At 37.2% G+C, this 288,358-nt stretch overlaps 1 protein-coding gene and 1 pseudogene across 8 annotated transcripts; both read right to left on the minus strand.

Annotated features, from left to right (window-relative positions):
* Positions 1 to 2,835: 2,835 nt before the first annotated feature.
* Positions 2,836 to 220,880, minus strand: Chl1 (cell adhesion molecule L1 like). 8 transcript variants are annotated; one of them, XM_057769438.1, is made up of 29 exons: positions 220,590 to 220,880; positions 167,865 to 167,924; positions 141,021 to 141,126; positions 94,853 to 95,022; positions 89,210 to 89,315; positions 87,617 to 87,804; positions 68,618 to 68,740; positions 67,439 to 67,609; positions 66,450 to 66,497; positions 63,253 to 63,373; positions 58,404 to 58,588; positions 51,996 to 52,127; positions 40,450 to 40,590; positions 39,697 to 39,808; positions 38,198 to 38,364; positions 36,742 to 36,907; positions 33,631 to 33,755; positions 29,293 to 29,394; positions 28,156 to 28,353; positions 26,921 to 26,991; positions 23,007 to 23,229; positions 20,709 to 20,824; positions 20,337 to 20,541; positions 20,017 to 20,139; positions 16,949 to 17,128; positions 13,666 to 13,827; positions 12,920 to 13,051; positions 10,140 to 10,212; positions 2,836 to 6,619 (listed from the first exon to the last, which is right to left on the minus strand). In XM_057769438.1, exons 4-29 carry the CDS (start codon positions 94,932 to 94,934, stop codon positions 6,403 to 6,405), a joined length of 3,669 nt encoding a protein of 1,222 aa, XP_057625421.1. In that variant the 5' UTR covers positions 94,935 to 95,022; positions 141,021 to 141,126; positions 167,865 to 167,924; positions 220,590 to 220,880; the 3' UTR covers positions 2,836 to 6,402. The 8 variants fall into 8 exon arrangements, with proteins under 8 accessions (XP_057625421.1, XP_057625395.1, XP_057625404.1 ...); XM_057769412.1 differs by lacking the exon at positions 141,021 to 141,126 and adding an exon at positions 174,441 to 174,677; XM_057769421.1 differs by lacking the exons at positions 141,021 to 141,126; positions 220,590 to 220,880 and adding exons at positions 174,441 to 174,677; positions 219,504 to 219,603.
* An 18,183-nt stretch (positions 220,881 to 239,063) lies between these two features.
* Positions 239,064 to 240,237, minus strand: LOC130871459 (proteasome subunit beta type-6-like; annotated as a pseudogene).
* Between the last annotated feature and the right edge of the window lie 48,121 nt (positions 240,238 to 288,358).

Here is a 288,358-nt window from a genome sequence, read left to right on the forward strand (position 1 = left end):
ACTGAGTCACCACCGTTGGAATTGTTATTTCCCTCGAAATCATGCAAAATAAGGGAAGGGACAAGATAGCAGGGTAGGAGATAATGTTGAAGGACTTGATCAACAATGTCCCTTTCTACAGTAGGGAAACAGATGACCTATTAGGTATTAACTTCTTAATAATTCTGGGCTGAGCATCATGGTCTTTTGGCAGCCTCATTGCATCTTAGGTCATCATATCGAGGAATTATCCCAGGCAAGGTAAGTCCTAAGCACTGTGCACAGCAGTTTTTGCAGTTCCTTACTTTAGTGGAGACTGGCATGAGATGACGGACGACTAGAGATTCCCAAGCAGGAAAGCAGTGGTAGTGGTTGATACAATTTGCAGAACTAGTTTGAAGAGAGAATGGAAGGAAAAGAAGGAACCTAAGAATTATGTACATACTTGAAAATTTAATGGAAGATTTCTGCTTTTTAAATAACAAAATAGCTACCCATTCTGTTTTCCCATGTTCATAGTAAAGGAACACTGTAAGCTGATTTGTACCTACCTTTTGAGCTGGAGAGATGCCTCAATGGCTAAGAGCACTTTCGGGTCTTCGGGAACACTTGAGATTTGTTCCCAGCACTCACATCTATGGCTCATAAGTGCCCTTAACTCCCGCTCCATGGGATCAAACACCTTTACATAACCTCTGTGGGTATCTGCACGCATGCGCCATACACTCACACAGACACATATATAAATAAAACATAAAAATATCTTTAAACAAAAATCTGCTTCTGAGGATGGTGGAGAGAAGGGGAACAGGAGCAGATAAAAAAAAAAAATAGCAAGAAGGTGTCCAGCTAAGGTGCTCAGGGTGTGGAGAAGGGGGGATCCAGGAGACTGAGGGCAGAAACAGCAGCAGAGCCTGGAAATGCATGTGTTGCCTTTTCAGCTTGAGTAAATGGGCACTGACGAGTGTCGCCACTCTCAGGTTTGGAAGAGAAAGTGAAGCCTTTCTTTTTATATGTGAAATTTACTTCTTATGGAAAAAGTAACGTGTAAAAATGTTATAGTTTAGAAGAGCACTAAGCTAAAAGTAAGGTGAAGTCATCTGTCTGCACATGGCAATCAAACTCTCAGATGGACAAGAAATTTTAGGCAGATAATACAATGAGAAAAGCCTTTGAATGAATCTGCAAAATTGTGGCTCCCATATATTTGGATACCATACTCTCTTAGCAGTTGTATAAAATACATCAGTTTCATTATTTTGTATCAGCATTTTCAAAATATTTTTGATGAAATTGTTTTCTACAGTATTCATGATATATATTCACTTTGGCAAACTTTAAATTTTACATTCTGTTATTCATAGGCAAGCCAATAAACATTATCCTCTCTCCCAAAAGTAGCTATATATTTATTTGCTGTACAGTACATTATTTAGTATTTAAATGTTTCTTTCAGGAAACAGATTTAGCTTTCTCAGCTTATGTATGTCTTGTAAGGAGGATGCACACATGTTTATAGCACCGATTGCTCAGCAACACAACACACTGAGTGGCATTAAGAAGTAGTACTTGTCTGATTTAAAGCCGACTTTTCCATAAGGGCTCTCCATAAGTGGGACACTGTGAACCAACCTGTGAGTCCAACAACATATGGTTTAAAAATCTCTCTGTGATATTTTACAAGAAAGCAAATGTGAAAAGCAAAGGGAGGAAGAGGCCCTGTTGTAGGTTTTTGTTTCTAATAGCGCAACACAAATACCAACTCAAAGCATTCTAGACAGCTCTTGAAGATGTCCGTCCTGGGAGGAGCTTCAGGTCCTTTTTCAAGTCCTAAGCAGTATCAGTGGAACCTGGTATTCCCAATTTTCTTGCAAACCACTGATTTTTCTGAATGCCTACTATGTTTTAGGATGCCCACACTCACTTATTAACATTGCTTTCCCCCCCTCTTCCAAGTCTTCTCAAAATATTGTAAAACCAAGTCATTTGTCTCCATGCTCAGCAGGCCACAGTAAGTTCAATGCACCTTCGTTAAGCATTTCTAAGAGAATAAAAAGGAGTGAGAAAATAAAAAAAAACACAGACCAGTATAAAATCTAGAGGTCTGGAACTCAAATAGCCCTAGGAGTAATTTCTTGGCCTGGATGACTGTGTAATATTAACTGACTTACCAACTTCCTTGTTTTCTAGTGTACAAAGTGAAAAAGGAGATTTTTCAGTAAACTGTGGTAAGTTGTATAAAGTACATAGCAAAATATTTTAAATATCAAAATTCTCAGCAAATTGGGCATCCCGTCTTTAAAAGAATATGTCAATTTTAACTTTAATCCGCTGTGAATATATAGGATATCATATGTTATTAAAATGACACATTGTGGCTGGATGGTGGTGGTGCACGCCTTTAATCCCAGCACTCAGGAGGCAGAGGCAGGCAGATCTCTGTGAGTTCAAGGCCAGCCTGGTCTACAAGAGCTAGTTCCAGGACAGGAATCAAAAGCTACAGAGAAACCCTGTCTCAAAAATAAAAAATAAAAATAAATAAATAAAAATAAAAAAAATAAAAATAAAACGACACATTGCTACATTTTTTCTTGAAAAATAAGCCAACCGAAAATATATACATGTTAATTTGAATTCATTGTAACTGTGAAGTTGGTGTATTTTCTAGCCTTTGATGACATCAAATAGTCTTTCTGTAAACATAGTGATAGAAATAAAATATTTCACTTATTCTCTTCTTCAAACTTAACTAATTTATGCTTCATTTATAGTTTCAGAATTAGTAGAAACCAAGTTTAAGCTTGAAATGTAAATTCTGCCTTTAATTGGATAGAAAGGGACACAGACATCTTTAGAGTACATGAAGTCAAACTTTTATTTGAAAGCTGAATTTCATGTGTAATGAAAATAGTATTGAACCACACATATCCATAAGCATAATACAGACACCATCTACAACACAAACACACGCGAATAAAGATCTACTGTGAACGTTAATCTATGTAAGAACAGAAAAGCTAACCAGGTGAGCCTGCCCTCTGTACTTTTTGTCTCTTTGACGATGCAGTCAGTTGAAGACAAATCAAAGTAGCTTTGGCCCAGTCCTACTTACCTCACTATAGGAACACTAGGATACATCTACTACCACAGACCACAAACCAGTACTACAACCAATTTAAAGTTGTTACGAGAATTACGCCTTCATGGCATGTAAACATATTTAGGGTTTCGATTGGCAAATATGTTTTAAATACTTAGAAAAGCAGCCGACATCTTTCCTTGTCCTCTATCTCTTCCATGAGTAGAAAATAGCATTAAGTCCATTGTGCTCTACAGTTTTCTATAAACATGGGTACATCTAAAATATCAGATGCCTTTATACCAAGAGAATAAATCTACTGATTTCACATCTTACAAATACGCATGCAGAATGAGTGGAAAACACTTTTGTATAGCAAAGACCCTGCTTAGTTTTCTTCCGATTATTAATTTTCAATGGCATATGCAAATCGTACTCCACACTTAACAGTAAGATTTAGTTTATTTTCTGTAGATCTGTTTTCTATAAAAATATATTTATGTGCTTAGAGGGGGAAAATTGAGTTGGTGTATGTGGGGGTGAGTTTTTGATACTTAACTTGATTACAGGTTGGGTTATGAAGTTAAAAGGCATCTTAGATTTTATCATTCGTAAGTTTTCTTAGTACAAAAGGACACCCTGTGACAGCAAACATTAGCACTTTGTAGCCCAGTTTGAAGTTAAAGCAGTTCAGCAATGTGCCTAAGGTTTCTATGTATAGTCAGTGCTGGAACCTGGAAGAGAACACAGATTTCCCTGACCCTCAAACAGTTCTTTCTGAACTTATCCCCATCCACAATCCTGGAGGTTATATACAATCACTTACATTAAAATCATACTGTCAGTAGACTACAGAAAGTTACTGCAAAACCAGTTAAGAACAAAGTTGTATATATTAGCAGCTGCCTTAAAACTCAGGGGGGAGGGGCATTTCCCAAATAATTATTGCCCAATGGTAATCGGCATTTTGCACATCACAGAGTCTGCCACTCATTGTTTAAGAGAGAAAAAGAATTAAATCCACTTTAACCTACTGGATGTGTTTTCATTTGAGCACACTGAATAATCCAATTCTACAATTAAAATCAAAGGACTCCAAGGATCTTGTCTTGCTCTACTGAAGATGTACAACAGAATGAAGCCAAATAGTATTTAGAAGTTCACAGAAGCTAGCAAAAGGGGTTATAGCACAATCTCATTTTCTTCAACCGTCATGTGGAACAAAAATGTAAGTATTTGCATCAACATTAGACTTAAAGATTATTAAATTTTTAATGAAACAGTTCTACATTGTTATTATTATCAACCCATATGACCCTTTCCAAACTACATTTTGAATGATGATAAGGGGAAGGAGGCAGAATAACAGCATAATTAACTGTCGGTCACATCCTTTATTTTCTGTGAAGCTCAATTCCACGTCCCTCCCACTAAAATGGCACACGACGGTGGTTCCTCCAGCAATCTGAGCCTTAGTCATCAGATGGCGCTGGGGATCAGTTTCCACAGTGGATGTGTGGATTCTTGCACACTCATACAGGCTAGAGAATAAAGATATCTGCCCCCTTTCTTTTACTATTTCCAGGAAAGTAGCTAAACATTGAGATCCATGATTTTTGAGAAAACAGATTTTTCCTACCTATGCATTCTAGAAGAGACATGAGATTTAAAAAGTATGTTTTATGTACATTACTGCATTGGTCATTTTTTATCCATGATTTTAACCCCAAAGCAACATAGCGCATCATATCAATTAAACATGAAGACTAAACAGTAAGGATATGCCAGTAATTACACAAAGTAAAGTTAAATCTCTGAACTGTATCACAACATAGTTAATAATTTCATGGTGAGGTTAAAAGTTTCCATTACACGAGAATGTTAGCATCCATTATTTAGTTATATTGAGCAGAGTTCTTCAAGGTATTTCGAAAACACTCTAAAACTTCTGTACCATTTTAGATGGACTGGTAGCACACATGCCGGAAACTAAATTCCCTGACCCTGTACTAATTATGACAAAATGAAAACATTAAGAATGATGATACCACCACAGATACATTTACAATATGATATAAACTAACAGGAACATAAGATTTTCTACTGTAAATAATTTTATTTGTTGGAGACTGCAGCAAGAATCCACTCCAAAACTTATTTTGAACAATATGAATGCATTTCCCTCCATTGTTATATGCTATTTTATTTTGAGAGCATGTGAAGGAGAGAAATATAAGAATAGAATCCAATTATTCATGTAATCTGGAATCTGGAATTCTGGGTTAGCCCCTGAAGGATGAAAACAGCATCCTACTATATACACTTTAGCTGTACAATCATGCTTAGTAATATTCTCTTTCTCACTTCAAAATAAAACACTATGTGTAAATATTAATATAATATGTACAAGGCATTCATAAAACATATCCAAGGGAACCAGTCTATAAACATAAAAGGCTGAAGTTTCGAACATACAAATGAAGATACAAAATACAATCATCAACATCTTCTTTCTCTTTTTAAAATAACCTCTGACCTTCTACAGCTCCAGTTAGTTCAAGTTAAAAAATAAAAAAAGAAAGGAAGAAAGTAAGGAAGAAAATTAGATAGGGATAGATAGATAGATAGATAGATAGATAGATAGATAGATAGATAGATAGATAGATAGATAGATGATAGATGCAGAGTTACCACACTGACAGAAATTGAAGACAGTCATTCAGAAATTGAAAACATTGTAACTCCGCATAAAAATGGTAGCCTCTGGGCAAATAGGAGCTCAATAAATACAAGTTGCATAATCATCTAAGACCTTTACTAGTAAATTTTAAATAATAACTTCTAACTGTATAGATTCCATGAAGTGTTTAATAAGACATTCATATTCCTTTTTACATTTTAAATAACCAGCTTACTTGCTTACAATCTTTTAACCTGTAGTGAATCAAAGCACTAAAACAGTTCTTAAAAACTAAATACAACTGTGTATCCAGAGAAACCCACACAGTTAGCAACATTAATGCACACACACTGAACAGGAGAACCAGGCAGACGTGGAATATGTAAAACAGGAACTTTGGATTCAGTCAAAGTGGATCTAAGTACAGGATTTGTTTTGTGTTCTGCATTTTGAGCACCCAAAACCAAAACCAAAAATGAAACACGGGCCTGAAGTGTTTGGCATCTGACTTTTTTTTTTTTTCTTTTTGAAGGCAGTGCTATTTTTCTCAGCAAAATTGCAGAATGTCAGAATGTCACGTGTTTCCACTCCTCTGTAAAAGATTTTGCTGCTCAGAAGAGACTGGGGAGGACTGTGCTAGCCAGCCATGGTGCATGTGCTGTGCCTATGCCCGGAGTGGGAACGTAGCTGTTGAACTTCCATTGCTTTCAACAGACCCTTTCTCCTTAGCTCCGGTGTAGGCGCCAATAAAAGATCCATCTTCATTGAATATGGAGTGGTCTCCCTCTCCATATTCCACTAAGCTGTCAGCGCTCTCTGTGGGCTGCATGTTCCTATTCAAGGACCGAAGGCTTCCTTTGAGAGGCTTTTCATCACTGTCACTAGAAAACAAAACAGAGCCATTGCCCGGGAGCTCAGATTCTCAGGCACATACAGCAAGACTCTTTCACAAGTGCTAACAGGTTCGATAATTTTCAACTTGTTCATTTTAACACAAACGACAGGGAAATGCAGTTGAAACGACACATCAATAAGTAAGTATTTTAAAAGCCATAACTAATTTTCTTTATTCTGAGTGACTGAGGAACCCTTTTCTGCTTTTTTCACACTTCTGCTTTCCTTTTAATTGAGGAGCTGCTTTGGGACATGAAGATGCAACATGCTGATTCATATTGAGGCTATGGTGTGGGTACCTCGGTGCTTCCTGAATTCACATGCTAAACTGCTTTACCCAAGTATGATGACAACGGTGTGTGGGCTCACCGGAGATTAGCAGTCACAGAACAGTCCTCATGAAAGGGATTTGCCCTAGTGAAAGGGCCTCCAGAAAGCAGCTTTGCAGTTTCCAGGGCAGAATAAGAGAAACGGGCATCCATAAGTGAGACGGTTAACTCAGCACACATTCATGCTGTCCTGACTTGGATCTCACTGTCCAGTCCCAGGACTGTGAGAAATATTCTGCTGTTTATAAGTCACCTAGTTATGCCGCTAGCAATTGCTATTCAGTGGTCTAAGGGCAGAAGACAAATGTTACTTTCCTTGCTTTATGCACTCTTGTTGCTCTTGGTCTTGTGTTTTGATCTTTTATCACTTATTTTGGTCATATAAACTCCTGTGTCCTTCTCTTTTATTTAGTATAACCAACCAAATTTAGTTTCTTATAAAATTTTCCATTAAAATTGTTAAAAGTACCCTGATTAAATTAGGTCACAGCCCTATCTACCCACCTACCTACCTATCTACCTATCTGTCTGTCTGTTTATCTATTTAACACAAAGGGAGAGAGAGAGAGTGCACAGCAAAGTAGGAGAAGCACTTGTTAGGAAGACTAAGGACTTGAGCTCAAAAGATAAGAAGGTAAGATAAGATAGTGGGCAAGTGTGAACAAAGTACTATATATACATATGGAATTGTGAAATAATAAGTTCTAAAAGAAAATATAAATCATTGTGAATACTATTAATATGATATCTGATGTGTGTTTTACTCATTATGAGAAGCAAACCTGAAGTCACAAAATATCTACAAAATTATGCCCTTTATATATCTGATTTTAAAAATTTAAAAAAAAGGGTTTTAAGTACCAGTTCCTAAGTGACTAGATGACAAGAACCATCTGTGTTTGACACACTATTGGGAAAGGAACGTTTGGGTATCTGTGTTTGACATTAGCATAAATCAAGATATTTGTGTGGTATGGTAACAGGCTTCAGAATGAGGACACTGAGGTTCTAAAAATAAAAATAAAAATAAAATGTGGTATTGGCTTTGGGGCAAGATAATGAGTAATAAAAACATATATCTAAGGGCAAAGCATATAAGAAAGTTCCTGAAACATTAAAACGACAAAAATTCCTGATGAATATTAAGTTTTGGAATAAAATGCCAGAAAACATACTGACTGTTTGAAAGGTTGTAACTGTAAACGATGTAGGGAAACGAAATGACCAATCCTTTCATAGAAGCTTCAGAGTGTAGACAAATAAGCTTTTGGACAAGGAATAGATTCAGGCCAAAGGTTTGTTTTGTTTTGTTTGCCTTCATAAAAATGTTTGTGAACAGTTGTCCTCAGCGATCCCTGTTTAAAAGGAATGTGAGCAACTGTGTAAAGTCTTCCCTTTAAATGTGTGCTGAACCTATTGGTTCACCCCAGGACAATAAATAGAACATACTAGAGCAATGAGATGTAAGTTCTAAGATTGGGGCATCAACATACTATGAATTGCCTCTTGGGTACTCAATCTGGTGTTTCTGCCTCGCCTAAAGCTAGATATTACTAAGTATCCTGGAGATAAGTCCACATGTCATGAAACTGAGGATGACTCTGGCTTGCCAAAATCTGAAGTTCTTAACCCATAGGTCTGGATATAACCAAGCTCTGGCAACACACAGATCTACTGTCAGCCCAAACTTCAGGAGAGACCACAGTTCTTGTCAAAAGCCTGTCTCCTGAAGACCATAAGCCAGAAGCACATACCTGGCTTCATTTCGCGTGGGCACTGAGATAATACTCAACTGTTATCCTAAGTTTCACATTTCAGACATAACCAGGAAGAATAATCCAATCAGTACAACAGCACTGACCATAACTTACAACTCTCCCAACCTAATGTTTTTTTTTTCTTTTTACTCTCCTGTTTTCTTTCCTTCCTTCCCTTCCACCTTCTCTCTTCTCTTCTTTCTTTCCTTTTTTCCTTACAGCCACCCCTGTCTTTCTCTCTTCTGATCTTCTTGACAAGAAACATAAAAGCTTAAAAAGAAGGCACCCAATCAGCAGAAAGAGAAGTGATGCGCATAGAGACCAGCAGAGACATAGTGGTGCTCAGATCTCTATTAGTTACTCTAGGTCAACTACTCAAAGTACCCCACATCCGTGGCCATGCAGATAGATTCTGAGCCAGTGAGAGCCAGCTAGATTTCTTATTTGGTAGAGATTCTTGAATCATATATAATAACATCAATATAAGTCCAAAATTGATAGTAATTTTCTTGCTACAATAGAGATAGTAGAGATAATCTGACTAAGGAATGGTGATAATTCAAGAAAGAAAGTTAAATGTAGTGGGCACAGGGTGAGACAGAGATGTGTAACTGGAGAATTTGGCTGTTGTACTAGACTTCTTGCTGTGTTGTCCCTGCCTGATTGAACTCATACACTGAATAATACTCTTCGAACAGGTATCAGTGACTCTATGCTTTAAGTACTAATTTACCACTTAGTTCTTTTGCCAGCCTCATTGCCTTGCAGAAATAGTTGTTCACCTTTTAGCCTTTCATTCTAATTGATTGATAATATTATTTGAATATGGCATGTTTTTTTTTTAAGTCTAGGCTCATGCATAGAGTTGGGTTTGGAACCTCTTTATTTTATAAATGCACAAAGAAAAGTTGAAATCTGTGTCCATGAATGCAAACTTAAAGTAATCATGTCCATAAGGAAACCCTCAGAGTGGCTCTAAAATGTTTCAATTACTTGTTTATGTGAATATTACATGTGACATGTGTTATGCACAGAGCTTCAACCAAGCAATCTTGACGCTTGTTGCTATTCAGACTGTGGTCCTTAATACACCTCCACCCCTGAATATAATTCAGTTCTTACAAGAGTAGATAACAGTAGATAAAAAGGAAAAACAAGAAAGAAAAAAGATGAAGAAAGGAAGAGGAAAAAGAAAGGAAATAAGGAAGGGAGGGAGGGAGGGAGGGAGGGAGGGAGGGAGGGAGGGAGGGAGGGAGGGAGGGAACGGGGACAGAGGGGGTAAGGAAACCTTTGGTAAAGTTCCTTTTATAAAGTCAGTGTGTTGTAGTTCCTTTACTTGAGTTAAAAACGAAGAACGTTCTCCACTTGACAAACCTGATGGAAGTCTTTCAACTGATCATGAAATACAAAGTTACATTTACCTGTATTCACCAAAAGTCTCATCTTTTGCTGACTGAACTTCTGGATCTGGGTGTAAATCTTCCTTCTCTTTTACTGAAACAGAAAATTGAAAGTAGTTTAGCATCAAATCTATTGGAAAGACCTGTCAGCTTGGCTGCTGAAAGGCAGGTTATAAAAACACATTGCCCCAATTTTTTATGCCATTGTTATTAGCTTTCTGAGCAACAGGTATAATGTATCAGTTACTTTTTATTTAATCTGAAAACAGAAAAGATTTCCTGGGTTCTATTTTTCTGCTATTAAGCACCTTGTAGAATTTCATGTCATTCCCCCATATCAAATGGAAACTTGTCCTATGAAGAGAATCAAGCTTAGATCATTGTGTCCATGAACGTAAAATTTATTTTTTCTCCAAACTATTTGAAGATTTAATAGACTCTTAATGACCTAAGTCATGAAACCTGTTTAATGCCCCTCAAAAAAAAAAACAATCATTATGGTGCTCTGTATCAATATTTTAATCAAAACTACTTTAATAACAAAAATAATCAGGGCTACCAAAGCATTCTAAATATATAATTACATGAGAGACTGTAGGGATGATTTAGCTTATATAAAGTGTCTGTCAAACATGTTTGAGGACCTGTTTTATTCCAGCACCTGCTTGAAAATGGCAGACTTGATGGAAACCAGTTTTAGCTGCATTTATGGGGAGGTGGGTACAGGAAGATTTCTGAGGCTTGCTGACTAAATCAGTCTAGCTAAATTTGTAAGCTTCAGGTTAATGAGAAACCCTGTGTTAAAAAAAAAATAATTTGGAGATGATTGAGCAAGATAATAGATGTCAATCTCTGGACTCCACATGCATAACCACACTGGAAAATGTGCAGATTCTTCCATACAAAAAGTAATTTAGTTTCATTTGAAACACTTTAACATGAGATTGGTTCTTGATTCTCTTACCTTTAAAAACATAAACAAGTTTCCTTTAAGATGTTTTTCACCCATGCATACCCTTAGTTGTCCTCCAATATGAAAAGTTGTTGCTCTTGTTTTCAAAGGGTCTGAATTGAGGGAGAGCTTCAGAACACATATATGTTCATATTTCATAAGCATTACTTTCAAAAAGATAATTAAAAAACTGTCTCTCTTCAAAGTGTCTAATGAATGACCTAGAATATCCATTAGTCGTTGTGAACATATTTGATACAAGCTAGATTTCAGAGAAAAATGGAAATGGACAGCTGTGCCAATTAAACATGCTATTTTAGGAAAATGTATGTTATGTTCTTCATGGTTTTATGTATATGAGATTCTCAGTAAACATTTGCTTGATGAACCAGGAATCAATAAAGAACAGTTTATATATCTGAATACTGTCAGCCAAGAGATGCAGGAGTTTAATCTTTCTCCTTTTGTAAAAGCACAATGAACAGGAAAAAAAAAAAAAAAACAAAAAAACAAAAAAAAAACCAGCAACAATGTATACGTAAAATAGCAAGTTGAATGTAATTTATATAAAAAAATAAACAAGTTAACAACTAGAATGATTTTATTTTTATCCAATATATCATTAATATTTCAAGAAGTAGTACACTCAATAAACGTTACCCAGTACAGTAATAGGAAATACACCCTCTGCAATGCAATGGTGATCTCGAACAAAGCTGGGTAGTGGAGTCAGTTCTATAAGAACCACACAGAACACCAGAGCCAGGTATAGAGAAAGAAGCAGAGGCATGCCATAAACAAATGAGCTCTTTTTTAGGGTATTAAAGCATACATGTGACATAATAATACACCTTCTCAGTGTCTGATATATCTATGAACAGAAAACATAAGTTTATAGGAATTATGAGCCTTAAGAACCTATTTTAATGTTTTTAGATTTTCATTTCATCTTAGGAGCTAGGGTGTGGAAAGGGGTTGTCACAGAAGCCTTCTATGTCCCTCTTCCACAACCATGAGCATGTAGCCATTGATATCACCACAAAAGAAAGTAGTGATAAGGATGCTGAGGTGTAGCTCTCCACAGCTGATGGCTTCTGGCAGGGGTGTGGATGGGGAAGGTCTCAGTTTTCTTTACATGATGGGCCACTGGGCGTTCAACCATGCTTCAGGGAGCATATGGGCAACAAAAATTGGAGTTCTTTTTTTTGTTAGGAGAAGTCCTAAGGGTCAGGGAGCAGACATGGGAGGACTAGGAAGTGACTGTGCTCTAGGAGTACATGAGGTAAAATTCCCAAATAATCAATAAAAATATTTTGTTAAAAAGATTAATTTCACTTGATTTATGTGTATGTGTGTGTTTGTGTAAGTGCAGGCGCTTGAAAAGACCAAAGGCATCAGACTCCCTGAAGCTGGAATTACAGGCTACTGTGAACTGCTCAATATGGTTACTTGGAACCAAACTCAAAACATCAAGTAAGTACTTTAAACCACTGAACTATCACCCTAGCCCATACAGTCTCTATTAAATACTAAAACAGCCAGGCATAGTGACACAGACCTTTATCTTAGCAGTTAGAAGGCAGAGGCACACATGGATCTCAATGAGTTCAAATCTACCCGAGTCTACCTAATGAATTCCAGGTCAATCAACTCAAGCAGCTTCTAAAAGCTAGCATTATATACTATGCATATTTCCTTTGATTGTTTAATCAAAATATTCCCCTTTAGTATATTTCAAAGCTAATACACTATAAGCTTTATCCACATAATTTTTATAAAATAGTTCCCATAGACCGATTCCCAGTATAAGCTATTCAAAGATGAAAATCATGTTAAGCCATGGTTTTACCTGAATACTTTCCACCTTTGTTCCTCTTCACAAAACAAATAGTTAATAGTATCAGAGTGAGAAGAGCGATTGCACACATCAGTCCAATAAACCAGCCTTGAGTGGAAATGTCATCATATAAGCCAGCATATTCTGTTGTATAGAGAGAAGGTACAAGGTTGACCTATCTCTAGAATCAGTTCTTGATATTATGTAACATTGGGTCACAATCACATATCATTTTAAAATAATAAATAATCTTTCCTTTGATCCCAAAGGAAATAAAGTAATCTGAAGGTATTTTGTTGGGAGACACTAGGAAATCATTACTTCCTTCTTAGGGAAGAGGCTCTGTAGGGTTGCATTTAGCTCTGAAGATGAGAATCAGAAAGGATAGTGAAGTTAAATGCAGAAGCAGCAGCAAGCAAGCCATAGCACAAGCTGCCTGGGTTACAAGCAGATCACCATGACACCTTTGTGAGCTCTGGTTTGCTTTCGATTTTCTTTATTTTCTGTTATTGGCAGGTGTTAATTAGCAACATACACATTCAGGTGACTACTCTGGCAAACCCAGTAAAGGAAACATGGGATCATTGTGACGTAATTTCTTTGGTAATTTTGAAATACTCCGTATGCCAATATAAATTGAAATTATGACCTTTATATTTAGTGCACTCTATACTTTCTAATATAATATAGATGTAAAATTAATCCACAGGACAGAGTGAATTGTCTAAGACGATAGCCCACACAGTCTCATTTCTCACCTCTCCCTCTTGTCTCAATTACATCTTGAAAAATGCTATCGTTATCACCCCAGTTCTTAGTCATGAGGTGAACAATATGTTCCGCTCCCGGCACAAGTACCTCTACAGGGTGAATCTTTTGGGTATGATTTACTCCTTCTGTTATCTTCCTGATACCTTTACCTAAGAAAGGTACACAGTTAAGTCATATGATTTCAATCACTGGAAAGCAGGAGAGAAATGTAAAAAAATATATATCATTTTTTGAGATGAAAAAAATCATTTGGGTGTTTTTTATCTTTAATGGTTCTTGAATCATCAGTGGACTCAGAAACTAACATTTCAAGATTTTTCTCTTAAAATGTTGAAAATGAATAAATGCAATGAAATCAGTTTATGGCCATTTGTTGATGAAATGGTACTATAAATCTGCCTTCGTGGGAATGGCTCAAAACCAAACACAGACTCAAAAAAAAAAATCCTTCGAATTTTATGGTATTTTCATATTAGTTGAATTTTCACAGTCAGTGAAAAGATGAATATATTGTATTTTCATATGATTACAAATAGAATTAAGATTTTAACTGTGTTTTTATTAAATGCATAAGCATAGTGTTGCCATGATCTCAATATGTTCTGGTAAGATGGCATCACAACACATTCACATAGAAAGTATTTTTTGAATTAGAGTCTTCAGTTAGATTAAGAGCAGGTTTATAGGTACATTTAAATGAAATGGTTTCACTGAGATTTAGTACAATGTATGAAAAAATAATTTTCCAAGAGAAACTTTCAATAAGTTAATCATTAAACTGTCAATAAGTTAATCATTGAACCTCAGAGAAACAGATGAAAATGAGTCCAGTTTAATTAATATGCATTAATTTCTGATCTTGCAATTAAACATATAAAATACTTTTGTCATTAAATTCATATTTTTCAAAGAATCAGTTCAGCGTAGAAAATGTCAATTGGCAAATGCCAACAATTTACACATAAGATGAATTAAGATCACTGGTGAGAATATAATGGAGGATGGATGATGAGACTCTTTGTTAAGTGGGCATAAGACACAAAAGCACTTGGTTGTAACTTTTCATCACAGACTAAACTTGATTATATGACTACTGAATAAAGAATAAAGGAATTCATTGAAAATGGTGCCGTGACAGAAATAAAGCCAGTTACACAGAGGAGCAGAGCTTTTAGAATGGATTACTGTAATAGAATGGAATGGATTCTTATTTTGAAAACCAGAAATATTAGTATATCATTTAATGCAAGCTTTTGGAAAACAGAAATGCAAAGTGATTTATTCAAACCTATAAGGACACAAAAGCATATTCTAAGTTCATGCTTTTCCCCTTTCATTAGAGGGCACCCTAATGAAGAGAGAGCAAGAAAACAGCTTGCTTTCAATACCAGAATCTTAACTTGTGTTCCCTCATTGAAGGAGGGAGAAGAAATATCTGCAGCAATAGATTCTAATTTTAACTGTTATCAGTTTAAGAGTTCTTGGGGAAGATGAGATATATCTCCTCTGTAGAACTGTATAATATTCAAAGATTATGTTGAAGTTCATGGAAAAGCTACTATAATTTACTACATGGCAATATATGACTACAGAAGAGAAAGCAGTGTCAACAGGGGAAAGGGCAGTAGCCTGGAAAAGAACACAAATACCTTAGTATCGCACAGTTTTTAATAACCAGCACGGGATAGTGAAGCAATCTTCCTTTACACACTGAAGCACATTAGCAAAATGGGACATCAGTTATGAAACCACCCAGCAACATTTTCACTCTCCAGGAAAGTTTGTTAAGCATGAATGCAAAAAAGCCCAGTTTCCCAATATATGCAGAAGAATGTGGAGCAAGACTAAGGCAATCCTTAGTATTTTTTCATGTTCCTTATTGTCAAGAATGGGACTAATATTTCTCCTGATTTTTAAATTGTCACTTCTATCAATATAGCAACTATCTCTGTGGTTTGATATCTTGTATGAACAATATGGAAACTGAATATTTAGATCACTAACTATCCTTCGGACAGCTGTGAATTGAACATTTGATGCCAGTTTGTAACCTTGAGATATAATCTTCTTTACTGACTGGAGCGATTGTCATTATCTCGAAGTCTAGCATTTTTCCTAGATTAATGAGTTTGTCATTTCATCCAGTGTTTGATTTGTCCTGAACTCATGAGTTTGGGAGAGATGCTATTGGAAAACACTCTTTCTATAAAAGCAACTAAAGAGTAGAGGAGAAAACAGGGACCCAAAGATGGAAACCGTTACAGGAAGAAGCCTAAAGTTCAGAGTGTAACAGTGCTTAGCAGGAATACAATGAATGGTTGTGATACACACACTTAAGGGAATCACAATTGTGTCATAGTAAATGTTGTACAATTTGGTTTTCTTCCTCACTACTCTCCTATTCCCTGCATTTCTCCCATCGATTTCATAGTGTTCCTAATCTACAGTTCAGAAAACCATTGAGAATATAAGTACATTTGCCGTAAACTATTTGTGAATGAATGATTTTGTTTCCCTTATTGTCTGCTTTCATCAGCTCCTTTCTCTCCTCTTGAGCCCTCCTATGCCTGAGCACTCTGAACCCCATATGAGTCTGCCTTTCTTGACTTGTTGATATGAACATCAGTTCCTGAATACATTTTACTTTACTACTTAACCCTTTTCAATCTTGATGCATTAAGGATATTATATATAAATGGGCAAGAAAAATCCTAAAATTTTCTTAGAGAAAAAAATTTTAAGGGATACTGTTATAATCTAAGGGAGAGATAGAAATGTAATTCAATTATAACTGTGCTACATGTAAGATCAAAGACTGATAAGTCATTTTCAACTCTTACTTAGCTTGAACTACCAGACAATAAAATCAAACTTGATATATAAATTAATATATTATGAGTCAAGTAATAAAAGTGGTATATATTAGATTCTTTTTCTATTAAATATCTACCAAAGCAAAAGACAATATTTAGAAAGAAATATTCTCCAAAGAAGAATATCCTTTTCCTAACCTTGTGAGAAATTTTATGAGCCTATGTTCACTTATTTTACTTAATTAGAAGTATGCTCCTGACCTTGTATAAATTAAGTTATGATTAGTTGTTGTTCAGAAACCCATGAATAAATGTGAGCCTTATAAACAGATCAGTAAATTCTGTATTTGTGTTGGTGGTGCATAGAGGGTCAGCTAGATTTGGGTACAGAGACTGGGTGCCTGCAGTTTAGTGCAGTTGTGTGGAACCACAGCATGCAAAAGCATCATGTACTTACTCCCTTCTCCCAGTGTGGCACTTTCCTCACTTATTGACTTCCCACAGCCTTTTGAGGTGCATGCCTTCAAGTAGAACTTGTATTTGGTTGTTGCATTGAGGTTTAAGAGACGCCAGCTAGATTTAGATGGAGTAGTAACATTGATTTCATTTAATTCTCCAATCTCGTAGGTGTCGTTTACTGAAGAAATAAGCATAAAAATTAGTGCTTCAAAGTTCTTCACAATGGAAGTTACAGTGAATTGTCCTTTCGTTCCTACTTACTGAAAAAGTTTCCATCATTATTCATTACTATCAACTCTTTCCAGGTACAGACAATTATTATTATTACAGCAACTAATAGAAGACTACACCAGATGCTTGCAGAGAAAATTCATCAGCATTTTTACCAAGTTGTGAACCCTGCAAACTATAACTCTGATCTATCTGCTGAGATATACCCATTGGTGCAATAATGATAATATAATGGGGTAATCAACTTTTTTTCAGAGGTACACATCACTGGCTACGCTAAAATAGTATGGTTTAAAAAGATGAACTCACTGGAACTACCAGCTCAAGGGTGTGCCCCTCAATATCTCAGCAGGGAAGAGGATCCCACTTTACCCTGAGGGGATATTGAAAATCAGTGGTGACTGGGAAAAAGGGTGTCACTTAATTCAATGGAAAAAAAAATCACAGATAAGTTACCCTTTCTCCATAAATTACCTCCTGTTCATGCTCATGCAAGCAACTCTAATTAAATACAGTAGATCATACATGTAAAAAGACACGAGAGCAGGAAGGGGATATTTTGGGAAGTAGGAATTCAGTGGGAGAGGGAGGGGTATAACAGGATAATAAGGAATTAGAGGGATTAAATTTCATTATAAACATGTCTGAACTGGCAAGATAATAAAAGCAAATTAAAAAATAAAGTGTGCAGTGTACTGAATGTGTATCATATTTGTACCCTCACAAATCCAAACCTTGCAGTTAACTTATTGGAAGTTGGGAGCTCTCTCAGCTCAGCATAAAGAGAATCAATGGTCCACTGAACTGATAAATGAATTAAGTGCTTTTAAATATCTACTGTGCCCTGAACACTATGCTAAATGCAAAACAGGCGAAATTATGTAGGGAAATGTTTAAGGTCTTAAGACACCAATGGTAAGAAAAAGGCTACAAAAAAATCCTCTCTGCACTCATAAAAAGAGAAAGGTTTTATTTACATAAAATGCCTTCCTTATTTTATATAATGCAGTTACATCAAGAAACCAAGCAGTATTCTAAACACTGTAAAGCTGGGAAGATATTAGTCACTTTATCACCATTAAACACTACAGAGTCAATTAAAATAATAACTAAAATCAGTGCAAGAATGAGGGAAAGTATATGCCATTCTGGAATATACAAACAGCAATTAATTAGACTGGAGAAGAACAAGGGAAAAGCACACTATATAAATATACCCTGAATTTATTATTAATAATGAAATACATAATTTAATATTAGTGAATTTTAAGAAGTACAATGACTATTATAATTACTAATATTTCAATTACTCTGTTATAAGCAGAGGTTTTAAATCAAATTTAAATCTTACAGACGGATCATACAAAATGTTTGATTTTAACCAAATTCAAAGATAGGACAAAATAAAAATTTAAAACTCTTAAAATAGGGCTGGAGAGATGGCTCAGCGGTTAAGAACATTGCCTGCTCTTCCAAAGGTCCTGAGTTCAATTCCCAGCAACCACATGGTGGCTCACAACCATCTGTAATGGGGTCTGGTGCCCTCTTCTGGCCTTCAGGCATACACAGAGACAGAATATTGTATAATAAATAAATAAATATTTAAAAAAAATAAAACTCTTAAAATATATCAGTTCTGTCCACAGTCTTAAAAATTATTCCTTGGATGAGTGTGGCTTAAAAACTCAAAATTTAGACATTGACAGACTTGAGTATTCATCCTAATCTAGCACTTAACATTGTGGTGTGACCTTCAAATACAAGTGGACTATGTGTATCGATTCCTTCATCCATAAAAGAGGACTGATGTACACTACAGCATGCTCTGCAAAGGTTGCATGGAACAGCACAGGGAAGCACTTACTACAAAGCAAACAAATGGTAAAAATCATGACTTCTCTTGGATTTCATTCTTATTTACTTAAACAGGTGTGCAGTGCACAGCAGCAATCAATGGGACCTAAAGCTCATATGTGACCCAGACGTGAAAACTCAAGAGACAGCAGAGTAACCCACCAGGGCCACAATTAGATTGATTTCTGTGAACAGGGTGGGTGGAATGGCTTAAGAGTTCAGTGTGTGGGCTACTTAACAACTCATGGATGTTAAGTCTTATCATTGAGATATGACTAAAGTTCCACTTTTCAGTATGAAATCATGCTTATATTTGATGACTGTTTCAGGTAGGAGATGTTATGACTCTAAAAAGTTCTAAATGAGTTTAACTGTTTTCAATCTAGTGAGACAGAAGTATGCAGAGATTTTTCTGAGTCTCTCATCATGGCCTGCCTGACTAGCAAACTATCAATAAGGGGTTCTACCCAGACAAATATATTTAGGCTTGAGAACGGAATCATTCAACTTCCTTGGAAGAGTCAGTCTTATTATGGTGCTATGAATATACTTTGAATCTCCATTACATTATTCACTAACTCTGCCCCCTGGCATGTTTCATAATTCTCAAAGTTACTCACAAATAGATGGTACACACATTTTCCTTAGTAATCACTGTTTTAGTTACAAAATAGAAGTCCACAGACCTTTTGTAAATATAAAATGTGAATAGTTAATACTATGAGAAAATGCAAACTCTGTTGCCCTAATTCACAGTTGCTATTCTTGTGAGAAAATGGCTATAGGTAATATGTAAATTGGTGAACATAGCCATGTTCCAATAAAACAAAGGTTTCTTTTTGAAACACACAGAGTTTTCAGCTTACCTTTATTTTACTGTTCCTTGCACTATAGGGAATACTGCTCATTGTGTAGCAACCTAATTCCTTAAACAAAAACTGAATCTTCAGTAGATTAAATCTAATTCAATTCTGTACTTACTTATCTGGTATTGTAAAAGGTAACCAGTTAAATTTCCATTTAGCTTCTTAGGAAGTCCCCAGGATAAAGTGGCAGTGTCTTTATCGACTTTGATTACCTTGAGAAAACTCGGCTGTTCAGGCACTAGAAAACACAAGATCATAAATGGGCACTCATAAACTAATGAATTTCTAGAAAAACAAAAAATTCCCTTTAGATAACACATTTATAGAAAGCAAGATATAACGTCCTCTGAGCTGCATGTTAACTATCAACAATGAAGGGAATGTTTAACATAGATATTGGGTAATTTGCATAGATGACTCTTTTCATATTCTCACCTCCTTCTGGGGTCTGAAATATATAGGGCTCACTCTCTGGACCAGCTCCTTTGGAATTGTAAGCTAAGACTGTTAAGTGATATTCACTAAAGGCATCTAGGGAAGGAACCATTCCAGAGTTTCGCTGTCCTGAGAATCTTAGGATGTTCACTTCTTTGGGATGTGTCCTTCCATCCAGCAGACTTTTGGTTTTCCACCAATTTATCTGCAAAGAAGATGCAAACCCTGTAACATAGCAGCCATAGTAAACGATACTCAGTTGCCCTCTTCAAATCAGTTAAAAAATCTCAGGAAAGAAACAAATTCAACAGTATCATTTAAGAAGTGAAAATGAGATGAAAAATTACTTAAAAATATCAACCTGATACTAACCTGGTATCCTCTCAGAAGCCCATGTACTGTTTCCTTTGGAATTGATGACCAGGTCACTTTAACTAATGTGCTATTCATAACATCAACACCATGAATCACAGGAGCTGTACTAGGATCTGTAAACATTAAAACTGATTAGCATCCAATGACTTACACACAATTCATAAAATCTCCTTCCAAAAGTGATCTTCATGACATTTAGCCTGGAGAGTGCACTTATGTGCTATTGGTTTCAAACAATACCAGTCTCTTGGTACAAAGGACTTCCTGAGATCACAGGAGTTACTTTATCTATCCTATTGAGAAATGATGACAGTAATGAGAGAAAATGCAAATGGAAATTTAAAGCTATGTCCACTGGCATGTTCTCTGAACAAGAAGAAAACTCAGCCCCAGTAACATGATGAAATTATTTAAGAATTAGTTTGACATTAAGAGAACAGTTGTCTTGGCCAGATTCTGGGTTGTTTCTTTATCTTGTCAACTTAGGTCAGGGTCATCAGTGAACAAGCAACTTCAAGCTGAGAAAATTTCTCCATTATATTGCCTTTAAGCAAGTCTGTGGGGACAATTTATTGATTCATTGCTGACCTGAGAAGGCCTGGCCCGCTGTGGGTGCTAGCTCCCCCATGCTTGTGGTCCTGGGTTGTAAAATTATTCAGACTGTGGAAATCAGAGAACCTCCATGGCCTCTCCTACATCTGTTCCTGCCTCCAGGCTCTTGTCTGGAATTCTTTGACTTCCTTCAGTGATGGAGCCTTGGCCTAAGAGTTATAAGCCTAAATAAACTCTTTTCTACTCACGTTGATTTTGTACATGGTGTTTATCTCAGCAAAAATAAAGATAACAATCAACATGAATTGACTTTGTACTACGCTTCAGGTATTTAGAAGCTCTACCTGGATCAACTCATATGCACTGTAGTATATTGTCATGAGACCAGCACTGTCATTCTGTTCTTTAGAACCAAGATTACTATGAAGGAGCCAGCAAGACAAATTGTTCATTAATGGTGTTCTTTGTGTCTTTTTATTTGAGTACAATAATATGAAGACCGGTAGGATAAGAGATTATTTTCATTCTTGACCTTACCTTCGTCATTCAAAACATGACTCCAGATACTAGAAGAAAATGAGACTATCTCCTAATATGGAAAATTGCCCAGTGCCGTCTTTTCTTTTTCTGGAAGTATAGTTGTAGCAGTTATTATGCTATTAATATTTAATAATATAACTTTGTGACAGCTACTTTAGAATTATTCATATGGTTAAAATTTCATACTCAAATCTGGGTGTGTATCTCATCTGTGTTTGGCAGACTCCAGGCACACAAAGGAGGCCCAGAGAATTGTAGCAGGCTGTTGCTAAGATGTCCTCGGCAAGAAAGGGTTAATCTAAGGAAACCTTGGGAACCTCATGATCGTTATGTTCCTTCACAGAGGCTTGTGGCTTGTGATGCTTCCAGGTCTTTAATTTTCAAAATATAAAGAACTTTAACAAGTTCTTGAATAAGGCTGAAACTTCCAAAATACTTATTTTGTTGTTATGGTTTGGTTTTTGTCGTTGTTTTCAGAACTTTATTATTCTTTTGATACTGTGTCTCATGTTGCCAAGACTGGCTTTCTGTGTGTCATGTAGCCAAGGATGACCTTGAACATCTAATCCTTCAATCCTTACCTTCTAAGTACTGGAATTAAAGGCATTTGCCATCACAACTGAGTTTCATCATACCAGGGCTTCAAACACAGAGCTTTGTGCATGCTGGGTCAGAACTCTATCAACAAGCCATGTATTTCTTTAACATTACCTTGATCAACTAACTCTCTTCAAAATCAACCCTAACTTTGAGGCATGCATGTATTTACTTTTCTGTTTCACAGGTAGTATGTTGGAGAGAGAGAGAGAGAGAGAGAGAGAGAGAGAGAGAGAGAGAGAGAGAGAGAGAGAGAGAGAGAGAAGGCAGATTCAGGAAGCAGCCATGTAGTCCCGCCAGAGACAGATGCTGGACCAAATATTACCCGGTAAGACACAGCCATGTGGCGATATACAGATTAATGGAGACGGGTTAGTTTAGTTTATAAGAGCAAGTTAAAAATATGCTTAAGGTATTGGCCAAACAGTTTGCAAATAATATAGTTTCTGTGTGGTTATTTAGATTCTGGGAAGCTGGGAATGAACAAGCAGCCTCCCACTATGGTATGTTGTCTTTGTAAGCAATAGGTACTTGAAAATGCTGACACAAATGTGGTAACTTGAAAATTTTCTTAACGTGTTTAAGATTTAAGGATGAACCACTTACAGTCTTCCCCTGAATAGAGTGTCACTGGCTGAGGCTCAGGTCCAGAGCCGAGTTGATTGATGGCTTGAACCTGGACATCATAAGGAGCATAGACAGTAGGTGTCATCACACGAAGCGTGTGGTTTGTAACTGTTTCTTCTTCCCATTCCTCTGGTGCTCCCTGGGGCTTCCAGCTCACTCTGTATTCTAGTCCTGGCCCATTCTGCTCCATGGATTTCAAAGGCTAAAACAGAAAGACACACTCAATGGACTTGTAGATATGTTGACCAAAAGGTAGCAGTGACTCATTTTAAAGAATATATGACTAACTGAAAAACAAATTAGAGATCTTAACTGTGCTCCTTGGAGTCAGGAGCATTTTTGTCAATTTATTTGTTTAATCTTACACATAAATCTTCTACCATTCAAAGACATGGGACACTTTAGGAGCCCGAGTTACACACATATGGTGAAACCTAAATGTTCATATATAAAATAAATTGAAAATAGTGTTTTAGTTTTTTTCAAGCTTCTGCTATGTTCTATATTTTTTTCTATCAAAGAAACAGAAACTATGTGGTCATGAACTCTTGGGCCATGGCTCCTCAGGCAGAATACTTTCCTCCACAAGATTCTGTTCCAGCTTCCATTAATAGAGGGAGATGAAACTATCTTTAATTTTGGAAAATGGACATGTTTACAGAAAGGACCCAGAATCAGTACTTCCTCTTTTTAATAAATACTTTCTCAGCTCCTTGACACAAAATAGCTATTTCACTCACTTTATTTTGCCATATACAAAGGTTTTGTGGAAGAGTTTCTTTTTTTTTTCAAATTAGAAATTGATTATTTCCACTTTAGTTTTTAATTAAGGAAAACTTTAAAGAAAAATAATGTGGTTTAAATCACCAATTTAATTTTACAAATGGGTACTTTATTTAAATGATTCAGTAATTTATATAAAAATTCACTTAAAATGCATTTTCATCCTAGATTAGAAGTTAATTTATATTAAGAGTAATTTCGTGTATGTGGGTGATTAAATGTCATATAAAATGTTCTTGTACCATTTCTTCTTCTTCATTTAATACAACTGGCTAAAGTACTTATTAGAAGCATCGGTTGGAATCACACTGAAAGCAGAATGCTCTATCAACAAACCATTTTAGTTTTACATTTATTTCAAAGTAATTATTTAAACTAACTAGGAGAAAAATATAAAGACAGAGACACACACGCATATACACACACATGCACATACACATACACACACATACAAATGACTCTTAAGCTGGTAGCAAATGCCTTTAATCTCAGCACTGACCTCAAACTCTCAGAGATTTGTCTGCCTCTGTCTCCTGAGTGCTGTATGAGAATTTATTTTTACTTTTAATTACTTATATGCAGTATGTCTGTGTGTGGGTATGTGTAAGTGAGTTGGAGGTGCCCTTGAACTCCAATCTAGGCATTGGAACACCTGGAGATGAGGTTACAGAAGGTTGTGGTGCATCTATCATGGGTATTCAGAAAAAAAAAAAACTCAATCTTCTATAAGACAGTATGTGTTCTTAACCACCAAGCCAACTCTTTAGTCTCTGATACAAACTTTGAGGTCCAGACTACAATCAAGAATTATATTTTTTCAATCCTTATTGACAATGAATATGTAAGATTAACATTATTCAATTTGTTGCTATTTTGCTCCAAGAAAAAACATACATTTAATAATGTGCTCTGACAAATTATAAAATAAACTGTGCCAGTGTTAAGAAAATTTGCTTAGTTATTTTGCCAATTTGGTTCCTGAGCTTCTGAAGGACTTTTGTATTTTGCTTTGAGGCAATAGTCAATAAAATTTCAGTAATTCTCAAATAACTTAAGGCAAGTTCAGTTTCAGAACAGCAAAGATGAATCGGGTAAAGAAACCACTAGCCTTCCCTTTCTCTTCTAGCCCTGACGACAGTGAAGGGGTCTCTAGAAAGATACTATTAAGTTAGGGATACAAGAATCTATAAAAGTCATTGAAGGGCCTGTAAAGCCTCTGCTCTTGTTATCAAGACATAAATTGTGTGTACTTAGCATAGACCACATGTTAATTTGAATATGTTTATATTGTAGACTATAGTAATGGTAAAAATCATGTACGTTTGCACTGTGCCATAAATATGTATATTTGTGTGGTAAGAATAGTTAAAATGCACCCTTCTGCCAACTTCTGAAAATGCAACACAGTTTCTAAACAATGTTTTCCATGATGTTCCCTTCATTTTCCATTTAATTTTTCTTAGTTTCATTTTTAAGTGTAAGTGAAACTTTCAATTCATATAATAAAACCTTTAGCACTTGGGAGTTGAATACCCTGGCTATGCCCATTTAAGCTAGTTGTCGAAGAATTTCCTACTTCCCTAGTGCAGCTTACTGTCTGGGCAAATTATTCACTTGTTTGTTGTTTAGGTGTTATTTACCCATTTTCTTTAAAGTTAGTTATGTTATTGAAACAAATTTTAAAATTCATTTAAATATGTTTAGGAACAATGAACAGAAACTATGGCAACAGCTATTTTTTTTTTAAAAAAAAAAACCTTTTAGATGATTTAAATCCACACTTTAATATTATAAATTTTTAAGTAAAATAGAATGATATCATTTTCCCTTTCTTCTCTCCCACCTCTCCTAGGGACTCCTGCCTTACTCCTGCTCAACATTGTAGTTTGTTTTTCTTTGGTTACTATTGCTTCACACACACACACACACACACACACACACACACACACATGCCTAAATATATAAATACAACCTGATCAATCTGTTTAGTTTTACTTGTTTGTATATATTTTAGGGTTGAACATTAAGTATTAAATAATCGCTTAGGGATTTTTAATCCATGGGGAAGACTGTTTCTTACACACAATATCCCTTAGTTGACTGTAGTTGTGTGTCTATAGGTGGATCCTAAGAGAGAAATCATCCCTGGTACTGGAAATCTAGCCAACCTCTTGGAGTTGTGATGTCAAGGGTTTTAGTGGAGAACTTACTAGCACCAATTTACTACTTAAGCATAATTCTAACTACATTCCTAATATCTATCTATATATTCGCAGATAAGTGTAGCTCTCACCCTTCATCAAAGAAACTTCTCTTTGCAATAATAGTCAATGACAATCAACCAAAGCACAGAGAACAAGTGTCTGTGGGGTACCCAGGCCCAGTTGATACATCTACAACATGACTCCTGGTTCCAGAATAAACTTGTGAATTACATAATGAAATAATACTGTCATGAAAGTTATCTCAGCAGATATAAATTGTTTTGCCAAAGTCAAAGAGTGATTTGATTTAACAACATTTCCCAATAAATTTCTAATAGTTTTAGTGTGGGAACTTTGGAAGGCCCTCAGTGTCTGTGTCTAAAGTAGAGAAAGATGAGGCTGTATTCAGAATCTGAGTTAATGCTTATAAGACCTATGGCTCTTCTTTTGGGAGGATATTTGTGTAATATTTATTAGACCATATGGCAAGAGATTTTTACTATAGTTTAATTGTAAAATATCTAAAATACTTCAAAGTACTAGAAATTTGAAGTTTCCCCTAACAGATATCATCTAGATCAATTTCTTTATCTATCATTAAATCGTTTTCCAGAAATAATCCCCATTTTATACTAATTCCTTTTGTTTGTATTTTAGTTCTTGATTTATGTCCAAGGTCTCATTCTTTCTAGGCAAGCACTTTACCAGTGAATTGCATCTCTATTTTATAGCTAATTCTAATCACTGTAATCTTAAAGCATTGACAACAAATCAAAATTTAGTTTTTTATTCTCCAATTATTGTGTTGTTCTTAAAAAATCCTGTTATGCCATTATAGTTAACAAACCTACTTAAAATGAATAAATAATCAAGAGAAAGCACATTAACATTATAGGGAATACACACCTCCCATTTTATAATCATCTCCTTGGGTTGGGATGCTTGAACCCTGATGTTCTGTGGATTCTTATCTGGAGCTGAGAAATGACAAACATTAAAAATATTTTTACATTGTATAGTAACCAGTTGATTAAACATCATACCTAACCCCTCAAAAGCCAAATAATCAAACATTTTATATTTATTAATTTCAGTAAATCAAATTTCTAAGAAGACAATACATTTTACTAAAAGGAGTAAAACAGCATTCTCGGTGTTCTATAATTGCTATTCTATGGACAGTACATGATTTATTACATATATCTTAAATTGAAGCCTGCTAATTAAAATTCTAAGCCTGCTTTAATATACATGTTTTCATTTTCAAACTGCACTTTTCTGTCAGAATTATTGAGAGATGTGGATGTTGTGAACATATGCCTCTAGCAGAGTGAAATTGAAATCCATGTATCAACATTAACAAGAAACTTTCATGAAATAAAATACATTCAGGCTGAGACATTTTATTAGAAGCACCCTAACAAGAATTTTAGCAGAGTCCCATGCAAACTAAAATCATGCAAGCACCAGATTCAGGATTAATTCACTTTGCTTTTTCCTTGTCAGAAGGTAGATTGTAACCCAGTATGCTTACTTTACTCCAGAAAAAGCAAACACTATTTTATGGCAATGATACTGCCTGATGCTAATTCTGTAGTATAAATTGCTTTCATTGTCTCTGTTGGTTATTTACAAAATTATACTGATGATTTACATAAACACTGAAATACAAAAAGGCTAAGTGCATAAGGCCTAACACTAGTGCACAGTTTTAAAATATTAAAAGATTTCGTATGAGCTAAAATCTTCTCTTTGGAAACTGAATCCATGGCTTCCTTTATACACTGAACTTCCATTTAGAATTTACATGATAAAATCTACTTCAAACATGATATTTAGCTATTCAGAAATTAAATACTATCAAAAACTATTCAGAGTAATAATCTTCTGTTTACTATCAAACAATTAGACAACTCTAAAAATTAAAAGAATCACTTCTAATATTCTACGTTGCTGTTTTATACAATTTTTCAAATTATTTGGAGGAATCTAAAGTCCTACATTACATATGTAATCTTTTTTTTTAAATGTGTTCAAAACCAAAGAGTTGGCCAATGTAAAAGATTTTTTGTTTTGTTTTTTTATTGTGGTTGTTGTCTGTCAGTATAAAATGTTCTGTTACACGAAGGGGCCATCCATACCTGCTGGTGGAGTTTCATGATGGTCCGATGGCTGGCTGGGGTGACTTCTCCCCACTTCATTCACAGCTGTGACCCTGAACTGATATCTTACATATGGAGCCAAAGATAACACAGCCTCTGTTTCTTCTCCTTGGACTCTAGTTAGCTCCTGCCATTTCCCAGGTTCCTCTCTGTTCCCTTCAAATTCTATAATGTACTCTGAGGTAAGAATGTGGACAAACCATTAAAACATACTGAATTTGTTGATGGTCTATGAAGATTTCTTGGCAACATTAAGAGCTTAAAAAAGAAAAATGATTTTGAGACTGACAGAGCAGTAAAGGTTTTTTTTTTCTTGAAAGCTTAAAGCCCTGTGTTCATTTCTCAGAACACGCGCACACACACACACACACACACACTCACACAATCACAAACCTGGTTGTGTGTCTTCCTATTCAGTAAGGGAAAGGTGGAAACAAAAGAATCACTACTATTCCTAGGCCCTAAGCTAGTCTGCTTGATAAGTCATGGGCCAATGAGAGATCTTGTCTCAAAACAATCAAACAAACCAAAAGGTAACCAGTGCTTAAGGAACAACACTCAAGGTTGAACTCTGACCTACATACATGCACATACACAGACAAGTGTACACATGCATGCATGTACGCCTGCATACACAGGAGTTTACAAAAATTACAACAACAAACAACAAGTTGAAAAAAAGGTCACATCATTTAGAGAAAAATGAGTAAGTGTGGAGAAAATCATACGAAGTAATTAAGTTAATCTCAAGAAGATAAAATTATCTGTTCATTTTCATTTGTGGTTTTAGGGTCTTATATAAACACCTAAAAGCATGTACATATATGTGACATGAAAGTAGAATTAAAGTTTCCAAGCTAGATAGTAAAAAAATAAAATGTACTAATAGAAGATGGACAATAGAAGGGAGGGTAGGACAGTATGAGAGGGTTCCAATTCAATGTCCTCTTCTGACTTTCACAGATATATAAGAAGATGAACACACACACACACACAAACACACACACAAATACACAAATCTATTTTTAAAAGGATAATCTCCCAATGGTAATTGAAATGTCTATGATATGCATTGACACAGCTGGGTAAAGATGAAGGTCATTTTAAGCTTCCTACCACTGATATTGCTGTTGTGGTCATCTCCAGCTTCCCAGGACAACCGGACACTCCTGTTCTGTCTTTCTGACAAGAGAAGGTTTCCTGGAGGGTCTGGAACACCTAATCAATAACACAAGATAGCTGTAATGTGACAGTGCACAGTACGGGTGCCAGAGCAGAGATGGTTCCACCTTTTTCAAGAGATTGCGAGATCATTGACCATCAGCCAAGTTCAATTTCCTGAGAGGAATTAGTAGTCAAAGCTTCCAGTGTATCTTTTTTTTTTTAATTTATTTATTTATTTATTAAAGATTTCTGCCTCCTCCCCACCACCGCCTCCCATTTCCCTCCCCCTCCCCCGATCAAGTCCCCCTCCCTCGTCAGCCCTAAGAGCAATCAGGGTTTCCTGTCCTGTGGGAAGTCCAAGGACCACCCACCTCCATGCAGGTCTAGTAAGGTGAGCATCCAAACTGCCTAGGCTCCCACAAAGCCAGTACGTGCAGTAGGATCAAAAACCCATTGCTATTGTTCTTGAGTTCTCAGTAGTCCTCATTGTCCGCTATGTTCAGCGAGTCCGGTTTTATCCCATGCTTTTTCAGACCCAGGCTTTGCTGGTGGGAATGCAAACTTGTGCAACCACTTTCGAAAGCAGTGTGGCGGTTTCTCAGGAAATTCGGAATCAACCTACCCCTGGAACCAGCAATACCACTCTTGGGAATATACCCAAGAGATGCCCTATCATACAACAAAAGTATATGCTCAACTATGTTCATACCAGCATTGTTTGTTATAGCCAGAACCTGGAAACAACCGAGATGCCCTTCAATGGAAGAATGGATGAAGAAAGTGTGGAATATATACATATTAGAGTACTACTCAGCAGTAAAAAACAATGATTTCTTGAATTTTGCATGCAAATGGACGGAAATAGAAAACACTATCCTGAGTGAGGTAAGCCAGACCCAAAAAGAGGAACATGGGATGTACTCACTCATATTTGGTTTCTAGCCATAAATAAAGGACATTGAGCCTATAATTCGTGATCCTAGAGAAGCTAAATAAGAGGGTAAACCCAAAGAAAAACATATAGGCATCCTCCTGAATATTAACCTCCATCAGGCCACGAAAGGACACAGAGACAGAGACCCACATTGGAGCACTGGACTGAAATCTCAAGGTCCAAATCAAGACCAGTGTATCTTTCAAGTCTCCACCTGAGGATGCACCACGCTGAGGGTAGCAATAGTCCTTTTACACACTGAAGATTCTTTGACGTTCACAAAGCACATTCTCACCTTTTGAAACTTATTCTTCTCTTATACAACACATTCTGACCACAGCTTCCCCTCCCTGCACTCCTCCTGGTTCTCCTCCACATCCCTTTTCCCCAGATCCACTTCCCCACTACCTCCCTCAGAAAACAGCAGGCCTCTTATTAATGTTATTTTATTTGGTGAGAGTATTTGCCTCTCTTGGGAACTGATTCAAAGAGAAGCTGAGCCTTGAAACTATTTTACTTTTATTAGTGATGCATAAAAGTAACAATAAGAATATCGATAAACTACCTGTTGTGGGATAATCTTTTTGTACACTGTGAAGATTTCTATTTGCCAAGGTGCCTTTTGATTGGTTTAATAAAGAGATGAAAGGCCAGTAGCTAGGGAGGAGAGGATATGTGGGATTTCCAGGGAAAGAGAGGGAGAGGAGATGAATCTAGGCACGAGAGAGATGCCAGCGCAGATGCCAGATACATATTGGGCACTGACAAATGAAACAAAACCGGTAAATCAAAAGCAAGTACAAATATTTAAGTGTTAAACTATATATATGTTTGTGTGTATACATATATATATATATATATATATATATATATATATAAAAATTGTTTGTGTCCATGTAAAACAGGGAATTCTTGCCCAAAATAAACTTTACTGTCAAAATTTGCTCTAATATTCCTAGTATTCAAAGAGAACATATGTTTCAGCTTGGAGGAGACAGTAAAACTATTATTATCCATGCTGGCCAAACTATTATTTGACAAGTTCTTGTTAAGTGAACATTGACAAAAGTATTATTTATAGTTCAGAATGGAACATGTTTACTTTTAAAGTTTGGCATATAACTCTATTCAAAGTTCAGGGACTTAAATAAAAACCGTTTCTCCAGGCTGGGGCTTCATGAGCAGACTGCTTGCCAGAAGTGCACAAAACCATAGGTTCTTCCCAGTCTTCCTTCCTCGCAAAATGTATTCTTTCATAGTGTTCTATATTTGCAGGCTTAGAGAATGTACTTTCTTCTTTGGGATTTGCTAAGAATCCAATACATCCTGAGGTTTCCTCGCCCATCCCAATGACCATGTTTCACTTGAGATGAAAATCTGATTTATTCTAATATCACATGGAACCCAAGGAACAACGGCTTTGAAAACTGCTTCTTAAAATATACTTTTTAAAAGATTTATTTATTTATTTATCTATTTGTTTATTTATTTATTTATTTATTTATTTATTTATTTATTATGGTGCTCTGCCTGCATATATGCCTGCAGGCCAGAAGAGGGCACCAGATCTCATTATAGGTGGTTGTGAGCCACCATGTGGGTGCTGAGAAGTGAACTTACAGAGCTTACCAGAGATCTTCTGCTGATTCATCTCTCCAGCTCCTCTTAAAATATTTTTATGCTAAAATTTCTGGAAGCAACTTCTAGGAAAACTTGTTTATGTCTAGGCTTTTAAAATATTGTTTTCTACGATAAAATATTTTAGAAGCTATACACATAACCAGAATAATTTTATGGTCAATTATTGGTATGTTTTAATCAGATATTAAAACTTAAAAATTATACTTTAAAGCCAAGGAAGCATTTTTAAAATATCACCCCATCTTATCAAAAAAATTTCAAATATTACTACATTGTTAGGCGATCACCATGTAAATAAACAGCATGTATGATCATAGCCGCTGTATATTTAAAATTACCAAGATTTCACAGTACTATAAAATGAAGGAGTAATGATAAGGGTGGATTTTAAAACTTGCAATAAAATTCAGAAGGTGGCTGCCAACAGCAGAAAACCAACCTTCCGATGCTGCCATCACTCAAAATCCTGAGGAGGAAAGCTCACGTGTCCAGATGTTCTGTATTCATGCTGCCTGAGATGCAGCATTGCTTACCAGATGCTCAGCTTCTATAACTTTTAAATGCTGCTAGAATAGCTAAGAGAGGATAAAATATTTTCACTTGCAGAGTCCTGAAGAAGCTTACTTACTAGAGTTTAACATCTCACCCAACGAGCCAAGTCTAGACCTGCTCCAATGTAACCTGTACTTAACTGGACACAGCTTAGTAGTTACTGGCTTCATATAACGGAATTCAACAGCAGCTAACTCACTTTCCATGATGGAAAACTGTTAAGCTACTTGTAGAGGGTGGGGTCTCGGGTAATATTTAGCTGACCACATTAGGAAATGTCAATGGGTGTTAGCAGAAACTCCTCCTAAATGCATGTAGACAGAGTATACAGAGCCTGTTTTTGAGGCGGACTTGAAATTCTAATGGTGGGAGGATCCTTTCAGAAGGAATTACTTTGGGAAAATCTTCCTGGAGGAACTATGACTTTGGCAGTGAGATTCAGCGAGCCTACATAGAGGGCAAGAAGAAAGGGTGTGAATGCCCTCCACACTTCTCAGGATGCTATTCCTGTAGTGAAAGCTACATCTTAAATGGTTTGCTGGGGTTGTCTTTCCAGGAGGAAGAGCTGGTGATGACTTAATAGAGAAAGGCATTTGGAAAGCAGCCAGCAGATGGTCTGAGGGCTATAAACGCTAGTGATTTCAGGGTTAATGACATTGATTGTACCAGTGGGGTGTACACACTGTTTTCCAATTAGTACTTAAAACATTCAAATATGTTCCTTTATAGACTACTTGATGTCTGCGTTCAGATTCCTGGGGTGCTGAGAGTTCAATCTAAGGTTCTGGTGTAGAGTGTAAACACCAAGCATCCACTCCTGGCTCTCCATAGAACTCTCTTCTGTTCTCAGCTCTACATCTATGAGCAGTAGTAATGGATGGATCAAGACCTTGGCTTTTCTGTTCACTGCCAGCATCGCTTATCTCCTGCTGCTACTGGCAAAGTTCCCACATAGGGAAAAATAATTAGGCATTAATTAATTTCTTTTATGTGAGAAAAGCAGAAATAATTTAAAAGCAAAGTTGCACTTCAAACAAACAAAAAAATCAGATTTCACTTTAAGAGCAGAGGCCCAAGTAATCATTTGCTTTAACGCCTAGAAACAAAGGAAGTTAAGCACTCCTAGGAAGCATGAGGCAGAGATTCTCTTTGTTTTCACTTACCAAGGACTGTTACATGAGTTTTCTCAGAAACACTATCAAGAGCAGTTTGAGCAGAACAGGAATAAATACCCTGATCTTCTACCGAGATGTTGGATATGGTCAGATTAGCTCCATCAATCAATATTCTGTTGGGATGGGAGACAGCAAAAAGTACATGATGTGGGTAAGAACATGTCCAACAGCAGAAATACATTCCTTTCACAACCAATGATACAAGTTTCTGCATGGACAATGATTCAAGAGTGATGAGGCCAGCTCATACAATGCAGATGTTACCAGAGAAGGTCACAGATGAAAACCTGGAATACAGTCTCACAATATACACACGACTACACAGTATTAAATGGGATCATATTTTTGCAAATTATATAATCAACCATCTGTGACCTATGGGTTGTGACAGAAGTTTGGGCTGGCCAAACTTCATATCATACTAACAGAGCTAGGAAATTTTAGGGGCTTTGGTTTTTGGTTTTTAGTTTTTGAAGAAAGGATTTCTCTGTGTAAATTCCCTGGCTCCCAGGCTGGCCTGGAATGCTTTCTGCTAACCAGCCTAGCCTGGAACTCATAGAAATTCACCTGCCTCTACCTGGTGACTGTTGATAATTACATAATTGTTATGCTATAACAGCAAACCTAATACAGAATCAAGGAGGATGCTTCTGGAAAAAGAAGATTTTAGAACTCGACCCAGTTCTACAAAACCAGAATATTATCATGGAGTCTGATAGTATCTTTTAAAAATGTTTTTAGACTTTATTATTTTTAATTGAGCTATATATTTTTCTCACTCCCCTCTCCTCTTTTGATGTTTTCCTGTCCTCCAATAGCTAATTTCCAACTTGTAATAATTGAAGCATTTAATGCATTTGACCACTAGGTGGCAGTCCTGTACTTCTTTCTGCAAATCACTTCAAAGGCTATTTTTAAAATCCATTTCTCTGTATTTTGTCAGTTTGCAACAGTCTGTCACACAAAAATCAGTCCTTTATCAATTTTATGTTTTGCTCTATACTTAGAGACATAATATCAACACTAATCTTCGTTTTTTGTTTTTTATAAAATGTATCTTTAAATTTATTCACATTTTTTTTTTTTTTTTTTTTTTTTGAGACAGGGTTTCTCTGTAGCTTTGGTGCCTGTCTGGAACTAGCTCTTGTAGACCAGGCTGGCCTCGAACTCCCAGAGATCTGCCTGCCTGCTTCTGCCTCCTGAGTGCTGGGATTAAAGGCGTGTGCCACCACCGCCCAGCTTCCGGCTTTAAATTTTAAGTACATTCACAGTAATAGCTATTAGTGGGGAAAATATAATCAATGGCTTTTTTGTGGAAAATGTGACAGTTTTACATAATTCAAAAATTTAGTGCTAAATTAATAAACTGAAAACTTTGAAGAAGAAGAAATAAAACTGAACCATATGGGGCTGACTGGACTGGAGTTAGGGCCCCTCGTTCTTATATGAACTCGTATGATGCAATTTGTCAGTCAGTAGTATGAGGCAAGAGCCACACTGCAATAAGTCAGCGGTCACAGCTGAAATTGGTGTCTTTGCATAGAGAAATGGCATGTGTATGCATATGTAGACATTAAAACAACGAGGTCAATGCAATAGCAGTCATGAAAGGAACCAACTAGAGAAATAATGAATGAATGGTCCAAAATGGAATAGTGAACAATGAGCTGTTTCTTCTATTTTCTGAGACCATCAAATCTTAATTCACAATAGTCTTAGGCTCCAGCTTTTTCTTCCTTTTCATCGAGTCATGTTATAAAAAGTGGAGGTAGAAAGACATCAAGCAGACAGTATGAGGGCAGTAATCCATTAAGCCAGCATTGGGATTTGAACAACACTGAGTTCAAGTTCATTCTTTTAACCAAAACTCCACTGAGATCTCATCAAAAGAGAACTTGGGTTATCTCCAGACCTTCAGAGTTACTGTGTAATTTCAGATGAGTTTTGACTTCAAAATGATAAATTCCTAGCTCTCACTCAATGGCAATAAAGCAGAAGCACAACTGACCTTTGTGTGATTTAACAGACAAAGCAGACTTTCTGACTCTTTTAATTGTAGTGGGTTCTATTGATCCCTTTATCTTTTTGTTGCCCTTAAACTCCAGTGATTCTCATCAGTCATTTAAGCTTTCCTCTTTGTTCTATCTTCTGCATTCCTCCTGTTCAGAATACTCTCAAAAATGGATCTTCAGCCTTTGTATATGTAAATTCTACATCACAGATTCAACTGATTAGGGATGGACAAAAGCTTTTAAACAGATGTGTATTGAACAGCTACAACTTTTCGTGTCATTATTCTCTAAATCACACTGAATAATGACTGTTTGCTGAGCAGTCACACTGTATTGACTATTTAAAATACTGTAAATGTAATCTATATCCTAAATAAAGGTATGAGACTGAATAGAATATCCTTCTATAGAATGCACTTGACCACATGGATTTTGATATCTGCCGAGGGTTCTGCAAGGTACCTACTGACAGAAGGGCCAGATAATGTTGGCAGAATGTCATAACGAGATGACTACTAGATATAATTGGGATTTTATGGGTGAGAAGAACTCGTGTGAGACTGGCAGGGAGAAGGGAACGGAAACTGACTGTTGTTTAGAATGCAGCGTGACAGTGGCTCCGGCAGACAATGGGTTAGCAACAGTTGGGTCTCCTGTGGCAGCAAATGGGCACGGTGTCTGGGAAGGAGGCAGAGTTTTCAGATATCTGGATCAGAGATGTACAGCCCATGCATGAGCAAGAACCCCCCGCCTCCAAAAGCAACACTCTTGACATCTTGCTCTTTCTGTCTTCCCAGTGCTCTGGGAAGCTCCTAAATCTATGCAGGTAAAATGCATCTCTCTCCTGGCTTCTATTTCCAGCTCTGAGAGGAGAAACCACATTTTATAAAAAGTACAGAGCAGAAGCAAGAAGGACATAAAACAAACAATAAATACTTTAAGATCTTCTGAATACTGATTTGAAGAATGAAACATTTGAGTTTTTGTACTTTAGTGTAGTGTGAATAATTTGGGGACTTTGTTTTTTTCTAATATGAAATTTGCAACTCACCTACAACCCAGTGTTCATTCACAGCAGTGGACTTACCTGCCGTCTTCGGTGCCATTGATTTCAAAAGGCTCCCCATCTTTACTCCAGGACAGCTTCAAGCTGTGTTTCAAATGGGAGTCACATTGGCTTTCGCAGTGTAGTTCAAGTGCATGTGATTTCGGGATGCGAGGGTTCTTCGGAAAAACTTTGAGCTTTGTGGCATCTGCGTGGTTGTCAATCAAACAAAGGTGGCGGTTAGACCTACAGAGCACAGCTCACTCTGTTAGTGTAAAGGGTCGACAACCTCAGCAACCCAATCGTGCTGTGTCCCACTGTAATTTTCTAACATTAAGCCTGAGAAAATTTAGGGGCAAACAATTAATGTTAGCACGCTTTCTTACCACTCTTTGCTAAGTCAATAACAAAACTGTGAGCTAAAATTGTCTCTGGAAGTTGAAAATAATATAAGTTCTCATTCTGTAGCATCCAGATATATAATCATGTTATAAGGAGAATTGGAAAGTTAGTTGATTTTATATGCACATACTTATTATTAAATCAGAAATGGTGAAGCCCTGGCATAAATGTATCCACACAAATATGGAGGATTAGACAAAAGGATGCTGCACTTGTTTTCTTACTCAGAAGTACTCTCAGAGCTTAGGAGGGACGACACTCTAAACATTTCATATTGACTTGTTGGGATTCCCCCTGAATGAGTCAGGGATCATATAACTTAGGACAAAAGAAAGTGTTACTATCAAAACTATGGATCTCTGAGATTAAAAATATGAAAACTAAAAATGTCAGTGAAGCCTGAGTCTATCGGCAGCTTCCTAGGACTTCACTGAAGAGGAAAGCCTGGTTGACAAGAATGTTTCTAGTTCGTTGCTTTAGAGAACAAAAAAAGCCTGCCCAAAGTTGTCAAACTGCTTTTTTGTTTGTTTGTTTGTTTTGAGATCAAACATCTATGATTTAGCTTTAGTGCTTAAAGAAATAACAAACAAAAACAAGAAAGGAAAACCTAATGCTTGGTAATACCTCAAGTTCATTACTGGAATAAAACATAGATCTGAAAATATACCTGAGTAGGAATTTCTTTTTTTTTTTTTTTTTTAGTTTTTCGAGACAGGGTTTCTCTGTGGCTTTGGAGCCTGTCCTGGAACTAGCTCTTGTAGACCAGGCTGATCTCAAACTCACAGAGATCCGCCTGCCTCTGACTCCCGAATGCTGGGATTAAAGGCGTGCGCCACCACCGCCGGGCCTGAGTAGGAATTTCTTAAGATCTACCACTAACAACACACAGCTACCAGCTAAGATGGCCTAAATCCATGAACATCACACCCTGCCATACTACCATTGTCTTTCAGATGAAATGCAATGGAGTGCTTTTGAGATATAATCAAAGGAACTTTAAAAGGTGCTCAAATTTAAATAACACTGTTTTGTTTGAGGAAAGAGAGAAACTGAACCCATGTGAGAACTCATGACCATAAAAAAAATATAACAGTACTTCTAATATCCAAATTGGCTGTGATGACGGCTTTTCCCATTGCATTTTCTACCCAACAAGAGTAGGATCCCGCATCTTCCTCAGTGGTTCTGTAGATCTCCAGAGTGCCATTTTCGTGGGTATGGTACCGACTACCTTCAAGGGGGTGTGTTTCATCGGCCACTTCCCTGTGGAGATGCAGAAATGAGTGATTTTTGATTGGGACACAATTTTGTATTTTTCAGATATAGTTCCTTGATGTCATCCAGGCTTATGCCTTCTTCGGGTGGTTGGTAGACCATATGAAATGTACTCATGGAAACTAATTTCTCTCTTCGAACTCTCCATGGTGTATATCAGAGCTGACCAACAGACTAGAGCTGAAGAGAATCCAATCCCCTACTTCTCCAATTGCTTCTATTTGTCTCACATCTTCTAGCACTGCTTTGCATGTGTCCTCAAAGCTTAATAAATATTTCCTGCCTTATTTATGGTAAAGCCTTTAGTTAATGATTGCTCTGGGATAGCAAAAGGGGAAGCCAGTAATTGAAACAGATAATAAACCTTCCCAACCTCCGGCTCTCCTAGGAGAACATTGGTCATTCAGAAATATTATAAGCCAGGAAGTCTTGCCTCTCCTGTGGACATGTATTACACTTACCCTATCAACCTCAGGCTCATTTTCGCCCACATTCATCCATTCTCCAAGCACTTCTTGTCACAGCCTGATTAACCCTGTGCATCTCACAGTAAGTGATTGCTTGTGCTTTCAATTGTAGAGGACAAATGGGCCACTGGCACAGGGTTTTCAGAGGGAAGGCTAGGCTGAGACTTGCACGGGACTTGTCTCAGATGCAAAGTTTAAAGCATTTCAGAAATCAAAATAAATAATATTTTCATCAAATATTTTTAGAAGTCAAAAACCAAAACCATGAAATGGACAAAACCTCACATTTGAATCAGATAAGTTATGACTCTGCTTTTGCCTTGCCTGACCTCACTACTTTCTCCCTACTTCAGGCCTTGTATGGGAATAGCACAATAATTTCACAGTAAAGTAACTAAACTTTATCAGTAAAGCAACAAAGATGGCAGATGCTTAGGGTGATATGTTTAGACTTAAACAACAATAACATTATTAAAATCAAAATGAATGTTAGCAAAGTCTTAATTGGGTTTGCAATTGATTGTAGGTTAAGATAAATAATCAGACAGCCCAGAAGTCATAACAATCCTTAGCTAGACCCATCATAGAAAAACAAATCAATCTTTAAAATTGTCTTAGGAATTATTTTAATTCTTTGTGTGCTTTATGAACACAATTGGCTCTGTATATTTCTTCATGAAAAAAAAATCCCAGGTCTAGTCAATGCTTCAGGAGGGATGAGTAATTAAATTTCTTTCTTTATTTCTCAGAGGCATTGGCTCTCTGAAGCAACAGGAACACAATGCTGACTGCAAAATGGTAGCTCAATAATCACCCACACCCATTTTGTTAATAGAACAGCAAGTCATCTTACCAGATCACTGTGGCCTTGGGTGAAGCAAAGTACTCACAATGTAAAAAAGCACTATACCCAATCACCGTAGCATAATTTTCTTCATTCTTAGTTTGAATCAGTGGGACAACATCTAGTCAAAAGTAAAGATAAGGTTTTAAACCTTTCTGCAAAAATTACGTACAAAGAACATTTTCTATATCCTTGACATATTTATAAGAATAGAAGATGGCTGAACATTTCAGTACAAATTCCTGAATTTGAATATTATACAAAAGCAGCACATTCTGAAAGCATAATTTAGGTATAATATCCAATGCCTACACAGAATGTGAACCATACATTGATTTTCTTCCCCATGATTTATATGTCAAAAATTCATTTGGAATTTAGACTGGAGAGATAGCTCAGTAAGTAAAGAATTTAGTGCACAAACAGCAATTTATCCCCCTTCAAACCTATGTTTAAAAGATAAACAGAAAAAGAAAAGGGGAGAAGAGTGCAATCCTGCCAATGGGCATTAAAAAACAGGTGGATCCCTGATGCTCACTGGAAGCAATCCAAGGCTACTTCATAAGTTCCAGACTTGTGAGGGACACTGTCCCAAAAAGAAAGATAGAGTGCACCTTGGGAATGTTACCTGAGGTTGTCCTCTGACCACCACATGAACACAGACATGTACATTCACACCCATAAAAAGCTGGTATTTATGACCATAACTGAGCATTTTCCTTCAGTAAACAGTAAGTGAAGTCAAGACACAGGTATGCTCACCTACAACATCAATATTGGCACTGGCAAGGATGGTTCCATGGATATTTGAGGCTTCACACTGATAGACAGCAGTATGATTTGGTTGTAGATTTGTAAAACTGATTTCCCTGGGGAACATAACATCACCAGGAAATGGATGATCTGAAAGAGAAGAGGGACTGTCAGTATGATAAAGAATAGAATATAAAATATTTATGAATGATTTATTAAATGTGTCACACAGTATCTATATTTTAAGACCAGTTTAGGATGAAAAATAGCTCATTGAAATCCAGTGTTTACATTTTGCTCAAATCAACATGAGTACCTTTTCAGTCCTTTTGCATCTGTAACTCCTTTTCAAATTATGCTTTCAAATAAATATGATGAGAATCCATGTTGCCTACAGATCATTGCCTCTTTGCATCCCTGATCATAAGATTGGAGGTGATCTGTTTGACATCTGAGTCCTACTGTGAGTAGACTCACACTTGGGCATCTACATCTAGATGTTACCCAGTGCACAGCAACAAATAGAGTCTAACTGGCCCTGGTTTTTCTCTTGACAACATCTTTCCTGGTTCCCTTTTCACCTTTCTACTATTTTTGGATTTATGCCTTTATTTTGTGTGCTTCATATTATCACTTATTTATTTCAAATATGTAACTCCCAAGCTTTAATCCATCTTTCTTTCTTTCTTTCTTTCTTTCTTTCTTTCTTTCTTTCTTTCTTTCTTTCTTTCTTTTCTTCCTTCTTTCATGATATACCCCCCCCTCCTCTTCATCTTCTTTTTGAGTGTAGTTGTCCTGTGTACAACTTTTTAGCGATATAATTTACCCCCCTTTCTATAATGATCTCATTTTTACTCCCTGGTTTCTGAAGTCACTCCCGGGTATTTATTCACATCTGATAATTTTGGAAGCAGAGATGAAAATGAGCATGTGGAGTTTAGTTTCTGTGTCTGGGCTACTTCTCTAAATATTATATTTTCTAGTTGCATCTATTTACTCTGAAATTACATGTTTCAGTTTTCTTTACAGCTGAATAGTATTGCTAGATATATATGCACCATATTTGTATCGCCATTTATCAGTTTAAGTACATTTCAGACTTTTCCACTTCTATCTATTTGTGAATAGAGGTCTACTGTGTTATATTTTTATTGCATTCTGATAATGAAGTTTGATTTGAACGAGACGGTGGTGCTGGAGTTAGCCACTAGCAGACCAAAATTACCCATAGAAGTTTTGGAGGACTGAGGATAGATTGAGAGACAAGAAGTAGTAAGGCAGATCTTAAAGAGGATCTCTGCTCTTTGTGATGGAGGAACAGAAGAGATAGGAGGTCACTGGTGGCTTCTCTGGTGCTTCTGTGATCATTCAGGTTCTAACACCAATATCTTACTCCTGATTTTTTTATTGACAATGAATAATTACATAAATTAATTAAATACCTGGCACCCCAATTTTGGCCAACATAGATCCACATAAAATCTAAGAAAACTCTAAAAACAGTGTGTGGGGGGGGTGATTAAACACACACAAACTGAAACGTAGCTTCTTGATATCTGTCTTACTGGCTTTTCTTAGGTAAGCTTGGTGCTAGCATCAAACAGAGGGGTGGCTCCTTTAAGAGGCAGCTTTCTGGCTTGGTGCTAGCTGCAAACATGGGCACAGCTTTTTTTAAGGGTCCATGTTATGTAACACTAACATGGGGTTTATGAGCAGAGGGTGGCATATTATTCAGTGACAGCAAGAACCTAACAACTTCCCAGAGCTGGGGCAGTATACCTGTCTTTCTCCAGTACCTCCACCATGAAGTTAAGCTCTCAGGGAACCAAGTGGGAAGGAGCTAGCTACTAACCATCATGAGCGATGCCATTCACTAAGATAAGTGATCCTGACAGCAAACATAACAATTTAAGATTCATCTCATGTGAGAAAAAAAAAATACAGATGCTCAGTAAAGACAGATCCAGACAAAATAAAGCTCTTAACAGGTTATAATATGCTTAAAAATATACATAGAGAAACCCTGTCTCAAAAATTAAAAAATATATATACATACATACACTTAGGAGGGAAAGGAGAAAAAGTATATACAGTAATAGATTAAAAATAGTTTTTTTTGTTGTTGTTGTTGTTTTTTGGTGTTTCGAGACAGGGTTTCTCTGTGGTTTTGGAGCCTGTCCTGGAACTAGCTCTTGTAGACCAGGCTGGTCTCGAACTCACAGAGATCCGCCTGCCTCTGCCTCCGGAGTGCTGGGATTAAAGGCGTGCGCCACCACTGCCCGGTAAAAATAGTTTTAAAATAATAAAGACCTTCAAAAAGGAGTAAAGTAAAATAAGAACAAATAAGCCACATAATTATGGAAAATACACAGAGAATCTGGATCCTGTATGTTATTGTGTTATCTTTAGATTTTCTAATTGTTAATGAAGGAATGACAGCTGTGGAGAGACATGAAGTAATAGACAAAAGACTGCTGAATTAAATCAGCCTGTATACATTAAAGATGTGCGGAACTCAGAATGGAAACCAGGATATGGCTGATGTTGAGGAAGAGATTTTGCTTTTGTCTCCAACTAAGAAATCTGAAAACCACTGAACAAATGAAACATCTGAAGAAAAAGGATAAATCATCCAGAGAAGTTTCCCAAGAAAAACAATCAATTGGCCTAATGGTATAACATATTTCCAACAGGATAAAATTTCATAAATCTTCCCAAATGTTTGTTTCTGCTGTTGTCTACAGACATATAAGGCAAATGGTCTTTTTAAAATTCAAGTTCAATTAAAAATTAAAGGGCCTTTGGAGTTTGAGTGCGGCTCTTTAAGCCTCTAAATGCAAACATGTTTGCTTAAAGGGAAATCTAAAATTTTTGTCGCATGTAAGAAGATCCATGTGATATAGAATAGAAGAAAAACCAAAATTACAGGACTATTCTATTGGTACTAATCTCATAATCCTTTGGTTTTATTTTGACTCTTTAAATTTTTTAAGGTATAAATATTATAACAAAGTTTCTAAGGTTAACATATATGTATGTGTTTAAATTTTTCATTGTGAAATTAATGATCATATGTAGTACTAATTCTAGAAAAAGGCTTAATCTAGTTATTTATACATGACTTTGGACTTGAGTCTGAATCAGATAACTAGGAATTAAGTTTGTGTATTCTGGACGTACTCAACAAATTTTGGTCCTTTAAGATCTCAGAGATGTGCTGCATATACATTTCAAATGTCTTTCCGCAGTAAACCATGACCACTCTGAACAACAACTTTTAAAGTCTCCAAAAGGATGAGGGGAACCTACAACAATGACTCCACCTGAATTGTAGTAATGCCACTAAGTTGACAAACATTACCCAAAGGTCAGCTTTAAACTAAACTGCTCAGGACAGCTTCAAAGCAGTTAGCTGAGATGGTTCTCCTCTATACACTACTCCAGCCAGGACTTCAGATAAGTCCAACCTTTCCCATTATACAGAGACTGGCAACAAATGATACAACCAGCTCTCCTAAGACTTGACCATTATCTCAATTTTCTCAGGGTCCTGCAGAGATTTTACCATTCCCCAGATAACAGGAAGCAATCTAGAGAACAAGATGCCCACATTCTCAAGAGGTAAGGTAGATGAGTTTTGGTCATTCAGTGGGTTATGGATATTTGTCATCGATTAGGAAGGTTGGTTACAAGTTGTTATTGGTAATGATAAGGAAAAAAACAGAACAAAGGAGATAAGTTTTAGGGATCTCATCCTGAAAAGAAAAAAAGGGGGGAATAGAAATGATAGAATAAAAGTGTAGTTTATTGAATCTACTTTTAAACTAATAAAGAACAACTAGGAGTCTTAAATATTTTACATTGGTATGGATTTTTGCATATTGATGCAAATTTAAGGTTAATTTTGTTATACTGTATATGTTTCTATTTTTATTTAAGATATTTTTGTATATTGATACAAATTCAATTTTATTTTTGTTAGAACATTCTGTACACACTCTTTTTTAAGGTATTGCACATATGCAGCTCATTTAACAATGTAATGTAAATTTCTAGCTCTTGAAAATTGTTATTACAAACTATTTAGGATAATAAAGAAATACAGGTTGATAGTCACCTATTATGGTCAAACTTGCAGTCACGCTAGGTATATTTTCAGTGTCAAATAGAGATATAGACAGGTGGTCTTCAAACTATTCAGAGATCTACAGAATATGGCATTTAAGATGCTTTAATAACAAGGCTTTTTATGACAATGAGACATGTCTGCTCCTGGTAGAACCAATAATGGGCATCAAAGAAACTCCATATGGAGTTTACTTTTGTTGTGGCAAAAGTTAGCCACTGGGCAAGAAATTGCTCTTGTCTCAACTGCTGACAGTATATTTTCTGAGCAAGACCAAAAAAAAAAAAAAAAAAAAAAAAAAAAAAAAAAAAAAAGACTTCTGAAATTTGCCAAGACAAGTCAGAACAGTCATTCAAATTTTCTGCTTTATGGAAAAGTCTGTCAGATATTTTAGGTCCGTAGGTCAAGATGGCTGCTCCAACATTACAGAGGAACTTTGGGTGGCTGTCCAGGCAGTTAGCTGTTTCTGTCATTTCTTAGTTTTGCAGGTTTTGTTCTCTGCATCTTTCTCAGGTCTCTGATGAAGTTGAAGACTAGATAGTCACAGTTATAGTGTTCTTTGTTGCCAAATTCAGCAAAGAAACTCACAAAAGAAGTGTAAAGTATTTAAAGTTGAAAGAAATAAAAGATAGTTTTGGGTTGTTAATGTAAGTTAGGATAAAAAGTAAATTAGGTACAAAACTTTGGACTCACCAAGAGAGGCTAGGTAATGGAGGATTTTCTCAGAATTTCCCAAATGCAAGTGGACTGAACATTGTGAATATAATTCTTACCTGAAAGTTGTTCTTCTTTTATATAGTTTTACTGTTGGAGTTAAAGCCTTGCCTTTTTATTTATCAAAAAAAGGAGAAATGTTGTGTGATATTTTGATTCCATTCTGACAATAAAGCTTGTTTTGAATCAGAGGGTGGTGCTAGCCACTAGCAGACCAAAATTACCCATAGAGGCTTTGAAGGACTGAGGGCAGATAGAGAGACAGAAAGTAGTAAGGCAAGGCTTAGAGAGGATCTCAGGCTAGTTGAATGGAGGAACAGAAAAGATAAGAGGTCACTGGTCACTACTCTGCCCTTTCTCTGATCATTCAGGTTCTTACCCCAATATCTGACTTCTGATATTTTATTAATAAGGAATAATTAGATAACTGTATCAGAGGTCATTCCTGGAAATATGTTGATGCAGAAAGCACTGAATAGATTCAATATCTTGTATTTCTATGTTTTTTCTAGTGTGTATGTATGTGCTCACACATGAGTGTGTGTGTGTGTGTGTGTTTGTATGTAACACTAATGGCCAAAGAGCAATAGTGACTAAAACAGATGTGGGTTTCAAAGGAAAAGTCCAACAAAAAAATTAGAATGAAATAATGCAATTATATTTTAATAAAATTACAGACACATTAAAACATACTACTATTGATCCAAAATGCAATTATCTTTTGAAAATTAGCACACCTAATGTTCTTGTGCACTTATTAAGAGCCAAAATAGCCCACGGGGTATAGTCCATGCATTATGAAATTGCCTTTGCTCATTACCTGATATGTCAGCATTTACAAGGCTCGGAAATATCACTTTCAGAGAAAATGAGTATCCTATAGCTCTGACAACAGTTTTAGTTCTAAATAAACTCTTGCTTTGACACAGCAGACAGGAAGAAGAACATTTGTGCTGGAATTACTGAGTGAGGGACAACAATTTAAAAAATTAGCTTAAATGACATCAATAGATATTTTCTATCTCATATTTCCATAATACAAAACAATTATGTTAAACTTCATGGTATGGGAAACAAGATCTACTACATATTGGGAGACTTTTTAATATATTCTTTTTTCTCACTAGAACCATAATACATGCATTCCTTTGGTCAGCTGCGTTCTTTGTATCTGTGCAGATGTATAAATGTATTACTAACACCTAAAGAGCAGGCATAAAGAAGCCTGTGAGTAAATACTTGTGGAAATATCTGAAATAAGTAGAAAGAATGTCATTTTTTCATGAAAATTTCCAGTAAGTAGACAGAAATATAGGTACTGATTTTTACTCAGAACAATAACTATGTGCTTCAACTAGAAAAAAAAAAAAAACCCAGATGTGAATAAGGCTGACAACTTTGAGATAGAGCAGTTATGCTTTTATTCTGGTGGGTCTACATTGCTTATTGAAAAGCAGAAACTCTTGTCTGGTTATAAAAACAGAAAGGCATGACCATGAGAAAATGGCCATTGTCACAATAATGTCAACTGTGAAGATTGAGAAAGAGAGCCGTGTGTGAAGAATGAAGGCAGCCTGTAATAACTGGAAAGAATATGAAGATAGAAACACTGAGATGGGGTAAAGAGGAAGAGGAAAATTAGGAGAGAGACTTTGATTTCCTTGCAGAGAGTCTTATAGAGAACTCCTAACTTTCAGACTTATACAACAGGAAAATTGTATTGGTTCAGGTGAACAAACTTCTGGAAATTTGTTGCAGCAACATCAGAAAGCTAACATAAACCGCTGAAGCAATTTATCAGCTACTTCTTCAGGATCAACGAGATAGATAGCCTTTCTAGGTTCTGCATGGCAGAAATCGTAAAGGACACCGTGAGAGATTACGTTTCTGATCTCTTCCTTTATTCCTCTGTTATTACACGGGCTGGCAGCGTTAATCTTGTCACCCCTGTGTTCCCCCTTATATCATGGGCCCCAAGAGCAGCTTTGAATCAACACAGCATTGGAGAAGAAGAATTAAGACCAAATCTTCATGTTTAAATGAAAGAACAACTAACCCTTGCTCAGCTCTCCTGAGAATGTATATGGAAACTTCACAGTATACCACACATTGTCAACAGGTTCTAAAGTCTAAAGAAAACATAATGTTTAATGGTATCTACTAAAATATACTAGTCCTGATACAATCCCAGTATTCTTTCTAGATTAATCTCTTCCATAAGATCAACGAGAATAAGACAATAAGTTTGGAGAACACTCCATTCAAATTCAGTCTTTTCTCAGTTCAGCTTTGGCCATGAGTTTACTTGTGCTGTGTCCCCAAGTAAATCCTCTAGTTTTATTGAACCTTGGTCATTGCCTTTGAAAAGAGAAGAACAAAGAAGTCTGTTTTCCCAAGCTTCTCTCAGAAATACTGGATGCCATCTCTGTGGGAAGGGTTCTAACCACTGAATTCACTTGAATTAATTCTGAAATAAAACTCATAAGGAATATGAGTTTCTGAAAGTGTAAGTCCAAAGATATTTCCGATCCTATCAGCCCAACCATCATCATGTAGTGATCCTATTGCATTAATGGAAGAAAGCTGTGGTCAAAAGCTGTGGCAAAGGCACACTTTGCCCCACCACTGCTTTCAGTACTTCCTATGAATATAATTACCTGTGAATATAATTATTCTCATTTCATCCTCTAACAAATGCATTGGCTCTCCTTCAGAAATACCCACTACCTAACCACTTTGAAAAATGTCTAGCCTGAGGCCTCCGTGTCTTTCAGCTTTTTGCGGTCATAGAGGTAAAGGCTTCATCCAGAGACCAGAAAATTCCTTTTACACATAATTTACAAGAGCCTGGATATAGCTCAGTGGTAAATTACTTGTGTGGCATGTGGAGGGAACCTCAGATCAGACTCCGGTCCTTCACAAACAAATCAAACATAACACTCCCCACTTAAATTCTTCCACTCAAATCTCTATGATTGCCCATCCGTCATCGATAGAATCCCAAGACCCTAGTCTGGCCTTGCCATTTCCTATGCTCGGATGCCTTCATCTGCTAAAAGATTTCACCATGCTCCTTCCTCATGCCCTGAACTTAAGCCACTCTGAACTGTTTCCTTCTCCTTTTCCAGACACACATGCCTCGAGAGTCCTTTCATTTACTCACCTCTCCACTCCAAAGCACTAAGACTGCTGATGACAGCTTATCTTCCTCATCTCTCAAAGTATATACTCTTATACCCATAAAGCTACCTTGCACTTGAACTTTATACTCTCGTCAGCTCCTAGTTATTTCTTATGTACAAATTTATCAACAATATGACCCCTTTCAATCCTATGTCGTCTTTTATCTTTTTATAACCCACTGAATCAGATTAGTGCTGTCAGTATGTACATGGGTGGGGCTATCCAATAAGCATAAGCAACCTACCAGTGGCCATACATCAAATGTCTCCTCTCCTTCAGCATCCATCAAATGCCAATAACTCCTCAGCTAAAGGTGATGCCTCATAAACCCTGAACACTCACCCATGCTGGAATTTTGACTGACAGATCTCCTATAGTTAGTAATATGGGCTTTGAGTTCTTATGTGCAATGGCTACTTCATGTCCAAAAACCAGCATTTCATAGCCCTCCTCCAATTCTGCAGCTCTTACATTGCTTCAACTTGCACTTCTGTGATATTCCATAGACCACAGAGGGAAATATATCTCATTTAGGGCTGAGGGCTCACAGCTATAGTGGTATATTGTTTGTATTATGATAAATAAATCTTGCCTGAAGACCAAAGTCAAAGCTAAAGCCACCAGAGGTCAGGTAATGGTGACACACACCTTTAATCCTAGGAGTTGGGAGACAGAATTAGATAGATCTCTGTGAGTTCAAGGCTACCCTGGGCTACACAAGATCAATACAGAAAAAATTCCAGGTGGTTGTGTCTCACACCTTTAATCCCAGTCCTAGGGAATCACATGCTTCTAATCCCAGCACTAGAGAGAATATAAAATGATAGGAGAAGGAGGCTTAGTCAGCTTAGTTGGTGTTCGCTCAGCCTTGGTAGAGGTAAAACTAGTGGCTTGGCTGCCTTGCTTTTCTGGTTTTCGGGTTGAATCCCAATTTCTGTCTCTGGGTTTTTATTATTCGTGCTACACACAGCCAATTATTCTTGGCAGTATGTCCAGTTATAAGTCTGTATATTAACACTCTACTACACACAAAATCTTCTCCTAAAAGCAGCCCTAATCTGGAGGTTTCACAAATTGGCTGCCTTGGTCACACCCTTAAGGCTTTTCAGTATGAGGTCAGGGATGGAAGCAGCAGGGACTGACTTCCTCACCCTTCTTTATCTACTTCCCAGGGTTGCTGTTTTGTGCCAGATCTTTGAATGGTGCTTGCCTTGAGCCACGTAATGAACCCACAGGTCACAGCTATTTTCATCTCTGTTTTGCTTATGAAGAAACAGGTTTCGAGAGGGTAAGTCACATTCTTGTCACACAGCTAGTAAACATTAGGATGGCCATGCAAACACAGGCAGTTCATAAACCATCAGAGACCTCTGCAGACATGTCACGACCATAGGTAGCTGACTAATTTATCTCCTGCAAACACCACTATTGCTTCCATTCTGCAACTTGAGAAACCTAAGCTTAGGGAGTTCATTGATCAGCTCAAGGCCACAGGACTGGAATGGGTCATAGCCCAGAAAGGACATAGGTTTGTGAACCACAAGGAAGTTGACCTAAATTGGGGAACCAGGACAAAGGAATAAGGAAAGCCATATACCTGCACTTAATATTCTTTTTCTCTATGGAGCTACTCAACCAGAACATAACACATAATACAGGTTCTGGCCTCCTACCTGAACAAATACTTTCACAATAGCCTCAGTACTGGATACAAATTAAAAGCTTAGGAGCTTTGAGACTGATGCAGTGAGGAGACTGGACTTTTTTTTTTTTTAAAGTTTCATAGAATTTTTTTTCAGTTCTTTTTATTGTTTATTTATTTATTAACGATTTCTGCCTTCTCCCCGCCACCACCTCCCATTTCCCTCCCCCTCCCCCATTAAGTCCCCCTCCCTCATCATCCCTAAGAGTAATCCGGGTTCCCTGCCCTGTGGGAAGTCCAAGGACCACCCACCTCCATCCAGGTCTAGTAAGGTGAGCATCCAAACTGCCTAGGCTCCCACAAAGCCAGTACGTGCAGTAGGATCAAAAACCCATTGCCATTGTTCTTGAGTTCTCAGTAGTCCTCATTGTCCATTATGTTCAGCAAGTCCGGTTTTATCCCACGCTTTTTCAGACCCAGGCCAGCTGGCCTTGGTGAGTTCCCGATAGAACATCCCCATTGTCTCAGTGTGTGGGTTCACCCCTCGCGGTCCTAAGTTCCTTGCTCGTGCTCTGTCTCCTGCTCATGATTTGGACCTTGAGATTTAAGGTCATGCTCAACTTCCCTAGCGATCAGGGAAATGCAAATCAAGACAACTTTAAGATACCATCTTACACCTGTCAGAATGGCTAAAATAAAAAACACCAATGATAGCCTTTGCTGGAGAGGTTGTGGAGAAAGGGGTACACTCATCCATTGCTGGTGGGAATGCAAACTTGTGCAACCACTTTGGAAAACAGTGTGGCGGTTTCTCAGGAATTTCGGGATCCACCTACTCCTAGACCCAGCAATACCACTCTTGGGAATATACCCAAGAAATGCCCTATCATACAACAAAAGTATATGCTCAACTATGTTCATACCAGCATTGTTTGTAATAGCCAGAACCTGGAAACAACCTAGATGCCCTTCAATGGAAGAATGGATGAAGAAAGTGTGGAATATATACATATTAGAGTACTACTCAGCAGTAAAAAACAATGACTTCCTGAATTTTGCAGGCAAATGGACGGAAATAGAAAACACTATCCTGAGTGAGGTGAGCCAGACCCAAAAAGAGGAACATGGGATGTACCACTCATATTTGGTTTCTAGCCATGAATAGGGGACATTGAGCCTATTATGCATGGTCCTAGAGAAGCTAATTAAGAAGGTGAACCCAAAGAAAAACATTTAGGCGATGAAAGGAGACAGAGACAAAGACCCACATTGGAGGAGAATGGACTTTTAACCTTGGTCCACTTCTATCTTTTCATGACCCACAGAATGTGGACCAGACTCAAAAGGCTATTCTAGAGGTATCAGGAGTTCGGGTGCTGTTGCATCATGTAGACTTTCAGATTTCACATGTTTCCTGACCACAGCATGGAGGCAATGTGTGACCAAAGGCTGTATCTGGCAGGGGCAGTGCCCAGGATGGGGATGTTGCATGGGTGCAAGAAGCTTTAACTTCCAACTTATGCTTTCATCTACTAGGTTACTCTATCATTCTTTCTCATGGTCAGGAGCAAGTGTCGGTTGGTGTTAGGCCTTTTTCTAATTCAGTCACTGGGTCATTCATTACTATATATATGTTATGTTACTATATTTATGTTAGTGTGTGCATAAACACTCTCCATGCCTCTTTCACTGTGTTGGTTCCCATCTATCACATTGCTCATAAAGAAGAACTTGTTGATCTTTTTGGCAATGTATTATGCTAATACACATCCTTCTGGTATACTTCATACAGCACAGAACTGTCTGTTGAAATCACCATCCCATTCAATTACTGTCTTCCCCACACTGTCACTCTCAGATCTTTATTTTTTTAGTTTGTTTTTAACTCACTTTCAATTGGGAAGCCATTGACTCTCCATTTGATTGTGGGTTGAGGTTCTCCTTCCGCTTCACACAACAAGATACCACTGCTTCCTGTGCTGTACACTGCACTCTGAGGTTTCTTTTTCCAGCGTGGAGGCTCTGAACATAAAACAAAGAGATTTTCAGAAAGTGTCTCCATAGCAAAAAGATCCAACCTTTGTAACAGGCCTGCATTTTCACCATACACCAGCAGAGGGCAGACACCACAAAGCATTCCACAGTCGCTCTTTTGGTTTAGTTCTGCAAAGCAAGGTGGGCGTATTAAGGTGTGTGTGTGTGTGTGTGTGTGTGTGTGTGTGTGTGTGTGTGTGTGTACTTACATTACATTCTGAACATGTAGATATATCAACATACTAAAAATACACAGCTGCTTTAGCCCCTCAAGTATATATTTCACTTACAGAAACAGGCGGAAGGACTAAGCAGATGGTAACTCATTTAGGACTGGCTTAGGACTCAAGCTGCAACAAGGTAAATGAAAATGGTGATATGAAAGAAATACACTTGGAGAGCTTTTCAAATAACAATAACATTTTCAAAAAAACCCTTGTTCCTTGATTATTGACAAGTATTTACATACTTTATCTATACCAATTTCCATAACTTATCAAATTGGAAAACATAATTTGCTAGAGATGTTCTCCTTGCAAAGGAGCAGGGATGGAACCTGATAGGATCATTTCCCTGTTTTTCTTTTGAAACAAAGCAGGAAAAACAGAAATAAATGATCTCTATCTTTTGATACATAAACCTTCAGAAGTGTAAATCAGATTGGAGTATCAGAACAAAGCAAGACAAGTGTCTTCAGTTCAAACATTACTGTCATATTTTGTCACTTTCAGAATAGCCCCATGCCAGCAGTGAATACAAGACTTGAAGTGTTCATGGATTATTATTATTATTATTATTATTATTATCATCATTATTATTGGTGTTTTGCCTGCATGTGTAGCTATGTACCACTTTCTTGGATGCCTGGTGTTCATAGAGGCCAGAAGAAGGTATCAGACCCCTTGGTTGAAATTGCAGACGGTTGTCAGCTACCTAAATCTGGGACCACTGAAAATGAAGCTAGTGCACTTAAACACTGAGCCATTGCTCCAGACCTACGTGCAAGGTTGATAATTATTCTCAGAAGTGGCTTGATAAAACTTTGATGTAGTAATTCCCCCCAAGTACTGTGGATTTCTGCCTTGATTCAAAAAGGAAACTGTTTAAAAATATGCACATGTATAAAAAGAAAATATCTTTCAAATTGTTTTAGTAAAGGAAGGAAAGGGGATTTCATGGGGGGGGGAACCCAAATTCCTAAAAAAGAAAACACGCATACAAAGAATTTTGGCAAGTCTATGTGTAAGCAACAGACATGCCTTTAGAATCTCCTCACAGGATGTGGGCTCAACTGTTAATTTCCATGTAAAACATCTGTTTTTAACAAATATATATCTACAAATATTGAGGTAATTAGCATAAAGTACAATGGACTAAATTAGAACTGTAGGTCACTTTCTGAAGGGAAGAGTACCTTGATGACATTATTATTTTTAAGATTTTTATTTATGTGTAGTGTGTATGGATATTGGTGGATGTCAGTTTAACATGCATGTTGGAAACCAAACTTAGTTCCTCTGGAAGGGCATCATGAGTGCCTGACCACTGAGAAATCTTTCTAGGCTCTTTCCTTTTAATTTTTTTCTTGCTCTTTTTATATAACAATAACAAATTTCAACATGTGCAAGTTACAGGCAAAGCCTGAGGAACGTGCAAGCCATTGTGTTCATAGTAGAAATGATGACGTTTCCTTTCCAAGTGTGTAAAAATAATGAAAATATTCTTCCATTCCCACTGTATAATAAAAATCAAGTTTCTAATCACTAGCCTCATCCTAAGAATTTCATTAACCTTTGTGTGTGTGTAGAGATATATTACTGTTAGGATCAAATAAAGAGGTGAGGTATCACCTCATCTAACTTTTGACCTTATGGAAATAATACTGAGCTTTGGAGAATTCATCTAATTTTTTTCAGGGTCATCAGTGAAAGAATCATTTCCTGTTCCTGCCACGTCATAGATCTCAAAACAAAGCCTCTGGGGAAAGCAGAGAGAGGCAAAGCTCTGAAGGCAGGTTCTTATCCACTGCTATCCTACATATATAACTAGGAATCAAGGTCAGTTCAGTGGTCCAGATGAGCCTTTGCATTACCAACATGCCCCCAACCCCATATCTATCAATTCGCTCAGGAGGTTTCAAACATTTGGTAGTTTGGTTGGAATCATTACTATACATTAACCTGGCCCATTCTTCATGGGATTTAAAAACACTTCCACATTTCTGTAGAAGTTTCTCTCCCTTTTTCCCTTAAGCTACTGGTTCAAACAGATATAAACATTGGCATGAAACTTAAGACTTAAAACATCTATGACTGCTTGACATCCAGACTAGGCTGAGACTCTCACTGTTGACTTCACTAGTGGAATATTCAGTAGTTCAGTACTGATGTCAGCAGTGATTGTCCTCAGACTGGTGACCTCTGGAGAACCAAGCCTGAAGTTTGCTGTTTTGTTTCTTCCTGATTTGGCACAATGTCTCGCTAAGAAAAGATGTGTAGGGTGAGCTTTTAAGTAGAACTTGATAAATATCTAAAGACTTCCGTGGAAAAGACATAAGAAAAAAACCCTAAAGTCCCTTAGGTGGAAAATAATCCTTGCTGTCTGATCATTCACTCTTCCATGACAGATTTAATTAACATACTACTACTTGGTTCACAAAAGACATTGTTGTCAGCCTGTAGCTTGATTAGAAACTCAGGGTGGCTGAGATGCAAGGCCAGAAAACCAGCAGAAGTTTACCAAAACTCAAATCACACACCCGTGGGATGGGTAAGATCTACTCAAGGCGATGACTGGAGAGACGAAACACAAAGGAAATGATAGGTAAACCTGACAATTTAGGGGAAGAAGCCACAGGGTCCCATTCTTTTGTCCACATGCCTGAGATATGTGGTAGCTGATAAAAAGTACACCCAGTTAGTCATGATTGTAAAAAACATACAAGATGATAAACTCAATTTATGGTGTCCAAAACAGAGATGCCAATGCTAGAATTCTGACAAGATTTTGAGAAAGTAACAAAGTTTATCATGAGACCAACAAACAAACAAAACTGGAAACTTGATATCTGTGAAACAAGTAACATAGTAGACATTTCCTTAGTAAAACTTTTAATCACAATTGTCTACTTGATATTTATATTCTTGATTTTCGTGGGACAATGTCTTGTGTATACCAAGTAGGCCTCTGTTTGCTAAGGATGACCTTTAGCTGTTGATTCTCTTGCCTCTACATCCCAAGTGCTGGGAACATAGGGGTGCACCACAAACCCCAATTTATGTGTGCTTGGGATTGAACCAAGGGCTTTGTGTATATTAGGTAAGCATTCCACCAACTTCTTATGAAAGAAAATTGTTAATTCAAAATAAGCTATTGTTCATGGTATCAATGACTGGACTGAGTTTCAGTTCATGGCATCATATAGACACTGCAGGGCACTTTGGATAGAATTAAGGATTGAACAGATGTGCAAAAATGATTCATGTTACTCATCTAAAATTCATCTAAAATTCAACAGTCTCAAATGATTCCATAGTGGGCAACATAAAATTGGTTGATGAGCAATTTTCTTTTATATTATCAGTTTAAATGTGACTAATATTTAGATGTCTGGAATTTTGTTTCATGTGACATTCTTATGTATCTTTTTCTTTATTATTATTATTATTTGAATGTGTGTCCACACCACAGTGTACCTGTGACAGACAGCTATATAGAGTCAATTCTCTCCTTGCATCTTTGTGTACCATCCTGAGACATAATTCAGGTTTGCTGCAATCCTCTTTACCCACTGGGCCATTTTGCTGGCCCTTCTTGTACCTATTGCTACTGCATATGCAGTAATCCATATTGTAGGTTCCCAGAAAATATGGTGACATCTAATTAGGACATCACAGCTGTTTTTCTCATGCAAAATAAGGCATTTGACTTGCAATCTGTTTACATATTTAGACTGCTGTAGTTTAAAGTACAAGCTCACAGAATTTGAGTTTTAGACTAGGGAAGAAAATCACAAACAGAAAAGAAAAACTATGCTTCTGATAGCCACACAAGACATTGTCAAAATGGGCTGGAGCCTCAAAGTAGACGGTAATATTGCTTCCCCCCAGATGACAGTCCTGATTTAATCTGGGTTTCTAAATAAAAGAATGAAAAGAAAGAGGCAGAGAAAAGAGACAAAAGAAAATGTAATAAAGGTGAACTCATCTCCCTTGATGATTCGTGTACATTATAGTTACTGTTTTCTTGCTTTAGGGTAGAAAGAAAGTACTTCTAGAATATTCTTCTTGAGGACAGTTCACTGTTCCCATGCAGGTGTAAGGAGAAGCTGAAACAGGCTTTTGAGTGTACATTTAGTATTTTCACACAAAAGCATAATGATTCAATATTCTTCATAAAAACAATATTTACATCTCAGCATCACTAATAACTGTTTTTAAAATACTGAAGATAATTTGTTCAAGAACCCTATATATATAGTCAACCTTTTAAGTTGTATAATTAATTTTGCTTGTATGATATTTTTTTGCAACATTTGCAATTCTTTTGAAAGCTTTGGTCTTAATAGTCAAGAAAACTGAGGCCAGATTGTTAAAATATTCAGCTACCGTAGCAACGCAGCAGCCATCTGGAAGGATTTCTAACAGTCAGCAACTCAGAGTAGAGCAGCTAATAATTATGTATGTCTGGAGAGAGAGAGAGAGAGAGAGAGAGAGAGAGAGAGAGAGAGAGAGAGAGAGAGAGAGCACCATAGAAGAACTAGGGGCTAGGGAATAGCCCCATTACAAGATAATGCCACATTATATACAGTGGCATCTTATATACAGTGTCAAAAAATCTTTAAATTTATGGGCATGTCTTTCATACTTTTGCTGAGTATCTTTCTGAATAATTTGTTGTCAGAGACATTTATTATTGTAGACAAATGTTGATGTTAATGTTTAACTCTAAGTTCTCTCCTATACAGGTTTTGCTTCATTGTACCAAAAATAAAAAAATAATTTCCTTTTTATTATTTTTATTTTTTATTTTTCTCTTCTCACCTTAACTAAGCAAACAGTATAGATGTTGGCAAATTGTATTAGTCCAAACAGATGCATGACTCGGTTGATGATTGTAACATTTGCTTGTGAGTGGAATCTGTGCTTAGTCTCTTTTCTTTTCCAGCAATTAGGGGGGAAAGACCATTAGTGATGTGCTCCTTGAACTTTAAAATGAAGCTTTAAAGGGTGAACTTTATCAGAACATTAATGGAAACCTGGAAGTTCCAGTTCACAAACAGATAGTCTGGCAGAGATGATTTTCTTCAGTACTTAAGCCAACACAGCACTAAATAAGTACAAAATTACAATGTCGCGTCTACTCCATTCCTCTGATCAGTTCAGTTCAGGAAACCACAGAGGGAAACCCTAGGTGTGACCCCCACCCACGGGAAGCAATCAGTGTTAATCAAATCACAGCAGGATCATGCAGCCTCTGCTCCTGCACCACAGGCAGGCCTGGATTTCTAATTTCTATGGTTGTCACTTCATGAGAATGATGTCATCATCCCCTACTTATTCTTAATTACAACAAATAACAGAAAATCTCAATTATTCAATAAACAGTTCAGTTATTTATGTGCAGGAGATGAAAGCAATGCATTTTGGTACTATTTGATAAACAATTAATATTTGCACTGAATGGTCTCTTTATATTTCTCTGGAAGTGATATACTGAATACCAGGGTACACAGTGCAAAATGCTGGAATAAGGATAACACAAAGACAATTCATCTACAGTCACCATTTCTTTGACAAAGAACCCGAGGAATAGAGAAATGGAGCTCAGTGATCATGGGCAAGGGGGCTGAGTGACAAGATTAGGAAGCAATTCAAATCACCTTCCAGGGTCCTTTCTATAATATTTGACTTCATGATCATGACCTCATTTATGAGCATCATGTGCACATTATAATAAAAATTATTCCATGCAATAAAAACTTACAAGAGGGTAGATTTAATGACTGTTTAAACAGACCGTGGAAGTAATGTATGTTCAGCCCCTAACATTAGCTCTCTACTTGACATTTGTGCCTTCCATACGGTTTGTGGAGATAAATTATAAGCCTGATTAAGTATAGTGATACTCAGTGCCCACACTACAACTAAAACCCTAAACTAATGATCAACTTTAACCCATAAACTGTTGAGGGAAAAGTCTGTGAATTGTGTACACTTATTCATCTCTTTGAAGCAGAAATTTAAATCTTAATGGAGAACATACCTTGTACTATGATATGAAAATCATGACTGGCTTTCCCCAAGAAGTTGTTAGCTATACAGCGATAATTTCCTCTGTCGTGGTAGGAGATGTTTTCTATCTTCAAAGTCTTCCCATGATTTTCTTTTGTTTCTCTTCCCTTTGGTAATTCGCTACCCAGTTTGCTCCACTCAACCTGTGGAGTTGGTCTGCAAAGAAGTAAAATAAATAAATAAGTAAATACCAACTACAAACAATTCCTCAGGGCACACCTGTAACTGTGTTGCCTAACATAGTCACTGTGTCTTATCAGCTTCACCAGAGGACGCACCAACATGGGAAGCAGGGTGTTGAACAGGCATGTTTCATCAGAAGCTCCCTTAGTGGACGACTCCCTAGCAATCTCATCCCTGCTCTTAAGTGAGCTAACTCCACCTGGGTGCTGAATCAATGAAGCTGTATATGAGATGAATAACTGAAAACACTTCTCAAGTGTAACATTCTCCCTATGGTCGGGCATCAAGAGATTCCCCTTCCCTGTGTGACTCTCAACAACATGGCACAGTAGTCTCCAACAGCCAACAAAGGAAAACCACAATTTCCCCTTGAATCCTAATGAAGCCAATTTTGGCTAAAGTGATTAGGAGTGGAGCCAAATGCGTGGGCTGGATGGAGGAGCAGTTCTTTCATTTTGGGCAGCTTGGAGGGAACAGCACAGACCTTGCTTTCCTGCTCTGAGGGGAACAGAGGGAAGGAGACAAGAACTCGGAATCTCCCTAATTCAGAAGCACTGGGGAGATGGGAACAGTCAATCAAAACAAACACAAGCAAACAAAAGACAGGGATAACCTTGTCACATGCCAACACCTTTCTCTCTCTTACAATGACAGGAAACAGGAGCATGGGCCAAGCCAAGCAGTTTGTGGAACTATCTCTTCTAAAAATGAAGGATGGAAAAGTGACATTCTATGAGACCTTGACTTTAAAATGTCACTGATAACCAAATATAAGTGGGTACAACTTTGGTTTCTCCTTCTACAAAATTGGAAAACACCTAATTCTATTATTTGCCTTATTCCTGGTTACTAGTTACTACTCTGAGAACTCTCTAAGGGCGAGCTGTCTTACTTCTATCATTTTACCAGCATCAAAGAGAAGTTCTAAGAAGCTAAGCAACTAATATTTATCAGATTCAAAGGTTACATTTTTCTTAGTTATTTCTATTTGATTTCTGCTTTTCAAAGAAATTCATCCTTCTTAACATATGTTTGTAGGCACCAAATAAATAATAATTTCCAAGATTTATTATTATCTTATGCTTCTGTTTTGTATGCATGTATGTATGTGCACTACATACACATCTGGTGACCATGGGAGCCAGAAGAGGGCATTAGATCTAGTAGACCTGGAACTACAGATAATTGTGAATGACCATGTGAATCCTGGGAATTAAATCAGGTTATTGGTAAGAATAGCAAGTGATCTTAACTACTTAACTATATCTCTAACCCCAATAATTATTGTTTCAAATTGTTTCAGTTATTTAAAATTACTTGTTCACAAAGAAAATGGATACAATAACTCAATTATTAGGACCACTACATTGGAGGTAAAGATGGTATTCTTTCTACAAACATCTGGTATTTTCTCTCAAGGCCAAAGAAATTAACCTGACAGACTTGAAACAACAACTCACTTTTTTACCACATACACAGCACATGGCAGATTTCCTCAGGAAATGGTCATTGCAGACAGATAGATACATGTGGGAGTCTATTGGTTAGCTGTTGAATTCTACAGATTATGCCACCAAGCGGTACTCAGAATCCAAGTTTCCTACCTGCTTGCTTTTTATACCATCTGTCAAAATGGCAATATGCCAAGTGACAGACTGCCCTAGACCACAGTTCCTTCCAAACAAGTTTTCATGAGTCTATGTTTTAGCAATGCAGGATCTCATTTTTCTCAAATTCTTCCTTTACTTCTGTTTTTGAAAACAATCACCTGTCTAACACTTTTTACTTCATACAATCAAATTAAATGATTTTAAATCAGAGCAACATGATGTTACAAGTAGGCGTGGTTTATACAGCTAGAAGAATTCCTGTTTTCTTCTTGAAAATTCCGGATTTTTTTTTTGTTGGCTTTCTTTATTTTTAATGAACATTTGCTGACAGAATCAGAACCAGGATAGGTTGAGGGAAAAGTGTTATTTAATACTTTTTTGGCACACCACTATACATTACTTCATAACTTTAAATATTTATGCCAGTTCTTATGTGGGCAACTTTTCTTCTGATTCTTGATTAAACATGTAGAAGACACAGATATCATATGTGTTTTAAATTCATGAGGAGTCTGTTTTTATTTCACACAGTGTGAATGTGAATTATTAAAACAGCAAGTTCTTCCCAATGACACTAAGCTGTGAACACCGTCTTCTCCTAATAAGAGTCAAAATATCATTTAGCTCTTCCCCAACTCCAGAGATCCATAAACTCTAAGCTTTCCAAAATGTGTATGTCTCTGAAAGTTTCCCTGATATTGATTCAATATCAATATTTGGTATGGTGTGTGTGTGTGTGTGTGTGTGTGTGTGTGTGATGCATGTGCCAGAATGGTTAGAGATTTGTACTTTTGTTACTCTCGAATGCATGTGATATTAAACTTCCTTGAAATATATATGATAGCCTTCAAAAACTTTTTGATAGTATTATCTTTATTCAGAAGACCAAACAGAATGAATAGCCCAACTCAAACCGGTAAAGAGGGGAAGATTTCCTTCCTATGACTGAGCATCAGGGAACTTCAGGTTGCAAAGGCAAACAACTCTTAAAATATTCATGAACTTTTCCTGTGTGCATTTCCAACACTCCAGTCTCTACAAGACACCCAGGAGTAATGTTTCTGTGAGTGGTGAATGAGCTGAACAGACGCCAAATACCTCAGGAAGTAAATGATAGCTTGGCGGGAGATGAGTGGTATAAGTCTTTACAGCTTTGCCTGACTCTGAGTTAGCTTGAACCGTGACAAAGCCTGAAAGCATTTAATTTCTACCACACCAAATACATGCTGGCACCAGGTGGTTAGCCACAAGTTACAGCAGATGGGAAGGCTTTGACCTTCTCACAGAGCAGGGCCAGAGAGAGGCTTAGCAGGTAGGAGCACTCCTGTCCTGGCAGATGACCTGACTTGAATTCCCAGCATCCATGTAGTGGTTCACCACCTCCGAAACACTAATACTGTCTTTTCTTTCCTCTCTGGGCACTGGATACATGTAGTGCGCAGATAAACTTGCAGTCAAAATACGCATGCAAATAAAATTAAAATAAACCTTAAAAAGCCACACAGACAACAAACTTTTTCCATAGAGGTCATATGACAACATATTGAAATAATTTATCAGTCAACACTGGGGACTTAAGGCTTGTAAGTAACCTGGCAGGAAAGAAAAATGTGCAAAGTCTGTAGAAGTTGTACAATAATTAAAATAGTTCCTTTTGCTTCACAATCTAACTTGAAACAAATCATTCAGACTTTACACTGAATTATGAACAAAGGTGGATTTTATTTTTCACTTTTACTTTCAATAACTAATTAATGTAACACAATTTAATATATCTCAAATCCTAGCTGATTAAAGAGACTTTCATTACTTGAAAAATGATTTGAATTTCAAATTAACAAACTGAAAGATGAAATGCCTTTATCTACAGCATTCATAATGGGAGACTTTTAAATCAGCGGGAATACTTGTAGAAACAGGCAAATTCTTATGACCATGGCACCAATCACATAAATGTACAATCGTCGCTCAGCTTAGGCAACAATTTTAGGAAATGACAACATGTCAATCCTTAGGACTTTGGTGGAAGACCTGATACAGGGCTCTGATCTTGGAAATATGAGGAAGTCAACCAGTTTTTGATGTGCTATTCCCCTAACTTTAGTGATCTGAACCTGTTTTTGCACAAAACACAAAAGGGGAAATAAAAATAGAGGACTTTGGAAATTAAAAAAAGAGAGTAGTGTAATGGGCTGGCAGAAATGAAAGAGATTCTAATAAGACTTTCAAACCAACGAATCAATGGACCTCAAAGAAATGGGAATTTCTCCAGGAATCTCATGCTGGGAGAAGGAAAAGAGCCTAGCCAGAGGAGGAACTTCTCTCTCTTGGAAGACTCACAGTTCTAACAACTTGCTGTAACACATTACAGGATGAGATTGAAGTTCAGACAACGACTGATGAGTCAGTGGTATGTGGGACCATACTGTGCTGGGATTTCTCCTTAGAACTCCATTTAAACTTGAGTATCACTTCAGGATCAGAAGACAGACCCAGGAGGGGTCTTCAGATCCCTTTTTCTTTCTTCAAAATGTGGGCACATTGAAAAAATCTTTTCTGTTTTCCTCTATAAATTTAACTCTTATAATGGGCTTATTGAGGATGAGTAGCTGGACCTGGTTGAGCACACAGGTTGTGACCCCTGCCCAAGTATTGTAACAGTGGAGCTAGCCCCTGTAAACCAGTCTGGCAAGAGAATAGAGATGACAGAAAATACAGGGCTTAAGGGCTTAAGGGCAGGTGGGGTGACTACTAATACACATACTCTAAGGACAGCAATAGAGTATCTACTTCACGAACATTTTTTTTGATCCCTGCAACCCATCATAAAAAAAGGTACTTACAAGTCAATTTCAACTGTAGCCTGAAGTTTGTATAAGGAAGCAAAAATTTGTTTCCCCAGAGAAACAGGAAGAAGGTTTATATTTTTAAAGTAGTAACTTAAGAACAGGCATACAGCAAAGGTCTTTGTTTTGCAGTCTTTAAAACACTATATGGAAGAGGGCTGGCAGAGGCCAGGGTACTCACAGGCCTTCTGCAAAACACTCAAGCAACAGGGTATCCCCTTTGAGGACAATCATTGTGGATGAACTGCCACTCTGAGCAGGAGGCAACAGAAGTTTGGGTTTCCTTTGTTTGATTGAATTTGCTGGAAAAGAAAAAAATGAAGAGTCAATTCTCTCTATAATAAATGTAGTAAAATTCTATGGTTCTAGTTTGTTCTTAAAGCATGACTTCATATTGTTTTACGTATACATATTGGTGTGCTTCTTCTTAAATACATTCTCTCATCCAAAAAGTATCCAAGTAAGCATGTGTCTCTCAATTTCTTCACCACTTTTTAAAATCTTCACAATGTATACTACATGTTTCTGTTCAGAAATTGAATATTCAAGACAATTTCTTGAAGACACCCTCAAGCTAATTATAGTCTGACTTTGTATTCTATAGTCTGATCATACCTTGCCAGTTTGATGATTATGTATGTCTATTGAATTTCTTATTCTAAGTACTAGGATTGCAAAACAAAACAAAACAAACAAAACATCATCATCAACAACAACAACAACAAAAACCAGCTTCCTGAAGTATTTCAAGCATCAACAAATTTTTATTTAGCTCTTCAGGAAATTTCGTCTAGTCTCAGATCCTCACGGATACATACTGTTTTAAGAATTAAATCATTGTAAGTTTATCCACTAAGTAGAGTTTGGAAAGTTTCATTTCTTTTTTTCTTAGTAATTTTAAAATATAAGAGTAAATTCCCCAGCTTGTTCCTTGGGCAGCTGAGAAGAGGGAGCCTGAAATGGCCCTTTCCTATAGCCATACTGATGAATATCTTGCATATCACCATAGAAGCTTCTGGCGATGGATGGAGATAGAGACAGAGACCCACATTGGAGCGCCGGACTGAGTTCCCAAGGCCCAAATGAGGAGCTGAAGGAGGGAGAACATGAGCAAGGAAGTCAGGACTGCAAGGGGTGTGCCCACCCACTGAGAGGGCTAGGCTGATCTATTGGGAGCTCACCAAGGCCAGCTCGACTGGAACTGAAAAAGCATGGGATCAAACCGGACTCTCTGAATGTCGGACAATGAGGGCTGACTGAGAAGTCAAGGACAATGGCACTGGGTTTTGATCCTACTACATGTACTAGCTTTGAGGGAGCCCAGTCTGTTGCGCACCTTCCTGGACCTGGATGGAGCAGGGAGGACCTTGGACTTCCCACAGGGCAGGGAACCCTGACTGCTCTTTGAACTGGAGAGGGAGGGGAAGGGGAGTGGGGGAGGGGGAGGGAAATGGGAGATGGGAAGGAGGTGGAAAGCTGGACTGCTACTGAAAAAACATGGGATAAAACTGGACTCTCGGAATGTGGCGGACAATGAGAGCTGACGAGAGGCCAAGGAGAATGGCACAGGAACTTTCAACTGGCGATAGATCGAGAGAGAGACAGAGACCCAAATTGGAGCAACGGTCTGAGCTCTTAAGGTCCAAATGAGGAGCAGAAGGAGGGAGAACATGAGCAAGGAAATCAGGACCACGAGGCGTGCACCCACCCACTGTGACAGTGGAACTGATCTATTGGGAGCTCTTCAAGGCCAGCTGGACTGGGACTGAATAAGCATGGGTTGAAACTGGACTCTCTGAACATGGCGGACAATGAAGGCTGATGAGAAGCCAAGGACAATGGCACTAGGTTTCGATCCTAATACATGAACTGGCTTTGTGGGAGCTTAGCCTGTTTTGATGCTCACCTTCCTGGGCCTGGATGGAAGTGGGAGGACCTTGGTCTTCCTGTAGGGCAGGGAATTTGGACTGCTCTTCAGTATCGAGAGGGAGGGGGAATGGACTGGGGGGAGGAGAAGAGGAGTGGGGATGGGGGAGGGGACTGGGGGGAGGGGGCAATGTGTGGGAGGAGGGGAGGGAAATGGGAAACGGGGAGCAGTTGGAAATTTTAATTAAAAAAGAATAAAAAAAATGCGCAAACAAAAAAAAATTTTAAAAAAGACCCTATCACTGATATGATGTACCGTCTGTCTTACTGCTCTCCTGTGGTCCTGAAACTCTCCTAATAAAGCTTATTCTGAATGGTCAAAAATAAAAGTAAATTAGGATATTTCATTTATACTACATTTTGATATCACTTCCAAATGTGAACATAAATTGTTTTTCATATTCATTGCCAATGTGCCTTTATCTTTTGTGGAAAGACAATAAATACTGACCTTCTATCAGAAGATATAATGAGCCATGTGCAGTCTGCTTCGCATTTCCTTGCATGTATTTATATATTAGAAATCATTTTTGAATTTGTACTATATGCAATATTCTTTTATGTGCTTGAAGATACATATTCAGATTACTAATCCCAAAGAATGATGTTGGGGATGAGTTAGCACTCCTGAAATGGCACCCCAAGAGGAGCCTTATCCACTTCTGATGACATCAGCAGTATATTAGAAATCTAAGTGAAGCCTCTAGTCTACATTATGTAGAGGTATCTATTTCATTCCTGTATGTGGTTGTAATGAAGAAAACAATTTGACTATATAATTCAGGTTATAACTCAAGCATCTTAGATACAATTCAAGTTCTGATAGATGTTTCATTTAAAAATTAACAAAATTTAAAAGGTTCCATAGACAAGAGAATTGGAAATATGTTGAAAACTGTATTCCTTCACAGAGTTAGAGTATGTAGAGGTTTGTTTATCAACTTCTCTAATAAGTCTGGCAAGTAAAATTAATTCATTTAACTTTTCTAAATCCAGTATTTTTCTTCTTTTCTTGATATTAACCATTTATTTTTATTCCTTTTTGTAAAGTTATCAACCTTCCCTGACTTTTGTGAATTCTTAAAAGATCAAAAGTTATACACCATTTTATATACCTATTTATGCACATATATATACATTATATCTATACCTAAAACTATAGATACAAATTTATATGTTAATAATATATGACTATAAGTTACTTGTAAAGATAACACACACATATATAACTACACACACATAAACACACACACATATATATGTATATCCCTTTGCTAAATTCTAAAGCACGGTGGACTACAGAACTTTCTATACTAAAGAGTTACTTTATAGAAATATTAGCATTACTTCTAGAAAACTCTTTGAGTAAATAAAGAAAAAATTCAAACTGAAATGACAATGAGTAACTAAAGGCAAAAATAAAAGCACAAATGCTTCACATGAACGACTTACCCTTGGAACTAATTTCTGTGGATGAACTTGAATCATTAGCATGCTTTACTGAAATAAAAAAAAATGGAAGAAACTAATACAAACAGAATGTTCGATGCTGACATCAATGAAGTATGAAAAGTCAAAGTCATGCATTTATTTAGGGAAAATTATGAAATGAAGTACAGCTATGCCCATTTGCATACTGTCTATGAAAATACACATATATACATTATATATGTACATACAAACATATATGCACACACACACACACACACATATATATATATGTTTGTGTATTTATGGAGCTTAAACTTCAAGTTGTGAAGAGACAAGTGTTAATTCTACCACAAGACTTCAGGCTACAGAAAAGCATCACAGAGAAGACCCCACATATCATATATACATAAGATAATGGAATAATCTTGGACCAAATTAGACAATGAAGTGGTCATGCCAACCTTCTGCTCCTCCAGAGCCAATTACTCAGCCAGGAAGCTGCTGGGATTATTCTCTGCTTTTGAATCTTACCACTTCATCTCTCACTAATTACTTCTCCCCTTTTGGGAACTCGGACATGCATCAGATAACTTTGTCAATTTGAGAAGGACAAAGAAAAAGGTTGATGTGATAAGAAATATAAATGGCGATTTTCTTTTGAATCATTTTTTTTGTCTCCTTCATTTTCAGCCTGCTGATTTATCCAAGGTCACAGTGAGCCCACGCCTGAGATGTGCTTTATGCTCACTGAAAATGAGTAGATCCTGCAGACATCAAATGAAACACATTTGTACTGTGAATTGAGATTTGATTTTCTGGCTGCCAGAGACAGAGCTACTGTGGATTTTCAGCTGCAGATGTTCTGATCATCTGTATGAAGTCTCTGGAGTTAAACGAAACAATGACGGAAAATACAGACCCGGCTTTAAATATCTTTGGAGAGAAGAATGATATCATGTACATATTTGCATTCAGCACAAGAAAAGGAAGAATAAATTATTCCGACTTACAACTGTTCACAGTTAGTTTCATTGGCATTTTTTGTACAATCGTCCTTAATTTTGGAAATGCAGCAAAGCAACAGTAATCATTTCGACTGTCTTTTTCTTCCACGTTTGCAAAATACAGATCTCCCTTTTGGCTCATGTATACTCTTTCATCTTGTTTAATGTGTTCCAATTCTGCAAGGAAAAAAATAAATAAAACCTTGTCACTGAAATGGGCTGCCCCTCCTCACAATGTGCATTAGACATTTACATTTCTATTTTCTTTCATACGATTTATATGTGGTTGTGATATCCCTTGTCTGTTCTTCCTATTTTTCTGCAGTCTGTTAATTAAACGAGCAGTGAGCAGGCAAACAGATAAAAATAGGTAACAATGAAATCTTTGGAAGGTCGAGAATCTCACAGATACACCAGCAGTCTGAGTGTTCCCTCCCTCATTACCAATTGATCTCTAATTTTGCTATGAATATCTGAAAACTGTTCACTTCTAATAACAATCAATTATTACTTTTGTTTTATCTGGATGGCATTTCCCTGAAAAGTGATGTTTCAGCCACCAATCACTCTGCATGGGGTGCAGATGTGTACTTCTAGGGTGAGTGATGACTACAAATCTTGGCTGCAGTCAAGTGTAGCTTCACTTACTCTCCCCTGGCTGCTCTATAAATATGATTTTCCTATGTATCATCAACACTCAGAAGGCCATTAGAAAGCATAGGACATAACAGTCTTTGTAAGAAGAGGGAGGCTTCAGGAACCATCAAAGCATTTTGAAAGATTGGACACACAGGATGATACTGAATGTTTTGTAGGTCATTGATTTAAGTTAAAACTGTCATACTAACAAGCAACTACCCCAAGTCACTTCAACTCTGACCTTGTCTGTGTTCCAAAGATAAGGACTTTGGAAGAAAGGTTTGTCACAGGACTGTCCTATCCTATGAATACCCCCCACACCCTTTTCAAATACTGTAAATCAAGGAACGCAATGATTTTCTAGCATCTTCATATATACATTCCAGTTTATACTCAGGAGAAAGTGTAAAATTTCAAACGTATCTAATTTTGAAATCTATTTGAATCTATATGAACGATTTCTTTCATTGGTTTTGTTACATATGATTACTTATGCAGTGCATGGAACTAAAGTAACCCAGATTGATGGAACAGAACACTACTTACCAATATTCATCCAATAGATGTGCAAAGGTGGGAGGCCTTTGGGAGGGTTACAAGGTAGGACAATGGAATCCCCTTCTTCCACATCCATGGGTTCAATTTTTTCTTTGGGGAATTTTGGAACACCTGATAAATTGATCACCATGAGACATAAGACATTCATTTTTCATGTAACAATATTTTCTGTTATCGATCCCCAATAACATTCCTCTTGCCATAAAAAATGAGCAACTAAGAAATTCAGCATCCCATTTCCTTGTTCTTATGAATAAAGCAAGATGAGGCTGCCCCTACCCTGACACTAGACCTTCTCTCTTTCTATTTCTCCAATTCTAATTCCCCAGTCTCACCCCCACTTCTACCAGAACCAAATATACTGCAGAGCACCTTTGGCAGCCTTGCCTACTCTCATCTCCCAAGTTATCCACAGATCTTCCCCTTTACAATTTTTTTCCTCCATCCCCCAACTCCTAGCTTGTTTCCAGACCTGAAACCTACCAGGTATGCCCTGCTAATCCAAGGGCTACCCCATCTAAGGTAATAAGTAAGCAGAAGGCAGAAACACAATTCTTTTACTGCTCCTGAGATTCAACCTACATCCAAGCTTCATTCCAATCTCTGCAGCTGACAATCTGATTAGGTCTTCCTTTCCTCTCTGAACCCATTCCTAAGAAATCACAAAGACCTTCTCCTCCAACCTTCCTTCCCCAAATTCGTCTCAGTGTCCCAGCCTCCAACAACAGCAGAGACTCCCTGCAAAAACACCACCTGAGCAGGTTAGAAAAACAGGTAACAATCAGCCATCACACTCCCTGAAAATCAAAGGAGGAAACAGAAACCAAGAAACAAAATAACTCAACAAAGACAAATCCAGTTATCACCACCTAGACCTATAATCATATTGAATATAGACGTGCAGACACCAGTATTAAACACAGTAATAGTCAGGGCGATAGGTCTCTACAAGAGTTCAGCTATCCTACCACAGCAGGCCCTAAATATGCTGATATAGCAGAAACACAAGAAAAAAGAACCTAAAACTAAGTTTATAAAGATAATAGAGGTCTGCTGTGGGAGCTCCTTCCGCTCCTTCAGCCAATAGCCTTTAAGATATCAGCCTAATGGGGAGTGGTCTCTTATACTTTAAAAAGCAGCAGGAACCGGGCACTCTCTCTCTTGCTTCTGGCTTCATTTCTGGTGGCTAGACTCTCTGTTTCCTGTTGTGAGGAGAAGACTGTTTGGAACAGTGATTTGTAAGTTTTTTCCCTTAAATAAATAACCCCTTTTATTATTCATAATTCTTAACTGGTGTAGGATTGTTTTGTGGCTTCAGAGATCCTTAAAGAGGAAATTAATAATTACTTTAAAGAAATCCAGAAAAGCACAAACAAACCATGTGAAAAAAATGAATAAATCAATCCTCAAAGAGTGCCAGGGAAACACAGAGAAAAAAAACTGGAGGAAATGAATAATTCACTTAAAGAAACCCAACAAAACAGAAACAAAGAGTTGAAAGAAATGAATAAAACTGTTCAAGACCTGAAAATGAAAATAGAATTAATAATGAAAACACAAATAAAGGGAATTCTGGAAATTAAAAATTTAGAAATTTGAACAGGAGCTACAGGGGAAAGCTTCACCAACAGCATACAAGAGTCAGAAGAGATACTCTTCTGGCCCTGAAGATACAACAGAAGAAATGGATACATCAGTCAAGGAAAATTTTAAGTCTAAAAAACTCTTGACAAAGTATTCAGAAAATCTGAAACATCATGAAAAGACCAAATCTAAGAATATTAGGAATAGAGGATATGAAGAATCCCAGTTCAGAAGTCCAGAAAACATTTTCAACAAAATCATAAAAGAAATTTCCCTAACCTAAAGAATGACATGCCTGTAAAGGTATAAGAAGCAAACAGAACACCAAATAGCTTGGACCAGAAAAGAAAGTACCTTTGGCACATAATAATCAAAACACCAAACATACAGAACAAAGAAAGAAGACTAAAAGCTGCAAGGGGAAAAGACCAAATAACACACAAAGGCAGACCTATTAGAATTTCACCTGACTTCTCAATGGAAACTCTAAAAGCCAGGAAACATGGAAAAACATGTTGCAGTCTCTAAGAAACTACAGATGTCAGTCCAGATATACTAAATGCAGCAAAACTTTCAACCAAAATCATTGAAGAAAATAAAATATTCTATACTGTAGATAAATTTAAAAACAGTCTTTTCGCAAATCTAGCCCAAAAGAAAGCGGGAGAAGCAAAACTTCAATCTAAAAGGCTAACTACATCCATGACAACACAGGAAATACATAATATCTCACACCAGCAAGATGAAAAGAAGGAAAACACACACACATATCACCACCACCACCACCATCACCATCACCCTTTCTTGGTATCAATGATCTCAATTCTGAGGGTCCCAGGCAGTAGAACCAGGATCTATCCCTGTTGCATAAGCTATCCTGTTGGAGCCCATTACCTCTGAGTGGGGTGCCATACTCATCCTTAATGCAGGGGAATGGGCTTGGTCCTGCCCCAACTTAATATGTGTCAAACTTTGTTCACTCCCCATTGGAAGCCCCTACCTGTTGGGAGGAGTGGATGAGGAGTTGTTGTGGGGGAAGGAGGAGAAGTGGGAAGGAGAACTGTGGTTGGAATGTAAAAATAAGTTTAAAGAATTAATTCATTAATTTACAAAAGGACTGAAATGAAAAGACAAAAAAGCATTGAATGGTTGTGAAAACGTGATCCATCCTGCTGCATCCAAGAAATATAACTCAACTTGAAGGATAAACATAACTGCAGGATATAGGTTGGCAAAATATTCTAAATGAATGGACCTAAGAATCAAGCTGGTATAGTCCTTTCAAAGTCTAACATTATAAACATCAAAAAAAATGAATCAAAAGAGATAAGAGAAGACATTACATTCTCATCAAAGGAAAAATCCACCAGAATGATCTTTCAATTCTTAACATCTATGTCCTAAATACAAAAATACCCAAGTTTGTAAAAGAAATACCACTACAGTTTAAATCACTTATTGATCCTCACACATTCACAGTGGGAGACTTCAGTACCCCATTCTCACCAAGGGATAGGTCCTCCAGAAAAAATTAAACAGAGAAATGCTAAACCTAATGTGCTATAAAAATTATAACAATTATTTACAGAATATTTTTACCAAAATATTAAAAAATATACATTTTCCTCTGCATCTCATGGAACTTTGTACAAAGTTTACCACATACTTAGATTCAAAGCAAGTCTCAATAGATACAAGAAAACTGAAATAAATCCCTGTATCCTATCAAACCACAATGGATTAAAGCTGGATATCATCAACAACAGTAGCAACAGAAACCTTACAAACTCACTGAAACTGAACAAATCTCTATGGAATGAAAAGTGGGTCAAGGCAGAAATAAAGAAAGAAATTAAAGACTTCTAGAATCTAATGAAAGTGATTATACTGCATACCCAAACTTGTGGGTTGTAATGAAAGTGGGATTAAGAAGAAAAGTCACAACACTAAATGCCTATGTTAATTAAAAAATCAAATCAAAAAAATGGGAATCTTGGGGGGTGGGGTGGGATGGGGATGAGGGGAGATGGGGAAAGAAAAGTGTGAAGGAGAGGATGAGGGGAACTGGGGGAATCGGGGTGATTGGGGGTAAAGGAAGGTTGGATGGGGGAGCAGGGAAACTCATACCTTAGTTAAGGGAGCCACCTAAGGGTTGGCAAGAGACTTGAACCTGGAATGGCTACCAGAAGCCCAGGGCAATGTCCCCAGTTAGCTCATTGGGGCACCTGAGGATAGGGAACCTGAAATGAACCTATCCTATAATCATACTGATGAATATCTTGCATATCGCCATAGAACCTTCATCTAGCGATGGATGGAGATAGAGACAGAGACCCACACTGGAGCACCGGACTGAGCTCCCAAGGTTATAATGAGGAGCAGAAGGAGAGAGAACATGAACAAGGAAGTCAGGACCATTAGGGGTGCACCCAACCACTGAGACAGGGGGGCCGATCTATTGGGAGCTCACCAAGGCCAGCTGGACTGCTACTGAAAAAAACATGGGATAAAACCGGACTCTCTTAATGTGGTGGACAATGAGAGCTGACGAGAGGCCAAGGAGAATGGCACAGGAACTTTCATCTGGCGATGGATCGAGAGAGAGACAGAGACCCAATTTGGATCAACCGTCTGAGCTCTTAAGGTCCAAATGAGGAGCAGAAGGAGGGAGAACATGAGCAAGGAAATCAGGACCACGAGGGGTGCACCCACCCACTGTGACAGTGGAACTGATCTATTGGGAGCTCTCCAAGGCCAGCTGGACTGGGACTGAATAAGCATGTGTTGAAACTGGACTCTCTGAACAAGGCGGACAATGAAGGCTGATGAGAAGCCAAGGACAATGGCACTAGGTTTCGATCCTAATACATGAAATGGCTTTGTGGGAGCGTAGCCTGTTTGGATGCTCACCTTCCTGGACCTAGATAGAAGTGGGAGGACCTTGGTCTTCATGTAGAGCAGGGAATTTGGACTGCTCTTCAGTATCGAGAGGGAGGGGGAGTGGACTAGGGGGAGGAGAAGTGGAGTGGGGATAGGGGGAGGGGAACAGGGGGAGGGGGCAATATGTGGGAGGAGGGGGAGGGAAATGGGAAACGGGGAGCAGTTGGAAATTTTAAGTAAAAAAGAATAAAAAAAAAATCAAATCAAAACAAAAGACAACTAGAGTTGGCATAAAAACATACAAGTAGATCAACGGAATTGAATTGATGCCCCAGACATAAATTCACACACCTATAGACATCCAGATATTTATAAAGAAGTCAAAAAGACACAATGGGAAAAAGAAAACATCTTCAACAAATGGAGCTGGTCAAACCGAATATCTGCATGTAGAGAATGCTAATAGCTTCATACTTATCACCCTCTATAAAACTCAAGTCTAAGTAGATCAAAGACACCAACATAAAATCAGATACACTGAACCTAATAGAAGAGAAGAGAAAATAGGGAAGAATTTTGAACTTATTAGAGCAGGAGAAAACTTTCTCAGTAGAACATGGATAGCACAGGCACTAACATAAACCATAAAGAGGATCTCTTTGAACTGAAAAGCTTCTTCAAGGCAAATGACATTGTCAATCTGACAAAACAGCAGCCTACAGAATAAGAAAAGATGTTGACCAAGTTCACATACAGTAGAGGAGTAACATCAAAAATATATAAAGAACTCAAGAAACTGGATATCAGAAAACAAATAATACAATTTTAAAAAGGGAGCACAGATATAAACAGAGAGTTTACAACAGAGAAATCTCAAATGGCTGAGGAACACTTAAAGAATTGTTCAACGTTCTCAGTCATCAAGGAAATGCAAACAAAAACTCATGCATAGGTGGTTTTTAAACATAACGCAAAGAAAACCAGCCTACAAACCACAATCTCAGAGAATTTAGACAACAATGAGAACAGTAAGAGAGACTTACATGATCTAATCTACATGGGAAGTAGAAAAAGACAAGATCTCCTGAGTAAGATCTTAAGAGCATGGGAACTTTGGGGGAGGGTTAAAGGGCGGGAGGGGAGATGCAGGGAGGGGAGCAGAGAAAAATGTAGAGCTCAATAAAAAATCAATAAAAAAAGAAAAAAAAATCTACTTTGAAATTCCATCTCATACTTGACAGAATGCCCAAGATCAATAACACACATGACAGCTCATAGTGAGAAGGATGTGGAATGATAGGAACACTCTTCTATTGCTGGTGAAATTGCAACTTTTTATAGACACTATGGAAATCATTATAGCAGATCTTCAGAAAATTCGGATACGATCTACCTCAATATCCAGTTATACAACTTCTGGAAATATACCCAAAGGACACTCCATTTTACCACAAGAACACTTGCTCAACCATGTTCACTATGGCTTCAATGATAATAGCCTGAAATGGGAAGTAACCTATATGTTCCTTAACAGATGAATGAATAAAGAAACTGTGGTACATTTACACAACGGAGTACTACTCAGCTGTTAAAAAATGACATCATGAAATATGCAGGTAGATGGATAGAACTAGAAAGAATCATCTTAATGAGGGAACCCAGAAAAAATACGGTGTGTAATCACTTATAAAAGATTATTAGCCATTAAGCAAATGATAACCGAGGTTCAATCCAATCGAAAAGAGAGGTTAAACAAAGAGGAGGTTCTCTGTGGGCAGTGCAGGGAACTCCCAGGGAGGGGGAAAGAAAATGGACTGGGGGTGGATGGAGACTGGAGAGGGGAATCAGGTTGAGGGGGAAGTGGGGTAGAAGGAGAGAGTTCAAGGAGAGACTACAGTGATTGGGGTGGGGCATTAGGGAGGTGGCATGGAAATCTAGAGCAGTGCAAACTTCCTGGCACCTATGAGGTGAACCTAATGAGAACTTCTAATAATGGAGGCTACAGAGTCTCTATTTACCGTTTCTAGACGAGGCTTCCAGTGGTGGAACCAGGTTCATTCAATTGAGTTGTTGGCCATGGGGATTCCATGGAAACCCCCAAACAACCCAGGCTGCTGTTCAAACAAAGGGCTTTTCTCTTCCAACACACAGTGTTGCCCCATTGCCAAGGACAACACCCACACAGTTCATTAAGTGTGGAAAAGTCAAGCTTGTCCCTAAATGAAGCACTCACTCCTATATTTTAGTCTCTTTGGTATGGGAAAGTACTCCGAAAGCTACCAGAAATGTGGACACCAAGCCAGTCACAAAACCTTTGATGTACAATCTGTCCTGCCTACAAAACCTGCTAGGCCAATGTAGTACAGAACTTATGGAAATAGCCAAGCAATGTCTGATTTGAGCTAAGGCCCACTCCATGACAAGGAACCCACATCCAATGCTGCTTGGGCAACCAAGAAACAGAGGTTAGATAGCCTAGACTTCCACAGTAAAATCAAACACTATCAATCTTAAAAAAAATTAATAAAATAATTCCTAATGATATTCTACTAGACTCATAGAACAGGGCCTTTTCCTATCACCATTAGAGAGCTTCTCTTAGGCAGAAGATGAGAACAGATGCAGAGACACGCAGCCAGACATTATGCAGAGAAAGAGTCTAAATTGGAGGTTTCCAAATCCCTCCTCTTAGAGCTCACCGAATCCCTTGAAAGTGGAGGTGTAAAGAGTGTAAGAGAGAGAGGGCATGGAACACACCAGGAGAAGAAGGCCCTTTGAATCAACTAAATCTGTTCATAGAGACAAAAAAAGTACAGGGCCTACATGGGCCTGCACCAAGTCCTCTGTATATATATTCTAGCCATAGGCTTAGGATTTTTATGGGACTCTGGACTAAGAACGGGGAGATTCTGACTCTTATGCCTGCTCTAGGGAGCCCTTTCCTCCTGATGGGTTCCTGTATCAAATTTCAATATAATAGTTTCTGCTTCATCTTATTATATTTTATTGTGCAATGTTTAGTTGTTATTTCTTAAAAGTCTGTTCTTTTCTAATGAAAGGCAGAAAGGAAGTAGATCCAGAATGGACAGAAGGTAGAGGAGGACCTGGGGAAACTTCATTCAGGATATATTGCACGATAAAAGGATCTATTTTCAACAAAAGGGGGAAAACCTGGTATGAGCTTTTGTACCCTTTTAAGATACTTCCTGGACACACAAAATGGTGCATTGGGTAAGCCTGAAAATCTGAGTTCATTCCCTGGAACCCATACAGTAGGAGAAAACTGATTTCTATAGTTGTCCTCTGGCCCCCACACATGTGCTCTGATACAATCATTACATGGTACACACATGTAAACATAGATACATACACACACAAAGAGAGAGACATAGAGAGACAGAGGCAGAGAGAGTAAAATAAATAAAAACAAAACATTAAATGATATTTCTGCATGGTGAAATCCTTAACCAAAATAATTTTCTTGTGCTCTGAATAAGGCATGAAAACACTCGTGCATGTTTTCTTCCCTGAGGTACAATGTAAACCACAAGATTTGTTCATTTTAGATTTTAGTTCTCACAGGCATGATATCACTTTCTTCCAAACACTGCCATTTCATTTGTTGGGTTTATGTTACCTATCTCTGGCTTTATTGCAAAGGTAGTGAACATGACTGGCAAATACCCTATTCAGATCTTTAGCTATACTAAACAAACAAGCAAATCACAGCTCACACAAGGAAATGGGAGAGAGCAAATTTGACCACTCTAAGTTGCAGAGAGCTACCCACTTTGGGATCACTCTAATAAATGCAATTTCAAATAATGCAACTGATATTGGAAAGGAGGGTTTCCAATAATTCTATTGTGTCAGTCTCATGCTGGAATCAGTTTCCCAAGTATGAGAAGAATGAAATCAGAACATCAGAGGACTGGCAGTCAACACCAGTGCTCCAAGTTCATATAGAATATTTACTCCTATATGAATATTCAAAATGTATTCTGTCTGAACATTATAGAGCTTTCGTCCACCTTAGCAGGGAACTTGGCATTGTGGATTCACACAGGTCCTGAGTCGGGACAACGGCTAGAGGATGACTTCTACCAGCAGTCCTGGACTAATGAGATTTTTTTTTTTTAAATGTGTTCTAAAATTTTTTTTAAACTTAAGCAAAGATTCACAACATATTACTATGTTTTCCGTAAATCTAAGGCTTTTTAAATCTCAGTTTTGCACATGTGTTGCCAGTCTCTACGAAAGTTATTTTGGAAACTCCTGTCCATTACCTCTGTGTTTATCATATAGCTCTCTTTCCCCCAACCCATTCTGTCTTTGGGGAAATTGTCTGACATTTTGTTGTATCCAGGTACCAGATGTTTAAAAGCAATTGCTTTATATCTAAAATCAAGAACTTTTCCAAACTTAGTATTGTCAGAGGCAGTGGGCTATTATAGTGCAAGTTGGGCAGGGAAGCTTCAATATCTACACGTTCAACCATATTGTGCTTCCCTCTTAGTAATCAGACTTATGCCAGATTTTTTTGAGACATTGGCAGGGTATGTGAATTACAGCTATCCTTGAACTATCCTTTTGCTCATTGGTACCATGAATTTCCTAATAAAGGCACATAGTTCAGTACTTCACTCTTAGCACCCCAATGATAAAATAACATGCCAGCTGAAGCCCTGGCCCTGATTGACAGGACATACATCTTACCCATATTCAAATTTAATAAATCTGTTCCCTACTCAGACTTGAAGCTCTAACCATTTATTGAGTGTCATTTGTGACACTGAGGGCCAGTGTACACTGGTATGTAAGTTAGCCATATGTTTGGGTTTTGATGAATCTGTTTATACTCAGAATCAAAGGACAACTTGGAAAGCAAAACACACATAAGACGAACGAATGGGTTTATTGTTTTCTATCTAATATTCCAACAATCAAATGTTTAATGTGAATACCCAGCTTGTTGCAATGTAGATAGTTAATAAGATACATGAATTATTGTATCTTATTAACATGCTTTGAGGGAGTTGGAAATCCACTCCCTCAAAGCATGCAAAAAAGTCTAATGATGCAGACAGATAATACAGCCAGTGAAGTGCTATCATTCTTACATTAATTAAATCTATATTATGAAATTTCAGTTCCCAAACTATGAACATATAGTTAGTTCAGTAAGCATCTAATCCATCCATAACATAAAGGAAAAGAAAAGACAGTTTATAAGCCTACAAAACCGTTAAACAGATACTGTAAATCTTAAGAACAGCTTTTAGCTAAGAAGAAATTAGTATCAGGATACAGGGAAGATTATACGTCATCTAATTTATAGGGTCATAGGAAATATTAGAGAAGAGATTATTTAAATTGGTTGTTTCATATTTTTGGTTACCTTGAATCTTTTAGCCTTCACTGTGGAAGATCATGAACATTTAACATTTACAATAAACATTCTCTTGCTTTCTGTTACTGTGAAAACATCATGAACCAAAGCAACCTGAAGGAGGAAAGGGCTTATTGGGATTATACTTGTAGATCACTGATGTGGGAGTCACCTCTGGGTGCCATGATTATCATTAATGAATAAAGAAATTGCCTTGGCCTGTTGATAGGGCAGAACTTAGGTAGGCAGAGAGGACTGGACTGAATGCTGTGAAAAAGATGGATGGAGTCATGGAGACTCCATTGAACCACCACCGCTGGAGACATATGTGCTGAAACTTTGCTTGGTGATGCACAGATTAATGGCGATGGGTTAAATTAATATGTAAGAGTTAATCAATAAGAAGCTATAGCTAATGGGCTAAGCAGTGATTTAAATAATATAGTTTCTGTGTAGTTATTTTGATTCTGGGTTGCCGGGACTAACAAGCAGGCCCTCCTCCAAAAGATCGCAGCCCATTATTGAGAGAAGCAAAGACAGAAACTCAAGCAGAAACTGCAGCAGAAACCAAGGAAGGATGCTGCTGTCTGGCTTACCTCTTGCTCATTCTCAGCTTTCTTATACAGCCCAGACCTGACTAGACGTGGTGCTTCTCACATTATATTTCATCTCCTACCTCAATCATAATTCTAGACAATCTTTCACAGACATAGCCACAGGTCAATATGATCTGAGCAACTTATCAGTAGAGGTTCTTTCTTCCCAGATTCAGGTTTATGATGAAAACTAACGAGCACAATTGTTTTTTTATTTTTATTCTTTTTTAATTAAGATTTCCACCTGCTCCCCGTTTCCCATTTCCCTCCCCTCCTTCCAAATATTGCCCCCTCCCCCCACTCCCCTCCCCCTATCCCCACTCCTCTTCTCCTCCCCCCACACCATTCCCCCTCCCTCTCGATACTGAAGAGCAGTCCAAATTCCCTGCCCTGCGGGAAGACAAAGGTCTTCTATCTAAGTCCAGGAAGGTGAGCGTCTAAACAGGCTAAGCTCCCACAAAGCCAGTTCATGTATTAGGATCAAAACCTAGTGCCATTGTCCTTGGCTTCTCATCGGCCTTCATTGTCTGCCATGCTCAGAGAGTCCAGTTTCAACCCATGCTTATTCAGTCCCAGACCAGCTGGCCTTGGTGGGCTCCCCCAACACAATGTTGTTTTAAATTAAATTGCATAAAACAGAAGCAGTCATAGAGACAATTTTTAATTCATATAAGGAAATGACTTTAATTGAAAACCACTCTGAAAGTGACTGATTGCAGTTCATTGGTAATAACCATAGAATTATTTGTTGAGGACAGATACAATATGTTTAGTCTTAAGCAATAGTCTTTGCTCATGTGAGGTAATTCTACTCTTTTTGTTTGCTCTCACAGTTCTAAGGAGCCCTCCATCATCACCAAAACACAATGGTTCATCCCTCAAATGCCCATGTCTTCCAAACTATGTCTCCATGGTTTCTACTGGGAGATGCTAGAACTTTACAGATGTGGGGCCTAATTTTAAGTTATCAGCTTATAGGGAGGGTGATCTTGAAGAAAATTGTGGAACTGCTGTCCTTTCTCTTTCTCTTTGCTTCCTTACATAAAAACATAGACAGGCTTTACTCTTCAACATTCTCCCATCCCACTGTGTGCTTCTGTAATCTGGCCCAAAGCAATAAGGCCATCCCATCATGGACCAGACAATGCATAAAAGTGAACTAAACTAACTTTCTTCTCTTGGTAAACTGATTTTCTCAGAGATTGTGCTGTGGAGGCAGAAATCTGATGAATACAAGGAAAATGGTTAGAACAGGAAGGGAACCTAGTAATGATGTGCTGACTAAGTCACTGAGGCCTACATAGATATCCATCCCATTTAGTGAGAGGACAAGCACAACTGATGTAATGTTTGATGGGCTCTTTCTCTCACCCTCTCCCTCCCAAGCTCAACTATGATATAAAAATAGGAAACTAAACATCGAGAATAAAAATTTTCTTTATATTAAATAACAACTTGGTAACTGAGACAGATTAAAACTAGAACCACCAAGTTTCCATCTCTGTAAAAATAAAAACAATTCCTTGAAGCTTAAGAGAAAACCCATTGTTAAATGAGGAAGCTTGAAACAGTCTTATTCATGAACTCTGAAGCACTGGAGTGGAGGTCAGATGATGAAGTATTTTCAAGACAGCTTGGAAACGATTTGTTAGAAATCTAATCCTTTTTACTTGCTTCTGCAGCAGCAAAGAAAGAGAACAGTTACCCACATTAAAGCCCTGATCTTTGATCCACAGACTCTTAACTGCAACACTGTCATATTCTGATAAGACTTATCCCCATAATACCATAATTTCTCTGATAAGGCTTAGGTAATAAGAGAAAATATTTTTAAAGCCTGTTAATTGTTGTATCTTATATGCAGCTGCCCCAGTTCTCTCTTGCAGTAGGTCTAGCTATTGCTTTGTTTGTCTCCATAGCAACCACTTGAATTCAGGCTAAGGACCACCCTAACATCTTGTCTTTTACTATATACATTTAATCTCTTTCATCCTATATTTCTAACCTGATTTAAGTTAAAAATATGTATAATAGAGATATAGATTTATGAAAACACAGACAAAGCAGTCTCCAGGCCAAGAAAAAATTAGTGTATGGAAAAATGCAAATTTTAATTTCAAATATATTCTTTCTAAGGTTCTTTGCATCCATTGGGATATAAACCAAGATTAGGGAGTGCTGACTATATAATAATTTCTTGACTTTCAGCCACAATGTCCATGGCAGTACATTGTGATCCAAAATTTACAAACATTTTTAAATAAATATTAATTCAAATTAACTCCTAAATGAAGTTTCAAAGTCTACATGTCATTGCTCTGTCCATTACTTTTGCTGAATCATCCTAACCCAGGACAGTCACTTCAGCAGCATTACCATGTCACATGCGAGTTCCTTTATGAATACATTCATAAAGCATAAATAAATTCAGGTTATACAAAGAAAAAGATACATGATAGAAACCCTTTTATACACTGTGTACTCCACCAAGAGCATTATTGTCTTCGACCTGGTTCTGACCCCAGCTCCTCCCACCTCCATTGGTGGTAATTAGTATCTTCAATATTTTGTCCAGTAGTCTCTTGTTATAATAATTTTTTAAGCAAAATTTTATTCCTAATCAATATTTCATGTGGATTTACAAACTTTAAACTGAAGTAAAACTATACTAGAAACATTTCCATAAGATTTGTTTCTATAATTTCAAGTATTCTTATTCCTCTATATTGCTGAGAGATGTTTTCTGCAAGCTTATATGAAAATCTATATCTATATCTATCTCTATATATCACTGAATCCTTCCCCCCCAAAAAAATTAAACTTATGCTGAACATTCTGTGAGGCTAACTGATAGTACTTCAGTGACTTTGGAGAAAGGGAATATTGCAAGTCCAGAGCTAAATAATCTTTAGCCTCCTTAGTATCCTGATCACCTCTGTTATCCTTAACCCTCTTGTGATTATTATAAATATTCTTATGTGACATGCAAAAAGATCTCAGCACTCTTCAGACCAACGCTGATGAGTGACATCAGACAGCATCTGATGCTTGCAGCAGAGATTTCCACACTGCACTGTAACCTTCCTGTCTGATGTGCCTGCCAACATATCCTTAAAATTCCTTCAGTTATGACTTTCTTTGTTCCATTACTATAAATATGTTAACAACTTTTGCCAGACTAGTGTTGTGGGAGGTCCTTCCGCTCCTCCAGCCAATGTTCTTTAGATACGTAGAGATTATACTCAGTATAGATAGATAATCTTCAACCTCTTCAAAGAGCTGTAGAAAATGGCCTTTAATCTAACTCAGAGTTTTGTGGTAGTGAGACACAATTGCTCCTGGCAACACCGCTCTATTACCGAGAGAATGTTGAGCACCAAAGACACTCCACCTGGACCCTTTCTTCTTGGCTGAACTGGCCTTTGGGCAAAGAAATGCCCATACCTCAACCACTGACAGAAATACAGAGTATCTGTGAATGGAAAAAACAGGACTGTCATATCCTGCCAAGACAGGGTAAGATAGTTTTGACAAGTTTTTTGCCTTTGAAAATGGTATGTCAGTTATGTTAGGCCTTAGCCAAAGTTGGTTGCTTCAACGCTGCAAACGTGACCTTGGGTGATTGCCCAGGTAGCTAGTTGTCTCTGTGATTTGTTGCATGTTTTGGAAGTTGTTTGATTGCACTTCCTAATTACTCAGGTAACATTTTTTCCCTTCTCAGATCTTCAATGGGGTTGAAGACTATATAAATGTAGTTACTTTCCACTCATGACTTGGCCAAGCTATTTATTATACAAGACCTAAGCTAGTTAGAATAGGATATTTGTACTTATTGTATATAATTTCATAGTAGGTTTAGAACTCCCTTACTTAAACAAAAGGGGGAGGTGTTGTGGGAGGTCCTTCCGCTCCTCCAGCCAATAGCCGCTGAGATACCAGCCTATTGGGGCATGGTCTCTCTCCCTTTAAAAAACGGCTACTTCCCTCCTCGCTCTCTCTTTACTTCCTGTTCCGGTTCCGGCGACTAGAATTCTTCCTGATTGTGCAGAGGGCTGTTGTCTGGGACGGTGATCTGTAAGTTTTTTCCCCTTTAAATAAATACCACCCTATTAATCATAATTCCAAACTGGTGTGGGATTGTTTATGACTTATGCCTTTAGACTAGAATGTGGAATTTAGGGCATCCTGAATCTGTGTAGTCAGGCTGTCGTTAGTCAGAACTGACTCTAGAATAAGTTTTCCCTGTGATGTGAGACCCAAATCAATGCAACAGTACATGCCACTACAAATGAAGTTAGATTCTCTCTGTTGGTGCATGGTACGTATGTACAAATAAATAAATGTATATATCAAGCACAAATACTGGTACTCTCCAAATTCCTGTTGTGTGAGGGAAAATCACAGATACCTGGGCAAAGAAAGTGGAGTAACCTAGTTGAATTCATCTTTTAGGAGGTTGGGACACAATATCCTAAGATAAAGGGTTGATATATGCCTTCATTGTACTTATATCTTAAGAGGAAACTCTAACAGGAGAGAGGCCACTAAAAAGTCACTTGTGGCCCTTCCCCTTGGCTGTTACACTGCTGTCTCTTTTCTATTTGCAAATTTACTGTGTTTAACAATAATACAGAATTCTGAGCTGAAGCTAACATTGATGAAAAGAAATGAAGAAAAGAAAAGGAGGGAAGGAGAAAACCCCACTCTATTAATTTATCAAAGGAATGAAGCTAGAGAGAGAGATCTCAGTCAAGACCAGAATAATGGATTCTTACCTTCACAAAACCAGGTCATTTAATTTTCTGTTTAAAAATTAAGGAACTTTGAAACCCTAGTTTCAATTATCCAAGACTGAATGAAAGCTATTGATCTCTGGGTAGACTGTTATAAGATCTTCACTAAAATAATAAATATATGTCATCTCCAAACTTCTAAAGTTTGTTTATCATTTTTTTAAAAAATATTAAGATGCTTTTCCTGATAGTGGATAAGCCATGAACACACCCAGAACACTTATAATGAATTAATATGCATGAGATACAATGACAATGTAGGGATGCACAATGAGATAAAATGCCAAGTGTAGGGCCCTGTAGGTCCATTAGAAAGTGTTACATACCAGTTAATGCTGGAGTGTGGAAGGGAGAAAAAAAGGGAAGGAGAAGGAAGGAGGGCAAGAAGGAAGGAAGGAGAGGTAAAGATGGAGGGATGGAGAGAGGAGAGATATAAGAAGGGAGAGAGGGAAAGATGGAGGGAGGGAGGAAAAGATGAAGGGATGGAGAACAGAAAGAGGGGAGAGAGGAAAGGGAGCGAGAAAGAAGGGCAGGAGAATGAGGAGTGATAGAAGAGTGAGGGAAAGATTGAGGGAGAAATTCAGCTTCTGTTTTCATCTAGTAAGTGGGGTTTGTCTATGGGTTTATCAAACTGTTATATGGTCAATTCAGGTTTTTTAATCCCACACAAAATCACACCAGCCTAATTATTTATGATTATTCTGGGACCTGATACATGATAAGCAAAGTCTTTACTATATTTAAACCTTAAGAATTTTCTAATTGTTCCTTGTATTCTGGATATTTTGCATTCATCTTGTCACATTTCATAAGTATACAGGCAAATAAACAAGAATTCTGACTAAAATTATTCTGTGTAAATTAAAGATAGATGGACACTTTAACTCTGTTGAGTCTTCTGATCCACAAAAATTGTTTATTCAGTCTCTGTTTATCTATATTATGCAACATTTTTTATGTTTGTACTGTGTTTGTGTGTATGTGTGTACCAAAGATAATTTAGTGCCTTTCCTGATATAATTCCACCATACATTTTGAGACAGGCTCTATCACTGAACTAGACTATCTAGCCCATGAGCTTCAGGGATCTGTCTGTTGTTCTGTCTTTGCTAGAGCACTGACATTACGGGCACGAGCCACTGTAATGGATGACAGCAGGATGGATGTTTATCCATCCTTAATTGACAGAGTAATTTTACTCAGAATTCTTGTTTATTTGCCATATGTTTATGGAATGTGACAAGATGAATGAAAAATATCCAGAATACAAGGAGCAACATTCTGGGCTCAGAGGTTCTCATGCTTACATAAAAAGCACTTTACTGACTGAGTCGTTTCTTCAGATCTCATTTTCCTCTTTACTGAACATGTATGTGTCTCCCAGTAAATGTTGCACACCATTGGAATTAGTATCACACACACACACACACACACACACTCATTAATTTTCATTCTAAAGTTGTCACATAATAAGTCTCTATAATTAATGTCTATTATTGTTCCTTCTCATATAAGTTTGAAAGACATTGTATACTCCTCTAAAGAATGTTTGATGGAGAAAGGTCATTAGTTAAATAATAAAGAAACTGCCTAGGCTCATTTGATAGGCCAACTCTTAGGTGGGTGGAGTAAACAGAAGAGAATGCTGGGAGAAAGAAGCCGAGTCGGGAGTCGCCATGATTCTCCCACTCCAGACAGACGCAGGTTAAGATCTTTCCTGGTAAGCCAGCTCGTGGTACTACACAAAATATTAAAAATGGGTTAGAGCAATATGTAAGAGCTAGCCAATAAGAGACTGGAACTAATGGGCCAGGCAGTGATTAAAAGAATACAGTTTCCGTGTAATTATTTTGGGGCATAAGCCATGCGGGCGGCCGGGTGCCGGGGACGCAGCCCCGCCGCTCCTATTACAACAAATGTTTTCATGGTAGCAATAAGCAATATATCTTTTCATGTAGACTTTTTCAAACCACAATTTTCACTGTTTTCCCTATCATTACTTATTTAACCTGTGAGTTAGGAATATATTACTTTTCAAAATAGAAGACTTTTATTGAATTTTGCCATTGATTTCTAGTTCAATTATATTATGATGATATTCTTTTTACAGCTCAAGGGATCACCAGTTGTACCATTTTTCCCAAACTCATGAAATAGTTCTTTCTACAGTTTAGGTGTGATACTCCATACACATTTATTAGTTCTGGCTTAAACTCAGATAACTTAAATTTTATATGTCATTAGTAATGCTCTTTTCTGCTTGAATTACCACCCAATGATGTTATTATGACATATTTATCTGTTCTTTTTGTAGGCATATTATTATTGCCTCCCTTGTTTTAATACTATATTTGCTTAAGTACTTAATTTCTAGAAAGACTTTTGAAAGTAAGATGAGTTTTGACTATCGTTAATCTATGCTAATTTGAATATCTTAACTATGATAATTCCTCCATTTTTATTTTTTTGTAAATTTGGAATCTTTATGGTCTAGATATTTTATTCTGCATGGCTACTCACTTAATTTACTCTTATATTCAGTTTGTGATGTATTTTAGATTACCTTTTTTCATTTTTCCTGTATTATTTTACTTCTTTTCCATATCTTTTCTTTCTCACTTTTTCTTTATACCACATGGTCTGATAATCATTCATTTGATATGTATTTTCAGTCTTATTATAAATTTGAATGTGTTTACTATATGGGTCTAAATTTGCTCACTATTTAGTGCTTTAGAATTTTATAAGTTGTTAACAACAATTTATAAACAGCACTCTCGCTTGACTTTCAAGAAAATAATTCATCATTATTTGCTACTTTAACATTTGTAAATTTTTTTTAGCATGGCTCCACATTCTAAAAGGTGTACAACATTTCAGAGTTCTTTATGTTTATAAGATTTTACAAAAAAATTGTCAAAGAGGCTAATTGATATTTTTACATGTAAGAATTTATCCTAGAAACCATTTAAAATTTTGGTTAAAGCTGTATAAAGTTAGAAACCATAGATCGGGGGGAAATGCGGTCATTTCATGCACAAAGATGAGTTACATCAATGAATCAGACACCAGAAACTGGTGATAATTTTAGACAATGATAGTCTTAACTTGAAAGGGTTTACTGTTTGTCATGATTTCTACTTACTGTATACACCGCCCGTGGCTGGTTCTACTCTATTACAGGGAAATGATTTTGTTTTCTGGGATTATGCAGCTAGCTTTTCTCGATCTGGCAGCAGGTGAAAGAATTTCCTAGACACGCTAGAAGCATTTAAAGATCTATAAACATCTGTTTGTGCTCTTGTCTTAGACTCTTTGACTGGGGATGTGAGGTTGCATGTTTTATGAGATATATCATCCTAGATTCACAACTGCATGAAGAATATGGGTCCTGAAACCTGACAGAACTGCACTAAACTGATATCAGAGTGTCTTTGTGTTGAGATAGAAGCTTTGAGATTGTCTGATACTGAATACTGAGCAAACATATATTAGCTAATCATCATCATCATCATCATCATCATATATGGAAAATAACTCTTTTTTCCCCAGGTTAGATAGACGGTTACTGAAATACAGCACAATTCTGACAATATCTGACTATAAATATTATACTGTGAAGATAATTTTTCTAGTAAATGAAAAATATGCTGGATTAATATATACTGATTTATTTCTGTAGATGGCATGATTTCCATTAATAATTTACTAGACTACTCAATGAAATCTCTACATGAACACTTACTTGGAACTATGAATTCTATTTCTTCTGATACTGCAGTTCCTAGTCTATTAGATGCAAAACAGCGGTATTTCCCTTGAAAGTGAGAGATGTGTCCCTCATTTGGGATCTTGAATGTGCCTGAATTGTTAGATACAATTATCCGAGGATCAGAAAGATCAAAATGCTTGTCATCCTTAGTCCATGAAAATCTAGAAGATAAAGAAAATTTACCCTAAGTATTGGTGACGTTTCTTATTTCTAAAAAGTTTTAATAAATAAATGTACAAATGATAAAATCAAGAGAACTTATGAGTTTTAAATATATATAATAAATCTTAATAGTATATAAAGACAAATCCAATAAATCTTATAAGTAAGGAAAATACAGTGAAAAGCAAGAAAGGAGAGTGAAGATAGTTTTATTCTCTTTTAAATTGAAGGCATTTAAAAATCTCTCTCTCTCTCTCTCTCTCTCTATATATATATATATATATATATATATATATATCCACATATAATTCTGGATTACTGCTATATTATAGCACATGAAGTAAAGACAAGTATGGAATGTGCTTCTCTGAATATATGCTTATGTGAAGAAACACACAAACAAACTCACATACAAATTCCATTAATCCCCTTTATCTGGCATTTTTAAGTGTGTGACACATTTGAATCTGTCTTAAATATATAATTTTTCCAGTTAAAAGCTGTTAGTTTTAAAATAATATTAAAAGTAATTTTATGAAGATATATCATATTTTTGTCATGGGTTATTGTTTAATTTTTAACACATTTCAATGCTTTTCCTCTTATAAGTACTACAGTGGTAAGAAACTCTATAGATCGATCCTTTGATAAATTTATTTCTCATTATTTCTATGGGGACATTCTTTATAAATAATGACAGTAGATTTATAGGGGAAAAGTCATTATAGTTTTAGAAAGATATTCCAGAATTGAATTTGAGAAAAAAATAGTTACGTTCTAATCACACATGAATAATTGCATGAATAATAAGTAAACATGCCTGTGAAACATACATAAACATATTTGAATTTAGAACTGATGCATTTATCTTATTATTCATAATGATAAAAAATAAGGAGTCAGATACCAGGGTAAGAACCTGAAAGATCAGTGAAGCCACAGAGCAGTCATTAGTGACTTCCTTCCTACCTCTCCATTCCTCCATCCAAAAGGAATAAGATATCTCTAAGCCCCGTCTTACTACTTCTTCAGTCCTCCAAAACATCAGTGGTTGATAGGCTAGTGGCTAGCTCTGCCCTCTGATTCAAAAACAAACTTCATTGCCAAATACAATCAAAATATCACACAACAGTTGACTTAACTACCATTTACTTGGAAATCTGGCGTTTCAACCATATGTAGATTTGTATTGTAACTTTGATAGTCACATTAAACAAACATAAAATAAAATACTTTCACATATATATGATATATTATATAAATAAAATAATATATTAAAATAAAATGTTTTCACGTATCTATGTGATCCATGACATAATAGATATGTGAAAGCATTTTATTTTAATTTTATTGTATTGTTTTATTTATATAAAATTATATTATATTATTTTCTAATATACTTACTTTGGTTCTGGGTTTCCTTTAGCTTCACATTCAATTTGAAAATACTCATCAAAGGGAAAGGCAACTTGCACATACGACTGCTTTATGATTGTTGGTACCTGTTGAACTGAATATCAAAACAATATACTTGAAGAAGGAGGTTTTAGAAAACAGGACAAAATTAAGTAACAGAACAACATGTGCATTCTACATCATCAGTGTGATGGATGATCTTCAGTGTCAACTTGGCTGTATTTAGAACTGCTCAAGAAACATGATGGAGTGCATCTATCTAGGTGTTTCCAAAAAGGTTTAAAGGAGAAAGGGAGAGCCATCCTGATTATGAAATGTGAACAGCAACGGGCTGGAAATACGGATATTGGAAAATGGGGTAACGACCTGAACACCATTCACCCCTCTTTTCTTCTTGAGTATGAGTGTAAACTGACCAGCTACGTCTGCCTCTCACCACCTTCCCTGACACAATGGAGTCCATCCCATCAAACTATGAACCAGAACAAATCTGTCCTCTCATAGGTGTTTTTTATTTACTTTTACAAATACTCTACCACAGTAATAAGCAAAAGGCTATCCCAAGAATTTTACTTCTTTTTAACATATATTTATGTCTAAGAAAAATATTCCCCTGCCATCATTTTATATTGCGTCATATATAACTTTCAATTAATGCCAGAAATATGGGACAATTTTTAAAACACAAGAAAAACATCATGTTATAACTTTATTATCTATTTTTAATATTATTGGCATCCAATTTATGTAGGCATGTACACTGATTTTTATAAATTGCTATCATTTGGAAAGTTTTTCTGTAATGTTCACTGCTTCTATATAGATATTATAATTAACTAATTTAGCATCTTTCACTCTATTGGCATCCTGTGTCTTTTTTTGTATTTCTTCTAGTATAGGGCATGTTTATTTTCCATCTCTCTTTCCAGTTAATATGTATTTCAATAGATATACAGGGCATTATAGGGTTTCCATTATTGAAGTATCAATATATGATAAATTGTCAGATATAGATATAATGGAACTGACTCTGGGGATAATTGCCAAAATCATTTTACAAGCAATGTGTGATTAGTGTGGTACTGATAGTCTGAAATCATTGATTAATAGCTAAGATCTGCCAAAAGTCCATACTTATTGCAAAAGGATTTTCTTCTTTCTTTGATTTTTATTTATTATTTTTGTTGATAAATACTTTTCTACAAATCTTCCTTGGAATTTGACATTACCCATTCATGAACTTATCCTTATTTCTCTTCCTCACTTGAATTGTCATTCCCCATTCTAAAATCAATTTAAAATAAGAGTTCACAAAATTCACGGATGCTGAAGACAAGCACTTGGATTAAGTTTTGAAATAAACCAGAGATAATTATGTACATAATGCTATATGTTAAGTAAGCAAGCACTCAGTCATTTTCAAGTTGAGACATTCTTTAGTTTAATTCTGACAGCTGTTAATTTGTATTATTAATTTATAAGGAATTACAAAGCAGTAGGTAACAAAAACTGACTGTGGCATGTGTGTTTTTGAGAAAGGTAATTTACAGACAAGGAACTGATTACTGGGTAATCAAAAGGAAAGGTACAGATAGAACCTTCAACCCCAGGACACTGGGCCAGGCCTTTATTTCTTCACCCTCTTCAAAATTACAAGGTACCCAAATGGTCCCTGTTTAACCAGATTATGAGTAACAATTTTAACTACATAGAAAGTTAAAACTGCATATGTTCACTTATTTTTTAAAATAAATCCATAATAGGTTACAATAAATAATATCATATGGAAATCTCTAGATACCGGAAGAAGGGTTTCATTATTTTACATGATTGCACTTCTGTCATTTCTAAAGAGATGGCAGGACTCTCATGTTTACTTCTGCACTCTTTATGTTGCAATAGGCCAATGTGACTAAAAACGTACAAAATTCAACTTTCCTATGAACATGCAAATAAAAGGAATGGGAAGTTATAAATTCCAGTCAGACGATTTGGGTTATTATTTTATTCTTAAACATCTATGATAATGTGAATCTAAACCTTAACCAATATGCTTCTTCTTATTCTATTGTATTATACAATTTTAGTGACTTTTTGTCCTATGTATGATTTTTGGACCAGCACACAGTAGTCTTTTAAAAAAATATATAGGTTTTCTGAGTGATGTAGATCTGACAAATATTTGTATTTTTTCTAACAGGCAATCAAAGCATGTCACTCTATTCAGCATTGCCACTGATCTAATCAGGAAAGTCACTGATGTTTGAAAGCTTTTGGCCTCAGGCTTCTACAAGTCTAATTTTTACTTGAACAATCAGATTTGGTCATTGACAGTTATCATACTTATATTACCAGTTTATCTTGAAATGTCAGGATGATTTCCTTCCTCTGAGGGAAAAATATCTGCCTGCAAACATCTGACCAACCATAATTAGTCTGTCAGTCATACTTTCAAGTAAAAATATTGTGTACTGAACCAATGATATAATTGAAAAAAACAAGGAAATCCTTTCACTTTAATGCAGCAGAATTATTTTATATCTATTTTACAGTGTGTTCCAGTATTCTTTAGAGGTAGAGCGTTAACAAAGTTAATATTGTTTTATGGATTTAACAATTTTAATCTTAAGAAAAATTTTGCTGGTTTCGGGGTATATGAATATGAGTGTATGACCATGAGATACACCTTGCATGTTGGACAGCTCAGAACTCATGCCATTATTTGTGATAGGAAAAGAGAAGTTTTTCTACTATAGATTTCAAAGAATCAGTACAGATGACAATGAAAGTGAAAGGGGGTAGGAACTGTCACTGGGATATTATTTTCCAAACACTTGGATCTCATAGGTAATCTAAATGTATCTCTGAGTTCCTGAAGCATCCAAAAACCATCATTTAAGCATCAACAGCCAGTTTAGACTTAATAACCGAAAGCTCTTCCCAATTTTAAGATTGCATTTATTTTCTTTTTTTTTCTTTTTTCTTTTTTTATTAATTTTTTTAAATTAAAAATTTCCGCCTCCTCCCCACCTCCGTTTACCCTCCCCCTCCCCCCATTCCCCACATCCCACTCCCCTCCCCCTCCCTCTCCGGTCCAAAGAGCAGTCAGGGTTTCTTTTTGCCTAACAAAAATGGTAAATTACACTGTTGCCAGCTCAAATTCAGGCTTCATCCAGTGAATACCGATCACCACGTTAGTATTTGTTAAAGGCTTCCACATTGACAGTAGTCTCATTTCTGATTAATGCCCTTTAGGCAGACTGAGTATTGGACTCCTTGTAAGTTCATCCTGTGTAAATTCCATTGCAGTTACAAATGGTAGAGAGAGGCACAGCAGCAGTCCCAAAGATACCAGCTAAGAACTTGAGAACAACTTGTTTATTACAACATTATTCTTTCTTAAATTTGCTAACGTTGTAAGGGCTTTGCAATAACTAATTATTCAGGGAATGGAGCTAATAACCTTTGGGTGTTTGTATGAATATATATTCCACATTACAAATCCTTTCCTCTATAATTAGACCAATTACAGAGACACCAGACTCGTTGACATTCAAATTGGATACCTGCCTTGGTTGCATTTGCTAGTGAGTACTCTAGAGTGCCAAAATAAATGGGCAATATTCAGTAGCTCTGAAAACATGCTATTAATATTTTATAACAATTGTCTGAAGACATTATAGCATGAGAGATAAGTAACAGAGACTATCAGACTAATAACAAGTGACGTGAGCTAATACAAAACTTTGCATTCTTCATCACGGGAGAACAAGTGCAAAACAGGGAGCATGTATATGTTTGTTAGAGAATAAGGTCAGACATTTGAATCTGAAATACCACATGCACCCTTGCTGTTTTTAGCTGTGAAAATTTAATGAGGCTGGAGAGATGGCTCAGCAGTAAGAGCACTTGCTACCTGTCCAAGGAACCTAGGTTTGGTACAAAGAACACATAAGGTGTTGTACCATGATCTAATTCTAGCCCCAGGGTATTCATTGCCATCTTCAGACCTATTTTGACACCTGGCATGCATCTGCAGGCCAAAACAAAAACAACAGCAACAAAATAAAACAGAAAACCCACATAATTTCTTTTAATGAGAGAATCTAATTATGATGGTGTTTAAATTCTCAGTTGGTCACTGATAAATTTTGATGAACTTGTAAAAGCTGCAAGATTTTAGCTTATTAGAAAAAATGTACACATGTATATAAACATTCATGCAGAACAGGGAATTAAACTTCCTTAACAGTTGAGAATACAGAAACAGAGGCTTAACCACCTGTTAAGAGTAGGAGAGAGTAGATTCTCACCTGAGGAATCAAGACAGCATTGGACTACCAGTACATTGTGTGATGTATAACAGCTTCTTTAAAGCAATTCAAAGTGACCATCAGAAGTGATTTTACAACACATCCCAAAAGGTTTTCTTGCTCTCTAGTCACACTGAGTGTAAGTACTTCAATAAAATATTTTACCTCACTACTAGTACTCTTAAAAAATTCATTAAATTATCTGAGAAAAAGATGATTTCTTTGGAATTTGTATGAGCCATAATGCTATTTTTCCATGTTGAGATTCTAATAAACAAAGGACTCATACCCTTCTACAGTACATACAGCAGACACAGAAGGGACTCTGGTAGAAACACATGATAAACATATCTGAATCACATTTCGAGGCTTTTTCACAGCTAAAAACAGTCCTCGATTGTCCACATCTCATCCTTTATAAACCATTACATGAAGTATGCTTACAGTTGCATTACTTTAGAACTATTAATAATATAATTTGTGGAAAATGATGGATGATGACTACTAACCTTTTGCATGCAATTACCAAGATATTATAAATATATATTCATAAGCTCAGTGGCAGATGACTTAAAATAATTCACACTCTAGAATACACTAAATTGGAAGGCAGTATTAGGTAATACAATTTTGAACTCTAACATGACCTTTTGTTATTTTCATAAATCATTATTTCCATTTCTAAGTACAAATAGTTTTGGGGAAGAGTATGAGGCTTCTGATCTGCAGAAATGGCTTAGCAGTTAAGAGCCTGCAGTGCTCTTGCAAAGGACCCAAGTTCATTTCCTAGTTCCAGTATCAGACCAGTTCCCCAGCTCTAGGATGATCTGTTGCCCTCCTCTGGCCTCCAAAGACACACTCACTCACTTGCACATACCCACACCTGAACACACAAATAAATAACTGAAAACAAATAAAATATTTTTTTAAAAAAAATGAGGCTTATTTGATCCTCTTTTGTTATAGCTTTGATAATGTTAGTAATTTCTAAATCAAAATTCTCCTTAAAATAAGATATAAACTAAGTATATAAAAGAAAAGGTTTTTTGTAATATTCCAGGCCATCCTAGACATAGGACAAACCATCACTTTTCTGTCAGTTGTGTTTCTTGTAACAGACCAAGGTTACACAAAAAGCAAAACAACTAAGGTGAAAAGTAATGAGAGCAACTAAACATAATAACCCAAACCTAAAAATTATAGCTGTGACTATTAATAACAGTTAAGAAATTAAATAGAAAATTAAAGAAAAATTTTAAATTGAACATATGTTCAATTTAAAAAATTTCATAGCAGGAATTGGACATTGTGCTTTTACCTGAGAGTGGTATTTCAGCTCTTGACAACTTTAACAGGAGGAAAATTAGGATCAGTCCTCTTCCATGTAACAGCATCTCCATCACTCTTCAGAAAGGAGGCAACACACAAAGACTGAAAAACTTAATGTTCTAGTACTTCCCAATCCTGAGCAAGGAAAACGTGCAAAACCTGGAAAAGTCAGGATATCAGTTAATCTACTTTAAAATGTGAACACAGCAAAAACAAACACATTACCTAATTAACAAATTAACAGGCCAATGAACTTATTATCTAACAATACTGCAAAACATGAGCTATTCTTTATATTTAAAACAAGAGCTATTTATGCAATGTATGATATGTTGTAAACCATGAACCATTCCAGTGAGTACTGTTTGTAAATCAGAGTAAGATTTATAATGAAAGCTGTTTCCCATGCTGTAATAATTGGTAGCTATGAGAATAATTTCATTAATCTTACTCAAAAAGTGATAATTCACACTCAATTTTTCATATTAATATTAAAGATCATAAAGACAAATATTGGTCTCTACTGGTAAAGTACATTTTCTTTTTGCTTTTCTTTCTTTTTTTTTTTTTTTCTTTTTCTTGCTTTGACTTTTTGAGACAGGGTTTCTCTGTATAACTTCCCTGGCTGTCCTGGAACTCACTTTATAGACCAGGCTGTCCTTGAACTCACTGAGATCCACTTGCCTCTGCCTCTTCCTAAGTGCTGGGATTAAAGGCCTACCATGGCCCGGATACATTTTCATATTCAAAATTTTGCAACGTAAGATGGTATTTCTAGTAAGACAGATGGAAAATGTAAGGAAATAATGGAGGGGCATGGAATCAGCCAGTAAGACACTAATCATGCAAACATAAGGGCCTGAGTTCGAATCTCAAGAAGCAAAGCAAAAAGATGGGTGTGGCTGGGACCAGCTATAAAACCAGCGCCAGGAAGACAGAGACCATAGGTTCCTGGGGCTCAATGACAAACTAGTCAAAGAGATTAGTTAGCTATAGGTTCTATGAGAATCTGTGCCCCCAAAATAACATTAGCAAGACTAGGTATGCCCAAGTAGTGTAAAGACATGGAAACTTATTATACTATGAGATGTTGTAGCAAACTCTCAAAACATTAAAAAGGAAGAGAGTGATAAAGGAAGACATCCAGTGTTGACCCTTGACCTCCATATGAGCACATACACTCATGGACATGCACAAATATCCACATTCACTTATGCACATGCACGTGTGCACATGCGTGCACATACACGGAGAAAGACAATATATTTTAAGTAAAATTTACAAATATGCCATTGTTTCAAGCAGAAGAAAAGTCATCAGTTGATTCCCATTTGAAAATAAAATAATGATTAAAATTTTGACTTTCCTTCCTACTATTGCTTCATTTTTCTCCCTGAAATTTTAGGGTAGCACCTTTATATTATTCATAATATATTGCTCTGACAGTAACACAATACTTTGCTCCAGAATGTGATTTTTTTCATGAAAACAATTTTCTTATTCCTAAAAAAAATTAATTACTTTACTTGTTCATTACAGAATCAGATACATCACTACATTTAAATTACTTCCAAATATGTTAGCTTTTAAGTTTCGCTTCTAATTGCAACTCAAGAGATTTTAGAAACTTAGCAGCCAGTTAGCTCAGTGATAGGTCCTGGAACTCAATCACCAGCTCTGCAAAACCAAAATAAAGAAGAGACAGTAAAGAATGTGGTCTCACTTTCTTTGTCTACTGCTAAGAGAAAAATACTCTGACAACCTAAGGGATGAAAGGTTTATTTTAACTCAGATTTCATGGCATAGTCTAGCAAAATAGAGAAATCAAGGCAGCAAGCAAATGAAGAGCCTGGTCACGTGGCAGGGATGCATGCTTGTCACTGTACTGTTCCCTTTTGCTACATACATAGTTTAAAATCCTAGCCAAGGATTGGTGCCACTCACAATAGATGGGCTTTCTCACCTCAATTTAACACAATCAAGACAGTGCCCAAGAAGTGTAACTATAGGCCTATCTCCTAGAGCATTCTAGGTTCTGTCAAACTGACAATTAACACTAGACGTCACATGTGTCTTTCCTACACATATATGAGTGGGTCACATTTAAAGGACAAAACAAACAAAAAAATCAAATGCTATTTTTTATGATTTGGGGAATATTCATTAACAACAATTCCTTTTGTATTTTGACTTTGAGAAATTCTACAATGATAATGAAGGATAAGATTCCCTTCTCTTGGGCTGGAGAGATGGCTCAGTGGTTAAGAGCATTGCCTGCTCTTCCAAAGGTCCTGAGTTCAATTCCCGGCAACCACATGGTGGCTCACAACCATCTGTAATGAGGTCTGGTGCCCTCTTCTGGCCTACATACATACACACAGACAGAATATTGTATATATAATAAATAAATATTTAAAAAAAAAAAAGATTCCCTTCTCTTACAGACCTCTCAGAATATACTAATTGGGGAAACATTTTATTTTTTTATTTTGCACATTATTTTACTTTATCCGATCTTAATTGTCTGTCACCAAAATGGGAATTTAAAAGCCAAAGTTATCTTTGCTTGCTTAAAAATGTTTACAATTATGACAACTTATATAAATAATTGAATCTATTTTCAGACCTATTACTGTGATGACTGACAGCTTATTTTCTTTCTGAAATAACTTATTCTAATCAACAAAGAAAAATGAATAAAACCATTGCCTTTAATCAGAAAAACATCTGAGTTCTACACATTAGCATAAAGCTTCAAGACGTTCCATCTACTTCAAAAATTGAATGTGCAAATTAAATATTAACATCTTCCCTTTGAATTTTCCTTTTCCCTCCCTCCTAAACAGTAGATAACAATCATTTGAATTTACTACCTATAGTGACTCTTATATTATTTAACATTTTATTACATTAATGTTTAATACTCATAGCTTCAATGGCATCTCACATGCGTGTTTAATGAATTGATATCTATTTGTAAGGAGTAAAGCGTTCAAAACCATGATGATGATAAGAGTCCACATTTCCGAGTTAGTATCTAAAATATCATTATAACCAGAATTAATGACAATCAAGTAAATCAGAACTGGTTCATTTATTGATTCTCCTGATCTAGACTAATGAATTAAATGGTCTCTAATTGCTGGAGTAGAGTAGCTCATAAAAGCATGTTGCTCAGGAGCATCCATCGGACTTGGAAGTTTAATGGTCTTTGCCTTCAAGATCAACCAAGATATTCTATCCCATAAAAGGGCTTGGGAGAGTTACAGTAGCAATCCCTGTACTTTGAAGGCAGAGGCTGGAGAGACATAGGTCAAAATGATATACATAGTAAGGACCTGACAAGTCAAGGCTATATAGACCCTATCACAAAACAAACAAAAATGACACATAATAAAACTACATGCTTAGATATAAGTCAAATTCCAGAATATAGATTGTTCTCATCTTCTATAGGAATTGTCCTCCAGTTATCTGCAATCTGTATGTTCATCAGGTATGACATTAAAATCTTAAAAGGTAAAATGGGAGACCACTTTTTTTTTTTTACAATTACAAAGGCAATTTATTAGACTGACTTACATACTACACACTGGGTTGTCCAACAATGACTAGAGAATCTGAGACCCTTTTAAGCTAGATTTAAATTCTAAAGTCAGAAGCCCCAAATAGCTCCCAGACCGAGGAAGAAAGTCAGCCTTATTTCATTGTCAGAAACATAAAGGGCACATCATTAAGTAATTCTATCTTGTAACAGAAAACAGCAATAAAATTATAATCCTATTTATCTTTTTAAAAAGAATTTGAATTTAATGACTCATGCCAGAGCTCAAAGATAAAACCAATTATTGGAGCACAGGGTAGATCTGACACATAAGACAAATTTAAGATATACAGAGGTATTCTGAGATACAGCTACAAAGAGACAATTTCTAATAACTTAGCTTATGACATTGACTATAATGCAAGACAAATCAACTCACTTTCATGAATCTCAAAGTTGCATAAAACTCTGGCATTAGTTTAGCACATTACTGGAAATAGAAAAATTCATTTCTGAATTTTTACATGACAGAATATAAGAAAACAGACACATATATGTCACATCAAACATTTGATTCTTCCAATTGACTAAGCTTGTCTGGAACAACTAGTTGTATAGGAATTAAACACGGATTAGTATAAAGGGATTATCTTAGAGAATGACAAGCAGATTTGACAAAATGTTACTTTCAATGTATCAATGACAAGGAGACATCATAGATACATCTGGTCATTGATGGAGGAGTTACTTTCATTTAATAAAGAAACTGCCTTGGCCCATTTATAGGCCAGCCCTTAGGTGGGTGGAGTAAACAGACAGAATGCTGGGAGAAAGAAGCCAAGTCAGAGAGTCACCATGATTCTCCCACTCCAGACAGACGCAGGTTAAGAACTTTCCTGGTAAGCCAGCTCGTGGTGGCTACACAGAATATTAGAAATGGGTTAGATCAATATGTAAGAGCTAGTCAATAAGAGACTGGAGCTAATGGGCCAAGCAGTGTTTAAAAGAATACAGTTTCTGTGTAATTATTTTGGGTAAAGCTAGCTGGGTGGCGGGACGCAGCAGCGCCGCTCCACCAACAGGTCATTTTTTGTGTGTGTTTGTGTGTAGTGCTACATGTCTCTTACATTCCAGACTAGTGCACTACAACTGACCTATACCCACAGTTCCCTTTGACACATTCAGAAATTCCAAGGCAACACATCAAGCAACAATTTGCTCTCTTAACTTGAATTGATCTTATGCCTTTAGAAAAGAAAAGAGGAGAGGCTAAGCCTTTGCTGATTTCATTTTTTCTCCTAAGAAAATGCCAGACTACTGAGAGTTAGTGAGCAGCCTGGATAAGAAACAAAATCATGGAAAAGTGCTCACTGGTGATCTTGCCTACTTCCAATTTCCAGGAGGATAAATACATGTTTTTCTTTGGGTTCACTTTATTATTAAGCTTCTCTAGGATCACAAATGCTCAATGTCCTTTGTTTATAGCTAGAATCCACTAATGAGTGAGTACATACCATATTCATCTTTTTAGGTCTGAGTTATCTCACTCAGTAAAGTGTATTATATTTCTATCCATTTGTATGCAAAATTCAAGATGTCATTGTTTTTTACCGCTGAGTAGAACTCTAATGTGTATATGTGCCACATCTTCTTTATCCATTCTTAGATTGCCAGGCAAAAGTTTGGAGCACAGGAATGGGGGTGGGGTGAGGGGAAGGGGAGATGGGGAGAGAGAAAGGAGAAGGGGAGGATTGGGGAGAGCTTGGGGGAGTGGAATGATTGAGATGGAGGAAGGGCAGATATGGGAGCAGGGAAGAAGATAATTAAGAGAGCCATTTTAGGGTTGGCAAGAGACTTGGCTCTAGAGGGGTTCCCAGATGTCCAAGGAGATGTCCCCAGCTAGGTCCTTGGGCAGCAGCGGAGAGGGAGCCTGAACTGACCTTGTCCCATAGTCACATTGATGACTATCTTGCATATCACCATACAACCTTCATCTGGCGATGGATGGAGATAGAGACAGAGACCCACATTGGAGCCCTGGACTGAGCCTCAAAGGTCCAGATGAAGAACAGAAAACAAGCATGTGATCAAACCGGACTCTCTGAATGTGGCTGACAATGGGGGCTGACTGAGAAGCGAAAAATAATGGCACTGGGTTTTGATTCTACTGCATGTACTGGCTTTTTGGGAACCTAGTCTGTTTGGAAGGGGGAGGTCCTTGGACTTCCCACAGGGCAGGGTACCCTGACTTCTCTTAGGACTGGAGAGGGAGGGGGAGGGGGTAGAGAGGAGTGTAAGAAAAATAGGAGGAGGGGAGGAGGTGGATACTTTTAATAAATAAGTAATTAAATAAATAAATAAAGTGATCACTGTGCATATGCTATCTTTCAGTATGCTACTCAGAAAAACACATTTGGCCTTTCTCAAACATTTCATGACAGTAAGTTTAATAGTTTCTAGACGATATAAGGAGGTTCTGAAGGGTCAGGTGGGACAATGTATTATTAGTACAGAATCAACATTAACAGTGCTGGTAGTGGTGGCCACTGTGCTCCTGGTGGGGATAGGATTAGTCTCTATTAATTTCTATTAATACTACTCTTGATTTAAGATTATGGCTAGTTTATAGGCTTTCTTAGATTTAAGAGTCGTTTATATCCCACCTTCAAACATGAAAATATATTTTCCAAAATGTTAGTGGCATAATGACATTAAGGAATTAAAATATTCTAGAAAAAGAGTAAAGGAAGTGATAGATTGCAAACACCTGCATTATATATTGTTGTGCTCATACACCTTCAGTATATCTTGGTATCCTGGTATGTCCCTTTCTTACTGTAGGGACATTTTAGGCCTCTGGCTCACTGGATGACATCTGAGTCTAGGCCTCACCAAGCCTTGCAGAGCTTCCCTCTGACAGCCTTCTGCATGTATCATGGGAACAAGCCTGGGCTACCCAGCTTAAAGCCTGCAGATACTCCATATCCCTATTGTAATCCTAGCCAACACCCAGACAACCTGAAAAAGGAAAGCCATCCATGAAACGCCAGGTCAAAATCACAGGACAACTGAACAGATAGTTGAGAAACAGCCCTGACATTTTCAGTTATGGCTAGCAGAGGAGAGTAGATTCTCCCCCCCGCCCCACACACACACACACCCAAAATCAATAAACTGTGGAATAATAGCATACTATTCTTGCAGATAGACCAATTGGTTTTAGGCTGAGTTGCCATATAGCAATAGCTATTATATATTATCCAGATGGAAAGGTCAAAAGAATTGGTGCAATATTGATAAGTGCTAAAGCCGTAATGTGTATTACTTTGTTTCTTTTAAGGTATGTATTAATGTTTCTGTAACAAAGTCATTTTTACTGCTTCTGAGTTCAGATAATAATAATCATTTCCCAAGATTCATTCATTCCTCGCATATCCAAAATCAGCATAAAATATTTCAGCTGTAATAGTAATAGTAAGATGTAATTGTAAATAGTAAGTCAATATTATTAGATAGAAGGCAGAAAATGTGTACTTCTGAAGGCCCAGGGGCATTTATTTAAAACAAAACAAAGCAATCAAAACTCCCAAACCAGAAAGACAGTCTTGTTGTGGCTGGAATGCAATCCACCTCTTTTTTTATTTGTTTGAACATCAAAGTACACATTCAGTATCTTCTATGCAATTAGTAAATACTCAGAGTCAATGCACTTTTTATTTGTTTAAGATGTTGGAAAGCCACAGAGTAAATGAAAATCTAAGTCCAATTCATATTAATTAGTTAAATCCTGACAGTTTTATGAATACACTCAGGATACATTTTCATCTTCATTCTGTAGTTTGCTCATTAATTCACCAATGATTTTTATTGGATACTGTTTTAAATTACATAACAAAATATAAACAGGCAAAGATGAATAAAAGAGTAAAGAATTCTCACTTAGCATAAATGTGCAAGCATTTCATCCTTATAAAATGAACAATGAAAAAGTATTTCTTAATTAGCTCAAAGTCTCTGACTGCAGTTGATGTATTCTGAATAACCGCCATTCCCTAATAATCATTGTTTTTCTTCACTTAACAATAACGGTGTCATGTTTACTAAGAACCCTTGACCTGAGGGTTCTCTAATGTTCCTCATGAATTGTAAATACACTCCTTTTCCACTTAGAAAATGAAGCCTATTGAAATTTGTATGCTGGAATTTAAAGGACAAGAAGTTCTTCTTCGACCTGAAGAGGAGAGGAGTCTGAACATGGAAAAGAATAAGCAGCAACCTTAGAAAGGCAGCTAAGCACATTTTCCTCAGTGATCCTTTATTTGCAACCCTGGCGTCTTCTATTCGCAATTATTCACAGACCTATTCAGGTCACATTTCTAAAGAGAAAGAGGAATAAGGCATATCCAAAGCAGGAGGGAGAAAAGCAACTATTATGATCACTCTTTGAAAAGGAGATGTGTAGCTACTGCTAAAAGGACTAGAGCAAAAAAGAATAAACGTCAGTCAGTGACACTCTATTTGTCCTTTCACAGATGTGGAATATACACAACCAAAAAAAAGTGACATTCTTTTCCACCAAGAACAGCACCAAGCTGTCACAGCCACAATGAATTCCAGAGACTGAAAATAACTTTGTATATTCTAAATCATTAAATATTTTTCTATTCAGGATGCTTGAAATGCAACAGCATATTTTTAAGAAAGCCAGCAGGAACAGGCATAATATGACATTGTTGTCCAAATAAAGAACACAATGGGTTGTATATTAGAATGAGCCACTGTTATAATTTGGAATTGTATTCCTCCCTGCACATGAAGAAGGCTTAAAAATCACTGAATTGAAATCCAGCAAGGTGCCTTAGACAAAACCATTTGACACTTTCATGATGGAGGGGAAGTCACCTTCACTCCCCTCTGACCTCAAATGCGCCTTTATGAAATTCCTTTTTATGCAATTGTCAGTCTGCAGTAAAAGATTCCCCTGATTTGAAATCAGGTCATAGTTGGGGTAGGAGGTTCAGCAATTTCCATAAGCCTGGCATGTGACTGGAATTGTTCAACACCTTGAAAGTGAGGAAGGATAAACACATGGAAAATTAAAAGCCTTTCATTCAATCACCTACTTGGCTCAGATCATGAATCAATTTACACATGCCATAAACAGAGTAATCCTGAAATAACTGCTAATGGTTTTTCACTCTGAAAACAAAGGAAATACTGTACATTATAGCCATCTCCATTTTGACTGTGTTTCATGTCACTAAAGTGACAAGACAAAGGAATTGCTTGAAGTGTTAATTCATCCTTCCTCTGGAGGTGGCATATTTTCACACAATGGATCAAAGAAATGTAGGTTCTACAACAAACCAATTGATCTTATTGAAAAAAATATCAGTTTTGCTTAATAATTATGTGAGATCTATTGATATCTTTTCTTTAAGTAGCAAAATACTGTGGTTGGGCATTGATAGGCATACCTCTGAGTATAATATATAAAAATAAATACTAGTTTCCCTCTTTGTTAGTCTATACATTCAACAAATAATATCCTGTAAATCTGCCTAATTGCATTATATTTGATGGGGTATCAGAAACAAAATACCCAAAACCCAAGTCATACAGTGATGGGGAAAATTATTTTACTTTCCAATGTGAAAGTTTTATCCTGAGTGCTTTTCAGAAAATATTTCATGCAGCATTAATAATCATCTACAGAGTATATTTAATAGGTATACAAAACTGTAGAGAACTTAAGTGTACATGTAGCAAATGTTTTCATATATATAAATCTAGGTAAATTATCATATGTCCTAGCTAAAACATTTTGTTAGCTTCACCTCTATCAGATTCTGGGTGGATTTCATCCCATAGCAGAGTACACTTTACAAAAGGATAACTCTCCTGGTGTTCTCCAGTCCTGTCCTGTCCTACTGCATCACAATCAAGTCAGCATCTCTCCTCCAGGTGATATTTGCTTTATGCATGGACCATTTTACTGCCCGTTATGACTACAGAGTCCTACTACTATTTAGCTGACAGGCAGCAAGGATTTTGAGAAGTTTATAGTGTGTGGCACCTACAAAGTGATCACGTGAGTATGAGACCCCCCGGTGCTCTAATTTTCTCAGTTAAAGAGCTGCATAGTAAATAATGATGCAGTGTTACACTACTAAGGAAATCAGCATTTTGGAAGACATTGGGGGATTCCTGTAAAACTCAAATCTGCCTACACAATCTAGATTTAGATTCACAAAAGGAATTTGAAAACATCAACCCCACACAAAGTCCTGTACTCACATGTTTACAGCAGCTTTATGCATAAAACCTGTCAAGGCTTGGAAGCAACTGGCCTGAGAGTCAGTCAGTAGGTGTTCTAGGTTCTTTTATGTTACTGTCACGAATACCACAACAAGAAGAACTTGTTGAGGAAAGTGATTATTTAGCTTACAAGTCCTAAATCACAGTTGTTCACTAAGGCAAATCAGGGCAGGAATAATGGCAGAAACTAGACAAAAGCCGCTTTCCCATATCACCCCAGACTAGCAGCCCAAACTTGGCATCATCCACAGTAGAATGTCCTGCATCAATAATCAACCGAGAAAATGTCCACAGAACTGCCTACAGACAAATATGATTGAAGTATTTTTTTTTCCCAATTTAAGTTTCCTCTTCCTAGATGACTCCAGCTTCTGTGACAGTGATAAAAAATAGACAGTGCAACAGGTAAACACAAACACACTGTGGTAACCCAGTGTTTGCAATACCAGTGCTAAAAAGAAATAAGGGATCAAGCTATGAAAAGAAATTCAAAATATGAAAAAACCTAGAGTACACTTTGTTAAGTGAAAGACGCCAGTGCGGGATGTCAATGCACTACACACTTAAAATTGTGTGGTTGTGGTACCCTGGATAACAGTCAAGACATCACTGACTCCCAGAGACTAGGAGCTAAGAAGGAAAAAGATAAGGGACAGAGGAAATACTCTGTGTGAAGTACACACAAGCTATTTTATATTAGTCAGGTTCAACAAGTGCACATCCCTGTGCACCTGTATATGGGGAACTGTGATGTGGTGTGGGTTCTTCATTTGTAGCACACACATCACTAGCAGGGCTATTAATAAAGGGGATGCTGAGCATGTGTGGGGCCCAAGAAATCCTTACCCCTCTTGCTCAGTTTTGTTGTGAATTTAAGACTTTTCTAAAATAAAATTTATTTTAAAACCTCTGCAATGTATAGGAAGAAATAATCGCAACAATTACACCAGATTTCTAACACATCACATGTAAGTCAACTTCAGGAGATTCTTAAATTAAAGAAAGGATCCTTATAACCTCCCCCGCAGGCATCTATATCCAGGATGCCAAAATTAAAAAAAAAAAAGAAAAAAAAAAGAAACCCACAGAAAACTATATCACCTTTTAACACATAGCTCTTGATTCCCATCTGGCAATTCAAAAACTGTTTATCTCTAATAACTTTTTAATCTTCTCATTATCTAGTCCTCTCTACTTCTTTCCTATTTTATTTTTCCTTCTCCCCTTATTTTCAACTTTGCTCAGTATCTTGCAAAGGAATTAAAAATAATAGTGTAACATGAAATGAAAGTTGTTCTGATTATTGATAAATACTATAATATTTTATTGTGTCTGAAAAATGACAGAAAGCCAACCACAAACAAGAAAATTGAAAAAAGATGATAAATTATGTACAATGATTGGTGTAACTAAATATAGTTATAGCAAAGTGATTACAAAAATACACTCACATGATGAACAGTTTTAATGTTTTTCCACTTTTCTGTATTAATCAAATATTTGTAGTGTTTACATTGTATTCATAAAGCTAAAATTTAGATGAAAATGTAACTCAGAGAATTCTGGCCTATATGTAAGCTCCTGAATCAATTCCTAACACTACAAAATGATAAAAATGATTTAACTAAATAAAATATTAATGATATATTTACATATAATTATTTCACACATTTATAAAAGATAACAAAAAACAAACATTTTCTGAGGCTGGTGCCATATTCTATCCATTATTATTGTGACTACTATAGTGTGACATTCTATGGATCTTTCAGGAAAAAATGAATAAATTTAATATGTATCACACAAAAAATACAACCCACATATAGAACATCAATTAAATTTTAAACATTTTTCTGCATTCACACAAAGATAACAAAATTAAATTCTAAAATACCTGTAAAAGTAAATACGGTTTTAAATGTTTAAAACATTGAGCTGCATACTGCTGGGTTTGGAGAAATAGTTTTATAAAGACTGGCAGAAATAGAACTTTCAATGAATCTCATTAATTTTATCAGTATCTAGTTAAGGTCAACTATATTCATAGAATTTAGTGGTTTTGACAAGTGCCAAGAAATTCGAAGTATTAAGTTTTCTTAGCTTTGCTTCCGAATACTGGAACATAGTTGTAATACTTAGATGGATGGTACTGCATTTTAATCTACTTTATAAGTGGGATGGCATGAAATGTGAAAGAAGTTAAAACTTTTATGAACCTCTCATCAATATGGGACAATCAGCGATCATATTTCATTTAGACAGTTAATTTATTTTCAAAAGAATTGGGAGGCGTGTTAGTTATCATGAGTGTAGAAGTGGGGTTCAAAGTGGAATAAATTGTTTAATATATGTAGTACCATGAAGAAGACTATACAGACTGACGACAATTTAGTTCTACTTCTAGTGGTACTTAGTCCTTCAATGAACTTTTGCCTTCTGACTCTTATTGGAAAGTATTTGATTCCAGCCATCTGGTCTACCTCTAAGGAAGTGGTTTGCAAGGCTCTGTCTCAATGCCTGCAATATTTCACAGCTGGTAGTCACTGCACTGCAGGATGTAGTGGGATAGGCACATGTCTCCCAAAATACGGATGTGCATACAGGCATATAGGCACATATGCATATATGATATTTAATGCAAGTTTCATTGCATGGAAAACTTTAAGACTTCACACACAAACTGGGTGGACAGTTGATAAGATAATCAGTATTCTTTTCCTCTAAGACATAGAAAAGGATAATTCCTAAAAAAAAGAAAAAAAAGAACTTAATTTGAAAAATAAATAAGTCATAGTAAGTCAGTATGCACACATGAAAAAATTATGATGGGTTGTGAACTATCTCTGTGAAAGAAGCAGGATCAAAAACAAAACTTACAAATCTGTATAAGATATATGCCATTGCCCTAGTTACTTCTCTATTGCAGTGAAAAGTCACCATGAGAAATATAACTTATAGATGAAAGAATATTTTAAGGTTTAGAATTTCAGAGAGTGAGTGAATGCCACAGAGCATGTCAGTAGGCAGGCAGGCATGTAGCTAGAGCAGTAGCAGAGAACTTAGTCTGATCTGCAATATCAGATATAAGTGTGTGTGCGTGGCGTGTACATGTGCATGTGTGTCGGGGTGGAGAGAGAGAGATAAAGAGATCTTTAATTGGGAATGGAGAAATGATATGGACTTTCGAAACATGAAAGGATGCACCTCCCCCAGCACAGCCAATATTTACTAATCCCTCTCAAACCTTCCCAAATAATTTCACCAACTGCAAACCAAACATTCAAATATATGAGCCTACGGGAATCATTTTTTGGTGGAGGAGTTAATTTCATTGGTTAAATAAAGAAACTGCCTTAGCCCTTTAATAGGACAGAAAATTAGGTAGGCGGAGTAGACAGAACAGGATGCTGGGAGAAAGAAGCCGAATCAGTGAGTCGCCATGATTCTCCCACTCCAGACAGACGCAGGTTAAGATCTTTCCTGGTAAGCCAGCTCATGGTGCTACACAGAATATTAGAAATGGGTTAGATCAATATGTAAGAGCTAGCCAATAAGAGGCTGGAACTAATGGGCCAGGCAGTGTTCAAAAGAATACAGTTTCCGTGTAATTATTTTGGGGCATAAGCCATGCGGGCGGCCGGGTGCCGGGGACGCAGCCCTGCTGCTCTTATTACAACAATTTTTATTCAAACCATCACAATCATTAATCTTAACCTAAGTTCATTCACAGATTTGTAACACAAGAATTCCAAACTAGGTACTTGAGCATGACCCAAGAGGGTCACAACAATTATTAATTTTCAGAGAACATTAATTAATACAATGTGATATTAGTTGATTTGGATCAGCATTATAATAATATTACATGACTGAACATTTCAAACTTCTGTCTTCCCAGATGTATGTTGTTTTATAACCAGTATGTTGTTGCTGTCATCTTTGTTTTGAATTCACACTTTTACCCTTTTCAAAGCAAAAGTATCCAGAGCAATCTACTATTTTAAAACTCTGAAGGCTATAAGCCAAAAGGAAAGCTTTTAAACTTATCTTCCACTATAAATTTTAGCTTATCAATTCAACAATCAAAATTAGATTTAAAAAGTAGCAAAGATAACCAAGCAGTCACTTGTTAAATGGCTACCAAGTATATGGAGAAAAAAAAATTAGATGTTGAAACCAGGAAAATGAAATCAGAGCCACATGAAGTATGTATGAAATATTTTCTTATACCAGTAAGAATAGCTGTTACACAAACAAACAAACAAAAACTGTGTTAAGGATTTAGAGAAAAGAAATTTTAGATGTTGTTTTAGGATCATAAATTAGTACAATTGCTAAATGGACTTGTATCAAGAAATTAAAAATACAGCTATAACCAGTAACAAAGAAATTTGCCTCCCCAGTAATTTTCAAAGACTATGAAATCAATAGGTGGAAATGATGCTTGCAGAAGCAGAATGCAGCTCGGTTGGTAGAGTTCTTGTCTAACATGAAAAAAGCTTGGGTTTTGGATACCAGAACCTCACAAACCAGGTGTGGTGTCACATGCAAGTATTCAAAATGTAGGCGACACAGGAGGATCAGAAATTCAAGACCAGTACAGAGGTACCAACTACAGGGTAAAGGTCAGCTTGAGTTGCATGAGACCAAAAAAAGAAATAAAGAAAAAGAAAATACAAGAGACAAGATGTGGAACCAACCTAAATCAGCATCAGACAAATGGGTAAAGAAAATGTGGGCTCCCCATAGATCGGTCCGACTGTCTCAGTGGGTGGGTGCACCCCTCGTGGTCCTGACTTCGTTGTACATGTTCTCCCTCCTTCTGCTCCTCATTAGGACCTTGGGAGCTCAGTCCGGTGCTCCAGTGTGGGTCTCTGTCTCTATCTCCATCCATCGCTAGATGAAGGTTCTATGGTGATATGCAAGATATTCATCAGTATGGCTATAGGATAGGATCATTTCAGGTTCCCTATCCTCAGGTGTCCAAGGAACTAACTGGGGACATTGCCCTGGGCATCTGGTAGCCACACCAAGTTCAAGTCTCTTGCCAACCCTTAGGTGGCCCACCCACTGAGACAGTCGGACCGATCTATGGGGAGCTCACCAAGGCCAGCTAGACTGTGACTGAAAAAGCATGGGATAAAACCGGACTCTCTGAACATGGCGGACAATGAGAGCTGACAAGAGGCCAAGGACAATGGCATGGGGTGTTGATCCTACTTCAGGTTCTGGCTTTGTGGGAGCCTAGACAGTTTGGATGTTCAACTTCCTAGATCTGGATGGAGGGGGGAGGACCTTGGACTTTCCACAGGGCAGGGAACCCTGACTACTCCTGGGACTGGAGAGGGAGGAGAAGAGGAGTGGGGGAAAGGGGAAGAGGGGCGGGAGGAGGGGGAGGGAAATGGGAGGTGGGGAGGAGATGGAAAATTTTTTTTTCAATAAAAAATAAATAAATAAATAAAATGGAAAAAAAAGAAAATGTGGTATGCTTTCACAATGGGGCACTACTCAGCAGCAAACAATTTTTAAAATGCCATCACAAAGCAGGTACAGAAAAAAATTTGCATGGTTTTATTTTAAAACTTATGGGTCAAAATCTGTTCCCCAAGTCATATCTTGCCATCCATCCTCATAAAGCCAATTAAAAGAGCCAAAGTAAATGCAGAAAGCAGAACAAAAAGGTTTACTCGGTGTGGTTGCATTGGAAAGCCGGACAAAGGTCCAGTAAATCCCCCAACTCTGGTACCTGAAGGGAAATCAAAGTTTAAATAGAGGACCAAGGACATGTACATCTAAGCAATCCCAGAATATCTTGCTCGCTATTGACCCCTCATTGTCAATGAGCTTTCATCTCATCCTTTAAGATGACCTGATAAATTGGTAAACTGTGTCAAGTCTTTTTCCAGAAGAGGTAAGACCCCTCTGGCTGGTGTTTTTTCCTTCTTCCAGAATGAGTTTCCTGGGGAAATTCTGGTTCTCTGCGTTCAACTGTTTAATTCATCTAATAGCCAGATTGAGAGAGACAAGTGCTTCTTCAGAATATCTTCAACTTCATCAAATTTGTTACAATTGTACTTTTGTTGAAGTAAAACCAAGCTGGTGCTAATCAAAGAGAAGAGAAGTGAGAGGAGTATGGATGGGTGCTTTTATGTGTAGGACAATGAAACAGCTTGAATGGATGAATTTTAGTGTATTGTTATATCAAAGGGTGATTACGATAAACAGTCTTGTATTATATACATAAGAATACCCAGAGAGGAAGATTCTGAATGTTTGCTTTGCAATGAGATAATAAATGAGACATGTTTGAGATGATGGCTGGCTTAAATCAGTTGATGATCGTGCCACATAATTATTTACCAACCTATCTATCACAAATACTCCATAAGCATAAATGAATTAAAATTTAAAAGTCATAATCTATAACTATATCCCTTGTCAATTCAAAACCTTCAGGAGAATCGAGGTAAGTAAATCAACTCTGATCAAATCAATTTAAGGCACATTAAATAAATAATAGCCATGCGTAACTACATGTCAGAGGTGTTTAAATCATATTTATCTATGGAAATCCATACAGAAGGTGTAAATTTTTGTTTCAAATACTCTGTTTTGTGTCCAAATGCTAAGATATGGTTTTTAGTAATTTTGGGTGTGTCATTCTATAAATAGTAAGAGGCAGTCTGTCCCATTTAAGTCATCTGTAACAGAGTATAATTTTAAGGGAGTTAGGAGAAATTTATAAAGATCTTATAATTTCTGTTGGCTCTTCTTCTGCTCAGTTGATGACATTAAAGCTGCAAAACTTGATCAATCATCCTGAGCTTTTTTCTGAGAATAATTAATACAGAATCCTGGAAAAATGACCTACAACCCCAAACACTCTATATCTTGTACTCTCTTCCCATGAATAAGAAATAAGAACAGGAAAGCAATATCAGCTCATATGCCACTTTAAACTCATCCCCTCTTTTTATTTTAGTGATAACACATACAACATTCTGGGCTAGAACTATACAGTTTACATAATTCTGTATGTCCGATAATCACTGGCGTTTGATTCTAATAGTAACACTATTGCTTTTTATCATATGCCATTTTAATCTGGTTTTATTCCACATTAAAAACAATATTGTAAAAAGAAAATAATGTCATAGAAAGTTATGAAACAAGAACGTGAAAGATTACACATATTTGTCCTTCCCATTTCTAACAGGACATGTGTAAGAAGTAAAAAAAAAAAAAAACACACTAATATTTGTTTAAATAGTATACATGCTATATGTAATGTATAGTGTATCTTATAGTAAATGACATATATATGTGGTCTTTTATTAAGTGAGAAAATCCAGCTGTGGTAGATACAGAACTAGCAGACAATGATTGAGGAGCTTTTCTTAGAAAATTTAGTTATTTCTTATGCTAATTATTTAGGAAAATAATAATTGAGAAAAACTGTCAAGTATATTAGCTTCATGGGTATAATTTCTAAGGCAGAGGTCACTGAAGTGTTGTGATGTTTCTCAAGTTTATCTACATTCACCAACAATAATTCATTCAGTTCATGTTCAAGAAAAAAGTGTTCAACCTTACTGTTGGAGGATGTCCCTTTTATGTTTGTGATTAGGAAGAGAATTCCAGGGCCACTGAATGTCCTCAGAGATTAGACAGTGTTCCAGAAACCTCTTGATGAGGCCTGCAGTGAATTAAAATAACATTTACCCAGATAATTTCAGCCTGAAATTGGGATCTTCCCCTAGAATGGAAGAATTCAAGTTATCATTCTTTACTACTAACATGCCATTAGCACTAATAAATTATAGTAGTAGAGAACTGATGTTTCCATGAGTGTGTCATGTAATTTAAAGTCAATGAAGCTAACACAGCCAAAAAAAGGCAATAAACTTTATACATGGCCAGGTTGGACGACAGTATAATTTATTAAGATGTAATTGACAAGAGAAAGACTCTCAGTCACTTAAAGAACAACTTCTGTGTGAATGGAGAGTTATAGACTAGAAGGTGTTTTCCATACAGATATTGCACAACAGTAGCAATTACACCACAATAGAGCACCTTCTGTTGAAGAAGACTGATTCTCCCAACAAGAATTCTGTATTTGTCCTCACTTCTAACCAGACTGTGTTGAATTTCAGCAAAGATGTACATAGTTGTAAAGAAGACTTCATTTTTTCAACAACCAAGAATCACTTTCACTGAAGGTTCATTTATTCAACAGGGCCTAATGTTGTTCAAACGGGAACTGTTGATTCAGTCAAATCTCTATTGAACTTGGGGGGCTGGGCTTTGGCAGTGAATTGCATTAAGCAGCAAAGAATGGTAGGCTTTTGTTTTTGTTCTTTTCCATTTCATTGATTTTTTTCTTCATCTAGTTCTTTTTCCACAGATGTGTTACCTACCCGTTGCAGCAATAAGTGTCCCACAAATGGGATCTGCAATCTACAGCAATGCCTGACAAAACTGTTAAGGAGAGGGTTTGGTGAAGGTCAGGTCTATTGCAATGCAGACCTCCATGGAGGGGGTGGATCCTATTTTTCTATGATTCTTTAGCACTCCATTTCTCGGCTGTTACCATCTAGATAAAGATCTGGTTAAATAATCGTTTTAAAATAAGAAATTACAACAGCATCACATAAGAACATGGATCAGAATATTTACTGTGTTAGGGAAGATTAGAGGACATATCTACAACTCCCCATTCCATACTTTGGAGCTTCAATTGCACATCATTTATTTCCCAACTATTCCAAGCAATGTATTTTCATATGCCTTGTCCCACCATTTCTATGACCTTCTGCCTGGATAACAACTCATTATCCTTCAGGTCTCTTAGACAGTCTGTCAACTTCATGACACTTTCTGTATTCAAAGAAGACTTGCCTTGTGAGAGCAATTGCCAGTAATTGACATTGTAAGTACCTTAATAACCACCTATCTTTCATCTTGCATCATGCACTCATGAGAGTAGGAACTTGTTAATTGTCTGCCCATCACAATGTACTTGCCATCTAATGAATGGATGAACTAAACAGGGGGTGAGTATCCCTTACAGAAAAATCATAAATATTGCGGAATTCAATGACTTTCAACTCTGATATAATATCACAAGTGGCAAATTCCATACCTGACCTCAACTGAAGTTTTGTAAACTGTAAGTACATTAAAATAGCAAGACAATTACCTACAAACTATGAGATAGGCACATGAATTTTATATTGAGAATGAGTATATGTCACTGTGTACATGATATTTCAAAATCAAGAAGGTTTATTTATTTATTTTTTTTTTTGGTTTTTCGAGACAGGGTTTCTCTGTGGCTTTGGAGCCTGTCCTGGAACTAGCTTCTTTAATTCATTTCTTTTTTCTTTTTCTTTTTTTCTTTTTTTTTTTTTTTTTGGTAATCAAGAAGGTTTAAAGCCTGGAATGCTGCTGAGATGTAACAGAATATGGAAGGGGCTAGCTTCCCTGCACATACACAGTATCCATGTGAAAAAAAAAATTAAACAGAGTAACAATGAATCTTGAACAACATCATGCCCTGTGTCCTTGTAAAGTCCTTGTTATTTAATACAACTTCCTACCCAGACTCATAAACTTAACTAATCCCAAACCCATGTCTTTTGTTCAATCCTTCTATTAAATCAAATGAATTCCTATCTGCCTACCTGGTACACTATCAGAAAAAAAAAACAACAAAAAAACTTCAACAGTCAAGTCCTTTCAACTCAGAAGAACCAAAGCTTTGTTAATTTATCCTCCTGTGTTGACTTCTAAGTCCATAGCCTCACTCATTATCAACCTTAGTGACCTCAGAGCAAATTCCAGTGCCCATTAAAGGACCAAAGCAGAAGGTATGCTCCCTACAGTATTGTGCTGGAATCCCCCAAACCACAAGTCACCATAAGCCTGTTATTTTATCCATTAATCATTTCAGGCATTTTGTTATGGTAATGGAAAACTAACACACAAGCATCCATATGCTGACTACTATCACTTTACTGAGAACAGCACTGAGAACAGGGAATATTAACCATGAAGATTCAGTTGGAAATAGGGCTCCACTTGGGAGTACATCAGCATAGTCAGAATTGACACCAAACATGGTCTCTTCACTCTGGCCCTGGACCTGACGGCTACACCAGACCTGTGCTATTGGTCAACAATTTGCAGTCTAGTCCAGTTCTGTAATCGCTATCCCACTGAGATGGCCCAGAGAGCATTCCTGTATCAGAGTAAAGAATTCACAATATTAAAATCAATTTGGCTTCCTGTTGTTAACCAAGAGTCTTGTTTCTTCAGTCCCGCAGAGATGAGGCAAAAAAACTGAGCTCACTTTGAAGTTAACAAAAGCTTAAGGTCAGATCATCTCCATGGGATACAAAGCAAACCCAGGCAGAAGTAGCAGCTAAATAGTATTTGAAGTGCTTGAGCGAGAATCACTTCTGTAGTACATAGTGTTCATTCATTATTCGACAGGGCTTTGTTCTGTCCACTGTGTTTGAAGCACTGTATGATTAGAAAACATAATATGTTCTTTCTCCCATTGATTAAAATAGCACTGTTCTTTGAGAATTGTTATTTTGTTTGCTCAGATCATACTGGAAGCCATTTTAAGCCAAGTAACCATTTACCCATGATTCTCACTTTACCTGATGGCTCCTAATAATTCTAATCTATTTTAACTGCCTGGAAAGAGAGAATGCAAAGATAACAATAGTGGCACTTCCATTTTCTCTCATGCTAAATGTCACACTTTCTAACCCCTTATTTTCCCCTATATTTTTATCTGTATTGCCTATCATCTTACTGTTTGTGTCTATTCGTGTGCGTGCATGTGTGAGTGAATGAGTGTGTGTGTGTGTGTGTGTGAACGTGCTCACACAGTTGGAGGTAAAACACAGGGATGTGGGCATGCTAGCCAGCACTCTCCTCTGAGCTGCATCACCAGTCCACTTCTCTCCCTTTTATATAATACTTGACCAGGGATCTTTGTTAGATTTTTAATCTGTGTTATCCTCACAGGATAATAGGAATCCACCATATCATCTCTGCCCGTCACTTTTCTTGCTCAGTATTCTTATACATATATATTATCTTACACATCGCATCCTATACCTATCATCCTGTCTCCCTATGTACCTTGCTGATATGATTACAGGTCATATATTTAAAAATTAAAAACATGATTACAAGTTATCTATTCTCCAATTTGAATTCATACTTCCCCTTTATTGTTTCATTTATATATATATAGGTACAGACATAGCTACTTTTATGTACTTTTTCTTTCATTCCCTTTCTCCCTTCTCTCTATAACTTCCCCCTCCTTTTTCCCACCTACTTTATTCCAGATGTGGGCTTATAAGACAAATTGAGCATTCATTGTGTATAACCTCTTTCAGAAACTGGTATGGGTTCAGTAGACAAGCCTGTTAATCACATGGGTAATCACAGTTGATCTTTGAGAATTTCCAAAGCTTGTTTTCATCTGTGGTCAGGAAATTATGAAATCTTGAGTCAGAAATTCCCAGTCACATGACTCTAACCCCATGGAGCAGCCAGTGAAAAAGCTGCTGCACACACAGAGAGAAGCAAAGAAGCATAGGGTGGGGGAGGGAAGGGAAGGGAGAGTAAGAGAAGGAGAGAAGCATCATGTTCTAACTGCATCTCTAAAGCAAGGAACACCCACAGTTGGCACAACTGTAATATATGAAATGATAAGTCCCAGTTTATTAAGTAAATGGCCAAGTTTTTTTTTACTTACAATCATCGTCCTAAATTTATAAAATATATTATTCTGACTATATTTACTTAAGTACACATAAACCTATTTAGCTCTAATATCAGAGGAAGCATCAATTATATATATGTGTATATATGCATATAAATATGTATATATGTATATATATACATAAATATGTATACATATATATATTCATTAGGGGAACTCAGTTAAAAACATTTGTTTGAATTACTTGCAAAGAATAAAACCTTATCTTTTTTGACTCCGCCACCTCTTTCTTAACACAACTTGCAACTTTCTAATGTGCTTTGTGTGGTAGTTTCTCTGGTGGTGATTTTGCTTTTGTCTAAGCAATACACTTTAATCGCTGTTTGTCTTCCTAGTCAAACCCATTAGTCAAAGGGCAAGCATTGTTTAAGCAGCTGCTCCTTCTATGCCATTTGGGGCACTAGAAACTCTCATAGTTAAATACTGTGTTGTCTCCAACTCCATGCTTAGCTTTTTTGGCATGGTGATTTTTCATGTAAGAAACAGTTCTGTATAGATTTTCACCCCTTCAACATTTCTTTTTCAAGAATTTCCAGATCAGTTCTCTTCCCAAACCTTGCCAGATTTGAGGAATGTGTGTTGAAATTGGGCTGGGGGAGGGGGAAGGCAGGGGATTAAACAGACACAAGTGGTAGAAACATATTTATAGCCACAACAAGAAAGGGGAAAGGGAAGAAGAGGGATAAGGAGGGGGGAAAGAGGGGGTAATAATCAATGGTGAATCTCTACAAAATATCATCATTTTAGTAAACATTTTTAAAGAATAATCTAAATGAATCTAAGAAATCAGGATATTGAAAGCATAGGTACCAAATAAATATTCATTTATCTATAAAATAGAATAAATAGAGGCATGTAATTCTATGCTATGTATGCATAAAGTTTATTGCATGATGAATGGCATGGAAACTGTATTATGGTAGACCAGTTCTGCATGTCAAAATCATACACCATCCTGCTATTAAAAGGCATCAAAGTCACCAGTTATGTTGTCTACTTCTGTTTCATTTTTGTCCACACAATATTGTTGCCAACACGTTGATTTTTTGTTGTTGTTATTTAGACAGAGAACGCTATGACTGGGGAGATGGTTCAGAGAATAAAGTGCTTACCATGCAAGCGTGAGCCTTCTGATCCTCAGCACCATGCAAATGCCAGGTGCAAAGATGCATATTGATAGCCCAGCTCTGGGGAGACAGACATAAGGAGAATCCCTGGGCTTGTGGGACAGCCAGTCTAGCTTAACTGGTGTTACAGACTCAGTGAGAGATTCTATCTCAATAAAATAAGGTAAAGAACAACAAAAGAAAGCACTCTATGACAACATCTATGCACACACACATATTCATATACAAGACTATGTGCACAGGAAAACATCACACATAAGAAAAGAAACTAAAAATGGCACTTGATACAAATTCGGGTCATCTAAGAAGAAGGAAAGTCCATTGTGAAAATTCCTCCCTCAGACTGGTCTGTAGGCAATTATGTAGGTGTGTTTGATTAATTATTGATGTAGGAGGGAACAGGCCACTATCAGTGGTGCTACTTCTGGAAAGATGGTGCTGAATTGTGTTGAGAAAAAAAAAATCAAGCCAGTAACCAGCACTCTTCCATGCCCTCTGCTTCTATTCCTATGTCAAATTCCCTACTTTGAGGTCCTGTCCTAGTTTCCCTTCTTAAGAGACTGAAAAATGTAAAGTAAAATAAACCCTTTCCTCTTCAGGTTGTTTTTGGTCTTATTGCTTAGCACAGCAATAAGAACCAAACTAGTGTAAAATTCAACAAAAATGAAACATATTGGAGGGGAAATAAAATTGCCCATGTACTAACAATATAAAGTTTGCATTTGGATTATTCTTTAAATACAGAATATCCATTACTTGCCTAGAATGTTCATAGTTTTAGATATTATAAGGAACTTAGAGATTGCCAAAATTATAGATGATGTGCATAGATTACATGTAAATGCTATGCCATTTTATAAGAGTTTTATGTATCCAAGAACTCCTGAAATGAATCTTGTATGGATAGTGAAATAATGACTATATTTTAAAGATGATTTAGTGTATGTCTGCCTTCCACAACCAGTAAAAAAAGTGAATAACAAAAAAGAAAGACAATTGAGAAATCTTACTGTGAGTAACTTTAGAATCATAGTCACAATGTAATTAGAATAGTTTTTAAAGAACATACAATTAAACACAGCCATCCTTCATATATCTATTGTAATTGGTTCTAAGACCTTATTGCATTTCTTATGTAAATTTACATAATACATTCACATAGCCTTTGTGTTTCCTTTGTCTAAATAATATATGCATATAATTTCTCTATTTATTCTATCTCAAGGTCTCTATATATTAGTTATACACCCCAACACAATATAAATACTACACAGTTACTCATTGTATTCGATTCTCTCTAAGAAATAATGTAAAATAGTTTTATACCAGATTTTTCACATCTGTGGAATAGTACTTTAGAAACCAACTTAAAGCAGGATGGAGTTATTTTTGTTCAGAATAACAGCATTCTCAATCCACCATCACAAAGAGGATACAATGGAAGCAAAGACAAGAGAAAAAGAGAATGCTTACACCATCTGGATTTCTCCCTTTTTATATTTTGTTACACTTCCTCCTTCTCCCCTATGGTATAGTGAAAACCACATCCTCTTTGGAAACATTTTCACAGACCTGTACAAAATCTCCTATCTCCTAGACACTGTTCAATCAAACCAATGTAGAAACACTGTCACAAGGATATCACTTACAACAGGGAGCATCATAAAGGACACATGTGTATCTTTAAGTCCTAGTGTCTCAGAATCCACATGTGGATTGTCAAACAGGGAAAGAGACATAAATGTAAGAGGGACTGTACAGAATCTAAACAAAGCAGCATTTATACAGCTGGCTCTTTGATTTTTGAGTACAAACTCCAATGTACTTTTGTTTCTTTTTTGCTTGCTATTATTTTCAGAAAAACAGAAAAGATTCATATAGCCTTGAATTAAGCTATTCATCTTCCCACAAAGTCTATTTTCTTTATTAGTATGTAACAACATCTTGAAACTTTATATATGTGCATAAAACCATTCATTATTTTATAAAACAATATTTATGGTATTAACTAACCATAAAATACCAATACATCTATACATATATCAAACAACAAATCAATAGGCTTTTATTGGATTTTACTGCAAACCAATGAGTCAAGTTGATTAAAAATTATTGACAATAACTATTGAAACTTAACTTGTGGAGAACATCAATTCTCTCTCCAAATAGCATTTACCTCCCAGGGTAAGTGTAGTGAGTCAAATTTTCCAACAACGTGTAACATACTAATTTCCACTATCGCCTTATAATCACAATTTGTGATAAAATAATCTTTGTTAAAAGATAATTATTTATTTTTAAAGAGATTTAAAGAATGCCTGCAGCAACCAACTCTCAATTTTCACAAATAAAAAGCATCAAACAAATATATGGCAAAGCCAAGCAGAACTTTTTGATTAAAAACAATCAGACAACCCAGACTGCCCCCCCCCCCAAGGGCCTACAAAATCAAGCCCCATCCAAGCAACAGTCCTCCTTTGCAGTAACAACATAGGGGATGCCAGTCCTGACACAGAAGTGTCTTTAATGGAAACAATGTATCTGCCACTTGGATATTTTTAAAGGATTTAAAGCTCGGAGTCAGCATTTCTAAAGTGTCAATTTGTCAGTAGCACTTTTAAGATATCCAGAGCACGTGCACAGGCAGAAAATGTAATAAAGCATGAGCCAGAAATAATAGACATTTTTTAACTCTTAGAAAAGTGCTAGATGAATCATTTCTGTTTTATCTTTTTTCTTGCTCAACACTGGGGCCAAAATGACCATTTGGATTCAAGGATGAACTTAGTCCTGTCTTGAAAAGGCCATTTCCAAACTGGCAAAGGTTACATTTACAGGATGAGCTGCAAGAGACAGTTTCCCAGCTGTGACACTGCTGAATCAGCCAAGTCAGCAGGATGGAAAAAAAAAAAAAAAAAAAAACTAATGTAGAAAAAATGCTTTAAAAAATGTCCGACTCATGCAAGCCTCAGCCTCATTACATCTATAACAATTGGTTTGAAAAGCTGCAACCCAAACACTTCTCCATGGGGCACTATAAGTATGGGTCAGCTAAGATTTGTATTTAAAGAGGGAGAGAAAAATGTGACCTTTATAGTGTTGCATTTGAAGAGTTAACACTGTGGCTCTAACTGTAAATAATAATACTCAGGAATTTTATTACTTGTTTGCCCATAGTAAACTAATTATTTGATTCGAAGCTTAAGTCAATGGTCCCATCCATATTTTCAGCATGAAGCTAAGTATAAATTTACAGGGATGAAGCAATCTAGGAGAGGGGGCCCTATCTTGACTTACCCCGTAGTCAGACTGATGAATATCTTAAATATCACCATAGAACCTTCATCCAGCAACTGATGGAAACAGAGGCAGAGACCCGCATTGGACCACCGAACGGAGCTCCCAAAGTCCGGTTGAGGAGTGGGAGGAATGAGAATATGAGCAAAGGGGTCAAGACCATGATAGATTCACTCACTGAAACACTCTACGTGAGCTAATGGGAACTCACCAACTCTAGCTGGACTGAGAATGAACAAGCATAGGACCAAACTACTCCCTCTGAATGTGGTTGACAGTTGCGTGGCTGGGTTAGACTGAGAGGCCACTGGCAGTGGCACCAGGATTTATCCCTACTGCTTGTACTGGCTTTTTGGAACCTTTTCTCTTTGGATGATATCTTCCTCAGCCTAGATATAGCAGGGAGGGCTTTGAACCTTTCCAAAGCAATGGGTCTTACCCTCTCTGAAAATTGGATGGGAATGGTGTGGGAGGGTATGTGGAGAGAATGAGAGTAGGGGAGGGAATGGCAACTTGGATTGGTATGTATAATGAAAAAAGCTTGTTTTTTTTTAAATAAAAAATATAAGTAAAAAAAGGAAAAAATTTATGGGGATGAATTTTATTTCTACTGCTAAATATTTGATCTACTCTGAGAAAAAAAATGATAAAATTTAAAATCTACATATGGAATGTTTGCAATTTATTTATGCAATTTTTTGCTATTGGATAAGACATAGGTAAAATATATTTGTAATAGTAATAAAAGTACACATATCTGATGTGTGTCACATCATCTTGTGTATACAAGATTTATTCCCTGAGGATAAATACGAAATTCTTTTAATTTAATAATTATAAAATTAATAACTTCTTGTGTTCATCAAACTCTTCCTCGTGTTCTTCTTGAAATAAAAGAATTACTAATTTACTATTTATATTTAACTACACAGACACATGAAAACATATATACATTGATTTTCATATACATACCTCCATAGATACACACATATGAATACACACACTCATTTTGTAACAATAAACTCTATACTAATACATTAAGCCATATAATGTCATTCATAATGTCAATTATATTACTGACAATAATTGAAAGCATCATCAGAATATTTTACATGTTTTTACAGCCAGTATCAATTTCATGGCATCACATTTTCATTATAATTTCCTAAATCACCAAATGAGACAAAAGTTCTCTTATTTCCTTGAGAAAGTCTTTTTAACCTAATGCCTAATGTAGGAACAGGTCAAAGGGGAAGAAGTAGAGAAAGATGAAGATATGACTCTTTCCTAAATTATACTAGTCAGGCATGACTAATTAGAATTTGTCACTCAATTAAGCAAGAGGAAGTCAAGATATGAAAGGAAATTCAAAACCAAGGTCATCCATTGGCTTCCCAAGTGACATCAGAAAAAAATTTCCTTTCCTAACCTAAGATGCAGAGAGAGCTGGTCTTCATTATTAACAGGTTTCCTAAAACAAAAATTTTACAATCAATTCCAGAACACAGAACCAAAACCTTTACCGGGGGTAACAAACATTCCCAGAAGATGAAGGAAGTTATGACGTCCTCTCATTCCAGCTCTGTATGGTAAACAATTGCCCTGGAGCAGTTTGTTTAGTTTTTCTAATTTTTATGCTTTCTCTTGGTGACTGCACTATTAAAATACCTGAAATCTAATGAGTGTTAACTAGTACTCCTGAGAACAAGAAGGTCACGATGTGCATTGTGCTTTAGACAAGCTGACCATGATAGTTAAAGTACTGTGCATATGAGTATCGTGCTGCTGAAAAGACAATCTATTTTTAAAAATGTGTCATTAAATAGAAACACGTAAAAATAACTATTGTATGTACTGATCACAAGATAAAACTAAGATCTGGGGTCAGTAGGAAGCAGCATCTCTGAGTCACCTAGAAGCAACTTCTGTGTTCCCAAATTCAGTGTTTGCTGCTGACATTAGGGAACACGGCTAATGTAAGCAATGAAATATGATGAAGTTTCTCTGCTTTTGTTTTCATTAATATTGCATATTTCCCCTTACTAGAGAATTAGTTTTAGAACAAAATCATTTATCATAATCTACAAAAAATAATGACGAATGAGTATTTGAAGCAAGCTATTTCAAAGTAATTACAAAATGAAAGATGTTAAGTTTCTGTCTATGAAATAAATGAAAATATGCCTGAGTTGTAGTTGGTACTTGATCATTATTTTTGCCATTGTTGTCACTATCTCTATTGGGGATGGAGCCTATGGACTTCTGGGAAACACAAGCGTTACTGCACTTAGAAGCAACTGCAACCCTAGTAAGCATATTTTTGTCCCTAAAATGTTAGATTAACACTTGTTTCACTAGTCTGTCTTAACAAGTTCGTTTAAAAAGAAAATGTCCAAGGAACTGAAGCAAATGAAAAAAGTGAATATTATAGTTTTTCATAGGGATTCTAGGCATCCATTTTCCATACGTCCAAAACACATTGTGTGTGCCATTTGACTTATTTTCTAATGCAAGAGATAACAATTAAGGCTATATGAAAGAATGAACTAGTTAAATGGATAGAAAAATTAATTTACAAAGTCAGTGTTTGATTTTCTTTCAAATCAGACAGTATGTGTTGAAGAAGGCTGAATTAAACATATTCAAGTTCTTTAACATAGTTTTTATCTTTTGGTTTCCCATGAGCTTTGTTGCCAACTGTAGCAGAGTGCTACTTCTCTAGGTAACGATAGGTGCTTTGGTTCTGTGGGTTTACATCCTTTACTATGAACCTGTGTGGACAAAATCTGGCACGCCACATGTGCCACTTGTCAGGAAAATGCTGAGCCTTGACTAGTAGACTGCAGTTTGGCAACAAAGCACTTGTGTCTTCTATACGGCCCATTTTTGTGACAAACAGCATTTGCGAAATAGCAGTTCAGGGTCCAGGGAGAAACAGAAGCAATGGATCTGAGCCAAAAGACAGACTCAATGGAACAGTAAATCTGTAACCTTGACCTCATTAGCAGCAAACTGTAACCGATTGCTAATTACCTTATGGCAACATTGTAAATTGCATGTGTGTATGTAAATTGGGCATGTGTGCATGCAAATTCCTTAGGATTTGCCACCTGAAATTTGCAAAGATTGAATACAATAATGAGAGTTCTGAAAGGTAGAGTTTAGAATGCATAACCAATAACTCTAATAGAAAATAAAGACAAAAATCTTAAAGTACACTATCCATAGTGTACCCTTCAACTGGCTTTTATTATTTTATGCCATGCATTCAGAGTTATTTAAATCAGGATCCATATAAAACATAGACTGTTGAGTAGTGTAAGTTCAATGTTGCATCCCAGCACTACCAGACAAAGCATAACCTTCCTCTTTAAAGAGAACCTGAAATACATATTGGTAAGGAGGATGCAATTAACTAAGTACTTTCTTTTAAAATCTAGTAAATGAATAATTATGTACCCCAAACTGAAGATCTGCATTTCTATTCTATGTAGGAGAAATTTTATTTTGTATTTTCCATTGACATGGAGGTACCTCAATCTCTTTCCCAAAGCAACATTCTGGGAAAATGACCACAGAATCTTATGTCTCTTGGATGCTGGCACGTATAAGAATGTGGGAAAACAATTGGATCTTTTAACGTAGCCCAAGGTAGGTGTGGTTTGGAAGAGTGAAGCTCTTTAGTGGTGCTCTGACTCCAGTGTCATCTGTAGCTGGGAAAACTCATGGGGAAAGCGATGCCCAGGCATCAAGGAAAGAGCTCAGAAAGAAACACTTCATGTTTTCTCTCACATGTAAAATATAGGTTTGAAAAATAGAAAGGCGGAAGGAAGATCTTTAGGAAAAACTGGACCAGGGAGAGGAGGAAAGAGCGGCAAGAGGGAAAATGGCATGTCATCAATTTGTTACATACATTCATTAATACTCCTTAACACATCTCATAATTTTGTATAATTAAGTCACACAAATAAAAATGTTAATAAAAATAGCAAATGAATATTTAGCCCAGCTGTCAAGTTTAGAAGCAATATGTTAGAGGAATAATAAGGATTAGAAAATACCCTCTGGGTTGAAGCCCCATTGATGAACACTGGTGCTTTATAAGATGAGTGATACTGGAAGACACATAAATGGGCAAGAATTTTCTAGCTCTTGTCAGAGGAGTACTGACAGCAAGAAGGCCATCACAAGATGAGGCTGGGACCTACCTGGGCTGGTGTCTGTATACAGGATGATGAACTAGACAGACACCAGCACGGACCCACCAGAATTTTCCATTGTGTTGATGGTAAGAAAATATGTAAAAAACAAAACAAAACAAAAAACAAACAAACAAGCAACGGTTGTGAAAAATGCCAAGCAGAAGACAAATTGTGTCCTATTGTCCAGAGCAGAGTTCACAGGTTCATCACAGCCAGGGGATCCACCAGAGATATATAAAGAGCAGAAGATATGCACATTGTCAGGATTATGGACATTAATTTTTATTAACAACAGATTATTTTTATTATTGATGACAGCACTTTATTCTTTGTTAATATAATTTACAATAGTGAGAGAAGCTGGCCAGAGAGAAACAAAATACCAAAAATCAATCAGCATAAGGCTAGAAATAGCCCTCTTTTTCTTTTTCTCTTTTTCTATTTCAAGTACCTACATACATAACCAGCAGTTTTAGAACTAGTAGTGACAAAACAAACAAGAAAATCCTGGGTTTCTTATGCTTAATCATTTCTGGGGTAAGTAATAGTTCTTGAATAAAGATGTTATTAATTGGGTACTGGCCTTGCCAAGCTCATGTTTTAAAACATAGTATTATCCCCATTTTCTAGATGAGTAAGCAGAGGTAGTATGCAAATCATTTATGTGAAGTACATAGCTACCAAGCCATCTGTTTTCCCTCCAGAATACATTGAGACTTGTGAATCTTCACTTTTAAAATTCCTCTAAGACATTATTAAAGAAAAAAAAACAGAAGCTATTACCTACTCTAGCCTCCTTTATCCCTTCGATCACCTCTTGAATTCATTGAACTGGATTTTGTACTCATTCAATTGCAGTCTAAAAATATACATTGGCTTCTCCCTGGTGATCCTACTTTTAAATGCCAATAGTATTTTCTGAGAAATGGTGGAAGAGCTTCTCCAGATTAATTAAAACACCCTAGTAACTCTGCTATAAAACAGCCTTCCCTAAAAATGAACTATGTCATTTTTAAACCCATCTCCTCGAGATTGTTGATTTGAAATTCCAGTTTTGATTTGCTCCATCATCTAACATAAAAGATGCAGTTGTGATAAGCCCATTACTCTAGTTAATATTTCAATCATGATTGCAAACAGCCTCTTACTTCCAAAAGGTAAAACTATGTTTAGAAGGCAGCCACACACAAGGCACTTTTATTTATACTGAAAATATTGCCAGGCATTAAAAAAAATCTATCATATTTTATTTGCTTAATCAAAGTATAAAACAGATTCTGTGGTGTTGTGCACTTAATGTTCTTAACTTCTTCCAATGGAATTATAAATGAACATCAAAGAGAAGCCATGGAGTTGCCACAGGAGACAGATGCCAGAGAATAGATGGAACCTTACTTGTAGACCACAACCACGTGGTGATACACAGATTAATAGAAATGGGTTAATTTAAGATATAAGAGCTAGCTAGGAATACACTAGAGTCATTGTCCAAGCAGTGTGTCAATTAATACAGTTTCTGTGTGCTTATTTCAGGTCTGGGCAGCCTCCATCTACATGATCTCAGTACTTAGATTTTTGTTTTCCACAGCATGTAATTATCTAAAATATAATCCAGTTCACTCAGCCTAGATATTTTGAAAGATCACTTCTGTCCAATGTAAATTTATGGAAAAATTGAGGGTGCCTGAGTAATGTCCCTAGATCTACTAAGACTGGAAAAAAGAAAATAAAGATAACCATTATGTTTCTGATTTCTTCCCAATAAATCAAACTAGAGTTGTCCTGTGAATTGTTTTCTCTAGTTGCTGTCATTTCCCCAAATGACACACATGACCATGAAAACTGAAGTCATACTTATCTTGTCCTCTGAACAGCTCCTTGTCCTTGTCACAGAGGATTCATTACGGCATGCACATTTCATATTTGATTTTAGAAGGCTTACAGCTTTTGTCCCTGGCCCTGGGGACCTATACTCTGTTAGGACCACCCGGCCTCACTTGAAAGGTTAGATGGGATTCTTAATGAACAAGTGTTGCCCACACAATACTGTGGTGTTTCTTCACAAGCTTAAGTACATAGTAGGTTAATATACTGTAAGACCCTCCTCTTTGCACACTTGAATTGTTTGCATTCCATAAAAAAATAAGTCAATATAAGTGAATAATTCATTCCCATCTTTGCTTTCCCTCACATTATTCAGCTCACAGGATAATACTATCATAGAAAGTCCTACCTTATCTAATAAAAAGACACCTTCCCACCTTTCCGTCTCAATTCTATGTAATTATGAACAAAACACTGAAAACTTTTATGAATTACTTGTTCACTTTCTTTTTAGTGTTGTTTAGAGTTCACAAACTTCATGGAGGCAGAAACATTTCTCCAGTATTTCCCCACTATGCAGAAAACAGATACTGCATCACAGATGAACAGAAATGCTTATGAAATGTAAAAATCAAAGAAGTTAAAATGCAAGAACACAAATGTCTAAAAATATAGCCATTAATCGTGGTTTTACATATATCTGAGCTACCACAGTATGGGGACAAGGGGAGAAAGAATGGCCTTATCCCAGTGGCTGAATCCAGGCAAGATATGCTTAGAACTACTCTGAAAAAAAAATGTGACCAACAGTAGAAACAATACAAGAAATAAGATGATATGATGGAAAATATCTATTGAACCCTCCTCCCCAAGATGTAATGGCAAAATAGGAAAACAAACACATATTCACATTTAGGACAAAGTAGCAAAATGCCAGATATCAAGTCTGCCATAACAAGAGTCATACTAAGTTCAAATGGATTAAACACTCCTAGGATAAACAAAAACTGGCAGGATAATTAAACAACACTATCTGACTTCAGGGCTTCTAGAAATGAAAATTAGATGCAAACATATTTATGAGCTGAGAGAAAGAATCTCGTGGAAAAGTAAACTTAAATATGTCTAACATGTAATGAAATGGACTTTAATTGAAGCTGATGTTACTTTGAGTTACAACAATGGTCATTTTATAACAAGAAAACTCCAACCCATGAGGAACATACAATACTTATAAGCATTTATGTACCTAACAAGGTGTTTCTAAAGGTTATACAGAAAAAAATTGAAGCAGAGGAGATAAACATGAAAGGCATTAAAATAATGACTGACTTAAATATCACACTTCAACAAAGGGTAAAAGAACAAGGCAGGTGATGAACGAGTACACTTAAGACACAGATCTGGAGATGTTGGGGTCTTAGGTAGAAAGATACAGTGCCAACTGTGTCAAGGTAATATAGCTCTGCATTAATCAGTGTTTTTCACAGAAACCATACAAAGAAGAGAGAAGGGTGGAGAGAGGTGGAAGGGCGGGAGGGAGAAAGAAGGGGGAAGAGAGGGAAAAAGAGAGAGAAAGAGAGTGGAAGAGAGAGAGGGGGAGGGAGAGAGAGAGGAAGGGAGGGAGACAAATGAATGAGAATAAGAATCTAATTGTGGAGACTATATTAGCCTAAATTCTATAAGGTAGCCAAGGAGACTGAAGATTAGGTAGCAGCTCCAATTTGAGTCCCAAATCTTTGGTAAAATTTTCTTGTTCAGAAGAAACCTTTTTTGTAAAGCCTTTTGGTTGAGTGTCAGGGACCTACCCATATTTTGTCCAGCAACATAAACACAACAGTAATAACAACTTCACATTAAAAATGACAAAATAGTTCTGACCAAGTATCTGGATACTTCAGGGCAGCTAAACTAACGTAGAAAGACTATCATCTCTGGTCATTTTGCGAAGTTTAAAGGACCATGGCTAGAACTCATCATGGACCAGCAGTGCCAGCATGCCTTCTTCTCCTGGAGGGGCTTTCTGTGCCCTGGTATTACAGGAGAATCAAGCTACAATTTTACTTCATCATTAACAAGAAGTCACGAGAGTGCTGTGACTGACAGTTCAACATTAACATTAAATGCTAAAGGCAGAGCACAATGGAGAAGGGATGCAGGAAGCTAGAGGTAAGACCCGATGTGCACATGAGGTCTCTTTTCTATTATATTCTTGGAGCCATTTAACTCCCAATTTCCTTAGTCATTTGGAGAGGGTCAGCAGGTGAAGGTGAAATAATTCTAAAATACCATACAACTACCAAGAAAACTGAGTAATCTAACTCACCCTGAACACTGAGAAATTGCACACTCAATAATTATTGAATAATAATTCTTACAGAACAAATACCCTGGGTCCTGCTTTTTCTGTTAATAATAAAATAATTTGCCATGAACTTTCTTAACTCTGACAGAATCTTCCTAACATATACATATAAGCACATTTAAATTTATAAAGATGGAATTACCCTGCAACAGAGCAGCAACCATCCTAGAAGATACCACAAGCTAACAAAGAAAAAGCCTGGTGTCAAGAAAGGAGTAGGAGCTTTGGAGTTGGTGGCCAGTAGAATGCCAAAACCCTCAAACATTATAGGTAATTGCTGTTGCTCTAGGTTACAGTTCGTAACTTTACAGTAAAACCCCATAGATGAAACACTGCATACTTGAGTCATAAAATATGGAGGTATTCAGCTGGACCTCACCTAAAAGTATCTTTTTTGTTTAGGTTTCATAGTTTTGGAAGTTGCTATGTATATTAACAAAAGGGGGGAAATGTTATCCTCTATTTTACCCAGCAGTGATAGCACTACAGTAATGGTCCGCTAGACATGTCTACTGGTACAATACTATCATGATTTTCATCTAAGGAAGCAACCACTCTCTGCTTGTATTTAAGGCCAAATCTACATTAAACATGTACATGGATCCATTATGATGGCAAAAAACCTTTGCCTATACTTGTCAGAAGTCCTGAGGGGAATTTACAGCTATTATTCTGCTGTGTGAAAAGGGTATTAACCAAAGTCCTAATGACTTATCACTATATCTATACATTGTGCATTTCCCAACCCTCATCAGAGAGGCTTCTGTTTGCAGTAGATGGTCATTAGCACAGAGACCCACAACTACTAAAGGTACAGAAAATAAGAGACTGAAGAATTATCAGGCTTAAATGGAATCATTACGGAAGAGAGACAAAAAGATTATAAAAGCCAGGGATGATGGATGATGACAAGAAAACAGTGTTTTGGAGAAACAGTAGAGCAGTTACGTGAACTCATAGTGACTGTAACAACATGCATAATACCTGGGAAAGCTCAAGCCATACAAAACCCCAACATAGAAAGGGAGTTGTACATGAAGTCCCACCCTTAGGCGAGAAGGTATTGAAAAATGATAGTTGTTGGAGAATGAGAGTCAGTTTTCTTTAAGAGTTATGGTCCCTGTTACTTCAGCATGATCCAGGCCATGCATTCAATCATATATGAACAGTACACATTGGAATCAATGGGTTTGAGAATAAAAACAGGACACTAAGTTGGATGGTTAAGGAATTGGGGGAATAAGCCTCTGGGAACATTGGAAAAGGAAGTTAAATATGAACAAAACACATAGCATTAAATTCCCAAAGAATTAAAAATAAAAAGATAGCTTTTTACATAATTTCTTAATTTAAAAGTTTAGATACTTTGAATAATTGCATAATTATAATCAAATAAGTGATGTAAGTCATTTTTAAAACAAAAATGTTTATTTAGCACACTGAAATTGAAGTTCATGACCAAAATTGGGCGGTTTAGTCTGGGGGCCTCTGGTAAAGGCATCAGATGGCAATATCTAGTAGCATATGGTGAAATGAACTGCTTACATCGTGAGCCAGGAACAGAGACCGAGAAAGCAATCTATTCCAAGAGCTGAACCCTACCACTAGGCTCCACCTCTTAGAGATTCTATCACCTCTTATAGTCTGCACTGGGAACTAAGCCTTTTATGCATTGGCTTTTGGGAAACACAAATCCAAACATAACTTATATTACCCATGTTGGGCACCAGTCTCCTATAAAACCTCTGAACCCCACTTATATTGTTTAGAAACAAAATTCTTGAGGTATGACTCTTTCCTCTAAATTGTAATATTCCTACCAGACGGAAGACAGAGGCTCCTGAGACTCAGATATAATGAAAATATAATGTGACTGAAAAGGAGGAAACTTAAAAGATTCTCAAGGACTCATCCCAGGTTCACAGAAGCCCTAAGCAACTGCTGTGGAGACTAAGCAGCCCAAATGCTAAGGGGTAACATCTAGGGTCTGTTAAGATGTCTGTAGGGCATGCAGAGGGTTCCAGAAAATCAGTCTCCACAAGCCCTCACTGTGCTGGGGTGGGCTTTCAGATTGCAGCTGCATTTGTATCAGCTCTGTCCTGTGGTAAACTGCCACCTACACTCCAGCAAGTAACCCCCAATAAAACCTATTAGTTCACCATGTTGGGCTTCATGTAATCATTACTTTAGTGTGTACTGAATTCCATTTCTGTATTATATCTTTCCAACCAAAGTCATTCACATAACTGTCTTCACTATTTCTGGTGTTCAAGTAAATGTCTTCAGTCTGCCAAGGACATTTCAAGATGTGTTTTATATTAGCAAATATATGAAAGGGTCTTCTTCTGAAATACAGACACACTATAGCATTCTCACAGACTTGTTTTTATATTAAAGGGTATTTTTCTGAAATACAGACACACTATAGCATTCTCACAGACTTGTTTTTATATTAAAGGGTCTTCTTCTGAAATACAGACACACTATAGCATTCTCACAGACCTGTTTTTATATTAAAGGGTCTTCTTCTGAAATACAGACACACTATAGCATTCTCACTGACCTGTTTTTATTTGTTTTTCTTTCCTTTACATTTTGACTGGTTAAAAAAAAAATTAGGTTTTGCCCCAGAGATAAACATAATCAGTAGTTAAAAATAAAGATTGCAATTTTTAAAAATCTGCATTTTCTTGCAGTGATTTTACATTCAGACTGCAAGGGAGAGAAGTAGCTTGGCAAGTTAAAGGCATTAACACATGTTCAAGTAACTTCTCAAGTGTAATTTTATTTTCCCCTGGCTCAGCATTTCATTTTTATAGCTTCTATTAATCAAAGCTGAGCAGGCTTTAAGTCCACAGTTCCTACTTCGGATTTTCTAACAATGGCCGTCCACCTCCTTTGCTGTCCCTGGTGCTATCTCCCCTGGCCTCCATTGTTTTGACTTAGCTTTCTTTCCACCCTACTCCTTCAGTCATCAAAACTCCACCATCTTTTGAGAGCAGTGGCCATCAATTTCTAAAGCCATGGGACAAAGACAAATGTTCAGACTTCCCCAGGGAATTCCCTGAATAATAAAGACCATTTAAGAAACGCCAGGAGAAATTGATTACTCCACGAGTCAGAACAACCCGCTCAGATCGGAGAAGAACAACACCCACTTAGTCACAGAGCTGGTGAAAGAAAAAGCAGAAAAGACAACTCCATTTATCTTACTCTGCATTGTTTCTGAATATCAGAATCCCCAAAAGCTAAGAGACATATAATTTAAGAAGAGACTAGCTGTGGAAAATAACTCCTTCTTCAGTTCAAATAAATATTTAGGATGCTATAGATAGGTAAGAATAAGCAAAAAGATCTAAAATCAATACAGGAATATAAGGACTTCGTTCCTCTCCACATTGATAAATCATTTGTCTAAAAATTATTACACTGAGGAGGAAAACTGAAAATACAAGAATGCTCTCTGTTTTATCATTAAAAGGATCTAAGATTTAAACATTTTATAATTCATGTTTCTTGTTTTTAAAATTATTTTGAATGTTGTCTTCTTATAAATCATCCTTTAATTTCTCCTATAATGGTACTAAAATGTAAGCGTGAAAAAGAGAAGTCAGAAGCTATTCTCTGCTTCTGGAAACCACTGAAAGCTCAGGAAAATCAATATGTGAATCTCAAACCTCCTGGATCTTTGTTCTGCAAGACTGAAAAGAATGCATTTTTAAAGCTTTGCATAGCAGAGCATAGATGTTATATCAGCACTATGAAGGTATGGGCATGAGAATCAGAAGACCAAGACCAGCCTTGGATATGGAATAAGTTCAAGGACAGCCTGGATTATAGAGAATGTGTCTCATAAAAAAATGTACACATTTCCTTGCTTTGTTCTAATCTTGCTATATCAAGATTCATATTCAGATATAAAAACATTACCTCCTATGTAAGATTTTTACATAGCCATTAAGATGCTCACAAACTACCATCCTTAGTGAATATCAGTGTGTGTCCTGAAGAATGCCTATTCATAAGTCCAGTACACCAAATCTACCGGGATACTTTAAATTCATAACTTCCAAATATAATTTATTCTTATTCATTTCATGGCTAATGCAAATCAAAGACAAAAAACAGGTTAACTTTGTGTCAATCACGAAACCTGCTGACAGGTGTCGCCATATGTTACAACAAGATCTCCTAGCCATGGGTCATTGCTTTAAAAGGATCTAAAGGACATTTGAGGGACTGTGACACAGCGAAAGCCCCCCTGGGATCTCACACAGTATCTCTTGACAGGTACAGAATTAACTCATGGCATTGTGGCATTTTCCAAACTTGACAGCTCCCAGATCCATTGCCACTTAACGCAATGGGGGTTGGGGACAAGAATCAGGACATGTAGTAAGTAAATTCAATGCAACGAGCCCTAAGGAGAATTGTGTATAAACAGAATATCTAAATGGTTAAAATCAGAGAAGGCAATAGCTGAATACACAGACACTAAGCAAAGTCATTCTTTTTTTGAGTGGGTGGAGGAGCTTGTAATTTTAATTTGTTTCCTAACCTAATTTCCACAGGGCTGATGAACAAAGTATTATTCAGCATGATATGTTGAAGAGAGCTTTATTTCTTCTTGAAATGGAACAAGAGTTTCAGTCAGCAGCTGAGGAAGCAGTTAGGATTCCCCACTTCCTCCCAACACACACAGCACTCCCACACAGTTCATGCCTCTGGCGATCACAGTGAGACATACATGCTCAAGCTCTAAGCTTTATATTTACATCTCATGCATGATCACTATAAACTGTGATCGTCACGCTACTCATTGAGGAAAGGAAGATGATTGCAGAGGAAAGCAAATCATTTACACCACATGATAAATAAAGGTCACACAAACTTTAAACACTATTTCTCAGCTTATTCTCTATGATCTCAAGTCCAGTGTCACGTCAAAGACGGCAGAAGGAATTGGGAATACACGGAAAAGGCAAAATAGCTGAAGATGTAAAAGAAAAGTAAAATAAAACAAGTATTTCTGACCTTTGAATTTCTAATGTAAAATAAGTTCTAAATGCTACCTTTGAAGCATATTTCCCAGCATAAGGAAAATAAAATGTTATAAATGCAATATGATAATTTGAAAGTAAGAACAATTTAGAGTTGTAAAAAAAGATAAAAGTAGCACAATAAAACAGATACAACTGGGCTGAGACTAAGAAAGTACACCACACATGACGCTGTGTTCTGCCAAGAACAAAATTAGATGCTCCACATCTTATGTGTATCTGCAGACAGACACAGCAGAATGGACTGTAGCTCCATTGAGGAGGCCTACTTCCTCACTCATGAGTCTTTATTTTTTCTTTAAATTTTAAATTTTGGCATTTGTATTGTGTATCAAAATTCATTATGATCTCAAGATACATTTACTTACATGAACACTGTTTAATTATATGACAGAGACTAACTTAACATGCTATCTAATAACATCCTTCAGTTCCCAAGATGTTCAAATGGGTTTTAGGAATTAAATGGGATAAAATATGAAATGTTTAGCATATAATACGTACTCAAGTAATAGTATGCATACAAAAGTCTTTAAGTTTTATTAGCATTTCCTTTTATTTAAGGATTTTTAAAAAGTTATTAGATAACTAGTCTGTTTACCAGCATACTATATTTATATTTGTTGAGTTCCCCTTTTTGTTCTTCCAAAGACCTTCTAGTCTATTTTTAATTTTTTTTTTTTTTTTTTTTTGGTTTTTCGAGACAGGGTTTCTCTGTAGCTTTGGTGCCCGTCATGGAACTAGCTCTTGTAAACCAGGCTGGCCTTGAACTCCCAGAGATCCGCCTGCCTCTGCCTCTTGAGTGCTGGGATTAAAGGTGTGTGCCACCACCGCCCGGCTTATTTTTAAATTTTTTAAATTAATGTATGTATGAATGTATATGTATATGTGGGTTCTTTAATGCCATGATACATGTATGGAAGTCAGAGAACAACTCTTTGTGATCTAGTTCTCTCCTTCCATCATGTGGGTTCCTGGGATCCAACACAGGTTGTAACAAGTTCCTTTATCCACTGACCCATCTCACTGGCCTGCTGCGGAAAGGTTATTTTATATCACACTTTTTTCAAAGGACTATTTTTTTGACTTATAGTAATAACTTTCATTTAATCTCATGAAATAAACATTTCTCACTGTAGAATATTAACAAGTTTATTAAATTCTCTATTTCACATGCTAATGAATACATGATAAGGCTGGCGATCAAGAAAAGGCAACACTTGGTCTCTATGAGTCGATTCATCCTTGCCAGTGATATTTTTAAAATCTTCTGTTACCTTGCTTTGTACCAAAGTGGTGATATTTTGCTACAAATGTGCATTTCATATAACAACTGTAACAATGCAGGGATAGAGAGGAGGAAAACTTCAACAAAATCTTTTCAGTGATACCAATTAATAACAAGAAAAAAATTTATTATGGATGATAAAAAGCATCCATGTATAACAGAAAAACAAGTAGAATATTTGCTTCTGTTCTGCAAATTATTGTTTCGTTTTCTCAACCTGACAATGGAATTCTCATCAAGAATTAGGAGTCTTAAATAATTTTAACTTAGAAAATCTTTAATAAAATGTTAGCATGATACTATATAATGACACTCAGAATGATGAAGAGCTCACCATTAAGCAGCTGTGTGAATTTAAACAGCCATCATGCACTCCCTAAGAGGAGAAGTTTCATCATTAGTAAATAGGTAGACTAATATTAGCCTGCAGGCTATTATAAGAATTATGTACCACACTGGGAATGGAAGATACAATGCTGAGAATAGCAGTGATCCATACTAAAAGAATGACTTGCCTAAATTGCTCTGTTACAAAAAAGGAAGCATTGCTTCTTCCATTATAAAACTGTTGAGGACATTTCCTAAATACCACCAGAATGATAAAGGAGGATATCACTAGGATCAGAGCAGAAGATGAAGAAAGGAGAAGATAAATGTCAATAATGTCTCTTGTATACCACAAGTTGGGTAAATGACTGCAAATAAGTCAGAGAGATTTATTTGTTTTCAACAGATAATCCTCTACTCTGTAAGTTATGGTAGGAGATGTTCCAGTTGTATATGACAGGCATGGTATTGGAAATAGTCAAAATATCCACTTAAAACTTGTACATTAATTTAAAACTCTCAAAAGCTATGTTCAGATTGCAATGAAAATGAGTGATAGGGTTCCAATTTTCACCTTTCAGCTCACTGGACTAAAAACAATGAACTCAACAATGAACACATCAGACAACTGCAATATCTGGACCAGAATGCTGTGGGTTAATGACCTTGAAAAACAATTCTTTCCTCATTTAACTAATCTGAATATTAGGCATATTTATCTTGCTTATCCAAAGATAGCTTTAATCAGCTTAATGGTTTTGAATGCCCTAATTTTAGCATGACTTCTCTTAGCCAAATAGGATTTGTGTTGAAATAGTAAGATTTCAAATATCACTTAGAGAGAGAGAGAGAGAGAGAGAGAGAGAGAGAGAGAGAGAGAGAAACAATACACACACGCACACACCCACGGGGGTGTGTCTTGATCTATTTTTAACAATCTACCCAGCGATGGGGAGTCTCAGGAAGTACTCAGCGAATTGAGATACGGGAGGGTGTAAGGACCAGTTAAATAAGAGGAAAAAGGGAAATTAATCCATGGCTAGGCACAGTTGGAAGTTGTATCTTCAGAAGACCAGGAAGAATAAAACCTATAAATGGGGAGCTAATATAGTAGAAAGAAATTTGTCCATATTAGAGGCAATAAGTTATTGGAAACAATTATTTAATTGTTTTGGTGATGAGTATGGAACTAACCTCTACCCAAAAAGAAATTAAAGATTATTGCATTTTAAGCAGAATGATACTGGGTTAGATTTGTATTTCAGAAAGTACTCTCTAGGCTCAGGGTGGAAAATTACAAGACTGGAGTAGAAAAGGAACATATCAATGCTTTACTTTTCAGATCCTCGAGAAAGCTTTAGTTATTAAAATACAAATGATACTATCAGGGTTCAACCTGAAGGTCAGAAAAGCAAAACAGCCAACTACTGGCTCTTACCTCTATCTCAATCTAAAATGGTGATCCTGCCTCCAGGAATCTCAGAATGAGACTGACTCTGAGAGATGTCTCCTTCTATTTTATATTCCTCTCTAGTTCTGGGATTAAAGGCATGCACTCACTGGTTTCTATAGCAAACTAGAATGGCTACTGGGGTTAAAGGTGTATGTTACAAATGCCAGGTAAATAAGGCTGGCTAGTGTGGCTGCTTTACTTTTCTAATCCTCACCAAGCTTTATAAAAGTACAAATAAAATGCCACTACATCAATCCAGCAACTAAATTTGTTAATGTGCCCATCCACTGCCTCTGACTTAAATAAAAATCCAGCAATATTCTAATTAGAAAATAAGAAGCATTTATATTAGATATTTTTCTGACTTTGATGTGAATTCTTTCCCATAGGATAATGAATTTAAAGACCTGCACCTCAGGTGGTGATTCTGGACTGGGAAGTTTTGGAGAACCTGGGACTGGTGCTGAAGTAGTAAGTGGGTCACGGAAGGAAGATCTGAAAAGTTATATTTAATTCACTGTCTAGCTGAAATTCTCTACTTCCTAGTTAGCCACATCAATGGGACCAGATGCTTCAAACCCTGGTCAACACAGCCTGACTTGCTTATGCCACCATGCCTCTCCTAAGTGAAGGGAAATTCCCTGGAACTGTGAGACAAACTAAATCCATCTTATCTTAAGCTGTTTCTGGCAGGCATTTATCCAGAGCGATAAGAAAAAGCAGCTAATGCCTATATATATTACTCACCTGTGAAAGAACTCATCAAAAAACATGATCCTAACATTCACTGTGTTCATGATTTCATGACATTTTTACTTTTGTCCTAACGCAAGAAAGGGGGGACAGAGAAAGAAAAATGTACCTATGTTAAATTCAGCTTCAAGCAAATATTGATGAGACTTAATCGCAAAGCAATAAAAGTCTTTAGGAACTAGGTAATGAATAAGATTAAAGGAGATAATGCAGAGGCTAAGAGGAAAATGATTACATCTGGGAGTGACAATTATGGCTACAGAATTAAAGAGCTTAAGTATTTATGAAGGGAAAAAAGAAGAGCTAAGCTAAGCCATATTGATCCAGGTATTTGGAAGAGGAAACTTCTCTTGGCCTGGGATAGGCAAACGTACTTTGAGAGGATGTGGTATAGTGGTCAGGGGTGGGCCAAATTATTCTGGTCATGAAACCTATCCTGAGAAATTCTAATTATGACACACTAGCTTAGCAATGGAAATGAGACTGCTTTCATAAGGAATTTTCCTACCTCCCATTTCCCATTTCCCACTGTTCCTGAAACCTTGTGAAGTTCTCACATTCCCAGATTTTGCTAGGTCTTTGTATTTATTCCTTCTCTCTCATTTTTAGGGATGCAGCTGGATCTTTTTTTTTATTATTATAACATGTGTGGACCACTGGTTTGAAATATGTACATAGAAACTTCCCTGATCTTGAAACATCTTTGCAATGATCTAATAGCTTAATAATATTACTAATGATAAGACATCAAATTTCCTTTGCTTTAGGCTTCATCCCAATGAAAGTGTCTTACCTAATAAAGTAACCTAACATATTAACTTACTGCACAAAGACTTAAGAGTAGCTAACTCTCTTTTGATTTTCACAGAGTCAAAATACATTTTCTTGTAAATAATAAAGTTTTCATTCTTGAACAAAGTCTAAGTTGTAAAGATAAATGTTTAATAAAATAAGGCATGAAATTTATTAGCTAGAAGTTTACCTAGTATGTTTATACATACATTCATACACACACACACACACACACACACACGTGTAAAGGTCAGCAAGATAGCTCATTGTGGAAACGTGTTTACTGTCTATCTGATGACCTGAGTTTGGTCTCTGGAACTCACATACTATAAGGGGAGAATCATTTGTCACAAACTTGTGCCCTGAGCTCTAAACATTCCATGGCATGTAACAAATTCCACTCACCTCACAAATGTAGACAGACAGACAGGTTTAAAAGAATATATATTATATATAATATATATTACTATATATATATTATATACAAAGGATATATCTATATTATCAAACCTTGAACTTGGAAGAAAGCTCTATGGTCCATGCAAACATGGCGTGGAATTGCATAATAACACAGATCAGTGTAAACAAAAAAATATAAATATGTTTGCCACTATTTGATTTGAAGAAAACAACAGGGTCCAGACCAATGTCAAAAACCGAGACCACAATAAAAGTTAAGCCACAATACCAATGAAGATAAACCCTGAGAAGTTTTTAAATAAAAACTATCTCACTACTTTTTATCTATCTACATGATATCATGTAGATAGCTATCTACATGAGTTTGTATAAATGCCATGTTTTTTTTTATCACAGCAGCAATGTGACAATAAATGGTGACCATGTAAATGGTTAGTTAATAATTAAATGGTCTGTATTTGTAACATTAGTAGCAGTATTTATATGTGCTCTTCAGGAAAAGAAGAATCTCAATATTGAAACTCTAGTAAGTTTAGGGAAACATCTACCCACAGGACTTCACAGACAGCATATACCAAAATAGTTTTATCACACTGTGGCTTTTAATAGACAGCAATATAACTACCAAGTAGGAATGTCACAAAAACATGATCTCCTCTCAACATGAAAGATGACTTTTCATAAGAGTGCTCAAGACACAGCATACATATTAAATGGAAAATGACAATGCTTCCCCAGCACACAGTCCTCCTGCCCACATCTATCAATGTTCACTTTGATTTCCCGCTCCTCTCTTTGTAGCCTCTCTGAAGCTATTTTTGAGATAACCATATCACACATTTCCTGATTTCCACAGCTTAGCATGAAAGTATCAGCATTATCAGCTTTTAATTCATGCTGGTGTCCATACGCATTTACAAATTGTTGGCAGTTTTCCTATAGTCTTACAAATGAAAACTCTCACCACACAAACTCTTCATTTTCTTTCATGAGAAACTCTGTATGTAGGCTGTTAATCCTAAGAATAGTCCTTACCAAAGGTAACTAGTTTTCCACATAAGATTACAATATATAATTTCTGTGGTTACTTATTAGTAATAACTTTTAGGAGCTACTACACTCTTTACTGCCCATAGTATTTAAACCTCAATCATACAACAAAGCACATACATGTGCTGTTATTTACTTGCCCAAATTCAGAGGTGGAATTTTAGAAATGTTGGAAAAATCCTTTATTTTTCCCCTGTCCTTCCCAGTACTGTGGAATAATCTTGTACACTGTGAAAATGTGTTGCTCTCAGTGTTAATAAAAAGCTGATTTGCTGGTAGCCAAGCAGGTATAATTGGGACAACCAAACTAAGGATGCTGGGATGAAGAAGGTTAGAGTAAGGGGAGATGCCAACAGATGTATGTAGTAAGGAGGCTGCTAGTCAGTTCCCAGCCACTTAGCCCCATAATAATCACACAAAAACTATATTAATTAAATCACTTCTTGGCCCATTAGTTCTAGCTTCTTACATCTTAATTTAATCCATTTCTATTAATCTGTGTATCGCCATGTGGTTGTGGCTTACCGTGTAAAGTCCTGTCCAGCTCTAGTGGAGCTACATGGCTTCTCTCTGACTCTGCCTCCTTTCTCCAAGCATTCAGTTTGGTTTTCCCTCCTAGCTCTGTTTCACCCTATCAGACCAAGCAAGTTTATTCATTAACCAATAAAAGCAACACATAGACAAAAAGACCTCCCACATCATTTCCACCATTTTCTGTTTAAACAAAAGGAAGGCTTTAAATTTAACATAGTAAAATTGCATAGAACAAAACAGACATCAAGCAAGAATTACAGTTACAATATTTATATCTATCTTTTATTATAACTAAGGAATGCTATATTATTACTATCTATTCTTCAACTCCACCAAAGACTGCAGAAGGATATAATATAAAGAAACTAAAAGTGCATTGTAAGCAGCTCCCAAAACTTTAGAATTGAGAGAGACATCTTGCTGCCTGGACAGTCACCCAAAGTTCTTCTGTACCATTGGGGTATCTATCTTCAGCCTATAGGCCCATAGTATCAAGCAGACTTTTTCATGAAGCAGGAAATTTCAAAGCTAGGTCTGCCTATATTGTCAGTTTGTCAGTCACATTCTTCTGTATCCTGCAGAATGTCTAGCAGACTGTTTTAGGAAGCAAGAACCCCAAAGGATCATCTTACCTTTAAGCAAGCTTAGAAATAATTACTCTGTGGGTCCTGCATGTCCAGTTTATCAAGCAATCCAGGCAAGAGCAGTTTCTTGCCCAAATGGCTAGCAAAATCCATAGGGAGTCTCTTTGATGCCCATCTTCCTCTTGAAGGAGTTGGTACTGCCAGGAGCAGACCTGTCTCTGTCTTGAAAAGGCATAACTTCCTAAAACATTTTAAATGTCATATTCTGTAGTCATTGAAAGGTTTGAAGAATACCTACCTATCTGAAATATGTCTCTGTACATCTAGAAAATCTAACTAACATGACTACAAGCTTGACTATCATAGATGATTATCCGTTAACCTAAGTTTCTTAATTATACATTACATATTTAGATGAGCTGCACAAACACACTGCCTTAATCAAGAGCAGAAACATATATGTACAATATAACAAATTGACCTTAAATTTGTATCAATAAACTCAAATCCATACCAATGCAAATCTCTATTTCATGCCCCCTTTAAATGTAAACAAACATTTATAAGCAATATTTGGGAATATGGACATAGTTTTCTCCAAACTGCTCCCTGCTATTTATTGGGTGAAGTAATTTTTTGAGGGATGTTCTAGGTGGCCTGTCAGGGGATCTTGGTCCATCAAACCATATTAGTTAAGAATGTATTCACAGGTTCTCATCCTCTGTGTAAACAAAAGAAGAACCTCTTTTCCAAAGCATCATATCCTTAGACCCAAATTTGGAAGTCTTGATACCTTTAGAACTTATATTCTGGTTTAGTTTAGCAGCCCATACAATGAAATGTCTCTATATACTTAGCTCTTTCACAGTCAAAATATTCAATGAAAACACAATAATATACATAATACAGATTCTCTATGAATTTTTTATCATTATGTGCCTTATTTTTCTTTACTCCTTTTAATCTATATCTGTCTATAATCTGTCTCTTTAAAGACTTTACCTTTTTAAAAACCATTTACATTTTTTATAACTGTCTATATTTTTTCTTCTCTCTCCCAAACCTATGTACATGTATCCAACATTGTGACTCATTTAGAGATTTTTTTTATGTCTGGGTCTGTCCTATTATGTACCTGTAATTCTTAACATTCCAAGAGTGCTTCTTAAAATGCTAAGTGCTTCTTAAAAACTTAAGCTGCGCTATTGCTAGGGGAAATATGGCACTGACTGCTTGCCCTAACCAGCCCAGCATGTCAGAGCTGCTTGCCACCTCTGAGAGCCATGAACAATGCCCACCTCTAGGCACACAGCCAGTCCATGTTGCCACCAAACAAGCCAGAGCATGTTGCTCACAAACCCCATTTAAATGCTCAGTCTCCTGAAAGAGCCAGAGGTTGTGCTGGCAGCACAGCCCAGAAAGCCAGCATTTATTGGCTGAATCAGTAAAACTTCTCTTAAAGGAGCTATGCTTGCTACCAGCAATCAAAACCCACCTGGAAAAGAAAATAATGCAGCAAAACAATTTTTTAGTGTCTAGAGTTCCTTTTCAAGCTTTCTCAGCTTTTACATGGATTTAGTCCTCCCTGTTGGCATGCCAATTTGTAGTAAGGATGTCGCATGTTAGTTCCTGGCCACTTAACCCCAAAATAATCACACAAAACTATATTCATTAAATCACTACTTGGCTCATTAGGTATAGCTTCTTATTGGCTAACGCTTACATTTTAATTTAACCCATTTCTATTAATCTGTGTATCACCACATGGCTGTGGATTACCGGGTAAAGTTCCATCAGATTCCAGCAGGGCTACATGGCTTCTTTCTGACTTCATCTCCTTTCTCCCAGCATTCGTTTAGTTTCCCCTACCTAGCTCTGTTCCACCCTATCAGACCAAGCAAGTTTCTTTATTCATTAACAATAAAAGCAACACATAGACAAAAGGATCTCCCACACCAGATGTAGAGGAAGCAGGATGTGTAGAAAATGAGATAACAAGCCATGATCCATGTGGTAGAGCATAGATAAGAAATATAAGTTAATTACAATGTTAAGAGTTAGCTAGTAACAAGCCTGAGCTACCGGTCAAGCATTTATAATTAATATTGAATCTCCATGTTGATAATTTAGAAGAAGGTAGTTAGGACAGAAAACTACACTTATATCCCTGATCCTTAAAAAAATTATACTTATGCCAAAATATGAGTTGTTTTGATTATATTAGAGAGGTTGTCCTAGTTCTTTATAGTGTGAAATATTTAAAACATGTCCACAGACTTTAAATCTTCCACTAAAAAGATGAGGTCTATGTCTCTCTTCTACCATCCAATTTGGCCTTAATGATCACAATAATTGATAATAATTATAAGTCAAAAAATAGGCCAGGAATTTGAAATAGAGTAAAAAGGGCATGGGAGAGGTTGGAAGAAGGAAACAGAAGGAAGGAAATGATGAAATTATATTTTGATTAAAGTAAAGGTGTATTAAGAAAAAGGAAGTTTGAAAGAATGTCACCTTCTCCTAATTCTAGCAAGGTTCTTACTCTAAAAGAGACCAACAAGTGAAACCTGAAATTTGACTACCATAAGACTTTACTAGGTAAACAGTAAGATGCTGTGGTTAATGGGCCCAGATGACCACGCAACTAAGAGCAAGCATCATTTTCCAGCCACAGCATAGAGACTGAACATATACCCTAGAAGAACATTTGGGAATTGTACTTTATTCACCATCTCAACTGTGAGGACAACAAAAGTGTCTACTCAGAAGTGCTCTCATTCTTAACTTCCAAGGTACTGTACAGTATGTTGGCCTCTGGAGTCTTCATTCAAACCCCTCAGTCTATAATTAGCTGGAAAACAAAATGAACATGGGGGTATAATACTGCCACAATAAAATAGGAAGATTTTAGAATTACCTAGTCCAACTGTTACTAGTGACACCCGAACCTCCAACTGCTTCCTGTTGGGTCTACACGCATTCCTTTCCACACTATTTTGTAAAATTCTCATTCCCCATCTCTCCACCACTATCTCATTATTCCAGAAGCCATAGTGTAAGAGTAAAGCTCAGTCTAATGTAAAATGCACTTCTTCCTCATTTTTAGCCAGGCCTGGAAAGAAATAAACTGAGAAAAAGACCTTATTTTCTTCTTTTATTTCTTCCAGGGAGAATTTAGAATCAACAAAATTTCTTTCAGCATAACATTGAATAAACTCCAGCACCACCCCACATACCTCCTGGAGCCCCTAACAATTACTTGCTACTGATACACATCCCATTTTGGCCTCCTTGGGTCAAATATCAGTCAGCCAGCTCTAGCTCAGATACTTAAGTATGAAATGTGTGTGATAAAGTGTCAAAGAAATAAGATTAAAAAATTATAGGCATTCTGTTTCTTCATGCTCACCTGCATACACAAGTGCCAAGCACATGTACATGCACACACGCACACACACACACACACACACACACACACACGAGAGAGAGAGAGAGAGAGAGAGAGAGAGAGAGAGAGGTAGACAACAGACACAGGGGGATATAGAGAGAGAAAGAGTAAGGGAAATGCAGCATAATACACTTTTCCTTCTTTCTTGAAAATGCTTCACATAATAAAACCATTTTCTTCAGAAAATACCTTAAGGAAAATGTTTGCTGTCAAATACTTAGTATTTTCTTATTTTTAACAACAATATAATTGTGTGAATTAATGGCAAAGTAGCTTTGCCTCTGAGGTACATACACAAGGGTTTAATTGTGTACTTATCTTAAAACGAGTGATGACATAATATATAAAGGGCTTTTACATATTACAAAGAGGAAAGTTCAAAAATTATGTTTTAATTTTCAGCTTCTACTAGAATAAATACAAAATTCTCATAGTTTTAAGATAACAGTGACTAGAAACTTGACAGCAACAATTTCTAAGACAGTGAAGAAATTCTGAATAGGAAAATATGAACATAGAATAGGGGGAAATTAATAATCCCAGTACCCCCCAAGGGCCTAAACCACCTCATATTGGTTAATTAGGATCTTATGCAAAATAAGTTACTACTAGGGCAAGAAAGAATTCTCATTAAATTCTGTGCCTGGGAGTTACCAGGGGAAGGATAGTGAAGCACATTTTAACATAATTCTGAACAGAGGTCTTGCTACTCAGTAACACTGCCTTAACCAAAATGGTATAACCTATTTGTTTAATTATTCATTAGGCATTTATTAAAATCCTGCTTGTTGTGTGAAGGCATATACAATAAATGTAGCAGAGAATCCTACCTTCACTCTGTGAAATATGAAATGTATTCTGAAAATAACAAATGAATGTAAGTAGGCAGTTAAACCAGTCCAAATAGCCACGAGGACAAGCTACACAGGCACTGACAATAATTGTAGAATTTGCAGAATTGTAGAAGACTCATGAAGTAAAGATGACAGTAGGGTTCTCAGATAATCAGAACACCATCCTATTATTGCAATATGTAGCATAAATATGTCATGGAGTATCCTGATATTGTTGGAAGTTCTGCCTTGCTGACAGGGAACATCCATCCTCACTCCCGAGAGGTATTTACATCCACAGTGTGGCATCATTGCTCAAAAGCTCTACCATATTGATATTGCTTTATCTGTTAGAAGCTCAGTTCTCATCTCACCCTGAACCTTCTGGGTCAACAATACACAATCATACTCAGGTTGCTGTGTACCAAGACTCTATTTGGATGTCGCTGGCACCAAGGCCAAAACATTATTTTAAGAACATCTATGATACCAACTCATGTCTTGGAGAAAACTATAAAAGGTTACACTGCCTTTATAGTTCCCAGCAACTCCAACTCCATAGAAATTTATATCTATGTAACAATAGCAGACCTACTAAGTAGACAGACAGAGTTCCAAGTGCTTAGCCAACTATGATCACTAAACTCCTCTGACTCTGTGGGAATTGGTACAAAGGTGTGTTTTCACCTGACATTCACCAGAATGACTCCTATAGGCCTAAGTCACTGCTATCAATGGATCCTGAGAAAAAAGGATTTAAAGTAAGACCACCATAGCTATGGAAGCTAATCCAAGCTAAGTCACATGACTCTTCATGGTGCCAGAGAAAAGGTTCTTTTCCTTCAGTATAACTGTATGTTCCATGGAGAACAATGTAAACAAGGTTGACCTCCATGCCTTTCATGTCTACATGAAAACCACCTGGGAGAACATGTTACACAGTCAAACACCATCATTTTCAAAAACCACGTGGCCTGTTTCCAAAATTCATCAAATTTAAAACTCTAGAAGTACCATCTCATTGCTATCTCTGCTTCCTATAGACCAGACTTCCAATTACCATCCTCCCAATCACAGACTTCCCATCAGTGTGCAGAATTGTACAAGCATATCAGCTACAAACTTTGTATCTTCACATAAGAAGACTTTAAGGTCACAAAAAAGCAGAACTTGGATTTCATCTGAGAACTTCAGTCATGTTCTTTTTTTTTTTTTGACGAGAACTTTAAGTCTTTGAAGAAAGAAATCTTCAGTCATGTTCTAATGATGAAATTGGTGTGAGCCCTAGCTACTCATCTAAAGGAAGAGTTTTTTATATTAATTATGATCAGTAAATCACATGACACCTCATAATGCATGCTAACTTAATGACATCTTTGAAAGCCAAGGGAAATCTTTACTGAACACCTGCTATGTTTTCTAATGTCATCACCTGACTTAAGCACATAGCACTCTATTGCGCAAGCATTTTTATGGTATGTTTTAGCTAACGGAGACAGAGATGTTAGGAACTTCAGCCAAGTTCACGCAGCTGGGAAGTGATGGGAGGTACAGTATGAAATTTGTCTTCTGTGCATACTGTCTTACTGTAACCTGTGCAACACTGGATAGTCATTAAATAATTTACATTATTCAAATAACTGATAGACACAGCACTTGGTGCATCAGAGATCTGACTTGTAAACTTTGGTCATGTTAGTAACACTTATAATGCTTGAGACAAAAAGATTAGATGATGAGTCTAATGCCCTGTTTTATATTGTGTCTGGTTATTAGCAAATTTACAAAAAATACTTTTTTGTGCAGATGGCTATCTGTGGTTCCTTCTTAATGGTTAAAACTAAAGGGTTTTCAAGGCTCCCATGATTGCTGACCGGAAAGCAGTGACTGGAAAGGAATGTTTACACAGTGTGGTAGATGTCTCATTCACTAAGCACTTTGGTCTTTTATGCAAAACATCAATTGTGAAAATAGACAGAAGGTCTTTGTTTTCCAAAATGACACATTTCCCCAACAATGCAAAGAAGACTACTTATTAATCAGAATGTTCTTTGTTAAAGGTCAAGGATCATCCATTCTGATTTAGATTGCAAAGATGGGACTCTAGCTTTTTAAATATCCCCAGATTCTGAAGATGGCCAAAATGGGGAGTGGGGACAGTTCTTGGGTTCTGCAATCTATGTTTGAAACACAGTAGACCTAATTATAGCTGTAAGCCAAGGATAAATGATTTAACATGAACATTTTGTTTGACAGTCAGATTACTTCATAAAGAAGACAGTTCAGAAGTATTCCCATGGTTTTTACTTTAAAGTATGGCTGTCAAAACTGCTTTGTTTAACATGTTTATTAGAAAAACCATATGACCTCTGTACTGCTGAATTCTGACTTTTAATGGAATGTAAAGTAAGAGATTTACAAGTTCCTCTTTAAAATTACACTCTGGCATAGTAAAGAGAGCAATAAAAACCATAGTTATGAAGAGATATCCTTTATTGTGTGGGTTTGCTTTAAAATTTGTACATAAGAAGTAATTTATTTCTTCTATTCATGTGGCAAGGGGTTTAGTGTCATTTGAATACTGCACATAAAAAGATTCACTCAAGTCATTTAACTACTAATTGGTTATGCCTACAGTAAAGTCTAAATGACCCAGACAGAACACATTTTCCCATGGAAAACAAAATTCAGGACTTCAAACTCTAGGACGTTTCTGCACATCCAGGGATAGTGCATTTTGTCAGGACTACCCATCCCAGGATGGATACAGTCAAATCACACTGCTCATGCAAATGTTTATAGCTAAGACTTGTACAATGATACATGGTATCATTAAAATAATTCTAATGTGCAGTAGGCCAAAACAGATGTAGTATATATTTCTTGTCTTATAGAAGCTGCAAATAAGCTGGTAATAAGAAAGACAAAAGCAAATGCATGCATGAATCAAAGAAATAATATGACTTGTGACATTGAGAAAAGGGACTTGATAAATCAATTATGTTAACAAGTCACAGATAGAGATACAAATATACAGATGCTTTAATGAGGTGGTGGAGTGAAAAATACAGGTGGAAGAAAGGGGATTATATGGAGCACTGTGTAGAATATCCCTTCACTGGTAAGTTTCCAGTGGCAAATAAACCTTTCCAGTCCCTAACAAGAAAAAAAAAAAAAAAAAAAAAAAAAAAAAAAAAAAAAAAAAACCTGACAAACAAGAAGCATGGTACAGAAGTACAAAGAAATAGAAAATTTAGAGCCATTATATTGTAAATAAAACATTTTCAATGTGGTATCAGGCCAGCCACTTGGCTTTGGTTTACTTGTTTCCCTCAACTATTCCAAGTGCCATAACCTTTTAAAGCCAACACTAAAACCCCAGGGTTAAGAGTGAATTACATCTGCAAGACAGTCAAGAGTTCACATCCCAATCTCCAGCAGACTCAGAGCACAAGAGAGGACAAAAGGAGGTCAATTTGGCAGTTTCACCAGCTCTAGAGCTTTCTGCTAGCACAACTGATTGGGTCCAACATATTTAGCAGGGAGACCTATAAAACAATCCATTCTCCAGAGTATGCTTGCTTGGCACAGCATTTAGATCAGTCTTCAGATTTCAAAGTCAATGGTAATTCTGCAGGTAAAGAGTCATTGTACAGACAAGGTCATTAGAAAGCTGTCATCAAAGACGGACAATTGATAGCCATCCTACTTGTTACTTAGAGAAAGACACCTTCAGAAATGTTAAAGGGGATGGCTGCCTTATGGGCTTGTTTTGTTCAGTTTATGCAATGACTTCTTTGAGGCTTCAGTTGACTTCCATTTCTCAAACATTAGGTGTTACAGCAAAAACGTTCTTATTTCTTTATGTAATAATGAAGAAAGTATTACTAGTCTGTTCTCATTATGGTGCAAAGTAGTGATCTTCCAGAACTGAGCAGAGATTTCTATATGAGAACAATTACATATTATTTGGTTTCTATTAAAATGCTGAGACTAAATTATGACCCAGCCATAACTCTACTCTACAATCACTATCTTTTTAATTCATAGTTCATTTATTCTAATACATATTGGTTTAGCTCCTCTGTAGCTGCCTTTCAATATTATAGCTTATATTTTTAAATTCACAAGCTCTGTTATGTGCCTTAAATTTGAGATACCTGGTATAAATAGCAAAGCATTACGGATTTTATAGTCAGAGGTTTTTCAATGTTATTCTTCTGTGATTCATATGTTTTTACAACATCTTAACTAAATAAATTTTTTACATTGGAAATCACACAGGTTGTAAGCAGAAGTTTTAATTTGGGGCTTAATTTTGGTAGCAGCTGACCTGATATGTTCTATGATGCATTGAGAGGAAGTGATACTGTTTTCTGAATTTCTCTCTCTGATTTCTGTGTTTCTCACTCACCCATCCTCTTGCCCTGACATCTTTCATCTTTGTATTTCTCTTTCCCCTCTTCATTCTTTTCTTCCTTTTTAAGTCTTCTTATTTCCTTCTTTCTTCTATCGTTATCTTTACTACTTTTAATAATCTGACCTTATATCTTCCATGGCAAAAATCTTTGTTAAATAAATACAAATAAACAGAACAGAATGGATTGGGAGATAGATGAAGTGTGTAAGTTTGTTTTATTTTATGCAATAATGGTACTTTTTTCTATGCAATGATCAAGGCAAAACATGAGATGTGTCCCTTCTGAATAGCTACAAGCAGAGTGAATGGCTACAACGTTTCTATGATGAACGTTTTTACTCATAATTTAAATAATTCTACTTTCCTTTGGAGGAAAATACAATAAATTTAATAAATAAGTGGGACAGACAGTGGGTTTCTCAAACTATCAAAATCAAAACAATATCTCAAGCCATGATAATTGATGACCATCTGATGGCCACAGAACTGCTGGCGACTTCTGCAAAGATCTCGGAAAAAATAATTTCATTTAAAAACCATTTTGGATTCTCTAATCTTATTTGTTTCTTATTGCTCTTCCCAGTTATTTTATTAGTAATGAAGTTTATAGGAAAATAAGAGTTTGTTTTTTTTTTTCCAGACAAAGACTTTGGTTAGACCTTTTCTTTCCATTGTTACCACTGAGGTCTTCCTTTTGATCCATTTATACAATTACTCCTAGCTATGTCAATTATATAACATTGTTTAATGATTTATTTGGGTCTGGTTTGGTAAGCTGTAGCATTGCAAGTGAACCCATAATGTATTTGTCCTTGCTGCCACATTGGCCTGAGAATGTGCTAGGACATGGGCAAAAATTTTCAAGCTTAGCAACATTGACCAAACAGGATGTGACTGAGGCTGCTGTAAAATAACAAATCTGTGTTACAACAAATGCTAAGCAGTAGGGAATCGTTCTCTACAGTTGTCCACTAATGTGCAAGTAGCTTAACATTTGAGATAAATATGGCAGGGCCAATGCCTCCACGCATAAGAACATAAAGACACTTTTAAGTACATCAAAGAAGACAGCAATGTTTTTATCTTAATTTTACTGTTTCTTGAATAGAGCAGTCAAATTAACATTTTAGTATATAGGTAGAACAAAGCCCTGAGCTCTATTCCATTTTATTTTCATTATGTAGCCGAGGCTGGCTCTGAACTTGAGAATTCTCCTGCTTCAGCTTCACAGTGCTTAGATACCATCAGACTGGTGCTTGGGAAAACTCTAATTATTTATCCCAAGAAAGGGACTTAGGAATGCATATTACACACACATACACACACACAAAATTACACATATGTTAATTGAAAACATGATATCATGGCTTAATATAAATGTGCATCATAAAAACATTAGTGATAAAATTGCTAAAGAGTCTAGTGGAAGGAAAAATTTTAGTAGCTGGAAAATTTTTTGGTAGAAGACATGAGTCAAATAAGCCATTCAACCTGTCTTCAAATATCTGGAACTCAAAAAAGAAATAGATTTTACTCTCAATGGTCTCAAATTGGAGAAAATGAAGGAAAATTAACCAAAAAATGAAGGAAAATCACTGAATGAAAGATTTGAAAACTTTTATAAACCTAACTCTAGCTTTGGTGTGACACAAATAAAGTCTTGGAAATCTGGAGAAGGAGACCGCTTCTTTAAACCTGTGAAAGTTCATAATAGTAGCCAGTGTGAAGACTGTCCATGAGGTAAGTCAATTATAAAGGGAAATATTATGGTTCCCAGCTGTAGAGACTTTAGTCAATGACAGGCTGGTCCCATTGTTGTACATCTGTGTTGGACACCTGGGGTGAGACAATACATCAGGACAGAAGTGGATGGTAGGTTAAGTCGCTAACCACATAGCCAGGAAGTAAAAGTAGAAAAGCCAACTAACTGCTGACATATGTCTTTCCCTTTCAAAAGCAGACATCCGGAAACCTGAAGGCTTCCTAACCAACAGTGTCACTGGGATACAAGTCTCTATAAATGGATCTGTGTGTGGTAACAAAGTCTACTACATCAAAGTGGGTGATAATAGAAAGGCCTTCAAAATCCAAAGGCGTGGCTGTATTGATTGCCCCTGACCTCACCAACTATGATTCATAATTTAGTGATTCATAATGGTATGACTGATGTCCATGAAACAATACTTCCTCTTACTATCTGAGTCCCTCCTACCAGATACTACATGGTGGGGACGGCCAAGACAGAACTCCAAAGGAGAAAAAGTGAAGGTTTCAAGTTCATGGCACTGGTCTATAAAATGACCCTTTCTATACTTTCCAGGTCTTCTTTTGTTGGGACTTGTGACCTCTAGTACTTAGTGTCATCACCCCTGGGACCAGACACATATCCACATATTGGCACTTTAGGAATCAGTCAACCAAGAGGCAGACACATTCTATATCCCCATAAAAATGAGACGACAGAGTAATAAAATTGTTCCCAAACCGCTTAAATGGCACAGTCACTTTTTTTTTTTTTGAAGATCTTTGTGTTGCTCGGATTTATTTTTAATTGAGTTACATTTCGATTTAAATTAAAGTTTCCTAGATAATCTTGTATTCTCTAATTACCACAGTTTAAAAAAGCAGCCATACTTCAGACAAGAATATAGGCACCAAAGACAAAACATTTATGCTTTAAATATAACCCTTAGCCAGTTGAGTTTGTAGTGCGGGTGTCTGTTCTCTCTTGAAAAGAACACTATAGGGAATAAGGATGTAACTTTGTAGGTAAAGTGCTGGCTTAGCCTGTGAAGAGCTTCAGATCCAATCGCCATCGGCACATAACACTGGGACTGATATCATTATACACCTGTAATATCATCACTGGAGAGGTGAAAGATGAGATAGGAACATCAAAAGTTCAAGGTCATCTTTGACTGCACAGTGATTTCAAACCCAGCTTGAACCACATGAGACCCTTACTAAAACAAAGAAACAAAATTCATACTGGCAAGAATGAAATGAAAACCATTAGTATTTAGATTTTTCTTCTTTATAAATTGTATTATTATCATGTGTGTGTGTATATGCATACGTATAGGACAAGTGTGCAAGGTGCTTGCGCCAGGATACAAAGGAGGAAGTCAAAGGACATCTTTGCAAAGTTAGTTTTCTCCTTTTACTTTTACAGGGCATTCTGAGGCAAGTCACTGGTGCAAATATTTAGACATTTCCTAATGATTAAGTCAGTGTAATTTCGTGTTTGAGTGTATATAAATATATCAGATTTCCAAATACATATCAGATATGAAATAAAAAAATAGTGACCTTTTGCTCTCTGACATTGTTAATAATAAGTGGATATGGAGTATAAATCATAATTGCTTAAAATATATAAAGAGGGTTTAGAGTCTTACAAAATTCTATGAAACTTTTTTTTCTTTTAATACTAAAATGCTGGAACTCTGCTCATTTCATTGTTTAAGTCAAGAGGATTTTTTTTTATTAAACTACATCCAGTTCACTCATTGATCAAAACAATCTTTGCCCAAAAAACAATTGCTTCTTTTCCAAATTAAAATTCTAGAAGGAAACCAAACAAAAGATTTAGAATGAAAAATTACTTAAAATGAAAAACTACTATTTACAAGGCCTTAATTCAAGAATGATTTCATAGTACCGAAATGATCTCCAAATGCCAGAACAATTGTACTTTAAGATGGATTAAATAGTTCTGATGCAGGAACACTAAGAGTGGAACAAACAGTGGAAAATCCATTTCTTCATGTGTGTCAAATGTTTATTGACCCCTCTTCAAACCCCAGGTGTTGAAATCTAATGAACAGTCTGATAGTGTTAAGTGCCTTGGTCTTGGAAAGGTAATTAAAGTAGGACTCCCCCTACAGGAATGAGATAAGGGCCTTAAAGGGCATGCATAATTGTCCTCAGAGAGGCTTCCTGCAGTAAGGGATAGAAACAGAAGCAGATCCACAGCCAAACATTAGGCAGAGCTCAGGGAATCCTGAAAAGAAGGGCAAGAAGGATTGTAGAAGGCAGAGGGGTCAAAGACACCACAAGAAAACCCACAGAATTAACTAACCTGGGCTCACAGGGGCTCATAGGGGTTCACAGAGACTGAAGGAACAACCAGGAAGCCTACATAAAACTGACCTAGGCACTCTGCATATATGTTACTGCTGTATAGTTTGGTCCTCTTATGAAGCTCGCAACAATGGGAACAGAGGCCGCCTCCAACTCTTTTTCTTGTTTTTGGAACCCTACTCCTAATATGGGGATCAACTAGCCTGGTCTTAATACATGTGGAGGTGCTTAGTTTTACTGTAACTTGTCATGTTTGTTGATATCCATGGGAGATCTTCCCTTTCATGAACAGAAATGGAGGAGGAGTGCTTTGGAGGGTAAGAACAGGGAGTGGTGAAGTGGAGGGATTAGGAGGAAAAACTGTGAACAGGATGCAAAATAAATTTTAAAAAATAATAATATTATCTGCAAATAGTGAAAGCTTAACTTCTTCCTTTCCAATATGGATCCCCTTGATCCCCTTATGTTGTCTTATTGCTATTGCTAGAACTTCAAGCACTATATTGAAGAGGTATGGAGAGAGTGGACATCCTTGTCGTGTTCCTGATTTTAGTGGGATGGCTTTGAGTTTTTCTCCATTTAATTTAATGTTAGCTGTCGGCTTGCTGTAAATAGCTTTTATTATATTTAGGTATGACCCTTGTATCCCTAATCTCTCCAAGACCTTTATCATAAAGGGGTGTTGAATTTTGTCGAATGCTTTTTCAGCATCTAATGAAATGATCATATGGTTTTTTTCTTTCAGTTTATTTATATGGTTGATTACATTGATAGATTTGCGTATGTTGAACCAGCCCTGCATCTCTGGAATGAAGCCTACTTGATCATATGATAGTATACATAAGCGACCCCAAAAACTCTACCAAAGAACTCCTACAGCTGATAAACACCTTTGGTAATGTGGCAGGTTACAAAATCAACTCCAAAAAATCAGTTGCCTTCCTATACACTAAGGATAAGGAAGCAGAGAGGGAAATCAGAGAAGCATCACCTTTCACGATAGCCACAAATAGCATAAAATATCTTGGGGTAACTCTGACCAAGGAAGTGAAAGATCTATTTGGCAAGAACTTTAAGCTTTTGAAGAAAGAAATTGAAGAGGACACCAGAAAATGGAAGGACCTCCCTTGCTCTTGGATTGGGAGGATCAACATAGTAAAAATGGCAATTCTACCAAAAGCAATCTATAGATTCAACGCAATCCCCATCAAAATCCCATCAAAATTCTTCACAGATCTGGAGAAGACAATAATCAACTTTATATGGAAAAACAAAAAACCCAGGATAGCCAAAACAATCTTATACAATAAAGGATCGTCTGGAGGCATTACCATCCCTGACTTCAAACTCTATTACAGAGCTACAGTACTGAAAACGGCTTGGTACTGGCATAAAAACAGAGAAGTCGACCAATGGAATAGAATAGAAGACCCTGACTTTAGCCCACAAACCTATGAACACCTGATTTTCCATAAAGGAGCTAAAAGTATACAATGGAAAAAAGAGAGCATCTTCAACAAATTGTGCTGGCAAAACTGGATGTCAATCTGTAGAAGAATGAAAATAGATCCATATCTATCACCATGCACAAAACTCAAGTCCAAATGGATTAAAGACCTCAGTATCAGTCCAAACACACTGAACCTGATAGAAGAGAAAGTGGGAAGTACTCTACAACACATGGGCACAGGAGAACACTTCCTACGTATAACCCCAGCAGCACAAACACTAAGGACATCATTGAATAAATGGGACCTCCTGAGACTGAGAAGCTTCTGTAAAGCAAAGGACACTGTCACTAAGACAGAAAGGCAACCCACTGACTGGGAGAAGATCTTCACCAACCCTGCAACTGACAAAGGTCTGATATCCAAAATATATAAAGAACTCAAGAAATTAGACCGCAAAAGGTTAATCAATCCAATTATAAAATGGGGCACTGAGCTGAACAGAGACTTTTCAACAGAAGAAGTTCAAATGGCCAAAAAACACTTAAGATCGTGCTCAACTTCCTTAGCAATCAGGGAAATGCAAATCAAGACAACATTAAGATACCATCTCACACCTGTCAGAATGGCTAAAATCAAAAACACCAATGATAGCCTCTGCTGGAGAGGTTGTGGAGATAGGGGCACTCTCATCCATTGCTGGTGGGAATGCAAACTTGTGCAACCACTTTGGAAAGCAGTGTGGCGGTTTCTCAGGAAAGTCGGGATCAACCTACCTCTCGACCCAGCAATACCACTATTGGGAATATACCCAAGAGATGCCCAAACATACAACAAAAGTATATGCTCAACTATGTTCATAGCAGCATTGTTTGTAATAGCCAGAACCTGGAAACAACCTAGATGTCCTTCAATGGAAGAATGGATGAAGAAAGTATGGAATATATACATATTAGAGTACTACTCAGCAGTAAAAAACAATGACTTCTTGAATTTTGCATACAAATGGACGGAAATAGAAAACACTATCCTGAGTGAGGTAAGCCAGACCCAAAAAGAGGAACATGGGATGTACTCACTCATATTTGGTTTCTAGCCATAAATAAAGGACATTGAGACTATAATTCGTGACTCTAGAGAAGCTAAATAAGAAGGTGAACCCAAAGAAAAACATATAAGCATCCTCCTGAATATTAACCTTCATCAGGCGATGAAAGAAGACAGAGACAGAGACCAACATTGGAGCACTGGACTGAAGTCTCACGATCCAAAGGAGGAGCAGAAGGAGAGTGAGCACGAGCAAGGAACTCAGGACCGCGAGGGTGAGCACGAGCAAGGAACTCAGGACCGCGAGGGGTGCACCCACACACTGAGGCAAAGGGGATGTTCTATCGGGAACTCACCAAGGCCAGCTGGCCGGGGTCTGAAAAAGCATGGGACAAACCGGTCTTGCTGAACATAACGGACAATGAGGACCACTGAGAACTGAAGAACAATGTCAATGGGTTCTGATCCTATTGCACGTAATGGCTTTGTGGGAGCCCAGGTAGTTTGGATGCTCACCTTAATAGACCTGGATGGAGGTGGGTGGTCCTTGGACCTCCCACAGGGCAGAGAAACCTGCTTGCTCTTTGGGCTGAGGAGGGAGGAAGACTTGATTGGGGGAGGGGGAGGGAATGGGAGGTGGTGGCGGGGAAGAGGCAGAAATCTTTAATAATTAAATAAATTAATTAATAAAAAAAGAATTAAAACATCAAAAAATAATATTATAATGGTAATATTATTTTAAAGTGCAAAAGCTATATATATATGTCACATATGGTAACTGACGATGTAAGACCTCGAGAGATATTCAATTTGTGCTTTCTAATATATGCAGAAAAATACACAGATATAGTTTTAATTATGAAGTATGTTTCCTATTTTATACATAAATATGTGTATGTTCATTTGTGTGTGCTCATGTGAGTTTGTGGGTGCACAGTCACATGAATTGTGATGAGCATGTAGGCTAGTTGTTGGTGTGTTTTTTCCTTTGCTTTCTGCCTCAGTGTTGCTTTCTTTGTTTTGAGAGAGTCTCACTATGTAGCCTGGCACTCTCTACTTAGATCAGGCTGCCCTCCAATTCACAAAGCTCAACCAAGCCTTATTTCCCAAGTTCTAGGATTAAAGACTTGCACAACCATGTCTGTCTCCATCCTTTCCTGGTGGACAGAGTTTCTCACTGAACCTGCAGGTCATTTACTCAGCTACAAGGACTGACCAGTATGCCCCAGGAATCCTTTCAGACTCCCCAGAGCTAAGATGACAGATACTCCTTCATATTCATTTATTCTTGTTTTGTTTTGTTTTTAATATGGGTCTTGGGGGATCAGCCTCATGCTACTGTCTGAACCATCTTCCCTCTTATCTCTTATCCTATATATATATGTGTGTGTGTATGTATGTATGTATGTATGTATGTATGTATGTATGTATGTATATGTGTGTGTGTGTTTGCTCCATCTCACCAGTGGCCTGGTGAGGAGGGATGAAGGAGGAGACAGACTCACAAAGTCATCTGGTATTCCGGGGATTCAGGTCTGCTCAAACAGACCTGAAGAAGATGCAGAAGATGCTGGTACATCTCATGCTCCCTGTCTTTTAGTGATACCATCTAAACAGAGACTGAGCCTCGTGTGTTTGTGTGTGTGTGTGTGTATACATATATATATAAAGGCTGTATTTCTTCCTTTCTTTCTTTACCCATTTATTTACACAAAATTTATTTTCTACTGAGTGGAAAGATCCTTTTGTAGATAATGACAGCAAATTGCCAGGTACAAATGGAGCATGTACTTTAATAAGAAACATATAATAAATAATAAATAAAGCATTTGAAGTAGCAAGTGTTAAACTGAAGGATGGTTACATGTATCTAATATACTGTGTTACTGGATTACATTAACAGGTCACCAAAATTAGTAAGAAAAAAGAAACAGATTAAAGAGACTGTATTGGAACACAAATCATACCTATAAAAAAGGCAAAGACATAAAAAACTTTTAACTCTAGGAACATGAACACTCAACTAAAGTCATCTTGCAGATTGTCTGTCTTGCTTGCTTCATGTAGTCATTCTTTGAGTCTACCTCTGTTATTGTGAAATGAATTCAGTGCATTCCCAGAAAGAAAAAAAAAAAAACTCTGAATGCTCAATCTTGTATGATTAAGTCATAAGAGGATGTCTGTACACCTTGGTGGTCAGACAAACAATATAATGTGATGATTATTGAGCCTTTACTAGTACGGAATGTAGACTGTAATAGTTATATGAATACACCTGTTCAAGAAAGTCTATGCTACTATTTGCCCTTTACTCCTGAGAATACTGAAGCTCTAAGACATAAGTACCTGTCAAAACCTACACATCATTTGTTAGTTCTGAAGGTCGAACTTGAGTCCTCTGTAATCATGTCTCCTTCCGTAATCACATCTCTCCAAAGCACACGCTTGTAGCCACTAGATAATTAGGCCTCACTAATGTTAGCTTCTATATATTTATATTATGGTAACCATAATTATTTCATTACCTTAATTAATGTATGCTAATCAGTTTCCCACCCAACAGGAAGGCATGATAATTGGACATTTGCAAATGAAAAGAGCATCCAGACAGAGGTTGACAACATGGAAAATTTTACAAGGGAAAAAAGACGAAAGGGGAAATCCATATGAAATATCATTTAATGCTGTAATGAATGAGATAGTCAGAAAATAATGGACTAGTTTAAGCAGTGCAAATTTATGTCAGGGTCTTCAATTCAGGTGTGGATCTGTATTGTGCTGGAAAGCCTGACATGGATTGAGATCTAATTTTCACTTTGTAAGTATAGTTGATCTGGAGTAACTGAAACTCTTGTTTATCTAATTCATAATTTAGGGACAATAACACACAGGCATCCCATTGACTATGTTTACTTTGTGTATCTTAAGTGTGAAGCCATAAGTTTTAGTATACTTATCATGTAAACTTTAAAGGCTAGGCTTGCAAATATACAGAAGATAAAGCAGAACATGGAAAAAAGAAAAAAAAATGTGTCTGGGTTCCTTGTTCCACATGCGTCATTGAAGGGACAAATTACATGTTACCAGCTATGAAAAAAAAATAGTGGTGTGAGTAAAGCATAGTGTCAAAAACAGGCTCCAGTGAAACTAAATATTTATATATTTAAATAAATAACAAGGAATAAGAGAAATGCTCTTCACTTTGCTACATCTAGAAATAAAACACAATTTATCTCAAGCATGCAGAAACATTTGCAGAAATATTGCAGCGTGTGTGTGTGTGTGATCGTGCACATGGGTACACACATTCATGTATCTCAGTACAGCTGAGGGGAGTGGAGAGGCCGGAGATCAATCTCAGGTGTTATTTCTCAGGTCCTGTCTACCTTGTATTGTGAGACAGAATCCCTCAGAAAGATCTAACATTCACTGATTATGCAAGATAGGCTGGCCAGCAAACTTCCAGGATTCCCCACTCTCTGCCCCTGCTCCTGGTTGATTTAAAGGTGTGAACCACCATGCCAAGTTTTTATTTTTGTTTGTTTGGTTTCTTTAATACGTGGTATATATTGACTTAAAGTTCTCACACTTGTACAGAAATCATATTACTGAATATGCTATCTCCCCAGCCCATATTCTATATTTCATAAGAAACTGATGTTTTCTTAGTGGTTTTCATGGTTTGTGGCAGTTGCAAACCTTGTTGTAAAGCTGATTTCTCAACACTTGACTGTACAGTCATTGCACCCCAATTTTCAGATCTTGGAATTTGTAGCTGAAAAGCTGAATTCATTTTAAGCTGGACCGTAAAAAATGTGGCAATTACAAAGAGAATGATTTAAGAAACCACGATGGGAAATTAAACATCCCACTACAGCTCTCTAATGGCTTTTCAGTTGAAGAAATACATGCTCTAAAATGTAATCTAAGACAGCAAAAATTATTAAGATGTTCATTGAGGAAATATAAGTGGAGGCATCGTAAAATGTAAGTCTCTGTTCTACTCTGTTTTCCTAACACAAGACTTCTCCCAACTTCATGATTCTCAGCTCCTGTACGAAAACTGCCAGCTTGGAAAATAATTGAGAATTAAAACAGGGAGTGCTCTCAAAATCATTTAATTCCATGTCTCTGTTTTGTAGAAATAGGCAGTCAAAGTTCTAAGGACTAAAGAAATTTGTCCAAACCACACTGCAAGTCAATAGGAAAATAAGGAGGAGAATGCAGACATGAGGATGCCGGCAGCCAACCGTCTGAGATCCAGAGGACTACAATTCCCTGATGAGTGGTCAGGAGCTTGCATGTCAGAGAGATTCACTGGTGTGCTCAAAGCCCAGTGGTAAGTTGCTGGGTTAGAGCTACAGCTCTTTTTTTTTTTTTCTGCATCTAAAGACTATTCGCTTAATGAATTATCTAAAATATTTTTCCCTATATAGTAATTAGATTGATTTTCCATGGACAAATACCAAAAATTCTATGCCAAACAAAGACAAAAACCCTTTATCAAGATTCCAAATTGACGTGGGATGTCCTTCTGTGTTTATACAGCGAGTGCTTCATTGACTGAGCAACCTTTCTTACCCCCTGTTGCTTTCCATATTATTTCCAGCCTTGTGTCAATGACTAAGAGAAAGCTTTTTCTGAGGACAGCAAGTCAAATGCCCATGTAACTCCCACTTCTGGAACTCAATGGAGCAGTAACTTTAAACTTGTCTTCATGACAGTATAAGTAATGTGTCCCTGCCAAAATAGAATAACTCTTCCTAAAGGTAAGAGTTGTGTCTATTTTTCCTGAGGACTGAGTCCTTACCTAAGGAGCACTTCCTAGCAAAAATAATTACTGAGTTAATAAGTAAATGCATCTAAAATGTTTAATCCATACAAACAAATCAAATGCTCTATTTTAGACAAAAAAGAAATCTGAGAAAACCGTCACTACTTCCATAGTATAGGTTTAATCTGGTATGGCATCCATAAGGTACAATGGCAGTAGGATGTAACATATAGCAACTGGGAAAGGCCAAAACATGTCACCCGAAAATAAATCACTTTAACTAAGATTTATTTTAGAGGGGTTTGCAGAGATGGCTTGGAAATTAAGTGGTGGTTCTGCTCGTATGCAGGACCTGAATTCCTTCTCCCAGCACCCTGATCAGACAACCTATAATTTCCTATAATTCCAGCTCCAGGTGATCCAATGCTTCTGGCCTCTATGGATGCTAGCACTCATACACATATGCCCCCAAAGAGAGACAGAGACACGCAGTAAAAATAAATAAATATCTTTTAAAAAGAATTATTTTTTTAAAAAAATAAGCAGTTGTAAAGTGATAAACTCACAGAGAGCCATTTGTACTCCTTGCCTTGGCTCAAAGCAATATAATGTTCCCTTTCTGCAGAGGGCCACCCTCCTCTCTCCAGTACCAGGCAAATCATTACCCCACAGAGAAGGCAGGCATGCAGGCACAAACAAACCTGTAAAAGTATCTTTATCTTCCACTAGTACCTCACACTTATTTACCTTCCCACAATGTACACTACATGCAAACCCATTGCCCTTGGTTCTATCATTTCCACTCAGTTTATCAACTTTTTTAAAATGGTGTATGCAGCTCGTGTCTAACTACTGTTGTGCATTTTCATGTTTCTATTATATTCTCTGTGCATATGAAAATAAAATCATTACTACAAAGTAAAATTCACACGCCCTTCTTCAAAGTTATTCTCAGATTATTAGTTTGATTTTCAAACATGGGCACACATATTAGGAGTATAGGCAAAGCATTTTTCCATTCTTGCCAAATATTTAGACACAGCTAAGAGTGGCCTACACTCAGTTTATGCAGAAAATGCCAAAAAAATATAGCAAGTTTGAAATAGCCAGTTTTAAAGAAGTGAACAATTATCATGTTAGCATGGGCTTGAGTCTGACTCAATAGAAAGTCAATTAATAGTCTCTCGAGTAGAAAATTATCTACCTGCTGTTTGCAATTGTGAAGAGATTTCTAATATATCCAAGCAAGCACTACAAACCGGGAGGCAGTGCAGTGGCAAACCCTGCCTGATGTGTGTCTACAAACAAGTTATCTAGCCACCAGAAGCCCTGCCTGATGTGTGTCTACAAACAAGTTACCTTGCCACCAGGGCCAGCTTCTCACAGTTTCAAATGTCAGAGTCAGCCGCACTGTACAAATCATTTGCACTTCTCTAATTTTGTATGCTTTCCTGAAGAAAGGGAGATTTTATCGCACTGGGTTCTTTGAGAGGTTTGATGTATGACTTCTTTTTCCTACTCTCTCTGCTCTTTCCCCCTCCCCACAGGGCAGTGGTGCAGTGTTATATGTGTAGATCCTAATCTTTGATCTCTGCACATGAGGCTTCTTTCCACTGCAGGATCATTTATGATGGGCTAAATTAGTCTTTGATCAGAGACTTTGATTTAATTCTTAATGCCTTATTTCATCACTGGACACTCAGTGAGGCCCTGCTCCCACCCTGCCTAGTTCAGTGGTGATAGTCATGATGTATTTTATTGGTGTGTTTCCTTCCCAAAGCCTCAAGTATTTGCACATGTGTGCAATCCAATAAAACCCACTGTTTGCGGACGATGTCGATGATTTGTGTCTTTGTTATACATGGTCTTTTTCTCCAACATGATTGCTTAAGGGCAAGAACAGCATTTTGTGAAGGAAACACAATTTTCTCCTTCCATTTGATTTTGTTTTATGTCATTTGTTTCGTGGTACTATGTCTTTTCATGGGTATTTTATGTATTCAATGCATCTCTTGGCTCTTTAAACAATGCATTTAAACATGAATGTAAGAGCAAAAGAGTTCATTAAAATAATCACTCAAGTTTTTCTGTATTTTATTGTCTTTTAATGTTTTATATTTTAAAGGTCATATTATTCATTCTTTCTATGCAATATAATAATAGCAACTATTTTTTTGCTTTTGGATATGGATTTTGCTTTCTGGACTTGGAAAAAATGAAAAATCAGTAAAATCTAAGAATATGTCTACAAAGGAAGAATCCAAGTCTATTAAAATCTAAAACCAGAAAAACAAAGGGGTTCAGAAGAAATATCTGGAGATGATAAATACATACATTATCTTGATTGTGCGTGGTCTCACAGGTATTTGCATGTATACAAACACTAAAAATTTACATGTCAGATATATAGAGATATTTATATTCCCAATTGTGCCCCAGTTAAAACATTAAGAAAGACCCATAGATGGACAGTACCCACCAAAAAAGCTTTTCAATATGAGCATGTATGTAAAATTTTAAAATGCAATTAATTCTTCACACAGTGCTCACTCTATAGTCTTTTTATTTGGGGATTCCATTTCCCTAGGAACATAAAGTCTACCTGTACTTTCTTAACACTGTGTTTGTGTACCTTGGCCTGCTTCACTTCAGAACCCTCACTGAATTTCCATGCCTTTGGAAATCACATTTATTTGTGTACATAATTTGAGTAAAACCAACTTCAATACAACTCCAGTTGAAACAAATGGATTTCTGGCACCTCAAGACCAGAATTATATATGCAAATTGGAGATAATCCAAGGAACAGCCAAGAGAGGAAGGAAGGAAGCAGAATGCTTGGCTAAGGAAGAAATGCAAGGCTTCTCACATGCCCCTGGAGAGAGTAAATAACAATAAAGCAAGATAACAGCTCATAAATATTTAAGAGGTGTAAACATCAAATATGGATAGAAGATTAATTCTGTGACAAGGGCACGCGTTCTTCTGATGCATTCTTATCACTGGAAAAGGAAAAGGATACTGTTTGCTGTCGGTAACATGAAATATGACACATTAATTATTTATGCACAACATTCTAGCATTGATGGAATCTTCTATCGCCTCAGCATACCCCATCTCAAGAGATGCTGCAAAACTACATTTAATTATTCAACAGAGGGAAAATTCTTTCTAAGAAGACCCATTTTACTTGGCTTCCAAATAGAACTTTTTGAAAGCAGAATGTGGCTTTGCAAAATATACATACACAGGAACTTACACTTTTATTTTCTAATAATTCTAACGGGAATGAGTTAAAGCCAATGCCAGTAACAAGACCAGGCCTACTTGGCTGGCTGGGGCTATCAGGATCTGATGAATTAGAAAGCATTAAAACACATCACAGCCCATGTTGAAATGGAATTGGGAACTCTTAGCCAAGGCAATTACAGGATCCAGAGAAACAATACAAAAACTCCTCCACACAGGAGTCTAAAAAGTGATCCATAATGAGAGACTTTCCAGTCTCCATTTCCCCCTTCCTCCTTTCCTCTTTCACACAATAGCACTTTACTAAGATTAAATGAAAATATTAATCTCTCTTTTGGACTGCCAGGACACGAAGCCTCAGCTTTGATATAAAAGAACACATCAAACTCCCTAAATCAGTAGGAAGAACAGTGGATAGAGATAAGCACCATCTGTCAGTCTGGGTGTGTAACCCCAAGGTTACCTGCTGCTCCGTGTATTATTATGAATTCCACAACACAAACATCTTCTCTGTCATTCATATACTGAACCTGCCTGCTAAGATGCTTGGAAAATAATGCTTTAGATAAATTACACACAGGTATAGCAATGAATAACATATACGAATAAGCATGCATGCATCTCATAGGCATAGGTGCAATCTCAAAAAATTTCTAGCTCTTATCAAATGGGTACTTGGTGAATCCAGACAAATTTTGGTTTTGAAAATGTAATAGCAAAATTAGTATACTTTTCTACCAGAGTAGTGGTGATTATTTTATACTCTTAAAAATTCTTTTAGAAGAGGTTCTGTATCAAGGGAGAAATCTCCACACAAAGTATTAACTAAAGAAAATTAAGAAGTTTGTGTGTGTGTGTATGTGTGTACATGCTAATGTGTGTGTACATGCTAACGTGTGTGTGTGTGTATTCTAGGACCATGATCCCACAAAGCTTTTCTGGAAGCAAAAAGGATACTTTCTCAAACATTACAATAAAACTGCAAAAAGCTGAAACTGACCTTATAGAATTATAAATGATTTGATCAATCATCAAGAAGATGAAAAAAGAAATATAATTAAACAAAACAGAGGGAGGGGTGGACAGTAATGAGTGAGCAGTAGTGTAATTTACAGATTTATATCCATTTTCATGATACCAACAGATAAAGATATTAAGTATATACCATTCTGACTCAAAGACAATTAGGCTTCCGATGGCAGAGTGAGGTATTTCCTTTTTGTTGCTGTTTATTTGATAATATACTGGGTTGGTTGATATTTTTTATTTGGGTGGTTGTACTGTTTTACTGGGATATTTATTGTTTTTCCGAACCCAGGGCACTGCTCATCCTGGGCCTGTATTTTAGCACTGGATTATGTGCCCCATCCCATGGGTGTAACATTTGATCCTTTAATTTCTGAGAAGACTTACCTAGGTATCTCACAAACTGGAAACTTATTAGAGTAAATTCATAAAATGGGTTTAATAGAAAAAATATACCCCTTATGAATTCTATCATGAAAAGATCAAATTCCCAGAGGACTTCCCTCAGAATATTAGAATAGAGTACACTTGGTTTATGATCTTCTAATAGTCATGCAGATTAACTGGATTTAAGGCATCTGTTCAGAGAAGTTCCAAACAGAAGATGCAGATACACAGAAGACAAAACCACTGCACTGAGAGACAAAGAGGCCAAGCTATTCTCAAAGCACACACAGAACATCCTCAAATGTTTATTACTGGGACAGCCCTGATTTCATTTCAAAAGTCTCTATAGGTTACCAGAAGCTAAATAATGTTAACAGTAACTCAAAGTCAAGGTGTCATGTCTGCCTTCACATTCTATTTATTAAGCCCCCATTTATAATTTATATAGGAAAAAGTTTTGCACATATAAGATAATACCTGAAATTTTCAGGTATCATATTTTATCACTTGCAAAACTGGGTTCTTAAAGTGTGAGAAAGCATTGTATATTATTAAGAATGAATCTTTCAAATCACATTGTGTTGAATACCCAAAATGACACAAATTGTTAACCTTTTTGTCTGAATGGAGCACAGTACTACAGACCAGGCATAGCATTGATACATATGATTAAAACAATCAGGTTTATGATATATATATATGTACATTCTATAACATTTATGCATATATATACATATAATGTAATTGCAGCACATATGTTGTACATACATGTAAGTACAACTCTTTTTCCAGTGATAAGAATTAGGAAATATAGGTTTAAACTCAGAGAGTTTCCTTGGAGGAACACCACTGTGAGTGTCTAGTCCTTCAAAACAGACTTGCTGACTTACAGATTCTTAGAGACTGAATCCTAGAATTGCAACAATTTGATAAAACTTCAACTGAAGAATCAAGTCAGATTTCACATTAATCCAAATCCCAGGGACAGTTCAAACTCCCTCCAGACCACAAAAGGGCAAGCTCTCTTTGACCCCTGAAAATAAAAGTTTTTTTTTTCTAGGTAAACATCAAACCTCCTAAGAAGTTAACCTTCACAGAACTCAGGAGCCAGATTCATTTTTCCATTAAAAATGGCATTTCGAGAAATGTGGTCAAGATGTCATTTTCAAATATGTCAAGAGGTCAGCCAACAAGAAAAATAAATTCAAGGGAAGAGACTTTCCCTTTTAAAATTTATAAGACAAGCATTTTAATATAACACTCACACATACATGTATGCACAGCCACACATACAGGTATGCATGCACACATATACACACCAACACATGTACACACATACATACATAAACACATACACATATATCCACACTATTATGCATCTAGTTTATATATGCTCTTAAGACTAGAAAATATTCAATTTTCATGATAGTTTCTTATCTTTTGTTACTTCCTCTTGCTATACTTATACATTGTTTAATGTGATAATTAAACATGGTATAAATGCATAAAGAGACTGATCAAGGCAAATACTCTTACCAGTAAATTTAGTTCCGCTACAATCTGCCTGGAGTTTCACGACAGGATCATTCTCATAACCTAGGGATAAATCAAAAGTTGTAGATTTAGAGCTCTGGAGAAACTTGGAGCACTGGACTGAGCTCCCAAGGTCCTAATGAGGAGCAGAAGGAGGGAGAACATGAACAAGGAAGTCAGGACCACGAGGGGTGCACCCAACCACTGAGACAGTGGGGCCCATCTATTGGGAGCTCACCAAGGCCAGCTGGACTGTGACTGAAAAAGCATGGGATAAAACCGGACTCTCTGAACATGGCGGACAATGAGAGCTGATGAGAGGCCAAGGACAATGGCACGGGGTTTTGATCCTACTTCATGTTCTGGCTTTGTGAGAGCCTAGACAGTTTGGATGTTCACCTTCCTAGACCTGGATGGAGGGGGGAGGACCTTGGATTTCCCACAGGGTAGGGAACCCTGACTGCTCTTGGGACTGGAGAGGGAGGAGAAGAGGAGTGGGGGGGAGGGGGAGAGGGGTGGGAGGAGGGGGAGGGAAATGGGAGGCGGGGAGGTAGCAGAATTTTTTTTTCCAAAAAAAATAAATAAATAAAGCATTGTCAATTAAATAATTGAAAAAAATTAATTTTTATCTTTACCAAACATATATTAATTTATCTTCTTCCACTTGGCATCAAAAACAAGCCAATGTGTAAATACCTAGTAGCATTGCTCTGTTGCTCAGAATGCTGGGCATTTCTATCTCAGAACATCAGAAGTCGAAAGGGTAGACATACAGAAACATTCATGTAATTGCACTTCACAGGGGAAGCTTTATTGATTGATGTGTCTGCTCTCACGGATTCAGGTATTTTGGAACAGACCACAATTTGTCAGAGTTCATCCCTGGCAGTCCTCCACAAACTGTTCTGTGTAATAGCCACTTGCTTTGCTTTGATGTGATGACTAATGTATCAAAATAAAATGATACCACTAAAACAAGGCGATTTCTATTAAAAGTCACTCCAAAAACAGACCTCCATCAATTACAGAGTCAACATAGCCTTCAATTCAAGAGGCCGTTTCCCACCCACAGGGGTTTATGCCAAGCTCCTATCTTTTAACAAATCAACATAAGAAATGATGTATGCATATCAATCATTATACAAAAACCTTTTAATTGTTAATTCCCGGATCATCTGAAGCTTGGCACTCAAACTCTAGCGGAGTATCCATAAGCTTCTTTTCTGATTCAGACCCATGAACACATCTCTGATGGGCTTAGCTTTTCTTTCATGCACCAAACAGTAAACAAAAGTCAAGGAGATTTTACATGTCTGTTGTTTGCATTCAATAAGCATCATTCATACAGGCTTAATCTCATCTGGTAATCCTAACACAATCCAACAGAAATTACTAATTAAGGAGATTATAACTTCTTTGGCACTAAAGAAAAGACTGTTAATATATTAACATATATAACATATATATGATATATATATGCAAATAACCTTCTTCTATTTTAAGCATTAACAGGCAATCACTTTGGCCTTGATCCAGAAGCTGTTGCCAAGAAGTTCTAAACAGATTGTGATGACTCCAGAGACCCTCACACCAGTAAACTGGAAAGAAAAATTCCATGGTAGCAAGCAAAAGAAACTCCCTACTGCTGTGCAATTGACCAAGTGACACATTGTGCAGACTGTGCCCTTTACACTTTTGTTTTGTAACGTCCTTTCAATCTCATTAGTCCTGTTTCTGAGGCCATTCTTTCTCACTTGATTACAACAAATAGAATTGCTTATGGGCAAAAACAATGCACAAGACAGCACTTTATCGAGGCTTCCAACCAGTGAGTGAGTGGTACACACCACTCCAGCACATTAAGGTTCATTGGTTTCTGGAGGCAAACTGAAGATTTTTATCTCACTAGAGAAATACACAGACTGAAGCCATTCTGTGCTGTACAGCATCCAAAGGGTTACAAAAATCTTTCAGTGTGAAAGAAAGAAAACACAGTGCTTGCACAAATTGGGTGAGGCTTTCTGATCCACCTGTTCCCTTATCTAAGGCTGAAGTTAAAAGATGTAATAATATTCAATTTTTTTTTTTTTTTTGGTTTTTCGAGACAGGGTTTCTCTGTGGCTTTGGAGCCTGTCCTGTCCTGGAACTAGCTCTTGTAGACCAGGCTGGTCTCGAACTCACAGAGATTCACCTGCCTCTGCCTCCCAAGTGCTGGGATTAAAGGCGTGTGCCACCACCGCCCGGCTCAATATATTTTTATTATTCAAGTCATAAGGATGCCATACATTCAGTGTTTCACACAGTTGAGTCCCTCTTCTGCTGTTCAAATCTTAAGTCTTGGTTGGACAATCCCTCAAAACCTATTCATGCCATGCAAACAACATAACATGGGGCCCAACTTCTCACCACTGTCAAGAACACTCATCACAATAGAGAGCAGATTCTGTGCTAAATCACTGACATTCTTACTTGGGTTTTTGAAGAGCTGGTTGGCATCAAGTAGGGAGGCAGTAGTTGCTGACCAGACTTATTTGTATGCTCACAGAGGCTGCCTAGGCCTGCTGAGTTTTCATCTGCTTCATTCAACTTTGGTTGAGAAAGTATCCTCATTAATCATGGACTTCAATTCTTGACTAATCTAATCTCTCCCTCTCTCCCTTTCTCTGTCTCACCCACTGCCTCCCCCATCCCGTGTGTGTGTGTGTGTGTGTGTGTGTATGTTTGAGCTATTTGTTTTCCTTTAGTTCTTTTATGATTCAGATTGCATGACCTCCTAAAAGGGGAGTATAGACAGTCCTTTAGACTGTAAATAATATGAAAACATGTTCATGTACATATGCTTATTTTTATATTACTTAAGTAAAATGATTTCCCTTTTTATTTTTTCTCCTTCTGATAGATGCTAGGAATGGTGAAATTCTCTCTCTCTCTCTCTCTCTCTCTCTCTCTGTCTCTCTCTCTCTCTGTCTCTCTCTCTCTCTCTCTCTCTCTCTCTGTGTTTGTGTATATTTGTGTACAGCTATTAGATGTATAGGGTCCAACGGTGTTATGATACATGCACACACATACATGTAGATGATACCAGTATAGTCTAATAAAAATACCTTTCCAATTTTGCTGTTATTTTACTGAATATGTGATCTTTTACATTAATTTACTCTAGAAATATTTACCCTGTCTCACTCGTGCTTCTACTTGGTAATAATGTCTTATTTTTTAATCTCTAAACACAAAAGTAGTTTTATTTCCAACATCTATAAAATTCTTTATCTAGAGATGCAAATAATTATAAACACCAAATTTAAAAGGAAAACTGACAGCGATACTGAAAACTGTGAATAACCTAAAAGTATAAGAACAAGTAGATATTTGCTTGCTTCTTTGAATAATAAAACACTGTAAAAGAAAAATTCTATAACACAGGTATAACTATCTAGTTAAGCTTTGATCAACTGAGGAAAAATACAAAAAGGAAAAAGAGAAATTACATTGGAGAGGGAAACAGAACATTTTTAGAACAAAAGGAGTAAGTAGATAAGTTGGGTCATTTTGGAAAAAAAAACATATCTATCTACAGGAAACATGAGACAAAAGATCTGAATTAGTTCATCTCTGGCCCAGACAACCTCTTGCTAGAAGCATCTTGCAGATGTGAGGCTAAACATAGTATTTTTACACAATGAAGTAAGCAACCCCATGAGGTTATCATGTGCTCGCAAGATAAAAAGTGATATCTTTTTTTGTGTGTGTGCTGAAGGAAAACTTGCCTGCCTAAGAAATCCTTAGAGATCTGTCACTTTTCAACATGATGTCTTCCTAAAAATATTTTCAAGGTGAGTTTACCCTCAGTGACTATTACAGAAAAATACAAAGAAACGACAATCCTATCCTTGACAAAGTAAAGGAGGGGGCAATAGCTATTCCTGGGAGGCTCTAATCTAAGCACTCAACAAAATGGCATGGCTTGATGATTGCTGCAATCTTAGTGTCACCGTATGGTGAAATACAGCCTGGTTGAATTCATAACTGAATGGATGCAAGCTATACATATAATTGATGGTGAGTGACACTTTACAGTTCCTTAACTTGACAAGGCCAGGTGTGAATGTCTTATGCTCACAGAGCAGGACGGAGCACATTTCAATATGATCTATAGAGAGATGTAGAAAACAAAAGAAACAATAAAAGGGCTGAAATTATAGCCAGGGTGTATATTCTGATGGTGTGAACTTACACTAATGGTATAGGCTTTCAGAATTACAACTATCTCATTGGCAAAGAGGAACCATAGAAACACCCTTGAAGAGTGGGTTTAAAGAGTTCAACTTACATTTTAAAAAGTGTAGCAGAGCACACATCTACAAGGTACTCAATGAACTGAAAGGGCTACAGTAGCAGCACTTTCTAAAGCCCTGCATCATACCATGACAGCTCATCATGTCAGCATCCCTAGTTTCTTCAATAATAAGCTCCTGTACTCAGATTCAACCAACAAGAGGAAACCACATGGTAGCCCAGATGACAGTATATAAACCTTGAGAACTCCTGCATAAATTATGTGCATGAACAGACACATGCAATTATTCACCAAGGAGAGAAAGGGTTTTCTGTTTGTTGTTTGTTTGACTTTTTAGTGTAAACATGTTTATGAGTTCCTTAGGACCAGGGAGAAAGAATTACCTCAGTAAGTTTTGATGCTGTAGTTCCTATGTTCAGAGGTTATTATACTGTCAGATATTCATTTCTTCACACATGTATAGCAAATGAAAATGCCTAGCCTAAATGTGTGTTTGTAATGAGTAATATCTCTTTTTTCCCATAAAAATCTGCTTAATATCAATTGGTTCATAACACCATAGATGTTCTTGTGATTTAAAAAACAATCATTATAAAGAGCTGACACATCTCAGCTTTAGTCAATATTAGGTCAATAAACTGAAGAAATTAGGATAAAAACATCTCTTTTTCTATCATCAGTTGACATTACCCTGGCAGGGATGAACTCTTCTATACTCATGCTGTGTGTCAGTTGTTCAATATATGTTTGTTGAGTGACTATATACTTTCAAAGTGAAATAATACATGTTGTACCCTATAGGCCCTGGAATATGAGTTAATAATGAACAAAAATGAGCATATAGCAGAAACTGGTTGATAAGCTTTTTAAAAAGTGCAGAACAAAATACAAACCAAAAAAATGAGCTCAACAATAAACATTTGTTGTGAAAGTATTTATTTGATCAACTTTGTATGAACAATATGAAGATGCTAATTGTTTCTCTGAAAAATGCTGCCTGAAACAGGACTCAAATAAATATGTCCTAGTTCTCATTGCTACATACATAATACATACTTTTCTTAGTTTTATTTCTATTGCTGTGATAAAGCACACACACATGCAGAGGGCCTAGGTCAGTCCCATGCAGGATCCCTAACTTTTGGTCCAGAGTACATGTGTTCCCAGGAACTTGGGTCAGCTATCTCTGATCCATGAAGAAGGTTAACTGAATGAATTTTATGGGGGGGCTGTGTTTGTTTGCTTGCTTTTGTTTTGTTTTGATTTTCTGTATGTATGCTTGGTTTTGCCCCAAACCCTATGAAAATGTTATTTATTAATGGAAGTGAAGTTGGCAAAGAAGAGCAATAGTGGTAGGGAGTTTGGCAACTTATGGACCTTTCACTAATAAATCTACAGTGGACTGTGAAGAAGATTAAAAACATTAGAAAATTTTACTATAGAAAGGCAAATATACAGAATCAAACAAATACTATGTCAAAAGGTAGAACTGGTGAATAAAATTCTGCTTGCATGACTAGAATTCTAGTTTTATTACTATAACAGGCTACAGGAACAAATAGGGCACAGAGACATTGATATATGCTCTTCCCCAGTGCATTCATAATATATTCAAAACAATAACTCTGTATATTTATTTCATGTCTACCTCTTAGAAATATTTAAAGGAAGCAAAGCAATCTTCTCAAACCCATGACTATCCCAATAGACATTATCCTAGAAGGTCCTGAACGAGACAATGTGATCAGTAATTCTTAAGTATGTAAGGGTTTTACCCAAGTGGAGTGTTGTCTGAGGTTGTTTGTTCCAGAAGCTCAGATGAAAAATAATCACACAGAAACTATATTATTTAAATCACTGCTTGGCCATTCAGTTAAGTGTACTGCTAGCTAGCTCTTATATATTTGGTTAACCCATTTCTATTAATCTGTATATTGCCATGTGGCTGTGGCTTACTGGCAAGGTTTCTGTTACTGCTTCTGGTGGCTACATGGCTTCTCCTCACTCTATACATACATTTCTACTTCTCCTACTCTTTCTATACATACATTTCTTCTATCCTGGCTATATTCTGTTAAGCCATCGGCCGAAAACAGCTTCTTTATTAACCAATAAAAGGGACACATATACAGAAGGACTTCCCACACCACTCGAGCATGCAATGCACAATCAGTAAATGAGCTCCATCACTATTTGTGTCACTTTGGAAATTGCTTCACTCTTCTCTTTCTCTTGAATCATTTATGAGCATGGCAAAGCTCCCGAGAAAAGCAAGAGCTTACCATTGTGAAGCACCACTGCTTTAGAGTAGAGTAGGAGACCGCAGGCTTCAGTGAAACATTCAGATTTCTTACTGAACCCTTGATGGCCTTGCAAAACTCTTGATGACAATCCTCAATCATGTTGTAGAGTCAAACCAAAAAATTTCCAAGACTGATGCAGATATTTGTCCTTATCAAAATCGGGTAATATCAAAGTCCTTTTCCCAGAGGACTCAATCCTTCTGGTTTTCCAGTTTCCTGTTGACCACCATGAAAGAACAAAATATTCCATTTCAGCAGACTCAGGATTAGCTTTGGAAAGACTCATCTTTTCTAAAATGAAAGCAAAACTACAAAGGGAAATTACTGTCTTAGTTGCCGTTCTGTTGCTATGAAAAGACAGTATGACCCAGACAACCCCCATAAAGAAAATATTTAATTGAGACCTTGTTTACTGTTTCAGAGATTTAGTCTATTTTCATCTTGTCTGGGAGCTTGGTGACATTAAGGCAGGCACTGAAGCAATAGGTGAGTGTTTCATCCTGATCCATAGGTGGAAGGAGAGAGGGAGACTCTGGGTCTGATATGGGCTTTTGGATGGGCTTTTCAATGGCCTTCTTGAGTGACACACTTCCTGCAACAAGGTCACACCTTCCAGTCCTTCTAATTCTTTCAAATAGTGTCACCCCCTGGTTAAATACATGAGCAAATGGAGGCCATTCTTATTCAAACCACCACAATTATTGTCAAAAAAATTACATTTGTTAGGAAAGAAGCTAGAAAATGCATCAGGCTCTTTTTAGCTGATCCTTCTTCCTTGAGAAAAGATTTAGTCTAAGGAAGAAGAGATTGGGGTTATGAGACATTGCCTCAGTACAGATGACAATGGGGTGGCATTATCTAACCTTTAGGCAGTTCCTGTTGGGTGTGTTCCTTCTCAGTCTCCCATAGCCTGCTTCTCCTACCTTCCCCCAAGAAGTTCAAGTCCCCACCTCTTTCCTCATCATCACCTCCCCCATATGCATGCATTTGGGTCTCTCATTATCACTAATATTCACACATTTGGTCCCCACCCCCCGTGTCTCTTTATTTGTAGATGTTAAAAAGGTCACCAGAGGAATAACAGTGAATTTGGAATATCCCTACCTCCTTCTGGAATCTAATGTCAGAAGTAGTCTATCTTCTCATAACTACTAAAGATAGCATAATATCAAAGGAAATTGTGTTGGAAATGGTTTTGAAAGAAGCATGCAAAATATTAACATTTCAATTTAAAAATAAATCAAAAAGCTAACCCTGTAGGTCTTAACCTGGACCTAGTTCTGATTTGACATTATTTTCTGAGTCAACTGGAGACCACTTCCCCCATTGTAAAATGGCTATTAAAAAACATGCCCTGGCAGTTCTAAAACTAATTTATGCAGAAGCATTGTTTTATATGCACAATTCTAAAATGTATGATATTAATCTCTAATGTCATCTCTTAGCTAAGCCTGGTCAAACCAGATGGTTTGGGAAGAGTTAAGTGTTAGCCTGTATTTGTTTCTTTTTTTTTGTCATCATATTTTTTATTACTTTATAAATAATACCAATCAAAATTTCCACTTCCTCCCCTCCTCCTACTTTCCTTCTGCTCCTCCCACACTTTCCTCCCACCCTGCTCCAGTCCTAAGAGAGGGAAATCCAAGTCCCTCCCTCCTACATCCAGGCTTAGGAAGATATGCATCCAAATAGAATAGGATCCCAAAAAGCCAGTACGTGCAGTAGAGACAAATCCCAGTGCCATTATCTTTGGTTTCTCAGTCTACCCCAATTGTCAGCCACATTCAGAGTCCAGTTTGATCCCATGTTCATTCAGGCAAAATGTCTCAGTGGGTGGAACAACCCCTTGTGGCCCTAACTTCCTTGCTTATATTCTCCCTTCTTCTGCTCTTCAACTAGACCTTGGGAGCTTAGTCTAGTGCTCCGATGTGGGTCTCTGTCTCTATCTGTCATGGGATGAAGGTTCTATAGTGATATTTAAGGTAGTCATCCATCTGACTATGGGACAAAGCCAGTTCAGGCACCCTCTCCTCAATGGAAGAATGGATAAAGAAAGTGTGGCACATCTACACACTAGAGTACTACTCAGTGGTAAAAAAACAATGACATCTTGAATTTTGCATGCAAATGGATGGAAGTAGAAAAAACTATCCTGGGTGAGATAACCTAGACCCAAAAATATGTATATGATATGTACTCACTCATTAGTGGATTCTAGCCATAAACAAAGAACATTGAGCTTATAGTTTGTGATCCTAGAGAAGATAAGTAATAAGGTGAACCCAAAGAAAAACATATATAGATCCTCCTGGAAATTGGAAGCAGACAAGATCACCAGGCAAAAGTTGGGAGTATGGGGGTGGAGGATGAGGGGAAAGAGAAAAGGAGAGAGAGGGGGGAGAAAGGGAGGGTTGGGGTAAGCTTGGGGGAGTGGGATGGTTGAGATGGAGGAAGGACAGATATGGGAGCAGGGAAGGAGATATCTTAATTGAGGGAGTCATTTTGGGGTTGGCATGGGGCTTGGCTCTGGAGGGGTTCCCAGGAGTCCACGGGAATGACCCCAGTTAGGACCCTGGGCAGTGGAGGAGAGGGTGCCTGAATCAGCCTGTATTTGTGATAGTAACAAGATACACAGGGCTTCTTCTCTTTCAGGAGCCATTTTATTAGCCAACTTTCACCTCACTGTGGCATAAGGTAGGTTCGTCTTTGTATAAGTTCCCTATTTTAAAATGGAAAAGAATAACAACAATAAAAAAGACAAGCCATAAAAGAGATACCTATTGCTTAAAGTTCCAGACTCATTTCTCATGTAGAATTGTGAAAGGTAGTACCAATGTTTCCCATGCTCTTCTAAGATAGACTATTGTTCTTTCTCACTATAGGCTTTGTGACAAATATTTTCAATCATTATTAAATAACAGAATGACAGCTCATTAAAAATGTACATATGAAATACATATGAAGATTTCCTGGAAGTCTGTCAGTTACATTTCAGTATGCAAAGGATATATCATGGCTATTATGAAGACTTTCTACCCCTGAGGCATTGACTGTACAAGGGGCTCCTTGTTTATTCATTCAAATATGTGTTACTGAGTACTGTGCCTGGCATGATAGTCAAGGCACACCCCTAAATGTGAGGCCCTGTGTCTTCAAAATAGGCACTTTTTTAAAGAAATCCTGATCTCAAGATAATAGTCCCCATTTCCTGTTGGAGTCCCTGCACCTGCTACCATGATGTGAATAGTTGTTGCACAAAAGCCTTTAGAGCTCTGGCTACTCTCTCCACAATCCTTGCACAATGGTTTGGAGACCTGAGAATACAGGAGTGTCTATGAGTTCCCCAAAGAAAGCCAAGGACAACATTCTCTGGTCTCCTTTAAGATATGACTGTTTCAGAACTCCCTGTCTACCCACCAAACCATCGCAAAACTTGCTTTGGTTTAAGTCTTGGTAATTCCTTAAGATCTTCACCCCAGTGAACCCCAGAGCACAGTGAGCAATTCTTTTATGGTTTCACTATTCCATCAATGAAAAAAAATCAGTTTTTATACAGAAAGTCATTCAGAAAGGACTTGGAGATAGCAACTGCTTAAAGAATTTAAATGTGTAGCGTTTGTTCTTTTATGAAAGTAGTGAATATTCACCACATGGATTTGACAAAATAAACAGTTATGTGCAATATATATAGAGAGACATGCATAATTATATTTACATGTTTACACAATAAAATGAAAATTGTCAAAGGTGTTGACTAGTTGCATTACTGTAGTATCTATGTCTATTTTTTTAATTTTTGTAAATACCATCATAGTCTATTTTCAGATATACAGTCATTAAATGCATTAAATGGGACTACAAGATGTACAGATGTACAATCATAAATCAAAAAGTGGAATCCTCACTATAGACAGATCACAAAGCAGTCAACACATAAGTCTTTAAAGTAAACAAGGTTCCCAATCTTGATTGCGAGACTGTCAGAATATTACAGCCTTACAGCATAGAAAAAAGTAAGGTTGATCTATCTTAAAGGTCCTAAAGTCTTTGGCTTTAAGTGTGTTCAATTGCCTTTCCAGCATTCTTATTTGAAACGTACCTCTACAGGAAAAGAATGCTATCTCTAGGTAGGCAGTCTTTACAGTGAATTGTTGAATTTCCCCACCTTTATCTGTCATTAGACTAGTGAACAATGTGGGGGGGAGGGGATTACCCTTGCCCAGAGTCCTTCCATGTCTCTTTTTCTAGACTTCTTGTTATACTCCCTCACTACCTGTCACTATGAAAGTTCTGCCTTTGTTTTTAAATGTTCATATGCTTGAGTACATATGTACATAGACAACTAAGTTTAGATAAAATATTGATACATGTTCAAACACCAAAGTAAAAGGATACTTACTAACATCTTTGAAGTTTAGTTAAAACCTGGACATATGTTCAAGGTTTTTTAAATATCAATTTAAATATTTTCAAATACCAATTTAAAAATATGTTTATTAACTAGAATTGAAAATAGAAATTCTGGCAATAACTTAAATATTCAACAATAGCACAACTACTAATTATTTCAAATGGATTTTCAAAGGAAATTGAATCCTAAAAGAAACATAATGATACTAAGAATGACCTAAAATCCAAAAATTCAATGTAAAATGCAAGCTAAACTTTTGCCGAGAATTCTGTGCACATGAATTTACACAGGAAATACAACTAGATGAAAATGCATCAACTGGCAAGGACTACTCCTATGGAGGAAGCAGATAAGGGGAAACATACAGAATTTAAAAAACTCATCCTTTATTCACCTTCCTAGATCTGGATGGAGCGGGGAGGACCTTGGACTTTCCACAGGGCAGGGAACCCTGACTGCTCCTGGGACTGGAGAGGGAGGAGAAGAGGAGTGGGAGGAGGGGGAGAGGGGCGGGAGGAGGGGGAGGGAAATGGGAGGCGGGGAGGAGGCAAGATATTTTTTTTTCAATAAAAAAAATAAAATAAAATAAGGAGGAAAAAAATAATAAAGTCAAGTAATTATGTAAAAAAAAAAAACTCATCCTTCATAGCCATGAATTGTTTTTACATAAAACTAAATGTTAAGAAATAAAAATCGCTTTCTGACCACTGACTCTTTGGTTAGGTAGTAATGACAACATTTATGGAACTAAAAAGAAAGCAATAGCCTTCCAGTTTGAGAGTTGGGGTTGTGTTTGGGAATCAAGAGGTGCTGCTCGAAATCGCACAATAACAGGGAACAGTGAAGAGGGTCTGAGGGCTGTGAGAGGCTGTTCAGGAGGTCTATGGGGGCAGAAGAGATCATAAAGAGAAATGAGGCTGATGAGGTAGGCTGCAATGACCATGAGCAGAGCCCTGGGTGTCAAGCTTAAGTAATTAACCTTCATCTTCTAAAAGAAGACCATTGTAGGCTTTAGTAGAAAATGCCAAGATCAGATTTGTATGTCAGGGAGATAACTCTAGTTTGACAACTTTATAGGCTCAGAATCAATTAAAGTTTCAATGACACTGGAGGTTCTGATTCATTAAGAATGAAAGAAAAACACCTGAGGTGATAGCTGAATTGGTCAAATGCTTGCCTTGCAAGTCTGAGGACTTGACTTCAGTATTCCTGAACTGCTTTTTACAGAGCTTGGCATGGTGGCCTATGATTGCAATCTCAGAGCTGGGGAGTGAGAAACAGGCAGAACACCTCTAGGCTCACTGCCAACATGATTTCCCAGGCACGTCCCAGACCAATGAGAGAATGCATCTCAAAGAATTGTGGACGGTATTTAAGAAATGACATTCAAGATTGTATTCAGATCTCCACATACATATTTACACATAGACACACATAAATACATGGTCCTTTGGGCACACACACACAAACACAAACACACACACACACAGAGAGAGAGAGTGAGAGAGAGAGAGAGAGAGAGAGAGGAGAGAGAGAGAATGAAGGACAAAAAAGAGGAAAGAAAGCACCCCACATTATTGGGGATAGCTTAAGTTCAACTGTTACCTTATGGGAAGAACAAGTTCCCTGATTCCTTTCAGCGAAAAAAAATCTTTAACTGGAGGAGAGCTGAGAGCCAGATAAATTTTTAGACAATCATGAAAACTTAAGTGATCCAAAAAGCACCCATTCTGGCATTTAGTAGCCACATATCTTTGAATCTGTCACAACCTCTCTCACTTGATCCTCATTTCTAATTTTTATTTGGAACGAACAAACACCTCCCACCTTCACCTCCCAATGACAGCCTACAAAAGACAAACTGTGTAATTCTAACATAAGGACAATTATTATGAACATACCCAACAGCCCATGGAAACTGGTGGTAAGAAACAGCTCAAGGGCAAACACCTAACTTAGAAAACTGTGAAACTAAGTAGCTAATCAGCAATGCATAAGTAACTCAAATACTTTAACATATGTTTAAAACTGCTGTGAAGAGATATATTGAGGGATCCAAAGTGAAGGAGACTGTAACTACCAATATTACCTAAACAGTACCACTTTTTATTGTCTAATTTAGTATAATAAAATGTTTATTAATATTATTACATACCATGTATATAAATTCAATAATAACTCTCCAAATGCTTCAGTAGACATCTCTCCAAATCATAATACTTTAGTACAAAGACCTAAGAAATTGGTAGAATTGCAGTTCGTTAGTATATTTGTCCAATATACATGAGGCCCTAGAGTTTATTGACAAAACCACAGAAAAATTAAAATGGAGTTATCCACTGGAAAGCACACAGCAGAATGATGTGCAAAAAGAGTTTGCCACTCAAAACATGCAGCCTAGAATTCTGCAGCAATTTATTGATGTAGAGAGAGAAAGAATGCTAACCCCAGCATCTCTTCTCTGTGTGTGCTCAGTGCCACACACAAACACACACACACACACACTCACACATACACACACAGTATTAAAGAGATGGATATATCAATGCTAATCCTACATATGTCAGTCAGCAGCTGTAGAGAGCTGCGTGGAGTCGCACCTAATGGTGCTGGCTCCCACCCTCCACAATCCCAAAAGTGAGTGGTCTCTGTGATAATCAACTCCTAATATCAACTAGGCCTGACTTATGCTATTATCACGCAATGATTGTCGGCTGCTTGCGTATATGTGGACCTATGGACAGTGCCCAGGTGGCAATCCGGGGTTGGTGGCCCGTGCCTATTTAAGGGCTGGGAGAGGTTTGCCTGAGGAGAGAGGGAGAGAGGGAGAGTGAATGAGTGAGAGAGAAAGAGGAGGAGAGAGAGAGAAAAGGAAAGAGAAAGAAGTTGTGAATAAAGTCCTGAATAAAACTGCTGCAAGAAGAGCTCCGGTGTTGCGTCTTCCTTGCTGGACGAGGGGGGCCGCGACAAGTGGTGACCCATATGGGGACAAGACAAGTGATGCCACGTACGAGGAACTTCCAAACCTCTCTCCGTGGAGCCCAGAACTTGCTGCAGTTAGGGGGTGCACCGTATAATCCTCAGGTAAAGACTGGGGATCCGCGAAAAAAGAGGGTTTTCTACTCTTGCTGGTAGAAGGGAGAGTGGGGGGTAATAGGGCCGCGACTATAGCGGACGGATTAAAGTGAGGGTCACAACCAAAGTGGATGGTTTAAAATGAAAATAAAAGAAAGAATGGGATTTTAGAATGGGCGCTTCAACATCACACCTGATTTTTCTGGCTCTTAACGAGCTGTTACAGAGCGCATTGGAAAGGTTTTTGACTGAATGTGACACAATTGCTCCTTGGTTTGCAGTCTCTGGCAATCTTAATGTGTCATCCTGAGACAAGCTTGGTAGAGATCTGAATTTTGCTGCTGAACAAGGTACTCTAAGGAAGGGAGTTATATTCATGTGGTTTGAATTACTGAGACCTCCAGAGTTTGCAGTGGAGTGTGAGCAGCTGCGACTCCAAGGCCAAGGAGCTCCAGGCGGCTCCAAGGCCAAGCAGCATTGAGGGTCTGCGAAGCTGCAAACACCCAGGACCTGCCTTGAGGACCAACAAGGCCAGAACACTATGCCACTCGGGGCGGGCTCTGCACCGCCAGCCTCCACCTTACAGCTCAGTTGGGAAGTGGAGTCTCTGCCTCTCCCCTGCTGCCACGACCTGCATCTGAGCGTGGATGGAAAATGGTAATAAACTGCAGTAAATACCCTTAAGAATGCAGCGTCCCCGCTCAGCAGGAAGTAGCCAGACAGATTGACAACGCCCAAATTCCCTAAAACATGGTGTAAGTGGGGACCCTTCAATGGTTGCAGAGCAGCGAGCCTGCTTTCCTGAGTTCTGCTCCACTCCATGCACCAGTCTGGACCCAGAACGAATGCAGCTGGGGCAGAAAGGCAGCTGGAGCAGAGCTGGAGCAGAGCTTTACTAGGTGGCTGTGGTGGAAGGCACATTGCCTCAGCAGTCGGTGCCTAGCCTGGCGGATGCCACAGCAGTGCTAAGAGTATCAGCAAACACAACAAGAAGTGCTGGAGCTGAGACAAGCTGGAGCACAGACCCCACAGGGCTGCCTGAGAACGCAGCGTAGCTGCAGGGCAAGGAAAAGGCAATGGAAGTTTTAGGCTCTTCACGCCGCTGAAGAGTCTGAAGCAGAGCGAATTTAAATCAAGAGACTGCCCTATTATAGGAGCAGGTACCTGTGTGTACTGTTTTAGCCAAAGGGTTGGTAGAATACCATAGCCCAAATGGGAGGTTGGGTCTAGTGGTGATTGGGAACCCTACTGCTGGCAATCTCAACACCTGTTGTCATGGGCATTTATCTTTAAATCCTGTGTAAGATCAGACAACTCATGAGAATGCAGCATGTGGTCACTTAGCAGAAGCAGGATCAGCTGAGCTGCTAGGGAAGCCAAAGAGGTGCACGAGGGAGAAGGTGTCTTCCATGCACTCAGCTGACAAGAATGAATGTGCCACGGGGGTATGGCAGCTGGGGTATGTTAAGAGAGGCAAGTCTATACCCTAGTCTGTCAGACATTTCTATCCATCCGGGGCTGTGTGTGACCAGCATTCAATATGACTCATGCAGCTAATCTGTCTAAAGAATTGTCTAGATATCTTTTAGGTAATTGGTTTCGTGAATTCGAACAACTGGAGAAGCTACGAGTGAACTCCACATGCATGGATACCAGCCTGGCAGAAGGACTATCCTCCTGGATCACTCCATGGATCATCTGAAAGAGTGGGCGGGAATAGGAGCCCTAACAGGCTTAATGGTGCTTGCCTCCCTGGTATGCCTGTGGTGTGTCTGTCACATAAGGGTTTCATAGCATTGCAATGCAGTTATGATCATTCAGGCCATCATGGCCATTGAAGCAAGACAGTCCCCTCAAGCTTGGTTATCTATATTTGAGCACAGGATGCGAGGCTTGCGCACTGCACTTGAGGTAAGCATACATCAACCTCAAGAAGAGCAAGTCTGATTGCATGTGGGTTGGTGTCTAGCTCCCACCTCTGTAAAAAGACACCGGACAGGTCTAGTGTTCTCTGGGTGGATGACACCTGGACAGACACTAGTACATGTTCCATTTTTAACAGAGATCAGACCTCTACTCTTGCCTGTTGCTTTGCAAAACAAAAAGGGGGAACTGTAGAGAGCTGCGTGGAGTCGCACCTAATGGTGCTGGCTCCCGCCCTCCACAATCCCAAAAGCGAGTGGTCTCTGTGATAATCAACTCCTAATATTAACTAGGCCTGACTTATGCTATTATCACGCAATGATTGTCAGCTGCTTGCATATATGTGGACCTATGGACAGTGCCCAGGTGGCAATCCGGGGTTGGCGGCCCGTGCCTATTTAAGGGCTGGGAGAGGTTTGCCTGAGGAGAGAGGGAGAGAGGGAGAGTGAATGAGTGAGAAAGAGGAGGAGAGAGAGAAAAAAGGAAAGAGAAAGAAGTTGTGAATAAAGTCCTGAATAAAACTGCTGCAAGAAGAGCTCCGGTGTTGTGTCTTCCTTGCTGGACGGGGGAGTGGGGGGGGGGGCGCAACAAGCAGCTGTCATTCTTCTACTTGGTTTTTGTACTCCTGCCTAATCTTGATCAACACATTAGTCAGAAATGTAAGGGAACAAGGAATTTTTTAGCACATGAGTACAAACTTCATTAGGGATACTATCCATTTGAATGACAAAATCTACACATCTATTTCCAAGTGAATATTTCAATTGGCATAAATTTCTTTAGATATTGAAGTTGACATTTAATAGGAACTAGATCTAGATTTAATTCAAACCTAATCTGCAGAATTTGAAACAAATTTCACCCACGAACTGGGCTAGCTCTTCTCTCTATAACATTGTGCACCTCTAGAGAAGTAGCAAAGGTGACATTCTTCATAGTGGTACAAATGCTAAAGAGAGGAAAGAAAAGATAAAAGAGCTCCTTAATCATGTAAACTAAATCCATAAGGAAGTTTTAAATTTTTACAATAAATGTCAGAGAAGTGATTAGATGTTTGTATTCTCCCCCGCCCCATGTTGGTATATGTGTTTTATAAATGTATGGTGTATATATGTGGAATATAATTATGTAGTATAAGTGTGATATGTGCACACATGTGTTAGTAGGACCACTAAAAAAAAGGCTAGAGGAGATATCAGGAGTCCTCAATTCCTCTCTGCTGTAGACTGATGTGGGATGTTCCTCTGCATATGTGTTGCATTTATTGGTTAAAGAATATAGAAGCTTCATGGGCCTATGACAGGGCAGAATAGAGCTATGCGGGGGGGGGGGGGAGGGGACTAAATTGAATGCTGGGAGAATAAAACAGTGAGTCAATGAGAAGCCAAGTAGCCTCCAGAGGAGAAAGATGCTAGCTGCCAGCTAGAAACTTGCCTCTAGGCCACAAGAGTCATGGTGAAATATAAAATAATAGAAATGGGTTAATTTAAGATATAAGAGGTAGCTTATACACTTAAGTCATTGGCCAATCAGTGTTTTAATTAATACGGTTTATGTGTGATTATTTTGGGTCTAGGCAGCCAGGAAACAAACAAGTTGGCTCCACCTACAGCATACACTTGAGACAAGATCTTCCACTGAAGCCAGAGCTTGCCATTACTTATCTAGGTTGGCTGGCCAACAAGCTAGAAAAATCTGTGTTTGCTCTTCCACAGTTCTGGGATTGGAGGTACAAGCAGCCACACTTTGCTTTTGATGAGTGTTAGTTGTCTAATCTCAGCCCTCTTGTTTGAGCAGAAAGTGCTCTTACACACTAAGAAATTTTCCCCAGCTCTTCATTCCATTGTTTCTGTGGTTCTAGGAATTATTTATGTAAGAAGATAAATATTTTGAAGCACAGAAATCCAGCTAACAATGCTTAGCAAATATAAACCAATTATACCAAATGCACTCTCCTGGTCTCAGGCACTCTAAAGGCAGGTAGTGTAATTAATGTGTGTGAAAGCCTGGTTGTGGTCATCTGGTAAAGGGGTTCCTAACTCTTCTCTAGCCACAAACACACTGAAAAGTCTGGAACCTCCAGTGGTTCTCCAAATCCATGCATATGTCCTCATGCATTAAATACAATGAACACAGTAAGAACATTGACTCATTCAAAGTATTTGGGACAGAGTTCAACTATAAGAGCAGAAAAATATCCAGAGAACTGAAATCTGTGGCCATCTCCTGAGGAGTTTTATTCTAATATGCTCACAATGACAGAGCATTTCACAACTGACAGCATTCATACAAAGACTCGTTTAACCTATGAAAGAACACTGTCTATAATTTATTAGGATAATTCTAGAATGTGGAAATAGGAATTCAGAAGACTGAATTAACTCTTTAAATACACATATAAGATATGGCAAGCTATAGGGATCAAATAAACTAAGTCCTGTGATTTCAATTAAAAAACTGTAATCCAAATTTCTGTTCTCTTAAGGAAAAGGCTTTGTATTTTATGAAGGTGGTCCACTTACAATGGCACAAAACACTCTTAGTCTTTACCAAGAAGACTGTTTTTTTTTTTTTAATCCTCAACTGGTCGTTTGTTACAAAGAAGCATGCAAGCTGTGGAGCCACAGCTTTTTTGTCTGGGATGATGTCAATTATGAGCCTTTACTTTCATCTATTCCTGTTTAATGCGAACGACACAAAAGCCAGAGTGCGGCCACTTCCTTAGACTCTCCACATAATCCAGGCATCATATAAGCGCTCAAAAGACTTCTTATTTTCTCTTTCTTACATCTTCACTGCTCAGAATTGATTACACAAGGGGCCCTTTGATGGTGCAGAAATGAGCTCTTTCTGAATCTCTGGACACAGAGTGTTGAAGAGGGCCCTTGCAGGGACAGTTGTCACTCTGCATACATGCTAAGTACCCACTTGGCACAGGTTTTTTATTGGACTTTCATAACAAGCACAAACTCACAGGAAGGACGGGGAAGAAGGAGAAGAGAAACAATCCCCTCCCCCACAAAAATAACCCAAGCTGTGTTTTTTTTTTTTTTTTTTCTTTCAAAAGACTGTAATGGGGGAAAAGAATTTTTGTCTCATGAAGTAGAGTCTGAGATATAGGACGAGAATATGGGACAAGAGTAGGTGAATGATTTTTTTTTAAGTAAAGATTTTAGTATGCTGAATACATATTTATATACAACTTAATATTAAAGATTTAGTTTAAACTCAAATATAGCAATTAACATCATTACCCCCTAAATCATACAGGATGATAAAGTTTACTGTGATCCCAGCCGGAATGATATTATTAAAACCCCATTGACAGTGGGCTTTTTACCATACTGTAGAGAGGATAAAGTATAGTGGCTTAGTGCTAGCCTAACTATCTAGAAAATTCCAGGAAAAAAAAATCTTTTAATCTTTCTAAATCTACAAATACCCACCTTGTCTTGACTAAGATTGAATCTAAGAGTTAAATTTGTTGTAGTGTTGTGGAGATAAGATGGCAATGAGATATCAATAGCAAATGAACCTGGTTCTAGGTCTCCTGGTTCTGAAGAAGCTCAAGTCTTTGTGGTTGGGGAAGTATAAGATTTCCAAGCTATTCCTTACACTGATTCATCTAATCCATGCCTGGTCTGAGTACAACTGAGTTTGCTTCATTATCTCAGCAAAAGCTTGCAGCAACACAGAGGTATGGGAGAAACAGGCTGGCCAGAGAACCTCTTGTCAGTGACATTTTCTCTTGCCGTGTTTTTACACATCGATGCTCAAAATTAATGAAGTTTCAGAAGGGCATAACAATTAGAAAAAAGGATTATGAAAGACTTAGAATAAATTGTATTGGTCATAAAGCATGTTGGCAGAAATTATAATTAATAAGAAGCGAAATGTAACACCACCTTCACGTAGAAAGCAGGATCCCCTTGGAAATAACACATGGGGCTAATGCAAAAATCAATGTTCACCATGCTGGTTGCCTGCAAAATTACACAATTAATCCTGTGTAAACTAACCTATCAGCGATGCACACTACAGGGTTGCTGACGACTGCTAGACAGCACCGTGTATTAAAGAGCGAGAACTTTAATGAGATCCCATGAGACTCTCAAGATTTAAATCACTTTTTTTCTTCCTAAAAGGATATTTTTATTCTATTTAATGGACACTGCTCTCCATATCTTATATAGACATTGTCAAATCCACTATTAAATCAATCACCAGGAACTGGAAGACAGTCTGAACTGAGACTAAAATATGCTACTGAGCTTCTTTCAATGGGTTAGACAGCTTAGAGATCCATACAAGATGCCACCTTGTCCTCATCATGGAGGCATAATCTATTGCCATCCTGTATTACTGGGCTCTCAGAGGCTAATGAGCCATTGGAAAATTGCTTCCTTCACATGTTACATATGATCAAGATATACAGTCCCGTGTGTACTTGATGTTTCATAGTCTGTTTTATTCCATGGGAAAAAATAAACACAAATAAACAAACTTCATAGGTACAGTCATTTAAATCTCTTTTCTCCTGCTACCAGGGCATACATACTTGCAAATTTGAGCGCAGATAAATGTATTTACATCCTTGTGCGAGTATCTCCCTGAATGCTTAACCATCTAAGCAGACAACTGTGCACACACAGGTTCAGTATAAAATATATTTTTTCACTGATTGGGAGATGTCTTTAAGGCATTTTTTCAACATTTAGATTGACTATCATCCCATCTAAAACCATGCCACCTGGATAAAGACTAAATGATTCTTCGAATACTCCCCTGTGTTTTCATTGCACAGCTAACTGAATTGAAATTGCCCTGAAAAGCAAATCATATTATTGTTAAAAGTATGCATTCCAACAGCACCATTACATTCGTTCTTAACTTCCTCAGTCTAGGAACAGATCAAATGCAGGAAGGGATTGCTTTCCTGTGTTGAAAAACTACATCACAACAAATAAATTGGTGGATAGATGGATAGATTGGGTGGATGGACGGACGGACAGACAGTTGGGTGGATAGATAACTGTGAGAATTAATGTCTGTTGGAACAGAGTAAAGGAAAGTGCAGTGGCCATCATCTCACAGGCTCCCCTGACCGGCACTGACTGTTTTCCTCACTTTGCTGCCACTCTGGGAAGCTCACACAGCAAAAAGCAGACACAGTAACAAAACAGCTACTAGGCCAGATGCTGAAAGCAAATGGAGTCTAGGGTCTAAAGGAACAAAGAAAATGCAAGGGAGAGGTGATAATGGGGAAATCTACAGGAAGGAAAACAGATAAAGAAGCACAAAGGGCATGAATGTGCCTCCTTTATGAGAGGCTTGCTTCTGTCATGCATCAGCATGAAAAGAGAGCCAATGGTTCCCATATGATACCATCCGCAGGGCACAGCCATATCCGGTCACTTTTTAATTTCCATCCCATGTCTTTTGAAAGCATTCCACACACACACACACACACAAGTAACATGGACTGTCTATGAGAACAAGATGAATCTTTCAGTTGAGATTTTTATATGACAAAACCAGCAGAAAGTCTTAGAAAAAACAGCAATAATTTTAGCCTGTGTTTTTGTTCATGCCTATCTATCTACTTCAGCAGAAAGGCACAGAACCTGCTCAGGCAATGCTAGAAGGTGGCTCTGAACATTCAGAACCTCATCCAGCTTCTACATAGGAATAGCACTCTTCTTGACTTCAGCTTCAGGTCTACCTTCAGCAAATAATCATCCTTTGCCTTCTGTGTGATTCCTCATAGGACTTTTCTATTGAAAAGATTTTAAAAATAGAAAAGAAAACAGAGAAGAGGAAAAATGACTTATAAATCCTTTCCATTGTTTGAATAGACAACTTAGATTGCATTTATTAATGCAAAAATAAGATGAGTATTAGATGGAGAGGAAGTGAATAACAGAGAACATGACTACCAGTCATTCTCCTTTCAAACTTTGGTAATGTTTACACCTGCTATTATTATACATAGCGTAAACATTAATTTTACCTAGAAAGACTCCCAGTAAAATTATTTACCTGCAATAATATCCATGAATTAACCTTCCATGCATTTTAACCTTTGGCAAATTTTTCCCCTGTTCCCTACAAGAAAATATTTTGACAAAGTCTAATATGCACTTCTCACACTGTTTTCAAAACTTTCCCATGTGAAGTCTCTTCAGTCTATTACTGAACTGCCTGTTAGCATTGGATAAAGATGACATACTCCAGAAATGAACAGGAAAGGGAAAATCTAAAAGTCCTAAAGCTAGAGAGACAGTTCAGTAGGGAAACTGCCTGCTACACAAGCATGAGGAATTGATTCTTAATCTCTAGCACCTATGACAGGTCCAGGAGGGAATTTAGAATCCTGGAGCAGGAGTCACGGAGACTATAGAGTCCTATGTGCTCACTGGCTAGCCCATATGCTTGACCCAATGAGTTCTGGGTTCAGTGAGAGACTCTGTCTCAAAGAATAGGGTAGAGATCAAAGAGAAAGACACCAGTTTCAACACTTGACCTACACATACCCATGTGCACACTTGCTCGCACGCACACACAGGGAAAAAAACTGCACTTACTATAGAGCAAATCTATTTTCTCTAAAAAGACATTGATAGATTTTCACCTTAAAAGACAGCAGAAACACAGTAGTTTCCTTTACCTCAAAATTCCCTATTTTGAATTTAGATATTTAGTGCAACAGAAGCATTGCTTAGTTGTGTGTGTGTGTGTGTGAGAGAGAGAGAGAGAGAGAGAGAGAATACTCTGTGTGTATATTTAAATTGTGTTCTGCTTGAATTATGTTTCATATTTATTTCATAAGCTATTTCCTAGCTTGAAGATGCAATCCAATAATTAATTGAGGCTTATTAAATAGCTCTCCAATTTATATTCATTTTTAAGCTTCAAAGATGTAAATTTGGAATAGAACTCTAGAGACCAAGACAATGATGGCCTGTACAATTCCCACCACAGCGTTTGCCCTTCACTCTTTAATCACCTGCCTGCTATAGCAGCCTACATGTTCTCTGAGGGCAGGGAATGTTTCACGTTGTTCATTATTGGCCCTGAGCTTAGCAGAAATCTTTGTACTTATGCCGTGGTCAGTAAATCTACACTGAATGACCTTTTGAAATTTTGAACTTGTCTTTCCCACTGAGTTCTTCAAGTTTTCCAACTAAAAGACTTTGAAACTGTATGTGGATCTAATAATACCAAAATTTTCAGCAAACACAAATGTAGCAAATGCTTTATCTTAGTCACTGTTCTAACAGCTTTAAAAATAGTCCATGTATGAATTGGGGCAGTGTTCTAAGATTAATCCTAATTTTTATACCTTTTACAATAATAATAGTCATGGTAAAAACTGACCATACTATAAATAGGAAACTGCTCTCAAAAGACATGGTAAAACCACCTACACAAGTTATTTTAGCTTTATGAGTCAATATTTAGAGCAAGCTGGTCTTGTAATATGTGCTTTTAGTGTAACTATGTGCCCCAGTAACACTTTACTTAGGTAACAGTGTTTCGGATGAGATAGTGAAAATGGCAAGCACAGCCCTTTCACCTGAGTGCTCCTTCACTACATACACATCACAAGCTGAAGAGGGTTTGAAGAATGATACGGTTGAATGAAATAATAACCACCAAAATGTTCACATTTTAATTTCCAGGTTTTGGGGACATGTTATCATACACATCAGTGTAACTTTAAAATGAGAAGACTGAGGAATCTTAAAAATAAAGATACTGACTTTGAATATGTGAATAGTCTGATGTAATCTTAAGTTTCTTTCCAGAAGAACAAGTCTATGCCAAGCTGATTTAGGGACAGAGTAGAGATGTAGAAAAACATTAAACAATGAAGGAAGATGTCACAGCCAGTGCATCCAAGCAGCCTCTAGAAGCTAAACTGGAAACAGAAACAATCTCCGCAGAGTAGGGAGAGTAACCTCAACCCTACAGACACCTTGACATTTGATCATCTCACCTCTAAAGTGGTAAGTTAGTTTTTAAGACACCCAATTTGTAGCAATTAGTTACTCCAACAACAGAAATTAATACAAGTCACTTAATAAAGTTGTGTGCATAGCAATTTAAATTTAAAATTTGGAAGACAATTTTATACAACTTTTGAGTACATAAAAAACACATGCTGTATTCTTCCTAATTATTTTGCAGGAAGATGAAATCATAGTATATTCTTAAGTCTAAGTTAAAATTAGGTTGTCTTTTACAGAAACCTAAGTCCTAAACTCAGATTTATGTTACAAAGGCAGTTATGTTTTCTCTGAGTGCAAAAAAAGTATTTTCCCAAATTAAGTTAGTAAATATTAAGATACAGTAGCTTAGTATGTGATATAAGTTATCACATTTATAGTCATATTAGTTTAATATTAAACAAATAACTTAAATCCTGTCTTTCACAGCATGTAGTGGAAAGAGCATTGTAGTGATAAGAAACCTGGCAGGATTACCCATCATCCTAAATACTATGACATACAAGTCCCTGTGTGCATGCTAACCACTGGAAGGCTGAGCCATTGACTCCCTGACTCTGGTGAACATGAAACTGAGTCGATACTTGTTTACTGTTTCATAAAGTCTGTGTGTTGTGCAGCAATTTTGTCTTGAAGAAAATATTCCATCTTGGAAGAATGCCTGTAAGGCACAGATTGTTCTAAAAGAAAGTGCATCATGAAGGAAAGTCATTGAAAAAACAGGATGCCAACAACTCAAAAGCTTCAGGACATTTCTGAAATATACCAGACACATTTAGTCCCACCTTCCTTCTTACATTTATATAAGAAGTGAGCATTGCTGAGAGACACCATGAGAAAAGCCGAGCTGACTAGATGAGGCAGAGGCCATCTCAGTTGTCTCAAGGTGACACCCTTTGACCTGTTAAACTGCCTTCATGCCCTGCAGTGTGCTTCAGGTTTCCAGATTTCAAAGCTGTTACCCACGCTGCAGTTGACCTTTGGTGATGCAGTTGTCTTTGAGTAATCTCTGCTGCTTTAGGTAATCCCTCACCATATGAGAAACTACAAAATCTCACTGGCTCACCAGTTCAGACTTTGGTAGTACCCTTACTTTGGTGTATAGTGGGCTCACTATCTGGGGCAAGTTGGTATTTGCTAAAGTCTTACCCAGAAAAGTTTCACACAATATCATGGTATTAAAATTGGGAAGCATGGAATATCTGTGAGTCTAGTGAATTAATCTATTAGTAAGTTTAGAATACTTTATTCTAGAAGTCTCTGTTCTAATTGGCCTACTATCTACTCTAGAGTTGACATGAAAGCATATCTTAATCCTCTCCTATAATGCTTCAACAGTTAAATTAAAATATACTAACTATTGTAAACACAAATTTGCAATAACTCCAGCTTCTTTATTTGTAAATTAAAATGCATTAAAGATAGCAAAAAAAATGCTATCAAGAATTGGTGAATATTGGCACTTTTTCTTTACTTGCCTAGTATCTCATTTTATGTGTGTAAGGAGGGCTGTATGTGCATATGTGTGTGTAGTTGAGCACAGAACAAAAGTGTGCAGAGGCTGTAAAAGGACACTGAGTGTCCTCCTCTGTCTATATCTACCATATTCCCTTGAGACAGCGTTTCTCACTGAAGGCGCAGTCAGGCTGGCAGCCAGCAAGGCTCAGGGATCCTCTTGTTTTAGTCCCCACAACACTGGTGTTACCAGCTTGGAAAACTGTTGTTTATTTTTTGTTGTTTATTTTTGTTGTTTATTTTTTGCTTTACTTAGGAAAATCTTTTTCATCGCTGTATACATTTGCAGGTTATTGTTTTTGATTGTTTGACAGTATCCCATATCATAGATAAACCATACTGCTTTTTTGTGATTTTGTATTGCCCTGACTACATGCAACAACCAATACTCTAGTGTGTTGTTGACTATAAAATTTGTTTTATCTGAAAGTGTAGCCATTCTAATACCAAACAAAATAGACTTCAACCTAAAATTAATTAAAAGAGATGAGAAAGACATTTTATATTCTTCAAAGGAAAAATCCATCAAGATAAAGTCTCAATTCTGAAGATCTATGCCCCAAATATAAGGGTACCAACATTTGAAAAAAAAAAGATTACTAAAGTTTAAATCACACATCATGATCTATATATTAATAGAAAGAGACTTCAATACCCCACTCCCACCACTGAATAGGACATCCAGACAGAAATGTAATAGATATAAAGAAACTAACAGATATTATGATTCAAAGGGGTTTAACAGACATCTATAAAGCATTCAACCTAAACACAAAAGAACGTATCTTCTTTTCAGCATCTCATGGAAACTTCTCTAAAATTGAATACATATTCAGTCACAAAGCAAACCTCAACAGATAAAAAAAAATAGAATAACCCCCTGTATCTTATCAGATCATCATGGAGAAAATTAGAATTAAACAAAAACACTAAAATTGCAGAAAACTCACAAACTCATAGAAAATGAACAATGCTCAAATGAATCACCCCTTGATCAAAGAAAAATAAAGAAAGAAATCAAAGACTTTTTATAAATCAATGAAAATGAAAGCACAACATACTGAAACATATGGAGACTTTGAAAACAGTGCTAAGAGAAAAGTTCATAGCACTAAATGCCTACATAAAAACCTGGAGAAATCTCACATTAGTGACTTAGTAGCACTCCTGAAATCTCTAGAAAAAAAAAACAAGCAAACTCACCCAGGAGGAGTAGATGCCAGGAAATAATCAAATTGGGGGCATAAATCAATAAAATAGAAACAAAGAAAACCATTCAAAGAGTCAATGAGAGAAACTCAAGGTGATTCCACTAAAATCAGGAACAAGACGAGGTTGTCCATTCTCTCCATAGCTATTTAATATAGTACTCAATGTTCTAGTTAGAGAAATAAGACAACAAGCGACATCAAGGGGATCAAAACCCCAACACAATTCTTCACAGGCCTTGAAAGAACAATACTCAACTGCAAATGGAAAAACAAGAAACCCAGGATAGCCAAAACATTCCTGTATAATAAAGGAATTGCCAGAGGTATTATCATCCCTGACTTCAAGGTTTATTACAGAGATACAGTAATGAAAACAGCTTGGTATTAGCATAACATCAGAGACATTGACCAATGGAATCAAATTGAAGACCCGGATATTAATCCACAAACCTATGAGCACCTGATTTTTGACAAAGAAGCATAAAAGATACAATGGAAAAAAAGCATCTTCAACAAATGGTGCTGGCATAACTGGATGTCAACCTGTTGCCATGCACAAAACTCAAGTCCAAATGGATTAAAAACATCAATATAAATCTGACCACACTGAACCTAATAGACGAGAAAGTGGGAAGTAACCTTCAATGCATGGACACAGGAGACCACTTCCTAAATATAAACCCCAGTAGCACAAACAATAAGAGCATCAATATATAAATGATCTCCTAAAACTAAGAAGTTTCTGTAAAGGCCATAGTCAATAAGGCAAAAAGGCAGTCTACTGAATGGGAAAAAATCTTCACCAACCCCTGTTGAAGGAGCTGCGGGCTGCATTCCTGCAGCACGGCTCCCAACTGCCTGGCTAGCTTATGCCCCAAAATAACAACACACAAATTGTATTCTTTTAAACACTGCCTGGCCCATTATATCTAGCCTCTTCTTGGCTAACTCTCATATCTCAACTAACCCATTTCTAATAATATGTGTAGCACCACGAGGCAGTAGCTTACCAGAAAGATTCTAGCCTAAGTCCATCTTGGTCTGGAGCTTTATCGTGTCTCCCTTGGAGAGGAGAGGCATGGCATCTGGCTCACTTCCCTTCTTCCCAGCATTCTGTTCTGTCTACTCCACCTACCTAATTTTCTGACCTATCAGTCCAAGCAGTTTTCTTTATAGATTAACCAATGAAATCAACATTGATATATTGAAGGATATATGACACTCCCACATCATTTCCCCTTTTTCTGTTTAAACAAAAAAAGAAGGCTTTAACTTTAACATAGCAAAATTGCATATAACAAAACAGTTATCAAGTAATAATTACAGTTACAATATTTATATCTATTTTATCTTTTATCAAAACTATGGAAAACTATATCTATTTATTCTTCAACTCCATCAAAGACTCCAGAAGTATATAATATTACCTAAGTAAATGAGAAGTAAGCAACTTACAAAACTCTAGAAATCACAGAGACATTTCACTGCCTGGACAGTCACCCAAAGTTCCTCTGTACCATTGGGGCATTCATCTTCAGCCTACAGGTCGATAGATTCCAGCAGACATTTCCATGAAGCAGGAAATTTCAAAGGCAGTTAGTCACTATCTACTGTGTCCTGCAGAATGTCTCACAGACTCTTTCAATCACCAGGAACCGCGAAAGTTCATCTCACCTTTAGGCGAGTTCAGCAGTCCTCTCTCTGAGGGTTCTCCATGTCCAGTTTATGCAATAGTCCAGGCAAGAGCAGTTTCTTGCCCAAATGGGTATCAAACTCCATAAGGAGCCTCTTCGATGCCCATCTTCCTTTTGAAGTAGATTGGTGCTGCCAGGAGCAGATGTGTCTCACTGTCATGACCAATCCTAAGTTATTAAGACATTTAAAATGCCGTATTCTGAAGTCGTTGAAAGATATAAAGAATGCCTATTTAACTGGGGGAAGACAGGAGATTTATCTTCATCACAATGCTTAGCACAGTGTCTGGGTTTTAGTTTCAGTTTCATAAATATTTGATGAATGAACAAACGAACGAACGAACGAATGAATGAATGAATGAATGAATGAATGAAACCAAAGCTACATACATACACACTTCACTTGAGGGCATTAACTCTTCTTTCCCCAGCTTCTATCTGAAAGTACAGCTATATCCCATAGGTAAATTTTTTCAGTGTGTGATGATGTTGCTTCCCAGCAGGAATCTATTCAAACCAAATTAGTCAAGACTTGTACAGAAGGCAATGTCTTCCCAATGCACACAGGGCTAAAGAAGGGGGAAAATGAAACTCCTAAAACTCCCTTCATCTGCAGGCTTTTAAACTGCTAATCAGCACAGACAACTTATAAAGCACATTGAGTACAAAAGGTTGCTGAGATGGACATACCATAATTCCATGTGATTTAATATTATAAGTCTATAGAGAAAACATTGACAAAGAAGAATGTGATTTGGTCTCTTTTTGTGTTGCTGAGTTTCCTGTTAGCTTCAGATCTTTTGTCAGACATTCCTACAAATCAACACTAATCAAAAATACTGGGTATACTATCTACAAACCCTGCCAAACCCCAGAAATATTTGCTTTCTGGGTAAAAGTAGCCACATTTAGCTCCCTTTTCCCAAAAATGTATGTTGTGTTCTGGCCACTGATATCCAGTGCTCACAGGAAAATGAGTCTACCAAATGGATTGCTTATGCCATGGACAGATGACAAAATAAGAGAATTTGGAAGACTATATCCTTCTGGTAAGGCCATGTGTTTCTTAAGATATGTGGGAGAACAACCTATCTTACAGTATTTTAAAATGTGTTTAATTTTCAGGTTTCTGTCAGCATGTGTATGCTTGAATGGGCACAGGTACCTGGAAAGGCAAGAAGAGGACATCCAGTCCTCTGGGGATAGAGTTACAGTGAATTGTGAGTCTCCTGACATGGGTCTTGAGAACTGAACTCCAGCCTTCTGCAAGAACAGCAACTGCTCTTCTCTACTGAGCTGTTTCTCTTGTCTCTCTCTTAAGTTTTTCCACAGAGAAAAGATTGGTCAAAGATGAACTCATCTATGATTTAGAGGTTATTTATAGTTTGCTGGTTGTTTCAAAATTGACTCACATCAGCTTTCTGAAAAATGCATTCATGTTACTACCCCTCATTATAGTTAAAATAGTAAAAATACGTAAACAGGAAGATTTTTCTTTTGTTCAAATTGTCCTCAAGGAAGATCAATGTTGAAACCACGAGACCTAAAACATGTTGCATACATATATGTATACAGCATTTATAACTGTGTCAGATTATTTCTCAGAGGTGCAATATCGGGATTTTGCTTTGAGTTTTTTGTTTGTTTTTCCCCCTGCATAATAGGGATTAAATGCAGGACCTTCCACAGTGGTGGCAAGGTTACAGGATCTTCCACAGGGTAGGCAAGATTACAGGACCTTCCACAGGGTAGAAGGGTTACAGGGCCTTCCACAGGAGTGGCAAGATTCCACAACTGAGCTCCATCCCCAGACACTGGACATCAGAAACAACATCTTCCACTTTAGCCAGGGTTTGAAAAGAAGTCAATGGTATACCAGGTTGGCATCTAACTGTCAATACACCTGTTGTAGCCTCCATAGGCTACCTCACAGGTTTCTAATTTTTATGCCTAACAACAACTTTCTTTTTAATAATTACAAACTAATTATCACTATGTCTATTTTCTCTGTAATGTTAAATTTAGCTCTAAGGCATTTCTGTCTTCTGAGACAAGGTCTTGTGTCCAGTCCATACTAGCATTATCTAGCCTCATCTAGCTAGTCACATTTTCCTGTCTGAGCTTCCTAAATACTGAGATTAGGCATGTGTCACCAGGCTCTCCAAAACATGAGATATCAAAATTATCTGAATAGTTTCATTTCTGCAAATTGCAATATCATTTCTTATAGCATTGGCTTACATTTTTGTTGTATTTTAGAGACTAGGTTCCCATCCTATATTCTTATTTTTAAGCCATTCCTAAAAGTCACTGAGAATAGTAATCTCACCAATTTCCAATGGATAAGGCTGGCCATTAGTAAAACTGATTCGTTCATGAAATCCATAAATAAAACATTGGCAAAAATGCTAAAAATAAAAAAAAAGACAACCAACTCTGAAATCCTAAAACAGCAAATAAATTAATTAGTTGATAGACTACTATATACCTTTTTCAGAAGTCAAGTGATAAGCTTATGGCAGACATGCTTCAGTGCCCAGAAACATGCTATAATTAATCACCTAGCATGTGGCCAAGAAAACGATGTCATTTGTGCTTCTAGTAAACAGACTAAGTGCCTGACAATTTTGAAGAGTTTTCACTTTTCCGATAAAACCTTTAGAAGAAAGCAGAACCTAAGAGAGCACAGCAGAAGTAGAGGCTATGTGTGAGATAGTGTGTGCTCACATATGTGCATGTGTGTGTGTGTGTGTGTGTACACTATGACTGTCAACTGCATAGTCTTGAAATGATTGGCTCCATATGATTCATTTTTCAAGGAGTCATACAAAGTTAGATTATTGTAACAGTTGATTTCAAAACCAAAACACGAGAACTTTTTTCTTCTTAGTCTAGAATAAGTATCATTGTCTATATTTATAGGTAGAAATGAAAACTCCACAGTATTCATAGAGAGAAATACAAAATGCTACCTGAAGCAAAAGATTCTATTATTAACCAATGCTATAGGTACTACATTCACACATTAAAAAAAAAGAACACTATTAAAGTTCTCAAAGTTGTAAATTTTATTAAAATAAAATACGTAAAATATTCAATCTTACTGTTGCTTTCTTGGTCAATAAAATATTTATAATGTATTATACAGCATAAGATATCTTAGAAAATTATCTTAAATAATTTCACTTAAACTTGCAGAAAGAATTATACACACACAAACCAAAGTGAGGAAGCTCTTCGTTATTGGCATTTTATAAAACATTTTTTTGTTTTTGTTTTTTTCACTTCAAGTGAATAATAAGTCTAGGTAATACCCACAGGGCATGCTTCTCCATCCTTTTCTGAGATTCCACCTCTCAGAACTAGGCCTTGGAAGGAACCAGAGTCTCTGCTTAGTGATATTTCTACATGGAAAAGAGAAAGTAACCCACATGGAAAATAAGGCAGATGTTAGGTTTCAGTGTTGTTTGTTTGCATTTGTGAACAGGTAATTTCTAGACTATCTCAGGACTAAAAAGAGCGTCAGTATGTTACTGGAACCTAGGATTTCTAGGATGGACTGGGATATCCCTGCACTCAGCCTCTTTGCCAACCAAGCAAACAAGCCCGAGCCTGGCATGTGTGCTTTAGAAGAAGCCATCTTCCTTTTGTGCTTGAATTTCTCTGACCTTACTCCTAAGTGGAGAGGAATCTTGCCTTGTGCAAGAGAAGTAAAACCTTTCAGAACCAGAAAGTGATATTTATGCCACATTTTACCACATCAATTGGTTTTAACTAAGGATATTGGATTACGCAGTGATAAATACTGCTAAAAAGTAAATGGTTACAAAAGGCTGATCACAAATAAATGCCTTTGCTATTAAAACACGAACCTCTTCTTCAGTCCTTTTGAACAAAGGAAATATTCTCTGGTTTGGATACTTTTATTACATTATCTGAGCATTCCTAATTCATTTTCACCATCTACACTGCCTAATATTTGGGTCTGCACCCCAGATTTTTAGCTCTTACATTAAATCTGAGGTTCCTAACATCAGGAAGGTGCTGGACTCAGAAAAAAGGCAATAAATTTCATTTTGATACTTCCTATAGTTTATGGGTAATTATAAGTCTCTTGAGATCAGTAGGTGCATATAAATGACCCTATAATTCATACTATAGCACAGTTGGTTTTCATAAAAATGAGGAATATTATAGATTTTCATTAATGATTAAATATTGAAACAAACTAAGAGAGAGGAGTGTGAAAATTTGCTCCCAGGGGGCGTCTTACTTGTTCCTTCTGTTGCTGACATAAACCCTCTTAACATAAGTAGCTTCGTGGAAAACAGTTTATTCTTTCTCACAGTTCCAGGAATGGTTCCTTATTGTGGAGAACCAAGTTTGTAGGAGTTTGAAGCAGCTGATAGATCACATCCACAGTTGGGAAGAGAGTACAAATGCTCACTTCCCTTTCTCCAGTTATATTCTCCAGGCCCCCAACTAGAGAGTGGTTCCACCCAGTATGGGTGTCTTCCCACTTTAGTTCATGTAACCAAGGTCCCTTCTCCCACCCCCCATTCCACACATGTACACACCAAATAGCCAGAGGCTCTGTCTGTCTCCCACACGACTTTAGATTCTGTCAAGTTAACTATCAATTCAAAGCATCAGTGGACTGTTCTGGCCCTTATTGCATTATTTCATTTCTCTACCTATAGTATCTTAGGTCCTGTGAGCACTTCTGCATGTGTTTTGGAAGGGACATCAGTGAGTTCATCACATGAATGCCAATTCCTACAAATCATCTCTCCATTTTATGGACTACAAAGGGTTACAGGTCTCAGGTAAAACTCAATCCATCAGCAGCATGCATGCAAATTTTAGAGACCTGAGTTTTAAAGATCAAGGAGACTAAAGAACAAGAAAAAGCCTGTAGCAGAGAACCCTATCATCTAATCAGAATGTGGTGAGTTTCAGCGGCTTTCACCCTACTATCTTTATAGGCACTTTCATTGCTGGCCACTGACATCACTGTTGCACTTTGACTAGTGAAATAAAACCTGTGTGTGTGTGTGTGTGTTTGTGTGTGTGTGTGAATTGAATATGTTAACAGTTTTAGTGAATTACAGGAGGCAGTACGAAGATAATACACAAAGACTTTGGGGTTGCTTGTCTTAGAGAATGAGTCTTCAATGACCGGTTACATCAAAAGAATGGACAACACAAATCCTGTGTGAGAACCTAGACTCTTGCAAGAAAGGGCCTGGGAGCTGTTGTGCTAGGGGGTCTCTAAGGATACACGGATGTAGAGAAGAATAATGAAGCCCCGGGCTACTTCTACTTAATGTGTAAAGTAAGTGTGACAGTTACTTGGCCAGCAAAGCAAGGAGGAGTGAGGAGAAGTTTTCAGGAAGCTAGTGGCATCCTGGTCAAAGTGACAGGCGAGAAAGTAGATTTGAACAGTGACATTTAGGCCTCAGTGAAAAGGAAAGGCTACACAAAGCAGAAATCTGGTGAAACTTGCAGTGGTCTAGCAACTGGAAGACAGAACAAGGAATTTTCTAGAACAGCTGAGGGGGGAATAAATCTGTGTGTCAAGGAGAAAATAGAAACAGGTTTTGTGGCGGCTTCAAAGGACAGAAAATGGCAAGTTGCTAAAGCAAGACAAGAAAAACATGATCCGTGCTATGGTAAAATTACTGTACTTTGTCAAAAGGGACTCTGAGAAAATTGGAGATCATGTGTGCTGTGACAATAACCAGAGGAATTGCCACGGGAAACTCATGGGGCCTCACTACCACTCTACCCATCAGGCAGTTCTCACTAGAATTGTTATTTATAAGACCTTGAGTTTTATCATCTGAAAATGAAGCCTGTTCGTAAAGTTTGTATAATCTTCTGAGCTTATGCTCCTTGCGTAATTCTATAAATTCATGTTCCAGGCTGCAGATTCTGTAAGGCACAGTGATTAATTAAAATTGTCACCATAGAGAGTTGTAATGTTGCAGATAAAATGTCAAAATTACTCAGTGTTGTTTTTAGTCCCCTCAATAGCCACTTATTGCCCAACTCTGTGCCTTAGCTAATATATTTCAGACTCTCTGGCAAAACTGTTGGGATATATTCACTTAGCAGACAGCTTCCCATAGCATCTGAATCCCATAGCAGAGAATTCTTAACCTTTTTGGAACACATTTAAATATTGTCCTTGCCAATCTGTTCAGACAATATATCGATTCATGCCTTTCTTTCTTTATTAAATCTCCTCTTCAATGGAATGTGTCTGTCAGAGCGATCAGAATCTTTGTTTCTGAGTCACAGTCACTCAAACTATCACTTACTCCCTTTGGGACATGAGCTTATATTTTCATTTGATACTCTAGAGAATAAGTCCAGATGAACTGTCATGAAAATAAGGCAAAAATCAGATAGTCTGTGTTCTGATGGTTTGTGTACACACATGTTAGTTCTACTTAAGTTCTTGCTCATAAAATTATCAGAAGGACCAGTTAAATAATATGTGCACCTAATGGTTTCAAGGAGAATTTATAGCATGACCAGTTCAGAACTAAATTCACAATAGCATAGTATTTTAAAGTTGTTTTTGTTGCTTGTGTCATTGAGTTGCCTTAGGGAACATGAGAAATATATATCTTAATATTCTACACATGCTTTTGCCAAGATAATGGGTGTCTAACATGTTCTTGTGTTTCTCACAAGTTGAGTCAGAACTCCAGCAGAATAAGAATGCTAAGCCCATTCATATGCTTTCTAAAAACAGAGAAAGAACAGAGATATACAAGGAAGAAGTTAATAGCAAGATTTAGGGAGACAGTAGAGTAGAGGTCATGGATACACACAACCTCTACCAGGCATGACCACAGTTCTTCATGATCATCAGAACATTCGAAGGGATAGTGAGCTACAGGTAAGGGATTGCTACAGTTAAATCCCTACCCATCAATTCACAGTAAACTACATACTCCCCTTTCCATTGTATCTTACATGACTATGGAAGTAAAATGGAAAGCGACCTCTACTCTCTCTCCCATGGGGCTGGCAACCCTTGGCAATCTAAGCAGTGTATCTCCAGCATGGAGAGTTCATTGCAAATGGCCTTTTGGAATCTGCTAAGGAACTTCCTGGTTGTTACAAGTCCAAACCATCTCCAAGAGAAATGAAAAAGGAAAGAGATGAATATAAACAGAGTTAGGGGAAAGAACGAGAGCAGCTCACCCAACTCAAGTCTTAGTCTACAATGTTGCAGCCAACAAACTGTCCCTTCCTCTTATTTCTCTACTGCTTTCTCTAGACAAAAGCCATATGCAATTCATAGGGCCACATGCATCACAGAAGAAAAGCATGTGTGAAACATGCATGAAGCCTCAAGTTCAAACAAAATAACAAAAATTGCACATGCACACACATATATACACACACAAGCACACACACCAAACAAAACAGGAAGGTATCAATTTTGTCAAAGCTCAAAAAATATTGACATGCAAAACAATACCGTTCAATAAAGAAACTTCTGGAGGCACCATAATCCCCGACTTAAAGCTCTACTATGGAGCTACAGTACTGAAAACAGCATGGTATTAGCATAAAAACAGACAGGAGAATTGAAGACCTGGATATTAATCCACACACCTATGAACACATGATTTTTAACAAAGAAGCAAAAAAGATAAAATGAAAAAAATTAAGCATATTAAACAAATGGTGCTGGAATAACTGGATATCAACATGTAGTAGAATGAAAATAGAACCATATCTATCACCATGCACAAAACTCAGGTTCAAATGAATCAAAGACCTCACTATAAAACCTGTCACACTGAACTTTATAGAAGAGAAAGTGGGAAGTAACCTTCAATGAGTGGGCACAGGGTGTGAGAGGTCCTTCTGTCTATGTGTGGCTTTTATTGGTTAATGAATAAAGAAACTGGCTTGGCCTATAGCAAGGTAGAAATTAATTAGGAAGGGAAAACTAAGCTGAATGCTGGGAGAAAGGAGATGGAGTCAGAGAGAAGTCATGGAGCCACAACCAGAGACAGATATGCTAAAACCTTGCTAGTAGGCCATGAGCCTCGTGGTAAAATATAAAATACTAAAAATTGGTTAAATTAAGATGTAAGATTTAGCCAATAAGAAGATAGAGCTATCAGACCAAGCAGTGATTTAATTAATATAATTTCTATGTGGTTATTTTGGGGCTGAGCAGTACAGAACCAACAAGTGGTCTTTTACAACAAGCACAGGAGATGGCTTCCTAAATATAACCCCAGTAGCACAGACACTGAGAGAAACAATTAATAAATGGGACCTCTTGAAACCAGGAAGCTTCTGTAAAGCAAAGGACATGGTCAACAAGACAAAACAGCAGCCTACAGAATGGGAAAAGATCTTCACCAACCCACATTGGGCAGAGCTAATCTCTAAAATATACAAAGAACTCAAGAAATTGGTCATCAAAAGAACAAATAATCCAATAAAAAATGGAATACAGACCTAAACAGAACACTCTCAACAGATGAATCTAAAATAGCTGAAAGACACTTAAGGAAGTGCTCAAATCCTTAGCCATCAGAGAAATGCAAATCAAAACAACTTTGAGATTTCATCTTACACCTGTAAGAATGTACAAGATCAAAAAAACTTATGACAACTTATGTTGGTGAGGATGCAGGGTAAAAAGAACACTCTTCCTTTACTGGTAGGAGTGCAAACTCGTACAGCTGCTTTAGATAACAGTATGATGATTTCTCAGAAAATTAGGAAACAACCTACCTCAACACCCAGCATATACCCAAAGGATGCTTGTAAAAGGAGGGGCCACTTGTTTTTCCCAGCTGCCCAGCTAGCTTATATCAGAAATAATCACACAGAAACTGTATTAATTAAAATTCTGCCTGGCCATTAGTTCTAACTTCTTATTGTTTAACTTCTACATATTAGTTTAACCCATCTCCATTAATCTGTGTATCACCACATGGCAGTGGCTTACTGGAGATTCTAACCAGCATCCATCTTAGGCAGAGAATCCATGACTTCTCTCTGACTCTGGTTTCTTCCTCCCAGAATTCAGTTATGTTTTCTCTGCTTACTAAGTTCTGTGCCTAACCGACCAAGGCAGTTTCTTTATTTATTAATTGATACAAGCAACACATAGAAAGAAGGACCTCCTACACCAGATGCTCAATCATACCACAAGGACATGTGCTCAGTTATGTTCATAGCAGCATTATTTGTCAAGCCAGAACCTGCAAACAACCTAAATGCTCCTCAACTGCAGAATGGATAAGGCAAAAATGTGGTACATTTACATGATGGAGTACTATACAACAGAAAAAAATGATATCTTAAAATTTGCAGACCAGTGAATGGATCTAGAAGACATCATATTGCGTGAGGTAACACAGACCCAGAAAGACAAATATAATATGTACTCACTCATAATGGGCTTTTAGACATAAAGCAAAGTAAAACCTGTCTTCAATTTACAATCCCAGAGAACCTAGACAACAAAGAAGACCCTAAGAGAGACAAACATAGATCTACTCTACATGGAAAATAGTAAAAGACAAGATCTTCTGAGTAAATTGGGAATATGGGGATCATGGGAGAGGTAGGAAAGGAAGGGAGGGGAGCAGAGAAAAACATATAGCTCAATAAAAACAATTTTTTAGAAAATAAAATATATGGAATGATTTAAAAAATTCTCCAATTGATGCCTTAAACAAAAAAGATTATTGTCATGTTGCTATTCTCAAATATGATGGTTTTATGCTAGTCAAATTTTGAGGAACTGGTGATGGAGAGATCTACCTTTGGGATATAACTGCTGATTTGGTGATTTTGATAACAAGCGTTTCTATTTTGTTTTTATTCCTCCCTATTCTTCTACTAGAACCTATCAACAGGAATCTTACACTTTCACAGAATCTTGATTTTTTTCAAAACTAGTCTTTAGGAAAATAGTTGAGATTCCAGATTGGGTTCTTAGGTCCTACACCTCTATGGAAAGAACACCGAGCTCAATAAAAAGTCCAGCAGAGAGTCCTGATGGTCACAAGAAAAGTCAAAAGGGCATGTGGGCTTCATGTGGCCTTCTTGCCACAACAGAATGAAGCCATCTTGGATTATCAGCCCATCCAGGCAATCCCTGATCAGCACCATAGAACCTATGGTTCTATGAGAGAAAAGTCACTAAACTGACTTCTGCCTGAAGCTCCAACCTATGGTGTCATGATATTTCATGTTTATACTGTTTGGGATTATGGGGTAGTTTGCTATATATCAACAGATAAATGAGAAAATGTCCATTTACTTCTTTATAACCAGCTAAACGTCCACGCGTGAGAATCTTCTTTTAATAGCTCCCTTTTTAACTATTATGATGACAATTCTTGGTTTTCAACTTGACTACATCTGGAATGAACAGAAACTAAAGCAGCTGGTACACCTGAAATTGGGGAGTTATTTCTTAATTAAATTGTTTGAAGTAAGAAAACACATTTTTATCCATATTTTTTGAGAAGGGAGGATCCATCTTTAATCTGGATCATATCTTCTGATGGCAGCCTATATAAAGGACATGGAACAAGGAATCTTGCTCTCTTTGCCTGCTTGCTCTTGCTCTTGCTGGAAAGTCCCTTTCTTCACTGGCATTGTAGCGTACTTCTTCAAGATTCTAGTATATACTGAACATCAACGGACACATCTAGCCTTGTAAACTGAACAATTATTGGATTCTTGCAACCTGCATTGGTTTACCATCATTGCTGGGTTAGATGGACCACAGCATGTAAGACATTCTCATAAATTATATATGTGTGTATGTATGTATATGGGATTATATTGTGTTTTTATGTAAATATATGTGTGTGTTGTGGGTATGTGTAATATTTTATTTAAGTTCTGTTTCCATAGAGAACCCTGACTGATAAAACTATACATAAGCTCCCAGGAATTTTTCTTCTCAAAGACAAACAGCTGAATCATATATGCAAAGTATCTATCTGTTAGCCAGAGACATGGAACTTTGTAAACTTACTACATTGTGGCTAAACTTTATCAATTCCAATATTTACAGAAATTTGCATTTGCATAAGTAAGGAAGCTTGTTTGCCTAGATTCTTGTCTTCCATGTCCCACCAATCCTCGATAATGGCCAAGCATGAAAGGTCTTTATTGATCACTTTAACTGAACAGTCACTGGATACCTCTACTAATGGACAACTGAGGACCAAAAAAGAAAGCATTTCAATATTCTTGCCACCCCTACGCCTATGAAAACTACAAGAAAGGGCCCACAGTTCCAATTCTAACATGAGACCTCTCCTCAGAGCCACAGTCTTGCTGATATTGCTGTCTGTCTGTCTGTGTACAGTCTTGCTGTCTGTCTGTCTTTTGTCTGTGGTACTGCTACCTCTTCTAATACATTGCTCATTAGAAAGATACTTCATCTCTGCGTACCTCATTTGCTTCAAACCCCAAACATTGCAATATCTCCTGAATTTAAAATACCTTAAGTCATATGGTAAATTATGTGCAGTTCAACAAAGACAAAGATGAAAATAGAGTAAGTCTGATTTCAGAAGTCAATCAAATAGGAACAGTATATATACAGTCTCCCGGTGCGATATCAATTTTAAAACATGTGCCACAGTTCACCTGTAAGGACAATGCAAAGCCCTGTCTGTGAACAATAGCAGCTTTTTTGGATACTTATTAATGCACTAATCTAAAATGAACCATTTGAAAAGGTTTTGTGTACCGTTGGGGGCTTAGTCTTATTAAGCGGCTAGAGTACTGGGAAAGAGTTATTCCACCGGCCTTTCAGATGAATGAGCAGCACTCCAAGAGGTAATGTACCACAATATATTTTCTTTATTTTGAACTATTTTGTACCTTCAGGATCATTAGCCTTATGGTTTTTGAGTTATCACACCTATCACTTTAAAGGTCTCTTGCTTGATAGAAAGACATTGACTATAAGCTCTTTCTTCTGTGAATAATCCTGTAAGACTCCCCTCATCGCCCTGACCTGTTATCTACTAAAGTCAAACAGATGGTTGTGTTCATTCGAATCATTCTAAAATAAAAGCAATAATGATTGAGGAAGGGCTTTCTATAATAAAATCTGTGCTATAAAGTAATGATTTTTTTCCCTGAGAAAACTACATTTGTGTTACAATGAAGGTCTTCCATTCAAATTTCACGATTGCTGAAAAATGTAGAGGTAGCTACCACTGATGGTCCTGGGCAGGTATCAACACAGGCACTGATTTATGTTTATTTTTATTCTTATTTGTTGTAAGAAAGTAACTTTTTTTAAAGTGAGCATTATTTTGGAAATATGTGAGTTGTAACACTACTCAATATCATTCTGTATTTTAGGACATCTACAGAGATTGAAATAAACTTCACTTGGGATTTAATGCCATATGTTAGTCATAGTAACTTACTCATTTATGAAATTAGTCTATATAATTCAAGACCTTCAATTTTATTTATTAATATTTGTGAACTGCAAGTAGATATATAATTATTTCAGTTTTCAACTTAAGTCATAGTACTAAGTTCTAAATATTGCACAATTCTCTCTCATGCATACACACATCTACAACCCCCAATGTGAGTCAATTTCATTCTTGGTATCAATGCCAAGCAATGAAAAAGATAGCTGAATTCAACCTTCAAAGATAATAAACTGCAATATACATGCAGATGGGAAAAAGTCCAGAAGTTAATGATCCATGTCTTTCATAAACCACAAAAACAAAGGTGCAGCCCAACTTGTTTCTCATGGAGTATAGATCCCAGCTTTCTCCAGAGACAGGCAAACGATGCAAGTTCAGTACTTAGATGAGCTTGGGAAAAGACAGGACACACCTTTATATCCCTTCTCACCAGCTCTTTATTTGGAGGGGCAAAAGGAGTGGGAAGTGTGCTTAATTGAGGCAGTAAATACTAGGCTGTAGCAGATTGTTTTACTGTTAAATACAGTAATGGGTTTTTAATAGCTGCTGTCCAAAATTGCACTGGAGAAAAATGGCTTATTAGTAATAATAATAGCTGACACCTTTATCTTCAAAGCACTCTACAAATATTAGCTCATGAATCCTCCAAATGCCACTGAAGGGGACAGTAGATGCTGTTCAAATCCTCAATTTATAGCTGGTGAAACAGAAAACTACAAGATAACTTTCAAAAGGTTTTGTGCACATATGTTAATTTCCATTTAAACAATTCATATCAATTTTAAAACATGAATGGAAGACATTTTCTCTGATGGTAGCCCCCACCAACCACATATTTTCTTTTATTAAATGGGCGATATTTAAGGTCAAACCCAATTCATTTTACCTTGACTCACAAAAGCACATATTAAGGTGCACCTGAGCGCTTAGTCCTTTAATTTAACTTCAAGCACATCAATTGTACAAAATCTATTCAGCCTAAATCAACTAGAGGCAGAAACTTGCAGATATACAAAAGCTAGACTGTTGAGACCCTTTGACAGCTATCTCCTCGAGGAATTTCCAGAAGTCGTAAAGCAAAATGGGATCAAGGTCAGTTTTGAAAAGTTTTGTTTGGTTTCTATTTTAATCCGTTACTGTGATCTCCACAGAAAACAGAGCACATCTCATATCACAGAGCAATAACAAATAACTCCAAGTAGCCAATTAATTATTCATGCCTGTATAGGCTGTAGGATGCAGATGGTAAAGTTATTATTTCTGTTTCCCTGCTTGTTGCCAAGTCAAAGCTACAATCTCTGAAGGATTCTTTACAGCATCACATTTTTAGCTAGTGTATGAATTTCGTGATACCAGATGCATTGTATACAGCAAGTTAAGAAAATATTTATATTCACAACATAGTGATAAACATGCTTTATGACAAACCAAATATATACTATCTCTGTACTCTAGAGGAGCAGACAGGGGTTAAGCAAAGACCTAACAGTGTATACAGTAGATGAAAATAGAATCTCTAGTCAACACAAAAAAGGAAACAACGACATTCTTAACAACCACTATCAGTTTCACAACAAAAAGGAGCCTGTGGGAGTCAATTAGCATTTAAGAATGCTATATCCCGGGCACTGGTATCCAGCCTTTCATCTCAGCACGCGGGAGGCAGAGGTAGGCAAATCTCTATGAGTTCAAGGCCAGCTTGGTCTACAGAGGGAGTTCCAGGATAGACTCCAAAGCTACAAAGAAACCCTGTCTTAAAACAAAAAAAGAAAGAAAAAAGAAAGAACCCCCACCCCCAAAAAATGCTATTGGTATGTGCACACTAAAATACTAACAAATCTGTACTTAACTTCTAAGTACTCTGACTACAAACCAAGTTCCAACCACCCCCAAGTATATTTTTACCAACTCCTGAAAAAGAATTGCATTTCTTTCCACTTCAGCTTTACAGTGCTTGACAGGTGCCAATATAAACAGTGTTATCACTAGGCTCTAGATCATTTTAAACAACAATGAAGTGGGATAGGGAATCTGTTCTCTTTAACTATTACTATCTTAATTCAAAAATGCCAAACACATAATTTAGTTGTATATATGTATACATATAGCTACTATATATATTATACATACATTGGATATATATCCAATATTATATATATATAAATAATATACACATAAATATATATAATATTCAGATGTGAGAGAAATACATGCATATTGGTGTTATAGACCAGCAAAAGCACTTCTTCAGGAACACAGAAATGGTAAAGATGGTAAGCAAAATCTAGTGAGAGAGCAAATGTTGGCTTCTACATACAGTGGTACTCATTTTCTGCCATAAGAACTAGGAAACATAAATACAACCATGATGTCATCAACTTGAAAAAATACAGAACCATATAGGAGACAATCCTGTGTGCATGCTTGTGGGGGTTATTTTGATTAATTGAGGTAGAAAGACCCATTACCCACCATGGGCTGGTTGCACCATTCTCTGCATTGGATCCTGGACCACATAAAGAAAGTAAAACTAGGCAGGCATTAGCAGCCCTCATTGCTCTTTGTGACCCACTGTTTTAAGCTCCTGACTTTTCAACTTTCACACCACATACCTAAACATGATCCCAATTAACTCTTTCCTCCTTAAGTTGACATTGTCAGGGCATTTAATCTCAAAAGAACTGTAACTAAGATAGTTGTCTCCACTCAGCAAATGTCTCTTTCAGTGGTCATTCCTCACTATGTTGCCATTGCATGAAAGATTTAATGCTTCTTTTGACATGACACCACAACTAGGTTAGGTATGTGCTCTATATGACTTTAAAAGACTCTTCTCCCTTTCTCATGTTTGCCTTGAATAACTAGGTACATAACAAGTAAGTTTGGATAGATCACAAGGAAGAATGCTTGTCTATAGTGAAAACAAGCGCTGGCATTTAAGGAGGGCACTGATAGAAACATTGGGGAATGAAATTTTGGGAACTGAAAAGTCTGAGAAAGGATGCTGACACAGGATAATGGACTCAATGCAGCACAGAGTAGGAATGAAGAGCTTGGGAAAGAGAAGCAGATGTTTCTGACTTTGAGTCCTGTCACTGTCACTTGCCAGCAATTTTGTGTCATTTTGAACAAGGCCCCTTCTGTATCTGTGCTACTCAACTTAAAATGGGGTATTGTGACAAAAGTACTTTCCTGAGGTTACTAACATGGGGATTGTGAAACACCAGGTAAACATTTGACAGTGATAGATGGAATTATCTGAGTGGCTTCTGTTTCATCTTTACTCTGACAGCTAGCATGAAGTGAGTATTCCATAAATGCTTAATTCATGGATGGGGAGTTCCATATAAAGCTCAGGCAGATCTTGAACTCCTAATCTCCATACCTCAGACTTGCTTGGTTTGCGGATATTTGTGACCACACTCAGCTAAATAAATAAACCTTCTTAAAATGACTGGTTACTTTCACTTACCCCACTTGGCTGCCAAACCATACAACTAAATAACCGGAAATTAAGGAAACTTCATAAAAATCTGCTCTCTATTTTGACCAGGACTGAATTCAACCCTGAAAATGTAAATGGTGACATTTGTAGTATTTTCCTAGGTTCATTACAGCCCTTAGCAGCTCACATGTTGTCTATTGATTTGAAAAAAAAAATAAAAAAAAAAGAGAAGAAGGTAAAAAGTCACCACTGTTTGCATGTTTTCTCATAGATTTCAAAGAAGGAATCAAATAAAGAAATATGAAGGCAATAGAGTAAGCATTCAATTGCATTACAAATGACATTATCTGAGCTTTTATTCCTATTCCCTTACCTATTTGACTTTAAGTCCATTTATTTTTATCATATTAAACAGGCTACCAACTTCCCCTCTTCTATTAACTACATTGTTGTAAAAGTCAAGGATATGAGAACATTCTCTAAAAAGCATACAGCCTTGTATAATACAAGATATTAAGATTTTAAATGGCCATTTCATGAGTAATTTTCTGAATTAATGGGAAAGCTGTTTTGAGTGGTAGAGTCCTCAAAAAGGTCAGCATTTATTTTCTTCCCAACCTTATTTGTTGATGAGATTATTTATTTTGGACCCATTGAGATGCAAGAGAGATGATAATGAATGGATATTGACATTTTAGAGTCTTTAGCAAAGGTCTAACACAGTAGCACACTCTTTTCACAATCAACTCTAATAGCATCACCAAAAATTGTTGCATTTTTCTTACCTACTTCTATTTTGTTATCATGGAGAATGTCCGCTCCCTTAGCTTCAGAAACACAAATTGCCCAGCGAATGTCCCCTTGATCGGTTTCTTTATTCTTTCCATGTGTATAAGACTTTGTCAAAGACAGGGATGCCCTGAAAAGACCCAAAGGTCTAGGTGGCAATGGTGGCAGTGCCATTGTTACTTGAGCCTCCACTTCCTAAGCGCAGGTACCATGGTCCCCAATAATCCAGCAGTTTTCCTTGGGGAAGGACCTTTGCTCAAAGAGCAAACCTGATTCCCTCGAAGCAGTCCTTGACATTCTCCTCCCTATTGCATCAGCCCTTGTCTTGGAAAACAGGGGATGGACAATTTGTTCTGAAGGTTGGAGGGCACAGTTGAAACCCATATGTGGATATGAGCTATCCATCTAGGGTGATAAAAATGGAGGAGGAAAGAATAACAAATGAAAAGGGCTAAAGATGGTCACGAATACAAATTTAATGAGACTTGTTTGTGGCCTTTCAAGCTGCCTCTTTCATTGCTCACATTTTATAAATTGGAAGCATCCAAAGTGAACTAAGTGTCTTTGCAAACCTATCAAGCCTGATCTACAGTGGACTCTCCTACAGCCTGCTGTATTCTAAGACGGCTTGACTCTGCATATAGGCCTGTATTCTAAGACGGCTTGACTCTGCATATAGTTTAAGATGGTGGGTCCATTTGACTACTCTGCAGAAGGAGCAGCATCTACTGCAGCAGGGAGATGACACTGTCTTATGACTAGACAGTAGTTATGTGCCTCTCTCAAAAACAACAGGTCCTACTCAGCTCTTCTAGTGACTTATGTTTCCACCTTACAGTGAAGGCCAGTAACATTCTCAAGGCTATTTAACAAACTTGCTAATTTTCCTTAACCCTGTTAAAAAAAATATGTAGACCCTTATTTAAAATGTCTTCAATTGACCCTCTAAAATATGAAAATGTCAGAAGAAAAAGAGAGAAATATCCCAAAGGAGTGTGCCATTCGGCCATTCAATTTAGACCAATAGCATCCTTTAGCACTCACAATCTCATGTCAAGATATATGAATTTTTCCAAAATAAGACATATAGAAATCTTAGGATCTCTACTTTTTACATATATTCAAAATTTTAACTAGAAAATTTTCAGACCAGCCATACAGAACACATATTAAGCTTAGATTCACTCCAAAGGGTGTCTATTTGAATCCTAGATAAGTTTGCCCTTTTATTTGACAATGCACAAGAAGTTTTTAAGCTGAAACTTACCTGTATAGTAAGTTTATATAAAGCTAATCACTCTTCCTGCCTCATTTGAAGCCATAAGGTAAAACATATATGTGTTCAGACTTCAAAAGATGCAGGCATCATGATGTTTAAGCCTAAATCTATGAACCAAGTAGAAGCATTTAAATTCATTGTGGCTTACTCCATTCATCCCCAAAATAACAATAATGGCTTTTTTCTACCATCGTCATAGACATAGCTTGTTGAAAAGATGATATTATACTTAGTAAATGAAAAGAGCATTTAATATTTTTTCAATGAATAAAGTGTTGTTTGATCCAAAAAGTTTAATAAGAAAAGTCACACAGGTTGGATAATTTTTGTTTGTTTGTTTCCAAGCATACTTCATGACAGCGGAGCAACTGTGTCAATACTCAGGCCTGCAGGACCTTAGAGAAGACCTATGCAAACCTACAGCACTCATGGCAGGGAAATAATTTAAACAGCTCTCTCTAGGTACTTGTCATTTCAGCTACAACTAAGAACCACTACTCATATTTTTGGCTGTGAGTCTAGCCTTTAACAATAGACTCATCTCTCCAGCCCCTTTCTGAATGTAGACAGAGGATGAGTGGAGGGAAAGGGGGTAGATGAGAAGTGAAGAGCTGTAGCATGACTAATAAAAACCCAGACACAGAAATTGGGGTCCAACCCAAAAAACAGACAAGCCACTAGAGAAGTTTTACCTCTACCAAGGCTGGGCAACTGCAAACTAAACACACTAAATCTTTCTCTCCTCCCATTTTATATTCCTTCTAGTGCTGGGATTAAAGGTGTGACTTTCTAAAATGGGACTAAAGGTGTGAGCCAACACCACCACCTGAATTTGTTTCTGCATTGATCTTGTGTACCCCAGGGTGGACTTGAACTCACAGAGATCCTTCTGATTCTGTCTACCAAAACCTGTGCTGACATACACCTTTAATCACAGGCTTTGGTAGACAGACTTTAGCTTTGCCTCTAGCCTTCAGGCAAGATTCATTTATCAAAATACAAATAATATATCACTACACAGGGCAGGGGTGATGGGATAGGGTGAGGGAAACTGTGGTCAGTATGTAAAATAAATGAAAAAATGTTATTTAAATAAAATAAAAATAAATAAAAGAACCACCAATGAGGATCTATGAAGGATTTGACAAAGAAGCTATACATATATGTGCATATAATTAATATAAGTAAAATTTGATAGTATCATGACTCACAGGTCATGTTTGGTCACATGTGAAAGGCTACACAAGCACACATTTATCTATCTTTGTTTCTTCACACATTAAAATGATATAGAAGATAAAAATGAATCAAAAAGCTGAAAATTATTAATCAGTTAATAAGTGCTATGAGCTCTAGGAAAAGTGTCTCGCATAATGTTCACAGTAATAAGCATAAACTAGGCATGTAAGCCATTTTTACAGATGAAATCTATCTGAAGTTAAAATGCCTTTGCTTCAACACCTATAAGAGGGCCACTTCAATTCTGAACCCCAGTAGCCTAACTACAAAGCCACTGAATTTCATCAGCACAGCAATGTGCTTTCTACCATGCCAGGGTCTATAAGGGTTTATGAGGTGCATAAAATGGAACACATGCCCTCAAAGAATTGACAATCTGAGAATGGAATTGTGATGCACACTAAAAATCATAGGCTGTAGAAAAAAATAATGTGATTGTTGTTCTGAGACTTGGGGGGAAGGAGATTACAAGAAGGGAGTCAGCGGTTATGTAGATTTCTGTAACCACTGAGAAAATAATATACAAGCAAACACCAGACAGGAAAATATGGTAAGACGAAGTCAAAGCACAGAATGTATTGATGCATTTTCCAAATTTGATATATTTATTATTATTGTCATCACTATCTGCCAATGTCACTTGAGGTGACTATATCTACCTTAAACTTACTCAATTGCCAGTGCAACTGATGAACCATGAATTCACATCATAACTTGAAGAATTCATCTCACCTCAAATCATTTTACCACGGGCTCTATGCTTGGTTTTTATTGAAATTATTTTTATGAATACACCTACACATAGTCCTACTGATTTGACTTTCAAAAGAAATAAACAATTTATATTCTTTTGATGGGAACAATTTGTGTGGAAATAAACAGACATTGTTTAGGGAAAACTGTGAAATATGGAAACAAAGTAGACTTTTTTATATTTTAATTATCTAAACACAATGAAAAGGTAAGTAGGATCATTTTGAATCTACAATACATAAAAATCTCAATTAGTTATGATCTATTTGTGCACTCCCTAAAAACATTCATTAACAAAACAGAATTTTCTAGTATACTGGATAAATATACCAGAAGAAATTACAGAATAATGTTGGGTTGCCAAGCAACCACAGCTCTACTCTTTCTTGTTTGTGATCAATCTGACTCATTCAACAAGCTTCCTAACATACTGCTGGAGAATTTCACTCAATTTGATTTTCGTGGGAAAATTATAGTGACTTTTGGTAACACAATAACACTTTCATTCTCCAAAGATAAATGTAGATGTTCTTTTGATCAAAGGCATGTGTTAATTCATTATTCTCTACATGGTGCTAATGAGAAAGCTATAATTAACTTACCACAAGATTGCAACACATACAATAAACTGTAGCAATTAGTAATGTTTAAAGTGCAAACCAGCCCCCCCGAATTAGAAAACGAAGGCTCTTCCTTTTAAGAAATATATACAGAAAAGAGGAAGCACCCTATCTAATTAAATTGAGAATTGTTTCCAGTCCCTCCCAAGGGGGAGGGAAGACACGTGATCTCCAAAATGTGAGCGATTTCCCTTTAATAGCAGAGAACATGGCTCAGTGCCAAGTCTACTTGTAGGTAGGCTCCAAGTGCTGGCGAAGAAGGTAATCTTTTCTTTCAAAGAATGCTTAGCACAGTATTTTCCAGGAAAGAGGAGAAAGAATATTATGCTTTCACTCATTAGCTGTGTTAACTTAGCATATTGTATGTAAATCACCATAATAATTGCATTCTCTTCAGACTGAATTACTTAGGATGGAGCTGTAATCAAAATGTTCATAATTGAAAATACAGTATTCTCAGAGTTGCTTTGAAAAATAGCATGGAACACTGATTGAATCAGAAAACGTAGCTTGCCACTGCAAACAGGTTCTGTAGAAAGGCAAGTTCATCCTCTTGATTACACCTGGACACGTTAATTAGTTCCCCAAATTCAGGGCACAGCACCCTCCAATCTGTCACGTTTTCTGCTGCTGCCCTTTGTCTGGTGTCATAAGCATTTTTTCCAAGTGCATGGCTGCTCGGATTTGTAAAGGAAAAGAGAAAATGGTGAAAAGTGAAATTTGTGTTTCCAGAGCAGATGACATCCTATCATAGTGTTGGCTGTCATCAATCAAGGGACAAAATCATTTCCAATAAATAGAACCTGTAGTGCCAGAGCTCCTGGGAGACAATATGTAAATGGTCACGTGGATTGCAGACAAGCTGTCACACTAATTCCTCCAGGTCCCTTTTAAAGATGACACAAATGGTGGAGGTGAGTGCTGCAATGCTTACTGTGGAGCACTACTCCGCTCTTGGAACGGATGCTCCTAGCATTTTTTTGGGGGGGGGGGGTCATCTCTTCCTATCAGATATGAATTCCTCTGTGTTACTTTGTTTCCCTTTATCGGTTAAAACTAATAGGGCAGCTCTTCCTTACTTCCTCAGAAAAATGAACCAGGCTAAATTATTTTGATAAAGCAATTTTAGAGATGACTTATCTCCTATCTTTAAATATTTTAGAAATAAATATAAAGGGCAGGATTCTTTACAGATAATGTATTTCTCTGTGGAATATATTTCAATAGGAAATGAATAAAGATGTTTGAGATACTAGTATCTACCTGGCTTAGTTGTCTAAAATCTACCAAAGTATACACATATTTTAGTAAGGAAATGTTTTCTAAAAGTTGATTTAAAACGAGTTGCCTAATTGGGAGGAGGTCATTAACACAAAGATAGCACACATTGTGTATGATGTGAACTTGGGTTGTACAATGCCAGATAAATAAAACTGATACAGCCATGAGGTGCTAACAAGGAAGGAAGAGTTCTGTAAGTTTAAACGCAAAATGTATATTTATCTTCATAGTCCTCTGCTTCTATGATAGAAGCATTTCCTGAAAAAGATTCTAGTCAGATGCTACAGCCAGTACCCGCAACCACCTAGTAACACCATCTATCTTTATGTATTAGATATCAGTTACTCTGGAGCATTCAAATAATGACAGCAGGACACTTTGCCTTAGGAGAGGTGAATCCATTGGAGCACTGAAGACCCTGAGATGGAAGATCCAGGTATATATTAGACCCTATAGCCAAATTAAATTGTCAAAGCCATAGATAGGTGCATCACAAAGAGACTAAAACTGAGACAAGTCTAGCAACAGCACAAGCAAGTGAGAGAAGAGCTCAAATCCTAGATGGAAAATTGTGGAAGAAATTGGATTTTCTTGTCACCAGTTTTTTTCCAGGGGTCCCTTTCTGCCCTCTGCCCAACACTGGACTCAGCCAATCTAACAATTGCTCAGTTTTTCTCATTCAATCTGCTATAAACAAGATTTGCAAATTAAACTGGTTATTAATACATTTTATAAATATTATTTTCTAAAATTAGAAAACACAGAATTCTGCCCTCCAAGAAACGATAATCTACCATATCTCATTAATTTGAGGTTTAAATGTACCAGTAATACCATCTAGAACAGTTGACTTTTGAATGATTGTTTTTCATCAGAGAAGGCAGTTAAACTGTCCGCCGTGGATAATCTCAGTCCAGTCTTCCAACTTAAAATGGGATGTATTGATACCTATTATTTAAAGAGGGAAACTGAGGCATGATGTAAATGACTCTGATTCACACATCCCAGAGGAGGTTGAGATAAAATTCCAAACCAGGTGGACACCTTGAAGTACCTGCAAGAGTTACCTAGCTCTGTGCCTACACCTTCGCGCACGCGCTATCTCCCCCTTCCCCTAGCCTTTCATCGGGAGCATGCTTTTGTGCACACACCTTCAGCTGGCTGCCACTAGCAGACTCTTTCGCAGTTCTGGCCAGCGGGGCGGTATTGATCGCCTTTCTCCCTAGGCTGAGTTAGGGGCTACCTCCCCGCCCCATGTGCACAGTGCCACGCACACCTGCTAGTGCTTGGTGGCTAATCTGTACTCGCGCCCACCCTCTCCGCCATACCTCAGACCACTCGCTCAGCTCCCTCTCGGGGCTTTGGGCTCCAGTACCTGGACCGTGATGCTGCCGCTCCTCCCGCCCCAGATTTTTCGGAGGAATTCCTCAGCCTTTCCCCTGGCTGAGAAAGTGAGGTTCTTAGCAGCCAAAGAGAGTGGGGATGGAGAAAACGACGTTTTTTTCCCCTAGCCTCTCGGCTCCAATCCCAGCTCTCCAAATTAATCACTTGCTCCCTGCTCCCTCCCAATGTACACTTTCACTCAAGGGAGGAAAAGAGAGAGAAAGACAGAGACAGAGAAAGAGGACAAGGGGAGACACAAAGAGGAAAAGGGGACTGTCCATGACTGGCATCCCCAGCTCCCCCGGCTCGGTTACCAGGGAGCCATGGCAACCAGCGCCCCCCCATTCCAGGCTTGCCCTCTCGCCCCCACTGCGTTCTGTTGAGGTGAAGTGCTCTATGCCTCTATCTTTTCCTAAGCCGGCGGTTCACAGATCGCTCATCCCAGGCTGGAGGCATTTAGGGAACGCCACTGCAACCAAGAATTATCTCTAGAGACTAGCGGCTAGATAGGGGCTTTAGGGCCAGGGTGAGAGAATCAGGACCTCAAAGAGCTGGAGGTGGACATTGGAGAGACGTGTAGAACTCCCCCCACACACACCCTCCGCTTTCGCCTCCCAGATGCCTACTATCTACAGGAGGGCATGCATCCTCTCCAGAGGGTAAGGAAGGGGGCGGTAGCTATGTAGAAAGAAACAGGTCAGGCTACGGAAGGTTGAGAGCTTAAGCGTGCGGGGGTCCTGGAAAATGTTTACTACATCCAGTGACCTGGATGTGTCAAAAATCCAGCCCTAACCACCAGCATCGGAGGTGCTAGGAAAGGCGGCGCCTCTCCTCAGGTTAGGGAAGGGACCTCGAGCCACTCCCATTTTGGGCAAGGATGGAGTCCTGGATTGTGCACCATTTCCCTTTCATAAGAGTTGCTCTTTTCCCAGGAGCAAGCCCTTGATTTTCCTCCACCTCGCTCAATGAGTTGACGAAAGGACAGATTGAGAGAGCCCCATTCCTAGCAAGGCACGCGCAGATATACTCACCTGAGCCTCCTCTGACGTCCGGTCTGTCGGGTACCTTCCCTTGGGAAAACTTCTCCTTAAGCGGTCTCACAGAGGCAAAGGGGACCAACAAGGTCCACAGCCTCTGGGTGGATCCAGGGGGAGTTTCTAGTTGGACGCTCTCCGCTGATCCACACCCTGGTCTGCCCACAGAGATTCCGTCTGTCCCCTCCTGCTGTTGGCACAGGTCTCCAGAAGGCTGGACCTGTTCGAGCTTGCACCGGTATCCACGCCCTCCTAAGAGAGACTGGCTTGCTCCTTTCCTCCGCTGTCCCCCGGATCTGCTCTGCCACCCCTCACCCACACAGCTTCTTTTCCCTCCCTTTTACACACTCTCCCTTGGGACAAGAGGGAGTTACAGGCTTTAGATTTTGGTTTTATGAAAAGCAGGGAACAAAGACAAAACTTTGCTTGTCGTTTTCAACATCTCTAAGCCAAAAGAGGCAGGATCGCTGCGGGGTTTGCTTGCCAGCTAGAAACCAAAAAGAAACCCCTCCCCTCTGCTCCGTCTCCCACCCTTCCGCGTTCAGATTCCACACACAGGCTTCCAGTCTGTTTTACCCTTTGCTGCGTGGTGGAGGGTGTGATGCCTTGTACCTCTTTTAAAAAATGTCTTGCTGGTTTTACTTCCTCATTGGGTGGTGGGGGTTGATGGAACTCTCAATTTAATTTACAAAAGAGGCATCTCCAGTAGCTGTTAAATCAATCAGTGCAGGCATAAATCTAAAGCTCTTCTACTGATATCTAATGTACAATTTGTGCATCGCTACCATCTGTACTTCACCAAATCGACCAGTGACATTTTCTTATTTACTCTCTATTAATTCAGTGGGATGGAATAAAGCTGTCTCTGCTCACTCCCTGTGCAAAAGTCCATTCCTGATGTTTTATCTATCTCTCTTTACCGATAAACAAGATGTTTGTTTCAGAGATGCACTATAGGGAAGTTACAGACATTGGCACTCTAAGGGATGTGCACACTCCTTCATTTTTCATGAACACACTGGTGATATTACCCAAATGTTCACTCAATATTACTTTAAAAAAAATCCTGTTGCATGGAATGCTCTTTGATGGTAATGGAATTACTGACTTCTAACTTTTACTCTGCTGAGGCTGTGAGATTGATCTTACAGTCCTGTTTTGTTCTCCTCTAGTGCACTAAACAATGAGGACATTTATTGCTGTGTGCTACCCTCCAAGTCGGATGCCACTACAGGGATCAACAAGAAGTAAGGGGGCTCCAGAGTCTGCCTCAGAAGCACTTGCCTCAAATATCTTGGAATGAATAAATGGGCTTTTCCATGTTCATAATTGATAACCTTGAGGCCTCAATGCTGCCAGTTCGTGTGTGGGCACAATTCCTACTGCCTGTGCTGGCACAATACAAATGCAAGTGAGGGCAGGATGTGTCCTAGGTTTAAATTGTGCCACTGGAGTGATTCCTCTGCCCGAGGCATCATTATTCATGCGGCATGTTTTCTAAAGTAGAAACAAAGAAAACTGAAATAAATTCCAACAAGGAAAATACTGAGCCTGTAGGAAACCATTTCTTAGATTTAGGAGCCCCAAGAGAAACACAAAGCCAAGTTGGTCTCAAATTTACCACCTTCTGGGGTGGCATTTCCTGGGCCAAAAACTGAGAACTCTATTTTGGCGAGAGTAACAGAGAACTTTTAAAGATTCAGCTTGCCCTTTCATTGGTTATTTGTTTTCTGGATACATTACATGGACAGGCAGATTATAAGTAAATAGATGGTAGATAAATGATAGATATAGATAGATAATAGGTACACAGATTTGAAGAAAGCTGAGGGAAAGAAGAGAGGTTGATTTTTCAGTTTGCTCTGTGTTACAAAACAATTAAACTGAATAAAAAAAAGATTACATATTTCTAAGAGAAATGTCCTAAACTCTATTAGGTGATACTAAGACACATTACCCCAAATAAAAAGATAAAGTGTCAATCTTTTATAAGTGTTCTGCTTACACACACACACACACACACACACTTCTGAGTCTTGGATACCGCATAAAACTGCATATAGATTGGAACATTGATAATTGCCTGTGGCCAACTGGAAACTAATTAAGTAAGCATATAGCAACTCAATTTACCCTAGGAAACCAAACTTTCAGAAAGAAAAAAGGAAGGAAAAATGCTTAGAGAAAGGGAGAGAGGGAAGGAGAGATGGAAGGAGGGGAAAATGGAGGGAAGGAAAGAGGACACATGGCAAACCAAGAAAGTAAAAGACTATGTTCAGAGGTGTGCTAAGTAGAAGCAGGTGCCTTTAACTATCTGTATCCAAGATGTACCTCATAGCTATGATTATACCAGGTTTCTTTTGGGGGACACCAACTAGCTCCCACATCATGACACAGAGACGTATTATTAGTTTTAAATGCTCAGCCTTTGCTTAGACTTGTTTTGTACTTCCTCTTACACTTTAATCTGTTTCTCACCATCTGCGTTTTGCCTCAGGGCTTTCTTTCTCTCTTTCTTCCTTCCTTTATTTCTTCCTTTCTTCCTTCTTTCTTCCTTTCTGTATATCTTACTTTCCTGCTGTCTTTATGTCTGGCTGGCAGCTACCTGGCTTCTGGGCCCTGGGTGTGTCCATCTTGTTCTCCCATATTCTCTTCTTCTCTCATTCTTCTCGTCTTTGGAGTCTAGGTTTCTTCTCCTAATTATTCTACCTGTCAGCCCCACATATCCCTCTGCTACCTAGCTACTGGCCATTCAACGTTTTATTATACTAATCAGGTGCCTTAGGGCAGCAAGGTGAAACAAATGCAACACATCTTTACATGATTAAAGAAATGCAGCACAAACAAGTGTAAATCCTTATGTCATTAAACAAATACATTATAAACAAAGGGTTACATCATTTGCAAAGGCAGCAGAAACAAATGTAACACACCTACACAGAGTTAAAGTAATATTCTGCAGCATAAACAAATGTAAAACATCTTTGACTAGAAATAACATTCCACAACAATGATCTCTATGCATGGACCCATAGTTCTATACGGTAGCAAATGCAAGTAGCACAGTCATGCTTGCTGGCCAAAGCAACAGCTTCCAGTAAGTCTGGAACCAGAAGACAGTCTTCATCCAGAGTGAAAGGCTGTGAAAGATACCTTCTGCTGCTGCTTTGAGCCTCTCTCCTGGCTCTCTCTCTCCTGTCTGACACTTCTCCACTCTGCACACACCCCTGATCTATAAGAGATGCAGGGGAAACACTACTTTTTCACAAACACACAGAAATCTGATCACATTAGCTTCAAAAGGTGTGAATTTTCTCTCTTGTGATGGATGAAGACCCTGCCAATTGAAAACACTACTACTGGACCACAAAGGAGGGGGGATGGGTTTTTCTCATAAACAGAAGCAGAAGGTGAGAGAGATAGGCCAGTGGACTGGAAAAACACAAAAGGTATCAAAAGCTCAGGCATTTTTTCTGCTTTTCCTGCTGATTTACTGCCTATCCTCTGCCTGGAGCATCATTTGGTATCATTCCCAGTGCTGGGGCTATTGCAGGAGTATTGCCTTTTGGCAAAGCCAAGCAGCTAGAATGGCATCATTCCTAGAAAAATTGTTTAGTGGAAGAGTTGTAGTGTTGGAAATGGCATTGCAGCCTAGCAGTTTCCAACAGTCACAGATCGACTGGGATTTTCTGGCCAACTGCTGTAATGAAAGGAAGGCAGGATGTTCCTCTGAGAAAAAGATCCTTCAAAGGCAACCTTCAAGACACAAAGCAGCCTCCTTCAGCTTAGAAACTAACAAAGCTAAAGACCAGAACAGTGACTCGGCAGAACCACAGAGAGCCCATCTTCCTTTAACTTGTCCTTTCATTCGTGAACAAAAGAACAAGTATTAAGAATCAAAGGACAATAATTCTGAGACAAATAAAGTAAACCTCCCCTGTTTCATGCTATGGATCATTAATATATGTAATTTGGCCCTAGGAACTCATAGAATCCGATATGATTAATGGATTTTTAAAGGGCCATGAAATCATATGGCCATTAATAACCTTATCCTCTGGAACTAAATCAGCAGTAGATGATACCAAATCTCACAGTTTAGGTATTCATTGACTACTTCTGCATATCAGTAAGATGTCCAACCCTCCAAACAGAAATGTCTGACATGACTAGGCTACTGTCTTTTGTTGGTTGGCTCCAAAGTCCTGTTTCATCAAAATTGATTTCAAAGACCTACAAACTGTATTATAGGGTAAATTTTCAGTTGTCGAGAGAAGTTCTGGTATTTTCAAATGATGGAAAATTTATTTACACCCCTCCATTTCCAATGTAATAAAAACCAAATCAAAACACAACATTTTATCCTGGTAAAATATTTACCTATAGCTTTCTTTTATATTTGCAGATTGTATCGTTCAGAAATTATTTTCAAAGTCATACAGGTGGTTAGTGAACTAGTATATAATGATAAACATCACCCAATTTTTGGTGTCATGCCATTTTAGAATATAATAAAGCAGTTTAAGATAATATTATATATCTCAGTTCTGTTATACCAAGCAAGACAAAGAAAGGAGAGGGGGAAATATGATGATCTAATCTTACTTCCTCATTGTCTTATTTTGTATTACTGATTTTGAAAATGGATTGGAGAAAAAGTAGATAGCAAATAGATTTGACTAACATAAAGTTTGTAGAAGGCATTGACTCTTCCTCAATATGTTGTTAGTTTATTTTTGGTTAAATGTCTAACTACCAAGTGGATGACTAAGTTGGGCTTTATGTCTAAACTCTTGCTAAAGAGACACAAAGAAAAACAGATGATTTCAGATTATTCACTTAAAGATAATGAAAGCTTACTCTTTTAGTTCTAGTTATGCTAAGGATTGCAAAGAGACCTCATTAACCTAAATCCCTAAACTGCAATGGACCGGTCTACTTACTAACATGAAAATTTGAGCATTTCTTTATTTAAGCCAGTCTCTCAGAGTCCCTTTTATGTAACAACATAAACTCTAAGTAAGACATCTATAGCTTTTATTATGAGAATGATTTCAGAAGTAAATCAATAATGGCCTACAGTGAATATTTCTTGGTTTTTCTTGCCCAGTTCATTTACATTCATTCAATTTAACCAACCCTAGGAAAATATCTACCATGTTTACATGGCTGGGCTAAGGCTATCTCCAATGTTCTCTTTCTTTTCTTTCTTTCTTTTTTTCTTTCTTTCTTTCTTTCTTTCTTTCTTTCTTCCTTTCTTTCTTTTTAAAAATTTTTTCGAGACATTTTCTATGTAGCTTTGAAGCCTGTCCTGCTGGAACTAGCTTTTGTAGACCAGGCTGGCCTTGAACTCACAGAGATCTGCCTCTGCCTCCCTAGTGCTGGGATTTAAAGACTTGTGCCACCACTGCGCAATGTTCCCTTTCTACTCATGATCTAAGCTTACACAATAGGCTTCATTCACTAATATTACCAATCTTTTGTGTATGTGGGCCATGGCAAAAAAGGCAACAGAGCTAACAGAAGCCAATGAAAGGTTGCTGTAATTTGACTATTGTACATCTCCCACATGCCTATGTGTCAAAGTCGTAGTATCAAAAGTCTCATTATTGGGTGCTTATAGAACTTTTGAGAAGTGAACTCTACCCTGAGGTCTTTACACCATAGGAAGAAGACTGTTTAAAGGAATTGTGACGTTCTAATCCTTTTATTGTCTTCTTTGTTTCATGACTTGTGGTAAAATCTTTTTTTTTTTTTTTTGCACATATGCCTTTGGTAGTTTACTGTGCTGCCATTGGCTAAGCAGTTTGATGACTCAATTATGGATAAAAGTCTATTAAACTTTGAACAGAAACAAAAGTCTTCTAAACCCTACATTTTACTAGAGTGACAAAAATCAGACTAACAGAGATTTACCTTAGACTCATGATTACACTAACAGGAAAAAAAAGCAAAGGTTACTCAGCAATGTATGATGAAAACCTGAGGAAGTGGCTGCTTGTAATCATCAGTCTAACTAAAAATCACATCAACTAAGGAAAAAGGTAACACTCACACACACACACACACAGAGAGAGAGAGAGAGAGAGAGAGAGAGAGAGAGAAAACTGACAATCTAATTTGAAGATTCATATCTCTAAGCAAGCTGACAGTTTACTGTGTCCTTAAAGCTAAAACTGGAATAAAATTTGGTATAATTGCAAATGAAATAAACACTACATCAGAAAAATCAAATGCCATGTTCAAGTTGTATTTATCCTAGAAATACACAGTGATTCAACTTCAACATAAGAAGATTAATCAATCTGATCTAACACATCAACAGACTGAAGGATAAAAAATGGATCGATCCATCAGCATCTCAACAGATTCAGAAAACAAATTTAGTAAAATTCAACATCTTTTAATGATGAAACTTCTCCAAATAATAGGTATAACAAAAATATGCCTCAGAATATTAAAAGCTGTATACCAAAAATCAGCTGGGGCTCCCAAGATGGATCAGTGGATACAGTACTTGCTTCTTATCCTGACAATCAGAGTTCTAACCCTGGGATTCACAAGATGGTAAGAAAGAGGAAACTCCCACAACTTGTTATCTGACTTCTACACATGCACTATGGTACACCTACGTGCAAGTATGTATCTATATAACATACATATACATATATATATATATATATACAGACAACAAAAATATATGAAAAAATAGTATAACTAATATCATTTGGACTATTAGATATTAAATATATTTTCTGTAAGACCAGAACTGAGATAAGGACTAAAGTTTCCATGACTTTTTATACAACTGGAAGTCTTAATAAGAGCAGAAGAAAGAGATAAGGATTTACCAAACTGAAAGGGCGTTATATTGTCCTTGCTTTCTGAGCATGTGATCTGCACATAGAAAAGCCTAAAGGTTCTATCAAAAAGCTGTGGGAATTGATCTTAATAAAGGTTCAGGATAGAAAGATCAACATTTTAAAGTATCATATTTATATGCCCAACATGGACTCCCTGGAAAAAAAGAAAAAACAATTCCTTTCATAACAACTACAACTATCTTGGTAAAAGACTTAACCAAGAAAAGGAAAGATCCCTACAAAGAAAATCCTCAAATGTTCCTGAAAAAAATTGTTAAGAACACAGGAAAATCAAAGAATATCCATGTTCATAGATCAGAAGAAAAAAAAAACTGTTAAATTGAGCAAGATTCTTATATGATTTACATTTGTCATTGCTGTTATTAAATATCTGGAAGGAAGCACCTTGATGATGTAAGGACTTATTTTGCCTCATGGTTTAAGTCACATTACAGTCTACTGTGGCAAGAAGGTTTGGTGGCAGAAGCATGAGTTGGTTAGTCATGTAGTCAGTGAACAGAGACGAATGTTGTTATTAAAATGGCTTACTCCCCACTGATTCCTTTATACATAGTCCATGTCTCCAAACCAGGGACAGTGTCATTCACACTCAGTGTAATTAAATTAAATTTCCGTGGAAACCTTCTCACAGACACATCCAGAGGGCCGAAGTCTGTCTCCTGCATGACCCCAAATCCTAAGAATTTGACAATGAACATTAATCATCACAGCACTGAAAGCCATCTATAGATTCCATATCATTTCTTCTCAAACATGACTTTCATTATGTCAACAGAAAAGAAATTCTTAAAACTCATAGGCAACCACAAAAGCCAAAGAAATCTTGAGCCTAAACAAAACAAATAAAAAGCTGAGATGTCACAATACTTGACTACAAAACATGCTATGAAGCTATCATAACCAAACACCATTACACTGCATAAAGACAGAGCGATAGAGGAATGGAATAAAATAAGAGGACCCAGAAGTTCACCTACACTCATGGAGCCAATTAGTTCTTGAAAAAGCCACCAAGAACATACTATATAAATTGATTATCTATTCAGTAGATGGCCTTATCAAAAATTAGATGTGAGCATGCAGAGGAATGAAACTAGCACACACCAAAATGAAGTCAGAATAAAAAAATTAAGATAAATATGAAACTCTGCAGTTACTATAGGAAAACAAAAGGGAAATACTTCAAACTGTTGATACAGGGAGAAATTTTTTAGATAAGACCCCGAAGACATGGACTTGAACAGATACACAAACAGAAGATGAGATTATGACAGTGAGAAGCTTTTGTACAACAAAAGAAGTGATAAACAGAACTAAAACAACCTAAAGAACGGCAGAAAATAATTTTCAATTTATTGATCTCAAAGAGGATTAATATCTAGAATATGAATATACTATCGAAACCTTAAACATAAATCAAATAATCCAAATTTAACATGTACTAAACCATGAGGCTGGAGGGATATAGAAGAAGAAAGAAAAAAGTAACTGAAAAAGTACTGTAGAAACCTGCTATTTTATAAATCCATTAAAAATTAATTTTAGAGAAAGTTTGAATAGTGGTACTTTTCATGGGTAAATAATATTCCTCCCATATACAAACGATTACTGATTTAAAATTCTGGTACTAGGTATAGGATACCTCCTTCTGTGTTGTTGGCCAGAGAAGCCCCATAGGTCCCCCAAATGCTAAAGCTATAGTCAATGTACTTGGTTGCTCACAGTACTATATCACATAATACCTCATTGCTAAAGACACCAGATACTTAGGCTACAGGAAATGGAGAAGTCAAGCAGGATCTAACTTCCTTGTTGACTCTCATAGGCTGAACAATGCTATGAAAGCTACTAGAGGAAAAAAATCATTCTTCCAACCCAGCTGTGGACTCCATGTGCTACAATAATGACCTAACTAGCAAGAGATGTCTGCCAATGTAATAGTGACATGACTATTAAGGGGTATGCCAACCACTTCGTGACTGGATTTTTTGAGTACTAGCATTCATCTCTCTTTATCTTCTGATTGTGGATACAATATAATCAATCATATCCCATTTCTGCTAACAAACCTTCTTGCCATGGTGTTTTGTCATATTTCCTAAAATATGAGACAGAATAAGCTCACATCTTTAAGTTTGTGTGTGTCATGTATTTAGTGAGAGAAATAATAAGAGTAACCAACACAAGCAGTATGGTTATTTATCAAGGAACTTAGGTCTTGTACTGTAAATTTGGTTTTTTTTTTTTTTTTTTCGAGACAGGGTTTCTCTGTGGCTTTGGAGCCTGTCCTGAAACTAGCTCTTGTAGACCAGGCTGGTCTCCAACTCACAGAGATTCACCTGCCTCTGCCTCCCAAGCGCTGGGATTAAAGGCATGTGCCACCGCCCGGCTGTACTGTAAATTTGACCAAGCAACGAATGTCTGGGGTTACCTAGACAATAATCCACATTATCATTATTTTTCTAAATGGACAAGGAATCCAAATACATATTAAAATCTATATTTACACCAATAGGTTAAGGCCACTTACTGCTTTTATCCAAAGAGCTATTTTCCCCCCAGGGGATGTCAAATAACATAGAGGAGGTCACAGTGTGGAGAATAAGTGACAGTGAAGTGTACAGCCCTAAATGGACATCATATCCCCCCCTCCAATGTGCAGTGAGCATCATGTAAGAAGTGATATAAATAACACAAAAAGATAGAGTTTAAGGGAGGAATCATACAAAACTGTGTCTACTGGATGTGACATCGTGACATAGCCCCTCCACCAGTGAGCTCACAGCATCTGTATTTACCTCACCAGACCAGTCCAAGCCTGGAACCACCACCATTGCATCATGCAAGGGTAAGGGAATCAGGAGGTTCCGTATTCATTGAGGGACTAAGGGTTTATGGTGTGAGAAGAGGATAAGTCATTTCCTTCACTGTTTGTTACTGATCGATTGCTGGTACTGAAGTAAACAAGTCCGTAGAAAAATTAAGGCAGCAATGTGCAAAGGGGGTTTACCCTCATCTAGAGCATGATGAGGTTCATGGGCACAGTAAAAAGAGAGAATACTATATGATCCATCATTTCTACTCCTGGATATATATCCTAAAGACATTAAGACACCAAAACACTTCCATGTACTGCCTTGTTTGTCGCAGCATGCTTCACAGTATTTAAATATGAACTCAGCCTAGATGTCCACTAACAGATGTAAGGATAAAGAAAATGATGCCTATATACATACATACAATGGAGCACTATTGAGATATAAAGGAAAACTGGGATCTTGCCATTTCCAGCAACATGAATAGATACAAATGTCATTATGTTGGGTGAAATAAGCTACACAGAAATTGTAATGCCACCCATCTACACTCACTTGTGGAAAATGAGCCAATCAGAAGAAGGCAGACTAGTGATTACGCGGAAGCACAGAGATTGAATTAAGTTAAATAAAGGCCACCCAAACATAGTTAGAAGCAAGTAACTTTCTATTTTTTCTGTAACAGTAATTATTAATTAAAAGTTTATGATTTATCTTATTATACATGTACAAAATTCTCAACACGGAGTTTGAAGATAAAGAAGGCCCATTAACCTGATCTTATTCTTACAGTTTACACACTTGTAATTTATTACACAATGCACCCTGTAAAGAATAACAAAGATTAAGTATTGGTAGACCTATCTAAATTTATCATGAAACTACAATTCATCTAGACTTTTTAAAAATAATGTCAGCGCTTTATTCTTTATTAGCTTATGTTAAACATTTTAAAAATCAATTATTAACAATATATACCTTTCATGCAATGTTTAGAGTCCACAATTCACCCTTTTCCTTTCAAAATAAACTGATTAGAGGTGTATTCATTTTGGTGGTCCAGGGAGAATTATACAGGCCCTTTCTTTTGATTCACCTCTCAATTCAGGACCTCAGGCTTGCATGGTAAACACTTTACACAAGAATGCTTCCTGCCCCAGCTTTAGCTTTGATTCTGCTGTTTTGAGACAGAGTTTTCGATAGCCTAGCGTAGCCTGTAGCCTTGAACTCCTCTAGTTCTTCTGTCTTCAGCCATTCCTGGATTACAGCCATGCGTCACTCTGCTCATGTCTTTCATATTTAAATTGTTCGAAGCAATGTGTAATGTTCTCATTTTCTTTCTGGCTGCTTTCACATTTTTTTCAATTTTTGTCTTTCAGAATTTTGATTATTGTGCATATACTGATCTTTCTGAAGGTTTGCTGAGTTCCTTAAATGTATAAATTTGCCAATTCTGCACACATATATGCACATCTTGTCAGTCTCTTTTCTTTTATCTTTTTCAGGAATCTGCCTCTACACATTTTATTATAGTGAGGTTATATCATTTTTTTTCTTTCATAATTTTCCTTTATTTTAAGTTTAGGAAATCTTTTGGTATACACCTGCTGTTATGATAACTGGAAAATTTCATTTTAGTTAATTTATTTCCATTTAGAATAATCTTTTAATTTTTTTAATTAAAATATACAACTTCTCTTAATTTTTCCAGTTTTAGATGTGTTTGCATAATGCTTTCTTTTGTTTCTTCAGGCTTAGTTGTACATATGCTTTAAATACATTTTTGCTAAGTCCAATGTTTAGATCATCTCCACTTTTTGCTTATTGAATACAGAATACATTATTCTGTTTCTAGCATATGTTGAGCCATTTTGAATTATTTTGGGGTAATGTAGTCTGGTTCAGACTCATGAGTTAGCTTATGGTGATTTTGAGCTTGTAGCCAAAACTAATGCCTCAGCCACCTAAGTACTGAGCATCCACGCCTGCGCAACCACACATCCTTCTTAAGGACATGTCCTTAGATCACAAACTGCTAGTCTGTGATACACTAAATGAACCCAAACAACTCTGTTTTCAACAATCAATATGTTGGCTTTCTTATCTTTAATAGGACAAAAAATATCCATGGATTGGGATGTTATATGGATGTTCACAATATCATAAACAGACAATTCTACTGAAGAATCTAAAACTATGAGCCATAATGAAGGACTCCCACCAAAAAGCTTCTGTAGAGCACCACAAAAGAGAGGTCCTGCCTCAAACAAAGATGGAAAGTGAAAATCCACTTCTGAAATCTGTGCTCTGACCACACTACATTTTCTGTGGCACTAACACCTGCAGACATACATACCCATGTATGCACACACACACACACACACACACAAATAAGAAAAACAAAATTTGCATGAAGAATCACAAGAAAAGCCCAAAGGTCTGTTTCCATTCATAAGCCTCTGCCTAGAGAAACTATTCAAGTACTTAGGCAAAGTAAACCTTTTCTCTTTTTAGATCAAATCAAAATTACAAGTACCAGAACTGCACTATACAGCACAGGAAAAGTGGTTTTTAAAGCTAAAGGAAATATACCATGTGGAAACTCAATTCCTTTTAGAGGAGAACAGTCTATTGGCAATGGTAAATATGCCTGTAACTATAAATGGCTTTTTTTCTTTCAGTTTACTTACATAACACATGACTATTAAAACCAAATAGGCTTACCTCTAACTCTCAACAAAACTAAGATAGTTTCCCAATATCTCTCAAAGTGAGTTCTCACATCTACATAAAATATCCTTTCATATATGAAGATTTATTATGATGATTCCATTTCCTAAATAAAAATGCATCATCTTCACAATGTTAATTTCATCTGGTGTTTTATTATTAGCACAACTGCAGAAGCCTGCAGATATTTTACAGAAAGATCAGTCAAATGACATACAAGTAAAAATCGTCTTTTCAGATCTAAATTTTGTATCAGTTCTCTAGAAAGAAAGAGATCATTAAATTATGATTTAGTCACTGGGCTCTTTGCTGATGAGAATGCAAAGCACTTGAACATTTGCATTTGAAAACAAAATGGAACAAATATAGCTGGTACACTTCAAAATAAAAGGACTTACATCTGGTCTAAATTTGAATAAATTGCTTCAGATTACAGAGTAAGTTTTTAACCTAATACAATATGGGGTTTTTCCTCACAATTATTCTTGGAAAACTATTTCTGATAGAAAGAGCTAGCACCGATTAACTGATAAATACCTTATAATGTAATTAACCATAATCTTGTACATAAGACATGCTTTATTTATTTTATCTAATGTAATATATGTTTGGAGGAATAGTTCATGTTTTTCACAAAACGGCACTGAAAAATCAAAGTTAACATTATTTGGTTCAAGATTGTTGGAGAACCAGATATAATCAATAACAACAGGAAATGTTTGTCTTAAGGCATTTTATCCAATATCAGTTCTTTCAGTAAGTGTCAGATATAATGGACAGAAAACCAAGATGCTAATTTTTTTAGAAATACATATGAAACATTGTAGAATAGAAATACACATCACAGGTCATGTGTGGTATTACTTGCCTGTAATCCCTAAATGTAGGAGCCGTGGTAGAAAGATCATGAGTAGGAAGTCAGCTTGGACTACACAGTAAAAGCCTGTCTTAAAAGAAAGAGAAGAAATGTATCTAGTGTAATTAAATAAGTGAAAAAAGGGAAAATAAGCAAAGAACATAATTATACTGATAAATTCTCATTTAGAAATTATGTGATTTTCCATATTCCTTGAGAAACAACCTTATCAATAAAGTAGAGAAAACACAAATTTTCATTAAATGCTACTCAATTTAAATACAATTGGATATTTTTCTTTTACTCTGTTATTACCTAGAAACCTAGCTGTGCTTTAATTAGTGTGGATGCTACACACTACTCAAATACAGTGAAAATATAAAATGTTTCCGCATATGACATTGTGGAGTGTAAACAGCAAGATGTTAAAACACTTCAGAATCCTTCTGAAATAATTTTGACTTTGCTCATGTGATATTTGCAAAGGTTTACTTAGTAATGTTTCTTCAGATGGTTCAAATATAACGTTTAGGGAAGGTGGTAGTGCACAATTAACTTCTCTGAAAGTTTGTGAATGAAGCATGGTGTATGCACCACCCTTGATGAATTACACACACCCATTGTATGATCCAGAAAATAAAGAATTCCCATGCCAACCTTCAAACTCTCAGCAGGAATTTATTCCTGCCACAACTCCACACCAATGACAAAGCAAACCAACATAAAATGGGACTTCACCAAAGGGATTGTTTATGGAAGGGTCAGAACGGGTTTCCCATAAAATGCTATAAGAAGCCCAAGTGTTTTGTTTTGTTTTACATTTAGGCCAATAAACTCCTATCCTTTAAGTTATAGGGTTTTCTCACCATCATGTGATCAAAGATACAGGCTAAAACAGCCCCATTTAGAGATATTTGAGATATCACAAAGACAGAAAGTACAATATAAGCACAGGAAGAATAACTGTGATTTTGTTCACATCCTTTAGCAAGTGAAGCAGCCTCCTTGGGACTTGGTGGTCAAATTGGGGAACATCAATAATTGTGTACTTATTACTGTCAGTTGTGCATATTTGTCAAAGATGGATGTTTTTGTTTTTACTCTTGATTTCCAAGAGACTTGTCTTTAGTAAAATGCGATGTAAGAAAAAACAACAACAAAACAACCAAACAAACAAATTTCAAAAACTCAGAGCCTGTGTTATTCATGAGAGCAACTATGATGCATATTTAGTAGAGAAAATAGCAATACTATAACAGGAGGCAGCAGGGGTTTTTCAAAACTAAAGAAAAGAATGGAGAGAGAAAGTAATAAACAAATAAATAATAAGAAATAACATATTACAGACCAAGAAATATATAATCTAGAAAGCAAAGATTTTTACCTTTCTTTTACATTTCTTGAGAAATCACCATGTCAGTAAAACATGTTTCAATGAAATGGTAATACAAACATACATGAATTTAAAAGGGAACAGAGTAGTACACACAGGCACACAGAAACCAATTCACAACTGTGCATTCTGTGGAACTAAGACTCAGCAAGGATTAGCTGAATGCACAAGTGAAGGCTGAGGTGAGATTTATTAATTATCTAGTGCTTTCATAAATAGAAGAAATAGCCTGCAATCCAATCGGAATCAACATTTAATTCAAATGTACATATATATTTGCATTCACACACACATACACATGCACACACAGTGCACATTTATTAAACACATTGCTTGCCCTCAGAAGAGTTAGATTATTTTCTCGATGTTTGGAATAAATGGATCACTAACAACTCAGAGTTTCCTCTATGATTAAAGTAGTTAGGATAAAAGTTGCATAATGAGCCCATCTTGAATACATTCAAGAAACAGTATTTCCTCTGTTATCTGAAGTTGGAAAGATTCACTGCCTCTTAACCCAATTCTAACCAAGTAGTATTCTGCGGAGATTTTCAGTTTGGGCCATAATAGGGATCCTTTTCATCTCAAATCCATCTTATAGGAATACTATTTGGAGGCCCACTCAGGTTTCAATGGAAGTGGAGAATATTGCTATGAATAGGATGTCGCACACAGGATATGCTGCTGTTTGCTATGCTAAATGAGTGAGAAAAATATGCCTTCCAAGAACAGGTATCACTCTCCTAGGTAAAATGCTCTCCTTAAGGGTACATATTACCCTTAGCATATGTATTGATGTAGCAGTCTGATTCTTCTTAATTGCCACTTCATTGAGGCCCTTAAAAAATACAGGCTTCACTTGGGAGGCAGAGGCAGGTGGATCTCTGTGAGTTCGAGACCAGCCTGGTCTACAGAGCTAGTTCCAGGACAGGCTCCAAAGCCACAGAGAAACCCTGTCTCGAAAAACAAACAAACAAAAAAAAAAACAACAAAAAAAATTATACAGGCTTACTAATCAGAGTAATAAGACAACAACAAAAAAGATCAAGGGGATACAATTGGAAAAGAAGGAGCCAAATTTTCACTATTTGCTGATGATATGATAGCATACATAAGTGACCACATTCTACCAGAAAACTCCTACAGCTGATAAACACCTTTAATAACATGGTAGGATACAAGATTAACTCAAAAAATCAGTAGCCCTCTTATATACAGATGATAAATGGAATAAGAAAGAAATCAGAGAAGCATCACCCTTCACAATAACCACAAATAACATTAGATATCTTGGGATAACTCTAACTAAACAAGTAAAAGACCTGTATGAAAAGAACTTCAAGTCTTTGAAAAGAGAAACTTAAGATGATATCAGAAAATAAAAATATCTCCCATGCTCTTGGATAGGTAGGATTAACATGGTAAAAATGGCAAACTTACCAAAAGCAATCTACAGTTTCAATACCCATCAAAATCCAAGCAAAATTCTTCATGGACCTCAAAAGAACACTACTCAACTTCATATGGAAAAACAAAAAACACAGAATAGCCAAGACAGTTCTAAACAATAAAGGAACTTTTGGAGGTATCACCATCCCTGACTTCAAACTTTACTATAGAGCTAGAGTAACGAAAATAACTTGGTATGAAAATAAAAACAGACAGGAGGACCAATGGAATTGAATCAAAGACCCAGATATCAATCCATACACCTATGAACACCTGATTTTGACAAAGAAGCTAAAATTATAAAATAGAAAAGGAAAGCGTCTTCAACAAATTGTGCTAGCATAAATGGATGCCAACATGTAGAAGAATGCAAATAGATTCATATCAATTACCATGCACGAAACTCAAGTACAAATGGATCAAAGACCTCAACATAAAACCAACCACTGAACCTCTTAGAAGAGAATGTGGGAAGTAACCTTGAACACATTGGTACAGGAGACTATTTCCTAAATTTAACCCCAATAGCACACACACTGAGCGCAACAATTAATAAACAGTGCCTCCTAAAACTAAGAAGTTTGTGGGTAGCAAAGGACACAGTCAAAAAGACAAATGGCAGCCTACAGAATCGGAAAAGATATTCATCAACCCCATATCTGACAAAGGATTGACCGCCAAACTATACAAAGATCTCAAGAAACTAGACATTTAATGAACAAATAATACAATAAAAAAATAGGGTACATACCTAAATAGAGAACTCTCAACAGGGGAATCTTAAAAGGCCAAAGATACTGAAGGAATTGCTCAACATTTTTAGCTATCAGAGAAATGCAAATTAAAATAACTCAGAGATTCCAGAATGTCAGAATGGCCAAGAAAAAAACACTGATGACAGCTTATGCTGGAGAGGATGTTGAGTAAGGGCAATAAGCCTCCATTGCTGGTGAAAGTGCAAACTTGTATAGCCATGTTGAAAATCAGTATGGCAGATTCTCAGAAAATTGGGAATTAGTCTACTTCAAGACCCAGCAATACCACTTTTAGGCATATACCCAAAGGATGCTCAATCATATCACAAGGACATTTGCTAAACTATGTTCATAGAAGCATTATTCATAATAACCAGAACCTGAAAACAATCTGTATGCCCCTCAACCATAGAATGGATAAGGAAAATGTGGAACATTAGTACTGCTCAGTGGTAAAAATTAATGGACAGAACTAGGACAAAACCATACTGAGTGAGGTAATCCAGATTGAGAAAGACAAATATGATATGTACTTATTCATAAGTGGATATTAGCAATGGATAAACACCCTACAATCCATAACCTTGGAGAAACAAGACAACAAAGAAGACCCTAAGAGAGACATATATGGATCTATCTAAGAAGGAGGAAAAACAAGTTCTCCTTAGTAAATTGGGAGCATGGGGTCATGAGGGAGGGTAGAAAGAGAAGAAGGAAGGGGAGTGGGGAAAATATCTCAATAAAACAATAAAAAAGTACAAGCTGACCAAGTTACAAGCAAAACTTATTTTATTCTGAGAGGCAAACTATTGTGAATTAATGCATGGTCTTTTAGCCTTCACATTAATAAGACACATACAGAATCAACTCTATCTCAGAAATATCAGAGATGTTTCCATTTCATTTCTTCTAACACTGGAGAAAACAGTAGTGTTATTCATACCAGCAGAAGTCAGGAATAGAATCAATTATTTGTTTTAAAGTGATAATAATAAAAACATAACAAAATAAAATATACTAATATAAAAAAAAACTATTACATTGGGTTTGAAGAAGCAAGCAGAAAGGAAAGAGCCCAAGAGAAGGCATCAGAGAATCACTCTTTCACACTCTCGCAAATCCATTAAAATCACTAAACTGGAAGCCATCATATACATGCAGAGGACATGGTGTAGGCCTATGCTGGCTCTGTAAATGCTGCTTTGGGTTTGGTGATTCCATATGAGCTTTGCTTATGTTGATTTAGAGGGCTTTTTGTCTTGGTCTCTTAAACTCTGGCTCTGAAACTATTTGTCTCTTCTTCCCTGGGGTTCCCTAAGCCCTGAGGGATGGTATTTGATAGAGACAACACATTTAAGTCTTAGTGTTCCAAGATCTCATGATGTGTATGATGCCTGTGTCTCTGTATGTGCTGCCATATGCTGTAGGAGGAAGCTTCTCTAATCATAGCTGAGCAAGGAACTGATCTATGAGTATAACACAGTGTCAATGGTATCATTTTATTGCTACTTTTTTCCCTTTTGACAAATGGTTTATTAACTTTTGTACTAGTATAAATATCTTTTATTACACAGTATAATACTGAGATTCAGGGAGTTGGGGAACTGGCAATGATAAATTTGGGTATCTGGTCTCACAAATGTACGTGCTGCTCTACATCTGATTCTGGAATGGCTGCTAAGAGGATCACCCTACCTCTGTACCCATTCTATTCCATAGACAAAGCAAGAGTACTGGCAGTGAATTTCAGACAATTGTTTTTGGTCATGCATTCCCGACAAGTAGCACCACCACAGGCATGGACTAAGAGCTCCAGAGCCTCCAATAGCAAAGAACTGAATTGCCATCATATCCCCCATTGGATATAAGTACAATGGCCTTCCTTCTTGAGGGTACAAGACCGCAATGGTGATTTTTGCCATCAGATCCTCTGTACTGGTGGCACATCTCGCTAAAGAAACTGGTGGCAATATGTACTAATGGAGGTTCATTCAGTTCAATACTGTGGAAACCAAGCTGATAAGTGACAGCATCGGTTACTGCTTGGCTTTCAGCTATTGAACCTGAGCGCAGCAGAAGATACAGTCATGGATAAATGCCTGCTAGGCAATTGAGGATCCAGTGGTTGTACTGGAATGAATTACCTTGTTTTTCTTGTCAGTCAGTTGCCTACTTGGCAAAGTAGGATAAAGCCAATGCAGATACCACTCCATGAACAGGTTAGGTGGTCGCTATCTTCCTCTTCTACTGCTGTTATTGTTACTTCAAAAAAATAATAACAACAATAGTATTTGGTTTTAACCCTAGGTCCTTAGATATCTAGTCTCTGTTTCTTTATCATCCAAGTACTGTCACTCATGAGTTCCATCTTGCCGAGTGGGCCTTAACACCAATCAGATATTATCTGGTTACTCCCACAAGCGTTGTGCCTTAGTGTTTACATTTCTTTTTTGGCATCATGCAAAATACCTTCCTGTACCAAAGACACTAATACACAGGAGTGTCTTTGTAGAGCTCTATGTAGACACCAGCTTAATTTCCCTGTGTTTAATGAGTTGTGTAGCTGTTGTCTTCAGCAATGAGGCCTTGATGTCAAGTTTGTGGAAAGCAACCAATACTCGTGGCAACATTCTGGGTTGTTTAGGGATTCCTCTCAGGATCTTTTGGCCAACAACTCAATTAGATGTAAGCCAATCCCAGTACTGGAGGCTTACCTGACAGATCATGCTGACTAGGATGTGGCATGAGGGGAACACATCCATTGCTGACTAGAGCACAAACTTGTATAGCTACTATGGAAATCAAGAAATAATCTCATCGGGAAGATGAGAATTGATCTACCTTAAGATCCAGATATACCACTCTTGGGCATATACATTTCCTCCTACCACAGAGACTTGTAGTATAGATAGATGCAGATGGTATAGGAAAGGGGAATAAAGTAGATAGTTATGGATGTATGGAGGGTGCTGGAAAGAAAGGATCAAGTGGGACAGGTGAGAGGAGGACAAACAAGGGAATACAAGAAGAGATAGCAAAAAGTAAGGGGTATTTGAGTGGCAGTATGGAAACTAATACAGTAGAAGCATCCTAAAATATAAACATATAAAGATGATCTAAGGTGAGCGGTGGTAGCACACACCTTTAATCCCAGCACTCAGGAAGCAAAGGCAGGCAGATCTCTGTGAGTTCAAGGCCAGCCTGGTGTATAAGAGCTAGCTCCAGGACAGGCTTCAAAGTTACAGAGAAACCCTGTCTCAAAAAGACAAAAACGTGATCTAAATGAAATTGCCAAGTAATGGGGAGACACAGCCCCATTGGGTTATTTCTTCTTACCAAAAGAATCAAATTCTTAATCACCATGAAAACTGCATACAGAGTAATAACCAGTTGATTTTACACTTCATAGCATTAGAGATGACATTGTAGCTACTCTCTGTAGCATTGTCTTGTAACAATGCACCACTGAAATTTTAATAAATAAGTAAAATAGTTGCTGTCTCACCCTACCAGGAAATAGAAATGTTAAAATGAATTTATTTTCCCCGAAATGACGCAATCCATAAATTCCTAAATTTTTGTCATAATCAAAGAAATTGTATTTCAATAAATGCCTTTTTGAAGAATGTCTCCTTTGTATTAAAACTAAGTGCAAAACAAGACATTCTTCTTCCATATGTCTCAATGCAGTTCATAATGGAAGTTATGTAACTGACCTTAATAATGGTCTGCAGAGAATGCTTAAAGGAATAAGAGAATCATCATATGATTTTTAAGCCATTCTAAGATTAATTATTCTGCTACTCAAAGATCTAAGGAACAGCATTGCAAACAAGAGGACAACTGTGTGTTGGTTTGTTCTTAGAGGCCATCAATTGGCATATTCACTGCTAAGGAGACGCACCCTGAAATACGAAACCAGAGGAAGAAGCACAACTTAGTTTATTTTTGCCCATTTTACAACCATCATTACTCCAGATGGCTCGCATAGATCTTTGAACTACCAAGGTTCATTTCAATTTTTACAAATAATACTCATGGTACTACTCATGGTAGTAGTATAATAATATGGCTGACTTTTATTAGGTTTGGTATATATTTGGTATAGTGCTAAATTCTTCTGGCATTCTATGTAAAATCCTATTCTTAAAAGATTAAAAAAAAAAGAAAGGTCTTGCCTATTGTAGGCATATACCACCCTCCTGCTATCACCTCACCAGTCCTTACACAGCATCCACCAGGAGGTATAAAGCAAACGAGTAAGAAAAGGGTGTTTAGATGAAGGATTACCTATAACAGAAGAAATTACTCAAAGATAGCTGGGTAACCAAAGCCCACTCCAGGATCCAGCATGAGTGATAGGCTATAAAGACAGGAACCTGGAGCATATCACACAGCCTACAGGCAGCTCAAGAGTTTGAAGAGTGTCCTTTCCAAGTGCCTTAGTTGGTTTGAACCTCTTCTAGGCAGCTGATCTTGTAGCTGATCTGGTTTGAGGGTCTTCTTTTGTATCTCAGCCTGTTTGAGTTCTTTGTAGCACCATGTTGCTGTGTCTGAGGGAATGCTTGGCTTTTTTTATCTTACTCTGCCAGGGTGTAGCCTAATTAATCTGCTCAGTTTTAGGGATTTCCTGGAGTTTTGTTAAGTTGTTTACTTTCCTGACTAAGAAGATTCCTGTGGGATGTAATGTTTTAAACCCAGAGGAAACTGTTACAAAACAAAGGAGAGAAAGAGGACTAATGAAGTGATATGTAACTACACAAGATTAATAAACAGCTTTGGATAAAGAAAAGACACTGTTAAATAGGACAGATATTAGTAGTTCTGAGACCTAATAATATTATATTCAAGAGAAAGTTATTGAAAATGTAAATTATTAATCAACTACTGTTAAACTCTTAATAATCCCCAAAATGTGGTTAAATCAAAGGAGAAAATAGTATGATGGCAAGAGAGAACGTGGGATGCTCCAGAAAGTTTGAAGAGACAGTTGTGCTAGAAATATAGCTCAATTGGTAATGTTTTTGTGCAAGCATGGAAACCCAAGTTTATTCATGAAAACACTCATTAAAAAGCTGGGTGTGGTAAATAGATGTACCTATAATCTTAGTGCTGGAGAGGCAGAGAGAGGAGAACCCCAGGAGTTCATTCTCTGGTCAACTTAGACTACTTGGTAGGCTCCAGACCAGTTGAGAGACCTGATCTCAAACAAACAAAGGTAGTGAGACCTGAGGAACAACACCTCAAGTTTTCCTCCAGCATCAACAAGTGGGTACAAAAGTGTAACACTGGGACTCCCACTTACATATGTTCCTTAACATGTGGCACATGTGCATGCATGCACATACACAGACACAGAAGATGCAACTAGTTTTGAATAATCACAAAATTCTACTCAATAAAGCCACTGAATTTTCTGAAAGAGGTTGTATTTTTGTCTATATTATCATCAATTATCTTGACTAATAATATACTGAAGGCATGTGTACGTCTCCAAATAAAATGAAAGCTATATTTCAGCTCTTCCAGCATAATTATCAGGTCATTAAATGATAATAATTATTTTCCTCTGCAAACTGAGCCATCTTAATATGCATCTGCTTATGCTAATTCAGTATTGTTCAGATAGTCTATGGTCTGTTTTCACCATTCCTGTGAAAGGCAGCAGACTGCTTTGTAAGGGGGGAGCTTAAACAACAGAAATCCATCATCTCACAGGCCTGAGGGCTCATGTCTGCAATCAAGGTATGTGCCAGGTGAGTTTTCCCAGAGCCCTTTCACCTTGGCTTAGATACATCCTTTCTCTGCCTTCATAATGGCTTCTCTTCTGTGTCTTAATGTAAGATTCCACTTTTATGAAAATATCTCATTAGGACACAATCTCATGGACACATTTTAACATATGTGTCTTCTTTAAGAACTTATTTTCAAAGACAGCAGCATTTGAACCCTGCATTTAACTGTTTCAGTGTGGGAACTGTGCACCCTAGTTGTAAGCATTCAGTCATATTAAAAGAAAAGAATCAGCCAATATTTTTATTTCTGTCTCTTCACCCCTTGGAGGTGGGTCTTGTATCTTATCTGTTGCTTTCATTGGTTAATTAATAAAGAAACTGCTTGGCCTCTGATAGGGTAGAATTTAGATAGGCGGAGTAAACAGAAGAGAATGCTGGGAGAAAGAAGCCGAGTCAGGAGTCGCCATGATTCTCTCACTCCAGACAGACGCAGGTTAAGATCTTTCCTGGTAAGCCAGCTCTTGGTGCTACACAGAATATTAGAAATGGGTTAGATCAATATGTAAGAGCTAGCCAATGAGAGGCTGGAGCTAATGGGCCAAGCAGTGTTTAAGAGAATACAGTTTCCGTGTAATTATTTCGGGGCATAAGCTAGCCATGCGGGTAGCTGGGTGTTGGGGACGCAGCCCCGCGGCCCCTATTACAACAACCCCTCTCCCATATTTAGTGACAACTGGGCTGTTGACAGTTTTTTGAAGGGAGGAAACAGTGATTTTAATTATCATCTTCTGGATTTCTCTCATGTCTACTTTCCTTTACCTCCAAATCATTCTACTATCTACTCAAAAAGTCCACACATATTTCTGAGCTGCTTGGTAGAATAAAGACTATAATTTTATACATGCTGTGTTTAAAGTTGAAAACTGCATTCAGTCTGGGGTTTTAATCACTTGATTTTTGTTTGTTTGTTTGTTTGTTTGTGATTTTTGTTTGTTTGTTTGTTTTTGAGACATGGTCTCCATAATATAAAATGAACCCTGCCTCAGCTTCACAAATCTTAGGATTGCATGTGGGTGCCATCACATCTAGCCTGGGTTTTCAATTTTATATTTTTTCTTTCTTTTGTTTTATTTTGCTTTGCTTTGTTTTGTTGTTTGTTTGAGACAGGGTTTTTTTCTGTGTAGCCCTGGCTGTCCTGGAACTTGCTTTGTAGATCAGGCTTTTCTCATACTCACTGAGATCCACCTGCCTCTGTTTCCAAGTGCTGGGATTAAAGGCATGTGCCACCACCATCTGGCTCAATTTTACGTTTTAATACTTACTGCATTCAAATGTGACAACAGTCTAGGTATGGCAGTATACTCTTATACCACTCCCTAGAGGGGTGGCAGTAGGATTTCAAAAGGTCAAGACCAGTCACATGCCACACAGCAGTTTAAGGCCAGCTGAGATTACTACCAAGACCCTGTCTCAAAACAGTAACTCTAACAACAAATGAACAGTAACTAAAGCTATTTCCCTATCCCAAATTTTTTCCTAACATTCACCTTCTACTTTCTCTACTTCTTGCTTCTGAACACAAGTGGTGCCATCTTGAATTCTCATTGAACCATACACATTAAACCACAGTACAATGCCTCTGATTTATAGATGAATTCCATTAAATTTTCCCTCAGAACCTCTGCCAGACTTCCATCAAACCAGTTGTACTCATCATGTTGTACTATAATAATCACTATATAGTGCTTCAATTAATCTTCAGACTCTTAATCTCTACAATGTCTCTCTCTGGTTACAGGTGAAGACAAATGAATCTTTGAGATCTAGAGCATCTTATTCAAGTTCATATATATAAACAGTAACAGAACACACTTGAAGTGGAATATACCTTCTCTGGTTCAAGTATTTTAAATATCTGCACATCCATACAGAAGTTTTATTATCTGGAAACATGTCACCCATGAGCTTTGATGGACATGATTCACACTAAGCTGCAAATAGAACCATGGTTTTCTATCAGCTGCCAACACATGGGTATAAAATCTAGGGTCATTTTAGTTTCCACTGTTATTGTGGTAAGGGTAGAAGAGAGGCTGCTCATTTCAGTTGAGGATAGCCACGTGTTAGCTTTTCAGCAATAAAATATCTACTTTATTAAGTGGATATCTCACAAAGTATACTGCAAATTAAGGTGAAAATTATGACTGTTTTGGTGTCATATAAGCAGCCAACAACATTCTTATATACTATGATAAATGATGTGGGATTCCCATCTGTATGCTGTGAATAAGTTTCAGTACTATTGGTAAGTAAAGAAGCTATTTTGGTCTATGGCAGGGCAGACTATAACAAGGCAGGAAATCCAAGCAAAGATAGAGGAGTAAAGGAAACAGTCAGGGAGATGCTATGTAGCTGACAAAGAAGCAAGAGGTAATAAAGCACGAGCCTACTGGTAAAATATAAAATAATAAAGTGAGTAATTTAAGATACAAGAGTTAGTTAGTAAGAAGCCTGAGCAAAGAGGTCAAACAGTGTTGTAATTAATATAGTTTCTTTTTTGTTTTTTTTTTATTGAAAAAAAATTTTTCCGCCTCCTCCCCACCTCCTATTTCCCTCCCCCTCCTCCCGCCCCTCTCCCCCTCCCCCCATTCCTCTTCTCCTCCCTCTCCAGTCCCAAGAGCAGTCAGGGTTCCCTGCCCTGTGAAAAGTCCAAGGTCCTCTCCCCTCCATCCAGGTCTAGGAAGGTGAACATCCAAACTGTCTAGGCTCCCACAAAGCCAGAACATGAAGTAGGATCAAAACCCCGTGCCATTGTCCTTGGCCTCTCATCAGCTCTCATTGTCCGCCATGTTCAGAGAGTCCAGTTTTATCCCATGCTTTTTCAGTCACAGTTCAGCTGGCCTTGGTGAGCTCCCAATAGACCAGCCCCACTGTCTCAGTGGGTGGGTGCACCCCTCGTGGTCCTTCCTATGTGCTTATTCAGGTCTGGGTGGCTGAGAATGATAGTACCGTCTCCATTTAAAAATGGTGCTCAAACATTTGGCAAGAATATCTACATAAAACCTAAGAAAGCTTTAAAGAAAAGGTCTTCTAAACCCTCAAAAACAGGAGTCAGTTTGAAATTACTGATAGCCACATATTTTTAGATAGGCTTTGTGATGTGGGATTTCCCTCTGGATTGCTTCCAGACCAGTATGGTTTTATAGAGCAGGGACCCCTGAAAGGTTGCTGTGAACACCCTCCAAAATTACTTTATGCAACTGCTAACTGAGATGAACCTAGCACACAGGATACACCATGAAAGACCTCATTAACTACACCCCCTAACAGCAAGAAGTGGTATGGACAGAACTACACCCATATTATTCCTAAATATTCTTTATAATTATTTGTTTACATTTAAAGGAGGATATGCTATAGAGATGGATACTTTGCATTGGTATGGATCTTGCTTTAAGGTGAATTTTGTTTTATATATGTGTGTGTATGTATATATATATATATATATATATATATATATATATATATATTTCTGATCTTGATTAAGGTATTGTGTTTGTACAGCTCATTTAAAAATGCAATATATAATTAAGAAATATAGGTTAAAAGATAATCATTTATAATAGTCAAGCTTGTAGTCATGTTAGTTAGATTTTATAGATATATAGAGATATATTTCAGTTAGATAGGTATTCTTCACATCTTTCAGAGACCTTCATAATATGGCATTTAAATGTTTTAAAAATCTAAAACTTTTCATGACAGGGAAACACATCTGCTCCTGGCAGCACCAATCTACTTCAAGAGGAAGATGGGCATTGAAGAGGCTCCTTATAGAGTTTGTTAAATGAACTGGACATGCAGGATCCACAGAGAAATGACTGCTGGACTTGCCTAAAGATGAGATGATTGTTTGGGTTCCTGCTTCATGAAAATGTCTGCCAGATATTCTGCAGGACACAGAAGAAAGTGACTAGCAAACAGCCAATGTAGACAGACTTGTCTTTAAAATTTCCTGCTTCATGGAAAATTCTGCTGGATATGATAGGCCTGTAAGCTGAAGATGTATGCCCCAATGGTACACAAAAAAATTTTGTTACTTTCCAGGCAGCAAGATGTCTCTGTCAATTCTAGAGTTTTGGAAGTTGCTTACAATGCACTTCCTATTTATGTAGTAAAATTATATCCTTCTGGGATCTTTGATGGATTTGAAGAATTTATAGTTATAGTTATTATTTTCCTTAGTTATGATAAAAGATAAAGTAAATCTAAATATTGTAACTGTAATTCTTGTTTGATACCTGTTTTGTAATATATAACTTTACTATCTTAAAGTTAAAAACTTCCTTTTTTATTTGAACAGAAAAGAGGAGGTGATGTGGGATTTCTTTATGTATGTTTGAAGACCATTTATGAATAAAGAAACTGCATTGGACCTATAGCAGAGCAGAGCTTAGGTAGGCAGGGAAGACAGACTAAATACTGTGAGAAAGAGGGTGGTGTCAGAGAGATGCCATGGAGCCACTGGAGACAGACACTGGGAATTTTACCCAGTAAGCCACAGCTACATGGTGATATACCAATTAATATAAATGGGTTAAACTAATATGTAAGAGCTAACCAATAAGAAACTAGAGTTAATGGGCCAAGAAGTGATAGAATAATTACAGTTTCTATGTGGTTATTTCAAGGCTAAGCTACCCAGGTGGCTGGAAAGAAGCGGCCTCCTCCAACAGTTCTATTTGCTGTTAGTGAGCAGAAATGCGGCATCTTTAAGAGAAGGCTTTCTGACTCACTGTTAGCAGCAAAAACTACATGGCTTCTCTAAGAGACAGCTTCCTACTTGTATGACAAGAACTTTAGTTCTTTGAAGAAAGAAGTTGAAGAAGACACCAGAAAGTGGAAAAATCTCCCATGTTCTTGGGTAGGCAGAATTAACATAGGAAAAATGGCAATCTTACCTAAAGCAATCTACAGCTTCAATGCAATGCTCATCAAAATCCCAGCAGAATTCTTCACAGACCTAGAAAGAACAAAATTCAACTTCATATGGAAAAGCAAAGAACCTCGGATAGCCAAAACAATCTTGTACAATAAAAGAACTTCTGGAGGCACCACAATCCCTGACTTCAAACTCTACTATAGAGCTACCATACTGAAAACAGCCTGGTATTGGCACAAGAACAGTCAGGAGGATGAATGGAGCTGAATAGAAGACCTGGATATAAATCCACACTCCTTAGAACACCTGATTTCTGACAAAGAAGCAAGAAATATCAAACGGAAAAAAAATAAAACATATTTAACAAATGGTACTGGCATAACTGGATATCAACACATAAAAGAATGAAAATAGACCCGTATCTATTATCACACAAAAAAACTCAAGTCCAAATGGATGAAAGACCTCAACATAAAGACAACCACACTGAACATTATAGAAGCAAAAGTGGGAAGTACACTTGAACACATTGGCAAGGGAGACCAGCATCACAGACACTGAGAGCAACAGTTAACAAATGGGACCTTCTGAAACTGAAACGTTTCTGTAAAGCAAAGGACATAGTCAACAAGAAAAAAATGGTAGCCTACAAAATGGGAAAAGATCTTCACTAACCCCACATCAGACAGAGGTCTGATCTCCAAAATATACAAAGAACTCAAGAAGCTGGTCATCAAAAGAACACATAATCCAATAAAAAACAATGGAGTACAGACCTAAACAGAGAACTCTCAACAGAGGAATCTAAAAGGCTGAAAAACATTTAAGGAAATGTTCAAAATCATTAGTCATCAGAGAAATGCAAATCAAAACAACTCTGAGATTCCATCTTATACCTGGAAGAATGGCCAAGATCAAAAACACTGATGACAACTTATTCTGGAGAGGTTGTTGGGAAAAGGGAACATTCCTGCATTACTGGTGGAAATGCAATTTGGTACAGCCCCTTTGGATGTCAGCATGGTGATTTCTCAGAAAAAAAAAACCTTCCTCAAGACTCGTAATACCACTTTTGGGTATATATCCATAGGATGCTCCATCATGCCACAAGGACATGTGCTCAACTATGTTCATAGCACCATTATTTGTCATAGCCAGAACCTGGAAATACCCTAAATGGCCTTTGACAGAAGAATGGATAAGGAAAATGTGGTACATTTACACAATGGAGTACTACACAGGAGAAAAAAATAATGGCATCTTGAATTTTTCAGGAAAATGGATAGAGCTAGAAAACATTATTTTGAGTGAGGTAACCCAGATACAAAAAAAAAAAAACAATTATCACATGTACTCACTCATAGATGGTTTTTAAATATAAAACAAAAAAGCTAGCCCACAAAACACAATCCCAGAGAATTTAGACAACAATGAGGATCTTAAGAGAGACTTGCATAGATCTAATCTACAGGGGAAGTAGCAAAAGACAAGATCTCCTGAGTAAATTGGGAGCATGGATACCTTGGCAGAGGGTTGAAGGGGGAAAGAGAGAGTCAGGGAGGGGATCAGAGATAAATGTAGAGATCAATAAAAATCAATAAAAACAGAAAAAGAAAAAAAGAGACAGCTTCCTGGTTCATGCTGGTGGCATAAATAGATATGTTTTTCATAGGAGGTCCTGTTATAGAGCACTTAAATGGGGTCTTAAATGGTGTCTGTGGGCAGCATGCTGCAAGGTACTTGGTGGCAGTATAGGCCAACTGCTTCCCAGAGTTAGGGTGGTAAACATGGCTTCCAGTGTTGGTGGTAAATCTATGTCTGCCATGTTGGAAAGCTAGGAGGGTGGAACCAATAGCTAAAGTGGCTTCACTAGTCCCAGCCATGACTGTTTCACAATTCACAACAGTGAACACAAAAGGGTTACAGATATGCAATAAAGACAGATTCATACAGAAATCAACCTCTAGATAGGCCATAATGTGTTTTAAAAATATATGTAGGTTTATGAAAATGGGTATCAGCAGTTATAGAAAAAAACAGTTTTAAAAAGTAAAACAAAGTTTTTATTTTTTTTTTTTTTTTTGGTTTTTCGAGACAGGGTTTCTCTGTGGTTATGGAGCCTGTCCTGGAACTAGCTCTTGTAGACCAGGCTGGTCTCAAACTCACAGAGATCCGCCTGCCTCTGCCTCCCAAGTGCTGGGATTAAAGGCGTGCGCCACCACCGCCCGGCTAAAACAAAGTTTTTAAAAAGACAGTAAAGTAATATAAATGAGTACAAATAGTCATAGATTAAAGGAGTAAAGATAATAAATATTAAAAAGTAATAGAGTAAAAATAAAGAATTCACATAAAGATGGAATATACACAGAGAATCTGGATTATGTATATTATTGTGTTTTCTTTGGGTTTTTGACTATTAATGAGTTAATTGCTGAAAAACATTTGATTCTGGAGGCTGCTAAGAAAAACCAAGATATATATTTTAAAGTTATCTTGACTTCAAAATTTGAGTCTAAGAATATGCTACTTTGGAAAAGAGGTTCTGCTTTTGTTTTCACAATAGACAAGAATCTGTGGATTTCTTCCAGGTTTAACACTACAAAGACCTACAGAATATGACCTTTAAAATGCTTTAAGAACTTAGACTTTTCTCGACAGTGTGACATGTCTGCTTCTGGTAGCACCAATTTACTCCAAAAGGATGATGAGCTTTGAAAAGGCTCTTTATGGAGTGTGCTAACCTTGCTTGGACTGTTTGATGGGATGCTGTATAAACTGGACATGCAGGACCCAAAGAATAATGACTGCAGAACTTCCCCAAAGAAAGCAAGACAGTTATTCAGGATGTCTGATTCATGAAAGAGTCTGCCAGACATTCTGCAGGACTGAAAAAAATGACAAACTACCAATACAGGTGAAACTGTCTTTCATATTTCCTGCTTCATAGAAAAGTCTGCTGGATACTATGGACCTACAGGCTGAAGAAGGATACAACAAAGTTACAAAAGAACTTTGAGTAACTGTCAATACAACGAGATGTCTCTGTCAATTCTAGAACTTCTAAAGTTGTTTCCAATTTACTTCCAATTTACTTAGGTAATATTATATCCTCCTGGGGTCTTTGAAGGTGTGGAAGACAGATAGTATAGTTACAGTTTTCCTTGGTTATAATAAAAGATGAGTTAGATAAGAAATTTTAGGCTCACAAAGATAAGATAGATAACAGAATATTTTCTTTAATTTTTGCCTTATACAAGTAGACTAAATATTTAGCTATAATTATTAATAATAAATATTTAGCTAATTATTTAGCTATAATTATTGCTTGATAACTGTTTTGTTATATGTAGTTTTACTAGGTTAAAGTTGAAACCTTTCATTTTGTTTAGGCAGAAAAGGGGAGATAATGTGGGATTCCCATCTGTATGCTGTGAATATGTTTATTATCATTAATTAATAAAGAATCTGTCTTGATCTATGGTGGAGCAGAATAAAGCAAGGTGGGAAATTCAAGCAGAGATAGAGAAGAAAAAAAAGCAGAGTCAAGGAGACACCATGCTGCCACTGAAGAATCAAGAGGTAACAAACCATGAGTCTTATGGAAAAACATAAAATAATAGAAATGGGTTAATTTAAGTTAATTTAAGATGTACATGTTAGTTAATAAGAAACTTGAGCTGATAGGCCAAACAGTGCTGTATTTAATATAGTTTCTGTGTGTATTTGGGTCTGGGCAGCTGGGAATGATAGTGCAGTCTCCATTTACAGATTAAAAAGAAACAATATTAGAAAAAAAAGTTTTTCAGTGGTGGCACATGCCTTTAATTTCAGCACTCGGGAGGCAGAGACAGGCAGATCTCTGTGAGTTTGAGGCCAGCCTGGTCTACAAGAACTAGTTCCAGGACAGGAACCAAAAACCTATGGAGAAACCCTGTCTGGAAAAATCAAAAAAAAAAAAAAAATAATAAAAAATAAAAAAAAATAAAAATAAATGAAGTTATTGTTAAAGTTTCACTCATAATTTTTTTCCTCTTATCTATGTCATCAGAATTATATGGTTTTCAAACATCTGCTTGCATCAATTTTGCAATGTGAGCAGATTAAAGTACTTGTTGTTATAAATTATGTAAATGACTTATGATTCCTTGACTTCCTATAAGTATATGCCCCAAATTTAAAATTCATTTTATGTAAAAATGTGTGAAACACTGGTTGATTCTATTCTAAAAGTCATAACCACACATTTCAACTCCAATGTGGCTCCAACTGAACTGCTGTGATAGTTACCTAGATAACACAATCATTTTTAGTACAATATATTCAAACAATGTCTTTTGTGTGTGTTATTCTGTTCATTGGCTGTATTGTGAACTCCACTTTTGAAGAAAGAACAGAGTTGCTAAATCAATATTACTACTAAAGCTGCATCATTAATTAGTAACATATTTTCAGACTTCAGAAGGCAATTACTTATGAATCAGCACCTATGTACACAAGGGGTTGGCTTCATGAAAGACCAGTTTCATGATCAATAAAGTTATAAAAACAATAACAACAAAGATAATAGCTATTGTCCCAATTGATTTCCTTGAAACAACACAACTATATTTGCATAAATCCCATTTAAACCTTCCTTTTTCCTTTGGTATTAATAGTATTTCAGCAAGAGCTGAAGAGTCAGTTCACTGGATTTCTTTTCCAGCTGTATCCTGGGCAGTCCATAAAATGAAAATTAGCCTCTGGATCCCAAGTGAGAATCTTCCCATTTTCAATTAACTGTCTTGGTTTGATGGCAATGCATCTAGGCAGAGATGTATGTAGTTGGGCTCTTCAGAACGAAGAAGTGCTTACACTGCATTTAGAAGGCATGTTGGTGAAGGTAAATGAGGTCTAAATTCAGCTTGCACTGTGAAGTGGATAGAGTGATTATAGCTATTTGTTCTGATGAGGTTAGTTGCTTGACTCGTGACCTCTTGAGAAAAATAAGATGGAGTGTTTGTAATGGATTTTTCTTAATCTAATGTAGAAATGACATTGAATGATGGTTCTTAATTAGCATCCTCCTCTTCACCTGCTTTTGGTGTGACACCCTCACATTTGCCTATATCATCTGTGAAACGCAAGCTAAGCCTCACAAGGCAGGCTCCTTATTTCTCTTCATAATGAGGGAGTAAGTTTGACAAATTTAAATTGGTTCTGTGAAAATGAAGAAAGAGATGTGAGTTGCCATTGTGCACACATGATACAAGTTGGTATCACATGGTCCTAAGGATGATAGAAAATGGATCCAATAAAAAAATATCTGGCTAATTAGTCCTGGATTTATTACCCATCATTTATACATATAAAAGAGAGCACAGTGAAGAAGAATGGAAGTGGAAGTTGTCTGTTATCAAAAGCTTTGTGTGGCAAAAGTACTGAACAGCCTATACACTTTAGTTAATCTTATGTTTAATGATGCAAGGAATGAGTGCCAGATTTAGGTTTTCCTTAACCGCATAATGAAATAGCCTAGTATCCAACATTCCACTTTGTGAAATATATATATATATATATATATATATATAAATTGTATATATATATACAATTCTGAAACTCCTTCTTCAATTAACCTATTGTCTGATTCTTGACCTCTGGCTCACATGGTCTCTCACTGTGAAGCATTTTAAGTTTCTCTGAATATTTTTCTTTGACTAAAGGCTATTAAAGACCCCAGCAAGGCAAGGTGGCTTGGTGGCAGAAGGGAGGGGAGAAAAAAGAAGGGCTTGTTCTTCTGCCCTATGTTAAAAGATAACCTCATATCAGGACTTGAATTCAACATTCAGAATCCATTCTACTTTCTTATCTTTAAAAACAACCTAAAGCTGGTAATTCAGGAAAGCCGGACAGATAAATGGAAAACCCAGATTCCTATTTCTTAGGAGGAAAGGCTGTTAAATCCCCGCTGGATCGTGGAAATTAATCATTTCCCAAAACCAACCTTTTATTTTTGCCCTAGGATAACCTGATCAAATTTTCTGGCTTCGTTTTCTCTGTTGGACTAACAGTAATGTGAAACTGAAGAAGCCCTGTCAGATCTGAAGCCATTTTCAAAGGCAAGCCAGCTCCTTAGGGAGAAGGCTGCCATGTGATGGCAAGATTGTGTTAATAGTTAAATCCCATCTTCAAATGCCACCAACTGTCTGAAGAGAAAGCGATATAAGGAGAGGGACAAAAAGGAGAGCAAAGAACCTGAGGGGGAATAAATCAGGATGGAGAAAATCTAAAAAGAAAATATAATAAAACTCAAAAATAAATGATAAAATGGAGACAGAAGAGATCTTAGGCATGAAGGACCATGAAAAACAAAACTCGTGAGAGATTTAAATGGATTAATCTGGGATCCAAAAGCTAGATACACAAAGCTTTTCCACAAACAACCAAAACATTTTCTTTTCTTATTTTTATGTAGAAATACCGATTCAAGGAGACATCACAGCATACTTCTCAAGTTATTATAGTTAAATATATAATATTTTGTTAATAATGATATATTGATAATATAAGGATTATTTGAAAGTAGATATTTACTTCATAATATGTCATTTGTAATACTGAGTTTTGAATGGTTTTAATCTTTGAGAAAATTTAACTGATATTTTCAAGGACTTTTTTTGGACTTTTTTAGTATTAATCATTAGAAATTATTGCTACTATTATTTACAGTACATATCTGTTAGAGATTATAGCTTCAAGTATTAGCTATTTGGGAAAGAAATTGTGGTCATATGAATGTGTATGTTAAATAAAATATTAAGAGAAGGTATAACATATATAATACTATCATTTATTGTAAGTAAATTTCATTTATTTAGCTGGTATAATTAAAGTTGACTGAAAGGACCATAATGTTTGTGAGGTCTAATCAAAAGAAAGACACATTATTAACATGGGAATGGTTTAATAACAAATCATTTTTATAGCTTTAATGGGCATAAATTTATTAGGAATTCTAACAAAAACATAAAGAAGTCACATAGAAGATATTGTTTTTTTACCTCAATATCAGTCCAAACACACTGAACCTGATAGAAGAGAAAGTGGGAAGTACTCTACAACACATGGGCACAGGAGACCACTTCCTACGTATAACCCCAGCAGCACAAACACTAAGGACATCATTGAATAAATGGGACCTCCTGAGACTGAGAAGCTTCTGTAAAGCAAAGGACACTGTCACTAAGACAGAAAGGCAACCCACTGACTGGGAGAAGATCTTCACCAACCCCGCAACTGACAAAGGTCTGATATCCAAAATATACAAAGAACTCAAGAAATTAGACCGTAAAAGGTTAATCAATCCAATTATAAAATGGGGCACTGAGCTGAACAGAAACTTTTCAACAGAAGAAGTTCAAATGGCCAAAAGACATTTAAGATCGTGCTCAACTTCCTTAGCAATCAGGGAAATGCAAATCAAGACAACATTAAGATACCATCTTACACCTGTCAGAATGGCTAAAATCAAAAACACCAATGATAGCCTCTGCTGGAGAGGTTGTGGAGAAAGGGGCACTCTCATCCATTGCTGGTGGGAATGCAAACTTGTGCAACCACTTTGGAAAGCAGTGTGGCGGTTTCTCAGGAAAGTCGGGTTCAACCTACCTCTCGACCCAGCAATACCACTATTGGGAATATACCCAAGAGATGCCCAAACATACAACAAAACTATATGCTCAACTATGTTCATAGCAGCATTGTTTGTAATAGCCAGAACCTGGAAACAACCTAGATGTCCTTCAATGGAAGAATGGATGAAGAAAGTATGGAATATATACATATTAGAGTACTACTCAGCAGTAAAAAACAATGACTTCTTGAATTTTGCATACAAATGGATGGAAATAGAAAACACTATCCTGAGTGAGGTAAGCCAGACCCAAAAAGAGGAACATGGGATGTACTCACTCATATTTGGTTTCTAGCCATAAATAAAGGACATTGAGGCTATAATTCATGATTCTAGAGAAGCTAAATAAGAAGGTGAACCCAAAGAAAAATATATAAGCATCCCCCTGAATATTAACCTTCATCAGGCGATGAAAGAAGACAGAGACAGAGACCAACATTGGAGCACTGGACTGAAGTCTCACGATCCAAAGGAGGAGCAGAAGGAGAGTGAGCACGAGCAAGGAAATCAGGACTGCGAGGGGTGCACCCACACACTGAGGCAATGGGGATGTTCTATTGGGAACTCACCAAGGCCAGCTGGCCGGGGTCTGAAAAAGCATGGGACAAAACCGGTCTCGCTGAACATAATGGACAATGAGGACTACTGAGAACTGAAGAACAATGGCAATGAGTTTTTGATCCTATTGCACGTAATGGCTTTGTGGGAGCCCAGGTAGTTTGGATGCTCACCTTAATAGACCTGGATGGAGGTGGGTGGTCCTTGGACCTCCCACAGGGCAGAGAAACCTGCTTGCTCTTTGGGCTGAGGAGGAAGGAAGACTTGATTGGGGGAGGGGGAGGGAATGGGAGGTGGTGGCGGGGAAGAGGCAGAAATCTTTAATAATTAAATAAATTAATTAATTAAAAAAAAAATCTCCCAACTGCTTACCTGAGCTTCATTTATTCTGAAATTTTAAAACAACCAAAGGAAAAATGTAGGCTTATTTTTAGTTTTTTAATGACCCATGTTATTTAATATGTAGCAGACACAAGTCATAATTTCATGCTAAAAAGACCTTGACTATCTCTATGCTTAGACCAGAGTCATTAAGGCTTACAATTAGTCATATGTGCATGTATGCGTGTGTGCGTGTGCGCTTATATGTGCCTGTGTGTGTATATGCATGTGTGTGTACATATAAGAATGTTCTTTTCTTTGTACTGAGTGTGAAATATCTGGAACATCAAGTCATTATAATGATAGCAACTTCAGCACTGGTCATTTTCGGTCTCCTAATTAGGTGGAACAGTAGTAATGATTTCATATTTTCTTCTATCTCAGGATCATTATATTCTTAATTAATTGAGGTTATGCAAACACAGACAAAATTCAATTAAGAAATTCTCAGGATTGTTCACAGAAGAGAAATGGTGTGCGTTCACACACATGTGTGTGTACACATACACAGAGAAGACAGACAGACACAGAGAAGCAGAGACAAAAATACAGAGGCAAAAAAGCAGAAAGACATAGAGTGAGAAAGTAATTTTGAGCTTCAGCTATTCTTTTACAGTTAATCAACTTCCCAGGGAACTATTTATTTGATGACTATATGCTCCTTCCTGTAACGCTCCCATAATCTCAGGTGGTTAAAAAAGCATCCTGGTTCTGGAGACTAAACCATAGGCCCTTCAGACATTGAGCATGTGTTCCACCAGGGAATCATTATTCCCATCCCTCACACTCATTATCTTGCTTATATATTGGAAGATTTTTCACAGAATCTGCTAACTGTAAGGCATGATAACATCTGTATTTCAGCAATAACCCTTGTGCACTATATGTTTCTTCATTGCTAAGAATGTGTTTACTTGGCTTTATTTATTGTTTACACAGATTGTTTTTAGTGGGTAGCAGTGTCCCATACTCCAACACCCTAGCAACCCTAGAATAAAGATGAGATGAGTAATAATCACAATTATAGTGGCTGATAATCACTCAATTACTCACCAAAAACTGTCTTTACACAAGGTCATTTCCAAATTCTTTAATACCCATTTACTAAGTTAGCCAATTTAATAAAGTGGGTATGTTACTATTCATATTTTCTAGAAGATGTTAAAGATAAATCAACAAACCATTTGACCAACTCCACTTGAATACATGAGAATTCCCTGCCAGATCTGATTTGTTTCAAATGCTCTTCCTCACATAACCTATACCTCATTCAGATATTAGCTAACAGTCATCTACCCTGGTTCAAATACCATCTATGTAACCAGAAAAAGGAAGCGGTTTTCCAAAAAGGAGAGGGAATTATTTTAAAGTATGAATCCTTTAGAACTTCATATTTCAATTGGGGTGTAATCCACATATATCTTTAAAGTCTTCAACTTGAATGTAGTAAAAAACCCAATTGTCATGACTTAGGTATTTTTAAAGAATAGATTAGTAATTTTAATGTAAATAATGATGATTAAAGATTAGGTAATTTTATAGGAGAGGATGACTCAGCAGTTAGGAGCACTTCTTCCTCTTGCAGAGGACCAGAATTAGGTTCCCTGAACTTGCATGATGCCTCATTTCTGTTTGTAACTCCAATTCCAAGGAATCTGATAGCCTCTCTGGCCTCCGAAGGTACTGTATGCATGCAGTAGACTTAAATACACACAGGCAGTATACCCTAACATAAAAGAAAAATAATAAACATTTAGAAATAGTTACTTTGTGCCAATTAAAGCAGTATTATAATTTGTATACTAAGGAAAAGGAATCAAACCAGTAGACAGAAAAGGAAGATAAAATTGTAGAACTTTAGAAAGTGGTAACAATACAAAGGCAAACACAAAAGACCTACAGTGGGTAGTAAAGCACCAAACAATAAATAAATTGTGATTTCAGCACCTCATGTTTTTGAGAATCTGTTATGTGAGCCAAGATGAGAAACGTTTGGATTTGTTACACTATTTAGAGAAGGCTGAGAGTGAAGTCTATTCAAAACAACACAACTATAAAACGACTAAGGCTGGATTAAACCTAGGCCATCTAACTCGTCAGGGCTTTCTCATAATATTTCCACTTGTTGAATTAAAAAAAAATGTGGTGGAATTTACTTCGTTTAATTCAGGGAAGAATTTCACTGTTTGGAGACTCCAGCTAGGAGCTCCATTCCAGACCACACCCTCAGCACCTCTAGCACAATCTCCCCTGGAACTGCCCACTTCAAACTCCGCCCTCAGTGCGCCAAGGGGTGGCTCCTCCCCTGGATCTGCCATGAGAAAGTCTGCCAAAAGTCAGCCCCTCCTTGGGACTGCACAAGACCACTGCCTGTAGGCTAATTAGGAGACTTAGAAGTCGTATTTGCCATGTGATTTCTCCGGTAGCCTCCTGAGAGTCAACCAGGAGTGCTTTGCTCAGATTAAACTTGACTTTATTAATTCGGTTTGATTAGCTTATTACATTGGCGGCTGCGGATTCCCAATAACCAGCGACTCAAAACTTATCATTCACCCTGAGTTGTTGGAATGGTTTTGTCTTCCATATTTAAGCAATGCTTGATTAACTCTGTACAAATTTGAAATTTCAGTACCAGAAAACATGTACAAAGTAACAAGTGTATAGAAGAAATTTTTTTCTTTTATCAATTTTCCTTAATTTGAAAATAAAGGCCTTTTAAAAAGAATAGTCATGAATCAAATTAATGAACTCATTATTATGGCCCAGGTGATATTTCCTCAGCTCAGAAAACACTGCCATCTTTCAAAATTAAAATCGATTTTACTAAGTGGGTAGGAATGTTAAGTTCTAGCTTATTTCCTAGCTACTGTTTCAAAACCAAAGGACCAGCTGTCACATTGTGACACGCCTCCTCTGACAGCAGATAAAGAGGACCCCCCTTTGTATTTCAAAGAGATGACTTGGAGCTTCTTAGCTCCATGTACATCTGATCATTTAGCATCAATTATTACCTTTGCTATGCAAAGCTAAAGCTGATAATAATTCAAGGTCCTTCACTCAGCAAAATGTGAAAAGAAAGAGGCATGTGTAATGAATTTCAAGAATTAGTTTATACCCATATTAAAAGACTAACTACCATCTATCTTCACATAGTATCTCAAAATAAGTCTTATACATAGAAAATTTTACTCATCTACAAGACTAAATCTTTAAAGTTTGCTTATAGACAATGAGGATTTGAAAGTTAAAGATCTTATATGTTGGGTACACTAATCACAAATGCACCCCTAAGTATACAGAATGACTGTGGCATTTCCTGTACTTCTAAAGACTCAAGGATGACCTGAAGTGCTGAGTACCCAAAAGGAGATATACGTTGACGTGTTTAGTGTCTGGATTCCTAAAAATGATGAAGTCACACGGCAGTGTCTTTTACTTTATGCTCTGCTGTCTGGAGCTATCTAAGTATGGTTCACCAAGATGTATAAAGGTGAAATGAAAATGTCCCCAAAAAGACTGAGATGCTCCCTACCAATTGAAAAATCAACTTACAAGCACAGGCTTAATATTAAGGTTTCTGTGATATCCAACTTTGATTTATCAAAAACAAGTCAGCCTAAATAAATTCAGTTTGTTTTTGTACAGAAAGAACTGACCCTATAAGTGGGGGAAAATTTAGAGATTGAAAATGGTATTAATTTGTGTTTTCTGTTGAATTTACTTTCATATGCAAATTTCCTTTACAAGATGGGGAAGACTATTTAGCTTAAAATAAAAGTCATTGAGAAAAACACATACATGTTTATGTATATAAGTATGCATGAACATATATTCTGAATAGAGATACAAGCACTTGAATGCAGGAGACTTTCATAAATGGATATATAACAACTTCATGTAATTTTCTCACAGTTTTATTTATTTTCAAGTGCATATTTCTCGGAATGAAGATAAAAAGAATTTAAATAGAAAAGGAGTGGGTACACATAAGCAAATGTATATAGAGAGGTGCAACTGCAACTTACTTGGTTTGAATGGAGAAACCTTGGTTTTCTACAGCTGAGAGATGTCGCAGAGGGTTGGAGAGGAGTGGAAAACAAGAGTGTTCATCAAGGATTATGGATGTTTAGAGAGATCTGGGAAACAATGAAACTTTGAAACAGGTACTGAAGAGACAAGTTTGCCTTTGGGTAACATGTAAGATGGAATGGAAGTGAGAGAGAGCTCTCCAGAGATCCAGGAAGCAAAGCTACCATCCACACATGTCTGCAGCAACCATCTACATACAGCTGCTCAGTGGAAGCTGAGGGACAGAAGGCTGTGAATATAAAGAAAAACACCTCAAAACAACGTGGAAACACTGAGGTCTTTATCCTCTGTGCCCAAAACCTGAACTAAGGATCCACATCTGGGAGTTGGTTAAAATAGAAGAGAGTCTTAAGGAAACAACTGTGTGATTTGTATCTCTATATCTATACTTGAGACTGTGTCTCTGGGAAAGCACATGTCTGTAAATTTTGTTTTACAAATGAAGCAGATGCTTTTATCTCAAATACTAAATCCATGATTCTATAATTTTTTTGATAGGATAGCCAGACTGAAGTGGCCTACAGTGTGATTAAGAAGGATATTTGATTAATAGTGCATATACTTGAACGTTGAATATGGATCATGAATTCTACTAGTTATTGTCCTTTGTTATCTTAGTTCTCATAAAAATGCAATAACCAAGGGTACATAAAAAACAGAAATTCTTGTCAATGGAGACCGGATAGTGCCCTTTGAGTAAAGAGTAGGTCCCTCAGCAGAGTAGGCATTTGAGAGTTTCTGGGATGTGGAAGACTCCAACAGAATCTGGTTCCAGTGGCTTGAGGTTCAGTTTTATAGCATTCAATGGTATTTGTTTGTTTATTTACCTTCTAGTGGCACATGTGAAAAGAGAAGACAGCAAGACCTCCCTCCCTCCACTACTAGAGCTGTGAATCTTTATTTTCTCCCTTTTGCTAACCTCGGGCCCCTGAATTCTTGTAGTTGTCTCTCTACTGCAAAATGTCAGTGTTTGATGCATTCTTCTGCACCTCTCCTGACCAGAAGGGAAGCAGAGAACAGTGCTTTAGGTGGCATTAGCACTTGAGCTTAGATGAATTGTGCCAGTTGTGATTTATACTGTCTTTCCCAGCCAAAGGAGCTAGCAGCCTCTGTGCTCTAGCACTGCAGCTGCACTTAACACTGCATGGTTTGGAGGTTTCCTGCTACACCCCCATCACTTTCCCTATCTGTATCTGCAATGTCTTTCCTCCAGCAGGTGCACCTCTCCCTTTGTTCTTTTATTTATAGTTCTAAGGTTTATCAGCATCAACCGCCTTTGCATTTTATTGGCCTGGTTTGGAGGATGAGGCTAAGTCCTATAAAATATACATTTAACTTGCTTGATCGCAAAACACATCAGCCCATTTATAGGAAAATTAGAAGGTATAATTCACAAGGAATGAATAAAAGCAAGACATTATTATTCAACTGGGCAATCAAATATTGACAGAATATTTTTAAATTGTAAAATTTATGGTGGAGTTGTGTTTAGCCCCTTTAGAAAAAATATTTGCTCTTTGCACATGTAGATTGTTTTTATTGAAATGCACACAATGGCTTCTACTTGATTTTGGAGAAAAAGAGCAATATAATTCTGAGTTTACGAATCTGGAACTTGACTGTTGCTTAAAGGTCTGGCCTATTATGATGCTTTTAAAGACAAAACCTGATATAAATACCTTATTCTGCCAATCTGAGGTATAAATCATTTCCATTTTTTTCAACATAAAGATGTGAAATTATGATAATCAAAGAAGATTTGATAATGGTTAGAGATAATAATCTTTTCATTCTGGGATCACAGACTCTGCCAAAGAGCCACAGGCAAACAAAAGCTTTAGTTCCTAAGCTTCTAGATGAGGACAAGACATAATTACAATCCATTAGTTTGCTCAATTGGTTGTCAACATGATTCACCAGATATATCTCAGACCAAAATGGCTGCCTTCATATCCTTTATAGCAGCACATTTGGGACAATCAAATCAGCACCAGCTATCATGTTTTAGCCATGCTTCCAAGAATATTCCTTGCCCTGCACAATAAGAAATAGCAAGATGAGTAAGGTCCAAGTTCCATATCAGATAGATTGTGTGCCCACTCAATATATACATTCAGCATTTAGAGGTCATACATTGTGCTGAGAAAGAAAACAAAATGCAACCCCTATTCTCAGTGAGGGGTAGACGAGAGGAGGTGACATTAATCAAATCATTATAGAAATTTGCACACACACACACACACACACACACTGAAACTATGAAATATTCAATGAGAAGGGAGGCCAATGTTACCAGAGTGTTCAAAAGGGTAAAGCATTAGTCAGAAATCCTAGAGAAAAAGCCCCTGTAAGAGTAACACTCAAAGTTATGAGCTAATACAATATAAAATGATGAAGGAAGAAATTGCTAGACAATGAAGGGAATTAAATGAAATCCTGGTGGAACTCCTACCATGAGAGTACTAGTGCATTACAGGACCTAAACAGACATCCTTGCTGGACCACAAGCATGACACTACAGCGTAATATTGAGAAACCAGAGAAACAAGTATCTTGTGGGCCAGGATGCAGTATTTGTTTTGCTTTATGTGAACGCTCTTTGAGTAGTATCAGGAGTCACAATCAGACTTCCATTATTGTAGAAATGTCATCTTGGCTTCAAAGCACAGAACAGATTACAGGAGAAACTCAAGGAAATACCTAGTGATGTTCAAAGTCTATAATACAAACTGCAAGAAAGCCATCCACCTCATTATCAAAGTGATAGTACCAAAATCAGAAGAATCACAAAGAAAATGTATATAGACACTGATGGCTGGTGAGGTTGCCACACTATTTCTCTACAAAGAATGTGACTTTGACTTAGTTAAGAAATCTAACCTACTTGGGTCCAGATCTGCATCAAGGGCTTTTCCTCTGATACAATGGCACTTTATGCCACTGTCATATCTGCCTGCATTATCCTTATCATGGTATGAAGGACAATTCCACTCACTCTTCTTAAAACAATGTTTCTATTTATTCTCTGAATTTTTCATACACATATACAATATATCTTAATACTATCCACTCTCTATTTTCCCCTCACCTCCCAACACTGCTCCCTCCAAATGTCAAGTTCTCATTATAAAAATTCATTTTTCACACTTGATCAATTAGTGATGGCCATATACAAATGGTTATAAGGCCTTCCACTAGAGCATAGGAAACAGAGAGGCCATACTTCTAAAGAAAAGTGACTTTGCTTTCCCAAACAGCTACCAACTGCCAATAGTTCCAAGGGTAAGGGTGGAACCTTAGTAACTCCTCCTCAGTCCCTTATGTAATCCTTAACTGCCTAGGTCTTAGACTGGCAAACAAATCTGCTCTGGTGCCAAAGCCATATCATGCCCATTAAATACCATTTCGCAGCATTCTTCCCCATCCTCCAGTTTTTATATTATTTTGATTACTTCTTTTGCAGTGTTCGCTGAGATGGTAAGTGTGTGGTTGGAGGCTGATTGTTGTAGATATCCTGTTTATAATTGAGCACTCATAGTTGCTTACTCTCAGCCCTTTTATCAGTTATAAATATCTGCATTAAACATGATGCATGGCACAATAAAGCTTTTCTCATCAAAGTTAAGAGCTGTACAAATATATGAGTGCAAATATTTAGAAAGCAGTTTGATAATAAGCTCATTTGGCAAAATTACAGTGACAGGATCCCACAGAGCCTATGACCACTCTAGCCATATTTTGTTGTTGTTGTTAAAATCAGGATTTTGGTCATGGGCAGGGAGAAGTAGATATATATGGCACAATATTTTTCACATTTTCATCTTCATTTCACTGAATTCCAAAGTTCTGTACTAGATTCCCCAGAACAATCCTGACAGATTTCTTTTCAGAAGGATGGATAAGCGCTGTGGTTTATTGAAATGTCTGCAAAAGTCTTGGACTTTTTAACAACATGGTCTCCATTTGCTAACTGTTCGAGGAGGGCTAGGAGGTATGGCCTTGCTAGAAGAAGTATGTCACTGGGGAAGAAATGATGCCATTTTGAGTTAGCTCCCTGATTCCTGCTTGTAACTCAAGTTGTGAGCACCCAACTTCTGCTATTGTTCCTTGGCCCTACCCTCTCCCATAAGCCCTACATAAACTCTTTTTTTTTCTATAAGTTTCCTTGGTCATATTTTATCACAGCAATAGAAAAGAAACTAAGACAATAAAGATAAGAGACCCTGGAGAAGAAAATCCCTTACGAACTGACAGAGTTGACTGAGTTTGTGCTAGAGTGGCAGAGGCCCTAAGCTAATTTCAGAAGGAACCATCTGTACACTGGTAGAAGTCTTCCCGATTAATTCTGTACTGACAGTGAATGCAGACAAGGAGCCCCCCCCACAAAACTTCAGTTAGGTCCAAAGCTTCACATTTATCTCAGGAGCCCTCCTTCTGTACATGAGGCATAAACTAAACCTTGAAAGTACAACTTCTGTTTTAAAAAACTCATTCAATTTAAGTTTAATTTAGAGACTGAATTTTCAAAGGCCAGAATAATCAAGATAATGGATGCTCACTGCCCTTTGCTCTGATAATGACTGACCACCACTCCTCACTCTTCTTTGCTTCCGTGTTCCTTTTTTCTCCCTTGAAACTTTTGGTTCCTCTTCTCACTGGCCTCCACTATCCTACATTATCTCCCACCCAACAAAAACCAATGTCCATTCATTCCAATCAAAGAGAAGCCTTTCAACCCATGCCCCCATTTATACCAAGGCACTAGTCAATCAGGCTCTAATACTTGGCACAAGAGTGAACCAACCAAGACCAAACTTGCAGCTTACTTTTGAGTGTACTCCCTAACACAGAGCTGCTTCTCTACCTCCATGAAGTTTTGTCTGCCTTTCTTCTACTGTCCACATGGTTCAGTCTTCATGATCATGGGAGTGTGAACCTGGGAGCCACTGGTTCACAGCTGATTGTGTGACGATTAAGTTTCTAGGTCCCTAGTTCACTGAGTTAAGTCTGTCTGAGCCAATAAGTAGGCCTCCAACCACAGGTGCAGAGCCAATGCATCCTATTGGTCAAAGGGCTGGATTTCTATTGCTGTGATGAAACACCATAACCACAGCAAAAGGGAAAGCTTTTAACTGGATTTGGCTTACGCATCAGAGGATGTCAATGGCAGGAAGCATGTCAGCACACAAGCAGATGTGGTGCTAGAGAGGTAGCTTAGAGTTCCACATCCAACTCAGCAGGAAGAGAAAATGACAATGGGCCTGCATTGAGCTTCTGAAACCTCAAAGCCCACCCACAGAGATATATTTCCTCCAATGAGGCAACACCTCCTAATAGTGCCACTCCCTATGAGTCTACAAGGGCCATTTTCATTCAGACCACTACAGGTCCCCCTGCTGGCAAAGTATCAGAGCAACACAGAATATCACATGCCATAAGAAGCATGCCAGTGTGTGTGTGTGTGCGTGTGTGTCTGTGTGTGTGTGTGTGTGTTTCTTTCCACTGGAATTCTCCTTTTAAACCACTGGAATTCAACTATATGAAGGCTTTCCCCAAATGACCTCATCTAATCTTTTTAAGTAGTTTCCAAAGCTCCCACCTCTAAGCATCATGATTGGATTGAGACTTAAACTGTATAAAATCTCACCAAGAGGATTAACTTTTAACACATGAAGACTTGGCTATTGCAACCATATCTAAATGGTAATGCTTACTAATATACTTTTCTTCCTTTTTTGCTTTCTAAATCCTCCATGTTTAGAGGAGTATTTGACTCCTCGTGGGCTTTAGCATGGCGTTATAAAATGCATAGCATACGGCCATCAGTAAAGACTGCATCTCAAGGGTCTCAGTGGAGTAATTCACAGTCTGCTCACAGCTCTCTAGGCTTACTCACCTCTAATGACTTCAGTGTTTCTTCTTTCCAGCACCTCAGGTCCTCTGAGCAAAGCATCCTCTTTACCTCTCTGCTTTTATCTGTCTGCAGTGTCCTTCCTGGCAGCTTTCAAGGTTGCATTATGCAGTTTTGAGAACTTTTAGAGTCCAGGAAGTTAATGTCAGCAAGGGAAATGCACAGCTGATTGCATATTAAATAGAAGTAACACCTCTTACAAAAGATACACTCTGTCCTGTTATTCTTGTTTTCTCCAATTTTGATCACTATTTTTGCATCCTCATCTTTACATAGATGTAATGGCAGATTCACACATGCAGGGCATTTCTAGAATAGAAGAATAAAATCACACACACACACACACACACACATGCATGTTGGATATGAAATCTTATGTATACCATGCTAAATCATTGTCTACATAGTTGAGAATGATTTTGAACTTTTGTTCCTTCTGTCTCCACCTCCTAAGTACTGGGATTACAGGTGCATACCACATGCCCATTTTGTGCAATGCTGCAGATAGATAGAACTCAGTTTTGTGTGTTCTAGGTGAACACATCATCAAAAGAGTTGCACCTCTAGCCTGTGTTCACCTTCAAAGTCACTGTGTATGTACACATATGTGTGTGTACACATTTATTTATCTTCAGTGTAGATAGTACTATCTAAATGACACATTAAGCATCTCTGCAATATGAAGCCTGCCTTCTGATCAAGTTTGTCAGTCTAAATCATAGGATTTTTCTCTTAAAAGATCATTCTAAAGGTTCAGGTTGGTTTGGTCATATTTTCCATTGTTCTCCAGAAGCTGAAAGGCTGACCCTCAAGATAGTATTTTGTACACTACAGTACCCAAAAGGTTTCTATACACATGTGGTTTCTATGTAGTCCTTACTTGGAGTTTTGAGAGCAGAGTCTATCAATTTTTATTTCATTCCTATCACAACAGATGACAGTCCAGCACGTACTTGGCATACCATATTTGCTTATCTCAAGGAATACTTTACAGCTGGAGAAAGTGGGCATGATATATTTAAAGACCAGCTAGGCTTTGATTTAGCAAAATGTTTAGAGAGTCATAAGCGAATTATGATGATGCTTAAATAAAACACTAAGCTACCAAGATGACACTTGCGGAAAACTGAAGCTAAACTTTTTTAGGCATGAAGTGTATTAATGATGACTACTTTAGGATTAGGAATCAAAAGGTGGTAAATCAAACTGAAGAAGGAGGTCTGAGTGCTTTCCTATAAATGTATCACACTGACTTTGCTGCAGTTCCCAGCTGTTCATGTGTGTTGACATGTCTGCTTCACAAGTATGTCGTGATAAACTTAAAGCTCAAGTAAATGCGATATTGAAATTAGCTTCAAGTTCTTGATTACACTACCATTCTTACTTGATTTAAAAACAGATTAATATACAAGCCTACATCTTTTACAATAAGATACAAAGAAATGGATGCATTCTGTGTAGATGTAATTAATGAGTACCCTAAAGACAGGTATAACTTCAGATTCCTCATTGTAATCTACATGCTATGAATAGAGCTTCTTCAAGGTTGTCTCATGAAAAAAGTGTTTTCCTGATCAAAAAGAGACACATTGCAGACACAGATGTGAAGAGCTGTTTGCATGGTTTTGGGGATGCAAACTCATGCTTTTACCTGCTGGGCCATCATCCCAATACGTGTAGGGTTTTTTTTCAATAAACAATACAATTGTAGAGTAAAATTTACTGTGATTTGCTCACCAAAGATTACAATAATATTTTCTCTAATTTCTAATTATGTAGAAAATTTCTTTAAGAAAGGTACAAAGCATTTTAAAGATTACATGTTTGTAAAAATATATAATATCTTATAAAATGTTCTGCTTAAATCCCAGACATAGCCATTGATGAATCTTGGGGTAGTATATGACAAAAGTAGTTAGTTTAAGGTAAGAATCCATGGATGCCTTTAAAACCATAAAAGAAGCTAGCAAGAATTAACAGGTACAGTAAATTTAAGTGAGGCAAGGGAGCTGTACTAATGAGTACCCAGAACATATTTTATTAGGATTTATATTTATTCTGCTTGGATCTTTCACACTGGAGAATAAGATGTTTAACTGAGATTACACTTTAATGGCCAAAACCACTGGAGCTTTTTCAGAGAATATTCTCTAAGAGTTCCCTGAATTCAGCTCATATTTCATCATAAAATTAACTACAATCTGGATCATCTCCCATAATGAATCCAGAGATAAGAGTTATGAACATTAAAAATAGTCATAAAAATCAAAAGAAAACATAGCTGCAAGACACCTAAAACTGCTGACTTTAAATGCACATATAAGCGAATGTCAGATACAAAGAAATATCACAGAAGGTAGAATTGTGGTCAGCAGTAGAAGAGATCAGTAAGATGGGCTACCCTCCTGAAGCTTAGCATCCAATGGTAGAAACAGAAATGGGACGAATATAGAGTATGTTCAGTATAACTAGGAAGAGGTGTACGGTGCTGACTATGAGAATATATATTCAAAGGGCTTAAACAAAGCTGGAGGGTTAGCAGGGCTTTTCTGAAGAGTCTGACTAGCCAACAAATACCTAAAGACTGAAACATTAAGACTGCATACATATGGGAGTCACCGGTGCTGCAAAAGCATTTAATAAAGAAGAGTTTTAAAGTCAGAGAAACATCATCTGGAAGAGATTTTGGAGATGATGATAACTGAGTTAAAAAGAGTTGTCTGGTACTAATAATACTTTCTTCTTTCTAATTTTATTTTGTTTTAATACATCCCAACCACAACAGTTTCACCTCCCTTCACTCTTCCCACTCACCCACTAAATGGCACAAACCCTCATAAAAATGTTGAAAGAAGTACCCCAAGGAAAGGAATAGGATCCAAACAGCAGGCAAAAGAATCAAAGGCACACCCACTCCCACTCTCAGGAGCCCTACTAAGAAAAACAAGCTAACAGCAATAACATATATGAAGAGGACCTAGCACAGACTCAGGCAGACTTTATGATTATCACTTCAGTCTGTCAGTCCCTATGAACCTTACTTTGTTAATGTCTGTGGGTCACGTTCTCCTGCTGTCCTCAACCACTCTGTTTCCTATAATTCTTCCTCCCATTCTTTTGCAGGGATCTCCAAGCTGCAAGGGGAGGGACAAGGTGGACATCTGCAATTTGTGTTCTCTGTCTAATGTTTGGCTTTGGGTCTCTGCATCTGCTACCATCATCTGCAAATGGAAGCCTCTCTGATGATGATTGGACTTTGCACCGATCAATAATTATATGAGAATTTTATTAAGAAATATTTTATTGATTTTTTTTCTATCACAATTCTCTGGGCTATCCAGGCACTGGTTCCTGATCACCCAGGCACTGTTTGGGCCTCAAATTGTATCAGCCATTGCTTGGCCACTCCCATAGGTTCTATGCCTTTACTGCCAGACCACATCTTTCAGGAGGGATAGACTATAAGTTGGAGGTTTTATGACTGGGTTAGTGCCCCAGTTCCACCACCACAAGCTTTGCCTAGTTACAGTGGCTGGCCAGTTCAGACTCCAAATCCTCTATTACTAGGAGTCCTTGCTAGGGTCACCCTCACAGAATCCTTGGAGTTTCTAATGTTCCAGGTGTCCACATTACCTCCCCTCCATGTTCTCCAATTCCAGTCCTCTTCCCCTACTCTTTCTCCCCATTTCCCACATCATGATATATACTATTATGTTATCAATGAAATACTCATCATTTTCTGTTGTCATCATCATCAACCACACAATTTTCCCCATCATGAAAAGAAATATATTTGTTTTTCTCCTCACTGCAAACATGGTATACTACAGCACGAAAGTTCATGAAATACTTAAAACTTAAGTGCATCTTCGTAGGGAAAATATTGATTTAAAATGTGATTAATTCTGGTACATTACTTACAATAAATCACAAATTTACATAGTCAAGCAAGGGACCTGCATAGATCTGCTCTAGGTCCTCTTCATATATGTTATGGCTGTTAGCTTGGTGTTTTTGTGGGACTCCTAAGAGTGGGAATGGGTATGTCTCTTATTCTTCTGCCTACTCTCAGCAACTCCTTTCTTCCTATTGGGTTACCTTGTCCTGCCTTGATATGAAGGTTTTTGCCTTGCCATGTTGTATCTTGCTTTGTCATGCTTGGTTGTTGTGTCTTGGAAGCCTGCTTTTTTCTAAAGAGCAACAGAGAGGGAGTAGATCTGGGGGAGAGAGGAGGTACATGGGAGTTGAGAGGAGACAAGGTAGAGAAAATTGTGCATGAGGTGTATTGTTTAAGAGAAAAATATATTTTCAATTAAAAAGATTATAAAATAAAAAAATTAATTAAGAAGGCATCCACTATGATCTTTAAATATGTGTGCAAAGTGGTAGGAATATGGTTCAATAAGGAAATGTCCCTTTACCCAAGAATTAGGACATAAAAACTGAGCTTAGCAGCACAAATCTATAACCCCTCTGGTGGTGAGGACCAGAGACAGGCAGAGAATTTCTAGAGAATTACTTTACAGCATCAATATAATATGAATATATTTACTATCAAAATTGTATTCTTTCGATGGTTAATTTGATAGATCGTATGTTGTACGATTTTACCAAAATCATAATATTTTAATTAAAAATTTAAAACACTATCAAAGGAAACATTTGCAGAATATAAAGGAAATAAATGCTGTGGTCAATAAAAATAAAACCCTTTAATACTTAGAGTGCTCTGAAAAACAACAAGCAATCGTGAAAATAATCTCTCATGTCTTGTGACAGTGATTTCTTTCCTTCATCATTTTTGGTTCAGCTTGCAGGATCCCCTTTGCCTCCTCTAAGATTCCTAACCTATGGTCAGAGATTCATAATTTTGCAATTTTCTTAGGAAAAAACCTAATAAATATTCTTAGGAAAAAGCTCTTCATCACTGCAGTAGTAGAGTTTATAAGGGAAAAAGGCTTTAAGTTCAGAAACCCTACAAGAAATATTTTTGTGTATTTGTGGCTCTGCTGTTCTTAGACCCTAAGAAGGAATATAGCTCTCAGCTGCATGTGTTTGTATGCTATTTTGTGATATCAAATGATACCGAGACCAGGTTCTTGCCACTGTAGTTTGACTTTGAGGAAGTGACCTATCAAGTGACTCTTTACCTTTGTTTTTCCCTTTTCATACAGAAAGGACTAAGTCCAAAACAAACAACGAAACTAAACAGAACCTTGTTGATCAGGCAAGACCTGAAGCAAGTCATTTGCAGTAGGACCCATGTTTACAATGCAGTTTGCAATTTTGCTGAATTTCAGTTTTTCCTTCCCATAAAGAAGAGCTCTTCAACATGTTCTATTGTTCTTCTGATGAATGTACTTTGACATCTGAAGCAGCTGCCAGGAGATTTACAGAAACATATTTTTCATTATGTTGTCTTTTTTTTTCCATTGATGGTTTCTTTCCCTTTTGCATACACCTATGCACACACATTAGCAATATTAACATGCATACATAACTCTGCATTTGTACCTGATGAAAAACAATCTATAGCAGAGATTTGTTCAGAACTCTAAAAAGGTCTCTTTCTGCATCACAGCTGTAAAATTGTGTGCTCTCAGTACTGGCTTTGTTAAAAAAAAAAAATCAAGCTTTTCAGTCAACAACAGCATCTGTTTGGCTCCATGAATTCTGTGTGGCCTGAGCTGTAGCTTGCCTGGGAAAACTCAAGATGAGGAAGGCTGAGAAGGAGCAATATGCCGAAAGCAGTATTCGGACACTTCTGACTGAAAACATTATCCTGTTGATGGTTTAGGGAAATTTCAGAAAAGGAACATTTACACATGTGTAGACAGGATTAAAAGAAACTACTAATGATGAGGCCTAGGGTCTCTCGGTAACAGAAAGCCATTGCCACACTTAACAAAAGGAAGTGAATGATTATTGGAGACCAGAGTGAAACTGTGGGGCAGTGGTTGCCTGGCAAGGGCAGTGAGTGGTGCATGCATGCACACTCCATCAGAAAATGTGCTCAGAGCTAGAAGGAAATGGGGGAGGAGAGAGACTCTCCTCTCACCTGTCTGTGTGCTGATGGCTGGCTATGCCTACGTCCATCTCCCATATCAAGGATTATCAGCCACCTGAAAGGCTGATTAGAATATGTTACTGGTTCTCAGCATCAAGGAGTCTGATATGCTCACCAAGGCAATGGACTCCAAATTCTCCTGGACAACAGAAAACTTCACAAGATAACAGTGATGGGAATGGTCATGCTGCTGGCTGTAGAACTCTGGACTAATATCAGCTCGTCTACAGAAAATAAACCAGCAAGAAGGACCAGAGCTATGTGTAATCAATAGTTCTCCCTCTTCAGACAAATGCAGAAGAGAGAGGAGAGCCAGGGTAATGGGTAATTAATGAAAAACAATGAGCACAGAGAGAAGGATCCTCCCTTGGGTCAAGGAAGAAGCCCCGCAGTGAAAGGTTATGTGAAACAAGGGGTATTTGTGTATAACTTCCTGAGTAGGTATTTGTGTTTGTCACCAAACCTGCTGACCTGAATTCAAGTTCATAACTCAGCTGGCAAAAGGAGGAAAGTGACTCTTGAAAGTTATGCTTCGATTGTTACGGGCATGCAGTGGCAGATGTGAACCCCCACACATACATAATTGAATAAATAAATAAATAAATATTTTCATCTAGCAGTAGAAAACAACATGAATCTTCTGTCTCACTAGAAAGATGCAGTTGTTTAAATGAACGTTCCAGAGTATGAACAGAGGCATTGCTCCTATACCAAGACTAAGATAAACTTCATGCAGGAGTATGAAAAAGAAGGTGAGAGGGAAGGACCTTAGGCAAGCAGTAACCTGAAGCATATTTAAAGGTCACAGAATGGTATGAAGTTACCCATGATGCTCCACTGCAAGCTACTGCCTGGAGACTTTCTCAATTTTCCATATTTATAAGGCAATAGTTGTGAATTGTTTAGAAGATTCAACCCTGGTGTGGGAGAATTGTCTGCAACCTGTCAATCATGTTTGAAATAAACGCTGATTGGTCTGGCAGGAAGTAAAGGCGGGAAAACCAGACAGGAAATAAAAATGATACAATGAGAACAGGAGAATTCTGGGAAGGAGGAAGTTGATTCTTCCCACTCCTGCCCAGACCACCGAAGCAGCAGGATGTGATCTGCCTCACTGAAAAAGGTACTGAGCCACGTGGCTAACATAGATCAGAAAAATGAGTTAATCAAGACATGAGAGTTAGCCAGTGAGAGGCTAGAGTTAATGCTCCAATCAGCTTATAATTTATGGAGACCTATGTGTGATTTTCTTTGGGGCTAAACAGTTTTTGGGTACTGTGTGGGACAAAAACCCGAACAACAAGCAGGTCTGGTTCCCCATGTTATACAACCCTTTGGACTTGTAGCAAAATCCACAAATAGGAACACAAACTCAACCAAAGGCAGAGAGAATATTTTACTATTTTTCTCACCTATATGTGTGTGTGTGAATGTGTGTATGTAAGTAAATGTAGATATACATACAAATATACATACATCATACTATACACATATCTACACATAGTGTCTAATACATAGAGAAATGCACATAGAAAAGGTGGTGCCACTGAAGATGAAGATGGAAACTCTTGAGTATGAGTATTACCTGGATGCTAATTATAATGCACAATTCTAGGCTCTATTCCACACTCAATGGGGACAACACTCATAGATATTCAAATCAAAGAAGTTTCTGGGTGAACCTTCAGCTCACAGAAGTTTGAAAAATCTAAACAAAACCATTGCTTCTGAACTTGTTCACATATTGGAGTCACCTTAAAAAAATTCTGTGTCTATATTATTTCCTGAATTCCTGATTTAACTGGAGGATAGCAGACTTTTAGAAAAGATAACATGAAATTTTGCATGAAGGACCCATAATGACTCTAACCTTAAAAAGTGGGGTTTTCTTCTTTATGCCCACAACCCAGGAATCATCATGTAGATTTTTCTGTCCCTAGAATGTTAGTAAACAAGATGCAAAGGACTTGATCTTTTGGGCCACATTTGGGAAGCTGCAAATCACACGATTGGGAAACCAAATCTTATCTAGGAAAGAGATAAGGCCTCATAGAGGAAAAGCAAGTGGCTCTTCCTACTCTGGTACTTGGCCAGTCACCAGGATTATACAACCCTATTAAGTCATTTAATCAGATAGTTGAATGAATGACTTCAAGTAAGACTAGTAGTAGATAAACTATCTTCCTAAAAACAGTTACAATTGCAAATAAAATGGTTATTATTTTAAAGCTCTATGTTATGGGAAGAATGATTATGCAACAATAGACAGCTGACACAAGGTATGACCCAGGCACCTGTATTTATGAAAATTTGCCAGCAATATTTGAATTTTTTTTATATATAAAGTGAAAAGATTTATTGTGCTTCACAATTTGGGGCATTTTATTACATAACAAACCACCACCACCACCACCAGCAGCAGCAGTACCACCACCAGCACCAGCACCCCAGTTTTAGAGCTTGTGAAGAGGCAGAAGATCACAGTGGGGATGAAACAAAACAACTTCATGATCAAAAAACAAAAGACTGGAAGAAGGGGAAAGGTTCCACTGCTCTCTCTAAGACCATACCCAACTCCCTAATACCTCTCATTAGATTCCAGTTCTTAAAGGTTCCAGGACATCACAGGGCACCAAGTGGGGGACTACCCAAGTTTTCACCACCTGGGTTTTTAGAAAACATTTAATATCCATGTCACAGAAGTCAATAAACCAATTAGAATTTTAAAGTGATCCTTTTCTAATTATTAATATTATAGGATAAAACAATGTCTTACAAATTACTTGTCCATCAGATTAGTAGCTCCACCTGAATCTACTGATATTTTAATCACTGTCTGTAGTCCCACTTGCCCAAAGTCAGCACTCTGCAGTCTAACAGAATCTTCAGTCTTTCCAGCACCGCCTCTGCTGGGGCTGCCAAATGTAGTGTTTAACTAAGTCTCTAATATTCTTTTTAGCAATAGAGACTTAGGAGTCAGATTTTGAGGTGAAAACCTATTAGCTCAGAGAGGCTGAGAAGCAACCAGCTGATTTTTTTTTCCTACTACCCAACAAGAGACCACCTTTCAGGCCATCTCAAACCTAATAGACCTCGAAACTTCAAGTCCCTCTGTACTTCAACCTGTGTGTCTCTCTATCCGTTTCCTGATTCCTTCATACTCTCTATGGCTAATTCTTCTCAACAAACACGCTGTCAGGTTTCACAGTGTTCAAATATAAATATTCTGCATCATTTGAATGCAAACTGGCATTGCCTAGGTTTTCTTTGATTTTATATTTTTAATTTTCTTTATTTTTATTTAAGTTGTTTTTTATTTTCAAATATGCGGGATGAATGTGGACCCTCCCAGACACACTATTCTACTCCCTCCCTATATCCCTCCCTGATCCTTTTGAATTGCCAGCAAAGAACTTGCTATGTTTATTAAGCTGTGCATGAACTCACTCTGCAACCCAGGCAGACTCTGTGTCCCTAGTGAGTGGGACTCTGAATATCCTATGTCAACAGGCTGATCTCAGACTTTTCTAACATACTTAAGGCCAGGGTCCAATTTGAAGCAACACACCAAAAAAGAATGATAGGTGACCACAACCTCAACATTTCTGAATCATTAATTAAAGGTTACATTTAAATCTAGTAAACTCTGAGTCATAAAGTTCCTTTTCATATTTTAGTAAAGAAATTTACAATCATTTAATTCTTTATGCATCATAATGCAAATGATAGTGAAACAATTCGAAAGGTCTTTACATACATACTTAATGCTTTGGTGAACAATTATTGGTAGGTCATACCAATGTTAAGTAAAATGTGTATCTAATGACAAATGCTGGATGCTTCATTATGTCCTCAAAGATCCTGAGTTCTGTATATCTCTGGCTATTATATAAATAGGAAATTGTCAATGTTTTGCTGTCTATACACACAAAGCCTACCCAACATTTTCTTCTTATCATCTTTGCTTGCATAGTAGAAATTATAGACTTTCACATCAGAATCAAGACATATAGCTGTTCTTGAAATTTCAACAACTGCTGACAATACTAAACTACTATTTTTTCACAGAAAACAAGCTAAAACATATGGAAAATATATTTGATAGACCTCATGGTCTCTAGATTATGAGAGAACCGTCTCATCCCCAGTCTGCTGTACCTACAGGACTGCTTCATTCTCATATAATCAAGGAATCATAGAAAACAGAATATTTTGTTTCTTCTGCTGATTATTTTGTTGACTTTCCAATAGATTACATTGGCTATTACATTACCTTCTTCCTCGTGCTTTTGTTTGTTAGTTAACATTGCTAATTCTTCCCATTCCAATTAGATATCCAAGCATGTTTTGTGTTCTTTTCTTGTGTATGTATGTGTATATGGTGTATGCATATGTGTACATGTGTTTGCATGTGGGTGGGTGTTGTGGGATATTTGTACACTGTGGGAAGCTATCTTGCTGTAATTGATTTAATAAAGAATTGAATGGCCAATAGGTAGGCAGAAGGTATAAGTGGGACTTCCAGCAGAAAGAGAGGAAGTTCAAGATAAATCTAGGTGTGTGTGAGACTCACAGTGATGCAGAAAAAGCAGGATGTTCAGGTAGAGGAGGAAAGGTAACAGCCATGAGCCACATGGAGTAATGAAGATTAATATAAATGGGTTAATTTACATTGTAAGAGCTAGTTAGAAACAAGCTGTAGGCCAAGATTTCATATTAAATAAGAAGTCTCCGTGTATGTCATTATTTGGGAGATGGTGGGATAGAGAAAAATTTACTACAGGTTTGTGTCTGTATGTGTGTGGTGTGTATGTGGTGTGTGTGTGTGTATGCATATGGTATGTGTGTGGTGTGTTTCTGTGTAGAGACATATCTATAATCTTTTTAATTTTTCTACCTTATTTTTTGAGTCAGGGTCTCTCAATCAAATCCAGACTAGCAATGGGGCTAGTTTTGTTTTGAAATCTCAGACAGAAACAATGACAGGGTCAGATAGGCAGGTGACAGTTTAATAAATATCCCCTGATACATGACTTAACTATCTGAAAGAGTAGCCATAAACACTAGACTTTTACACTTCCATGAACTGTGTATTTTTCTTTTATTTTCTGTGTAAATATGTAGTGTGTACATTATTCCCTTTGTGTGCATATATGTGTATAGATTCCTGTGCACATGTGTGCACATATATGTGATAGTCTGAGGTTGGTGTCAGAAATCACCCACCATACCTCTGACACTTTATTTTCTGGGGTAGCATCTCTCAGTCACACCCAGAGCTCAGGCTCATGGCTTACATTGCTAGTCAGCTTATTCTCTGTGTTCCACTTCCCAGGCTGCAAATTACAGGAGGGCTGCTATGCCCACTCAGCATTTACAGACGTTCTGTGAATCCAAACTCCAGCTCATAAACTTCTGCAGCAAATGTTTCAACCATTGACCCACTACCCAGTCCTACCTCCTATTCATGGCATTCGTGTTTCACAACTGAGCAAATAGTTCTGGACTTCCCTAAGTCATTGCTTTTCTGAAGATTAAATGTAGGAAACAAACAAACAAATCATTTCTAAAGAAGACAAAATCATTCACTTTAATGCTTTCTGGTGGATGTTTGATTTCATATGTATATTACATTGTGGTAAAAAAATTTCCAGATACTAATTTAATTAATACAATTTTGTATCCTTTATCATGGTTTCCAAATTACATCTTAATATATTGTTTCCCTGTACTTGAGGCCAAATAATAAAGAAAATGTGTTAGATATTAGCTTAGTTTGCTCATCTGTGTAACTATGCAAGAAAATTTTAATAATAGGGAATAACTGATAGAAGGATGTGATAAATTGCTTTGCTACGGTGTAATATAAACCTTAACTGGGGTGATGGATGCTTCTGATTTTCGAGGGAAGCTGGGATAGAGAAAATGGGTTAAATGTGTGCTTTCTGATAAATGAAGACATTTGTCTACAAATTCCACAAATATTCTAGACAAGACATAATATTACTTTCATATTGAGACAAAAACTGGTCTCCATAGGAAAAAAACAGCTTAAAGGAAGCTTTTTGAAAAGGAGAATATACACACAATACGTTGAATAGCACCAGTGTGTTTTACAGAAACATCATTAGAACAATGTTTTGCTTTGTTTTTTAAATCGTTCCTTAATTTGTAATTAATTGGTTTTCAAAATCATTTCTAAATGCTAATTTTCAGGATTGATAATGAAAGAATGCCACTAACAACTGAAATCCCTGGGGTGGAGAATTCATTAACACGTGGAACACATCTAAGTGTTTTCTGGGCTTTCCTCACATGGATAGGAGCAAATGACAGATGGAAGCAGTGGCAGGGTCACCGGGCTTGCGTGTGTAGATGCAAGGTCCATGTTGACAGTATCTTGGAATCTTACAAAACAAAGACAATGAACTTAAAGATTCAGATCCTGTTAAGAGACATTTTGTCTTCTTAATGGAAACTGTATTCTCATATTCCTTTTAGGGAATTTCATTTCATTGGCTTCCTAACTTTTTGTTTTTATTTTTAATGCACCATATTCTTTGATATTTTCCTTTATTCATCTATCTTTTCAAACTGCTTGAGCCATAGGCTTTGTTCCTGTATGTTTAATATTTGCCTATTATCTACGTCTGCCTTTAACATTAGAAATTTCTTGGGTACTGACTAGACTCTCTCATGTATTACTCTAATACTTATCTGCCCAAGTCATTCACAAGCTCCAAATTATGTTTTAAAGATATTTCTTCTGCTTCAGATTTATTTTCAAATGTGTATATGTCATAAATTGTTGTAATATGAGCGGCGGGGCTGCATCCCCGGCACCCGGCCGCCCGCATGGCTTAGCTTATACCCCGAAATAATTACACGGAAACTGTATTCTTTTAATCACTGCCTGGCCCATTAGTTCCATCCTCTTATTGGCTAGCTCTTACATATTGATCTAACCCATTTCTAATATTCTGTGTAGCACCATGAGCTGGTTTACCAGGGAAGATCTTAACCTGCGTCTGTCTGGAGTGGGAGAATCATGGCGACTCCCTGACTCGGCTTCTTTCTCCCAGCATTCTCTCTGTTTACTCCACCCACCTAAGGGCTGGCCTATAAATGGGCCAAGGCAGTTCCTTTATTAGTTAACCAATGACCTTCCTCCATCATTTCCCCTTTTTCTGTTTAAACAAAAAATGGCTTTCACTTTAACATAGTAAGATTACATATAGCAAAACAGTTATCAAGCAAGAATTACAGTTATACTATTTATATCTATTTTATCATAACTAAGGAAAACTATAACTATATATCCATTCTTCAACTCCATCAAAGACTCCAGAAGGATATAATATTACCTAAGTAAACAAGAAGTCCAAAACTCTAGAAATGACAGAGACATTTCGCTGCCTGGACAGTCACTCAAAGTTCCTCTGTACCATTGTGGCATCCATCTTCAGCCTACAGGCCCATAGTATCCAGCAGACATTTTCATCAAGCAGGAAATTCCAAAGACAGTTCAGTCACTATCTGCTGTGTCCTGCAGAATGTCTCGCAGACTCTTTTATGAGTCAGGAACCCCGAAAGACCATCTCACCTTTAGGCAAGTTCAGCAGTCCTTCCTCTGCGGGTTCTTTGTATCCAGTTTATGCATCAGTCCATGCAAGAGCAGTTTCTTGCCCAAATGGCTATCAAACTCCATAAGGAGCTTCTTCGATGCCCATCATCCTCTTGAAGTAGATTGGTGCTGCCAGGAGCAGACGTGTCTCATTGTCATGAAAAGCCCTAACTTATTAAAACATTAAATGCCATATTCTGCAGTCTTTGAAAGATATGAAGAATGCCTATCTAGCTGAAATATATCTATGCACATCTATAAAATCTAAATAACATGACTACAAGCTTGACTATTATCGATGATTATCCATTAACAACCTATATACATTACATTTTTAAATGAACTACATAATCACAATACCTTAAGAGCAGAAATACATATGCATATAACAAAATTGACCTTAAAATCCATACCAATGCAAATTATTCATATCTATATCATATCCCCCTTTAAATGTAAAAGAACATTTATAAACAATATTTGGGAACATGGGCGCAGTTTTTTTTTCCAAACTGCTTCCTGCTGAATGGGGGCGCTGTTATTCAGGTCTTTCATGGTATAACCTGTGTGCCAGGTTCATCTCAGTGGGCAGTTGAGTGAAGCATTTTTTGAGGGTGTTCACAGCAACCTTTCAGGAGGGTGTGGTCTATCATACCATATTGGGATAGAAGCAATTAACAGGGTCTCGTCCTCTGTGAAAACAAAAGAAGACCCTCTCCAAAGCATCATATCCTTAGACCCATATTCTGAAATCATAATACCCTTGTATCCATTCTGGTTTAGCTTGGCAGCCCATATAATGAAATGTCTCTCTGCACTTAGCTCCTTTACAGTCAAAAATTTTAAAGAAAACACAATAATACAAAGAATCCAGACTCTCTGTGAATTTTCCATTTTTACGTGGCTTATTTTTCTTTATTTCTTTTAATCTATAACTATCTGTACTCTGTCTCTTTAAAGACTTTACCCTTTTTTTAAAACATTAACTTTATTCTTTATATATATTTTTTTCTCTCTCTCAAGCCTACGTACATTCATCTAACAGTGTCTGAATCAGTTCTATTGTGAATCTGTAAATTTTTTTACTATCCAGGAGCACTTTGTTTTGTGCTTTTAAATCGCTAAGCGCTTAAGAATCTAAGCTGTGACATTCCTAGGTCAAAAACAGGTACTGCTTGCTTGCCCCGCCCAGTCCAACATGGCGGAGCCGCTCGTGCCTCTGATCCTTGCACATTGCACCAGTAGCATGGTGGAGCTGCTTGTGCCTCTGAGCCGCAGCACAAAATGACTTCCTTTTAGGCACACAGTGAGTCTAGTTGCCATCAAACAAATCGTAGCACTTTACTCCAAATGCTCCATTCAAAAGCTCTGTCTCCCGCAGAAGCCAGACAGAGATTGCAATGGCAGCACAGCGCAGAAAGCCAGCATTTTAAAACAGCCAGTTTTTTCCTGCTGCTGAGTCAGGACAATTTCTTTGCGGCACACAACCCAGAAACAGCAAAAAGCTGTCTTAAATTCTCTCTATGTTCTTTTTAAGCCCTCTCAGGTTTTGCGTGGAGTTTATTAGCACGTTGGGTGCCACTCTGTTGTAATATGAGGAGTGGGGTTGCGTCCCCGGCACCCAGCCGCCCGCATGGCTAGCTTATGCCCCGAAATAATTACACGGAAACTGTATTCTTTTAATCACTGCCTGGCCCATTAATTCCAGCCTCTTATTGGCTAGCTCTTACATATTGATCTAACCCATTTCTAATATTCTGTGTAGCACCATGAGCTGGCTTACCAGGGAAGATCTTAACCTGCGTCTGTCTGGAGTGGGAGAATCATGGCGACTCCCTGACTCGGCTTCTTTCTCCCAGCATTCTCTCTGTTTACTCCACCCACCTAAGGGCTGGCCTATAAATGGGCCAAGGCAGTTCCTTTATTAGTTAACCAATGACCTTCCTCCATCAATAAATTTTTAAAATATCATGTCTTGTTATCTCTTAATTCTTTATCTTTTAATTTTTATTGATTTGATCATCTAGACTACAACATTTCTGCCATGAGACTATATTAGGATTATTAATTTCAATCCAGCATGATAATTCTTTTGGTCAATGGTTCATATGCTTAATATGATGTGTTATTTTGTTAGGTATAATGGCACACAACTATAATTCTATAAATTGAGAGATAAAAGCAGGAGAACTAGACATTTACGGCTAGCCTTAACTACACAAGACATTCATAAGTGTAGTATAATTAATATATAATGCAATTTAATTTCTATTTATGCAGCCTTTTTATTTGAGACAGGGTTTCATGAAACACAGGTCAACTTTAAACTCACTATGAAGCTGAGGATGAGCTTGAGCTCCTGAATCTCCTTCCTTACCATTTGAGTCTTGGGGTTATAGGTGTGAGAGATCATGTCTTATTTGAGCATTCCAAAGGTTAGTCCCACGACTTTGTGCAAGTGAACCAAGCATTCTACCAACTGAGACACATCCAAAATCCCATATTAAGCTTAAAAAGAAAGTTTAATTTATAATTTATTAGTAATCTAATGTGCTTTAAAGTATTACCACCAATTTGGTCCTAAAAGAAGCACACATTTCTTGCTTCACAATTGCTGAGGATAAAGAATCCATGCACAGTTTAATTGACTCCTCTCTTTCAGAGTTCCTCATGGATGTGATGAAGGTATTGGCCAAACCTAAGGTCTGAACCCCATTCTCAGCAGTGAAGGATGTGCTTCAGTTTTTTTTATTTATTTATTTCAGATTGTTGGCTAAAAGCCACAACGCAGCCCCCTCCACTGGGCACTTCAAATAATGGCTGCTTGCTTCTCCAAAGCCAATGAGGGAAAGAGACTCCTAGCACAAGATAAGTATAACAAATCCTGCACAATACACACATAATAGTGCCATTCCGTTGCCTTTGGTGGCTTGTTTGTTGGAGGTGATAGGATCCACCCACCCAAGGGAATGAAGTCTAGGAGATGAGTATCCTGGAAATCTGCTTGGATTCCCCTCTTCACAGATGAAAACTGTAGGGAGAGACAATGATCTTAAAAATAAAAAGAAAGATCAGAGAAGGAGTGGCCTTAAGAAAGTATTCATGTTGGCTAAATCATCTGTCATGGATATTAGATAGCTAATGTGGCCTGTGGGAAGTTTGGGAAAGCTCATTCCTACATTATCTTGCCAGTGTGATGTCGCTTCTTGAGGATACTATTGAGAGCACTCTAGAAGTACTTCTTAAATCATATTATCAATAACATTCACTAGAAATGGGAAGCTTTGTTAAATAGACAAGCAAACACCACAGAAAATTCTGCAAACTCAGAAGCCATTCCTTGAATCAAATAATTTCTGATTAAACAAAGTGAGTAGCCAGTTGACAACGAGGGTTCTCTTTGTCACCTGGATTTCAATGCAGTCCGCTTATGTCAATGAGAGCTGCAAGGCACCAATTCCTGATTACTCAGTATTGGCATATGATTGTATGTTGCAGTTAACTGCTCAGGTCTGGGTAGAAACATTCATTCTGGCATTCTGGAAACACCACCCTAGGTTTGCTGTGTGGTTCTGCCACGAACAGAGTAGACCTGTGGTGCCTAGCCCTCTCTTTATTGAATGAGATTACATTCCAAATTCTGACCTTATTAGATGCACAAGAACCTTCTTATAGGTCTGTTCTTTTGTTAGGTCTTCCTTTTCCTGTTGTGTGCTTCAAGGAGATGAAGTTCTTAAGAACTGGTCATGTAGGGAAATAAGGAGTCTGAATGATCAAATTTCTACCCTTCACTGTCAATATGCCTCTGTGAAATCTAAACACTTTTGTAAAATTCTACTCTTTTCTTTATTACATTTTAGAGAGGCCATTATTCATGAAAAAATATAAATATACAGGTGTATAGTTTGCAATAGGGAAGCTGCACATATGAGCTAACAGTGGTTGTGACAGCATATATAAGATCTATGCATGCTCAAAAACTATACAAAATCTTAGCATAAGTATAGACAGAGTGGTGAATCTAGAAGTATATGGGGTATGGAAAACAATAGGAATAGCATGCAATTTATGAATTCCTCAAATAATTAAAATTAAAAAAATAAGAACACAAACTAGTACCTACACAGAAGTCAAATGGAGTCTGGAATTATGAGTCTGATGCTTTGTATTCAATATTCCATATTAAGAATATGATGGCTGAGTTCATTAAATATTTATTGTAAGCCTAACAAATTTGCTAAAAATTAAGAATGAAGGCTTGGAGTAAGACTTGTGGAGGGCCTAACCTCTCATTTGATAATTATTCTGACCCTGGGCAAGTTGCATAATTATTTGTGCCTCAGTTTCATCATCTTTGAAAGTGAGGATAATAATATCACTTCTCAAATAGAGTTGTTTAAAGGATTAAACCAATTAATTACTATTATGCATTTACATGGTCTGTCCAACATGCTTAATAAGTGTTAGTTATTTTCATAACACTATGCAGTTGAAATAGATTAAAGAGAGGCAAATTATGGCCTTTGAAAATTAAATAAGATTTATGAAATGAAGGCATTCTTGCACATGTGAATATAATTAGCCATCAGGAATTATGACTTTGCATTTCTGTATTATCAGAACCTTAATAATTTATAAAATATACAGAAAGCCAGCCAATTTCCATGTGTGCCTAGATTACAGTATTGTTTAATTCTTAATAAGAACCTTGAGTGGAATTAAAATACAAAAAAAAAAAAAACAAGTGGTTTCTCAAATTTTAATAGTAACTGGGGAAAAATGGATCCTTGGTTATCCAGTATAATTGATACATTATCCCCTTTTGATCAAAAACAATGATCGCTTTTGGTAAATAATCCACCTGCCAATATGTGTCAAACATTTCACATTAAATTGCTATCATTTGGATTACAGATGTCTGTAGTTTGCGAGCCCTCCCTGATGTTTTACCAGCAACAATATATGGTTAAGTCAGAAAAGAATATGAGGATTTGGAAGAAGTAATTTGAATGTATTAGACATTGTACAAAAGTCCTAGTTTACATTCGTGCTCTGGCTTGAGCTATGCTCATACATTGCCCAGACTCCAATGACTGTTTCCTTCCTTTCCCCCTTCACTTTGTATGTAGGAATTTACAGATGGAAGTTTTTGAATTGACTGATGGGGAGAAAGCTTCACAACCCTCTAATTGAGGAAAGTAGCTTTCTAGATGCTTTCCAAATCTTTAGTTTTCTAGCCTATCACAGAACTTTTTTCTTTGACTTATTCTCTGCGTGCTAATTGCTTCAAGGGAACAGACAATATTGGATATTAAGGGCTTTGAAGCTCACAAGTATTTCTGATAAGAACTGATCATGAATTAATAGCTTCCAGGTTAGAAACCACTTTATCCTCTATCCCTCCTGTGTGAGCATTTGTTTTTGAATTAGGGACAAAGCACAGTACAGTTTGCATAGCTCTGAACTTAGGCATTTAAGAAGGATAGAGGCAGTCCTTCGTACAGCAGAAATGGAAGAATCATACCCTAACCCATGACTTCAGACAACAGAGACCTCTGTTACGCATGAAGGTGTTCAATTTAGAGTGTTCCCACCTTACATCCCCTCTTTCCAGTGCCTGCTAACCTCAAATGCCTATTAAATCCATTCATCTATTTATTTTGTTATGTGAACACCTGTGTCTCAGCTACTAGGCCAAGGCATTCATCTGATTTCACATACCATTAAACAACAAATATACAACATGATTGTCTCAGGTTATAAATTTTATACACACAGCACACACACACACACACACACACACACACACACACACCATTTAACAGTACAGAGTACTTGTTCAGTAGTAGGGAATAAGAGGGGAAATAGATTTGGGAAGGATAATAGAAAACTTTTTATCCATATCCCCTTAGCTTTAATATTAGCCTTAGTATTGGTTACGGGATACAACTGTCTGATACTATGTCCCAAGACTTGATACAAGGTATTCAGAGTCATGGTTCCCAATTTTTTCATTCTTAAAATTTTAATAATAATGATACATATATCATAAAGCACTATGAATATTAAAATAAATACTTAAACAGTAGCATTCTGGTGATTAATAACTATTGGGTGGAAGAAACATAATTATAATAGAAGAACAATAATGACAGGAGACTATTTTCCCAAAGCCATTGACAAATAAAACATATACAATATGAGCAAAACCCTGCAATTCACAAGTTCTTTGCCATATCACTACTAAAAATTAAAATAAAATAAAATTTTGTTCATGCCAACATAGATTTTTTTTATTGGTATTCTCCGAGTTGGAGCTACCGTCTTTATGTAATGGGAAATGTGAGATGGAAATGCTCTTAGCTGGACTGATTGGGAGGGAGTTTGCTTTCAAGCATCATGAGAACTTAATGCTTCAGGTTGTGCTAGAGTCACACACTCATTCTGGTAGTGTCTGCCAGGCATTGTACGCAGACCCTTTCCAGAGAGCCAGATTTGCCACCTGCCGGCACAAGCACATAGAGAGAGACTTATACAATTAGCCCTTTCAAAAGCAATTATGTCACTAAAACTTTTCTAATGAATTTAACTCTACTTTTATCTCATGAATATCGTACTTCCCCAACACCTTTCATAGTGAATAAAAGAAATTGTTTCTTGATTTATCTTTGCTGTTATTAAGAACAAAAAACGAACAATCATAGGGTAAAATGTACGATGTGCTACATTAGGTAAAAATACTGTTATTTTCTTAGGATTTTTGTTGAATATATTGAAAGATGACATACTAAAATATCATTTCGTTGCAGATATTTGTATTTGTATAGCTAATGTTCGTTGAGATCTGTGGGGCAAATGATGAATGTTTAGTGTACTTCTCTAATGAAGAAGGTAACCTTGTAATCCTACTGATTGGTTTGCCTGTTAACTTTGCAGTGTGCAGGACTGAACTGGGAACATAGTGGTCTAACACTGAGCCTCCTTTTTACTTTTAGTTTGAAGTATTAATTTCAAATTAATATTTCACTAACTTGCCCAGGATATCTTTGAATTAGCTCTGCATTCTGCTGCCCAGGGAGAATTGGAACTTGTGATCTTCCTGCCTCAGTCTCTCAAATAGCTGCACTAGGAAGCCAAGAACATTTCTAGTTTTACATATGGAACAATGGCGGCACCCAAGGGCTTAGCAATCTAATAATATCATATTGGTTATACTGGATAATTGCAATGCTTGTGATTCTAGAGGATGCTTGTAGTTATGTTCTAAACCTTATCAGTCCTTCTGTTTGCTAAAAGGAAGGTTATAACAGTTAACATTGTCTTTACAACATTTCTTATTCATTGGCTTTTTATTTGGTGAAAGAAACTCGGGTGATATATCAGTTACTTTTCGATTACTGTGAAGGAACTTTATGACCAAGGAAACTTATAGAAGGAAGTGTTTATTTGGTTCTAGAGGGATAGCAGGTTCTGGCATGGTAGGTGGAATAGCAAGCTGAGGCTACACGTTTTGAGCTAAAAACATGAGGCAGTGACATCACAGTAGAAATGGTGTGAGTCTCCAATCTCTCAAAGCCCACCCCAATGACACTTCCTCCAACAAGGCCATGTCTCCTAAACTTTTCAAATAGTGTCATCAGTTGGGACAATTGATTCAAATGTATTCAAATATCCAGGATTACAGAAGACATTAATCATTCAAACCACCACAGGTGCTAAATGATAGTATTTGCTTGTTTGTTTGTTTTATATAAAAAATGGGAATTAGGACTTGAACCAGGCAGTCAGTAGACTGTCTAAATTGGCAATTAAGTATTCTGTTGAATAGAAGCATGACTCAGTTTTACCTGAAAGTTTTTTTTTTGCTGCTTTGACAGGCTTTTCTTATTGATAATAATAAAATTGAT

Source organism: Chionomys nivalis, chromosome 1 (assembly GCF_950005125.1).
Source record: "Chionomys nivalis chromosome 1, mChiNiv1.1, whole genome shotgun sequence".
NCBI classification, from domain to species: Eukaryota; Metazoa; Chordata; class Mammalia; order Rodentia; family Cricetidae; genus Chionomys; species Chionomys nivalis.

Bases quoted from the DNA above. Each gene is read 5' to 3' on its own strand.
- Chl1 (XM_057769390.1), bottom strand. From the start codon at position 94,934: ATGGAGATGCTGTTACATGGAAGAGGACTGATCCTAATTTTCCTCCTG. The intron at 29,395-33,630 runs GTAAGTGAAAAC...GTTATTGATTAG, and splicing joins AACTCATGTAACAGTCCTTG to GTGTTCCAGACCCTCCAGGA. The intron at 13,828-16,948 runs GTAAGTACATGA...TACCTTTCTTAG, and splicing joins TGCCACACTGGGAGAAGGGA to GTAAAGGTATCAGGAAGATA.